General features: G+C 45.1%; 3 protein-coding genes across 3 annotated transcripts; 2 read left to right on the plus strand and 1 right to left on the minus strand.

Moving 5' to 3' along the window:
• Window positions 1-1,020: 1,020 nt before the first annotated feature.
• Window positions 1,021-130,498, plus strand: PEPD (peptidase D). The gene is made up of 15 exons (XM_028739347.2): window positions 1,021-1,100; window positions 10,383-10,566; window positions 13,253-13,380; window positions 31,722-31,785; window positions 34,302-34,349; window positions 35,464-35,525; window positions 40,099-40,143; window positions 47,758-47,833; window positions 49,277-49,323; window positions 88,232-88,300; window positions 103,093-103,170; window positions 114,813-114,961; window positions 123,937-124,121; window positions 125,879-126,070; window positions 129,725-130,498. The coding sequence occupies exons 1-15, from the start codon at window positions 1,057-1,059 to the stop codon at window positions 129,863-129,865; spliced, it is 1,512 nt and encodes a 503-aa protein (XP_028595180.1). The 5' UTR covers window positions 1,021-1,056; the 3' UTR covers window positions 129,866-130,498.
• Window positions 130,499-132,051: 1,553 nt separating this feature from the next.
• Window positions 132,052-143,204, minus strand: CEBPG (CCAAT enhancer binding protein gamma). Its single transcript, XM_028739345.2, has 2 exons — window positions 143,068-143,204; window positions 132,052-135,022 (listed from the first exon to the last, which is right to left on the minus strand). Exon 2 carries the CDS (start codon window positions 134,910-134,912, stop codon window positions 134,460-134,462), a length of 453 nt encoding a protein of 150 aa, XP_028595178.1. The 5' UTR covers window positions 134,913-135,022; window positions 143,068-143,204; the 3' UTR covers window positions 132,052-134,459.
• Window positions 143,205-157,985: 14,781 nt separating this feature from the next.
• CEBPA (CCAAT enhancer binding protein alpha) lies at window positions 157,986-160,781 on the plus strand. The gene has a single exon (XM_028739344.2). The coding sequence runs from the start codon at window positions 158,001-158,003 to the stop codon at window positions 159,147-159,149; it is 1,149 nt and encodes a 382-aa protein (XP_028595177.2). The 5' UTR covers window positions 157,986-158,000; the 3' UTR covers window positions 159,150-160,781.
• Window positions 160,782-288,358: the final 127,577 nt, after the last annotated feature.

Genomic DNA, 288,358 nt, shown 5'->3' on the forward strand with positions numbered 1-288,358 from the left:
ACAACAACATATATTTATTTATTTTTTAAGAATACAGCTGTAAAAAGTCAATAGGATGTACAGTGGTACCTCGGGTTAAATATGCTTCAGGTTACATACGCTTCAGGTTACAGACTCCGCTAACCCAGAAATAGTGCTTCAGGTTAAGAACTTTGCTTCAGGATGAGAACAGAAATCGTACTCCAGCGGCGCAGCAGCAGCAGCAGGAGGCCCAATTGGCTAAAGTGGTGCTTCAGGTTAAGAACAGTTTCAGGTTAAGAACGAATTAAGTACTTAACCTGAGGAACCACTGTACAGATAAACAAAAGAAAACTGAGAAAACTGTAACCATGACTGTGACTGAGTGAAGTGCATACGTTGTTTACATTATCTTCTTCATCTTCAGTATTAAGAAATAATTATGGTGCAATGGCAGGTGACAATTTATATCAGAAAGAAATCTGCTGTGGGGTTACCTCACTCATTCTCAAAGCGGCTGACAACCCAGAAAGCAGGGATGCATCTCAAAATCAACCATCACAAGAACAATTTTTTTAAATAACATAACGAAACAGCAACATAATAGCAAATGTAACAACATTTAAAAACCACAAAAATTTCAGCACTATAAATATAACATCACACCTCCTGGCCATTGCAAAAATGACAAGGAAGCGTGAACGTTCCCCCTTGGCTGAGCAGGAAATTCTTAATCTCAGGGTCGTGCGTTTGATTCCTGCATTGCAGGGGGCTGGACTAGATGACCCTCGTGGTCCCTTTCAGCTCTACAGTTCTATGAGCTAGAAACACCCCACCCATCATCGTATTTGGTACTGAGAACAGGTTGTGGGCAGGCTAAAAGCCGTGTCAAGCAGTGGCACCTTGGCCGTTTCTCTCCTCCCCAGAGAAGAGCCAGCCAATTTGCTCCAGAGGGGCTAGAAACATAAAGAGGACGCAGCGCCCCCTCCCCGTTGGCCAAAGAGTTCCCCGTCGCCAGGAGCAACCAAACCCCACCCTTTGCCCCGCCCCTTCCTGGTTTCCCTTTTTTTAGTGGCTGACAAGGGCAGCGGCGGTCACATGACAGACCGAGTCCGACGAAGCAACATGGCTGCGTCCGAGGGGTAAGAAAGAGGCGCTGCTCCGGCTGCTGTTGCTTGGCAGGCTGCGGAGCAAAGCAGGCAGGCAGCACCGACGGCTGGCCGGAGGCAGAGGGTGGCTGGCTGGCTTGCAAGATTCCTTGCAGGAGCTGGAGGGAGGAATAAGCAGCACTCTTTTTGCCTCTTGCGGGAGATTCCGTCTTTGAAATGCTGCTGCGAAGCATTCACACGTGTTCCAGATTCCCTCCGGTTTACGCCCCCTCTGCGGCCTCTCTCCTACGAGTTAGTGGGAATTGGGTGTCTCCTGACGTGCACGTCGCCCGTGGCTGCGGGTTGCACGGGCAGCCGATGCCACGGCTCCCCCGGGCTTTCTCTATTCTCCTCGCCCTATCTCTCTATCCTTATAGGCAGCAAGCGTGGCTAAGTGAGCTTTAGGCTGTGTATATGCCGTACGTTTAAAGCACACAGACCCAGAACCGTGGGAAATGTAGTTTGACCCTTGGAGAGTTGCAGTTTCTGCCACCCTTAACTACAGTTCCCGGGAATCCTAGGTTGTGATAGTATGCGCTTTAAATGTGTGCTCGCAGCTGTAGGCTCTTCTGTGAAAACCCTTGTGAAGTTTATAGTATTCTATGAAATGCTCTTGTTCTAGTCCCTTTTCCATCTGTTTATAACCTTACTATGGGCAGCTTTGTACTGACCTTTCATTGCTTTCACTTCAGAAGTTAGTATGGATAATGCACAGGAATGTCAAAAGGGGTGGAGGGGAGCCAAAGGTCAGTGCTGCTTTGTGTGCAAAAGGTCCTAGGTTCAATGCCTAGCATCTCCAGGTGTGGTTGGGAAAGATCCCTGCCTGAAGTCTTGGAGAGCTGTTGCTAGTTCCTTATGAGGATATGTGGGTGTCCTTATTTTGATGTTAACCATTTGAACTAGACTTTAGTACAGTACTTCTTTTCAGATTCAATATTTGTATCAATGGGCATAATCTGCAGTTGTTTTTATTTCTTGGGGAGACGTTGGGTGTGGCTTTTCCAAGTATTTGTGTGTGAGAGAGAGTTATTTTTTGTTTTAACCACCACTCCCAGGCCTAACAATACGATGTGTGGCTGTCCCAAACAGTAAATGTTGCTAAATGTGTTTGCGTTCCAGCTATTCTGTAACAGCAACAAGATCTCTAGGTTAAATTCAGTGGTAGAAATTTGCCTGCAGAAAATACCATGTTCAATCCCTAGCATCTCCAGGTAGGGCTGAGAGAGATATTGTCTGAAATCCTGGAGCTCCATAACTGGCCAGTGTAGATAGTACAGAGCTAAATGGACTAATGGTCTGACTCTGAATAAAGGATCTTCCTATGTTCTTGTTCTAGGGCAGTTTTTTTTAAGGGACTCTCAGCCGGAATTGATTTGGGTGATTAAGCAAGTCCAATGAACAGTAGGGAGATAAGATTGTAACAAAGAGAAGCTCACATAGTGATCCATGGGATGAAAACTGGTCTCCACATGTGAGGTGCAGTGTATTCCATATAGCTGTGGAATAGGGATGCATTTTAAAATTAAGGGATCTGCCCGGCCATGGTTTCTGCCAGGCTTGTCTTTGGCCAAGTTTGGCACACCCATTGCCCTTTCTGCTGTACTTTCCCTGAATCCTGCTGACCTGGTGCACACCTGCAAGATTCCTCCTGACCCATCGACTAAAGCAGGGGTGGACTCACAACTCCAGTCAGCCCCAGAGTCCAAGAACATCTGTAGGGCCACAGGTTATCCATCCCTGCCTTGAAGGAAGATATTGGTGACCCAATGCAGCACCTCTTGATTCTAGGATTGGCTCTCTTGTGTACATCCCAGTGTATCAGCACAACTAACAATGTCCTTCTAGGCTCAGGTGGAACAGCTTTCCCCAATGTGGTGCCCTCCATGTTTCAGATTGCAACTCCCATCAGCAGTCAGCATGTCTGTGCTAGTTGGGCCTGATAGGAATTAAAGTCCAAAATATCTGGAGGGCATCAGGTTGGGGAAGGCTGAGGGAGAGTAAGGCATATGCAGGCATATCTCTTGGGCTGTGAGTGATTTTTGAATTGCAGCAACACAGTGTTTCTGTGTAAACAATTGCTTTCTGCTTCCATTTCATTTCCCCCATTTAATAAAAAAATTGGTTGCTTTCCTACCCCAAACATTTTTTCAAAGCAACCGTTGGACGCTCAAAATCCTATTAAGAATCAGTCGTGCTTTCTTTGTGCTTCATCGCGGGTGCCACAGATCTATTCATTACTGCTGTAATGTTAAACCTCATACTGTAAAAAATGACCTCGTCAGTCTTAAGGCTTTTGATTAAGGGAATCTAAGTTTTGTCCATACAAAACTTGGATTCTTGATAAAGACGATCAAAGTCCTGACCTTGTTATTTTTCAGTAGGTTTGCAAAGTATGTCACTAGAGGAGCACATTAAGTTCACATTGTGGGATTTGCGAAGTGTTTTGCAAAGAGACTTGAGAGAGCTGAATATATCTCTGGCAGAAGAGCTTGCTGCCTCCTTCTGTGCCCCACAGATCTTGGGGAAGCTTGGAGGAAACTGTAACTGTGTTTAATATGCTCATCCATTCATTGTATAGTATGAATGAGTGTATTAAACATTTCCTTTTCTCCATTGCAATTGCAGTGGCATGAAAAGAGGGACTTGCTTTGGTGTGATCAGGACTTTGTTAAAGTTTAAGCATTCCTCTTGGCATTAATATAGCGCCTCCTGAATTGACAAAGTACTGCACATAATGATCTTAACCCATAAGAGAGGTCAGAATCTTCCTGTTGAGGATGTGGGTGGGAAAAAGGTCAAGGAGTGAGATTGCACACAGCTTTGTGTGTGTTTATTTCATAAAATTTATGCACTGCTTGATTGTAAAAAAACAACCGCAAAGTGGAACTACCTAGTTCCCGTTTCCCATGTACCATGAAATCTGTGTTTTTTACCCAAGGATGAAGCACCCCTCCCCCCCCCCCCAAAAAAAAAAGAGGAAAGGGGATTTTTCTCTAGGTGTTAGAAACATAGTTTATTGAAGGCCCAACATATTTCAGAAAATTCGCAATTCAGTGATACATTTTAAGGAATCCCAGTCCCAAAACAAATGAAAGTAACCATGTAGGTGGTCAATGCCAAGCAAATAGAGCTAGCAACATAGGGTTTGGGCACCAGTGACTCTCCCTCCAAGTCCACTGCTGCTCAAATGGGAGTGAGAAGTGAGAGATCACTATTAATCTTACCCTGGTTTTCTTTCTGGAAGTTTGTATCAGAAGGTTTGCTTTTCCATAAGGCACACTGTGCCCCAGGACACTCCTCCCCTTATACCTTGAAGGGAGTAGAGATCAAAGAACAGAATTATATGCTGGTTGTGTTCACATGTAACACTAACTCATGGTTTTTCAACCATGGTTTATTCAACAAACAATGTTACAGAGGAGCAAATAATTTATGACTTGTTTCTCAAAAACTTGTTCTATTTCCCACTTTCTCTTACCTGGTGTCTCTGTAGCATTATTATTATTATTATTTATTTATTTATACCCCGCTCATCTGGCTGGGTTTCCCCAGCCACTCTGGGTGGCTTCCAACCAAATATTAAAAACAATACTGCATCAAACATTAAAAAGTTCCCTAAACAGGGCTGCCTTCAGTTGTCTTTTAAAAGTAAAATAGTTGCTTATTGCCTTGACATCTGCTGGGGTAGCTCAACAAGGCTGTTGAGTTCAGACATAAGGCAAAACCTTAGTTAAATCAAGCCATGCCATGGTTTTGTAAGCCAACAAGAAACCATGGTTGCACATAATGGTTACTCTGCTGGGCTGGGATTGGACATTCAGACTAACCACAGTTTAGTGTCATGTGCAAATCCAGGCTGCTGTAAGAATATAGTTGGGGTGTGAGGTTTCAGGAGCTGCATTGCACAAGCTGCATGTCTTTCTGGCTTACTTCTTGTGCTTTTCCTGTTCTCCTGGCTTACAGTCATAACTGTGACGTAATTTCCAGACAAAGAGAGATCCCCCCTCCACTGTTTAGATCTACTTGGCAGACCAATGAGGCACTTCCAGCCCAATTTTTCACTTCCCACCCTTAGAAATACACTTGCCAATTTTTCCTAATGCCCTTGTTCCTGTGACTTTCTCAGTGGACCAACACAGAGAAAATAAGGAGAGGAATATTTTCTTGCCTCCCTGTTTTTCATAGGCTTAACCTACACAAAGCTTAAGATCATGCTGGTCTTAAAGGCGAAAGGTCAGGGCTAGGGTTTTTTGTGTCTGAAGTTGCTTATTTGCTTCAGGCAGTTGCTGTATCTTTCCGCTGCTGTTTGTTCCCAAGGAGGATCAGCTGAAATCCTCTTCAAAGCAGAGCCCTCTTCTTCTATCCCTTTACATTTTTATCTTGCCTTTCCTCTTAAATATTCACGGCTGCAGTTGTAACTGGGGTGAGGGTAGGGGGACGTGAGCCCCTTTTGATGTTGCTGGACTCCTGCTCCCAGCACACCTGGCAGCCAGCATGCCCAGTGGTCCAGGGGGCTGATGGGAGCTGTAGTTCATCATTGCTCTCTGTCTCCAACTTGCGCCGCCTTTGGTGGATAACAGAGTTCGCTTTCCAAGGACTAGGTCAGGTGTTGTTGTTTCTCTTGCATTGCTAATGCAAATCTCCCTTCTTTTTATAAGCCGGTTTACCCATTTGGGGATGAGGGAGAATGGCACATTCAGACTCTTAAATTCAACACAAGATTTGAGAGAGATGATGTGAGAGGCCAGCCCCAATGGATTTTCTTGGTCGTCTTTCTGCTGTTGTGTAGCGAAGCCTTGTTCATGGGGAAGGTTGAATAAAATTGGCCTTCTCTTTTGGTGATTTAAAATCTGTTACTTCTGTGAACTTTCCCATGTTGCAGTTCATGTATTTCCTGAACAAGAATGCATGCTAACCGGTTGCTCTAAACATAACAAAATGTAATTATGCTGAATCTCTAAACAAGTTAGGAACACCATCTGAAGCCTGTGGTCATGCAGCCTGCTCCAGAATTATATCTGCTTGGAGACCAGAGGCAGATATATTTATGGTCCTTTCTAGACACTGGCCAAGGTACTAAATAGAATTACTTCCTTGGAGAGTCACTGATGGAAGAGCTGCCACTTCCAAAACCCTTCTGGGCTCACACTGGCCAGGGCAGATGGTGGGGAGGTGGCTTTTTACATTCTCTGTCAACCCCTTTTCTTCTCTGGTTCGACTACCTTATCATTGGGAGGGAGGCATATCCAACTCCATGGCTGGCATAACCCACCTCTCCAGTAAGGATTGCTTGCTTAAAGGCAAGCCCTGTGTACGCTTCTTTCTGCATTGCAGGGGGTTGGATTAGATGACCCTTTGAGTCCCTTCCAAGTCTACAATTCTCTGATATGAAAGTAATCTCCAGCAAAGGTACTGGAGGACTTCAGTGTAAAACATGCGCAGAGGGCCGAGCCCTTTCTAGGAGCAAGGTGCTCATGATTACATGGCAATTTATTTAAAAGGCAACAGTGTTTACCTTGGGGGGGCAAGCACCCGAGAGGTAAAAAGTCTATGCCTTTTTAGATAGCAGTGAGAGCTATTTTTTGCTTTCAAACTGAACACGCTGCAGAGTTCTGGGAGTGGGGAGGGTGTGAGAAAAGAAAAGATTCCTCAGCTGGGCTCAGTGGGTTTCTGTGGTGAACCACAGGGTGGCAATTCCTAGGCAGACTTGCTAAACCTTGAACATATATAAGTTGATTCCATTTGATAAGTTCCTGGGCTTCTTAGGGCAACAAAACTCTGGTATCTTTGCTGCAGTGGGTGGACAGGCTCAACCATGATCCTTGGTCTAGTAGCAAGCAACAATAAGCATATATATGACTTACCATATTTTTCCATGTATAACACGCCCCCATGTATAACACAACCCCTATTTTGGGGGACACAAAACTGAGGAAATGGGGGGAAATTGCCACGTGTTGTTCAGCTTTTTGGGGGGGATTGCCCAGACTTGTTCAGGTTTTTTTGGGGGGGGGGGCTGTATTCACAAAGCCACCAATCGTCAGCCCACTTGCCACCAGCAGCCAACAATCACACGCCCTATTGTCGCAGCAGCCAATCGCCAGGAGACATTGTTGCAGCCACCAATCACCCGCCCAAACGCCGATGACAATCTCCTGCTCGCGGCAGCCACCAATCCCCCGTCCCATCTCAGCACTATCTGTGTATAAGACGACACCAAATTTTTAGCACTTTCTTTTAATTAAGAAACCTAGTCGTACACACAAAAATATGGTAACTGTGGCATTTATCAAGTTTTATCATGATTAACTTCAAAAGTCAGAGATTTTCCCCATTTCTGCTCCCGTAAATAGAAATGTATCCTTTAACTCAGGGGTCAGCAACCTTTTTCAGCTGTGGGCTGGTCCACCATCCCTCAGAGTATGTGGTGGGCCAGACTATATTTTGAAGGAAAAAATGAACAAATTCCTATGCCCCATAAATAACCCAGAGATGCATTTTACATAAAAGCACACATTCTACTCATGTAAAAACACTGATTCCCAGACCATCCAGATTGAGAAGGCAGTTGGGCCAGATCCGGCCCACGGACCTTAGGTTGCCTACCCCTGCTTTAACTCCATTGCCGAGATCAGAGGGAACACTCTGTCTCTAAAACCCCATGTATTCCCTACTCCAACAAGCCACAGTTTATTGGAGCAGCAGCAGTGTTATGTCTGAATTGGGTCAAATGTGTGTGTTATGGCCTTGTAACTTCTTAAAAATTCTGTAAGACATAAGTGGTTCTCCGCCTCTCAACATGCTTGAACTCTGACTAGGTTGACTTTTATTATAAAGAGAAATGATAGAATTGTAGAGTTCTTATGGAATCCCTCAAGGGTCATTAGTCCAACCCCTCTTCAATGCAGAAATCACAGCTAAAGAATTCCCAACAGATTCTGAAACTGCTACGCCTGCATTATAGGGGTTGGACCAGATGATCCTCAGTGTCCTTCCCAACTCTACAGATGTACTATATAGAAATAGTAGAGTTTGTCTACCCTGCTACTTAGTGGTTTATATGCAACCAGTCCTGGCAAGACGGTCACTGTCTGGCTCTCCCAGGGATTCTACAGGGGCGACTCTTGACAGATGACATTTCATTGCTCAACCATGCTTGCCTTAACAAGTCATAAATAGATGTGGTTGCCACCTAATCATGGGAAGGGCAGGAAGGTGATAGAACAGGATCTTTGCTTTCTTAGATGAATTCTTGAGAATTTGCCTTAGGTTTGGGATGGGCAGCTGGAACAGAATCTGTCTACCCCTCCTCTCCCTCCACGGCCCCTTGATCTTGAGAACCTCCTCTGCAACCACAGTCCCTTCTATGTTCACGTGAGCAAAAACCCTTCCCAGTGTGGATGGCGAGAGGTGTTGGCGGTGCACTACCCTGGTTATGTAATACAGCCATTCACTCCGCAGAAGCTGAGGCAGGGTGGGAAGGTGGCAATGTGTGGCCCTTGCTTGCTTGGAGGATAGGCTTTGCAAGGGCTTTTCTTGCTGTCCACACCAGGGAGGAAAGAGATGCCACAGAGTCCTTTGGCTTGAATCCCGGGACAAGTAAGAACCAGCGTTGCTGGCCTTTTAGCAAAAATAAGCTGCCAACCAGGGCTTTAGAACAGGGCAGGGGCTAACCTTCTTACAGTCTGAGGGCCAAATTAGGAGTCAGCCACCCTTCCGAGGGCCACACACTAACAGTGGGTGTGGTGAACACATGTGCATGTGTGTATACAGGTGTTTACATTCACCACAGTCACTCAACACACATGCAGACACAGCACGCTCTGTCTGTGTCTCACTCACACAAACGCAGTCGCACACAGAGCTCTCCCTCATGCGCACACCATTTTTGCGCACTGAAGAAGTTTGACCTTTGGCTTTCGTGAATTGTCTCCAGGTGTTACAGATTAAAAGTTCCTTTATGCTGCGTTGGCTGCAGGAATTGTGCATTTTGGACTTTTGATGCTGAAACCGCGCTGAAGTTTGCTCTTTGCCGGCTACGAAGCAAAGGTTACCTTCTTTTGCACGGTTTCTGTTTTCTGAGAAAGCCATATAATAATTAATACATGAGGGAACATTTCACTGAGCACGCTCAGGTTAATGCAGGTTGATAGAAAATATATATCTACATCTTAGCAACAGCTGAGCATAGTAACAGCTTGTGGCTGAAGGCATAACCACTATGTTTGTTCCTTATTTTCTACTCTTGAGTTGCTGGAGGGGCCCATTCCATGTAGCTCGGCTGAAATAAGTTGAACCTGAGAATGTGAGATGTTTGTTGGCTGGTGCTAAAGTTGATCATTACTGATCTGTCGGTGGGAGTAGGACCGTGTGGACAATTGGGAGTTTGCTTTCATGGATCCATCCTTTACTCCTCCACCAAGTGGGCGTAATGCTTATTCTCCAGGCGTGCACACAGCCAACAGCTAGCAAAAGCAGAATACATTATGCAGAAATGAATGTGCAAACTTGATTTTTGCCTCTGGGAAGACAATGGAACAAAAGCACAGAAATAAGGTTCCAGATGTCGAGGGCCGCATCTGTGTAGCACAATCCTCCCGTCAATAAGTGAAGAGGCGATGAGATGGAATGGAATTGGAAGTGCAGCTCAAGTCAGATGTAGTATTGGTACGTAGAATCATCGAGTTGTAGAGTTGAAAGAGACCCAAGGAGTCCTCTAGTCCAGCTCCCTGCCATGCAGGAATGTGTGTGTCACCTTCTGGTGTGAGTCCCTTTGAGATGCTTACAGGCCACTTAGTTAATCTAACGTATTGATTTAAATAGAGCCACTGGTGGCAATTCAAGCTCAGGATGAGATTTTGCCATCTGGGTATAAGGCTAACTTGGGAATTGAAATGACTGTGGTGGGAACTGGGCAGGGCACATGCATTCCTGTTGACTTTCTTGGTGGCTTCCAGTGCCATGGTATCTTTCAGGAGTGACTGGCCAGTGTGGGGCTTGGACACCCTGTTTTGCCATGGATTGTTCTATCTGGTTGGTCGATCGCTGACGGTGGTGCAAGATGGGTGGAGAGCCTACCGGGTCCTGCTAAGGTTTCATCTCCTTCGCTGTGCTGCTTGACATCTGCTGGGGGAGGTCATCAAGGGTTTTGGGATTGGGTGCCATCAGAGTGCTGATGACTCCCGACTGGAATTGTAGTCCAAAACACCTGGAAGGCCCCAGCTTAGGGGAGGGCTGCTCTTGTTGCAGAAGCTAATGTTTCCTTCCTCTTTCCAGGCCGTCTTTTTGGCTGGGGAACGAAACCTTGAAGGTTCCAGCAGCGCTCTTTGCCCTGAACAGAACTCGCTTGTGCGAGCGGCTGAGATCAAACAAGGATGTGCCAAAGAAATCCATTGTCCTCCTGCAAGGCGGGGAGCAGACCAACAGATACTGCACTGACACAGGGGTTCTGTTTCGCCAGGTAAGATTTAGCATGAACAAACAACAGACTTATCTCTTTTAGCTCAGATCCCAGCCCCTTTTATTAGTTGCTGGCTACTGTCCACCAGTGGAAAAACACACACATTGCATACCTATAAGTTGTTGTTGTTGCTGCTGTTGATTTATTTATTTATTTATATCTCACCTTTTCCCCAGTCTGGGACTCAAGCTGGCTTACCCAAATAAAATAGAAAAAGCTAAAAACCTAGGAAGGGCAATCATAGACTTGAATAGAATTAAAATTTAAAAGATCAAGTAAAAACACAGCAATAATAAAAACATCATAGCAGCAGGCCTTTCTTCAAAAACAGTCAGTTCCCAAAGGCTCTGCCTCAGGTCCTGCTTAGGGGTTCCCCATAGGGGCATCTGGGTGGCCACCTTAAGTGAGAACAGGATGCTGAACTAGATGGGCCATTGGCCTGATCCAGCAAGCTCTCCTTATGTCCTTACATTCTTGATAGTTATCTTTCCTGAAACACTGGTGTGCTTGGAGTCAGCTAGTGGGCTTCTGATTTCCTTTCTCCCTCCACCCTTTTGAACTGTGCATTGGTTAATACAGCAAATGCTTGATCGGTCCAGGCCTCCTTCTGCAGTGTTTACCAAGAATTATTTCACATAGCTCTTACTGTCCTGCATCAGTTAATTCAATGCATAATTCAATGCTGCAGAATCACTGTCCCTTGTGGGCTGGCTCATGGTGGGCTCTTTCCCCTCTGCCTCCACCGATTCCCTTTCCAGGAGCTGTTGACCACCCAGCTTGGATATATCCATGTCTCTGAGAGTCCTTGAGATATCACCACCCTCCCCCTAGGGACTTGCTCTATAGCTGCTTCCTGTCTTTGTCTTAACCCACAAGAAAAGACCAGAGAGCTTACAGAATCTCTTGCCCCAGCATGCTTGTTCTTGTTAACCTATTTCCCCTGGTCTCTTCTAACACAGTGCAAGTGAGATTTCTCAGCCTCTTAGAGGTGGGGATGAGGTTGTAGTTCAGTTTTGCTCTCAGTTTAATCTCTGCTGATGTGTTCCAGGATGGTTATCTGTTTTACAGTCATGTAGGCAGGGTTGATTGAGGCACAAAATGGGCAAAGGTTGTGCCTCTTACGGACCGTTGTTAAACTTAAGTAATTTGTGCAGTTCATGTTTCCTTCTCAGTGGGGTGCAGTTAGGCACGTATTCAAGGTAGCTGACGGAAAGCCAGATATTATCAACTTGCTCAGAGGTTTAGTGTGGGCATTTGGTCAGGCAGGATGCCCTGTTTCAACTTCTCATTGGTCTTGGGGCTTGATTCAGTATGAGACTGTAATCCTCTTATCCAATCATCAGCCACTGTCAATAGGTGTTGCCTGAGGAGTCAGGATTTAGGATTTAGCAGCAATGCCCTTAAAGATCCACAATTTAAAACTTGCCCCTTAAGCTGCCAGTCAGCTCCCACTGCGATCAGTAGAAAGGGGACTCCTGCTTTATGTAGTCCTGAAGACCCTCTTCAGTTGATGGGAGTCTTATGGTGGGGCAAGAAAGAGAATGGAGAGTTTGCCCTGCCCATAGAAATAGGTAGTGAAATTTAATCCTTCAAAAACAATTCTGTTAGTGTAGTTGGTGCTGGTAGAGTGCAGCGCTCACAGTTAGAAGGAAGGAAGATGTATAATCCTCAGACTGTCAGTGTACAGCCAAAGGGTTCCTATCATGGAAGGACAAATGAGCAGGGCAGCCTTCCCCTAATGTGGTACCCTCCAGGCTGCTTGGGCTCCACCTCCTGTCATACCCACCTAGCAGAGCCAGTCAATCTCTGGGCTGATAGGAGTTGTGGTACATCTGGAGGGCATCCATCCTGATGTGCAATTAAATGTGTGGGCATGTTTAAGTGGGCTTGCTCCATTTTGGAGAGGCCAAGCTAGTGCAGACAGGAACTGAGCAAAATCACAGAAGTTTCTCCCTTATTTTGTGGCTAAGAAAATCTGTGTATTATGAATACCTGTATATTACCCGGCTTTGGCTGGGGAGGGCGGGATATAAATAAATAAAATATTATTATTATTATTATTATTATTATTATTATTATTATTATTATTATTATGTATTTCTTATTATAATTGTATTTATACAACTGTTTTGATCTTTATATTGTCTAGATATTCTATTACGTGCTGGCATTTGCGTGTGATGTTGTAAACCTCCCTGTGGTTTTCTGACAAAGGGCGCTATATAAATAATCATCACAGGGTTGATTTTGGGACGGGGATTTACTGAGACCTTCTGTGGACATCAAAGGACGTACTCACGGGCACTTGTTCCTGGGAGCGTCACATTAGTGAACCCTTGCTCTTGTTACTTCTCTGTCCTCTCCAATGGGATCAGAGTTCCATTGAGACACTGCACTTCTGAATAAATGTCTTGAAGTTCAGGGTGCTCAGCATTTTAATTTTTGTTAGTTCCTCCCACTTTTTTTTGGCAAGTATATCCATGTAATCAGATTGCCTTTTTAGAAGTGATGATAGAGGTGATTTGGAGGGTGTTTTGCGTTATGTTTGAAACCTTTCAACCCGGTGGGTCCCTTTGCCACAGGTAGTGCTAATCTGTATTGACCTTGACATCTTTCTAGATACCCTTAAAAAAAATATTAGTGGAGAACTGGCATAATGGAATGCTTTTAAATTCCTTGGTTCTAGGAATCCTACTTCCACTGGACTTTTGGAGTGACTGAGGCAGACTGCTACGGAGCAGTTGAGGTTGACAGTGGAAACTCCATCCTCTTCATCCCGAGACTCCCCGACAGCTACGCAGTTTGGATGGGAAAGTAAGATCTCTTCCTTCTTCCTTCCTTCCTTCATTTGGGGAGAGACCAAAGGAAGATTTGAACATAAGATTCATTTCCGTCTGCCAATAAAAGCCATTGTCTACTGCACACATGTCAGATCATGTTGTTGTCCGGTGGATCCCACCAAGGCCAGTGGGCAAGGCCTCCAAGCAGGGGCAGACCTTGCTTGCCTCGTCACTTTATTCCAAATTTTAAAAGGCGCATAAAGCTTCTTTAGAAATGAGTGGCAGAAGCAACCTTTTCCAGAAGGGTCTGTGGTTGTTTGCTGCATTATTATTTCTATGCAGGCAGCAACGGGTAGAATAAGTTTTTTTTGATGAAACATTAAACTGTGAGATGAACGCTAATGGTTTTTATTAACTGTATTTATTATTATTATTGTTAGTTTGCAAAAATGTCTACACGCCCAACATTAAATATATATATAATTGTGGTGGAGCAACATTAAAATCAGCAGTAAAATTACATACCATCAACATCATCGTCAATCATTAGTCTGCCAGTTTGAAAGGTATACTCTTTTTTATTTTCAAACACACACCAGGATTTTTCTATTATGTATCTGTTAGTGTCAACTTTGGAGTTTCATTTTATTTATATTTATTAAATTGGTATTCCGACCTTCATCCAAAGATCACAGGGCGATTCACATTTCCCCTCCTCTACTGCCAGCTTTGGCTGCCTTTCTAAGGCATGAGAGGGTAGGGCAAACGGTGATCCTAAATCACTGAGTGGTGAAGGTTGGTGGTTTCTGTTAATTATCTAGGATTGTTAAAACCTGTGCAGAATAAATGGGGTATTTATTAATTCAGTAGTTCTGGGGTGTATGGGGTGCTAGGGGAGGGGTAAAACCTCTGGTGGGGGACATGTCATGTTCCTCCTGGGGCAGTTTGTCCACTTTTGTTCCCCACCCCGCACTCCGCTCTCACCTGTGGCTCCTAGAAATTGTCAGCATGCAACAGTGGCCACACCCCAGCTTCTACAGGCTAGCTAAACCAGGTGAGGATAGCCGATGGGTCTTAATCCTTCAGTGAGTTGAGGACTTCCTCTTCGTGCAAAGACACAGACTCTGGCAGATTGAGCGGACAAGACCAATAGTGACTCCAGTGGTCCAGAAGGCAGTTCTTGCATGTGCTGTAGAAGGAAGTGAGGGGCAGGCAGGGCTTGTCAACCTGGGAAGGTAGCCCACCTAGGAGCAGGGAAACTGATCCTAAACCTCCACTGCCTTGTGGCTATCCTCATTCATGAGAAAGGCTTGAGCAAACCCAGAGGAACAATCTGTTTGTGGGACATCTTAGGGAGAAGAAAAGGCTAAGGAATAAACCCAGCACAAATCCGGTCCCTAAGACGGTTGGATGGCTCATTTTACTCCTCCTTCCAGCAACTTCTGCAGCCAAGCTGGAGCCAAATGTATTGCTCTGCTTTCCTTTGGACCACATCAGCATGGCTGAGAGGGGGTCTTGTCATCTGGGCAGCCCAGGACCTCCATACACATTGTCTAGGCTTGCACCCCAGGGAGGTCACTTCATTGCTGCTTACCTGGTGAATAGACTTCACCCCTGAAGACACACTCCTTTGCCTCTCCAGACAGATAGTTGCCCGCAAGGGCTAGCTGCAGAGAGACCCTGAGTTGTCTTTTCTTTCCTAAGTGTGGTCTGCAAGCTAGCCTCTATTTCTCCTCTCCGTCACCTACGCTTGTCAGCCTCCTTGTTCATGTCCACCCCCAAATTCTTGTCTTTCTCTTTGCTTCCTTAGTGAAAATATCAATAGCTCTTTGGGAGCTTGGACTCACATCAGTAGTAATGCATTCTCTCTGCATCATAATTATATGTACACTGTGTCTAACAAGTCACAATTTTTTGGCCTTTGCGCTGTTTTTGGAATCTGGGATTGTTTCTAATTTAATACTTTCTCTACCTCTCTTGGCTTGGATAGCTTCTAATTGGAGCAATTACTCTTCTTTAAACACTAATTCCAGCCCAAAGATACGTCTGCAGCCGTTCCTGCATGGCAAAGTGTTTCGGAGCGACCATATGGCCAGGGAGGGTTTCTGTCTCTGCATGGAGAGCGTGATTGTCTTGGCACTATCTTGGCTCCAAGATTGCTTTGTGGTTGCTTTTGTTGTAAGAAGGCCCGCCTATGTTAGCAGAGAACCTACCTCTCCTCTAACTCCCACTTCTGCCTTTTGTCTTCTCCAAGCTTGAGTGTTGAAGAAATTTCTGGCACGAAAGATTTTGAATAGGAATCTAAGCTGTACTTCTCCAGATGGTGCTTCATGCTAGGGGCGGATTGACTGGCCTTGGTCTGTTTTGGACTGGCACTCAGTCGCAGCATTTTGTTTTGCTACTTATTTAGTTTGTTTGATGTGGAATACCAGCCTGTCTCTAGGTGCCTTACAACAAATTTGAAAGCAAAACCTTAAAAGTGCAGGCAAAAAGCAATTAACAATTGTAATAAAACAAAAATCAGCACCATCTACAAATTGGACAACTTCAGAGGCTAGCCTCATCTGCCCCCCTTCTTACTTACAACCAGTTCAGGGACTGATCCTGCCTGTCTGCCTCCTCCTTAGTCTCAATGTTGCTCTTGTAGAGCTTACCAGGGAAGAGGATGAGCACTAAACTTGAATGAGATGGCTCTGGCGCCACCTACTGTTCGTCTCCCTGACTTCTGCCCTACCAGTTTCAATGGGCACTAGCCACCACAGGAAAATAATTTTTATATTAGCAGCAACTTGGGGGGGAAAGAGAGATCCCCAACATGCAGACAATAGCACCCAGCTCATTGTCTTTCATCAACTGCCTGAGATAACAGGATGGTTTTAACCTGATGCCAAAAAGAGTTCTCTTCCATTCAATTCACAAAATGCAATTGTGTGCCACTTTAAGGATATGGCATGTAGAGAACCACAATTACATTCACTGTCAAGATGCTTCTGGGCTCAATTTATGCTTAGAAATTGGAGGCCTTCCCCCTAGGGCCAGTCCCAGACACAAGGCTACAAGATGAACCCCTGGAAGCAGTACTCCTCCAGCCTGAGGGTGTCACATTGCCAACCCGTGACTTGGAGAACTCCATAGAAGCTCTAATACTCCTGAATCTTTACATTGATTGCCTTGGTTGTTGAATGAAGTTCCCCCTGAGATCATGAAGGTTGGAAGAGCACGGTAGCTGGATCAGGTCAAAGGCCCAACTAGTCCAGCATCCTGTTGTCTCACTGGCTGTGTAGATCCTTTGTGAGAACCACAAGCAAGACCTCATTGCAATAGCAGTCTCCTACTCCTGTTTCCCAGCAGCTGATGTTTAGAGGCATTGTGCCCCTGATCCTGGAGGTAATATGTAGCCATCATGGCTAGGTTGTTTGGTTGGTAACTGTCCTCCCCTATTGTCCTTTTGGAGAGGATGAAATATACGCGCGCGTGCGCGCACACACACACACACACACACATACACATATATATACCACTATGTGAAAAGGCCAGCTAACAAGTAATTTTAATAAATAGTTGTGGGCAAGGGAAGGTCCCTCTTGGGGAAGCTTTTTTGCCGTAATTGACCATCTCATTGAATGGCTGATGGTGACAAACTTCTGTGGAACCCTCCAGGGCACAGTGTGAAAAAACCACTGGTGTAGTGGATGCATTCCAGAGCACTAGATCTCATCAATCTTCCACCCACACTTTAAATATTTCTTTCCCTCCCTCCCCCCACCCCCCGTCTCTCACACACACTGCTCTGAAGAAGCACACAACAGTAAAAACCCAATAGGCATAATATTTGAAGAAAGCCATAATAGAACTTTATGCAAGACCGAAATGATAGCCTACAGTTAAAAATCTGCAATAGAAAGGAAACATCACCCTTGCAGATGCCTTCATAAAGATGATGGCTTTCTGTTGGTTAAATAAAACATATGGAGTAATAATGATACTATAACACTTAGAAATCTTCACAGCAACACCTTAAAATGTATTTATTCCCACCTTGTATTGAAGAGACAGCAGTAGACACAGGAAGTGGACACCTCCTCTTGACTGTGCACTTGGCGTCATGTGTCTAGGGATCACGGCAACATTTCTCGGGTCTTCATTGCAATGAAACCTTAGAAATTTGTGCTTCAAATTTTGCAGTGCTACTCTTCAATCAAAAAATATGAGTATTAGGGGGGGGGAAATGTATACAAAAATAAAAATGTGTGCACATTTTTGTGGGGGCTGTAAAAAAAAAAAAATCCAAACTGGGGTGAACTTTAGATGGAAAAAATTAGAAACTGAAATGGACATTCTCTGAACAAATCTGTATCAGACTGTAGGCGTCTACATGGGAGTCACATCACTGGTTCCATGTTTCGCCCAGGCTTGCCCCTTGTATGGAAGACCCCTGGGTGTATACATTTGTCTACATGTAAAGCCCTTTCACACCGACAGTGATGTGACCCCCCCCCCCAGGCAATGTTTGCATCAACAAATCATGGTTTGCGTCTAGCCACTGAAACCAAGTTTAGAAACCCTCCTGAACTGACAGGCCAAAGTTATGGCTCTTTCTCCACCTCCAGAGTCTGCTATGCTGCGGAGGTGGGAGCATGTGAAGGCGGTGAAAGCGGAGAGGATGAAAAATGAAAAGCAGCCCCAACCCAAACAGGGTTTGCCTGTTGTACTCTGGGAAGTTCAAACCAGGATTTGGATTCTAAACTGCAGCCTGGTTCGCACAGCATGGCAAGCCCAACTAGGACTTAGCAAGACCACCTTTAGAACTTGTGGTCATCTGGTGAAGCTGATTGTTGGCAGATTCAGGGCAGATAAAATAAAGGACGTCTTCATGCAGCACATAGTGAAAGTATGGAACGTGCTCCTGCAGGAAGCATTGATGGCCACCAACTTGGATGGCTTTAAGAGAGGATTGGACAAATTCATGGAAGAGAGGGTTATTGGTGGCTATGCTGTACCCCCACCAATGCAGGCATCAATACTGTAGAATACTGCTTGCTGGAAACAACAGGAGGGGATTGTGCTCTTGTGCTCGGGTCCTGCTTGCAGGTTTCCCACAGGCATCTGGTTGGTCACTGCAAGAACATACTGCTGGATTAAGTGGGCTCCCTTTGGCAGGCTCTTCTTGTTGACATGAACATGTGGCCTCCCAGATAGGAGCCCAAGGCTTCATTGATCCTTCTTGGTCCTTTTTGCTCCCACACAGTGCCAAGCTAAGATTTGGCTTAGTGTTCTGTCCCAACCTGGGCTTGTGATTAAACTCGCTCCTCAAACATGCCTACATTTGGACGATATGCTAAGACAAACCTTGGCTTAGCTTAGCGTGGCACAGGAGCAAAGAGGTCTGTGGTGGCTCTCAGTTTCTTTCCAGGAGTCAGGATGTCTGTTCAGTTCAGGTAAGCCATGGTTTGGCTTACTGTGTAGTACGAACCAGGCCAGTGGCTAGCATAAGCCATGGTTTGTGACCTAATACCTGAGTTGAGCCATGGCCACTGTACCCTGCCACAGGAAGTCTTGTCTCAGTGAAAGAGCTCCATAACAAGAATTCCTCATGAATTTTGACTCCTTGTTTATTTTGATACAGTGTGTTTTTAAGATTTTAAAGCCTTCCTTCAAGTTGTTTTAACACCCACTTAACGGATGCCTTTATGTACAATTCCTTAACAAATCAGACACCATAAAAACTCCCATCTTGCTGTAGACTTTTATGCAGATCGGTCTGGCTGTTCAAATGTTGCTTCACGGACAGCAGGGGTGTTAATCTTCTCTTTCTGTTGCTGCACTCAGTTGCTCTCAAAAAGCAGTGATCTGTATTAAAATAGAACTTGCTTACAGATGGACACAGTGTTAGATTACAAATTTGATTATGAATATTGTAATTATCTTCTCCTCGCCAGCTGCAATACATTTCCCCCATGAAGATAATTTTGTCTCTGTGCCAGTGGGCTTCTGGGAGGCTAATGCAATATAAAATAATTATTGAAATAATAATACCTGGGAAAGGGGCATATAATGTGAGTTGTGCTGAGCGAGGAAAGTGCAGTGTAGAAATTGAAGTGAAACACAAACCTCACTCTGTTAAGGCGTGTGTGTTTCAGTTAATGCATCCTGCCACCTTGATTCAGAAATTGGTGCTGATACTGAAATATGTAGCAAGCTTTCCCAGTAAATTCTGTGGGGTGACCTGGCCTATGTACGCATATGGGTACCTCCTCCGCATGGTGATTTCTTTGGGGACTTAACATCAGAATAATAGAATGATAGAATTGTAGAGTTGGAAGGGACCTCATGGGTCATCTAGTCCAACCTCCTGCAATGCAGGAATCACAGCTAAAGCATCTCTGACAGATGGCCACCCAACCTCTGCTTAAAAGTCTCCCAGGAAGGGGAGTCCACAACCTCCCGAGGGACACCATTCCACTGTCAAATGGCTCTTACTGTCAGAAAGTCCTTCTTAATGTTAAGTTGGAATCACCTTTCTTGACTTTTGAATCCACTGATTTGGGTCCACCCCTCTGGAGCAGCTGGAAACAAATTTGATAGCCCATCATACGTTTGAAGATGTATTCATTCATTTCAGTCTTCTCTTCTCCAGGCTGAACATACTCAACTCCATTCTTAAGGCTTGGTTTCTAGACCATTGATCATCTTGATGGCCCTCCTCTGCACACCTTCCAGCTTATCAATAGCCTTATGCTGTGGTGCCCAGAACACCAGTGTTTTGTGCATGAGTTTAAAACTTGGGTGCTCCACCTCCCTTTTCTCCTTTGATTCAGCTACAAGGAAAGCTCAACAACTTTGGTCAATACAATGGGTAGACCACTGCCAGTTTGTTGGTTTTTTTTAATAGTGGGAGTAGATCGCAGTCTCTTGGAAGTTGGACATGCCTGAAATATAGGAAGAAAAACTTTCAAGCTCCTTTTGCAGCTGTGTTGGAGGGAGGAAGCATGAGTTCAAGCCTGTTGACATAATGGTAAACCATAGTTTACTGTTGCTTCTGGACAATAGTGTGTCACTAGTGGAAATGAATAAGGCAACTGGAATGGGTTGCTGGATTGGAGCACTTGTCTTCTGTTACTTGAGTTTGCTGTCACTAACACCAATCTCTTGGAAATTAGGTGGATTATAAATGTGAATCCCTGATGTTAAGGTTTAAGCCAGATCCCTACATCTGGTGCTTGTAGGCTTCCGTTTTGTTGATTAATGTTGCACCTGCCATTTACCTTGCCTTAATTATAACTGACAGAATGAGTTGGTGTATTGATTAAAGTGATTTTCTGAAGCAAAACGTACTGTAAAGCAGCTGGTCTGTGTGCCACATATGGCAAAACAATGTAATTGCTTTACAGGGGATATCATTGGCCTGGAATGTCCTGGTGTGAATGAATATTGGCATCCAACCTTACACCTGTCATGAAAGGGAAGGAAAAGAGAATAGAGAGGGAGGCCTCCCAGGCCAGCTCTCGGCAGTCTCCCCCTCCCCCCCCCCAAGAAAAAAATGTGCTTCTGAAATACTGTAAATTTTTGGCTCACATTTACTCTTGGGTCAAGCATTGAACAAGTGAACAGGAGATGTGGCAACAGCTCAGCACCAATCTCACTCTTGATGATGATATTATTACATCCATTTGTAGCCCACTTAATATCTGAAAGGCCTTGAAACAGTTTGCAATACAATAAATGTTATGAGACTATGTCAAATGAGTCACATAGCAAAATACACAGGTGATACCCATGTTCATAAACATAATATCGAAATAAATAAAATCGGAGAGCCCTGCAAGGCAGTTTCGTGGAACCTTGGTTCTCGAACGGCTTAGTTGACAAACAAATCGGCTCCCGAATGCTGAAAACCTGGAATTAAGCCTTCCGGTTTTTGAATGTTTTTTTGGAAGCCGAACGTCCAATGCGGTTGTCGGCTATTGTTTCCGGTGCCTGTGCCAATAGGAAGCCAAGCCTTGGTTTTCAAACATTTGGGGAGTCAAATGGACTTGTGGAACGGATTACGTTCGAGAACCAAGGTTCCACTGTACAGTGTAAAATTTCAGTCACCACACATGCATGCTATCACTCTCTCAATCTCACACACCACTCCTTTCATGCAACCAACTGCAACCATTCAGTGTACCACAGACATTACTGTCAACCACTCATAACGTAAAGCATTCATGCTGTTACAACTTGCATACCAAGGGCCACTGCCAAGCATACCCATGTCAGGTGCACTCCTAATCTTTGAAGCACTGATGAGTTCACCCCCCACCCACCCACCCTGAACAATGTGATACTTCTTTCTCATCAGTCAACTGAGAGGGGCCCAGAACCAGAACAAGCTCTCATCCTGGTTGTTGGAACTCAGTATTGAGTTTGGACTGCCCAAGAGAATAATTCTCTCTTTTACCAAAGCATATCTGTTCTTGCTCCTTAGCTTCCAGGGGGTCATACTAGTTGGCCCTTGGGGAGGGGGGTGTTCCTTCCAGTTCTATGTTTCTGTGGAAAAGATACTGAGAATAACGGTGAGGAAACAAGAAAAACGAAGGTGCCTCAGTAAGAATGGCAGAATGAGGAACCATGCTCTCTGTCTCTCCACCCCCCCCTCCTTCCCACAATGACTTTTAAATATGTTTAGTTGTTTGAAGCGCCACCGTTGGAGAGGAGAGACGCTGGCTGAAGGATATTTGGTTGGGATGGCAGGGGAGAACAGTCGGCTGCCAGGACTCCCTCCTTTCGCTGTTCTTGGCTCCTGCTTTCGTGACATTCTGCGACGCAGCACATTATACTCGTAATCAGGTTTCGGCTGTGCCACTAAGCCTTGCATTCCTTTTTTAGAGAACTGTGTGGGGCACAGGTGTGCCATCCGCACTCAAATATAAAGGCACTAAGCTCTCTGTCTATGAAGCAACACATTTCATTCTGGTGGAACCCCAGCAGCCTCCCATCTTTGTGCAGCAGCCTAAGCGATCCATTTTTGACTGTGACTAGATGGGGCGACCCAAATAAGCTTTTTATTGGGCTGTTGGAGCCAACAGGCACCGCTTAGAGCTTTTCACTGAAGAGCCGTTGGCTGCCTATTTCTGCAAATGGAGGTGCATCTTCAACGTGAGAAATGACTCGTGGAACAACACAATTTAGTGGGGGTGTCATTCTTCTGCAGATCTTTTCTCTCCCCCCCTCTCTCCCCTCCCACTCTGGGAATTTTTTTTATAAAAGTTGCATTGCTCTACATGACAGAGGTTGTTTTTAAATATTTGGCACTGTCAGAAACATCTGTTAGTGCCTCCTAAAGTCTCCCGCGTTGCGCGTGCTGGATGGGTTTGACACCCTCTTGTTTAGTTAACACTTTGCCATCTGTGCATCTGATGTTAGTGTAACGAGGAGCGAGTGTGTTGGCGAGCATCTTGACAGCTTTTAAACGTCCCTTTCGTCTTGCTCCAATTTTTCATGCCTCGTTGATGGCTTCCAGCTTGGCGCGGCGAATTACCATAACCTTCCCTTACCTTCGCGTTCAAGCTTCTTCCTTGTACATTTTCACTCATGAAAAATTAAGATGTTGATGAGCTGTTCCTAGTGTCTGTGGATTGCTCCCCACCCCATGTGTGTGTGTGTGTTGTGTGTCTGCGAAAGATGCTCGCTGTGTGAGAAAATATATCTAAAGAAAATTAGATGAGAGCTATGAGGCTGTGGTGCATAGTTGTTCACTCGCATCAATCAAAATGTTGACTGGAAAGAGGCCTCCAAATTTTTTAATGGGGTGGCAGATTTTTTTTCATGTTTTAAAAATTATTTTTAATACACTTAATAGGGTTTTGTTTTTTTTAAAAAAAGAGAGGCTACTTTTTAAATTTTTCGGCATCAATATTCCACCTTTCTTCTAAGGAGTTCAAGGGAGTACTTCACCTTCTCCTCCCAAAAGGCCTGTCAGTTCCAGTAGGCTGAGACACAGTGACTAGGGACTCTGGTGGCCGAGGGGAATTGCACTCTGATCTCCCAGGACATCATCCAAAACTTGAGCCACCACTCAAGGAAGCACCAAGATACATTCTTTCCTGTATAAGAGAGGAAGATGCCACTCAGATGATCCCTCCTGTGGCCCATGCCCACGCAGGCTTAAACAGGTTGCCTCCCCCCCCCCCCCTATAAAGAACTATTTTTCTCATACACAGATCCAATCCATTTTGCCTTGAGATTTTGAAAATCAGATCCCCGTGCTAGGTGTTATTATTTTTAACAATGATGGGCTTAGGGCAACATCTGGAGGGCCACCAGTGGCCCAGCCTTGTTGCAAAACATGTACCTTGTAGCCCAGAATACAATGTAAGCAAATTCCCACCATAATCAAGATCCATAGCTCTTTCCGGACATAGATGGACATCCGGGTTTCCAATGCCTTGCATTTACAAAGCTTCCAAAGCAGCCTCTGTGAGAGGTGGGGGAGCAGCGGGCTGGACTTGCTCTGTCATGTAGCATTTTCCAAACGAGCCTGCAAAAGTTCTACACCCACCTCCCATATGTACCCATGCTTAATAATTCGTGTCCAAGGAACCAACGCTTGTCAGATGCTTCTGCCAGTTTCCTTTGGTGCAAACAAATGACTTCCTAGAGTTGTTTCTGGATTGTTGTAATGTGGATGTTAAACACTGATATCATCTAGGTTTCGCCTCGAATAACATGCTAATCGACAGAGCGCCTCAACCCTGTAAACCAGCAAGCTATCTTTACATGCTCTCTGTTCAAAGACATCACAGAGCCTTTCCTTTGGGGTGCTCAAATGTTCTCTAATCAGCAGTTCTGGAGATCCACTATGGTCAACTTAGATAGTGGTACCTTGGGTTAAGAACTTAATTCGTTCTGGAGGTCCGTTCTTAACCTGAAACTGTTCTTAACCTGAGGTGCCTCCCGCTGCTGCCACGCCGCCACCGCACGATTTCTGTTCTCTTTCTGAAGCAAAGTTCTTAACCCGAGGTACCATTTCTGGGTTAGCGGAGTCTGTAACCTGAAGCGTCGGTAACCTGAAGCGTATGTAACCCGAGGTACCACTGTATATCGCTGTGAATCTGGAGAAGTAGAATCAATAACTCACCTCCTTATGTATTGTTCTTTTTTATTATATTATTGTATTATACCTCAGATTTTTATTGAACCAGTTCTACAGAAAGCCTCAGGATGATCAGATGCATTTTATTCTTTCCTACTCTTTTCAGATCAGAATGCACAAAACATTGTGTCGCCGCCTGTAAAACTCTCCAGGGACTAATTTTAGCAAACTTGGAGTTTTGTTTTCTGTGTATGTTGTTTTGTGCAGTAAGATGTAGTTATTAGTACTGTATAATGTTGTTGTTATGGTTCTCTGTTTTGTTTTGTCAAGTGTTTTATATAGTTATACAAAGTTATGCAAAGTTTCTTTTTGAATATTGGTCATTGGCAATAATAGATTGTTGTACCATTGGCCAAATGCCTAGAAATAGATGCTAGTGCGGGAGTGGAGAACTGCCAAGGGGTCCATTTTTGCCTGCAAGGCCATTTCCCCAAAACATCACCCACCTTGTCAATCAGCCAATGCTGCTGAGTGAGGTCAACTGATGAGTGATCCATTTTTCTTTGGCCGCATTCCACTGGCATACAGCCAGAGTGGCACAATTTAACCCTTGCTCATCAGCTGATGAGTAGGCGTTAAATCCTGCTCACATCCCTGAAGTCTCAAGAGTTCAGTCCTCCTGGGCCCTGGTTTGCCAGCACATTTCCTGTGGGGAATGTGCTGGAGAAGCAGGTTGCTCCCCACACCCCTGTGGGGTCAGCTTTGACAGCTTATCAATCACCTGATGCCAAACGATTGGCAGGTGGTTTTCCCCTGATCACCTGTAACAGTTGGCCCATGCAGTGAGGTGGGATATAAAGATCTGGGCTTCCAGACCAGAAAAGTTCCTCACCCCTGCTCCAGTGTGCACCCCTAAACAACATAATCTTGCCCTTTTTATTAAAAACTGACAACCTCCGCGGAACTTGGTCTGTTCAGCAACAACAATTCTGAACAGGAATCTTTATACTTTGGGGGGGGGGGGCGGGTTATTGCAAAAACTTTCTCTTGCACATCCCACCAATTCTTTTCCATCAGCATTAATTGTGTTTTAACAAATGCTATGGTTGCCCGGCCGCCCCCGCCCACCAGTTCTTGAAACACTTGTATTGCGGGGCTTTTGCATAGTAAGTAAATGGGACAAAGGATGCATCACCAGTTTTAATTGTCTGTAGCCGCTGAATGTCTTTAGTCCCACTCTATGACATTTTAATGCTACTTTTAGGACGGTTGCTAACTTCAAAAGCTATCTCTGCTCATTGCATTTAAGATGTGCTAGGTGTATGACAACGTATATTTTTCTCCAGCCAAAGGGATTCAAGATTATAAGTGACGGCTGTAATTTGGCCTTATTACATATTCATTAAAAACATGCAGGTGGTCAGACTGCTTGAAAGGCTTCTGTTTTCAGCCTGCGTGACGGGGCGTTAATTTTGTCTCTCTCTTTTCTGAGCAGTGCATTAGTGCAGTGTTTCCCAACCGGTGTTCCGCGGCACACTAGTGTTCCGCGAGATGTTGCCTTGTGTGCCGCGGCGGCGGCGGCTGCTACTGCAAAGCAGGGAGAGAAGGAGGCGGCGGCGGCGGCGGGGAGCCGGGCAGGGAAGTTGCTGCTGGGGATGAAGAGGCGGCGGCAGCGGGAGGCGGAGTTCTCTCCCTCTCTGGTGCTGCTGCTGTGAGGCACTTGCCAGCCCACCGGCCCCTCCTGAGCGGGATATGGGTGGGCGGACGGGGTGGGTGGGGGAGAGGCGCCGGGCCCGCCTCGTGCCCTGACAGGAGCTGCTGCTGCGCCCGCCGGCGCCCTTGACGCGGCGCCCCTCATGCCGCCTCGAGAGGCGTTGGGGGGCAGCGAGACTCTGCCGGGCCCCGCCCCTCACTCTGCGCTCGGCTTCAGGGCTGTCTTGCGAGGGGGCGGCGGGAAAAGACTCTGAGGAGCAGTGGCGTAGCGTGGGGGGTGCAGGGGGGGCCGGCAGCACCGGGAGCAACTTCTGGGGGGGGGGCGCGCTCGCTGCCTCCGGAGTCGCCGAAGAGCCGCCGCCGCCTGCCATGCCGCCCTGGCTGCTTCAGCCGCGTCCGACAGCCGGCTCGAGGCTCCTTCCGGCCGGGTCTCCCGACGGGGCGCTGCGGGCGGAGGCTCCGGCACCAAGCGCCATGCCGCCCAGGCTCGGGTCGCTGTGTGGACGCGCGCAGCCCGCCAAACGTGCCACCGGCGGCGAATGAAGCGCCCAGCCGGAGCCACCTGCGCTCTAGTGCCTGCGCGCCAAGACCGCCCACCCGCCCCGACAGGGCCCGCCCACCCGCGCCGGAGGCCGGCCAACGCACTGGCCCCAGCGCCAGAAAGAAGCCCCCTCCCCGTACCAGAAAGAAGCCGCGTCGGGGCTAGCCGGGCCGGGGAGGGAGACCGAGAAGGCTGCGCCGCGACGCCCAAAGACGCGCGTCTTGGCGCAAAGGGGCCCGCGGCACCCAGGCGCGGAAGGGACCCTCTCCCCCTGACCCGCCACTGAACTGCAATTCCCAGCTCCCTTGGCAAATCCCAGTCCCCAATCCCCAAGATGCTTTATTTGAGGCAGGGGTCCTTTAATTGCAAAAACAACACCACGGAGGGCAGTAGTCACCACGAAGTTTGCCCCAGAGTAGAGCCGTCAGTATTAATGACCATGGTAAGGGGTTAGGGGGCGCAAATTACTTGCCTTGCCCCGGGTGCTGACAACCCACGCTACGCCACTGGTCATCGGCTCCGGTTGTTGCCTTTCTCCGCCGAGGTCGGTGGACCTTGCGCCCGGTGGACATGAGCCAACAGTGTGACGCGGCAGCTAAAAAAGCCAATGCAATTCTGGGCTGCATCAATAGGAGTATAGCATCTAGATCAAGGGAAGTAATAGTGCCACTGTATTCTGCTCTGGTCAGACCTCACCTGGAGTACTGTGTCCAGTTCTGGGCACCATAGTTCAAGAAGGACACTGACAAACTGGAACGTGTCCAGAGGAGGGCAACCAAAATGATCAAAGGCCTGGAAACGATGCCTTATGAGGAACGGCTAAGGGAGCTGGGCATGTTTAGCCTGGAGAAGAGGAGGTTAAGGGGTGATATGATAGCCATGTTCAAATATATAAAAGGATGTCACATAGAGGAGGGAGAAAGGTTGTTTTCTGCTGCTCCAGAGAAGCGGACACGGAGCAATGGATCCAAACTACAAGAAAGAAGATTCCACCTAAACATTAGGAAGAACTTCCTGACAGTAAGAGCTGTTCGACAGTGGAATTTGCTGCCAAGGAGTGTGGTGGAGTCTCCTTCTTTGGAGGTCTTTAAGCAGAGGCTTGACAACCATATGTCAGGAGTGCTCTGATGGTGTTTCCTGCTTGGCAGGGGGTTGGACTCGATGGCCCTTGTGGTCTCTTCCAACTCTATGATTCTATGACCCCGAGCCTAGGCTTCCTTCCCGCACCCCGCTTTCCGAAGACCGCACACCAGTTGGGCCAGTACATATTCCCCTCCCGTGACTGGAGCGGAATAGCCCTTTCTCTTCTTCCCCAACCCTTGTCGTTGGAGGAGTCCCTCAGTCCCTCGCTTTGCTGCCTCCTCCCCCCCCCACCCCCAAAGCTTGGAGGTTCCCCGGCAAGGGGGAGGGAAAAAAATTGAAAGTTACACTTTCGTGCGTCCCTCCCGGCGTGACGCTGCGCGCTGACGTCACGGGGCTGTAATGGTGGTGTGCCTCGAGATTTTTTTCATCAAACAAGTGTGCCTTTGCCCAAAAAAGGTTGGGAAACACTGCATTAGTGGACTCTTTGGTTTGCTGTAATGAAAATCTTATCTTTGCTACACTCCTATATTCAGTTCAGTTTTTACATGGAGGGCCTTCATTGGGCTGTTGGTCACTCTTGCAAAACAGGGCTTCTCTAAAATGTTCTGTGTTCTAAGCAAAATGGCGGCAACCCTCCTTTTTCCTGTGCTGCTGTACAACACTTGTTGCATTTAAATTTACTTATTGATTTTTTTTGGGGGGGGGGAAACAGCAGTAGTCAGCAACTAGATATAAATATGCGACAACTGCACAGGATTGCAGATTGTGAAAGTGGGTTAAAATCAGTTTCCTTGAGAACTTGACTTCCCTTTTTTAAAAAAAGCAAGTTTCTGGCCCTCTGCCTCTGGAGATGCACTTGAAAAATATACATGGAAATGCACGCTGGAATTTCAGGAGCCAGAGGCAAGAATGCTCTGTCCTTCATGGCTTCTTGCCCAGCTGCAAGGCTAGCAAAACTAGAATAAATTATGCAAAACCCCTAAAAACCCTGCAGGATAAATTGTACAAAAATCGCGCGTGTGCAAACTGTCCTGTTTGCATAATGTGTCTGTGTAGACTTCACTTGTTGCAGGATCTGGATTTCCTGGATGCTGAGCCTTAAACACAGAGATGTGCTTAGTCCCGCTTGTATTGTTCGGCTGCCTTTTCTCCTTTCCTTTTAGAATCATGAAGCTGGAAGGAGCTATGGTAAGGTCACCAGATGTCCCCGTTTCCCGGGGACAGTCCCCAGATTTACAAATCAGTCCCCTGACAAAATCCATCTGTTTAGTAGCAAGTTGAAAAGTGTCCCTGGATTCATTGGAAAAAATCTGGTTACTTTAGATTATGGAGGTCATCTATGCCAATACCCTGTGCCCTGTGCAGACTCTGCAATGCAGGGTATAACTGTAGCATCACCATCCCACCTCTGCTTAAATGCCACCAGTAAAGGAGAGCCCACCACCTCCCAGTGCAATCTACCTGCTCCACTGTCAAAACTGCTGTTATCCTTAGGAGGTTTCTACTGCTGTTTACACTGCTACCCTCAATTTCCACCCATTAGTTCTTTCATCACCATAATGACTGCCGCCACCCAGCAGACTCCAGGGCTGGTGACAACCATTTAAATTTCAGATTTAAAAACAGTTAAAACAAATTGCAGTCACCGGAAGAAGGTGGGTCCTGAAAAACACACAACGCTGGTCTAAGGCGAGAGTAAAGAGGTGTGTCTCCAGCACTCAGCGCTGCACATTGAAGGTGCAAAACACACCCCTGTAGGGAGCTCCACAACTCAGGGGCTGCCACAGAGAATGCCCTGAGGGCAGTGGAGCAACCAACAAGGCCCCCTCTGCCCATCTTAGCACACAAGAGGGTCTGTCGGGAAGTGGGCAGCCTCTTGGATCTTCTCAGTCTCCCATATGGAGTAACAGGGAACCTCTTTGGCATATTTGGAGTCAGCGATCATTTCTCCCATGAATTTAACCAGCTGGCCTTCTCAGTGATTCCCTGTTGCCCAAGTGAAGTGGCTAATCTCCTGTCTGATCTGCTCTGTGCATCCCAAAGAGCAAGTGTCTGTGCAATGCTGAAGGGTGTATTTGATTAAAGGCTATTGGTGCCATAAAGGAAACAAGTGTGGATAATGACCTGCTTTCTCTTTTAATGTTTCTTGTAACGGTGCTTATGTTAAGCAGCTTTTATAGCTGCCTTTTTAAAACAGGTTGCTCCCCTATCATATTTGGTTGACAAGATGACATTTAAATGACTTTTAAAAAATAATAATTGGCATTTGAAAGAACCCATTTGCTCTTCAACTTTTTACGCTCGCCCTTTTAAAAAAAGAAAACAACATAGCTCATAATGCCGGGATGGGGGTAGTGAGTTGGGTGTATTATTACAATTAGGTTGTGTGTGTCAGAATGAAGACACCTGGATGCAATTTTCCTCACTTTCTCAGTTTTGGGTAGCTATTCCTCTTCAGATGTCTTTCCAGTCTGCAATGCTCGCCCTTCTGCCACACGGCATGAGGCAGAAGCTGACCTGGAGGGCTTTGGCAAAGGCATTTGTGTATGTTTGAAATTCAGGAATATGTCAGACCTTTGGCCTGTCTACTGCATTACTGTCAACACTGACTGGCAGTAGCTCTCCCTGAGTCTCCCACCTTTCTTAATGTCTGTATACTGTGTGCTCTACAACTACAACAACTCTGTCCTGTGACTAAAATGAGACTTGGTGGCTTCAATACCAAGCCAGACTTTTTCTTCTTCCTTCACCTGTCTTTTGAAACTAAAAAGTTTGCTCAGAACAAGCTTTTACTATGTTGGCGTTGGACCCTTGCTATGTTGTCACGTATTCTGAAACATGCCTTGCCACTATGCTGGACACCCTGGGGTGGCAAGGGCACCTTTCTTCATATGTGATGAGGATGCAAAAAACTTGCACTTTGTTGGCAGTTTATATTCATGGACCTGTCTCCAATAGCCAGCCAGTTGCTGATCTTGGACCCAGTATTAGCTTTCCCTGCCACTGTAAGTGACTCACGTCCCTTAAATCCCACCCTTGTTCACAAAGAGTTGCTTGCTCTACTGCTGGTTGCAGCCAGACTCGAAATTGTCAGACATTGGAAGGCTGCATGGGGTCTCTCTAGGGGTGAATGGGAGGGCATGGGGCATTGCCTTATCTGAGCATCTAACCCGTCACTGGAGGGTTCCAAAATGAGAGCGTTTTGATGTTGTGTGGCTTCTGTTAATATGCTTTATCAAGAACAATAGAATTCTGCATCAACCCCCAATGACGCATACCTCTATGCGCCAAGGTTTGCTTTCTTCCAAATTGTAACTCCTGCTTCCAAAACTTTGTTTTGCAGAATCTTATTATATGTCTGCAAGTCTACTGAACCTTCTGTTTATTTTACCCCAACTGTAATAATGTACTCCACACAGTTGTTCTTTGTTTCCTTACTATTTATTTTGTTTATATAGTGTTATTTCTGAAAACTCAATACACTTCTTTTTTTTTTAAGTTAGCTCTGCATTTTGGGACATTTTGGTTGGTCCTAATAAATACCATGCCTAACGATGGAATTTAGAAAAATGTGGTAACTTAAGACTTTGTTCAAATGTGGATGCCTAGTGTTAACGATCACTTTAAAAGTGTCCTGTGCGTCTTACCCCTATTTAGATACTGTTTCTTAAAAATGGGGTTTAGGATCCTAGGAACGCCTGTACCATATGATAATATACCAAATTGCTGTTGTTGACTAGGCGAAAAAAATTGTATATATTGTAACCCCAAACTGGTGGTGATGTGTGATTGCTCTTTGGGTTTTCATATCTGTAGCATTCATTGTCCTTCATTTTCTTCCTTTGTGCATTGAATCTGTCTTGTAAAAAGAAAAGGGGGTATAGTAACATAAAGCTGATAATAATATATCAAGCTGTTCTCTTACTTGCAAAATAACCAGTTGTCTCTTTGCATTCTGAAGGATCCAGCCTCCTGAATTCTTCAGGCAGAAGTATGCTGTCAATGAAGTTCGGTATACAGATGAGGTGAGTGTTTTGCCTTTGCCAAGATCTTGTGAAGCTTTTTTGAGAGGCAAAAATATTGGGTAGATAAGTACTGTATTAGCCTTTCCAGTTTGAAGAGAAGCAGTTGGAAAGTGGTCTTTGTTGCAGTCACTGTCTGGGATCCCACTAGCTACTTGAGGCAAGTGTGTTAGAATATATATTTTTTTAATCTCTCCCCCTTTCACCCACAAACCCGCCTTGCTATTTCCCTACTTACTTTTGAAGGATTTCTCTTTTATGGAAATGGTTTGCTTTGCTGCATGAGAGGTTTGCAGTTTGTGCAAAGAGATACCCAAAACTCTCTTGGTGCACAGGACTGGTTGGGAAGGGCCAGTGTACCTCTGTGGCAGAGCATCTGTTTTTTATATACAGAGTGTCCCCAAGTTCAATCCTAAATGGCATCTCCAGGTCGGGCTGGAAGAGACTCTGCCTGAAACCCTGGAGAGTTGCTGCCGGTCAGTGTAGACAATACTGAGATAGATGGACCAGTGGTCAGTATTAGGCAGCTTCCTATGTGTTCCTATGAAGCTGCTTTTGATGGCAATAGTGCAAGCTTGTTGTGGCAGAGTCTGTGAACCAGTAAGCCTCAATTCAATTGTTGCGTCTTGATGTGAACTTGCCTTGGGCAACCTCTTTGGCCTGAAAAAGGAAGATGGTAAAAAACCTGCGTGCACGTGACATGCTTTGAGCACTTTCCTAAAGCCCTGTAAAGATGCTTATTAATATCATATACTGTATCTGCCCTTTTCTATCTAGCCAGGCAATTGCTGTGTTCTCCTTATGCCCCCTTCATGTGTTCTGGGTTCTTCCTACCTACGTTTTGTCTGTGATCGTTGTGGGGCACAGAATGAGATTTCAAAACAAACAATTTCTCTCGCTCTTCAGGGCCCTAACCCTGGTGTGTACCATTCTATTAAAAAAACCATATTTGGGGGGCTGGCATTTGAAACGCAGTTTGATTCTTGAGATGAGTATCCCTCTGAAATAGCATTGCGCTAATCTATTCATTCCCTCTGCTGCAGCTACTGAGGAGGTTTGCTGCTTGACATATCTGGATTGGAATCGTGGTTTCTTGTTATCAGGCTTCATGTGTCGAATACAGAAGTGCTAGTTAAGGGCTTCTTATCTGCAAGAGTGGATGACAAGTGATTCCCGGCCAGAAATTTGTGCCTTGTTGCTTAGTATCAGCTATATTGACAATTTGTCAGAGTGTCATCAGCAAACGCTGTGCTTACCCTGATTCCGTACTTAAACTGTTGTGTGGGACCAGGCTGGGGGCGGGTGGAATTAAAGAGATGCGGCTTTCCTTTATGCTTTGGAAATCCAGTGGCTGTTGCCAGAGCTGCAGAAATACTTTCTAGGAGATCTGCTGCCGTGAAGTCCTTTAAACATGTTTCCATTCCACAGATACTGGAATAGCTTTCCACCTCTGATACAGCCTCTACATAGGAATCTAGGAAGCTGCTTTACAGTGAGTCTGACCATTAGTCAATCTAGCTCAGAATTGTCTACACTGACTGGCAGTGGCTCTCCAAGATTTCAGGCAGGGAGTCTGTCCCAACACTACCTGGAGATGCTGCCGGAATTTGAACCCGGGGCCTTCTGCTAGCAAGGCAGACACTCTTCTGCAGAGCTATGGCCCTGCCTCTAGTCTTCAGGCTTGCCTTGCTGAGATCCTCCAGATTTATTGACTTTTAAAAATGGGCTCTGAAGACCTGCCAGTCTAGTTAGAAAGGCTTTTGATGCTTAATGTGCATAATGGATTCCCCAGCCCCCTTTTTGTTGAATTAGGAGTTTGTGTTACACTGCGTTAATGGTTAGTGAACGTTGAATGGTTTGTGTTTGCTTTGCTGAGACGCTGCTGCGTCTTGTGTACGTATAATTATGTGGAGGGAAATGTCATTTGTCTTTTTTAATAACAACTTTGCTGTGAGTGGCTTTGAGCTCAGCTTTGTTGGGAAAGTAGCACACAAATAATTTCATTGGGCCTTTTCTTAACTGCAGCCGTTGGTTGGACATGTGTATGTGTATATATCTGCTGTTCCTGGTGTGCTGTTTCTTTTGCTGACTGTTTGTTTTTAGAATTGTATATAAGTGTGTTTTTTTTCTTTTTATCCTATACACCACCTTGCGTATGCCTGTGGTATAAAAAAGGGCAGGATATAAACCACAAAATAAATATGCAGTGCCTTCCTATCCATTGACCTATCTGTTGAGATGCTAAGAAATGTTTATGAACATTCCATCTTCTTAGAAAGTTAAAATGGTCGTCCCAGGGATTTGATGGGATCGGTTGCTAAAAGAGTATAATCATGACAGCAGGCGACTAGATAGAATGTGGGAATGGTCTGCAGAAGTAGTGTGAGTGTGAATAGGGCACAGTAGGTGGTTGGGCATGGATAGTAGAGCTCTTGCAAGTTGGCACCATTGTGAAGCTTCCTTAGTGGCCAATGCTGGTGAGCGATCAACTGACCACGATGATTCTTCTTACTTTGCAGATTTCCAGTGTTCTGGCTTCAAAGAACCCTTCAGTTCTTCTTACTCTGGTAAGTGACATCTTGTGCTCTTAGAAAGTATTGACTTTGGAGAAACTTACTTGCAGACTAGAGCAGCCTTTCTCAACTTGGGGTCCTCACCTACTGTTGGGCTCCCAAACTCCCATCAGACTCTGCAAGAATTGTTGTCCACTAACATCTGGGGATCTTACTAAATGCGATAATCTAGTCTTCTGTAATAGAAGGAGGGTTGTTGCTGTTTTCAAATAAAAGTGTGTTAATTTTATTATTATTGAGGCACTCTTAAGAGACACAATCCATAAAGAAAATGGGGGAGAGAAGAGGACAACAGCCATGGCTGGGTACCAGCCAACCTCACAAGTAGCCAGATGGAAATGGCTCCTAATGGCCATTTCTGGCCTGTGTGTTAACAGGTTTGGGAACATTCTTCAGTGGTAGTTATTGCTCACTGTCAGGCTTGATTTTAGGAGAAGCTCAGGCTGTTGGGTAAGTCTGGAGGAAGGGGAGTTTCCCAAGTTAACCTGCTTCGACTGGGAGCCAGGTTCAAATTCCATGGAACTTAATGAGGGCAGTCTCACAACCTTCAAAGGGTGGTGATGATGGCTGAGAATTGTATGCAATCCAGGAATGGAAAGCCCTTTGTACACTGTGCTTTTTGAACATATGAAAACCACTGTCTCCTGGGTGTTCTGGAAGAGTGACCAAGATATAAGGTTGCTTAATTTACATGGCCTCTTCCCACATCTTTGGTTTCCAACCATTCTTACATCTGGGAAATCAATATGGCCTGTACTTGGTTCCTAGTCACTAATCAAGACATAGGCTTAGGTACCCTTCAGCACATGCCCTGTGTGACCAGAATAACTTACCATAGCCTACCTACAACCCTTTGGGTGGTTTGAGCTACAGGCAACTTCCCACTTGCACGTGATCAGCACATGCGCTCACTTTGACATGCATGCCATTTTCGGTGCCAAAAGGGGATGGGCCGGGGGGATGGGAGTTGTAGTCAGAACATCTGAAGGGTCTCTTGTTTGGGAAGGCTGCCTTACAGAGTAGGATGCCTCTTTTGTAATTTTAAGACTGAAGCAACTGTTCTTTTGTTGATAGTCATAGTTCAAATACTTTTGCCTTTCTTCTCCAGAGAGGAGTTAACACTGACAGCGGAAGTGTTACCAGGGAAGCTTCGTTTGAAGGAATCAGCCAGTAAGTTACCTTGTGGGTTTGTGTGTCAAACAAATTGTTAACCAGCTAATGATTTGAACACCGTATAACCAGTGGGGGAAATGATCAGGTGTCCATTAGAAGATGGCCTGGTGTAAGGACTGTAAGCCTGTCATGGCGGCTTGATTATATGAACAATGATGTATTTTATTCTGGCTTTATATACTGCGGGTGGTATTCAACCAACATTTACTCAGAGTAGAGTAGCCCACTGAAATGAACATGTCTAAAGAGTCTACTTTGTGTAAAAGTAGTTGAATATTGTGTTTTATATACATAATATTTTTATTTGTGTTTTAAATACATTGTATTTGCATTTGAAAAGTGATTTGTTGTACATCTTTTAAGTTGTTGCATAGGCACCTGACCACAAGAAATACATGTTTGACCTGACAATATGTCCCAGGATAGTAGTTAGCCAGTTATGTGAAACACTGTAGTAGACTAAATAGGCTTCGGCCTATGGCTGAATCCAGTCCTGGTTTTTTTATGACCCCCACCCAGGCTCCTCCCAGGCAGTAATGTGGACTTTGGCCTCAATAAGTTTAGGCCCCCCCTGCACGGCAACATTATCAAGTATTATGCTCATATCATGCATAAGAACATAAGAAGAGCCTTCTGCATCAGGCCAATAGCCTATCTAGTCCAGCATCCTGTTCTCCTAGTGGCCAACCAGATGCCTGTGGGAAAACCCCCAAACAAGGCCTGAGCATGAGATTGCTCTCCCCTCCTGTGGTTCCCAGCAACTGGTGTTCAGAAGCATTTACAGCCTCGAACTGTGGAGGCAGCACATACAAAACAACACCATCACAGACGGCAGGGCAGAAACTTGTTAATTTTAAAACTGAAGCTGGGATAAACATCTGAACTTTTCGAAAGCTTGTTCTCAAAAAGCTTATAAGTGTGTAACTTTTGCAATTTTGGGCATGAAGTGTGCCTACGGGAGGAACTTCCTGGAGTTTTGGCAGCTTTGATGCACTATTTTGACACACCCAGAATTCCATATTCTGTGGGTCATTCTGGAGATGATGGTGGTAGCTTCCATTTCCATGTGCTACCTGCCATTCTTCCCTCCTGCCCAAGCGCCTCTTGGAAGAGTGTGACTTTGCCCTTTGATCTTTACCTTATTGGAAAGAGACTTCCAGCTGTCCACTGCCTTCCTCTCCATGGGTTTGCAGGGCAAAAAAAACTGATCTTCTCACTGCTGTTTGACAGCTGTAGATCACTTATGTCAGGAGCGGGATACCCACTGGTGTAGTACTGAGCGCCCTGCTGCTTTTTGCATGACAGAATTGATGCCCTTAATCGCTTGTTAGAGTGCTTCTCTCCTCTCCTCTCGCCGCCCCACTTTATCTCCCCCAGTCTTGGCATTGGCCTCTCAACAGACTGTCAGCTTTGTCATTTAAGGCATATAATTCCTTTGACTGCCTTGGAGAGAGTTGACACGGAGTACTTTGCAACTAATGAAGCTACAAGGGAGGAAGCTTAGAATCCGCTCTCAACTTTTGCTGCTGAGAGGAAACTTGTTGCTTTGTCCGCTGTGCAAAAGCGCTATGCTCCTGAACTGTCATTTTTTATGTAAAGAAAGAAAGAAAAGGAAATAGATGCACTGATCTGCATTTTTTTAAAAGAAGCAAAGAGTTTTTTCTATCCCCCTTATTCGTCTTTTATTTAAAGCACTTCCCAAGGCTTTTTGTGAAATGTGAAGGGCAATGAATATTAGAAACATAGAATTGTAGAGTCAGAAGTCACCCAAGGGGGCATCTAGTCTGACCCCCTGCAATGCAGGAATCACAGATAAGGATGCCATCCTTGTTTGCTGAAGGCAGCCAAAATACAAATTGGTGTAACTATTCTCATGTGGTGTTAGGGTGAATAACATCACTTTCCATTCTTCTACTCCCAAATTCATCCTCTTGTTAAAAATACTATTCAGCGTTTTGTTCGGTGGGCTTCAATTCAACCTTCTGCAACCTGTGGAAATTTTGTACCTTAAGACAGCACAGCCCAAGACAGCACAGGCAAGTGAAGCTGGGGCTGATGGGAGTTGTAGTCCAAAGCATCTGGAGGGCACTAAGTTAGCGAAGGCAGCTTTTGTGTTTTTCCTTCTTGGGCTCCCTCTAAGGTGAGGGATTTGTCTTGGATTATTTATTTGACTTTTTGCAAGGAGCCTAGGCTTTGGGCAATTTGGTTCTTGTGGCTGCAGTGCCCAGTCCCACTAAAAAGAACAGGATGTGTTCTTCTCTGTTCCTTGTTCCTTCTTAAGGGGATTGAGGGAAGCGGTAGACAGTGCCCCTTCCTAGTGCTGCAAAAGACCTATTTTGGCTTTTGCAAAAGTTTTATTTCAACATTGGTCTCAGCAGATCCTTTTTGACTACAACTGACATGGCCGTCCCCATTTTATTTTTTATCCTACCCTGCGAAGCCTTGCCCTCTTCCACCCTTGCCATGTCTCAGTACTTCTCTCAAGAGCTGAACTTAATTCTCTGCTTTCCAGGCTCTCACTCTCTGTCTTCTGTCGAAATCTGTCTCTTCTTGTGCTGCTTGCTATCCTGCGGTTCCCTTTTCCAGCCTCTGGTTGAACAGCTTCTGGATCGCTGGTGGTCTTTGACCTTTCATTCTTTTCTGCGTGAGGGTAAGTTGCCGTGTGTGCATGCACACAGCGAGGCTCAGGCCAGGCACACAAAGGCAGAGGGAAGGAAGAGAGACACAGGCATCTGCATGCATGCACATTCTCTCTCTCACTCACATCCACACATGCTTCCTCTCTCGCACGCAAGGCTTCTAAATGCCAGTTCCTGGAAACGGCAGTAGGAGAGAGTGCACATGCAGCTGCTGGGTGACCTTGGCCTAGTCACACTTCTTTGAAGTCTCTCAGTCCCACTCACCTCACAGAGTGTTTGTTGTGGGGGAGGAAGGGAAAGGAGAATGTTAACCACTTTGAGACTCCTTTGGGTAGTGAAAAAGCGGGATATCAAATCCAAACTCTTCTTCTTCTCTTGTGCTTGAATCCTGCTTGCAGATTTCCCACAGTTATCTTGTTGGCTGCTGTGAGAACAGGATTCTGGACTAGGCGGCCCACTGACCTGATCCAGCAGGGTCTTCTTATGGGGGAGAAGGTGGCTATCTGAATCTGGCCAGTGTGTCATAAGTAAGGAGGTTTCTTCTGTCTTGTGGGTTTCGTAAATTCAGAACAGTGATCCCTGGTCACAGGAGAAGAGCCAGAGATAGTAGGTCTTTCCCCCTTTGGTGTACTGTGAGGATTTTTCTCCAACCTGCACTGTCACCTGAACAATGCCAAGCTGTTCCCTTGAACAGGAGAGCCAGATAGCTGTGAGGTCACCACTGTTTTCCCTTTTCCCAGCTTTCAGTTGGGATGCTCTCACAATGATCTCTTAAATGTTCAATTCTCTGGTATTGATCTTGATGCCAGAATTACACCCTGCTATTCTGTGTGCAGCTCACCTGCCTGTATCTCCTGGTTTCCTTCGTCTCTCATTAAGATCATGGTGGGACGCTCCAACTCAAAATGGAAGCCAGGCTTTTGTTCACTGAACTTCATAGACTAAATGTACCGTTTTGTTCATCAATGGGTTTTGTACTAGGTTGCCTTTATGCTTAACTAGCTTTTGCATCCTCTTTCTCCCCCCCCCCTTTTTCTTTTGTGCTGAAGCATGGCAGGAATAATAGTCCCTAAACCTACCTACTGGAAAGGAAAGTGTTTCATTCGTGTTCAAAGCAGGCAAATCTCATTAGCCGAGCTGCTTTTTTCCTCCTGGTGCCTGACTGAGTTCTGTAGAGGGCCTGAATTGTGTGGCTTGCTGGCTTCATTTTCTCATGCGGTGAGGTGTTGAGATGGAACACAGGCTAAAACAGAACACCTTGCAGCAGAGGTGTTGAGCAGCGAGGCTGGAAAAATCCCACTTGCATCCAGAAATTGGATGCTGGCTCCTAAGAATGTGAAATATCTGTTCAGAACTTTGCAGAGCTTGAATTCAAGCATGCAATGGTATCTTAGAAACTGTAATACTGTACATTTCTCCAGTCCATTTTGGTGGAGGGAGGGAAAGCCTTGAATTTTGAATGCCACCACAGAAAGCCCTGGGTTGCTACATCTCCTGGCAAAGTGGCCACTATCTCTCTTGTGGGTGCTTATTCATCACCTTTATTTCTCTTTCTCTCTCCCTCTTGCTTTGCTGTATGAAAATATATGAATACATCTTCATTTCACCTGAAATCACGGCTGCCTGCTTTCGCTCTAACTTCCTTTCCCCCTTTATCTCAGAGGCCGCCAATGGGGTGCCTTGGGTACCAATATGCCATCCAGTAGCTCCTATGGGGCCCATGGAAAGTCTCAGTAAATATTACCTCAGAAATCCACAACGCACTAAAGACTGTTTGCTCCTTCTGCTCTGTTCCTGTTTGCACTGACTTGGGCTCTCCTTCATTTAACAGCCCCCTTTAAGCATGCTCACATTTCATTGGATGCCAGAGTTGGACACCCACCCAGTGTCTAGAGTTTCAAGCTAATTTTTGTTATCTCTCTCGTTTTTAGATTTGTGGTTAACAACGCAGTTCTTCATCCGGAAATTGCTGAATGGTATGTTGTCTTTTCACATTTGTTTTCCAAAGCTTGCGCCAACATTCTGTGTGAGACCATGGCTGCAATCACAGAGCATTTTATCCCATTCCCCTGACATGTCCCTAACTGTTAGTTTTTGCATTACATTTGAGCTTCCACACGACCTAAAAGTCACATCTGGACATCTGGTGGAATGGAGTGGAAGTTCTGCACTCATTTCCAGGTTATTTGATTTCATGAGAAAAATCAGTTTGCAACCACATCAGCCCAGAAAATTGTGGGAGTAAAGTCACAAAAAATGGGGCAGTTATGCTAGCACACACTTCTTCCCTTCTGTTTTCATGGGCGCATTTGTGGAATGGTTGGGGTGGAGGAGCAATGTTGTCTATGTTGGTCATTGTCATGCCACACCACACCCACTGGTGTGAATGAAATTTAGTGTGTCGTGTCAGCATATCAGTGAAAAAGCCACAGTTCCATAACACAACAAGGGCTGTTGTGTGAAAGGGGTGCTAGAAAAAGGAGCAGAAGCACTAGCATGATAACCAGGAAAACTAACGCAGTAAATCCCATGTCTGGGATGTGGCTTAGCGTGTTGTCCAAATCTGGGCTTGGGGTTTGCCTCACTCCAGAGAAGCTTCAGTTACAGATGGGTAGCCGTGTTGGTCTGCCATAGTCAAAACAAAAAAAATTCCTTCCAGTAGCACCTTAAAGACCAACTAAGTTAGTTCTTGGTATGAGCTTTCGTGTGTATCCAGAGAAGCTGTGAGCTGCAAACAAGGTTTGTCCTTCAGTTTACAGCTCGGGGTTTGTCTGGATTAAGACAAACCACAAGCCCGGGTTCAGATGGGACCGAGAACACCCTCTTCCTGGGTTGCTGTGTGCCAAATTTCTGATGCCTGGGCCGCTGTCAAGGCACAGCCTATGGTGAAGGCCCTTCTATAGCCCCCAACTGGACTGCAGCCATGACGTAATACCACAAGGAAGAAAAGGATCTGAATGCCACTGAAATAACTCTTGCAAAATTCTTTAGTGTTAGCGGTTGTGTAGGTTCAAATACAAATACATTAATTATGATACTATTGCAGAGACTACCCAAAGAAGAATTAATTGAATGTCTGGCAGAATGGGTAATGTTATATAAATGTCAGGCGATTATTGCCTCCTTTTGGGATTCATTTTAAAAGCATTAATTCTAATGCATTCCGTTGGCAAATTTATGGATGTTCTCTTTAATTACACTTGAATGTCAATGGTGCCTGACATTAGCAGGAGCGAAACCGAGAAGAACCCAAGTCCTAAAGTGTGTTGCGCCACAGCGATGTTTCTTAATTTTAAAACTCATTTTCAGTAAGGTGGATGTTATGACTCTTCTGCACTGTGGGGGGTTATAAAAGCCCTCTTGTTGGAAATGGAGATGCCACGAGCCAGTTTAGTGAGGCCTGGAGGAGGAATGAGATTGGCCTTTGTCAACCTGGGATCCTCCAGGTGTGTTTGAAAGCAGCTCCCATCATCTCCAGCCAGGACATCCCCTTCTTCTCAGGTGGAACATATATGTCCATAAGCTTAAGAGAATCTGTGAGGGCTTAGATTGAGGGCGGGGAGTGTGTATGTCTATTCCACCCCTCAGCCATCTCATATTGCCCTGGCAGGTCTGAAAGGTGTTTGAATTACTGCAGTGCTGTCTGTGTGGGGCTCTCCTTGCGTTTGGTTCAGAGGCTGCAGCTGGTGGAGAACCTGGCGGCTAAGTTTCTTGTAGGAGAAAACAACCCCCAGCATATAAAACCTTGCTTGTGGGATTTGCACTGCCTGTCAGTTTGCTACTAGCCCAAGGTTCCCAGTGATGAGGAGACTTGAAGCCACATTCAGCTGAACACGCTTACAGGCCTTCCTGCTCAAAATGGGATGGTTGGGAATGGAGCAAGCCGCTTCTGGCAGGTGCAGGGGATGGAGGGAGGGGGTCCTGCAGATGCCTCCTCCCCAGTTATGCATATTCATTTCAACCCACCTGTATGGTGGTATTATACTTTTTTTATATCTTGCCTTTTGCCCTGTCCAGGACTCAAGGCAGCTTGCATAGATAAAACAGAACAAGCTAAAAACATAGAAAAGACAACCATTAAAGTGTACTAAAGCACTAATAGAATTAACATAATCTAAGAAGATCCATTAAAAACACAGACTATAACAATAAAAGCCTCACAGAACCAGCTGTTCCCTCGGAAACAGGAGTAGTAGTATTTATTTCATTAAAAGTGTTTATAATTCTGTCGAAGGTTCCTGGGTGAAACCATGCACATTCCAAACCAAGAATTAAACAATCGTATTGAAACAGCGTAAAGCGAAATGCAACATTCAGTTACAAGTCAAAGCAGTAGCGACAAAGGAAATTCAGGTGTCCAGTGTGCCTTGCTGTTACTTGTAACCCTTCACAATGATTTGTTTTGAGTCAACTGACCAGTAACACAGAGGAGAAAATAACAGCCTTGGTAAAACTGATTATGACTGTTGGCTTGGAAACGGTCTCATGACAGGATTGACTATACTTCCTCTAACCCCCTGGTAATAACTACATTGATGAACGCTTCCACCTCAATATATATGATTGCAGGGGCAACATCTGCCTGCAAAGGAAACTCTAGCAAATCTGCCACCGAAAGCTTTGTAGTTAAAATGTGCCAATAAAATCTCTCTTCTGTCTTTAGGTTTTTATAAAATATTTAAGTGAGGCATGAGATGATTAAAGGCAGGCCAAGCCAGAACCTGTAACCAAGGGATATTCAGTGGCGAACATGATTTATTTATGGCCCACCAGGCACAAATAAAATAATAAACGTTACAGGATATAAAATGTGTAAGATCATAATAGGAAAAAAATAAAAGAAGCAATCAGATTTCTTAAGTGGGATTGCTATATTTAGGAATTTTGTTGCGAGCTTTGCAATTTGAAAAATTGGAGCCCTCTGTTAAAATGACCAATGGAGATTTTGAAGAGTAGCCAGCCAAATAATGTGCAATGGAATGCAGAGAGAGTTTCTTTAGCTCCCCTGGTATAAACCGCACTTAAAAAGAGCGTGTAAAGCTAGCACCTGTTATTTGCAGGGACGTATTATATCTGCTTCCTAAAAGATCTGAGAATAAGGTGTGCCAAGGAGAAAGTTTTTAGAAAGAGGCAGCCAGTTCCAAATAAGGCATCCCATCCTTAAGGTTGGGACATGGGAAACCTGGCAACCAGGGAGACCACAGGACACCTAGCCCAGAAACTGGATCATGTAAGTTCTGCAAGTCTGCATCTCTGCATTCCCCTGCATTCCCTAGAATTGCAAGGGTAGTAAATGGAAATGCATGTAGTTGTTGTGGGCATTTTTGTATCCTTCCATTCCCCCCCCCCCCCCAAAGCAGGGATTGATAAGAAAGAGGGATGGAGAAATGTGCAGTGTTATTTATATATGTATGTCTATATGTATGTGTTAGATTTATATCTTGCCCTTCCTCCCACAGGAGCCCAGGGCAGCAAACACATAAAAGATAAAGCATCTAAAAGCTGTTCTAATACAGATGGAGGCTGGGAAAGATATTTACTTAAAAGGCTTGTTGGAAACCTTTTAACGTTGCATCGAGTGTTTCCATTTTTGCACATTTTAGAGGAGAAGAGGGAGGATGTTATGAGTTCTTGTCTTTGTGTTTTTTGGCCAGCTCTCCCCCATGTATTCTTTGTGCAGGTACCAAGGATCGTTACTTCTTGATTTTGCAGGACAGCTACCCTGGCTCAGGTGGGGTTGAGACTCTACACCTGGCCTGGTCTTTTGCGTGATGCTTTATTTAGACCAGATCAGCTGGCTGCTAAGTCAAGTTTGGGCTGATCTTTTCCTCTCACAGAATGTACTTATGGGCCTGTTTGGTTCTGATTTTCTTGTGGCACTCTCCTGCTGATTTCAACATGGTTGGGGCTTTGTTTGTAGTTCTTGTATTGTCTAAATCAGGGAGTTTTTATGCTAGTTCTTTTGCATTGTTAGTGGATAACCTGTTTCAAAATGGTCTAGTAAACTAAAGCAACCAGAGCTAAGCTGGGATGTAATGGACATCTTTGGATGCATGAATGCTCTGCTAGCACCATGGTCACAGTTTCAAAGTGTGTGTGTAAGAGAGAGAGAGAGAGATGGGGGTGGGGGGGGGGGCAGACAGTGCCAGAAAGTTTGATGCAGTACTGTAATGATAGGTGGTACCCACATTGGCTACCCTGTAGAAGAGCATCCTTTCCTTACAGAAGATTCTCCAGATGTTGTTGGGCTCCACCTCCCAGTCAACATGGCCAATCGTCTGTGCTGATGGGAGTCCAACAGCATGTGGAGGGCACACATTTTGGAAGGCTGCAGTTCAAACTCTGTTAAAACGTTCAACTCAGATTAGGGTACCATAAGAACGCTGGTATGTTCAAAATGGCAGAATCCATTTCCATATGAGGAAAGGTTTGCAGCATTTTGGACTTTATAAAATTATACATGGCACGGAGGAAGTGGATAGAGAAAAGACTTCCCGTCTTTTTCATGATGCTAGAACTCTTCATATATTTCTATTAATATACAGAAGTTTCCTTAAAGAATTTCTGCATTCTATTTTGACTAATATATGCATTTGAAACTGTGGGACTTGCTCCCACAGGAGGCAGTGATGGCCATCAACTTGGGTGGCTTTAATATAGAGCATTGGGCAAATTTCTGGGGGATAAGGCTATTTTCTACCTCCACACTTGGAGGCAGAAATGCTTCTGAATACCAGCTGCAGGAAAACACAGGAAGGGAGAATTGCTGTTGTGCTCAGCTCCTGCTTGCAAGTTTCCCACAGGTCTCTGCTTGGCCACTGTGAGAACAGGATGCTGAACTAGATGGGCCACTGGCCTGATTCCTCAGGCTCTTACGTTCTTGGATGCTATTTAAGGCAAGGTGACTTTAAAAGTAGCTGCTCCAAACTTTGGTGAAAGAACTGCTCGTGCCTTCTAGGGAAGGAATGAAATGTTCTTGTTAGCCCCAAAGCACCTCTCTAGTGTAGAGACGGTCTTTGTGTGTCTGCAGGATTTATGGCTTTGAACTTGCCTCCCTCTGGTCAAGAGACATGCTCCGAACAGTGACCCATATGCCAGCACAGGAAGCACGTCTCTCGGAATCAACTTCTGATGTCCTGGTTACTGAAAATGGGAGATGCAATTTCAAGTCTCATCATGGGAGGTGATCAGATTAAGGCTCTGCTTGCCTGGTCCTTAAAAAAGGAAGGGCAAGTTTTGGTGAGCACAACACTTGTCCTGCATGCAGAATGCCCCAGGTTCAGTCCCAGGTTCATCTCCAATAAGAACTGGGAAAGACTCCAGTCGGAAAAGCTGGGAAATCCTCTGCCAGCCATGGTTTCACTGTGCATGTCAGTTGATACAAACCATGGTTTTGTGATCAAACAGGTTTGCAAACCTGGATCTTGAGCAGCCTTCCCCCACCCTGGCACCCTCCAGATGCTTTGGACTGAAACCCCCATCAGCTCCACTCAGCATTGACTGTTCAGAACAACTGGAGGGCTTCCAGTTCATAAAGGCTGACCTAGCCAAGCACTCCAGAGGCCGCCACTAAACAGCATTTTGGGTGGCCACCAGGAAAGTTCATGGCAGTGGTGTGATCTGTGCTAGGCCTCCTTGATCCCAAGCACCATTTCCTTGGCTTTTATGCTGCACCCCAGCTCCTGCCTGAAGGCGTGCAAGCTTTCGATTTTTGCTAAACTCTTCATCCAGGGGTTCATAAATTTAATACAGCTCTGAGCCAAAACAGTGTGCGGGGATATTTTCTCTCCCCACTCCCCCGCCCGCCTTCTCCGTCTGCTACCTTTGCGAAACAAGCTTCAGCAACCCAAAGGACTTCATAGCTTTAGGCAAGGATTCATTCATATTCTGCTACTGTGCCTCGGACTCCCATTTCTATAACTTGAGAAATGGCAGGAAGCTGCCATGTTGTGAGCCTGTGACTTGTGCTTGGTAAAGAGTGCAGGGTTGGCTCAATAAAACATGCATATCTTCATAGGACTGTCTGACCCCACAATTGTGCATACCCTGTGCAGTAAATGCAGGCAGAGGGATTGCCTAGTCATGGCAGGTCGAGGCAAAGCAAGGTCAATAAAGCATGTCTGGCCTGGGACAATATGTTTTGCTGCTTGTCTGCCCTGAATCTCCAACTTGCAGCTTCAGTGGATGCTCATAAGTTAGGAGAGTGGGGAGGGGAGCTTTTTTCTGTCAACTTTCTCAGGGTGTCTAATGGGGGTGGGCCTGGTAGATGTGAACAGGAAGGTCTAGAATAAACCAACCTGCTTTGCACTTTACAGAGTGAGGGAATTCTGTGCACCGTTAAGTATGCCTTGAAAGCAGCCAGCTGTCTCTGACTTGACATGGGAGACAGTATAGAAGTGTTATTAACAAATAAATAGATAGCATCTTGTGAAAGGTTTTTTACTTCCCAGGACTAAAGTTTTTCAAGCTTGAAATGTGTTTGAGCTCTTCAATACAATTCCGTTAGTTCATTATCCGGCTCCTTCATCCTTAACTTATACTGACACTGTAAGCTGAACTAGACACAGCATGGGGGATCCATGGTCATTTTTGATTTGATTATTTAATTTCTGACCTCTTGATATATTAAAAATATCTCTAAGTGGTGTTCAGAAAACTGAAGCAACAACAGACAACTTAAACAAAATATTACAAAAATTCACAGTTACATATAAAAATGTCACATTAATACAAAATTACTAATATATATAGAACAGTGTTGATTCATTTTCTTTCCTCCCTCCATCTCAGCCCACCCACAAAAGTCTCACAATGAGAAGAGAGTTTCTGGAAACGGTGAACAGCACCCTCGTCTAACTTGTGTCTGACCCTGTCTTGCCTGGCCGGTTTTAAAAACCAGACTGAAGTAGAATTCCCACAGTGTACTGATGTGATAAATTTACAAATCAAGAGTATAAACTCAGGATTTATTCACACTCAGAGCCCAATGATTCTGTTAAATGGTCCTGAGAAAGTGCTTCAGGTTTCTCTGAAATAATTTTAACAATGGCAGGCACTAGCCTGACTGGTCTCCTGCCTTCAGCCATGGCCAAGTCCACTGACCAGCCTTCCTCAGCCTGGGGCCTTCCAGATGTTTTGGGCTGTATCTCCCATCAGTTTAAGCCAGCTGGGCTTTTCTGTCCTGCTGGTTGGCTGATGGGAGTTGTAGTCCAAAACATCTGGAAGGCATCAGGTTGGGGAAGGCTGCCCTAGATCTTCTCCTTCCTGTCCATAGACTCTAGCTGCTTGCACCCCACTTAGTCTAGGGGCTGCAGTTAGGGTGATCGCACTCGATGTCTTATACCAACCTTGCAGGTGCTTTTTCAGCTCATCCTACTTTGAGTAAATTGAATGCCACACATGCCTTTTATTTCCTGATGTCCTTTATTTGCTGCAATCTCATAATAGCCTCTTGCTTTTGAAACGCATCTGGTCGGCGGCAGGTTTGCCAATTAGGTTACCTGGTTATTCTTTGTGCTCTCAACTTAATCACTGCTGAGCTGTAGGGGGAATTACTAACCTGATTCTCCTCTTCTCCTTTCCTTTTGAAGCCGTGTGATTAAGACGGACATGGAGTTGGAAGTCCTGCGCTATACCAATAAAATTTCCAGTGAAGCTCATAAAGAGGTAATGGATCTCTTACAGATAATAATTTTTTCTGCTCTTTGTGTAACGGTGGCTTTTCAGAAAATGTTCCCAGCTACTTGAATTGCTTAGTAATAAACTAATGGAAGAGCTGGGACAGAATTAGGAGGATAATGTTCCTTCTAATAGAATCCTAATAATACACATTGCTTTGCCCTTGAACTTGCTGTTGATGCCCAGGGAACAAAATGTCTTCACTTATCATGCTGGAACACATAGGAACATAAGGGCCCTGCTGGATCAGGCCAGTAGCCTCTCTTGTCCAGCAGCCTGTTCTTACAGTGTGCCGTCAAATGCCTGTAGGGAACCTGCAAGCAAGACATGAGCACAGCGGCAACCTGCCCACCTGCAATTCCCAGCAACTGGTATTCTGAGGTGTATTGCCTCTGACAGTAGAAGGAGAACATAGCCATTATGGTTAGTGGCCATTGGTTGCCTTACTCTCCATAAATTTGTCCAACACTATTTTAAAGCCAGCAGAGTTGGTGGCCATCACTGCCTCCTGTGGGAGTGAGTTCCATAGGCAGCATGAAAAAGTCTTTTATCTGTCCTGAATTTTCCAATATTCAGCTTCATGGGGTGACCACAATTTCTAATGTTATGACAGAAGAATAAATATATATACAGTGGTACCTTGGTTCTCGAACTCAATCCTTTCTGGAAGTCTGTTCGACTTCCAAAACATTCTCAAACCAAGACGTGGCTTCTGTCTGACCCCAGAAAGAATGCCAACAGCCAAAACAGACGTTAGGCTTCCAAAAAATGTTTGCAAACCGGAACACTTACTTCCAAGTTGCGGCGTTCAGGAGCTGATTTGTTCGGGAGCCAAGGTACCACTGTATATACATTGCCACTTTCTCCATGTGATTCATAATTTTATAAACCGTGATACCTCTTTAGTTTAGAGAAAAGGCAAGTAAAAGTCCAAAAATCTGCAGCCTTTCCTCAAAGGAGATTTGCTGCATCCCCTTGATCATTATGGTCCTTTCTTCTCAAGAGAAGACCTTGTAGGCTCAGGCTTACTCAACATGCTGTAAATGTGCTCCTGTGTTCCGCAGAAGCCTTCAGCACATTTCCTAAGGCATCTGGGTGGCTTTCTCACATGGAGAGGTAGGTTCACATATTCAGATCATCACTTGAACCCTCATCAGACATTTATTGCCCTAAGGTTGGGGGGGACATGGGTAGGGAAGCGCTGTGGGGATGTGCATTCAGCTCCACCCTGGGGACAGAATTTTTTTGATCCAGGATGTGATCATCGCACACTTCTAGTACATTCATGTTCTTTGCTATGTCCAGGAGGTGCAATTTAAGTGCATTATACATCAAATCATGGTAGCTCCCAAGATAAACACAAAATTATCAAGTGTTTAAGGTTCTTGTGCTCCAAATTTCTTAGGGTGTGTCCTATGTTTGTGACAACAGGTAATGAAGGCCGTCAAAATAGGGATGAAGGAATATGAGCTGGAGAGGTGAGTACCTTTTCATGTGACAAAACTATGGAAAAGCATCTCTGTTAGCAGGAAATGCCCCCAGATAACTCTGAGCGACACTGATTTAATGGCAATTGCACGTGCTCATTTCGAGGCTGGGGCTAGACATATTTTATTATATAGAAGGCATTTCCCACATTTCCTCTGTGCTATTAGATGGCAATTGCTTTTAGGTATGGTTTTAAAGCAGTATAATTCTCTTTGCAGACTTTTATGTAATTTACAGAAACTATACCTAATAGCCATTATTATTGCTTGATAGCATCCAATAAAGCAGCTTTTATGTGTGTGAATATCACAGCTATGCCTCCTACGTACATGAGTGTTTATGGGGGCCATAAAATGTCCTGGAGTGTTTGGTGAAATGTCTCTGCTACAGCTGGAGCAAATATTGGTGGTTTTGTTTATGCATTTCGATTTCCGTTTGTTTGTGTTGCTTTCCCTAATGAGTCTTTAGATTCCTCCATCCCTTCCTTTGCCCATATGGCTTTGCATCCTGAGAGAAGCATGTGTGCCGTAGTGAATGTCCAGCCAGGCTTCAGGGTGATTGGTGTTTGAACTTCCTCTTTGCTACATGCTCATCATAGAATCATAGACTATTTACTCCTAATGCTCTGTCATTTACACGTGGCTCCAACTGGTAGATCTTGGGACTCTACTATAAAGCAAAGTGGATCTGATTAGCATGAAGTTTGCCCACCTCTGCTGCTCTCTGTGGGATTGGCGCCAACCACTTGGGTCTAACACTATACCTTCCAGATACTGAATTCAGTACTAGTATTTTAGGGTCATTTCGTAATAGATGTCCAGTCATTTCTGAAACAAGATTTCAAATAGTAGTCCAATATATTTGCATTACCAAGCAGCCACAGAACACATTTATCCTGTGTTGTTGAATATATCCTATTAAGTCTACCTGGGGTCAAATACTGTTGATACTGAATCTTATTTTAAAACTCCTTTTATAAACTTGGTGGTGGTAATTTAACCCAAATCCATTTCTGCTCTTCCGTAGTCCACTCCTCTTATAGATCTCTGGCCCATTTCCTCATAAATGTTCCAACTTTATTATCCAATTTTATAATTATGGAATAAATGCTACCAATTAAGCCTCTTTTAGCACACTGGTGTTAATAGGGTTTCATATGCTTGCAGTGTCTTTCCTTAAAACTCCAGGTTTTCTTATTAAGCAAACTAAGGCATCTCCTTTTATTTTACTTTTTATTTAATTCTGCAAGAAGATGTCCTTGTATGAATGGTGTTACGGAACTGCTGGGGGGGGGGTCCCCGTAAGCACAAAAAATAATAAATGCTAGGATTTCGGGTTATGTTTGATATGAAGAAAGAGTATAAGCTGCAAAGGAATTCCGGGGCTGCCTTATGCAAGCCAGTCTGGCTGGCTGAGGGAAGAGCAGAGCTGTTAGCATTACAATAGAGAGCCATTGAGGGTCGTCAACAACTCCTTGCTCCAAGTGTGACCAGAGACTGGAAATTTGGAAGTTTTTCAGGGTAACTGCTCTGGGGGAGGACAAGGGGCTTCAGGGAAGAAGAAGAGGGGAGATCTATCCGGGGCAGAGGAAGGAGGGGTACAGTGGTGGTGGACCGCCCCAGGTGTCTTCGCTGAGGGGGGTGACATTTGGCAGTCGCAGGCGGGCGGCACGCTGAATGTCTACCATCGGCGGCTCGCTCTGCCCCTGTGGACGGCTTGCTCCGCCCCTGCCTGCAGGGCGCGGGCGCTGTTCCATGCACCTGAGCAGCTATCCCGCGCCTGGGAGGGCACCCTCCATGCCCCGCCCCTCTCGGGAGTGTGCCCTGCCCTTCTCGGGAGTGCACCCGCCCTGGGCAGCACGGGCATATGCTCCGCCGCTGGATCCATCTTGGTGAGGGAGAAGGAAGGACTGCCTGCAATGCTTTGGGCCATTATCTTAAGATCTGGACCCCCTCCATGCAGACTGAGGATGTAAATAGGCAAATAGACCCTATTTCTTAAAGCACGACAGCCTCCACTGTGTCTTCTATTCTCCAAACTGACACAGACCCTGTGTGGGTGCCTGAGATCCCATGCACTCTTGCCACGGCTTGGCAGAGAGAGGGACCAGCGCTGGGCTTTTGTAACAATATATTCTCACACTGGGACTTTTCTTAAAGCGGTCTGTGTTAATGGGGGATCTCCACAAGATGTTGCAGGTGTGCAGATCATCAGGGTACCAGCCAGCCAGGTGTCTCGTGCTCCAGGATAGCTGTCCCATTTTTCTTTTCCAAATGACATTCAGCAGTCTGTGTTTACTGAGCATGCTCAGTACACGTGTGGCTGTGGGTTGGATTTTGCCTCCATCCTCCCTTCTTCTACATCTGTGAACCTTGGGGTTCCGCCAGGGATGCTGACTGATACCTCCCCTGTGTTTCTCTGTGGCCCCTACAAAGCCATTGGCTGTCACCACCTGAGTTCACTTTTAGAAGTTTCATCAACATTATTTAAGCATCAGTTTGATCCCTTGCAGCTAAACGTAGCCTCTTTGTTTTGAAGGGAGATTAAATTTGCCTGGCATTCACATTTGTCATTAGGCTCCTTCTATTCTAATCTCACTTTCCCCATCATGCCATAAAATATGTTGCCTTTTTAATGAAGTAATTAACACTTGATTCATAATTTCAATCAAGTGGCATTGGCATAGGAGTCAGTGTCGCATTAAAATGAATTAAAAGGTCCCATTGGGGCATTTTTTAGTATCATCAAGTGTACTTGACATGTGTTTGGCTGTGCAAGGCAAAATGGGTCAGTTCGATGCGCATCCCATGACATATTTGCTTTCGGTGTGTTGGAGAAGAAAGATGGGGAGGATGGTGCAGAACCAACATTTGGTTAATGGGCCTCAGTCGCTTTTTCTTTAAGTAGAAAGAGAAATGCAATATTTAGGGTAGGTGGATTATCATTGCAAAGCCTCTTAGAAGCTATTGTTGCATTCTTTTAAAGCCCCAAATGGCTCTTGCCAACCTTGTAAAGATTAGTACTGAAAACTTTAAAGCAGCATCAACAGAAGCTGAGAATATGACTTCCTTGTAAGTTGCCTGTGACGTTTCCTTCTTTGCCTGTGGGAACATGGAATAGCTTGGGAAATCCATTGGAGATAATAATGGGACAGAAAACCTGCATGATCCTGGATGATACAGATGCTGATCTAGTCCAACCCACTGTAATGCAGGAATCGCTGCTAAAGAATCCCTGACAGGTGGCTATCCAACCTCTGTTGAAAAATATCCAAAGAACGAGTAGCTATCAGACCTTTGGTGTTGTGGTCTCAACCCCTTTGGAATTCCCTCTACTTGGAAATTAGGCAGTCCTCATCTCTATTTTCTTTTGGGTGCCTACTGAAGACTTTCCTCTTTCAATGGGCCTTTTCAGTAGCGACCTTTCCCAGTCTGCTCCTTTCGGAGAAGGGGAGGGATATAAATATAAGAAATAATAACTAATAAAGGAAGGATGCTCTCAACAACTGGCTCACGGGTTCAGGTCATGTGCTCATTTCCTGAGTCCTTCAGATTAGCTCAGGAAATCAAATTTATCTCCAGTTATTTTTGGGAAACAAATTAGTTCATTTCCGGGGTGTTCTGAGAAGACCCAGGAGAATCCAACCATCTCTGCCTGTGACACAGCTGAATCCAGGAAGAGCCTCATCCTCCTTATTGCAGTCTCCGCAAAACTCAATTTGGGAAGAGGCTGACGATATTCTGCCCAGTAAAGTTGCCATAAATAATGTCAGATCAATAGAGTGGAGGAATATCATAAGGCTTAACTGTGCGTGCATCCAGCCTCGTGCCTTTTACAGCTTTTTATTACTACTATTATCCCCCTTTAATAAAAGGTTTGTTTGACTCTTAAGGGACGGCAAATTGTTTTTGTGGAAAAGCGGATGCTGCACAAGGCTGTGGCTCCCACCCAGCGATGCTTGGCTACATATTGGGGTACTTTCACACTAGCCAGGCATCTGAAACTTCAAGATGGTAGTCCAAGTGCTTGGGAGGGACAGGCTGGCTGGAGGAGCCTTGTGTGTGTGGAGCTGGAGGATTTTCTGTGACCACCAAGTGCCCTTTAAGCCTTCTGAGGAACCTGTGAGATCAGTGACCAAGACTGCGTCAATTCCTTCTTGATGGAAGCCAGCACAGAGCTGGCAATGTCCGCTTGTTGAGGCAGAGTATTGGGATGTTGGGAGTTCCCCGGCTCCATTTATTCTGCTGTATTGGAGTAGATTTCCCATGGATGTGGGCATGTGCTAGAGATTATGTTCTCTGGGGTCCAATGCACGAAGTAAGCTCCTCTCTCCTTTTGCATCTTGTTTTGGATCAAGGCCCTCCTTCACTGAGGAACGAGAGCGATGTTCAGTAGCCCCCAACAGATGCAAGCCCCTTTGGAGATACCTTGGGGAATCTCCTCTCTGATTCATAAAACACAACTCTGTCCATTGTACCTGTGGCCTTCCCAAAGTGTCCAGTGTTTATCCTTCTTTGTTGCTGTTTCATTTGCCTGGTCTGACTACCTGTAATGCTCCAGGGTCATGGAAGCACCACCAGCTCCTCGGAAAGGCAGGTGGGAAATCTCCCTTCGTTCCTGAGTGTTACGAAAAAGGAGCAATGCAACAGCGAGCTCCAGATGGCTGGAAAGCCAAACAGGATGTTGATGCTTGTGACTGTACCGTGGGAACAAAGGGACAGTCTATTCACTGTGCTAAGCACCGGATGTTAGCTCAGAGTGTCATCTGACCTGTACTGGAAGTACAGGGGAGGAGTTTTTTTTTCTCTCTGCTGTTGGTGTTAAGAGAGTACAGACACGTTTCTCTGTACTGCTGAAAGACAGAAATAAAAGGCATGTAAATACATTTCTGTCTGTCTCTTTCCCCTCCCTGGGAAATGGCAGGGAGGAGGGGAAGAGTGGTGTGTTCTTCTCACGTTAGAGGAGGATCGCCGATAGAAGATCTCGCCTGGTCTTGCCGGGAGCCGCAGACAGGGAGGTCAACAAGGAATTAAGCCCGGTGCCTGGAGAGTGGCCAATTCCTCTGATATGGCTTAATTCTGACACTGAGTGTATTATTCATATCCCAATCTGTGTCTGGAAAGTCCTCTCTCTTCCACTTTCTTTCTCTCTCTCTTTAATCTTCCAATAGTTTCCCCTCTCTACCCTCCCTTCCCAGAATTTAATTCCTTTGGGTCTATCCGTCCCCCCTTTTCTCACCTTAATCTGATTCCAGGGCAGCCATCTATCCCAGCCTTTTGAAAATCAATAGTGTAAGTGGGATAAAAGAATTCCGAAGCCAGAAGGACTTAGCTGTGACTTACTTAGAGTGGCAGTGATGTTAATGCATAGCCCCACTAACACTGCCGCCCTTCTTTAGCTTTTGATATTTGTTGCATGGCTCAGTCCCCCGCCCCACTGGCTGCATCTTCACCGCTGGAGAGGTCAGATTTGGCTCTTTATTCGGTATTCAGTTCATTGTCCTCTCCCTGATTTCTGAAGCAGGGCTTAGGCTATCAGATGAGTCTCTGTCATATCTGTCAGTGTTAAATTTCCGTATCTGTGGAGCTCTCACGGATTACGGCTCACACCTTTTCATTTATCCCTTTTTTCAAGGGCACAAAAATAAAATGAAGATTGTGCACATCCAAGAGTGAATAGCTGAAGCCAATCTCTTTCCCCCCACCTTCCTGATTATGTTCTGGATTTATGACTTCCTATCTCATAGCAGATATTGCTATTTAAGTTATTCAAATATTTATTTCCATGTTTTAAGCTAGAGGGCAAAAAAATCCATCTTCGGGATAGTCTTCTGATTTTCAAATGCTATGAATCCCAGTCAAAATCAGAAATAACCTTTTCATATTCAGAAGTGAATGGGAGGGGGCAGAAATAGACTCTTTGTTTTTTGCTATAGTGAGTAGCAAGGGACATTCTTTTTATAATAGTTCCTGATGTGGCCAAAGATGTCCCATTGTACCTTTGCAGGGACGATGTGTGTTGAGTTGGGATTTAATTTGTAATCACCATTCTGGGGGAAATTAGAGATTTAAATATGGCTGTGGTCTTAAATGGCTAGTCCTTCTATTTTCCCCACTTCCATTTTGAAATGGGTTCCATGCATGATTTCCATCTAGGAGACTGAAAGTGGCTTATAGATAAGTTCAAAGTGGCTGACAGCAATGATAGGCAAAAATGATCAACACGCCATCAAAACAATGTAAGAACTAATGTGGTGGGAGGTCCAGTCTTCTGAAAAGGCTGGATCTGGTCCTTTATCTTCCTCCTTTTTTTGCCTTCTGTGTTTCTTCATGCTGACAATGCCAGCTTGGATATTTGACTATGCTACTACTCAGTGCTACCACTCAGTGGATTTGTAACTGGCTGACTGACCGAACCCAAAGGGTGCTCATCAATGGTTCCTCTTCATCCTGGAGAAGAGTGACTAGTGGGGTGCCACAGGGTTCTGTCTTGGGCCCGGTCTTATTCAACATCTTTATCAATGACTTGGATGATGGACTCAAGGGCATCCTGATCAAATTTGCAGATGACACCAAACTGGAAGGAGTGGCTAACACCCCAGAGGACAGGATCACACTTCAAAACGACCTTGACAGATTAGAGAACTGGGCCAAAACAAACAAGATGAACTTTAACAGGGAGAAATGTAAAGTGTTGCACTTGGGCAAAAAAAATGAGAGGCACAAATACAAGATGGGTGACACCTGGCTTGAGAGCAGTACATGTGAAAAGGATCTAGGAGTCTTGGTTCACCACAAACTTGACATGAGCCAACAGTGTGACGTGACAGCTAAAAAAGCCAATGCAATTCTGGGCTGCATCTGGGTATAGCATCTAGATCAAGGGAAGTAATAGTGCCACTGTATTCTGCTCTGGTCAGACCTCACCTGGAGTACTGTGTCCAGTTCTGGGCACCACAGTTCAAGAAGGACACTGACAAACTGGAACGTGTCCAGAGGAGGGCAACCAAAATGGTCAAAGGCCTGGAAACGGTGCCTTATGAGGAACGGCTAAGGGAGCTGGGCATGTTTAGCCTGGAGAAGAGGTTAAGGGGTGATATGATAGCCATGTTCAAATATATAAAAGGATGTCATATAGAGGAGGGAGAAAGGTTGTTTTCTGCTGCTCCAGAGAAGCGGACACGGAGCAATGGATCCAAACTACAAGAAAGAAGATTCCACCTAAACATTAGGAAGAACTTCCTGACAGTAAGAGCTGTTTGACAGTGGAATTTGCTGCCAAGGAGTGTGGTGGAGTCTCCTTCTTTGGAGGTCTTTAAGCAGAGGCTTGACAACCATATGTCAGGAGTGCTCTGATGGTGTTTCCTGCTTGGCAGGGGGTTGGACTCGATGGCCCTTGTGGTCTATTCCAACTCTATGATTCTATTCTATTATTTCCTGATTGCCCCAAGTTTTAGTTTTGATAACATGTAGCTTAGCTGATCGATGACTCTGGGAATCCATGCTACTAAACGGTAGATTCTTTATGCTCAAGAAGGATATGCTTATTTCCTGCCACTCTGTGCCCTTAATCTGTTGATGAGAGAAAGTTTCAGATGCACTTTTCACAACCCCTCCACTTTCTAAGTGCCTTTCCCCTTCTTCTGGGGCTGCTGAAACCTCCCTCACCCTCCAGTTCTCGGCATTCTCCTCTGAGGCAGAGAAGTGAAAATTTATTTTCAAGGGCGTCACTGGTGGGAGCCTTCTGATATCCCCTTTTGCCTCAAAGATTTCAGGAAAGGTGCAAGTTGACTTTGTGTCCCCTGCCATTTGTGCAAGAAAGCGAACTTCACAAAACTGGTGGGGGGCAGAAGCAGGATATAGACAATAAGCGTCTGGCTTCCCATTCCTCCACCTGAACTCTGACATTCCGACTGTCCAAGAAAGAGAGAGCTAAGCCTTCCATATAAACCGGGTTGAAGAAGAGGCCTTTATACAGAATGTGAATATTCTATGTTACTGCTTATTGGGAAAACAAAATCCCTTTGAAAAGCAAGAACAACAATGGAGGAAATGAAAAAGAAAACGTTTTATTTATTTACATCTTTCCTCCATGGAGCGCAAGGCAGTGTAAGTGGCTTCTGCTCCCCCCATCTCCCAATTTTATCCATGCAAACAACCCTGTGAGTTTGGTTAGGTCACCCAGTGAGCTTTGTGGCTGTTTTCATAGGCCTTTTGAGTATCATTGTCTCAGGAATGCTGGAAGTGGGTGGACTTATCTTTTGTAATCTTCAGTTACTTTGTGAAACACCTTAGATTCCCCCCCCCCCCATTTTTGGGTTGTAAGAACAACAACAACAACTTACCGTATTTATGCAAATCTAATGCACCATCAAATCTAATGCACACCCTAATTTTTGCGACATAATTTGGCCAAAAAAGGTGTGTATTACAATTGAGTAAATATGGTTTACCCCACACATCTGACTGGGTTGCTCCATGTTCTCAGGTTACTTATAAGCTGCTGGGATCCTACAATGGACCTGCTGCCGCTGGAGCCGCCTTCACCGCCACCTCCATTGCCCTGTTTTGTGTGTGTGTTAGCGTACAGAGTTTTTAAAGAGGGAAGCATCTTTGATATTCCATGCTGGAACTATTCTCTCTGTGCTTGCTTAGGATGTTCCAGAGGTTGCCAGCAGCACAAGGCTCTCTGAACTTCAGCCGAGAACATATTGATTTTAGTTTGAAATGGCTGCCTTGCCTCTTAGCCCACCTGGGGGGTGTCGTGGTGGCTTACAAGCCCAACGAACAGATAAAACGCCATGCCCAAATGGTTAAAGCCAATCTTAAAAATAAACAAGTGCAGCCAGCAGAACCTAAAGGAATTCCCGCTGCCTTTTTATATCCTCCAATATTGCCTTTTCTTCACCTCGGGGAAATTGGGCTCAGCTAATGCATTAATTGGAAATGGTAAACTTGAACTTGGAGTGCATTGCAATACTAATGATATAATAATAATTTTCTATTGCATACCCCACCGACTCTGCGCATCCCACAGAATCTGCATCAAAGCCCTCTAGTAGCCCTTGGGGCTGTATTTGTGTCCTGCCCTCCAGGCATTGAGCTGCAGCTAGTCCAGGTTTTCCCATTCACTTTTTCCTCCACTTTTCCTTGGTCAATACATGAAATTGCAACATACAGTAAACATTAGGATGAACCTTCTGACGGTAAAAATTGTGAGTCAGTTGGAACAACCTACCTCAGAAGGTGATGGACTCTCCTTCCTTGTTACAGATAGGTAGCTGTGTTGGTCTGCCATAGTCAAAACAAAAAAAATTCCTTCCAGTAGCACCTTAAAGACCAACTAAGTTAGTTCTTGGTATGAGCTTTCGTGTGCATGCACACGAAAGCTCATACATGAAGAAGTGTGCATGCACACGAAAGCTCATACCAAGAACTAACTTAGTTGGTCTTTAAGGTGCTACTGGAAGGAATTTTTTTGTTTCTCCTTCCTTGGAAGGTTTTAGACAGAGGTTGGATGGCCATCTGGTGGTGAGTCTTTAGTTGGAGTTCCTGCACCGTATGAGCTTGGACTAGATGACCCTTGGGGTCCCTTCCAACTCCACAGTTCTATATTTATAGAACTGATTTTGTTTTACTAACAAAAATGAATTTTGCAGCTCAGTGGCTCTTCTGTTTCTTGGGAAAGACAGCCAGCTGTGTAGCCTCCTCGCTGGCGGTGTGTTCTTTTCCACCTCCTGTCCCTTCAGACAGGTGAAAGCCAAGATGTGCCCCGGATGAGCCTTCGTTGACATTGCGCTCTACCTGCTCAGCAGCTGGGGAATTCAACAGTTTCCACACGTCGACCTCCTTCTTCCCGCGACCACAGATGCTGCATAATTGAGCTCTGTGGGCACGAATGTCGACAGCTCCCGAGTGGGATGTCTAGAATATTAATTTTGTCCATTAATAACAAGCTGTCAGATGTTGCAACCTTAACTTCAAATCTTTCCTGGAAAGTGATAAAAGAAACCGAAGCAAGGTTCCTTTTCTCACTCACTGACCCTTTCCCTTCTTCCTAAAAAACTTGTGGTCTGTACGGTTTACTTTATCTGGTAACCCCATCAACATTTTCCTACCACACTTTGACTCTTTTAACTGTAGCTTTGAATTATCCATATAAGTCATTCTAGCCTTTCCATTCACCAAGTATAGTGATGTGAACACATTTGTTCCATGGCAAGGCAATGGCTTCATAAGCCACAAGTCAATGCCACAGCAAAATATTGCAAGCTGGAATGTCCTCCTTCAGGGTGCCAGCCAGTCAGAAATGACCACCTCCAAAATTCTCCATACTGTGATGACAAGAACCTGCTGGCTCCCAGAGAGGAATTGCTTTCAGCTGCTTTGCTTCTCCCTGGTCCTATTTTGTCCAGGGAACATGCTAAGTTACCTCCTCACTAACCATGAGTTAACAACTGTAGTATGGCTTACCATGCTGTGCAAACCAGGTCCATCTATATGACAGTTGCCTAAAAGGAGTTACAGTATAATAATTATAATATAATATAATATAATATAATATAATATAATATAATATAATATAATATAATATAATATAATATAATATAATATAATATAATTTATTTGTACCTCACCCATCTGACTGGGTTTCCCCAACCACTCTGGGCAGCTTCCAGCAGAATATTAAAATACAATGATTCATCAAATATTAAAAGTTTCCCTAAACAGGGCTGCCTTCAGATGTCTTTTCAACATCAGATAGTTGTTTATTTCTTTGACATCTGGTGGGAGGGCGTTCCACAGGGTGGGTGCCACTACCGAGAAGGCCCTCTGCCTGGTTCCCTGTAACTTCACTTCTTACAGTGAGGGAACCGCCAGAAGGCCCTCGGAGCTGGACCTCAGTGTCCAGGCAGAACCGTGGGGGTGAAGACGCTCCTTCAGGTATTTAGGGGAGTAGGGTGTGACATGCTGTGGGGAATTCAAATGCCCCCCTCCTTCATGTATGTGTCTTATCCTCTTTCAAAGCTATCCAGGCTGTTGGCCATGACTGACTCCTGTGGGAGCGAGTCCCATAGTTCAACTCTGCACTGCTTTTATGTGTCCTGAATCTTCCACCAAAGCTGGGGGCAGAAGATTAAATATTCAGTCTGGAGTAGAGACTTAGAATGTGACCCTTCAACCACTACCCACCCCCCCACTAATTTTGGTAGGATATGGTTTATAGAAGAGCTCCAGTGGGGTGGAGGGAATGGCAGTTGGCAGAGCCGAGCTTGGAGGGCCTGTGCCTGGCAACTGCAGTTTCGTCGTCTTTGTCTTCTGCGTGGCATAAGTCTCTGTGTTAAACTTCTGAGTTTACTAATAAGCGTGACTAATGAAATTTCAGGTAATTAATTATTTCTCGGGGCAAAGCCCTCCCCTTTTGTGCCTCCAAGCTCTGCATGACAAGAATGAAAATTAGTTCCACTTTATTCTTTTTTAAAAATAGTTGAATTAAAAATCCATTTATTTTCATTCTGTTCTCCCTTCCCTGGAATAGACAGACTTCCCTCTCGCTTGTGGGGACAGCTGTTCCAAGCTACTGAAGTAGCACTTTTTCCTTCAGCTGTGCACACGAGGGCAAACCTTAATTATGCTGCAAGCTGAAGTTCAGGTTTTACTGAAAATCTCCGTCAAGACTCTGTTGCAGTCAAGTGCAAAAAAGCCCCCCTTTGACCTGTGGATTGGTCCCTGTGGGAGCAATTATTCTTTTCGGTGAGGTTCTTATTTTTTCCTTCATTCTTTCTTCCCCTTTTTTTTAAACACTGAATATTATAAATGTCAGGAACAAATTTTAACCCAGTATCTCTAACAGTCTGTTTCCATACCTGCTGGCACGAATACCAATTTTAATCCTTGCATGTACAAGTGCTTTGTGATTAAGCTGGTTCTATTTTTTATTTTTATTCCTTATATCTGTCTATATTTCCATATCTCTCTCTCTCTATCTACCTTCACTAGTGGGGAGAGCCCAGCACTATCCAGCAATTTCTAGAAACCAAAAAGATGTCATGATTTTTAAATGGATAGTGTAATATTTGTGTCTAGACCCATCACAGCAAAAATCAGGTGAAGTCATTCCAAAGTCACATTTTGTTCTGCCATCTTGATTCAAGATGGCGCCTAGCATCCAAACGTCAATGAAGACCGCTGCCTCCATCTCAGGAACCCTTGTGCCGAATGTAGTGAGATCTCAAGAAGTGGCTGAACCTATGCTGAGAAATAGTCAAAGTCATGCCAAAATCACATTTCAGTACGCCAGTTTGAATAAAAATGGCACCCAGCTTGCAAACAGAAGCACAGTCTGCCACCCCACATTGGGATCCCTCATGCCAAGTTCAGCAAAGATACCTCAAGAGGCAGATGAACCTAGGTAAAAAAAAAGATGAAGTCACTCCGAAGTCACATTCTGGTCTGCCCTCTTGATTCAAAATGGTTCCCGGCATATAAACGTCAATGAAGACTGCCACCTCACCTCAGGAATCCTTGTGCCAATTTTTGGCAGTGATATCTCAGGAGGTATCTGAATACACGAACAACCAATTGAAAACAATTTTCCAAAATATATGATGTACACACACACACCCTCTGCCTTGTCCCATTCTCTGCTGAAGAACATGTGAGCAGCCAAAGGGTTCTGCCTCGTCCACTTAGGCAGTCTTGGTTTGAAGAGCTTTGCTGGAACACCTGGTCCTAGAAGGCATTTAAAGGTTGATTGGGTCACCAGCAGTGAGTTGACTTCAAAGGAGGAAACACCAAAGAGGGTAAACTCCTTGGAATTAATGCTATGGCATTGCATCTTTCATCCCCCATGCTTTTTAACACCTGTAGTTAACATCTGTTTGAAACCACTAAGTAAGCTCATTTGGAAATTTGGGACTAGGCGCCATCAATATGCAGAGGAGGCCCAGTTCTTTCTCCTTTTCATTAAACTGAAGTTGAAATGGTGGATGTGCTAAATTGGTGACCAGACGAGGGCCGACATTTAAAGCTCAAACCAGAGAAGAGCCAGTGGTTCATCTGCCTGAGGAAGCACTGCTCATCCTGTGCTTGACAGGGTTGCTCTCCCAATAAAGGAACAGGTTTGCGGGTGCTCCTTGATTTATATTGGTATTGTGAGTGCCTTTTACCAGCTTGGGCAGATATGCCAGGTGCAAACCTACCTGGACAGAGGCATCCTGGTCTTGGTTATCCATGCTCTGCTAACCTCCAGGGTAGGCTACTGTAATTCACACTATATGGGGCTGACCTTGTAGACTGTTCAGAAACTGCAGTTCATGCAGAATGTGGATACCCAACTGGGCATTAAGGTGTTATGTCTTTTCTAAGAGATTCCCAGTCTGAGCTGGTGTTGACATATAAAGCCCTCCACACCTTAGGACCAGGGTACTTGAAGGCCTTCTTGTCTATGTACACCCCTACATGTACCCTGAAATCTTTCTTTGTGTGGTGAGGCAAGGGACAGGGCCTTCTCACTGGGATGCCCCAGTTCTGGAAAGCTCTTCCTAGAACAGTGAGGCTGGGCCTGGCTACTGTTATTGTCCCAGCCAGATACCATTTTATTTTCCCCAAGCTTGTTAGATATATCTCTAATCCTGCTGACTGTTTTATGTTGCTTTTATATTTTTTGTGGCTTTTATCTTACTAAATATTTTCTGTATGTGCATTTAAATTGGTCGATTTATTTGCTTTATGAAGCACTCTGGGAATATATTTGAAGGGCAGTATAAAAACGCTTGTAAATGAATTGGTCTTTAACGCATGCCAGTGGGGTTCTGCAGCCTCTGGGCTGCCCCTGAGCAAGCATAGTTGTGCGCTCTGCTGTGTAGGGCAAAGATTTGCACGCATGACATGTGGGCAGGGAGGTCGGAGTAGCAATGTGGGCTGATATCCTAGCCACAGTGCCAGGAAAACAATTTAAGAACATAAGAATAGCCTGCTGGATCAGGAAAACAGCCCATCTAGTCCAGCATCTTGTTCTCACAGTGGCCAACTAGATGCCTGTAGGAAGACCGAAGGCAAGACCCAAGCCTTCTCCCCTCTCGTGGTTTCCAGCCACTGCTGTTCAGAAGCATTGCTGGCTCCAACTGTGGAGGTAGAGCATAGCCATCATGGCTAGTAGTCATCAATAGCACCCCCACTCCATGAATTTGTCTAAGTCGTCTTTTAAGGCCGTCCAAGTTGGTGGCCATCCCTGCCTCCTGGGGGAGAAAGATCTGTAGTTTGACTATGCGCTGTGTGAAGTCCTTTCTTTTATCTGCCCTGAATCTTCCAATATTTAGCTTCATTAGTGAGTTGTGTTGTTTATGATTGAGGGAGTAAAACACTTCTCGGTCCACTTTCTCCATGCCATGCATAATTTTATAAGCTTCTATCATGTCATCTCTTGCTCGCCGCTTTCAAACTATAAAGTCCCAAACTCTGCAACATTTCCTCATAGGGCAGTTGCTCCATCCTCCTGATCGCTTCGGTTGCTCTTTTCTGACCCTTTTCCAACTCTACCATATTCTTTTGGAGGGAAGGTGACCAGAACTGTACTCGGTACTCCACATGTGGTACTTCCAGATTTAATGCTGAATACATTACTTCTGGTAAATTAGTCACCATAGCCGCTAGAGGGTTGTGAAAATTTGTGCCTTGGGCTTTTCAGACTCTTCTACCCATGTACTGAAGGGACGCGGGTGGCGCTGTGGGTTAAACCACAGAGCCTAGGACTTGCCGATCAAAAGTTCGGCGATTCGAATCCCCGCGACGGGGTGAGCTCCCGTTGCTCGGTCCCTGCTCCTGTCAACCTAGCAGTTCGAAAGCACGTCAAAGTGCAAGTAGATAAATAGGTACCGCTCCGGCGGGAAGGTAAACGGCGTTTCTGTGCGCTGCTCTGGTTCGCCAGAAGCGGCTTAGTCATGCTGGCCACATGACCCGGAAGCTGTACGTCGGCTCCCTCGGCCAGTAAAGCGAGATGAGCGCCACAACCCCAGAGTCGGCCACGACTGGACCTAATGGTCAGGGGTCCCTTTACCTTTACCCATGAATTATCTGAAACCCAATGGATGTATTGGTTGTCAAATGTGAGATATATTGCCATTCTTTTCCACTCTCCAGCCCCACTTTTACATGCAGTATTAGACCTTCATGGGACGTGCCAGCATGCACAGACCAATGACCTCCAACTCAGGTGACTCTATGTCGACCTTTACCTTCTTTTTCTCTCCCGGTGGATTTCTCTTCCATTTGTGTGTCTTCGTGTTGTTCCTTGAGATGATCGTACGTTTCCTACATTTTAACAAAACTCAATAAAGGTCATTACGATCCCTTGAGGGGGCTCTGGGTGTGTGTGGGGTGTGTGTGTGATGCTGTTGTGGCAGAGCTTCAAATAACTCCCTCTGTTTCTCTTCATTGTGGCACTGTCACGTTGACCTACATCTCTCTGTCTCTCTGTCCTCTTAGCTTGTAGCAGGGAATAGAAAGCCACCTGTTTGCATTAGCGGACCGATGACAATGCCGGCTGTGGTAGTAAAGAAATCTCTTCTGAATCTGACAGGTTCTTGAGAGAAAAGCTCCTTTTGTAGAGGTTGGGTTTGATCCAATTCAGTTGCGCTGCCGAGTGAACTTCCTTGCTTGGTTCACGATCAACGTCTTAATTTTCTCTCGCGCACGCTTCATCTTACAGCTTTTCTCAAACAAAAGATAAGCTGTTTCAGATGGAACTGAGCCTGTTGGCCTTGTAAAAAAAAATTTTTTTTAAAGAAATGTGTGGAAGATTAAAGGGGGGAGGGCTACTCTTTGCTTTCATTCTCGGTAGCAGCAGACAAAGCACTTTGTCTTCTACAAGAGATAGGTGGAGTAAAACACTTAGGGCAAGTCATGGAGTATTCACTCTCCAGGGCAACCTTGAAAGCCTTCCCTGAATTTGGAGGTCAGTGCTATCTCTAGCATTTATTACTATTTTGTATTATTTTATTGTCAAACCAAGTTTCTTTCGTATGGCTTTGGAAATGGAACTGGGGGAGGGGGGGATCACCCAGCTTTCTCTGTCACCATTATAACAATTTGCCAGTGATGACTATGTACTACCGCCACTGTCAGTGGAAGTATATTTCTGAATACCAGTTGCTGGGAAACAGAGGGAGATGCTGTTATGCTCCGGTCCTGCTTGCGGGCTTCTCTTCCTGGCTTCTAGTTGGCCACTGTGAGGACAGGATGCTGGACTCGGTGAGTCCATCCATCTGCAGGGCTCTTTTTATGTTGTCAATTGGCATTTTAAATCTCATTTTGCAAAAGAGCCTGCGCTGTTACCTAAATCACATTCTCCATTCCCAAATTGTGCCATTCATTGATAGCTCAGTTGGTTAGAGCGTGGTGCTGATGACACCAAGGTTGCAGGTTCGATCCCCATATGGAACAGTTGCATATTCCTGCATTTCAGGGGGTTGGACTAGTTGATCCTCAGGGTCCCTTCCAACTCTACAGTTCTATGATTCTATCCCTTGCCCTCCCTTCTCCAAAATATCAAAACCTTTTGCCTCCTGACATTGTTGGGCTCCTTTCATTACCATATTGCAATTAGAGGTTGCTTGAGGATCTTAGTCTTTGCAAAGTGCCGTACAAATTGACCTGATCTCTAGATCCTAACCTAGTGATCTATCGGATTTCGTACTTCTTGAATTTTACATAGTGGTTAAACAAAAACTGTATCAGAATACCTTTAAAGCTTGCGCATTATCAAAGAAAATGTAATGAGCCCTGTAGCTTTGTTGGAGTTGGGATCAGTTTGGCAGGCCCCAACACAGGAGGAGGAGGAGGAGGAAGAAGAAGAAGAAGAAATGGGGTAAGTGGGAAATTGGGTTTTGGGGGGCTGGGGCTTTCCCTCGTGTGCCTCAACTTCAGCAACTTTGGGAGCAGGGAAACCAGCTTTTCCTCTCTACCTCCCAGCAGAGCAGAGTCTCACTGGATGCTGAGGAGGCTGAGGGCAGGGGGGAAGAGGAGGCTGAATGGAAGGGGGCAGAACTAATCGTCACCTCACAGATGGGAGCAGAGCCGCCCACCCCAGAGGAATGTGTGTTTGGAATCCCAACATGTGCACCATGCCTTGTCTTTTTAAAAGCTTGGTGGGCGGGGTGTGGAAGCTGTTGGGACATCTTAGTTGCTTCCACCCAGTCCCAAACATCTTTCCTGATTCCTGAACTTCCGAATCATATCTCCTGAATTCCATGTATTTTGCCAAACCTGCACCGTTACTTGTCCGAATTGGGATCCCTTTCCTACGTACCCGTAAGAGCCTCTGTCTACATGTTGTTGGGGTGTGAGGCAGGGCAGGGAAGAAGTATTTAAATAGGTGCTACAAACACCCTTTTTCTCGGAACTTATTTAAATGCAAATCTCATGCAGATGTATTAGCAAAACTGACACGGAACAGAAACTGATTGATTGGCTTTTGCACATCTCTTGTTGAAATGTTGGGATATATACATGCTTTTGTGTGAGGAATTGGTTTAATGGGTGCTGGTGTGACAGGAGCCCTGTAGGCATATATGACAAGGCATGTGAGGGAGCTTGCGGGGCTGGCTCTGCTCCCTGAATAACATGTGCTGACAGTTCCATCCCAGATTTGTGATTAGCAGAGTCTGAAGGGGGCGGGTTCATCGTGTGAAACGCTCCAGCCCAGGGATGGAAATCCTGATTGGTGATGGTTCCCATCCCTTTCTACAGTGAAGTGACTGCCTTCAGGTTCTGCCAATTGGGCATTGCCTCAGGAGTTTTCACTGCACAACCAGGTTGACAGGGGGAGTTAGAGAACAAGATGCTGGACTAGGAGGGTCATTGGCCTGATCCAGCAGGCTGCTCTTATGTTCCTAGCTCACCCCCCCCCCCAAAAAAAATAATATTCCTATGGGCATCTTTGTGTGTTCTGCGCTGGATACTTGAAAAGCACTACCTGCATCATTCTTCAACTCTCTTCTTTCTTAATTAGCAGTATGGAAGACTGATGATGCTGCATTGTCCCTGTTTTCTCCCTATGATTTTTAGCTTTTATGAGATGATTTGAGCTCAAAATGTGACACTGTGAAGTTGCTTGTGAGTTTTTTTTGTTGGGCGGAGGGAGGTTGTGCTGTTTCGGATTTTATTGGAGTATTATTTGTATTTTTCTCCTTCCTATAATTATAATTTTCTCCTTATTGTGAATGGCACTGGGAATCATGTCGTTAAAAACTTTAATTAATTGAAGACACGGATGACTCCCTAAAATAAGGGTACACCTGATTCTCCTATGCCTTCATTTGCCATCCTAGTGCCCTCTATGTATCGGGTATAAGAGTCAGTGTAGGAGCAGGGCCATTTCTCTTCATACAGACATCTCATTTCTCTTTTTCTTTTTTGAAAGAACCATATTGTGCTACTGGTTCCGATTTCCTTCCATTGATAAATCCAGGCTGACGCATCACAATAACTCCCTATTGCTCTCCAAAAATCACACACACAAACACACACATATTATTACCCTGCATGTCATGCTGGGATCAAGTAGCAGCTTCCCCCACCTTGTTGTTGTTGTTGTTTTTAACTCTGGGGTTGTGTCAAGCTGGTTTTACATATTTTTTCTCTCATTTGAACCTGGGACAGTTCCCAGGTTGATTAATTGTCTTTTTTGGCAGTGCCCACTCCCCACCCCCCAGTTGTTATTACTATTTGAAATGGGCTGAAGATGTAAATTCATCTGGGTTTAGGAGCTAGAAAGAAAATGAGCCTTAGCTGTTGTGCTACGTCGCGTGTGCCTGAAGACATTGCTGGTGGCTTTTGAGATCAAGCGGCAGTGAAATAGCTTCTCTGCAGAGAACCGGAGAAATTCTTAAGCCGATAATGAGGAGTGACTTCCTTTTGATTTTCAGCGCTGGCTTTACAATCTGTCTGTCTGCTTTTGAAGAGAACGGATTCCTCCCAGGGGAACAGGGATGGCTCCCAATTAGCTGTTGCGCTCTGCTGAGGTGGTGTCTTGGATTTAAGGGCTGGGTTTTGAAAGTGAGCAATAGGTCCTGCTGATGTAGAGCTTGAGAGCCTTGGTGCCCCAGATGCAAGTTCAGCTAGAGACGATTGAAATGCTTGTATCATACATGCTAGTGTTTGCTGGATGGAGGACGTCCATAAAGACTGCATATTTGCTCCACATGGTGGGGAGAGAGCACGCAAGCAAATAGAGGGAACGGGATTTTGCCTTTTGCTCAGTCAGAATACGGAGTCTCCAACTGGACACTCTGAGCATATCCTCCCAATTTGCCTAGCACATTATTTATATTGACCAGACAATCCAACATGATGCACACATGCTTTGGCTTTCTGGTGTGTGGCCCTGTGGCTGAGTAGTTATCTGCTTTTCCCATTCTATTCAGATTAACACCAATGCTCACAGAGCATTCAGGAATTTCCCCCAATAATCTCACGGTTGCAGAAGGACAGGTGTTCAGTGTTCTTTCAGTGACTTGAGAACATCCGCGTATGTATAATTATTGAAGAACATCTTTCTTGCTGTTATAGTCTGAAAGTGTGTGGATGGTGAAATCTCCAAAGCCAGACAGCTAACAAGTAAGACTTCTGGAGCTTCAGCTCTGTGTTGTAGCACTTTGGCCCAAACGATGATTGGCAGAAGAAGCAAACTAAATGTGCAAAATGATTGCATTGTGGAAATGTGCTTTAATGTGGTTGCAGAATTCCAGAGGTTGCAGAACTCAGCATTTCTACATGCAGAAAGTTTTCAGCACAGAGCATGCCAAACCCTCCTTCTTTGCTCAGGCTGCTTTGAATTGTTGTCTGCTTATCTCAAGGCGTTCGTATTCTAGTTTGGACCACTTTCTTCTTGGAACAGAGGAAGATGCTACAACAACCCCTAGTTAAAGTCCTGCTGGTAGGAAGAGCCTGATCTCCAAGCCTCCCTTCTGACAATCGTTGACTCTCTCTGGATATAATACAGTCATACCTTGCGTTAGATATTCTTCAGGTTGAGCGTTTTCAAGTTACGCTCCACGACGACCCGGAAGTAATGGAACACGTTACTTCCGGGTTTCGCCGCTCGTGTATGTGCAGGCGCTCAAAATGATGTCATGTGTGGAAGCGACAAAACGCGACCCGTGCACGCGGAGACACACAGTCATGTGTTACGTTCTACTCAGGTTGCGAACGGGGCTCCGGAACAGATCCCATTCACATCTGGAGGTACCACTATATAAGCCCTGATTATCAATTTATATTAGAGATTGCCCAGCAACATGCTGGGTGGCCAATGAATGAACCATGGGATGGGCTGAAGCTACCTTGAGATATTACACCACCGTGTCAAATGCAGCCACCACTCCATGCCCCTCCATGCAGCCACCACTCTCTTTTTGCCCAGCATCTTGTCAATATGGTTCTAAGGGAAATCCCTAAAGCAGGGTTTCCCAAACTTGGGTCTCCAGCTGTTTTTGGACTATGACTCCCATCATCCCTAGCTTAGAGACCCAAGTTTGGGAAACCCTGCCCTGAAGCGTCACAGATTCACCAGAAAGCACAGTCCTGGATGCTGGGAAAGGTAAAACTATGGCTGCAAAGGGATTGAACATGTGCACTCCAATTGTTCCTTTGCAGCTGAGGCTTAACCTTTTCAATGTGGTTTTGATGTGGTACCTTTCCCTGTGGAGTTGCTTTCATCAGGGATCAGGAGCTCCCCAGCATATCCTCTCCCTGATGAAAGCAGCTTGTCAGGTTAGGTTGCTAAATTTGAATAGCCTCAAAGGTAAAGCTGCAGCTGCCGCAAGGGAGCGTTGGCAGCTCAAATAGGATACTATTTGCAGCTGCGGCTTTCCCTGTCCCACACCTGACTTCATAGGGCAGGCATAGGCAAACTTGGCCCTCCAGATGTTTTGGGACTACAACTCTCATCATCCCTAGCTAACAGGACCAGTGGTCAGGGATGATGGGAATTGTAGTCCCAAAACATCTGGAGGGCCGAGTTTGCCTATGCCTATCATAGGGCACCAGACGATGGGCAGATGGGTGTGGCTTTGGGCCACTGGTCCTCCACTGCTGTTTTCATGTGTTGTGTAAACGAGTTTGCCCTGCCTTGCCTCAGCTGCTCAGTGATCTTCACGGCTGAGTGGGGGTTTGAACCCTGGTCTCACTATCCGCTGCACAACACTGGCACTCTGGTCAGCATCCGTAAAAGATGACCCCCAAATCACAATACAGCGGGTCAGAGGAATAGGCAACCGTCTCGCTTTGTGGCGTATAGAGCTGTTCTACAGCTGAAAGCTACTTCATGTTCCATATAAGAGGGCTGGATGGTGCAATCTGTTCCTTTAGTTGTCGTCATCCATGGGAAATGATTGCCAGTTTTTGTCTAAAGAGCACTTGTTCAGGAGTAAGCATCCACAGAGTAAGTGGGCCATTTTTGTCAAGCATTGTTCTTAAGCGATTGGTTTTTCAGTAACGTGTACATGATATCTTCAGTTTTCCCGTCCAAAGAAATAGGTTTTTCAGTAAATAGCTGAAGAGGTGTTTAACAGACTCACACACACACACACACACACACACACACACAAACACGCACTCACTCTAGCCTGTCCTTGCTTTTCATGTGAGTCATTGGCCCTCTCAAATCCTTTGCAATGCCTCAAACATTATTTTTCCTTGCATTTTTATTTTTTATATTTTTTATTTTGCATTCATGCGCTGCAATAATTAATTATGCTTGAGGTAGAACTGATTTTGTTGTGGGCAACAAAGGGGTTCTGTATGTACTGAGTGAATTCGTGTGAATATCATGAATGCTGAAGAGGTGGCATTTGCATAATGCATCTTTATTCTCGCAAGCAGACTTTTGTGAGAGGAGAGCCTTTGACTGTGTTTCTGTGGCTTCTTCTGTCCTTCCCTCTCTGATTTTCTATCCAAGGAAAATGCTGGGGTTTTGTTAGTTTCCAGGATCCCCGTCATTATTTTGCAATTTGGAATATTTCATTCATGGGCTATAAAGCCTTGAAATGCTGGGTGTTCTGGTGTTTACTCTGTTAATAGCCAATTCAGATCCCTAAAGTGAAAATAATGTTCAGAATATTAGAGTGTTTACGTGGAGAAAGCAATGATGGAACATCTTTGTTACCAGGAAAAATGCACAAGATTCAACCTATTTCTTTTCCCCTCCCTGGGCGATAGTGCCTTTATAGAGAGAGAGGGGGGGAATGTTAGATGATTTAGAAATAGCTAGATGGTGGCAAGGCACAAACTTTGGCAGGGGTAATATATAAACCTTATGTGTTCAGGGGGGAACAGCTTTGCAAATAAGTCAGCAACTTACTAGTCTGCAGACATTTTTACTAAACTTCCCTGCCCCACCCTTGCCTGTGTTTTAAAGAAAGCTCCCTCTTTTCTTTTCAAGCCTGGAATGGCAAATGTAATAAGGACCATCCGCCTAGAAAAAGGCCTGTGAATTTTCTGCATGCGTTTGGAAGAGGCTCCTTGGAAGAGCCAAGAAACGTGTAATGACATCAGGATGTGGGGCACGTTTTAACATGCCAAGGGGGAGAGGGCAGCTTGCCATGGGTGCCTTGGAGGGCATACCCCATTTTCGTAACACCTATTGCCGTTGGATATTCCTCCGATTTGCCCGAGCAAATGCCACAAGTGACTAGGGCTGAGATGATCTTCTCATCTTGGAGTCTCTGAATGTCAAATAAGTGCAGAGACAGAATGAACACTAAGCCGGGGAGTTCGCAATGCAGGTGAGCTTGGATCATGGATTTGTAAAATTAAGGTTGCAGTCTTAACCCAGATGATGTGGGATTCGCTTCCTACTTCTTTTTTAATCAAGGAAGCATTTAAAGATTATCTGTGAGTCCTATGGAGGTCAGGCAATATCTTGCAACTTCACATAATAAAAAGGGCAGTCATCGCTTTATTACATTTTATTAAACTTTATATCCTGCCAGTCAGACCAAACAAGACTCTCAATACAGTTTATCCAAAGTTCTACCTGGGGTTCGGGGCTCTTTAGATAGTAATGTGTGTTGTTTCGAAACATAGCAAGCCAGTCCTGTTGCACATTTTGGGCACCTCCTGCTCATCTGTCTAAGTGAGGCTCTAGATTTCTGCCCCAGTGTCCTGCTCTGATGGTGCCATGGGTGTTTGCAGCTTTCAGCTGTTTGAATAGAAAGGATAGTTATCCCTTTTGTGTGCACATCTGAATCCTTCATGAAGGGAATTCAGCTACCGTATTCAACTGAAAGTTTGTGAATTTATGCAATTTTGCAGAAATTCGCTTGATTGGTACATCTTCGACTCAAACCCAACCTCTTCTGACTTAACCCCTTGGAGTCCTCACCCCTAAGCTTCTGTGGGCAATCTTGTTTGTAATCATCCATGCCAATTCCTCTCTCCAAGCCTGCTCTACTTTCATGCGATGCATCATGACTTGCTATTTATTACTTTCCCTCTGGCAGGCTTTATCTGTTCTTTGGGTTCTCTAATGTGAGAGGGGATACCTCAGGCCTAGGGGCCAACCAAATGCAGCTGCCCTTGGGACTCCTTCCAGGCCACCTCCCCACCACCACCAGCCCTGCTTTGCACCTGCCTTGAGTGCTTTTGACTGGCTGGGATGTGTCCTTGAACCCTGATAATGCCTCTTGCTTGCTTGCTTGCCTGGATGGGTGGTATGTTTAGGAACTAGCTTACTGTACAAAGGTTAAAAAAAACAACCCCAAACCCTCTGGCTTCACCCATCACTGGCATGTGCCCCTTGCCAGGTTGGCCAGAAGGGAATGTGTCCCGCAGGTTGAAAAAGATTCCCCCATCCTTCTATAATGTGCATTGATATGACAGGTATTAAATTCTTCAAAGCTTGTTCCTAGTATAAATGCTATTTTGTAGTCAGTTATAGCAAAGTGAGAAAGTTGGTAAGGGAGAAAGAGACTACAGGATGTTGCACATTAATATACATTGTGGATTTTAGCATTTTGTTTGTTTGTGACCTCTTATGGTTGTTGTTTTTTTAATCCATTGCAGTCTCTAATCACTCCTTTTCAGAGTGTCTTGCTAGTGATTATATTGCGAATAGCAAAATTGACCTATTTCTCCCTGTGCACAGCTATATGTCTGTGTTACATATGTATTTAGCAAAATATGTCATTTTGCAGCGAACAGTCTTGTGATTGTGCCTAACCAGTTGTGACAGCAAAAGAAGCTCGCCTTCAGAATTGAATTTTTAAAAGTTATTGGAAGGTCTCTCTGCTAGTTTTCACGTAATCTAGTCTAAATCAAGGACGACGACGCCACCCCCACCCCCCGGTTGCTGCCGTGGTACTGTAGCAGCTATTAATAATGGCCATTCTATACAGTTGCTGACTGAAAATCCATTTGCACTCTTTGCATCTAATCAGGGAGATCAAAGCTAGGACTGAGCCAAAGAGCCAGAGGGTAGGGGGAGATTTTTATGGATGCATTTGTGGCAGTAGCAACAATCCCTTTTGCCCCTTTTGAGAATTGCATTGAAAAATGGTGTCTGCCAATACAGAGTGAGGGCAGCAGTGGATCAATCTGGCTATGATCATCCCACATAACCAGTCCAGGAAGCATTGTCTTCACTCTGCACTGACTTTCTTCAGTGGCATTGGCATATTGTGGTGTCGCTGGTTAAGGCGCATAATCCCTGAATGTCTGGAATTGGCATAGAAAGGGTGATCATCCCAAGTAGGAAAAGGAAAATGGGAATCAGCAGAAGGAACACCATGGCACCCCTCTTCCTATCCACCACCAAAACTGTTGCATGCCACATTAAGGAAAATATTTCAAAAACCCCTTGGGGAGGATTTTTCCTCTGCATTATCCCAGCATGGAGGATTCCCATCTATTGCTATCCTACCAATTGTGCAGTTGTTTTGCTTTGTTTTAAAAAAAACCTCTACTGTTATTTACTTATTTATTGCCCAACCCTTTCCACCATCTATTTATATTACCAGTCGGTCATAAAGCTCAGTCCCCCCACCAGAAGCCTGTAATTTCAGCATGCAGGAAATGCTTTTCAAAGTGAACAAAGCAAAGCAAAAGGTATGTTATTTTGAAATATCAATTTAATAAAACAAGTAGTTGTGCTAGCTTTAAAGGATACTTTAAATTAGGCTGCTATTGATTTAAATCAGGATGTTTACTAGACCAGGCGGCTGGCTTTCAAAAGGGCAGTTTTGAGAGGTTCAGTTCCTCCCTCTATCCAAAACCAATTGCTGATTACTCTGTGACCCTCCATCCTAGTTAATTCTTGCCAAGGCCAAACAAGGAGTCCTATACATGAAGCCATCCAGTTCTCCACTTGCCTCTGGAGGCACTTGGGCCATTCAGGACCCCTGCTGAAGCTCTCCCTCTGGTCCAGCATTTCACAGCTGCTTCAGGAATACAACACAACTATATACAGTATTCAAAACCTATTGCCCAGGTACCTAAACCATTCCGTCAACCCAAAAGCTGAGGACTCTACGTGAAATCTTTGAGCTGTCTGCTTGCCATTAGAGACACTCAGGCTTCTATTCAGGACCCTTGCCAAAGCTTTCTCTCTGGTCCAGCAGTTCCATCGCTCCCTCAGGAACTCCCCACTGAGTTTTGGCTTGCAAGGTCTCACCAAGGCTATCTCCTGGCAGTTCTTCTCTTCACCACAGTTGCTCTTCTCTAGCCAGGGATTTCAGTTCTTTGGCTTTTTTTTTACTTCACAATCCCCAAAGCCTCTTAAAGTCACATTGTCCCACCCCTAGCCGAACGACAATTCACCAAAGCTGTCACCTACGCATTACGGCTATCCAAACTGTACACGCTGTGTACTTCCGTGTGGTTGACCGCGGCTTCGGTTTTCAAATTAGATGGAAGCTGGTTTGAAGGAAAATGCATCAAACAGAAGCTGCAGGATAAAGATGGAATATGGCTAATAGATTCATTGTTCTCTGTTTCAAACACCAGCAGTGGGAGCACACTGGAGCCAAAGTATATGGTGGTGTGTGCATAATCTGGTCTGGGCTAGTTTCCCCCTTCTCTCCCTTCCCTGGAAAGCTATAGGTCAGCCTTCCCCACAGGTGGTGCCCTCCAGATGATTGGGGCTCCAACTCCCATCATTCCCCTGAGTGTTGGCTGTGCTGGCTTCAACTGATAGAATGAGCCCATCAACATTTGGAGGAAGGCTGGCTGGGTTAGCAGAATGTGCAAACTAATCATTGTTGCTTTTTCCCCCACCCCGAAATTCTGTTTTCCTAATTTTGTTTCCGTAACTTCTCAGGGACAAATTGCCACTTGAGCTATTGCACAGGAAACTCGATTAGCAAACATTATAATTACTGTTTACTTAAAATAGACAGTGTGATGTTAAGCTCATTTTAAAATATTAATTATAATATTTTTCTCTGAACACGAAGATATGCAATTCTGATCAGATCATAAGATCTAGTGAGGGTAAGTGGATTTTCCTAGCTGGTGTGACAGGCATTTATAAATATGTATATTCACATCTCCTGGCAGTCTTTGTGTAACTCTTTGGCTTGATGAAAGAACATATTTATTTTTAATTATTCAGAATCCAAACAAACTTAATGCATGTAAAGAATGCTTAAAACTACATCCATTGGGTTGAGTGGGGAAGTAGAGAAGTTATATGCAAACCCACCCCCCACCCTCAACTGTTGGAAACTCTGTGGGACAGTTTCTGAGAAGAATATATAGGGCCCTGAACAAAAATCCTACTGTTTTTCAACTGTCTTTTCTGCTTTCTATTCTTGGCTAAACTCTCTCAGCATTCTGAGAACAAACATTCTTATTACATAGAATTCAGGCCTGTAGTACTATTTTACTTTCCATATCAGCAAGTAAAACTTTTGAAATTTATTTTAAGTATTAGGAACTACAGCAAATAACCTTTAAGTAGCTTGAAAGTCATGCCTTCTGATTTGCAAGTCTGAGGTGGCTCTGTGCATATCTAGATCTAGTTAGCTGTTGTTGACTGAATATATTATCCCAGCGACTAAGAAATTTGTTAGAAATCTAAGAATCCCAACAGTAACACCCAAGTTTGTAGCATGTTTAGACACTAGCAGTGAGGCTTACCTCTGAATAGGCAACCTGCATAAGATTTCATGGGCAATTATGTTGGGATAGTCAAAGAAAATTGAGAGATTGCGTTTTTCATTTGGACCTGTTGCATTGTAAGGTTCATAGGTGTACTTGAAAAATACGTTGGAAATCATCACTCATATGTCTCTCCCCCCCGCAAATGATCTGAGTAGTTAGCTAGGTATCCATGTGGGTTCCAGTCAAAACTGCTATAGAAGAAAGTGCTAAAATCAGAAAGCGAATAGGTCTAACTCCCATAATGATGTACTTGTTTGCTTCTGTTGTACATTCATTGGCTTTGAGTTTGGGCTAAGTGTTCAAAGATGAATTGCATATTCAGGCCGTCCAGATGTCATTCTGAGCTGCCTGGTGTTAATGACTGATTGCATCTTTTCCATCGCCAAACTTTTTCCCTATGATGCATGAGCTCTCCGTAGGTGATGGTCTTAATGGCTGACAGCTCCCTCGGCCTGTCTGTGAGCTCTCCAGAGTCATCCGTCTTGGGTCTGGCTTTCCAAAGAGTAATTCCATTGTATTGAAGCACCAAGTGTTTGAGATTCAGAAGACTATAAAATTGATTCTTCCATAAAGAGGTAATTTGTGGCAAATGGTGTAATCCTCTGGGCAGCCTTTCACTCATTCTGTATGTCCAGGGCTCCTAAGATGTAGGCAGAGAGAGATTGGAGGACCTCGCAGGCCAGTTGTGTTCTTGAAGTGCTTTCTTTTCTCCCACTCCTGGAACAGTAATTTATTATTTACCCAAAAGTGCACAACTCCTTTCTCTTACCTAAAGGTAGCAATGAAATAGATCCTCACAACACCCAATGCCTATTGGCCACATTGCTCTGCCTTCCCAAACTCCCCATGCATTGGCAGAAGGGAGACCCTTTTTCCATTTTATCCATTTAACGAAATTTGTATACTTCTTAATCATAAAAAACCTCTAACATTTTGACGTGAAATATACATTATAGCTGCTGCATTTGAAGGTTGGACTTCTGGGGAAAGGGAAGGAGGATAGATAAAAGAAAGTACTTCTTCATGCAGTGCATAGTTGAACATGCTCCCATAGGAGGCAGCCACCAGTCATGATGGCTGTGTTCTGCCACCATAGTTGGTGGCAGTGATGCTTCTGAGTATCTGCTGCTGGAGGCCACGGGAGACTGGTCTTGTGCTTGCTTCCTGCTTGAGGGTTTCCCACAGGCATCTGGTTGGCCACGGTGAGAACAGGATGCTGGACTAGATGGGCCCCTAGCCCGATTCAACAGACTGTTCTTATGTTTTTAAGGACAAGGTGGCAAGTTCTTCCTGGGAGAGACAAAAGCAGAGTGAGGGAGAAAAGGGAGATGAGGTGTGGGTGGACGGACATGTGTTTGTGTAAGATGGAAACAGAGAGTAGTTTGGCTCCATCCTCTTCCATTCCTAGCCTCATCCACTCATAGCCCTCCAAGGGAATCCATCCCTCAATGGGGAAAAGGTTACCCACTGCTAAACACCACAGTTGAAGTATATCCTTAAGTGAGTTGAAGGATATCTGCTTTTCTTCATGACCGGAGAGAACTGGGAGGTGACATTCTTAGTGACATCAGAGCTAGCTGGACCCTGCAATGGTCTTGTTGGTGTTATGTCCCTTCTAGATTGGTCCTCTTCTCCCATGATACACTAAACCTTGACAGGATGTGGATGGTTGTCTCCTTTTCAAATGATGGAAACATCTCTCCATTAGAATTTGCTACTTTCTTTTTTGGAAACGTTGACACCCAAATGATCAAACTGCAGATAAGGGGACACCCTTTTCAGGCTGAACATGAAGACACTGTCCTGAAAACATACTCGTTGGAGCTGCTCAATGGATGCTTTTCGGTACTTTAGAACGATACTGAAGGACAAAATAGGTCTCGTTTGAACACTGTATGTGTCTATTTTTAGGTATTTGTTTAAAATACATGTCAGCACAGAGAAGCCCCCACTGTTTCCAGAACATCTCCTATGGTCTTGTTGGGGATGAAGGCCTGATTAGGATATGTGGCAGATACCTTAATATAGAGACTTCTTGGGTCTGGTGGTGCAACATCAACTTTGAGAACTGGAAGAGTCCAGAATGGTTTAAACAGCCATAGTTAGCCAACTCTTCTGTACTGTAGCTTTCTTCTTTCTTTTTCCCCAAATGCATTGAAACAACTGAAGGATAGTAAGGCAACCTACGAAAATCTCTTCTGACACTTTATCAAGTACAGTGCAAGGGATGACTCGTACAGTTTTATGCTATAGGCATACAAGTTCCACTTTCATCCTGTCAAGTCTCAAATCACTGATTGCAGTAAAATCTTGACACTGGAACGGCAGTGTAATATAAGTAACCATGCTGGTGCTGGCAGCATTTGGAAATACATTTAATAACTATAATTTATCAAGTGTGTTGGGCTGTCCCAGGAAACCAAAAATACCCATAGTAGTAATGTATAATATTTAAAGGGTGGATTATACATGAGCAGAACTGTGCGGGCCCTTGTGTTCATGCATTTGGAAATGTGCATTATGGTGAGAAAATAAAACAAAAACAAAAACATAAAGTGAGTCTTTAAAGAGGGCCTTTTGTCCAGATTCTTAAAAAAAAAAAATACAGATCCCTTATGTTTAGTACCAGCTCTCTTGGAAATTCTGGCTGTCTCTGGTATTTGTGGGTTTTTTTTAGTATTCAACTGTTTTGTTCTATTGATTTTATCTGTGCTACTTTAATGAATAGTGGTCTATGAATGTTTTAATAAACAAATGAGGTTGAGCCACAAGTTCGAACTGGGGAGAAAATAAAAATTTGACATGCTTAAATTGTATACTTTACTTGCAAATTCACCATCAACCTTGATATAGGCTTAGATGATTGCTTAAGGGTGTCATTTGCAAAAACTGTGCAATTAGTGCAATTAATCACTGGAAATTAGAGTAGTTTCACATTTGAAATTTTCACTCAGAAATACCAACCTTTTATTACACCTAACCAAATATGTATATAAAAATCCTACTTACAGTTCGGTGTTTTGAACTGATGGCTGAAGGCAGACCTCGCCTGTCTCCCAAAAATTCCTTGATTGCATCCCACCCTTCTTTCAAGGCACTATGTGGGGGATAATTTTCTCTTTTCCTCCATGCATAACAACCCTACAAAGTAGGTCGTTCAGTGAACTCCATTCCTGAACAAAGATATGCAAGCCCTTTCCCTCTCATCCACACTGTATATCTTAAGCTCTGTAGCACTTGCTTCTTAACTGTTCCTCTCACCTCAGAAGGCCCATTTCTGTCCCCACTTCACTATGCAACTTTTTCTGCCCTCATAATCTGAGAATCCCATATCTCCACTCTTGTCGAGAATGACATTATAAAATTATTATTAGGACTGTGCTCATGAAATGCTGATTTTTGATTGTGACCCAGAGGTTGCAGAGGGACCATGTTGGCCTGGGATTTATAGTGAGAATGTGAAATTAAACCAGTATAATTTCCTGCAGGAAAAATACCATCTATATAGTCTATTAATGCTGACTTCTGAATCTGAATATATTAGAAGCAATTACACAGTGGATAGCTCTGCGCATTATTAATTTGATTGAAAGGTTTTAAACACAGTGCATTACTCACTTGAAATCCCTAGCAGCCTATTGTCTGTCTTTACATAATTCCTAGTGGCCCAAACCTATCCAAACAGGAGAAAAGGAGATGTAAAATTAATGTATGGTTATTACTGAAATTACCTCATAAATTAGTTAAGTCCCCCATCAAGGTTAAAATGAACATTATTACTCTGGGAAGAAGGAAAAAAGAAGTCTCAGAGGCTTCCATTCTGGGCATTACTTTTATTGGGAAAGAGTTCTGTTTTGGAAACTGAATGGATAAGTTAAATATTCCATCAATAATTCTGATAGCGGCAGAGATGACAGAATGGGGGGAGAAGCAGAGAAGGGTTTTGTTCCATCGGACAGATGGTGCAGCGCCAGATTATTCTTTTGTTTCTCCACATTGTATTGCCATCTCATTGATGCCTCTCATAGCTCCTTCGTTCATCTTGTTTTATTTAGAGCATTTTCGCCCCGCTCTTTAGCCGAAAAGATTCCCAGAGCAGCTGTAAGTCAGTGCCTGCCCACAGGCTTGCAGTCTAAAAGACACAACACAAAAGTAAAAGAGGAGTTAGAGGGGAAAGCAAAGTTGAGGGCGGGGTGGGGGGGGACGTTTGATAATGGGCAGCTGGGATGGAGGCAGCCCAGGTAGCCTGGTGCAACAGCTGCCTCCAGGTGACAGGTGAGGGATGTGCAAAGGCCGTCAATGGAACAGCCCTGCTCACCTTTTCTCTCTCTCTTGCACTCCATCTTCTTCCACTTTCCATTTCTCTCTCTTTCCCAATGTTGAAGGAGTCCAGGGATCACCAGTGTTTTGAGGACTAGCGGGTACATTCGGAGTTTTGAGAAAGTCCTGCGAGCACCATCAGTCACTAAATGTCAGCTCTGGGGTGTGTGACATAAATGCCTGCTGTGGGGTGGATATAACACAAAATGGCGGTGCATCTGAAAAAGCAGAAAAGGTGACAGGAGCCCCAAATGGGTGGGCATGCTTCCTCCAGTCTTGTTTATTTTTGAAGGGGTTATTTACTGAGACTTTTTTGCAGGCACTATAGGAGATACTGCTGGGCTCCAAGTTAGCAATCCTTGAAACAGTCTTTAAGGTGGTGGTGGTGCAAGGATTTATGTGAGTGGTGGTGGGAAGTTGGTTCCTGCACTCTTAATGTTCTTGGTACATTTTGTAAAAATACAGTACAACCAGAAGCCACAAATCATACACAGCCTTTAAGGAAACAAGGGCAAAAGCCTGCAAGAATAATTCAGTTTTATTGTGTGTACGCTGCCTACAGGCCAATTACCCAAAGTCTATAGAGTTAACCAGAGTAACATGCATGCATCAGATAACTTGCCATTGACACAGACTGATGTGAAATATATGCAGTATAAATCTTAGGCTGTCAGTTTGCTATGCATTTTAATATGTGCATCCAGAAGTTTTAGCTCTCCCCCCTGCCCTGTGCCAGAATAAAAATGTCTTCACTAGTCAGCGAAAGATAGCCAGAGGAAGGAGGGAGGGAGGGGAACCTGACTTCATGGGGTACATGACTTTCTTGGGGCAGCCAGTGAAAAAACCCTGGGTAGTATCCAACTAAGACAGTACTAAGAACAGGCCTATTGAAATGGGCATGGCTAACTTGGGCCTCTTCATTTCAATGGGTGTGCTCCAACATAGCTGGATATGCCACTCTGTCACCGTGGGACATGCCTCCACCCTGGGCGGGACATCCCACTGATCTTAACAAATGGGCAAGTTGGTACATATACATGCAACCTCGAAACATTCTGGGGATGCCCATTTCCTAGGTGCTGTTAGAAACTGGGTGCTGGACTCGATGAAGCCCTGGTCTGATCTGGCATATTTCCCTGCCCCACAGTGCAATGTCAGTGAATAGAAAAAGGTTGTACCCATTCCTGTTTGGCATTTTACTCAAGACAGGTGCCCAGACAGGCTCAGTCCTTAAGCAGCGGACTTCTGGGGTCCCCTGATTTTGGGATAACCCTAACCGTAAGGACAGTGGTGATGTGGCACTTCCGCACAGTGTTCACCTCAGCGTGGGACTGTCACATGGCATGAAAATGCATCATATTATGTGCAGGAGGTTAAAAGAGAGAGAGATTTAAGTCTGGGGAATTCTGCTTGGCAAACTAAACTGCCCCCTCCAAGTGCTGTTTTGAACTGTGGCTGCACCTTGCAAAAAAAAGGTTTGCACTTTCTGCCCTTTTCCCCTAGCCTAATGCAGACATCAATATTTCCCAGTCTCCCGGGTGTGGTTTAGAAAGTGGGCATACCACATGGCTCATGCAAGGCTACATGCTCTTTCATGCTCCCCTGTCCCCTGTGTGTGTGCGTGCACACACTCCCAAATCTGCTCCTTTTGCAGCATTCGTGTTGCATTAGAGATGGACCTGTAGCTAGAGGCACCTCCTTTGCATGCATCTCCATGCAGGGCTGGGAAAGATCGCTGTCTGAAACCATGGAGCGCTGCTTCCGGACTGCATAACAGGGGTAGCCAATGTGGTGCCATCCATATGGTGTTGGACTACAACTCCCATCAGCCCCAGAAGCGTGGCCAGTGGTCAAATATGATGGGAGTTGTAGTCCAACAGTGGCTACCTATGGAATAGATGGTACTGAGATAGATAGGCCAGGCGTCTTTGAGGTTGTTGTTTTTTCTACAATCAAGTGGCATATGAATCTTTATGAAATAAATACATAAATGTCTGACTTGGAATAAGGCAGCTTCCTATCTGCACTGAACCTAGCCATGGTTAATTTTAAACCAGGGCTTAAAATCAGGATTTTAAGCAGGTTTGCAAACTGTTCCTCCACGTGGATCTCATAGTTTAACTATGTGCTACATGAAGAAAAGTTATTTTGTCTTTCCTGCATTTTCCAACATTCAGCTCCAATGAATGGCTCTGGGTTCTAGTGCTGTAAGAGAATGGCTTGCTTTGAGAAGCAGCTTGGTTTGAGGATTAAGTATCTTTTATCCATTGCAGCGGGCAAAGCTGACAAGATTCACTGCATTCATCTGTATCAGTGCATATGGGTATTAAAATGCCTTTATTTGGATCACACCCCAAAAGGAATGACTAGTGATTCATAAAGAGAGAGTATGTATTATGCTACAACTATTAAGGCATGTTTTATGTGTAACAGTAATTAAAATATAATTGAAATCACTATTTCTTCTAATTATTGGCTTAACATACTGCTTATTTAAAGAATGGGTGCCTATAAATGTCTCCTTTTTATATATATCCACGAATGGGTTCCTGGCAGCATCATAATTAAAAGAGGGATTAGTTAACATACAACTTAATCATTCTGTCATCAAAGGATTTAGACCTCATTAATTACACGTTAATAAATAGTTATGAATAAACAAAAAAATCAGTATAAAATATGCCAATTGAGATCCAAAATTACAGTATTTAAAAACTAATACAGTGGTGCCTCGCAAGACGAAATTAATTCGTTCCGCGAGTTTTTTCGTCTTGCGATTTTTTCGTCTTGCGAAGCACGGTTTCGGAAAAGTTTTGGAAAAGCTTCAAAAATCACCAAAGTCTTCAAAAACCTCAAAAAAGGCTACCACACCGCGTGCTATGAGTTGCTCCTCGAAGTCAAGTCGCAACTGTATTAACGATTTTAAGAAAAAGGAAACAAACTTGCAAGGCGTTTCCGTCTTGCGAAGCAAGCCCATAGGGAAATTCGTTTTGCGAAGCAACTCAAAAAACCAAAAACCCTTTCGTCTTGCGAGTTTTCCGTCTTGCGAGGCATTCGTCTTGCGAGGTACCACTGTAATGAAGCAGAGCTGTGGGTCTTAAGACCTTTTGGTGTGGTCTCACTCTTATTTCATATTATTTCATATTATTTCAATTGCGTGTGAAATTGTGGCATTGTGCTAGTATTTGTGGTTCTGTGTCATTGCTATATAACAAGCAGAAACCTATGGAAAAAATGTCTTGCAGGGGTAGGGGAAGGGACTCAGATGAATCACGTCCTCAGAGAGCCGATTCTGCCTCGCAACTTAAAGGATCATAGGTCTTCTTCCTCCAAAGTAGATTTCTGACTCTCCCGGTGATCGTTTAAGCCACAGTTAGCCAACATGGTTCTCCTCCTCATTTAATCCTCACAACAACCCTGTGAGGTAGGTTAGGCCAAGAGACAGTGACTGGCCCAAAGTCACCCAGAGAGCAGCTACATGGCTAAATAGAGATTCGAACCCTCATCTCCCAGGTCTTAGTCTGACACACTCACCATTATGAAACCTGTAAGCAACCCCTGCTTAAACCAAGACAGGGAATTCTTCCTTGCAGTTTATTATTAGCTGTGCATTTGGAGGGTACGTCCAAGACCAATTTCCACCCACAGTTTCCTTTTGGTACCCGGATAAATGACGTCAAGTAGCAAGGATGCCAGCTTACCTTCTGCTTAAATGCCAACCTGTTTTCTACTGTCTTCTACTCATATTCCGTGCCAGTATGTGGACAATGCACTTGTTTACTCACCTATATGTGATTTTTTTGCGGGGAAGCGATGCCCCCTAAACCTACCTTTTCATGCAAGCCAACAAGGTGACCATTATATTTGGAGACACACTCCTGCTGTGGCTCATTTTAGCACCCCACACATTGGCAGACAGTACACCCACTTTACTAAACACTCTAGTTTGGAATATACCCACCTGGATGGATGGGAGAATGTCACTGCAGCCTTTGGCAACTTAAGTGACTTCCAGCTGTTTTGGACTACAGCCCCCATCAGCCAAAACATATGGAGGGAACCAAGTTGGCAAGGGCTGAACTGATGGAAGGATCCATCAAATGATGCTATCTGTGGTATTGGGGGATCTTGCTGTTTGACTAGGGAAGATGATTTACAATCTTCTTAAACAATTAAAATGCCAATTATGCCTCACCCACCTCTCCCCTCTCTTAAGCTTAAACGATCTGTTGGTTTTGTTGTCCGTAAATCACTCTTGATAGATGTCCCTGGGATGTGTTTTGTTTTCCTTTTAATTTATTAACTCCGAGCTGCCATTCTTCCCCCACCCCCCTGTGGCACCTGTCCGTTTTCCAATTAAGCTTTGTCTCTCAGAGAACGTCTCTCCAGTTTCTGTGTGTTTTGTAGAAAAGAAGGGGAAATTGCATTGGTTTCTACTGCTTGGGTTTGAAGGTTTATGTACCATCCCTGCTTTAACTACAGTTTCCCTATAATTACTGACCATCTTTCATGTAGGCCAGTCCAGACATAAAATTGTGGATGGGACATTGGCCAAGCTGTGGTTTGTAGTTTGTGGTTTGTCTCCCAGCCACTCAGGCCTCCTTGGCTTGGGGATTGCTTGGGCTGGTCAAACAAACCATGGTTAAGCAAGGCTGTTGGGTTTGGACATAATGCCAAACCATAGTTAAAGCAAGCCACGGTTTACAAGCTAACAAGAAACCATGGTTAGTCTGCTTGGCTGGGTCCAAAAGTTAAGAGAAACCACATAGGCAAAACCAACTATGGCTTAGTGTGACTCATGAATTGGGCCATGCAGAACATGTGGCTGAGTCCTGCATTTCTCCCCCTCATATTTTTTTTGTCTTATGTGTAAATCCCCCCTCTTCCTCTTTTAGAGCTGCCTTAAATCTGCATCCAGCTTATTCTAGCCATGGTGGAATTCATGCTCAAGCTTATAGTTGAGGTTGGGCTCTGTCATGTAAGCCCTGGGTATATCAGAACAGTGGCTGCTGTGCAGGACCAAATGCTGTAATGTGAGCCCTACTGAGATGTGGAAATTGCATGTCTGAGGGGTGCTTACTGGGATGAGAGTGCTGGCTTCATGCTCTGCAAATTGGAGAGTAACTGTGTGACATGAGGAGCCAACCTCTGCTCTTGCGAGCTCCCTCACGGCTCCCCAGTTTTCCATGGTTTGACAACTCAGGAGTACAAGAGATTTCTCTGCTCAAGGCAGTTGCATTTCGACTCCCAGAGGGTGGTGGTGATGGAGGTGAACAGCCAGCAGGCTCATGTGCACACCCCACTCCTCATAACTGGAACCCCTATGCTTCTATAACACCCAAATAAAGGCCATGGTGACCTCCGAGGGTGTAAGAGGGACAGGATTTTCACATGACGTGGGAGAACGACCATCAAACAAATATTCAGACCATCCAAGGACATTAGATTTCCACTGGGCCACAAAGGAGGCTGCTTGTAAGTGTGCTGTTCAGAAGCAAATACATTAAGTCTCCCCATCATACTATGGCTATCATAGCTCGTGTCTTCAGAGCTGGTTCACCATGAGAATACCAGGAAAAATCATTCAGATTTTAATATTTTTAAGTTCAAGGTTGCCAAATGTTCCTTGTGCTGTAAGATGCCCTTAATTTTAACATGCTTCTAAAATACATCAGAACATCCTTTGTGGCGCCTCGCACTTTTGAAGCATTGCACTGTCGACCCAAATGCTTGTTAAGAGCTTAACTTGTTGACACGCTTGCTCCAAATTGATCTCTAGAGTTTTCTTAAGATCTGGGCTCTAAATTTAGCTAGCTGTTTCCATTTGTAGCGCATTATCCGAGCCAGGCTACTCACCATGATAACTTCCTTTGATTTATTATTATTATTACTGTTATTTTTGGAATCCATGTCTCCGGTAGACTTATGAAATGCTTTCATTTTCCTAATTCCTGCCTCTTCCAAGGAAATGATTAGGAATCATAGGCAGAGCCTGTATAAAATCGGACCCTCCTTTTAAGTTAATCAGTATAACCTTCCCGTACTAAGGGATGTCACCCTCAGCACACATTGGCTATTGATCAGATATAGCCAGGGTGAACTTTTCTTCCTTTGTGTTGCTAAGGAGACATGTCGGAAGCACTACTGCTTTTTAATTATGGATGTTATTAATATTAATAAGGTATCTAGTAGCTTCCGGTTCCTGTTTTCATGCTGGTGGCATTTCCATTTTCTTTTCATTCCTATTGCAGAGTTTTGTTGATTAATGATATCTTAGCAGTGCTCCTTTTGGACCCGGCTGTTCATGGCTGTGATCCCGTAACAGAAAGTTCATCTAGAAGCACAGCATTCTTTGCCTATAACATCCTGGGCGGATGCCTGTCAGGTTTCCCCAAAAAACGTTTGTGAGGTTCAGCAACCTGTGAAATGTGGCACATTCATCTCCTTGATATGTGCATAATAGTGTTGGGACTGTCCATCCTAATGTCTCATTAAGCGGTTAGATATATCTAACCGGGTGTGTAGCTAAAGCAATATCTTAAATGTCCGTCTAATAGCTTGCATTTGTCGCAGCATCTGCCAAAGGCTTGCGAACATCTCTGAAATCTGAATGGGTTCCATTATCACTCCTTGTTAATGAAATGATTTTAATATTACAACAAATGAGGTCTTTCCCCCCCTCCCCCCAATCCTTTCAGTATTAAAAGGGAATTGGATTGTAATTAGAGTATATTTCACCAAGACTGAAAGGGGCTCTAATATGTGCTTGACTCTTAAAGCAGTTAATCCTATATTAATTGTACTTTGGGTGCATCTGTCCTTGCCTGATGGCAGAGCATCCATCATGTCCTAGGGGATGCTGGAGCTCTTGGGAAGGCGGAAGAGCTCCTCCTGCAGGATGCCTTTATCGTCACGTGAAGAGACGGGCAGTTCTTTGCTTCAGGAAGTCTTTTGAGAGAGAGATTGCTTCCTGCAATGGACTCCTGCAACTTCCCCTTTCCTCCCACTCTCACCTGTGGTCAAAGAAACTTCCAGGGTTTGGGAACAAAAAGAGGGAGAAGGAGGGAGCTTCTTACTTTACAAAGCAAAGCAACAACCTGGGGGTGGGGGGTGGAATGGTCGGCTTTTGGTCATCTCTTGAATTGTTAATTGTTTAGCTCCAGTGACAGGTAAACTTTGAAGGTTAGGGGGTGGATTTGCTCCCGCTGGAGCTTAAATAGACTTTCTTTGCAATTCCTCTTCTAGTTGTTTCTCTACCATTTTCTTCAGGCACCTAGCAAGCTCAAAATAGAGATGGGAAGATGGGTTGATGTCTGAGCCAAGAACAAATAAGTCCTGCTTCTTTAAATGTTGCATTGTTCATTGGTTTTTTTGTTTGGTCCTCAACAATTGATTAACTTCTGTCTCCTTTGTTTTGCAGCCTGTTTCAGCACTACTGCTACAAACGCGGCGGCATGCGACACACTTCCTATACCTGCATCTGTGGCAGGTAAGCCGCCCCAGTCTTCATTTTCCATTTCCCATTGAGTTGTATCAGTATCACTATCAAGCTCAAGCCACTTCAAAAAGACATTGAGAAGCATTCAATAAACTCCGCTTTATTTAACCACAGATATTTTAGGAAGAAAGCCCCATGGCTAAACTGGCATGCATCTTGAGGGTGAAGTAAGGCCCATAGCATTGAATGTGGGTCTTCTTGGTGGATGCATTTGATTTGGCTTCGACTATGCACACACATAACCTTAACCATGGTTTAGTTCAACAAGCAACATGTCATCTCACAGGCAAGCAAACAAGCCATGGCTTTTTATTTTTATTTTTGCCTATGGTTTCCAGTGGCATAATGCCTCTGACAGTGGAGTCAGCGTAGCCATTGTGGCTATGAATTTGCCTAATCCTCTTTTAAGGCCATCTAAGTTGGTGGCCATCGCTGCCTCCTGTGGAGATGAGTTCCATAGATTGACCATGTATATTGCATAGAGAACTCTCTTTTATCAGTCTTGAATCTTCCAATGTTCATCTTCATTGGATGTCCCCAAGTTATAGCATTATGAGACAGGGAGAAAAACATTTCTCTATTCACGGATAATTTCATAAACTTCTTTCATGTTGGCTCTTATTCACCTTTTCTCTAAACTAAAAAGCCCCAAATGCTGCAATCTTTCCTCATGGGGGAGGTGATTCATCCCCTTGGCCATTTTGGTTGCCGTTTGCCTGCAGACCATCCTTACTCTAATTTAACAAAGTTCACTTCACTGAAAGGGGTCAGGTGCTAACAGGACACACAAAATGATACTTCCCCACAACCTCATTTTCCTCATTTTGACTGCTCACCCTCTCTCTTGCATGCAAAGGTGTGGGAGAGGCCCCTTTTGGACAAAGCCTATTCTCTCTCCGAGTCACACTTGAAATGGTTTGTTCTGCTTCATGGTGCCTTAATGTTCACTGTAGGATTTTCCTCCTGCAGTAAGCCTATTTGTTACAGCTTCATCTTGCCCATTAATGTCGCGTTTTTCACTCTTTCTCTCAGAGTTCACAGCTCTGCTGATGTTGCTTCTTCCTTGCTAATATTTAATCAGAAGCATGAACCTGACCTTTTGAAAAAGAGACTGTGGGGTGGCAAGGGGGGGGGGGGAGAGAGAGAGAACACTTCAGGTTAGAAGCCATGTTCAGATAAGAGATGCCTCTGGATAAGTGAAATTTGCTCTGCATGGCTTTCGCCCTTTTACTCTAAAACTTCTGGCTGTGTTCCCATGTTGTTGTTATTTTCTGCTTGTGGAATGCTCTCCCCAGGGAGGTTCATTTGGCGCCTTCGTTACATATCTTTAGGCGCCAGGCAAAAAATTCCTCTTCTCCCAGGCTTATTAAACAATCTGTGGCCTTTTAATCTGTGAGGATATCATGGGTGGGGGTTGCTTCCACATTGCTAACTGGCTATACCTGGTGGATGTGGAAGGCCATATCAGTTGGAGGGCACCAGGTTGGGGTTGGCTGACTGTGTATCTTGGCTCTTGACAGGCCACCTTTTTCATAGTTTTCCTTTTTTTAAAAAAATAAATTTTTATTAAAGTTTTAACAAACTAACAAAACACAATAACAAACAAAGACAAAGAAAAAAGACATAATAAAAAATACAAGCATAAAACACGTATAAATTCAGTTTTTACTTCCTTATAACTTACTTTCCCGACTTCCTCATACCTTCCCTTTCTGTATTCTAATTTCTAATTAAATTATCAACAAATCCTTCCCTTACTTTTGACTTAATTTTAATATTATTTAATTTCTTTACATTATCCCTTACTGCTATTAACCCCTTATTTTATAATCCAGCGTCTTTTTCATAGTTTTCCAACTTCCTGGCAAAAAGCTCAGCGGAACTCCGCAGTGTCATCATTAAACCGCCAAGTTGGTTCAATAAAAATAACGTCTTGCTGATCAATAGTTCTGGAAAGAAGGAAATGGAAGTTCGATATGATTTTCAGAAGACTCTCTTAACAGCCCAGCAGAATAAAGAGACATGCATGGATGGTTGAATGGTGCCATCAGCACTTAAGTTCCTTCATACATATTTAATCTGGGATTAATTGATTAACTTATTATATATATAAAAAGCATCCTCTTAGTGTAGATAAGTGACGGGCAGGTTCTCCCCACTCCACCCAGCTCACATTGGATTTGCTGGTGCTAAAATAAGCCAAGTTATTACATTTGAGGAATATATCAGGGAGTCAAGTGGGCTCCACAAAGGGGGAGTGGGCACTCTAGGGTGATCGTATCAATGACCCGAGCCATTCAAATGTTCCAGAGGTCAGCCAGGCTTTGACAGGAGCACTGGTAATATCAGCCAGAGAATCTCCCAGAGTCTCCTGGAAACTCATTGAAGCCATCAGCCTTTCAGGGGAGACCATGCTAATAGGTCCTCCACCTCTGCCGAGGAGGAAAGGTGCTGAAAGCCTAAATCTCAACAGGAAGCAATCTGACCACGACAATATCCCCCTCGTCCAGAGCACCCTCTTCCTGCCCAGTTGAGAAAACAAGGTCCAGTGATGACCTATTGGGACAGCCCCATGGTTGTCATGGCAGCCAAGAAGTCCTGAGCCAACCCAGAACCAGTCACCTAGGTAGGGATGTTGAATTCCCCATAACCAGCAACCTGGGAGTCCTCAACACCACCTCACAAGACCAGCTCAGGCAGGGAGACTGTGAGGCAGGCAGTAAACCAGCAGAATCCCTAATCTGTCCTGTTTGCCCGAGTGCCAGAAACACACACTCCAGGTCTCCCCGCTACCAAATGGACGGAGAGCTGATAGAGAGAGCATTTCTATAGACCACAAGCCAATAATCATCACTTTGTAGTAAGACAATCTGGGTTTCATTTGTTGGTCTTAATCCCAGGCAGTGGAGGGAAAGTCAGGCTTTCATGTCATTGGTCCAGAGTTCTTTTAGGTCTTTAGTCCAACAATTGTAGTTTAACATTCACTTGGAGGACTACAGGTAACACAGGTAACACCACCACCACCTGGCTGTCCATCTTTGGAGTGCAGGCCTTATCCTCAGGCTCTCTGTTTGCGATACTGTGCATCTCTAGCTATAGATCTTTACAAAATTGCCCTTTTGCATCTGAGGTTTTTGCAATTGCCTTTAGAATTCCATACCTTTTTAACCGTCAAGAAAATCGTGCATGGGGGGGAGAGAGCACAGAGTGCCCAAAGGACAGTTGAGTAAAAACAAAGATAATTTATTTTTTCTTTTCGCGTTGATGTAATCAGTTCGAAAATATTTGATATTGTGATAATTGTGCAATTAAAATTCTCGCTGAACTGCATTACAGCCCTGCTTTGTATGCAGCCAGGCGGGATCGCCAGCCGTCCATTCCATTTACACCACTCTCCCCCTGGAAATCTGCTTGTAATGCAAACTGACATTTTTAATTTTCTCTTCATTTCCTAATCCTTGATTAGTAATTGTCTAAGTGATGTTCACACCAGGGCAAAAAGCATGAGCATTAGTGCAGCAAGCAGCACATCAGTATTATAACCCAGAGGTCATTAGAAAACTAGTGTGGGGTAGTGGTTAGAGTGTTGGACTATGACTCGGGAGACCAGGGTTCAAATCCCCACACAGCCATGAAGCTCACCTTCAGCCAGTCACTCCTTCTTAGCCTAAGATCCCTCAAAGGGTGATGGTGAGGATAAAAACAGAGAGGGAGACAATAATGTCCAGCACCGTGAGTTTCTTGGAGAAAAAGTGGGATGTAAACGCAATAATAAATAGAATTAGTTTGATCCTCACATGGGGCAATAAAATTAATTTGCTCATATATACCATGATCATGAAATGGGTTTGCCAGGGTGAGGCTGATCCACTGCTGACTCCTGCAATCGAGACAGAGAGAGAGACAGACAGTGCTTTTTTTCTGGGGGGATGCAGGGGTAGGCATACCCCTAAACATTTTGTGAATCTTTATATTTTGGTCCATTTACTATATTTATTTTTCCTGATTTGAACTATGAAATGGTGATTTTCTGGGGTCAGAATGAGAGTACCCATAAACATTTTTTTAGAAAAAAGCACTGTATATAGATATACATAGATATAGATGTATATGAAAGAAAGATTGATCTTCACACAAGATGAAGATCAGCATTTTGTCTGAATTATTATTATTATTTTATTATTTGTACCCCACCCATCTAACTGGGTTGCTCCAGGCACTCTGGGCGGGTTACAACATATATAAAAACACAATAAAGCACTACACAGCCAGGGTTTGTCAAACAAGCTGCACATCATCTCGCATACAAGCAAAACAAACCATGGTGCTTGTTCCTCCTGAGCTTGGTTTGTTTCCCAGCTGTTCTTGTGTTGTCCCTGTAGCCTGATAAGTGTCTGGGGATGCACAGACCGTGGTTAAGCAAGCAATAGCACCAAAGCATCTTCAATCCATAGTTTGTAAGTCAAGAACAGGCATAGGCAAACTCGGCCCTCCAGATGTTTGGGACTACAACTCCCATCATCCCTAGCTAACAGGACCAGTGGTCAGGGATAGTGGGAGTTGTAGTCCTAAAACATCTGGAGGGCCAAGTTTGCCTATGCCTGGACAAGTACTTCACACCAGTTTTTGTTTCCAGAAAAGAAACACTGGTTAGTCTCCTGGATTGGCTTTGGACAGTCAAACAAACCACACTTCTACCAAACAAACCATGGCTTGGCCTGTGTTATGTTTGAACCAAACCAGTGTGCCACAGTTGGATTCAGAGAGATGGCCTGGCCAAGCATTAGGGTCTTAACCAGCAATGCAATTATTATGCCCTTAAGGTTTACTCTTGCTCATGATTTAATTGCTAACATACTTAATTTATTTTGCTACTTAGATGTTTCTCCCTCCCTGTAACAAGAACACAGGGTGGGCTACAATTATTTCTTACCTTAGTCTTGCTTCTACCTTGCTTTCTTCTGCAAAACTGAGGTTTCTTTCACGAGCAAGGCATTCTTTCTGAATTCCATGCATCTCCAAGGTAACATCACCGGCCCCTGCTTTGTGATCTTTCACCAAAGAATATTTTTCACTCTCCTCATCCCCCCCTCCCATCTCACTTTAATTTGTGAGAGGTCTCTCCGGCAAGAGGAGAGCCCTGAACTTTCATACTAAGTAATAACTCATACCAGCTCAGGAACGTGAGTGTGTCGGCTCATTTCAAATTATAAATCCAGATAGGTAGAGATGTGATTTGCATTAATTATTTTTGGGTTTTTTTGTTTGTTTTTGCATTAGACCCATCACAACAAAATTATTCAAAAGATCAAATCAGGCATATTAGCGAGAGAATTACATTCGCTGTGTTGATTGCAAAAACTCCCTAAGAGAGAGTGATGCGTCCAGGATCTCCAGACGAGCTTCCTGGTTCTCCTGCAGCCAAGTCCTGTATCACTCACCTGCTTGGCATGCAAAAGGTCCAATCCCCGGCTTCTTCAGGAGAGACCCCCCAGCCTTAAACTGTGGGAAATTCCTTCTGATCAGGGTAGACAGTACTGAGCTTGATGCTGACTCAATATAAGGCAGTTTCCTGTGTTTCCTGTGACTCTCAAGCTTTGTTTTGTGTACTTTCTAAATTATTTAAGGTAAAGGTAAAGGGGTCCCTGACCATTAGGTCCAGTCTTGGCCGACTCTGGGGTTGCGGCGCTCATCTCGCTTTATTGGCCAAGGGTGCCAGCGTACAGCTTCCAGGTCATGTGGCCAGCATGACTAAGCCGCTTCTGGTGAACCAGAGCAGCACACGGAAACGCCGTTTACCTTCCCACCATAGCGGTACCTATTTATCCACTTGCACTTTGATGTGCTTACGAACTGCTAGGTTGGCAGGAGCTGGGACCGAACAACGGGAGCTCACCCCATCGTGGGGATTCGAACCGCCGACCTTCTGATCGGCAAGTCCTAGGCTCTGTGGTTTAACCCACAGCGCCACCAGCGTCCCTTCTAAATGATTTAATTATTTGTAAATTTGCCATATCGGTACACTATCCTAAGCCTAGGGAAAGTCCTGATCATATCGTATTCAGTAAGAAGTAATTATTATCCTTTTTAATAAATAAGATGTATTTTAAAACTCAATAAGTAGATGCTAAAGGTCAGTTGCAGTACTTTAAATGAGTTCTAAAAGAGATGAGCAGGACTCTCTCACACACAAAAAGAAAATAATTCAGTCTATGCCTCTAGTTCAGACTGTTGTTTCTGTTCGGCCTTACTAGTGTATATTTGTTAGCATGCTTTATTTAAAATACATTTCTACCTCTCTCCATCAAGAAGATGTCAAGGTGACACACAACGTACATGTATGAGCATAAAACAGCGAATTGAACCAAATGCCATTTCATATATTTTCTTTCTCTGATTTATATCCTGCCCCTCCTCACCAGTGGTCTCAAGGCAGGTCACAACTGCTGGGTTCACAAAGCTGAGCCCACCCCATTCATTTATGTAGGATTACAAGGGGTGTGTCAGTGTTGGGTCAGTTGTCCAAGCTTTGAGTAATTGGATCACCTGCCTCTGTGTATCCTTGGATTAACTGTGTGCATTGCCTGCTGTTCTTCGGGCCAGCTATTTGCATACATATCGCACCAATCTGAACATTAAAGCCGTTGGAAAGAATCCTACTTTCTCTGGTTCTTCCACAAATGGAAGCCGAGAGAGTAGGCGCAGGGGACAATTGATTCCAAAGGCCTGGTGGAAGAGGAAAGACAGACAAAGTAGACTCCAGCCAGATCTCAGAAAGGGAGAATGTTTGCAACCAGGCTGCCATTCCTTAAAAGGGCAAGTGTGTGTGTGTGTGTGTGTGTGTGTGTGTGTGTAAAAAACAAATTAAGCAAACAGCAAATTTTAAAATACTTTTTAAAAACTCCAGCCTGTACAACAAAGCTTTCAATTAAAAGCCCATGCATGGGGGTGTTGGGGTGGGTGCACAGTTTGAGCCCACAAATTCTTTTGACTGACTGAAGAGGACTCATCTCCTACCCCTCCAAATTGCAACTTCTCTTTTTTCAGCATATGCAAACTAAGTATTGTTTCTGGCTGTTTTAGTCTGTGATAAGTACCCAGAGCTAACATCTTCATATAAATCTATGCCTGAAAGTTGGAAGGGGGGTGATGCAATGTTTTCTCAATCCCACATCTTTCGTGGCTCATTCTCTCATTTTGCACACAATCTAATCACTTTGAAGTAGCAGACACTTTTTGTCGTGAGCTTTCAAGAGCCAGCGCCCACTCCTTCAAATCAGCTGGTGAAGTTGAATCTGGCCCACAAAACCTTCATGCCGCACAGTCTGCCGGAATAGAGCCACCCCTCTGGGTTTTGTCCAAATTGCTGAAGTTTTCTTCTTGAACCGAGTAGCAAATTGGATTCTAGGTTCAAAAGGTTTGATGTGACCTAACGGCTGAGGTTGAGAGGCCAGATGGGCACTGTGAGAGATCTTGAGGTGTGACGTTTGGGGCTTTGAATGAGCCTTTTTTCATTATCTGAGCATTTCTTTAAAAGGACAGAGAGCTTATAGCTGAGAATAGCAACAAGGAAATCTGCAGAGCCGAGTGAGTTATGTTCCTTCCTTTTAACTTAACGTTTGGACCTCAAGGAATATCAATAGACGGAGTAAAAAGAGCCGGAACCAAAACTAGGTCACTGAGTGGATCACAGGAACCTTCAGAAGTGAGGGGCAAACACCCATGTCCCTCTTCCTGCCTTCCGTCTGATTCAGCACTTTTGCACGGGTTGTAAGAACAAAAGTACTTTTCTGACTCCTTTGGTCAAAGCTAGCCTTTTTGTGTGCTCCACAAAAAAGGTAAAGAGACCAAATATGACAATGTATTTGACTTGTACTACTGCTGTGGTGACACTTTGTGCTGCAAAGAGAATTCCCAACACAGCAGGAAACACACACTCTCTCTCTCATTTCTTAGGCGGTTCTGTTTTTCATTTCCCCTCCCCCTTCACCTCAAATTTAACCCCATTTTCAAAGCAAGAAAAGAGCACCCAGGGAGCAGGCCTATGCATAAGAAACTGGTGTAAGGCAGTCAGTGCCGGATTTACGTATAAGCTAAACAAGCTATAGCTTAGGGCCCCACTCTCTTGGGAGGAAAACTGAATGCACAGACTTCCGGTCGGTGCCAGCGCTTAATGGCGGTCCTACCTCCGAGCTCCGGAGAAGGACTGCTCCGCAAGTTCGGGTCTTACCCGCTACGGCGAGTGGGGGACCCCTAAAATCTCAGGCGCGGAAGCCTGAGAGCAAGGAGACTCGGTGGGCACCTTTGCGCCCCCCGGTACTGTGAAAGAGCCTTTTTAAAGGCTCCGGAGCGGCATCGGGAGTGAGCGCGGTGCTGAGAGTCGCTACCCAGCCTGCGGAGTGAAGCCGCGTCGCCATTAGCGGAGAGCGCCGATTCCTTCCTGAAAAGAAAATCTGGACTGGATTCCCGTGAGTAAGAAGGGAAAAAAATTAGGAACCTTTAAAAATTGAAAATTTGGCTGAAAACGGGAGGGCAAAAAATAAGGAAGTCTGCCCCCCCCGGACTGCAGGAATTTAAAGCAACGAAAGACCTCGCTGCAGTTATTAGAAACTTAGTTGCGAACTGTCAAACCTGAGCTGTCAAAAGTATCTCTCCCCTCCAGATTGGCAGGAGAAGGGGGAAAAAAGACAGTCTTGTGAAGATACTTTTAATTTAAAGGGAAACAAAGTTTTTCACTGCTCTGATCCCCGGGACGACCTGCCAGGACTTAACACCGGGAAAACTGCTCTTTAAAACAACTTTGAAGTGGATATAGACTATACCTTAAATGGTGGAAAAATTTTAAGACATTTAAGATTTAAATGGGACTTTGTTACTGATATTGGACTAACCAAATTTAAATTGGAGAAAAAGTTTTACAACTTTAATGGCGGACTTGAGATTTTCTACATCCGGCTTTCTGTCTCTTTGTTGCTTCTAACTTGGAAACTTTTAACTGCTCCCTCTTGAGGGCTAAGAGGGAAAAATTGTAAAGTAACTGACTAATACTGGGATTTTCCATTGCAAGTTTTTCCTGTGAGAACGGCCTTGGGATATGAGTGGCACGGCAGAGGAGATAAGAACCAGATCTAAAGCTAAACTAACACAAAAGAAAAGAGGCTCAATCTCTGGCAACACAGTGCCTGCACCAGACAGTGTGACAGCAGCATCAATGGAACCTATGACACAGGCACTGCTTAAAATAAATCAATCCCTTGAGGCCTTAACAAAGCAATCAGCAGAAAATTCAAAGAAATTGACAGAACTTACAGCAAGATTGGATTTGAATACTACATCAGTGGCAACAAATACAGAATCTATAAATAGACTGATTCAGGAATCTTCAGAAACAAGGAAAATTGCAGAGAGTGCAAAATCTGTCGCAGGGGAGACACAGGAAAGACTTGTGCCGATTGAGAAAAAGGTGAATGAGCATGAAGCGGCCCTCTCCTTACTGGAATTACAACGGAAAGAACGAAATCTGAAATTTAGACAGGTTCCAGAGAAAGAAGAGGACAATCTGGCGGAATTTCTCACAGAGGCAATTCTGGAAAATTGGCAAGGAGATCTGGAGGAAGATGAAGTGGGGATAACAACTGCTTTCAGACTTGGTAGAAAGCAAAGCAAGAAGTCAAGGGATTGTCTGATCACCTTTAGAACCAAAGAGGAAAGAGACAAGATACTGAACCTTCATTATCAAAAAGCTTTGGTGATTGGAAACATTCAAGTCCAAATCTTTAAGGACATCCCTAAATACATCTTGGAAGTGAGGACTTTTTATAGAGATCTTGCCAATTTGCTGAGGAAGAACTTCATACCCTTCAGGTGGGAATTCCCACAGGGGTTGTCCTTTAACTACAAAGGGAAGAAAGTAAGAATAAGAACAGTACAGGAGAAAGAGTACTTTTTGGAGAGAAACCTAGAGGACCTACAGAAAGGTACGGTGGATCCGGCAAGAGAAGGACAAGGATTAACACCAGAAGGAGGAGGGCTAACGGACATTGCAAATCTATCATTTGGACTACCACAACTGCCAACTGAAGAGGAAGAAAAACTTGGAGCAGTCGGAGGATCAAACATCTAACAAACAAAATGTCTCTGCAACTTCTAAGCTGGAATTGCAACGGTTTGAACCATCCCAGAAAAAAACGACAGGTTTTCCACATTTTGAAAAGGGAACAACTGGATCTGATATGTCTACAGGAAACTCACATAACTAGAGCACACAGGAAATTGTTGGTGAACAAAAGACTGGGACAAGAATTTATATCTTCCGATAAAGTAAAAAAGAGAGGAGTAGTGATTTATGCAAAGGAAAAATTGGACCCAAAGCTAAAATTTAAGGATGAAGAAGGAAGATACCTGGCAATTGAAGTACAGATCCAGGGGGAAAAATATTTGATAATTGGAGTATATGCACCAAATGATGGGAAGGCAGAATTTTTTAAGAAGTTGCATGAGACCTTACTAGATTATCTCGACTGCAAAATAATAATGATGGGGGACATGAATGGAGTGGTTTCTACAAATATGGACAAGGCACAAAGACAGACAATATCTAAAGAAGGAAGATTACCAAAGACTTTCTTCGAGATGACGGAAAATATGGACTTGATTGATATCTGGAGAACAAAGAATCCTCTCGAGAGAGAGGGAACTTTTTTCTCGGAATCTAAAATGACATGGACGAGAATCGACCAAATCTGGGTATCTAGTGTGATGGCTACAAAGATTAAAAAAGTAGAAATCTGCCCAAAAACCTGCTCCGACCATAATGCCGTAAAGATGGAAATGAAAATGACAACAACTGGATCCTTTAGATGGAGAATGAATGACTCCCTATTTAGAGATGAACAATTCTGTATAAAGGCCCTAAAGACATTGAAAGATTACTTCGAGATAAATTTGAGAACAGATGTGGAAAAAAGAACAATTTGGGACGCAAGTAAAGCCGTGATGAGAGGCTTCCTGATACAACAGAATTCAATCAAGAGGAAAAAGCAAAATGAAAGGAAAGAAAGAATTTTAGAAAAAATGAAGGAAGGAGAAAAGAAACTGAGGTCAAAACCAAAGTCTCAAGAAATTTTGAGAGAAATAAAATATTATCAGACGCAATATATGGAACTGACAAATCAAGAGATAGAATGGAAAATTAAACAAATGAGACAAAGGACTTTTGAGTCTGCAGATAAGTGTGGGAAGCTCCTTGCATGGCAATTGAAAAAGAGACAAAAATTGAACACAGTTACTTGTTTGGAGATAGAGGGAAAGAATGTTCATAAGCCAAATGAGATAAGTAACTGTTTCCAAAGTTTTTTTAGGAAATTATACACACAAGGGCCAGTAAATGAACAAGAAATAGAAGAATTTCTTAAAAATTATGGACTACCGAAAATTCCAGAACAGGGCAAGTTGATTTTGAATGAGAAAATAACAGAACAGGAAATAGAGGAGGCCATTCAAAAGGCACAACTGGGAAAGTCTCCAGGACCAGACGGACTGACGGCTAGATATTATAAAGCTTTGAGAGAAGGTTTAGTGCAACCACTAAAAGAAGTTTGCAATGAAATATTGGAGGGGAAAAAGGCACCTGAAACGTGGAAAGAGGCTTTTATCTCACTTATACCAAAGACCGAGACTGAAAAGAACCAGGTTAAGAACTACCGCCCGATATCATTATTAAATGTGGATTACAAAATTTTTGCAGACATTTTAGCAAAAAGACTGAAGAAAGTATTGACAGGTGAGATTCATAAGGATCAATCTGGCTTTCTCCCGGGTAGACACATGTCTGACAATGTGAGGAACATAATAGACATTGTGGAACTGTTGGAAATGAACATTAACAGAAAAGCGGCTTTGATTTTTGTGGACGCGGAGAAAGCCTTTGACAATATTTGTTGGAGTTTTATGAAAAAGAATCTCCAAGGGATGGGGGTAGGCCAAGGTTTTGAAAATGGTATAGGTGCAATTTATTCTGAGCAGAAGGCAAAGCTAATTGTGAACAATGTGGTAACGGAAGAGATAGCCATAGAGAAAGGAACACGACAGGGATGTCCTATTTCCCCCCTACTTTTTATACTGGTTCTGGAGGTTTTGTTAAACATGATTAGAAAGGACCAGTTGGTTAAAGGAATTCAGGTCGGAGTGAAAGAGTATAAATTAAGGGCATTTGCAGATGACCTAGTTTTGACTTTGCAACAGCCAATCACTAGTACAAAAAGAGTTTTAGAACTGATCGAGATATTTGGTCAAGTTGCAGGATTTAAGCTGAACAAACAAAAAACTAAAGTTTTGGAAAAAAACCTAACAAATGAAGAAAAAGAGACATTCCAGAATGAAACAGGTTTGGAGATAGCAAAAAAAGTGAAGTACCTGGGGGTGAATTTGACATCGAAAAATGTGAATCTTTTTAAAGACAATTATGATAAATGCTGGACAGAAGTTAAGAAAGATTTAGACATATGGTCAAGGCTGAAACTTTCCTTGTTAGGCAGAATTGCTGTTATCAAAATGAATGTATTGCCTAGAATGTTATTTCTGTTTCAGACATTACAAATAATAGACAAGATGGACTGTTTCAAGAGGTGGCAGAAAGACATATCGAAATTTGTTTGGCAGGGCAAAAAGCCAAGAATAAAATTTAAGACATTAACAGATGCGAAAGATAGAGGGGGTTTTGCCCTGCCGGACTTAAGACTCTACTATGAATCAGCAGCGTTTTGCTGGTTGAAAGATTGGCTGCTCCTCGAGAATACAGACATTTTGGACCTTGAAGGATTTGACAACAGATTTGGTTGGCATGCATATATATGGTATGACAAGGTAAAATTGCATAAAGGTTTTAAGAACCATATGGTGAGGAAAGCTCTGTATAATGTTTGGATTAAGTATAAAGACCTGTTTGAAAGTAAAACCCCCAGGTGGTTGTCACCAATGGAAGCAAAAGAGGTGAAAAAATTGAATATGGGTTCTAATTGGCCTAAATATTGTGAAATTATAGAACAAGATGGTGAAAATCTAAAATTGCAGAGTTTTGAGAAACTGAAATTTAAGGTGAGAGATTGGTTACATTATCGACAGATAAATGAAGTATTTAAACAGGACAGAAAGAAAGGCTTCCAGGTGGAGAAGTCAAAATTAGAAACAGAACTGTTAGAACCCAATACTAAAAATTTGTCAAGAATGTACAACTTGCTGTTGAAATGGAATACTCAAGATGAAATGGTGAAATCTAATATGATTAAATGGGCACAGGACATTGGGCATGACATTGAATTTGCAGACTGGGAGCAGTTATGGACCACTGGTGTTAAATTTACGGCATGCAATGCCTTAAAAGAAAACATTATGAAAATGATCTACAGGTGGTACATGACTCCTGCTAAGTTAGCAAAGATCTATCATTTGCCCAATAACAAGTGTTGGAAGTGCAGTGAAACGGAGGGAACCTTCTATCACCTTTGGTGGACCTGCCCGAAGATTAAGGCTTTCTGGGAAATGATCTATAATGAAATAAAAAAAGTTCTGAAGAGAACGTTTGTTAAAAAACCAGAGGCCTTTCTCTTGGGTATGGTGGGCCAAATGGTGCCAAAGAAGGATAGGACATTTTTTATGTACGCCACCACAGCAGCAAGAATTCTTCTAGCAAAGTATTGGAAGACGCAAGATTTACCCACGTTGGAAGAATGGCAGACGAAGGTGATCGACTATATGGGACTGGCAGAGATGACTGGCAGAATTCGAGACCGGGGGAAAGAGGCGGTGGATGAAGACTGGAACAAATTCAAAGTTTATCTTAAAAACTGTTGTAATTTGGAAAATTAGGGGCTCAGAGTTATAAGAGATAAAGAACTACAGTTGTATTAATAATTAACTGAAGTTAAATACATGAAATATATTTAAGTTATGATCAGAGGGTTGCTAAAAAATCTTGAAACAAGAATGCAGGAAAGGGGTGGTATGGGGAAGTCATGTTTTTGTTTGTTTATGTCTATGTTTTTGTTTTGTTTATTCTTTATTTATGGAAAACTAATAAAAATTTATTATAAAAAAAAAAAAAAGGAAAACTGAATGCACATTTCCAAAATATAAGATAAAACCAATAAAATGGCTTTAGATACCTATTAGGTCCATAAATTACCATATAGCATGGGTAGGCAAATTAAGGCCCAGGGACCGGATGCGGCCCAATTGACTTCCAAATCCGGCCCGAGGACAGTCCCGGAATCAGCGTGTTTTTACATGAGTAGAATGTGTGCTTTTATTTAAAATGCATCTCTGGGTTATTTGTGGGGCATAGGAGTTTGTTCATTTCCCCCCCCCCCCCTCCAAAATATAGTCTGGCCCCCCACATGGTCTGAGGGACAGTGGACTGGCCCCCTGCTGAAAAAGTTTGCTGACCCCTGCCATATAGCATATATTCAACACAAAAAACAGCTGCAATTTGTTGATGACAAAGGACAGCTGGACATATAAAGGGCCCCATTAGTAGCTTAGGGCCCCATCAAACCTAAATCCGGCCCTGAAGGCATGGCAGTGTAAGTTGAGCCAGCATCAAACCAAACGTCTCCCTTCTGCCCCAGCCAGAACAGGATGGGGAAGACTGAGCTACTCTATGTGCAGAAATGCTTGCCTGCTTGTTAACATGTGCAGATTTTCTCCCCCATACACTGGATTGTTTCCTTTCTCTGTGTTTAAGACTACTGATTCATATATATATGTCATTATTTTTGCTGTTTCAGTGGGCATAATAGCTCAGTTCTGCACTACGGACATGCTGGCGCTCCAAATGAGAAAACCATTGAAGATGGAGACTTGTGGTGAGTAAAAGATTCCTCTGTGATAGAACTTTGTCTACCATGCTTAATAATAAGAATAATAATGATGATGATGATGATGATGATGCCTGTCCTGGCACCAAAGAGTCCAGGTACCTAATTCTTTTTCCTTCTACTTCTTTTTTATTTTTTATTTAATAAAGGACATACACTTCAATAACATACAAGAACAAAGAAAGAAATTGGGGTGGTGAGGTCATCTTAATTATTTCTTAAGCCAAATTGGTAAAGAACCTGGATCCTCAGCAATCTACAAGCTTAGGGGTGGGGCAGAGACTCTCTTAGTATTCAACCTCCTTTGTATTCGTTTTACTTTCTTCTGTCTGCCCCCACCCTCACCTGTAGCCAGGTAGTTATTTTTTATTATTCATGCCACTGTGTATTTTCAAAAAAAATAATAATCTCAAAGCGGTTTGCCGTCTACGTTAGAACATCAAATAAAATAATTCAGAATAAAACATCACTGAAGAAAGTCAGGTATAAAGTATACATTCAAAGCAACATAATTAACAGGAGACTAAAATATTATCTTAAAGGTTTCAAAATAAAACTTTTTGAGAGATGTCAACTACAGAGTGCACATTTGACGCAGCAAAGTTAACAAACATTAAACATTTTGAAAGAAGACATTACTAAAGGAAGACAAATGTAAAATGCACATTTAACGCAGCATAATTAAGAAGAAAGTAAGATATTATCCTAATAATAGAACGTATCTGCTGCTGTTGCTGCCAGTCCTGCCAATGGTGGTTCATGACGGGCAGTGGCTATGGAAGCTCAGGCTTGGTGACCCGGGTCTACGATAGGAGACAGCCAGGAGGGTCTCTGGCTTCTTCTGCAGCCTCAGTTTTTGTAGCTGGAGTCAGGGCTCTGTCCTCCCAGACCAGGTGGGTAAAAGCCTGCAAGGCAGGGAGCAGGTCTTCCAGGACTCACAGCTAAGATGGCTTACACAACAAAAACACAATAAACCCCCAGTTTTGGAACTGTTTAGTATTTAAACCCAAAGCCAATATTTTAAAATAAAGTAGCAGCGTAATTGTTAGTTATTGGACCATTTTCTTTGGGCAGAAGGCTGGGCAGAAGATGGATTTTGTTCATATGTGGATTTGCAGTGGATGCTTGGAAATTTCTAGCTAGAGGATTGATTAATTTTTGGTCCAGATCTCAGTAGTGATTGGAGGATGTGCTTGCCACATTTTCTTAAATCAAATGAGCATGAGTCCAGGTTTGGATTCTGATCTCTAGTCTGTTTGGGGTTGAATTGCATGTTGACTTCCATCACTGTTGGCCCAAGACGATTTGCTGACTGAAGCAGAGCATCAAATGCCCTCGCACATGCACACACACGGGCCAACACTTCAAAAAAAACACCTAACTGCACCATTCAGACATTAGTTGCTGGTTTCATCTACCCTTCCTCCCCACCCCACCCCACCAGCCAGATGTTTTCACCTGGCTGCAGAGCCAGCCCTCACTTCTATGAAGTCTCCTTTCTCTACTGATGCAGCTTCGAAGTCTAACTCAGCTGCATGCAAAATATTTCCAGTTCTCCTTCCAAGTTGCTTCTCAGAATACTAACTTCTATGTTTGTGTGTTAAGACTCTCATTTAATAGTTGCTTTGCTTGTAAGGCTAGTTTGTTAGTCCAGATAGCTGTATCTCCCAGCAGTAATCATGTCATTTGCACATCTGCACCCGTAAAGCTGTAACAAAGTTAGTGTCAGCTGAATATACCTTGTTTGGAATTTTGCTCAGCCTTTTCGTTGTACAGCTCAGGGGAGCCCTCTGTCGGAAAACCCCAAGAAGTGCTGGCTTGCCACACAGTCTCTGCGTAATGTAAAGCCACGCTTCCCCGGTAAAGTCCAAGGGGAAAGAATTGTGTGCTGGCTGCCCAAATGAACGTTCCCCAGTTGTCATCAAGATCACCCACTGCATATTTCTGTGATGTATTACTCGGGTCTCTGCTTTTCCGCCCTCCCCAGAAATCATTTCTCTCTTTTGCACTGTCATAAGTGGGACATAGGGACGCGGGTGGCACTGTGGGTAAAAGCCTCAGCGCCTAGGGCTTGCCGATTGAAAGGTCGGTGGTTCGAATCCCCGCGGCAGGGTACGCTCCCATTGCTCGGTCCCAGCGCCTGCCAACCTAGCAGTTCGAAAGCACCCCCGGGTGCAAGTAGATAAATAGGTACCGCTTACTGGTGGGAAGGTAAACGGCGTTTCCGTGTGCTGCGCTGGCTCGCTAGATGCAGCTTGTCACGCTGGCCACGTGACCCAGAAGTGTCTCCGGACAGCGCTGGCCCTCGTCCTCTTGAGTGAGATGGGCGCACAACCCCAGAGTCTGTCAAGACTGGCCCATATGGGCAGGGGTACCTTTAAGTGGGACATGCTGTACCCGTTGCAAAATTTTTGTCCCTGTGGTTTTTCAGTTTCCATGCACAGATCTTCTAAGAGCCTAGCAAAAAAAAAAAAAAAAAAAGGCAATGGGTGGGAGAACTACTGCAATACAAAAGGAGTCACGTAGGAGCCTTGTACTCTTTCTGATCCTCTTTGAACATCGCGTTCCTCAGGCATGCTATATAGATGTACCTGGCGCCCTTGTAAGAACCCCCGAAGCAAAATCTTGTTGCTTTTTGAAATATGAGTTGCAGAGCAACTTGTTTGCGTGGGGGGGGGGGTTTGGTCTTCCTTTCTAAAAGAGACTGCCCCCATATACCTCGGGTTGCAGTATGCCAGAGGAATCTGTGAGGTTGAGTTTGATCCTTCTGTTCCCTCTCACCAGTGCGCAGGCTGTATTTCTGAACAGAGTCACAAGATAGATCTCTTTCCTCCAGCACAAATGCCACCCACCTGCTCTGTTCTATAAGGCTCCCCAGCACCATATATTCCTCCAAAACGAACTCTCCGCAACACTGAGAGAAGAGGGTGTGGCAGCTCTCTCTGCCTGATTCCACCAAAGAAGATCAGTGGCCAGGGAAGGTGGGGATGCAGCCGTAGGCCAGGTAATTTAAGGGACCAGCCAGTTTCACTGAGTCCTAGGAAGCACTAGCGGGAGGAGAGAGAGGGAGTAAACGATTTCACTAACCGCAGATGAAATAAGGGCTTCTTTCTCTCCCTCCCCCCATCCCACCCTTTTTTTTTTTTGCACAGTGCAAAATGCAGAATGAGATGAAAGGCTGGATTGCCCAAAGGGAAGGAGAGCAGCTCCTTTTTTCAGATGTTGCTTCTTTGCCTTTTTTTTATCAGATGTTGTTCATTCTTTTGATAAATACCTTGTAGATAAAATCCAACATTGTGTTAGCTAAACTTGGCAGGTTTTCTAGCCCCAAGCAGATAATCTTGAAATAATAATAACTGTATATACAGGCATACCTTAGAGATATAACAGGTTCGGTTCCAGGCCCCTGCAAGAAAGCTAATACACCAATAAAGCGAGTTGCACATTTTATCTTTATTTTGCTTTCCTAGTATGTATAAAAGTATAAAAGTTAGGTCTACACTATACAGGGGCAGGAGGGGGAAATCCCAGCTCCAGCCCATGCCAGCTCCACTCCTGTGGTCAGAAAGGGGGGGTGAGTGGCAGCAGGGGGCTTCCTTTCTCTGGAAGTGGCTGGGCTGCCCGTAGCTGCACTCAGGTCCTCATAAAGAGCAGTACACCACATTTTCCCACTTAAGTGGGGTGTCTTTTAATGGACATGAGTGTTTCCCCAGGCATAGTTACTCCACCATAGATCATCAGTGGTCATGTGTATGCTGGTGATTCAAAGGGCTTTACAGGTGATCATATCCTGGCCAGTGGGTATCACTTGTGAATAGGATCCCTCTGCACTCAGATTCATTTGCCACTTGCTAAACTCCAGAAGGTTTTTTAATAACTATAGAACCTTTCCCTTTTCAAAAGTGGTTGCTTCTGCTGCGAAGGAAATGTCCTTTTGGTCCATTGTTTCGGGCATGGTCACACATGGTTCCTATGCACATTGAGGAGCAGAAAAGACATATTACTGGCAGATCTTGAGACATGCATACGTTCAGGGGAACGGTTTGAAAATATTTGGTACTAGGATCTGTTTGTCCAGATGGTGGCGACGTTGCATTAAAAAGTGAGAATGTCATTTTCGTCATTTACCGTAATAGGATTTAGGTGTTCTCTCCTGCCTTCCGCAAAACTGCCTCAGATGATGTTCAGACATTGTATATGAAGCATCAGTTAGGTATATTTGCTCACGTTAAAAGCCTTTTTTAAAAAGGCGTAGTTCTGGTTTATATCATTGTACTCACTGCTTGTTTTTGCATTTTCCTGGGAGATTTTGAAGGTTCTTCTTGCTTACTGCCAAGAAGCCTTGCAAAATAATAAAATAATAGGAATAGGAATAATACTAGAAAGATCACCTCACCCCTTATAGACCCAGTTGATCACAGCACTCTGCAGGCACCATCTTATTGGGAGGTCCATTCTGCGCAATGTAGGAATCAAGCCTTTGCTGTAGTGGCCCAACTCTCTTCAATTCCTTCCCCATGAATAGTAGACAGGCACCCTCTCTGTTGCCTTCCCAGCTTCCTCTTTCAACAATCCTTTTAAGTTGAGATCTTTATCCCATTTTGCATCTGTATTGCAACTCTTTGCAATAAGTTTTTATTGTTTTATCGCTTATTGTTTGCCACCCTGGGCTCTTTTGAAGGGAAGAGCAGGATATAAGCATAATTAATTAATTAATTAATTAATTAATTAATTACATATTTTTTTACTCCCACCTTTCTGTTGCAAAAGACATCAGAGGCAGCTAATAGTAACCGTAGTTGTGATACAAAGCAGTTAGCTTTCAATTACATAAAAAGATACCTGTAGATTCTGGTTGTATTGATTAAAATTTCTCTGCCTGTGGATTTTTCATGCCTGCGAAATTTCAAATTGATAAGGAAAAACATTAAAATGTCCTCAATAAACTGGATAAAAATCCGATTTTCTGCTTGTACCAGATTAGCCTCATTCCATTAGGAATTTAAGCTCTTCTTACCTCAAGCAAAGGTTACACATTTAAAGTGCAAAGGTTTCCATTTTAATATCTCGTACTCCCATTTCTAAAATATCCTTTCAGTCTTTATTTTCCTGTTTCTCTCAAGCCGTTTTTGTTATGAGGCTCAGAGGATCTTGCAAACTGATTGTGCAGAACACCTTAAAATTAATAAAATGGTTCATTAAATGGTTTGCTGAAACTGAAAAATTATATGTATATTCCTGGCTTTTTAAAGGGGGGGGGCTTCTCTTCTTCACCTGCTCACCCTCCGCTGCCACCCAGCCGCACCAATCGCCTCTGGAGCACACCCTCGGGCGACGTGCCACCATGCCATGACTATGGGGTGCCAGAACTCACCAAAGAGGTGGCGAAACTCAATTCCAGTGAGTTCCAGCCGGGGGGGGGGGGAGCCCTGAGTAAAACCCTGAGTCCATGCAGTCTGTTAGATTGTCGCCAAAAAGAGAGGAAACTTTTAAATCATGGGTAGGCAAACTAAGGCCCGGGGGCCAGATCTGGCCCAATCGTCTTCTAAATCTGGCCTGTGGACGGTCCAGGAATCAGCGTGTTTTTACATGAGTGGAATGTGCCCTTTTATTTAAAATGCATCTCTGGGTTATTTGTGGGGCACAGGAAATCGTTCATTATTATTTTTTTCCAAATATAGTCCGCCGCGCCCCCCCCCCCCCCAGGTCTGAGGGACAGTGGACCGGCCCCCTGCTGAAAAAGTTTGCTGACCCCTGTTTTAAATTCTTGGGTTGGTTGGTTTGCAAAGACGAAAGCTAGATAAGCCTTCTGCAGCCTGCAGTTGCAGGTGTTGGACAACTTATCTGTCGCAGCCAGCACGGTCCATGGTCAGGAATGATGGGAGCTGTAGTCCGTCAAGATCTGGAGGGTACCAGATTTGAGACAGGACAAAGAAAGAATGTTCCTCCCGTGAGTCTTTGGTTGTCTTCCTTTTGAATACAAATGGTAGTGTGCTGTTGTTACACAGACACCCTATCTTTTTCTCCAAGGGGCTCAAGAGGGTGTACATTGTTCCTCCCCACAGCTTATTTAACTCCTCCTCCCCCCCCCAACAACCCTGTGATGTAGGTTAGGCTTAGAGGCAGTCACTTGCCCAAGGCCACTCAGTGAGCTTCATGGCTGAGTGGGGGATTTGAACCCTAGTCTCTCCCAGGTCCTAGTCTGGTACTTTAATCGCTACACCGTGCTGGTGGCTCTCTTGGAAAAGGGCTGGGATAGTTCCATTCAGGTGCACAGAATACATGAACTGGCACACTATAGAGAATGAGATAGAATTTAAGCCCCCACATCTTCACTCAAATGCCTGAAGAGGTGTAGGCAGACACTTATTTGCATTGGCCGCTTGCCATTGCAATTTCAGTTTCAGCACAAACTACAAATATGTATAAACACAACAAAGCAAGAAGAAACTGCCAAACTACATTAAAACACCTACTATTGTAATTTGTGCGCTATCCAGTTAAAATTGCCACACTCAATTAAAATTCATTACAATTTAACATCCAGAGCGTCACTTCGATCCTTATTTTAATGGCAGCTGCTTATAAAAGTTGCGGTCTTTTACTGTCACTGACGTGTCTTGATCTGCAAAGAGAAAAGGGCATCTGAGTTCTCTGTATCCATATATGAAAATTCAGTCACTCACAAGAAATTTGCCGAGTCTTTTTAGTTAATAGTGCCATCTTGTGATGAAAGATGCAGAGACACCTTCCATTAAAAACACACAATTTGTTTCTAAAGTGAATTTCTATCACAGTTTCTTTGCTAGCAAAAATAAAATCAACTTATCTCCTTTTCCTCCACCTTTTGAATTTCCATCTGTTTAAAATAGCAAATGCTTCAGCAAATTCCTCTCTTCTGTTATCTGTTAATTAGAGGGCCATTTAAAAAACCCTTGTAGAATGATATTTGTCTGTTCCCTGAATTGGAAAAAAGCTAATTATTTCATACTCGTAAGATACTATTTAAAGCACCCTTTGCCAAGCTGGTGCCCTCCAGATGTTTTGTGTGACACTTCCCAATAACCCTCTGCAGCCCGATGTAGTCCAAAACATCTGGAGGGCACCAGCCTGGCAAAGGGCTGATCTAAAGGCATTTAAATCAAAACAGCCATTGACTTAGGTCGCTTGAGTACATAGCAGTGAGATACTGTCTGTTGTACAGCTGCCAGCTGGAAGAAAAACCCTAGACATGCCCCTGGGTTGCAGAGAGAGGGTGCTCCTGGCTGATGTGTGGGTTGCCAGGAAAGTTTTAAGTAGTGCTGCACATGCCCTGCAACTGGAAGAGTGCTTCATTCAGAACATAAAAAGGGCCTGCAGGATCAGGCCCATGGCCCATCTAGTCCAGCATCCTGTTCTCACAGTGGCCAACCAGATGCCTCAAGGGGAGACCTGATCAGAAAGCACGCTCCCCTCCTGCGGCTTTCAGCAACTGGCCTTCAAAAGCATGGCTACCTCCAACTGTGGAGCCACCATGGCTATTAGCCATCTAGTAGCCTTTTCCTCCAGGAATTTATCCAATCCTCTTTTAAGGCCATCCAAGTTGGTGGCCCTCACGCCCTCCTGTGGAAGTGAGTTCCATAGTTTAGCAATGCACTGCAGGAAGGAAGTATGGTACTTTCTTTTATCTTTCCTGAATTTCCCCACATCTCAGCTTTGTTGGATGCCCGCCAGTTCTAGTATTAGGAGAGAGGGAGAAAAACTAAACCTCTGTCCTGTTGCTTCTTACTGTCCTTACTACAGTGGTACCTCGGGTTACAGATGCTTCAGGTTACAGATGCTTCAGGTTACAGACTCCACTAATCCAGAAATAGTACCTCGGGTTAAGAACTTTGCTTCAGGATGAGAACAGAAATTGCTCAGCTGCGGTGCAGCGTCAGCAGTGGGAGGCCCCATTAGCTAAAGTGGTGCTTCAGGTTAAGAACAGTTTCAGGTTAAGAACGGACCTCCAGTACTAATTAAGTTCTTAACCCGAGGTACCACTGCACTAAAATGTTCTCTACCTGCTTTGTCCATGCCAGGCATAATTTTATAAACTTCTAACGCAGTTCCCTGGGATGGCTCTCATGTGGATGAAAGGGAAAAAGTAGATTGCCGAGCAAAGATCATGGCTGTCTCCCGAGACCTTGGAGAGGGGCTGTGAGTCAGAGGCGGCCGTACAGCACAGGGTGCTCTGATGGCCTGACTCAGACTTCAGCATTGCATGTCTCCCTGGGCCAGTAAAACGGCTTCCCAGAGCTTTGCCTACTTCCCCGGTATTAAAAATTAACTACCAGTGGCCTTGGAGCAGCAAAAGAATGCAGACAGGGAACAGAATTTTGACTGTGCCTGCAGGGCCTGATTCTGTAAACTGAGCAGAGGACAGTCAAAGAGCCCCCAGCCCTAGCCCCCCCTCTCTCTCTCTCTCTCTCACACACACACACACACACAGAGTCTGTGCTATTTCCATTCCAGTGGTCATTGTAAGAACTACTGCTTAACTTTAGGAACTTTAGGTGCCAGAGTTAGCTTATTTTTTTTCTCCCTACCCATCTATTTTTCCTTTTGTGTCATGACTTTTCCCCTCTGGGAACCATTTCTGCTGATTAGTAGGGTAAAAGAATACTGCAGCTGTGTGAGTCAGTACATTTATTTGCTTGACATTGGTGACTTAAATGTATGAAATCCAGACAAAAATGTGATATTGTCTCACCTTTCCCCTGGATCTAGTTTTTGGAGTCATAAGAACTAGAAGGTCGTGTAATTCAACCCACTCACAGCCCACTGTTACGGCATCGCCGATAAGTGATCATCCACCCTCTGTTCAAAAACCAAGGAGAGTCTATCAGTTTGCAAGTGAGGGCAGCTCTTGGAAGTCCTTCCTAATTTCAGTACTTGTGGTTTAAAAATACTGGTTCTGGCCCTACATCTTGGAGAAGCAGATACAGTGGTACCTCAGGTTAAGTACTTAATTCGTTCCGGAGGTCCGTACTTAACCTGAAACTGTTCTTAACCTGAAGCACCACTTTAGCTAATGGGGCCTCCTGCTGCTGCCGCGCCGCCGGAGCACGATTTCTGTTCTCATCCTGAAGCAAAGTTCTTAACCTGAAGCACTATTTCTGGGTTAGCGGAGTCTGTAACCTGAAGCGTATGTAACCCGAGGTACCACTGTAATAAATTTGTTCCATCAGGGAACATGAGGAAAGGTTGCAAAGTGGCTGGGGAAAAGTTTTCCTCCCTCTTTCATAACATGGGAACTCAGGGAACATGAAAGCTGAATGCTAGAAGATTCAGTACAAATAAAGGAAAGCCCTTCTTCATGAAGCGCATAGGTAACCTGCGGAACTCCCTTCCACAGGAGGCTGTGTTGGCTACCAGCCTGGATGGCTTTAAAAGAGATTCCTAGAGGAGGAGGTTTTCAATGGCTGCTAGTCATAATGGCTAAGCTCTGCTTATCAGTGGGAGGCAGCAATGCTTCTGAGTACCAGCTGCTGCAAACCACAGGTGGGGAGAGCGCCCTTGTGCTCAGGTCCTGCTTGCCAGTTTCCCAGAGGGATCTGGTTGGCCACTATAAGAACAGGATGCTGGACCAGATGGGCCACTGGCCTGATCCAGCAGGCTCTTCTTATGTCCTTATGTTCCTTCGTGTTCTGGCACTCTCTCAGGCTTCCAAGGCTCTGAGCCTGGGCTCTCTGTCAGAGATGGTGGCAGCTGGAATGCTGTAGGGCCTGACAGTCCAGGCTCGGCCTTGCCTGACCCCAGCTGTTCCTCCACATGCTTCCCTTGAGGGAGATCCAGATCCTGCTCCGATCAGGACTCTTGCAGCAGAGGCTTGGCATCACCAGCTGTGTCTTCAGTAACGTGGGTGCGTCTTCTCACTGGAAGGAGCAGGCAGCGAGACAGCCACCTCTGAGAGCAGGAAACCTCTCTGTGCCTCTGCGCTGGGAGCAGCTGCAGAGGCCGTGCCCAGAGTGATCTACCCCCAGCAGAGTCTGACTGAACTGAAGCCGGTTCAGAACTGTCTCGTGCAGAGATGCAGCAGTCAGACTCCTCCCATCGCGCGTCCTTTGGCTTTGCAGGCACTTGTAATTACAGTGGTACCTCGGGTTAAGAGTTTACTTCATTCTGGAGGTCCGTTCTTAACCTGAAACTGTTCTTAACCTGAGGTACCACTTTAGCTAATGGGGCCTCCTGCTGCCACCGCACTGCTGCTGCGCAATTTCTGTTCTCATCCTGAAGCAAAGTTCTTAACCTGAGGTAATATTTCTGGGTTAGCGGAGTCTGTAACCTGAAGCGCTGTAACCCGAGGTACCACTGTACTTCCCAGTTCAGGAGTGGCTGATTCTGGGGGGCTGGCTGACAGTCAGCACCCAAGGAGCTAGAACCATAGAAGCACTGAAATGTAATTGGAAGGGACTAAAAGGGACAAGTAGTCCAATCCACTCCAGTGCAGGAAACACAGCTGCCTCTGCACATCAGCCAGGCCTCTCAGGGGTTGACTGTAAGCTGTTGGAAAGCTGGCTCATACTAAGGTGCTTGTGTTAAAAAGCCAGTATAACTTCCCCAACTGGCAGGAAGTATCCTTGGCTTGTGAGAGCTGCATCCCCCAGCACCTGGGTCACACTTTGGACCCTCTGTGGGAAAGGTGGGCCATTGCAAGTCCAGTCTTGACATTGCTCCCCAGGGCCTGGGCCATGTGGATCCTTCCTTAGCTGGCAAAGTTAAGCAACAGCATTGAAGTCGTCCTCTGCGGACAAGGAGAGCTTGTGCACTGTTTTAAGAAAATGCAATCAGCTGCTCCATGTGCTGTCCGATGCCGGCTGCCTTACTCACTGAGACAAAACAGGAGGCACACTGACCTTTCCTGTACATGTGGTGGGTGTGACGCTATTTACAGTAAAAGTCCATACTCCAAAGGCTGGCTTTTGCCCTGCTTCTTTTAATCGCCGCTTGTTTGATCAGCACACTGGGAACGACGTGTCCCCACCTGGTGCTGGGAGTCAGGCACGAGAGACCCAGGGAGGAAGGAGGATGGGCCTGGCCGGGCCTGGGAGTCTTAAGAAATATGTTTGATACAAGATCACCAGCTGGCCTCATAGAATCATAGAGTCGTAGAGTTGGATGGGATCCCCAAGGGTCATCTATCCCAACCCCCTGCAATCCAGGAATCACAGCTCAAGGTTCCCTGGCAGATGGCCATCCAGCCTCTGCTTGGATATAGGTAGTTCACCACCTTCTCAGGGAGTCCATTCCACTGTTGGAACAGCTCTCTTCCTATGAGAGGAGAAGAGAATAAGTCACTGTTCTCATCAGAATCACTGGTAGCCCTACCTGCTCAAAACATTCTTGCGTAGCCAAGCCTTTCTTATTGATAATTTTATAATTTTATCTTTGAGAAGTTGAGAAGGTTTTTTTAACAATCAAGCGATGTAGAAATCTTATTTAAAAAATAAATAATTTTGATGATGGGGCAGATCGCCTAGTACCCGGAGATTAACTTTCAGGTGCTGCTGAACCTTGAATCCAGGTCCAAGTTGAGCTTAGAGGGGAGGGAGTCTTCCTGTCCTGAATCCCCTTTTCTCCCAGGTGCTCAACTTCTCTCTTCTCTACAGCCTCTTTGACATGGGAGGCGAGTACTATTGCTACGGCTCAGACATCACCTGCACGTTTCCAGCTAATGGGAAGTTCACCCCTGACCAGCGGGCGATCTACGAAGCTGTGCTGAAGTCAAACCGGGCTGTGCTAAGCGCCGTCAAGCCAGGTAAGAACAAGGGGGGTGGGGAATACATCAACAGAACAGAAGGAGCCTCTGTGGAGGTCGCCCTGCCAGAGGCTGCTGTGCGTATACCCTAGACTCACTGGGGGTGATGCTTAGCCCTCGTGGTTTGGAATGGGCTGGCCATGCTTCACACTGTGGCCCCAGATTGAGGAGATGGGCTGCCCCCTTTGTGCCACTGCTAGCAGACAGACAAGCCCCTCTGCATATCCCCTGCCTTCCATTAATCAGGAATCTTTTCACCTCTTCACTGTTTAAAATCTGCAGCAGATTTGCTTAGCTCTGCTGGGACTGAGTGATACACGAAGTCACACCTTCCCCCAAAGAATTATGGGAGCTGTAGTTCATCCCGTAGGGACGCAGGTGGCGCTGTGGGTAAAAGCCTCAGCGCCTAGGGCGTGCCGAACGAAAGGTCGGCGGTTCGAATCCCTGCGGCGGGGTGCGCTCCCGTCGTTCGGTCCCAGCGCCTGCCAACCTAGCAGTTCGAAAGCACCCCCGGGTGCAAGTAGATAAATAGGGACCGCTTACAAGCGGGAAGGTAAACGGCGTTTCCGTGTGCGGCTCTGGCTTGCCAGAGCAGCGATGTCACGCTGGCCACGTGACCCGGAAGTGTCTGCGGACAGCACTGGCCCCCGGCCTCTTGAGTGAGATGGGCGCACAACCCTAGAGTCTGTCAAGACTGGCCCGTACGGGCAGGGGTACCTTTACCTTTACCTTTTACTGGCAGGAAGGTAAACGGCGTTCCGTGTGCTGCGCTGGCTCGCCAGATGCAGCTTTGTCACGCTGGCCACGTGACCCAGAAGTGTCTGCGGACAGCGCTGGCCCCCGGCCTCTTAAGTGAGATGGGCGCACAACCCTAGAGTCTGGCAAGACTGGCCCGTACGGGCAGGGGTACCTTTACCTTTACCTTTATGTTTGTTAAGGGTGCTGAGAATTGTTAGGAGACCCTTATTCCCCTCCCCAGATCTACATTCCCAGAATGGTTTAACAGTACTGTAATAGAATTGGAGAATTGGAGAGTTGGAAGGGACCCAAGAGTCCACCACAGGCTTTCTCAAACTCAGCCCTCCAGATGTTTTTTGGCCTACAACTCCTATGATCCCTAACTAGCGGGACCAGTGATCAGGGATGATGGGAACTGTAGTTTCAAAATAGCTGGAGGGCCGAGGTTGAGGAAGCCTGGTCCACCGCCTTCCAAGGCAGTCGGTTCCACTGTCGAACAGCTCTTGCTTCCAGAAAGTTCTTTCTGATGTCTAGTGTGAAACTCCTTTCCTTTAACTTGAATCCATTGATTTGGATCCTGCCCTCTGGAGCAGCAGAGAACAAGCTTGCTCCATCTTCCAGGTGAGAACCCCTTAGATATTTTAAGATGGCTCTCATGTCTCCTTTCAGTCTCCTCTTTTCCAGGCTAAACATACCCAGCTCCCTCCCTAGCATCAATTGCTCTTGCTAGGGAACTCTGGGGAATAGTAGCTCTGGGGAGCGGAATAACAACTCTTAACAACTCTCAGCACCTTTTACAAACTACAGCTCCCAGGATTCTTTGGGAGACGCCCTGACTGTTTAAAGTATTGTAGCACTTTAAATGTCTGGTGTGGATGTGGCATGGAATGGCACCAATAATGACTGTTATTTAATTTTAATTATTTTTTTAAAAAATTAAAAGAGGGCCTTTTTGACATTCCGCCTAGAGGTCAGGCTGAGGAACCCTGGCCTGTGGTAAAGGATTCTGAGGCATATTTTTACCTCTGCTATTGGAGGCAATATGCCTCTTAATGCCGGTTGGCGGGAATGGCAAGTTGGGAAGGATCCTTGCAGTTGGATCCTGCTTGCAGGCTTCCTATAGGGGGCATCTGGTCTGCTGCTATCAGAACAGGATGCTGGACTAGATGGGCCATTGGACTGATCTTATTCTAGATTCCAGGTTACAGGCCAGGCCTGCTGGGGCCTCCTTGTGGCTCTTCAACAAACAGCCTTTCCCCCACCTGGTTCCCTCCAGATGTCTTGGATTACAACTGCCATCAGCTAAGCCAACCACATGGGAGTTGTAGTGATCTTCCAGCTACTCTGCTAGCCTTATTTAATTTTTTTTTTTTAAATCTGACGAGCAGGATAAAAACGTGTTAAATAACTTAGGAATGAAGTACTTGACAGAAGGTGGGTTTGTATCTCGTCCTTGCTTTCCCCACCCATATATACCATTTTTAAATGAACATTATAATCCCATTCTTCTTGCTTTGCGGTTTCCTATTGTATCAAACCAGATCTCCCGGTAAGAAAGCATTGACACCCCCCCTCCCACACACACACACTCCGCCCACGTTCCAATTAAAAGCTATTTTGTCTCTCAAACGCCTCCTGAGGAAAGGAGCGAGCAGAGCCAACTTGGCAACAGGTCGCCTCTCCCTATCTCTCCTCCATTTATTTATAGCCTCGTGTGCCCCAAAGTCCCAGCTGAACTGACATGGCACTTGGACACTCGCTGGGCAAAAGGCGGCTGTTGCGCTGATGGATGCTGTTGGCTTCCACAAAGTATGAAAAAATGTGAAAGGGCTTCCAAATATGCTCAGATGTCGTTGCTGTTTTTCCACCCAGCCAGCATTTTATTTATTTTTTAATTTTTAAATTATGTTACTGTGCATCTAGAGAAACAGATTGTCAAAAAGAGTTTCATGGCCAGGTTTGGGCATGATGCTCAGTGCATCGCCTGGAAGCAGTACACTGGATTGGGGGGGGGGTGGCAGGGAATTCCCACCTTTCCCTCTCCAGCCCCAGTTCCAATTAGAATTGCGATTCCTCCTTCCATGTGCTGATAATAGGACCGGACAAATGTGCTTCTGAATGCTTTTATGCTTGATTACTGCTTGCTAGTTTCCCATTGAGGCATCCAGTTGGCTGCTGTGAGAACAGGATGCTGGACTAGATGGGCCATTGGCGTGGGGATACTGAGAGGCCTGGAAGGCCTGGGGTTCCTTATCCCTATCCTGGTGGTTTGTGCTGCATGAATCAGGTCTGTTAGTCTCCTCAATGCTGCTGTTAAGTGGGGTGAGGGGTCTCCAAGTCTTTGGGATGAGACAGCCTCCTCTGTTTGCTTGCCTTCAGAACCCTTTAGGTGTTTCTTTGTTTATAGCATTTTTTATCTCCCTCTTTAGCAGGAAAAGGGACGCGGGTGGCGCTGTGGGTAAAACCTGAGTGCCTAGGACTTGCCGATCGCATGGTCGGCGGTTCGAATCCCTGTGGCGGGGTGCGCTCCCCTTGCTCGGTCCCAGCTCCTGCCCACCTAGCAGTTCGAAAGCACCCCTAAGTGCAAGTAGATAAATAGGTACCGCTTTATAGTGGGAAGGTAAACGACGTTCCGTGTGCTGCGCTGTCTCGCCAGATGCAGCTTGTCACGCTGGCCACGTGACCCGGAAGTGTCTGCGGACAGCGCTGGCTCCCGGCCTATAGAGTGAGGTGAGCACACAACCCTAGAGTCTGGCAAGACTGGCCCGTACGGGCAGGGGTACCTTTACCTTTACCTTTACTTAGCAGAAAAAGAACATTTACAAATTGTTTGTGAGAAGGCAGTCCCTGCTCTTGGGCTTACAATATGAAAGACACAGCACAAAAGGGGACAAGAAGGTTTAGGAGGGAGGAGGAAAGCAAGTAAACTCTGCACTATTTCGTAGCGTAGAGTTGCTGGCCAGCTGGATTGGACGGATTCCAAGGAGACGAGGAGTCAGACGTTGCAGAGTTGATGGAGAGGCTCTGCTGGCCTTTCTCTCTCTTCCTGTACTCCACGGGTGTCAAACACAAGGCCCGCGGGCCGAATCTGGCCCGCCAGGCCTTGTCATGTGGCCCGTGTAGCTGCCGCCGGCCGCCAGTCTTCACCTTTTATTCTCGCTTCTTTTTTTTTTTGACACAAGAAAGCCGCCTCTTCAGCGCATGCGCGGCAGCTTATAAGCCAGAGAACGTCTGCCCTCTAGCGGCGCCGGCCGTTCTACACAGGAAACCTCCACTTTACACATATTCCTACAGATACAACCGGCCCTTTGAGGGTGACCAAACTGCTGATGCGGCCCCCGATGAATTTGAGTTTGACACCCCTGCTGTACTCTGACAGAAAGGATGACAGCTGAGGGAGGAGCCTTCTGGAGTTGGTATTTTAGCAGAGTCAGCGGCAGGGCCCCTGCAGTACCACCTCGCTCCTTCTCCTGCAGCCTGAAAGTCATGTTGAAATCTGCCTTCACTGTGCTAGCCCTCTGTAATGCTGAATGGCTTCTGATGCCGTAATCTCTTTGCTAACTAATCCATATTCCTGTGTCAAGCGCAGTTACCTTGTTTGCCCAAGGCTACGGTCAACGTTGTGGCAGTCAAGCAGTCCTTGTTATAGCCGCAGAGAGAGAGAGGGAGAGCTGAGTGAGGAGACCCTAGAAGGTGTGTTATGTCCAGGCCCATCACGCTTCCATCGATGCTCAGGAAGAAGCAGAGGAACCATAGTGAGCCATGCTCATTGGGTGAGAAGGTCATCTATTGGTTCACTGACCTACATCGCACCGTATCTCATTTGGCAGTGAATTAAGAATGAAGCAGACGCCTCATCAGCAGATTTCCCCTTTGGACAGACGTCTCATGCGACAGCGGTCCAAAGTCCAAGGGTTCTCCAATCAGACTATGTAAACCTGGCCCTCGAATGGCTGACAGCTGGCTGGCTGGCTGATGAACCTCCCAGTATTGGGGAGCAGGTTGCATTTTCCAAGGTTCCAGGTGGGTCGGGGGGTGGGTGGATCTATTAGCAGCCCAGTGGAGAGCAGTTCACTCAAACCTGGGGAGCATTTCACCAATGTTAGACAGTGTGGTGTAGTGGTTAGAGCAGCCTTTGCCAGCACACCTTAACCTGAAAGAAGTGTGTAGTATGGAGACTAAGGATTTGCCTCTGCTGCCTCTGACCATCTCAGGTGCCCTATGCAAAGTGGGGAATTGGGGGGGGGCAGCAAACGCCTGACCACACCACCCTCTGGAGCCTGCTCTTTTTCAAAGGAGTATCTGCGGATGATTCCTTTAGTCACCGGGAACGCAGGCAGTTAAGAAGATTTTTCCTTGTGAGAGTATCCTGTGCCTTGGGAGAGGGGGATTAGTCTTATAAGGGGCCTAAAATTGCTTCTCTGATTAAAGCTGAATATTCCTGAGTTGCATGCAAAAATAATGAAGAGTTTTCTCTGACTTTAGGACCCTGAACCTTTTAATTTAGAGGGGTGGATGGGTTTGGTGGGAAGGATGAAAAATCTGACATCTCTCAGAGCATAATATATTAATGCGTCTCTGAGCACCTCCTTAATGAAAATGGGTAGCCAGTAAAAGGAAAGGAGATGTGCAACTTCTGCAAAGTCTTTTTGGCCTCAGCCTAACTTTTAATATGCCATCAGGGCCTCTCATGTAAAAAGCTGATGTTAATTAGACCCTCTTCTGAATTCTTCTCAAGTTCTGGTCTGCAAAGTTTTTTATTTTTTTCGGGGGTGGGGGGAGGCTCTCAAGGAACTCTTCTTTTCCAGGGTGATGCCAGCTCCAGTCACTGGGATTCTTTGATCATACGTTCAATTTCAGCACCAAAGTGCAACTTCATTTTGTCAAGATCAAAGCAAACTGAGCCAGACTTGGGCCAGCTTCCTCATTTCTTAGCATTGTGTGATATATGGGAGCTTAATGAGATCCCCCAAAAAACCTTCCTCTGATTTCCACACTTTTAGCCAAATTATTAGTACATGTGAAAAGGATCAAGGGGTGTTAGTAGACCACAGCCTTAGCATGAGTCAACAGTGTGATGCAGCAGCAAAAAAAAGTTATTGCAGTTCTAGGCTGCATCAACGGAACTCTAGTGTCTAGTTCAAGGGAAATGATAGTGCCACTCTATTCTGCCTTGGTCAGGCCAGACCTGGAATCCATTTCTGGGCACTAAATTTCTGGGCACTAAATGTGTCCATTTCTGGGCACTACAGTTTAAGAAGGATATTGACAAGCTGGAACATGTGCAAAGGAGGGTGACCAAGATGATAAAGGGCCTGGAAACCAAGCCTTATGAGGAACAGTCGGGGGAATTTGGGTATGTTTAGCCTGGTAAATAGGAGACCGGAGGTTTTTAAACAGAGGTTGGGCTGTCAAATTTTATTTAGCTATGATTCCTGCATTGCCCGGGGTTGAACTAGATGACCCTTAGGTGCATCCCAACTCTACAAGTCTATGATTCTGCAATTTCCAAAGGTATGTGGGTGAGGGGCCTCTGCCTCTCTGCATAATAGGAGTAGACAGAGCCTCCCCTCTCAGATGAAGTCATTGCCCCACAGTCTTCATTCTCAGGTGCTCCCTTTATATATGTAAAAAAAGTATTGATTCCAAAATAGCTAACATCCTAGAAACCTTCCATACGGACACCTACATACTGTTTTCAGTAAGTTTTATTGTGTCTATGTAATGGGTTTTTTGTTGCATTTATTTATTCATTTGATAAAACTATTTATATATTGCTATTCTTAAAAAAAATCAGAGCAGTTTACAACAGCTGTACATTAAACTAAACAACAAAACAAATATGAAAATGTGAAAATCAGAAACCAGCTAACTTTAAACAGTTTAAAGGACTACCTTGGAAGATGCTGAACTCTCCTTCCTTTGAGGTTTTAAAACAGAGGTTGGGTGGCCGTCTGTCAAGGATTCTTTAGCTGCTATTCCTGCCATTGCTGGGGGATGGACTACATGACCCTTGGTGGTCCCTTCCAGCTCTGTGATTCTTTGGGTGTTGAACTGCTGTGTTGCCCACACCACACACCGAAAAAAAAGGATAATCTGTTAACTGGCCTTTATTCCAGAGAGGTAGGACAAGGGTAATTTTTATTGGTGCTGAGCTAGGGGAGTGTTCCTCCCTTCTGATTATTTTCAGCACATTGTGTGTGTGTTTCCTTTTTTAAAAAAGTTAACATAATTCAGACAAGATATACCCCCATCCCCCAAGGCTTTCTCCCCCACTGAAGGGGGTAAAGCAAATGTAAACTGGGAGGGCCTCTTGGATGCAAAAACTGCTGACTCGTACACGAGTGTGCCAAATCCGAACAAGGAAAGCGTTAGCTGCTAAACCTTCACCCCAGTTACCTTAGTTTGGCAAACGGTCCTGTTGGGAGTGACTCAACGCCCCATAGTGGGGGGCGGGGGCGGGGAAGGGAGCAGCATGACGGCAGCCAGTGCGAAAGATGCACTGCAAAACTGTGCAGTGCCTGCCACCAAGGGAGCAATGTGCTATGTGTCACTGCAGCTCATTTCAAAGTAGTCAACCAGCAGATTTCAGAGTGCCTTTGTCGGATAAGTATCACGGTTCTTGAGGTTTTGGTTAAATGGTCAGTTGGCCAAATGAAGTTTGCTCTGGGTAGGGAGAAGGGTGTCGGCTGCTGAGACGGGCATCAGTCAGAGGGAAAGTGATGGGCAGCCAGCCAGAACTGCAGATATTCCAAGCTGCTCACTGCAGAGAAAGGAAGCTTACAGGTGTGGACATTTTGTTACACATCTGTACTGCAGGCCAGTCAAAAGTCTTCCTGCCACTTGGCAGGATGATGCTCTGGGGTGAAAGACCTCAACCCAGGGGCATTTGGGGGAATCTGAATAGCCTCAGGGAGATGGAGAGCAAACAGGGAGGGATGGAAGGTGGACCCATTAGTGTTGATAGCCTTTGCCAACCCGGTAGACTCCAGATATTCTGGACTAACTATAGCTCCCATCAGCCTCAGCTGGCATTGCTGTGCTCCCATCAGCCCCAGCATCATGCATAGAGCTCTGCTGGCTGGGGCTGAAGGGAGTTGCAATCCAAAACATTTGAAGGGCTCCACATTGGGAATAGCTGGCCTGGACATTCACAAAACGGGCTGTGTTCGTTCAAATGACTTGAGAGGAAAGAAGTGAGTGAGTGGGTGATCTATTTGAATCTTAAATAAGAAGATCAGTCTTCCAAATACAATATAAAACACATAACAAAAGTGATGATAGCTTTGCGGATTTGCTAGTGTTTATGGATCGGGGTTGGGTAGGGAGATGTCTCCTGCTGGGCAGTGAGAATTCAGGTGGAGGGGAAAAATTGTTCTCCACAAGGTTGGGCTGGGCTGGGCAAGCAGATAGGCCTGTTGGCTTGAGAGAGGATGTGAGATTTCTGTGCTCCCTCAAACGAGGGGTTGGCTGAGTTGTGGAGGTGAGAGTGGGTGAGGGAAAGACTTCATTAAATTGTGAACCCTCTGGGGAAATTAGCAGGAAGATGGACACACAGAAAAACTCAAACAATTATTCTTTCTTAGGATGAGGAATAAGTCATGTGCCGGTGGCATTAATTCGCTTAGTCATCTGATTTATTGCTTTGGTATCCTTGCATCCTTTCTTGGAGGCAGTATTTGTGATGTGTCCCTTATGTTGCCCTTCCTGGAACCCTGTGGGTCACGTTTGATTGAAAGGATCGTCTCTGGCCCAAGTGCTCCTAGTGAGCTTTATGCCCTGGTCTCCCAAGTCCAATGTAGAATTGGATCCATCATTCCCAAGTCATGTGTGGGGCACATTAACACCCCACAAAGACTGTGAAGGTGCTGTTGCATTAATTAGTTGTTCGTGTGGGACATCTTAAAGCATTAGTGAGGGACCCTTGGCCCTCTTGGGACCCCAATTCCCATCAGCCCCAGCCAGCAGGAATGATAGGAGTTGTAGTTCAGCAACATCTGGAGGGCCAAAGATCCTTTTACTTTAAAGGGAAAAATGCTATATGTCTTTTTCCCCCGTTTTTCTTTTGTTTGTTTGCTGAGTAACATTTGTAGTAAAATGTATTAAAATGAAAACTCTGGCATTGGGTGGGTGCACCTCTGCTGCTATGTCCCCCCACCCTGGTTTTCTATTTAAAAGAGGGGGATGAGCATCTAAATAATAGTTAATGGCAGCCATTTTTCTCTGCTCCCCTCAAGGAGTCTCCTGGCCTGACATGCACCGTCTGGCCGACCGAATCCATCTGGAAGAGCTCACAAAAATTGGCATCCTCCGAGGCAACGTTGATGACATGGTGAAGGTTCATCTGGGCGCGTTATTTATGCCCCACGGGCTTGGACACCTCCTTGGGATCGACGTGCATGATGTGGGAGGCTACCCAGAGGTCAGTATCGGAGCGTCTCCAAGGGTGCCAGTTAAATCACCAGGATTGCAAAAGGGAGTCAAAAGATCTGGAAACAATCAAGTCGGCATGCCTCTGTCCCCCTTCTTCCACGTGTCCCACCACCTCCAAACAGCTGTCTGTGTTTACTTGTTTATGCAAACATGCATAGTGCTTTGCCAGCCCATTATCGGGCTTTAAAATCCTATCGTTGAATCCACAAACTAAAAAAAACGTAAGCAACAGCCACAAATTAATTGCAGAACCTGCCAGAAGGCAACCCCCAAGCAAGGCAGGAAAGTCAGATCACTGTTTCTCCAGGGATGGAGAATAGTCTTTCAGCTCAAGAGCCACATACCACCTTCTGGGAAGCCTCCCCAGAGCCAGAGGCAGAAATGGACAGAGCAACGAATGTCAATTCTGCCTTTGTACAGTAAGCTAGTTTCTACACAATGTATACCCTGCTCTGTCCTCCACCCAGGCAAGCAAAAGCAAGGGCTCAAGGACACAACCAAGCAAAAAAGCACACAGGGAGGGTGCAAATGGGTGCAGGAGATGCTCCAAAGATCCAGTGGAGAGGCCTGGAGGGCCACACTTATCCCTCAAGGGCCTGTGGTTTTTACAACCCCTGTTCTGAAGCCTTGCTGGGAAAGGTCATATCCTTGCAAGTGTTTTGAAGAGGGAGAGTCAGCCAGATGGGCTTCCCAGAGGAGGAATTCCCAAAGACGTAACTACCTGCTTCCATGTACCAAGGCGTATGTGAGATTGCAGACTTAGAGCTGGAGAAGCAGCCTTTTCCATGCCCCTTCCTAGGTCCTCTCTTCAAGGGCTTTGCCAGTTGCCACCCTTCGTTTTACACACACACACACACACACACACACACACCCCAATTCTGCCCTGCTTTCTTTAGAGAATGAAGTCAGTGGAACGCAGGCCAACTGATTCTGGGGCAGGGGGAGCAGTAATTGCATTCCCTCCTTCTGCACTCTTCTGGGGATCCTGCCTTTGCATTGGCCCGGCCCCGCCTTCATATCCAGTTAGTAGAAATTGATCATTCATCACTGGGAAACGCTTATGAGCGATGGACCCAAGAGAACCTGGTTGTGTTTGGTTTTGTGTTCCAAGCATCTTCAAGTTTATTTTTCAGATTAAAAAAGGCTGGTGGCCCAGGGGTCCAGCCGCTAATTTAATCCTTTCCGGATCATGGACTTCATTAATCCACGAGATTAGGCACTCTTAGCTCTTCAATGTATTCCTGGGTGGGATGCGGCTGGGAGCCCAAGGGGCAGCGAGGAAATTAGACATGCTCCTTCTCATCCTCGCTGGGCATTTCCCACCACCTCTGTTCATCCGAACAGTTCAGGCCTTGGATGTGTGGGTGTCAAACAGCCGCAGCTAGTTTTTCTTCCTGTTAAATGTTAGGAACGTTTTAAGTGGGAAAAGAAATGCTATTCTGCCGGTAAAGAAATGAGAGAAGCACGACAGACTGTGTCTGAACACAATGGTCCAATTTAACCATATCAGGGTGAATGTGTATTTATTTCATTTATATCCCACCTTTTCCTCCCAAGTTGCTCAAGGTGGAGTAAATAGTTCTCCGTTTCCTGTTTCATCGTCACAACAACCTGTGAGGGAGGTTAGGCTAAGAGACAGCGACTGGCCCAAGGTCACCCAATGAGCTTCATGGCTGAGTTGGGATTCGAACCCTGCTCTCCCAGGTTCTGGTTGAACACTCTAACCATTATGCCGCACTTTTCCAGGGTGTGGAACGCATTGACCTTCCGGGGCTGCGGAGCCTGCGAACTGCCCGCCTCCTTGTCCAAGGCATGGTGCTGACGGTGGAGCCTGGCATCTACTTCATCGACCACCTCTTGGACCAGGCCCTGGCTGACCCTGCCCAGGCTTGCTTCATCAATAACGAAGTCCTGTCACGCTTTCGGGGTTTTGGAGGGGTGAGTTACTTGCTTTTAGCGCCTCTTAGGGCAGAGATCTCTGCCACTGGATGTCTTGCCTCGCGTGGAGAGGGAACTTGCAGCCTTAGGTACTGTGCAAAGCTTACAGCAGTCCTTCAGGCTAATCCTTCGGCTGCCATTGCACCCACATCACAGACAGGGATCCTGAGACAGAAAGTGTGTTTTCAAAAACGTATGTCTGAGGTGTGATTTGAACCAGGGGTGTCTGGATTCATAGCTCAGCTTCTTAGCCACTGGGCTTTGCTGGGTATCTGAATGGATCAGTTACTCAGTATGTTTTCCTCCTGACACAAGCAACTGTTGTAGCAGAATCTCTCATTCCTAGGCCTCCCATAGCAGGAGATTTCAACATCACGGGCACCAGTTTCATGGATAAAGTGCCTTTGGCCCATTGTGTCCCAAATAGCAGAGTTTCTTCTGCAATTAAGGTTCAAAGTAAATTTTACTTTAATTGCATGGTTAGCAACCATGGAAGGGGAGTGAAAAAAGAAAACACATCAGTATGAGGGGGGAGTCATCCAGACCACAGCCCATCCCCCCTCAGTGGCAGTCCTGGGGAGGGGGAATGTGGGAGCCTCCCCCACAAACCAGTTAGCCACCCCTTCCTTCACCTTAGGTTACAGGGTCAGCCAAAGGAGACCCTCCATTGTGAAAATACACGTACAGGGAGGCCCATGTGGAGACGGATGAATCTTCAAGTTGCCCATGATCCTAAGCATTGAAGGACTTTAAAGGGTACTATGACTGGTACTTGGAACTGGACCCATTTTCTGAAGGAATTCAACAATTTCTGCCAAACTGTGGGAAACATCCAAGAGTTGGTACTCAATTATATTCAGAATGGAATATTTCCTCATTTTGTGCAGCCTTGATACTACCTGGGAGCAGAATGTAGCATTGCAGGAATGGGGTGGACCTGCAATAAATGAGCCCACAGAGAAGGAAAGTGTTCCCCCTGCCTGAATTCCCCCCCCCCAATGATTTCACCCCGTCAAAGGAAATGGAGAATTCAGGCCCCTTTGCTGAAGCTGAGTTCCTCTCGCTACCTTTATACACCGAAGCTCCCTTGTTCCCTTAACAGCCAGCTCTCTGAGTCACTCGGTCCTGGCTTTGGCCTCAGCGCTTTGTAAGCCCTGTGTGCAGAGCATACAATCTTATCAAGCCGTGTGGGACTTTACCTTCTGCTGCTGGATTCTCTCCCCCCGCTGGGTTGGAGAGGTCATCTTTGCTTTGCACTGTTCTTTCTTTATCAGCGCATGCAGGCCAGCCAGGATCCGAGGGCCTGACACCCTCCTCTCTTTTTTAAATGCAACTTTTGACGTACCAGCTAATTCTGCAGCGTCAGCCTGAAGGGTGAGAGGCCTGGTGTGAAGGCATGGAGGAAGAGGTGGGGGCTTGCTATGGGGCATGGGAGGCTGGGAGGAGGGCTGGCCCAAGGATATTGGTGCTCCAAGAAGCCGTGTTGCAGCAGGAGAGGTCAGGGAGCCCCCAGCAGGCTGTGCGGCTGGAACAACTGAGGTGCACCTCGTGGGCTGCGCATAGCTGCATCACTGTGGTTGATAGGAGCGAGTGTGGCTTGATTGCATCTTCCACAGCTTTAACTTGAGCTGCTGGTTGAAATTGCACGCAGGGTTTCCCCAGCACGAAACCTCTCTTACTTGCTTACCAGGCAAGGTCCTCTTGGCACACTAGCTCTGGAAGAGTAAGGATGCTCACACAGGGACAGTTCCAAGGGTTTGAGCATGCACATTTTTGTGTGCATGCATAACCCTTGGAACCGAGGGCCTATGTAAGATGTGATTGTACTGTAATCTCTGGCTTCTCCCTGAGGCTGCTTAGGTCATTGGGCTCGTGAGCAGAGGCAGCCAGGAATTGTTTGAGGGATGTGCTTTAAAAATAAGAGGCAAGATACCTAACAGAACTATATAACCCATGACAGGGCCTGTAACCTGTGCCTTTATAGTTTTCTTGGGGATTCACTTGTGTTAAAATGCTTGCAATAAATTGCAGTTAAGAGTTTAATTTTTAAAAAAGTCAGCCCCGCCAACTCTTGCTTCTACGTAAATTTCTACAATTTTGAAACTGCATTTGTGCAATTTTGCAGGGGTAAGACATTTTTCACAGGTGCAAATCTGTCCACAGTGCATGTTGTCTAAGAGGATTGCAGTCAACCCCAAGTTTTGTGTCTGCTGGCCGTCATTTCTTCCATGGGACCTAGCAGTTTACATCAGCCGAAAAAGCCCTATTAAATATGGCTACTTTTGTGGCTTGCCTGTTGCCATTGTGCTATCAGAAGAAGCAGGCCTTGAGAAATTGCCTTCTCTTTGGGGCAATGAATATGTCTCTTTCAGGAAGGTTTTGAGCAGGAAACGTAGAGGAAACCAGACAGCTGTCACCCTCCTGGGTGTGAATTCTGGAAAGTTTATTTAATTCAGTTCTGTAATACACTTAAATTAATGTCAAATAAAGAAGATAATCTGGCAAATACCTCTTTGAACGCTTTAATAGGGCTCGATGACTCACTCTGTTTGAACAAATGGATTATTTTGCAAGCAGGAGGACAAATGTTAAACTAGCATTATTTTTAGATTAAAATGCCCAGAGGTCAGAAACAATTAAAGCGCTTGTATGGTGGGAGTCACTGGGTTTTGTGTTCCTTTGGATTTGACACCTTGCTAAAATTGCTTTTATTGCAGCTTGGAGACTTACCTTTCTTTCTGATAAGATAAGGGATAATGACTTGAGTCTGCATATTTAACTGGCAGAGAAGGTTAGAACAGAACAGAAAATGGTCCGGCCTTTTCATGCGCACCCAGTGAAAATGGGAAAGGTTTCAAAGTTCTTGGTAACACTATCAGCTGTAAGACATCCGCTGTCATGGTTCATTTTTTTAAAGAGAGAGAGACAGTCAGAGAGCATTAAATTGGTGAACAGAGCTTCACAAATCTGCAGTGAAGCAGAGCAAGATGAAGATCTGGATTCTTGAGTAATGGTCTGCAAAGAGGGAGTGTGCTGGATCTGGCTGAGGGGTGGGAGATGGTGTGAGGAGGATGTGCCCATGTTGAGCAGTTTATGGAGGCGAAGTGGGAGGGGTCCTCTGTCCTACGTAGGTTTTGCCAGAGCCGCAGCAAGTCTTCCCACATTCGGCTCTCAGGGGTTTTGTTCAGCGTTGCACCTCCATGCCAGCACATTAGATAAGCCATGCTGCCACATACCCCTTTCCTCCCTGGCTGATGTGAGAGGCACAAAATGCTTGTGCCATGACCCGTTTGGAAGAAACAGGTGCACAAGTGAGAGGGAGCAAAGGACTGTGAGCTGACATATCCAATTGATTTCATTGTGACAGCTGGAGGGACTGAATACGGCTCTCCCTCCCCAGATGATCAACAGTATTGAACTACCTGAGAAGGGGCATAGGCTCCAGTTCCTCAATGTGGGCTCTTACCTTGGAAAGAAAAGCATATCCAGAATGTTACATGCATTTTATGGTGGCATAGAAAGGGAAGGGGAATCTATAGCTCTGTAGTTGTTTTGAGCTCCCAAAGTCATCCTCTCCAACTGGGTGGGCCTCGTGCAAGCCAGGCCATTGCTCCCTTCTTCCTGAGTGCTCAACCAGATGCTTGTTTTTCCCAGGTACGAATTGAGGACGACATTGCTGTGACAGCTAATGGGATGGAGCTGCTGACCTGCGTCCCCCGGACTGTGGAGGAGATTGAATCATTTATGGCTGAAGCTCATGGGGTCACCAAATCCTTTGCTTCCGCCTCTGTGTAACCGCTAGGATATTGGTTCCCCTCTTGCTGGCACTGCAGCATCTAAGGAAATGTGTCCAGTTTTGCAGGTGCTACAGTGGGGTAAAGCAGCTACTTTATGGCAAAGGGAAAAGCCCTTCATCACGTGCCAAATGAAAAAATATTGTAAGCGACAATGCCTTAAGCTGATCATAGCCTTAGCCTAACCGTTTCTTGCTTCTCTGCAAGCAGTCCAACCCTACTGATTCAAAGGATCTTTTTGAATGATGGACATAGCCCCTGCTTGGAAGACTTTGTAATCTTAAACCTAATTTTTAAACAGATGACAAATTTCTCTTCTGATTTAAGGCAGATCATTATACAGTGGTATCTCTGGATGCGAACGGGATCCGTCCTGGAGCCCCGTTCGCATCCTGAAATGAACACAACCCGCATCTGCGCATTCGCAAGTCGCAGCTTCCGCACATGTGTGACATCATTTTGAGCGTCTGCGCATGCGCGAGCAGCAAAACCCGGAAGTAACGCGCTCTGTTACTTCTGGGTCGCCGCGGAGCACAACCCGAAGCTACTTCAACCCAAGATATGACTGTATTGGCCTAATATAATGTACTATTGGCCTAATAAATGCAGAAATAAAAACTTTGCCTTAAAACCACTACTTCCATTTCTTTCTCTGGAATTCTCTTTCCAGTACTGCGGAAGGCTGGGCTGCCAACTATTTTTTTCCAGTTATTCCTCTTAAGATCAATATTTGCTGTTCTGGGGCAAGTTAATTACACCATCTGTGGTCCCCTAACACTGAACACATTGGAGCTAATATAGACCTATCGACAGCAACCTTTGTAGGCCTCTTCTTTGGAGGGTCCAAGGTGGGGCCTTTAAATTTTGAAATTTTTGAGTCTTTAAATTTTGGGGAACACTTCCTCTGGTAACTCAGGAAATTATGCCAATGGGGAAAGGACTTTCTCTCACACACTCACCATGTGTACTGTACTCAGAAGTTGTCCCGCTGAATTTAATGAGGTTTACTCCCAGGTACATGAAGTCATGAGTGCAGCCTCTAGCTAGCCTGATTTCACAGTTCAGCATGAACTTACGTCATTCTGTTCCATCAGCCCAAGCATCAGCGAGGGAGTGTTTAGCACCCTGTCAACACTTTGGTTTATAGGAATTACTCCTTCACTCAGTTGTAATGTTATTTAATCACACAGGTGTCCTTTTTATTGCAGCATTTTATTTCATAAACAGGTATTTGATTCAGAATATGGTTATATGTATATGTCTCCTGAAACATAATGCTTAAGATAATTTATCTTCCCATATACATAAAAATGTAAAGGCGTCAATACGCATCCCCTATTGGAGGATATGTAGTGCCCCATTACAATCCTGGATTTGCATGAAGGGAGGAGAGGAAAGAGAAGGCAGGTTGCAAGACCTCAAAGGAAAATTGTAGTTTTAAACTACAATTTTTAAGCAGAAATTTGAATAAAGCAGGGATGGGGTAAAAACAGGGAGAAAGTGGTGATTTTTTTTTAATGGCAGAGGAGTGGGTAGGGAGAGTGGCAGATTAAAGCAAGGTTAGAGTACAGCTAGAGGGGTGTTAGGAAAGGCTTTTTGGTGTTAACTTCTGTACATGGGGAAGTTGACAAAAGGAGAGGAAGGAAACTTGGAATCAAGGTGAAAACGGTACAAAGCAAGGCTACAGAAGACAAGGGGCATCTGAAAATTTGGTGCAAGGTGAAAAGCATGTTTAGTAGTTGTATGGGCTGGGAAGGGGAAGCTCTGGGGTGGGGTTAGTGTGGAGTGTGGCACAACCCTTAGTAATAAGTAAGCAACAACTTGCTTGCAGCCACCCAATCAGCTTCCTAGCCAAACAGGACTCCAAAATGCAGCATTCTGTCCATTTTACACTACACTGGCTTCCAAAGTGAGAGCTCCTTTCTATGTCATGTATATGTGAAGAAAAAGATGAGGCATGGACCTGCTCTGTTTGCTTCTAGACAGATATTGTGTTCTCCTAGCTTTTGATCTTGTAAGTAGCGGCTCATGCATACTGAACAAGATTTCTAGTAAGACCAAGAAAGTAATCTGCTAACCTGCTCCCCTCCCTGCTCCATCAAGCACTGAATCTTCCCCACCAGCTACTTTACTTGGCCTTCTGTGACTAGCCCTTTCAAGAGAAATTTCCACAAGTACACACGAGCATGATTTTGTAAAGTTTTTTTTTAATTATTCTTGTCTATCATCACTGAGTTCTTGACTCAGTCTTTCTAAATACATGTACAACACAATGACTGCAAAGGAAGGGGAGGTATAAAAGTATTTTTTGCTAATCCAATATGCAAACATACTATGAATGAAAATAGTTGAGGGAAAATAAATTAAAGGTTATATCAACTTCCCTGCTCTTTTTAATGTGTTAAGTTTCCTATACACCACAAAGATAAAATAAGGGGGCTTATCACCAGCACTGGAAAAGTATATATAAAAAACTAAGGTTCTCCACCCACCCACCCACCCTCAAAGGAATGCCAATAAGCAAGGAATTAATTTTGTGGACCCTGTTACAAGGCTTGTTTTTTGAAAAAGTCCTGGCTGCAGAATCACCAACTAATTTGGGTCACGGGGCAGTGAACAGCCAGGTCAACTAACCTTGTATCAAAGGCCAGTGCTTCATGTTTCTTTCAGCCCCAGTTAATTAGTATGAAGCTCCCTTGCATCTTGACAGCAGTGCAGTTCGAGTACAGTGGTACCTCGCAAGACGAATGCCTCGCAAGACAAAAAACTTGCTAGACGAAAGGGTTTTTTGTTTTTTGAGCTGCTTCGCAAGACGATTTTCCCTATGGGCTTGCTTCGCAAGACGGAAACGTCTTGCAAGTTTGTTTCCTTTTTCTTAACACCGTTAATACAGTTGCGACTTGACTTCGAGGAGCAACTCATAGAACGCGGTGTGGTAGCCTTTTTTTGAGGTTTTTAAAGACTTTGGTGATTTTTGAAGCTTTTCCAAAACTTTCCCGACACCGTGCTTCGCAAGACGAAAAAAATCACAAGACAACAAAACTCGCGGAACGAATTAATTTCGTCTTGCGAGGCACCACTGTATTAGGATGTAGAAGTCCCTGGATAAAGGAGGTCAGGGGGTTTGAAATGCCCATCTCATTTAGTTTTTGAATGGCCCTCCTTCTGCACAACCCTTTATCACAAACCAGTCTCCTGCACTTACCATTCATTGCCATTTGTCACAAAAGGGGCAGCGAGGCACAATACTTGTCAGGCCCCAAGCTCCTACATTGTCATCAGCTGCAAACCTCAGACAGGGCAATCCATATTTAAATATACACCATTTCCCTGTGAAGTCATTCCCTTCTACACACAGTGATGGGAACTGAAGAGAGTGATCTTGAAATCCACTCCTAAGGCTGACAGAACTCTTCAAGCCCACTGGCACTACCAGCTACCTTGGCCTCGTCAATGCTGACAACTGCTCTGGTCCTCTCAGCCAAAGACTTATATGGAGGGACAAGATTTCTCACAATGCCAGAAAGGCTGACACTGTCAGGGCGTTGTAGGTGATTAAAATGGTGATCAGCTTGCAGCTAGGCAATGCTACTTCACTCCCACTGTTGGTGGCAATGTTAGGGAGAGGCTTGGACCTGCATTCAGACCACAGACTAATAATGCCTGACAAGCCTACAAAATGTGGTCATCACCTGAGCCTTAGCAAGCCTTACTGTTTCTGAGGCACTGTTACTGAACATAACCCATAAGACTATGGGAGCTGTATCCAGCAAGGCTTTATGCTACATGTTTGAAACATCCCACCCTGACAATCAAAAACAGGTTGCTTCAGTGAACCTCACGCCACAAAAAATAAGCAATGAAGAAATAAATATGCTTTAAACCAGCTTTTGCACCAATCATTTTAAAATAAGTCAATTTCTACACTTGGTATTTGATTGTTTCAGTGACCCTGCTGAAAAAAACCTGTGTTGATTTAATCACAAATCACAACTTAATAGCAGTTGTAAATCTCTATGATTCTGCATATCAACACACTTTAGATTGTCCATACTTCAGATTATGACTGTTAAGGGTCGTAGCAGGCACCACCTCAGAAAGAGGCTTCCTTCCTGCAAAAGTGGAGTGCAGGAGAGGGGATGACCCTTATGTGTCACCTGCCATTTCAAACAAGATTTCTGAAAGTTGTTATACTAAAAACATTTAAGAACTGCAGCCCAATTAATCAGCACAATTTAAACCACTCAGAATACATTAAACAACTAATCATTTAATTATAGTTGCCCAAGTACTGCGGGCCAATGTTTACTGATGTAAATTTTGGGGGTGTTTGTTCATTTTTATCATTTCATTTAGTCAAAAATGCCAGAGCAGAAAATACATTAACACTTAATGAAAAACAAATACTTAGTAATAAACAGTTTGCAGTTTACTTGAAACAACCTTTCAGTGTTAAGCCTACTATTTAGAAAAACAGAACAAGCCACAAAATGACAGATGTTACAAAGTTTAGAGAAGTTTCTCTGCTGCTGCACCTGGCTTGTGTAAGGAGGGCTGTGTCCATACTGTTCTGCCCATGAGCTGAGAAAGGGCACCTATTGTCCAGAGCCATCTGAATTTGTGGCAGTGCTTTCTGTGCCAAGAGGTTGCACACTGTCTGTGAAGTTGTGAGCGTGTTCAAGAAACAAGTCTTTGAGTACACTCAGTTCCTTTGTCAGGAGCTTGATTTTAGCCTCCAAGCGTTCATTCTCCTCTTTGAGCTGGTTGACCCTCTGCAGAGTATCCTGGGCCTTCTGCTTGCTTTTCAAACGACTCTTTTTCACCGCCATGTTGTTGCGCTCCCTGCGCTGGCGGTACTCATCACTGTTTCTATCAATTGTGGAATTCTTCTTGCCCTGCTTACTGGGAGGCGTAGCTTTGCCTCCACCTCCAGGACTAATAGGCACCAACTGAGGAACCTGCTGCAACCCACTCGCTTGTGCTTGGGTGTAGATGACACTTACTCCGTTGCTTTCTGCAGTTGTGTTCTGCTGTGATGTCTTGCTCATTTGGACAGGCTCTTCTTTAAACCCACAGTATGATTTATTAGAGAAAGTAAGGTGTTCTAGATTGCCAGGATGTTTCTTAAATCTTCACGTGGATCAATCACAAGTTAAACCTAGAATGAAAAAGAAAGTGTTGGGAAATTTCCAATGGCACACCCATAGAATTGTCTTTGTCATCTGCATTAGAAGACTGCATAGAAAAAACACATAGGGGATTCTTCATGCAAATAAGTTGCATCCTTTCCCAACTCCAGTATGCCAATCACCAACCATGAGCCAACCTCAATGCCTTAATCTTGATTTTTATTTTTTTTACAAAAATCAACTTAGGGATATGTGATGTCCCCTGGAACCCTTTATCATCAAATTTCACCTTAAATGAAGCAAATTGGGGGGGGGGGGTTATTCCTCATTCAAAAAAACCCCAAACCAGTTCAAATGGAAACAAAAACAGATCTGATAAAAAATAAATAATGAGTTTTCCGAAGTGGGTCCTGAACAGCCCCGTTTCTTGTGTAGGAAAGTTGCACAGACTACACCCTCTACCAAAAATCTTCAGCTTTGTTAGACTTGTGACCCAAGTTCAACATGCAGTAGCTCAAGAACTTTAATGTTTCTCAAATACATGCCACTGTTTGAACTGTAACCCAGTTGTGAATTCCAATGCACATCCTGTAGACCAGTGTTATAAGAAAAATTCTGGCATTACAGGCAAAACTGCCAGCCACGCTACTTTGGCGACTAGCTTAGATGGCTTTAAAAGGAGATCTGACAGAGGCCAAGCCTATCAATGGCTACTAGACCAGGTGCTTCAAAGGCACTGTGTTTTTGAATACTAATTGTTAGGGGTTAAGAATGCAGAAGGGCTACTGTCCTGCTTCCCAGAACCAAGATGCTGAACTAGATGGACTTGTAGCCTGATCCAGCCAGACAACTCTTCTAGGGAATGTGGTTGTGCAAGTGTGACAGACAATGATGGTGTGTTGTATTTTTAAAATTCTTCAGTCTGAGCACTCCTGCACTATGCCACACAAAGGTGTCAAATAGTCGTGGAGCCTTTTAAAAACAGAACACAGTCCAGGATGATAACAACCTTCCAGCACAGCAAGTGTTCTACTATTTTAAGTTATTTAAATTATTTGAAAACCTAAGTCTCCCTGATTTATTTAAAACAACAACAGGGAATCAAATAGTAAAAAAAGTCCCCATCTTCTGTACCTTGTACAGGAATATTGTACATGCACGTCCTGCTATCTGAATGCTCGCTATCTGAAAATTCACTTATCCACACATAAAGAATTACACCCAAACTTTGCTATACATTTTGCAGATTCACATATCCAAACAGCCAACTTTCTTGTTTATTTGTGCTTTGCTGGTCAGCAGCAGTCATGGAAAGAGGGAGTGAAAAGATAACGGACCTATCCCACATTAGAAATATTTCCATAACAAATAATGGAAATTGTGGACTTCTTAATGCAAACATTCGCCTAACTAATGATTCCCAGGGAATGCATTGTGTTCGGTAAGCCAGATCTGCTTGTACTTGGTGTGCTGTGTACTCAGCAGCAGAAGTTGCATTACAGAGGGAAGGAGTGTCCAATACTACAGCTTACAAAAGATCACAGCAGTACAGGGATACTATAGTCTTTACTCCAAATGTATTTCGAGACTAGGGTTCTGTACTCACTTTTCAGATATTGCAACAAATATTGTTTTGCACAGCCCTATTGGACATCTCTCTCCTTTTCCAATACTTTAGAATTCTTAATTTAACAGATCACTGTTACTATTCATATTCATCTATGTATGTATGTGTCGGCACACATACACAAACAATTAGATGTCCATCAAGTAACTAATTTAGCAGAAAAAGCAAAAAATGCTGTGCAATCCATCAAACACTTGGATGAGAGTACTATTTTGCTCAATGAACCTTACTTCTGAATAGATATACAGAAGATTATGTTGCAAGACAGTCTTGAAGTCTTTGGATATTAGCAAATTTGCATTTGAATTATTCTGCTTTAAGGGCATAGGTTGATGTTCTTGACAGGCATGCAGATGTATGTATATGTACACAATGAAGAATATGGTGTTACTATAGACTGGTAGTTTCAGAATTACAGTTGCCAAAACATGTCTGGACTCTGGAATAAATGCAGTTTTTATTTCTATGCCTTTTGCTGAGAGCCTTTACAGCTATTTGACTTGCCTTATTGCCTCACCCTTAGGCAACCTCCCGGCAACATGCCTGGATGTATTGAGCTATCATAAAGACATCCCTAGTGGACAAATGTCTAGCCAGGTCTTAAAAGCTTCCAATTTCACAACCCTGTCTTGGCAACTGGTCTTACTGTCTAACATTTGCTCTACATTTGCTGTACTTTTAGACACACTTTGCTCAAATCTTTCCAGGTTGAAATGAATACAGGAGTCATGCAAACAAGTATATTTACTCACTTGTAAGTGAGTACAGAGGCTTTTCTTTTCTATCTCCATAATGTCTCCATATATACCTAGTGCAGCTCCTGTACCACCACTTCCCAGGGGCTATTATGAAAAGGATAGCAGGGGCTCGTCTGTTCAGCGCTATGCTGCTAAGGGATTCATAATGCTTTGGCAATGTAATAGCCAAGAAGGCCCCCATCCTCCTCCCAACCATGGACTATTCTCACACTAATGTGTGGATTCTCACAGCCATTCTGCTAGTCCAGGTTTGGGCAAAAGTCCAGGGCTCATGACACTCACCAGAGGGCAAGAACATGCCCTCAGTGGCAAGTGAAAGTCACAAAGCCTGTGCATCATGAAAGCTTAAAGTACACAAATTTATATTCCAAGCAATGTAGGGGCAGCTGCATATGTGATTCACAAGTGCAGATAAGCCAACAATGAACTTTTTATTTTCAAAATTCTGCCTAATGTTTGGATTTTACGTATGTTTAATGCTTGAACCTTTAATTATTATGAACTACCATACTGAAATGTGCACTTTCATAACAGGAGGTAAGCAAGGAATTACATCCCTAAATATATAGATTCATGGAATTGTAGAATTGCAAGGGACTCCAAGAATCATCTAGTCCAACCCCCCTGCAATGCAAGAATCACAACTTAACATGACATATGGCCATCCAACAATGCTTAAAAACCTCCAAGGAAAGAGAGTCCACTACCATCCAAGGGAATCTTTTCCACTGTCAAGCAGCTCTTACTGTCAGAAAATCCTTCCTAATATTTAGTCGGAAATTCAGTATCTCATCCAAATATTGCAATTTCTAATTATTTCTCTCTAATACATAGAATGAATTACCGTATTTTTTGCTCTATTAGACTCACTTTTTCCCTCCTAAAAAGTAAGGGGAAATGTGTGTGCGTCTTATGGAACGAATGCAGGCTGCGCAGCTATCACAGAAGCCAGAACAGCAAGAGGAATTGCTGTTTTCACTGCGCAGCGATCCCTCTTGCTGTTCTGGCTTCTGAGATTCAGAATATTTTTTTTCTTGTTTTCCTCCTCCAAAAACTAGGCGCGTCTTGTGGTCTGGTGCATCTTATAGAGCAAAATATACGGTATTTGCATCCTGGGCTGCCAAATGCCCTTATTACATTCACTCTTTGCCTCTTAGACAAACATGGCTCTATAAAACACATAGTAAATACAACAATCAGCTTCAATAACACACTTAAATCATAAAAGCTGTCCTTAAAAAAGGAAATAAAAAGAAAGGACCTGACCCGCCTTCTAAATGCAATGAGTAAGGTAGCCGGCCAAATCTTTTTTTGGGAAGGTGTCACACAGAGAGGTTGCCATTGCAAAAGGCCCACAACTTCCACTGGCTCCAGTCTAGTTTTCTTCTTTTCAGATACACTGCTTTGAGCAGGGGCCCTAGACCTTGGGAAATAAAATTAACCTCCTTTTTTTGTATTAAAAAAAAACCACCCATGTGATGCCAGAGCAGGATACATTCATAAAATGTAAAAGCAAAATCTACAACAAGTCAAAAGAGATAAAAACAGCCAGTCAGCTTACAGCACAAATATCCAAAACTTGTCCAGGTAATTAAATCTCAAAAAGGCCTGCAGGAAATTGTAAGTTTTCAACTGGCATGCAAACATTTTCCCATTATTCTGTTATACATTTGATATTTTTATTCAGTATACAGGGATGCTATAATCTGTAATATAGGGATAAAATATTGGAAACCTAGAGAAATTTGGCTACAGAGGAATCTAGCCAAAGCAAATTAAACATAGGAATGTCAATGCCAAAAGCATATAACCCTTTGAAGGTTTAACAGACCAACACCGAGGCTGAAATCCTATGCACACCTACCTAGGAGTTGAGTAGACATGCATAGAACTGCACTGTAAGGCAACAACTTAAAAAACACAAGCAAGGAGTGACCAACTCCCAAAATAATTTGTCAGGATGGACAAACAGCAGAGCCTCTTTCCTTCAGTTTAAGTGAAGAAACCTCTTGGGTATAAAGTTTAATGACAGAGCCAAGATGTTTAAGTACATCAGCAAGAGGGCAATACTGCCATCACCCGATACCCAAAGCCAGATAAGGTATTTTCAGAATAGAACACTGAGCCGCATTTGCCTTGCTGCAATTGTAAAGAAAAGAGTAGGATGCACCCAAAAGGTGTGGTCGTATTATGTTGGAAGTTTTCCCCACAGCACTGTCCCCATGGAAACTGAAGGCTGAACAGAGTAATGAGGAAGACACATAAAAAGAGATGCCCTTTCTTTCTTGTAAAATGAATGCTGCTGTGAGGAGTTCTGGACCTTACACTCTGGAAAAAGCTCTTCAAGAGCATAATCCAAATACACAGAGGCAGATTTCCAGCTACCTTGTTAACTCATAATTGCAACACTTGCTTCCTCTTGCTCAAATTAGCCTCTTAGAAAGGTATAAGCAGGCACAACCATTTGTTACAAGGAAGTAGCCAAGGCAGATTTCAAGTTCATTTCCTTATTACAGCAACATTATTTTTAAAAATCCAACTTATACTTCAATGGTGTGTCGTTTACAGTTTATTTTAGCATAATTTTCAGACCAAGCTGCTAAAGTTTTTTGTTTGAAAAATTAAAGAAAATACTGAAGTTAAAGATGGGAATAAGGGAGGCGGGGAGAGACAGAATCCGAAAAACTGAATAAAGCAGAAATGCTGAGTGTCTTAAACCAGCTTCTAATGAGAAAACCCCCTGGGATGGCCACACAAGAGGATAAAGCAATTTTCTGATATTGTCTGCAAGAAAAACATACTAGCATAACTGGTCCTACATCAGTATCATAAGAACAGATTTAAGATAAACATTTACACCAATTTAAAAGAAAAGGTATGCAAGCAGTTATAGTAAGCCTGCTTTTGCCACTCAGCACAGTAGTCTTAATGGTGTACTGAAGCATCAGATAATGCAGACGTATCTATTTCTTTTACCAAGTCTGTAGAGTGTAGGCTATGAACTGGACGTAAGGTTTGCAAGTGATCCAGGTAGTTTTCACGGAGGGGAATATGCTCTGGATACTAGTTTGATGGGCACCTTTCAAATGACTGTGGCCCAAGAAGTCCACCAATAACACAACAAATGTTACAGAAATACACAATAAAACCATCAATACAAATAAATATATATATACAGAAAGCCATTCCTTTTCCTTCTTGCACATCTCTCCACTCAACACCTCTCAGTCTCCTGGCTCTTAATCAGGACTCCAGCCATCCACCCTATCTCTCAATAGCTATGGTTGCCGCAGTTATCTACAGTGATGATGTTGTGAGGGTGATGAAGAACAGCATATGGCACTTGAGATAAACTGTGCATGCTGAAGATAGGAAGTGAGCTAATTCCCAGCAAATGACACAAGTGCAGTAGAAGTCCTGAGCCTCAGGTTTGCCACAGAGCATCCCATGCCTACTGCCACCTTTTGTTTTATTCTTATTGAAGTCTAGTAACAGAAAAGAGGGGTATACATTTTTAAAAACAATCAAAACATAATAAAATGCAAGAAAGAGAAATATCCACAGCAGCAGATGATCTCAAGTCAGCCTCCCCACAAAAAACATGTTTTCCCCAAGATAGCAGGACATATATAATGGGGCCAGCCAGACCTGTTTCCCTGGGGTATCACACCCTGTCATACTCAGCTACTTCACTCTAGTTGGCAGGAGAATATTGAGAAATAATAATATTGATTAGGATACATGGCAGAAAGGATATGGGAGTCAGGTAAAGGTGCTCTCTTGCTCCTTTAGCATCTATACCTGTTGCTAAAAGCTCCATCCCACCAACCCTAGCTGGCTAATACCATGGCTGCCTCACTGGAACAGGGCTCTCCATTTTTTTGTGAGAACTGAATATTGCTCTCTAAGCCTTTAAACAGCACCAATACTAATGAAAGAGGGAAGCCATACCATGTATCCTGAGTGGCAGATCTTAATACATTTAAAAGATACATACATCTTAATACATTTGGAAACACAGAGGTTTCCAAAAGTGTAAGACCTGAGACACATACAGGGAAAAGTCACAACTTCCCTCAGAATCTATAGGACTTGTATGCACAACATGGATTTTATTTTATAGAGCAGACTTCCCCAGGCTGGTGCTCTCCAGATGTCCTGGATTACAACTTCCATCATCCCCAGCTAGCACTGCCATGCTGGCTGGAGCTAATGAAATCGTAATCCAAAATGTCTGGAGGATATCAGGTTGGGGACAGTATTTTAGCAATGCATTAGTTGGGCATAGGATTTTAGCAATGCAAGTTATTTCAAAGATCACTGGCTGCAGACTCCCTGGCAGAAAAAGCAGCTAGTTTTGAAACCAATAATGTTATAATAATCCTAGAATACATGCCAAAAAAATTTTAATTACTTTTTTTACGTTTCCCCTAACTTGGGCAACAGTTTTCACTTTTGCCTTCATCTAACCACAGATAGGAGCCCTAGCCTCAATGCTCAGTGTCCTTACATGTTGAACAACTCTTTATCAACATGACAATTATCATTTCCTGAAAGTCCTGAGAGCACAGAGGAGGTGCATAGGCTGACCTACGAACAGCAAAGCCCAGACTTGTGCCGATGTGTACGGAAACTGAAACGTGGAGAAGAGAGAATTGTGGGAAACACTTGTGATCGCTCTTCTGTTAAGTTCGCCCTGAGCTGGATTTGTTTCTTGTGGGTTTAAAAAAAAAAGAGAAGGCTCGCCTCAACACAAGTAGGGGCAAGGAACGAGCGGCCCAAACCAGCTGCATTCGGAATCAAATGTCCTGGGAGCTTCTCTAAAAAAACAGAACAGGTTATTAAGGGAAGCCTGCAGCCTTGCAGCTCAGAGCCTGGAAAGAAGGTGCAGCCTAAGAAAGACCCTTCAGGCAGGCTAAGAAGGGTGGACTCAGGCACTCTCTCGCTCTCTCTCCCGCTCCCTCCCTCCCCTGGGGGATTTCCCATGTGCCAAGACATGACCTCATCTCAGCAGGGACGAAGGCAGAGTTGCTCGAAGGTTGCATCATACTTCGGAGAGAGAGAGAGACGCGCTCCAGACACGCGCTCCTCGGCACGGCCGGCGGGTCCCCCTCCGTGGGGAAGCCACGCGCCTCTCGCCCCGGCTATGGGGCACAGATGCTCCTACCTTAGAGTCCCCCCTAACCTTCCAGCCCCCGCTCCCCACTCCCTCCTGCCCCATACAGAAAAACATGGGAAACTCTCCCCCCTCCACACCACGAACCCCCCTCCTCTTTACCCCACATCACTATTACCACCACCACCACCCCACACACACCACCTCACACGTTTCTGGGCCTTCGCGAGCCACTGTGACAACTCCCTGCTCTGCGGTCGGCCCTATATTGGTGAAGTAAATATACACATATAAACAAACAAACACATTCCTTGGGAGGGGGAGCTCTCACCCCTCTAGCCGCGTTTGGCACCGCCCCCAATCTGCCCCATAGGCGCCTCCCCAACCCCTTTTCCGTCCCGTTTATAAATCCCCACAACAAGTGGGGGGAGGGTGATAGAAGCCTTCCTGAGGGGAGGGGGGACCTCTCGCGTCTCCTTCTTCCCGCCATGCCTGCCCCCCATGCCCCCTTTTCCTCCTGCCCCATAGGGAAGGAAGACGTTGTCCCCGGCCCCGCCCAGTCTCGTGCCGTACCTGGCCCAGGTATCGATCCGGGGGGCTGCGCGGGGAGGGGGGGAGGCGCGAGCCCGGCCAGGCCCGACTCGCTTTTTCTCTTTCTCTCTCTCGATTCTTTCCAAACGCGGGGAGGGGGGGGCAAGAGAGGGAGAGAGGCGATTGCGAAACCCGACCCAACCAATCAGGCTTCGGGCTACCTCAGAGTTGAAGCGGCCCCTTTAATCGGATTGGCAGCTACCCTGACCAATAGGAGATCGCGTTCCCAGGGACTGCCATCCCCAGGCTTCAATCCGAGACCTTAGTGCTTGGAGTGGCAGGTTCTGAAGCCAATCATATACATTGCCTCGTGTTTTTTTTCTTGTGTAAAAGAAGTAGGCGGGATGGTTGAAGGTGTTCGGAATTCTTTTACGTTTTTTTTTATCCTTTCCTGTACCCAACACCCCTTCAAAGGCAACTTTTGAAGTAACTTTCAATCTAAAAGTGTTCCTGGATGTATCCTATAGGCCCTCAGTCGTACTTCCTAATGGGGCCTAACTATTGGCGTTAGAAGGTCTAGATTCAGGTAGAACAATCTAGAGTTCGCGGTGGACTGACGAGATGGGCAAGTTTGCTGATGGTGGTTAAACCAGGATGGTTAAGACAAAAAGGGGTTGCGAAGAGCTCCAAAAGCACCTCTCCAAGCTGGCTGAACGGACAGAAAAATAGCAAATGCAATTCAATGTAAAAAAATAAATAAATTGCATAAACTGATGCACATTTGGGGCAAAAAAAAATCATAATAATCTCAATTTCACATATACTGAAAAAACAAAAAAAAATCCTTCCAGTAGCACCTTAAAGACCAACTAAGTTAGTTCTTGGTATGAGCTTTCGTGTGCATGCACACTTCTTCTTTGTTTTGACTATGGCAGACCAACACGGCTACCCATCTGCAACTCACATATACTGTTCGCTCATGGGCCTGACCAGGAATGATACCTTGGGGTTGTAATGTGTAGCAGGAACCCCCCCACCCCAATCATTCTGCTTGTACAAACTTCACACACACACACACTCACACACTACATACGCCACATTTCTGTTATAAATTCATAGAAAATCAACCATACATCGGATTTGCCCTGTTCCATTTTTATTTTACTCCATATGACAAGAACTAACAAAGGGGGGTGACTTATTCCTGGTCAGCCATAATCCCTCCACCATCTCAGCACATCTGCAGGAGCCCTGCCCAGATGATCCCAGACAGAAGACAATCAAAATCACAAAGAACTTGCATATGGGAGTGGATTCAGCATGGACTGAAACAAAGGACAATGATCAGATCTTCCCTCAGGGGGCAGGAAACTGCCAACTCCCCTTTGTCTCCTGGAAGTGACTCATGGGGAGGGGGGAAAGGAGGAACCAGCCAGGTGACAAGACACTCAGGTTACCACCAACTCCTCCCTCAACCCCTCCTTTCTGTAATGTATGCATGATGTTTCTGGGGGTGGGCTTGACCTAGAGGAGGGGAATTTCAAAAGTTTTTATAAGACCTGGCACACTATTTTTCTGGGTCTTTCCTCTCACCTGCGAGTGAGGGGAGCACCCTGTCGCGACAGTCTTTCTTCAATAAAGACCAGGCCTACAGGCTGCTGATTTGCTTCAATTTGCTCTGGTTGGTGTTTTTATTTTTGTCCAAGGGAGCCCTCAGATTTTCCTGCAACAAATGGATACATTGATTAAGATGGTGATCCAGCATGTGGCAGCACTGCCTTAGTACTGGACTATGTACTGGACTAAGACCTGGGAAACCAGGGTTCAAATTCCCACTCAGACATGAAGCTCGGAGGATGTCCTTCTGCCAGTTACTCCCTCTCAATCTAATGTATCACATTGGGATGCTATGGAGATTCTTGAGCTCCTTGGGGGGGGGGGGGGAAGGTGAGCTTACATGTCAATGCAATAAATCCATTAAATAAAAAAGGCAAGTTCTATGCTAGGGATGCGGGTGGTGCTGTGGTCTAAACCACTGAGCCTAGGGCTTGCCGATCAGAAGGTCGGCGGTTTGAATCCCCGCCACGGGGTGAGCTCCTGTTGCTCGGTCCCTGCTCCTGCCCACCTAGCAGTTCAAAAGCACATCAAAGTGCAAGTAGATAAATGGATACCACTCCGACAGGAAGGTAAACGGTGTTTCCGTGCGCTGCTCTGGTTCGCCAGAAGCGGCTTAGTCATGCTGGCCACATGACCCGGAAGCTGTCTGCAGACAGACGCCAGCTCCCTCAGCCTATAGAGCAAGATGAGCGCCACAACCCCAGAGTCATCCACGACCAGACCTAACGGTCATAATAATAGTAATAATTTATTATTTATACCCTGCCCATCTGGCTGGGTTTCCCCAGCCACTCTGGGCGGCTTCCAACAATGCACTAAAATACAATAACAGTCAGGGGTACCTTTACCTTTATGCTAGGGAACAATAGGAAAGGAATTGGGGGGGAGGGCAGGAACTATTGATATCATGCTTCTATAGAAATCTATGGTGCAACCACATTTGGAATGCATTGTACCATTCTGGTCACCTCACTTAAAAAAAGCATATTGCAGAGTTGTTGCAGCGTTTAGGACTTTTTCACTTAGGGAGAAAAGGCCAGTAAGAGGCAGCATGACAAAAGTTTATAAAATTATGCAGGGTGTGGAAAAAGTGGATAGTGAACAGTTTTTTCTCTTTCATAAATTAAGAATTTGTCAACATCTAATGAAGCTGGACCAGGGGTGCCAACTTAAATGAAATAATCACAAGATGCAGCGCACACACCCCATTTGAATAGCAATGCCCATCAACTGGGGGGGGGGGAGACCCTTCAAATATTTTATGGGGGGGAGGGATCTTGGCCCTTAGGACTTGGCTCCTGTGAGCTGGACTGTGAAGGATTCTAGACAGATAAAAGAAATGACTTTTTAATGCAGCACATAGTTAAGCTATGGAACTCTCTCCCACAAGAGGCTTAGATGGCTTTAAAAGAGGATTAGACAAATTCATGACAAAAAGGCTATCATGGAGGAAAGGGCTATCAATGGCAGTTTAGCACACAAGGTGGAGAAATTTTCCAGACCATCCAGAGGAAGACATTTTGCAGCTTTCATATATCTTAAATCTGCATTTGACTATCTGTAAGGGAAGACTTTGGCATAAAGTTTTCATTTCTTATCAGTGTGCTTCAAAAATTACACCTTGAATACAGTGGCGGAACTTCAAGCTCTGGCGGGAGGGGGGAGCGGAGAGCAGGCAGGGGCGCGGCGGGCGCGCATCCCGGGGGTGTGACGTGCTTCCAGCAGGGGCGCAACGCATGGTGCGCGTCCTAGGGGCATGGCACCCAGCGCGGGGGGCGGGGGGGGGGTAGCCACGATGGCACCCCACTGGGATCGTGCCGCCAGAAGCGGTGCGCTCCCCCCGCACCCCTGTTCCTCCGCCAGTGCTTGAATATCTCGGGGCATGTCATCTAATCCTGTATCAATTACAGAAGGGGTTCAAAAAGGGTGTATTTGTGATTAATTGTATTTAAATAATTTAGCCCCTGTTGCATAATTTATGAACTGCATCCACCTATATTGGCACGTGTTAGATAGTAAATTCTCCTGGCATCAGGACACTTCGCAGGGAGGATATTTCTTTTAATTTAAAATCTGCTATTCTTCTGCATACCTAGGAGATTCCCCAAGTATGTAAGACCCACGCCCTTATTTTGGGGAAAGGTGGAAGACTGTTGCACTTCCAGACTAATTGGCACTCAACCCAGTTCCTCTAGGAAGGAATGATGGATGCCGTCCTTAAGATTGCTACAGGATTTTCAAAGCCTCCAAGCAAGTCTGAATTAGAAAAAGTAGCATCCATTTGAAAATGAGTGATGCTTTTTTCTCATGCCTGGGCTTTACTGAGTGCCACGCCTGTTCTTTACTCCAAAAGCTGTGAGGGTTTTTGACAGCTTGGTGGAGGCTGGAGCACATTTCCAAGGAGTTCATTAACCGCAGGACAAAAACCGACACCCATAATTATTAGGGCATTTATAAAACAGTCTCCATAATACACAGAATAGTAAGGAAAGGTACCCTGTGATTCATAGTAAACAAATCTAGCTATTAAGCAAGATTCTTAGACTGAGGCAGGGCTGGAGGGTTGGGGGAGAGAAAGCTTCAACTGTTTCCAGAAGGCTGCTTGATAGATCAGAACTTGCCAGCAGGGAAACCAAGCCAAGCACATGGAATAATAGAGAGCATATTGTTTTTTGCAAGTTCAGTTTTGCAGTCAGAATGGGGTGAAACATGTGACCATATATAGCCTGTAAGTTTTTGATTACACTTCATGCATCTGATAAATGTTGGGCTTGTAGGACTTTGTCATCTGCACTGTAGCAAGCCACTTTGGTGACTGATGCCCACTGGAGCGGGGAGTTCAACAGAGGAGGAGGCTGATTGGTAGTGCCATCCCTTGGATTTGTTTGTAAGTAAGAAGACAGGCAGGTGGAGGCTGCATGAGGTGAGGCAGTTACTGGGACAGTGCCCCATTTGCCCCAATAGACCAGCTTCCACTGATAAACAATATCCCCAAATTCCAGTCCTCCAAACTTTTTTTCTTTCTGGGGAAAAATCCCACCCAGAAAGATCTCAATAAATGAGTTGAATTGTGCCACAGAGATGCCTCTTCATTGGTCTAAATGGAGGGCACATTTTTAGCCTAGGGGACACATTGCCTTCTAGGCAACATGCCTGTGGGGGGTGGGTTCAGAGGCAAAGGGGGGTAGAGCAACATATTTAAATTGTACCTTTGTACAGTGGGCTAGTTTCTATGCACCATCTGCCTCTATTCTCCATCCAGACAAGCAAGGGGCAACAGCAGAGCTCAAGGGCACAGTCCAACCAGGGTGCAAAGAAGGGTGAGCATAGCTTAAGAGAGTTTCAAGGACCAGATACAGAGGACTGGAGGGCCACATTTGGAACCTGGACCTGAGGTTCTCCACCTTTGGTCTGGGACCCCTTCAGGTTATTTGATCAAGTTACAGAACCGTTCTCTCCTTCCTACCTTCCTGTAGAATGGATGGGGACTGTGCAACTCAGTTCACGAAACAGACCCCTGATGAGCTGCAGGGAGGCTGCTGTTCTGTCTCCTCTGGTTGGTTTACTGGGTGCTGCCAATTTTGCTCATCATCTTGAGCTGCATCTCATGGGGTCTCTTTGGTGGTCCTCTATGAGGTCTCTTTTGTATTTTTTAATCACAATGACAGTAACACCAGCATTAGCATAGAATCATAGAATCATAGAATCATAGAATCATAGAGTTGGAAGAGACCACAAGGGCCATCGAGTCCAACCCCCTGCCAAGCAGGAAACACCATCAGAGCACTCCTGACATATGGTTGTCAAGCCTCTGCTTAAAGACCTCCAAAGAAGGAGACTCCACCACACTCCTTGGCAGCAAATTCCACTGTCGAACAGCTCTTACTGTCAGGAAGTTCTTCCTAATGTTTAGGTGGAATCTTCTTTCTTGTAGTTTGGATCCATTGCTCCGTGTCCGCTTCTCTGGAGCAGCAGAAAACAACCTTTCTCCCTCCTCTATGTGACATCCTTTTATATATTTGAACATGGCTATCATATCACCCCTTAACCTGGATGGAACGTCTGGGAGGGTGGCGAGGAAGGATCACCATCATGGCACTTCCAGTAATTCCCTCTTTTTGCCACCAGGCTCCTATGGTTGAGTGATGAGGGAGCCAGCTGTGAAATATCTGTCCTGGTGAGAAGACTTCGCACCCTCTGAACTGCACTTAAGCTTACTTGGAGAACAGTACATAATAACATAAGAAAATAACATAAGAAGAGCCTGCTGGATCAGGCCAATAGCTCATCTAGTTGAACATCCTGTTCTTACAGTGGCCACCCAGATGCCTATGGAAATCCAAGTGCACTCTCCCCTCCTGCAGTTTCCAGCGACTGATATTCAGAAGCATTACTTCTTCTGACAGTGGAGGCAGAGAATAGCCACTGTGGCTAGTAGCCACTGATAGCCTCATCCTCCATGAATTTGTCCAATCCGCCTTTAAAGCCATCCAAGTCTGTGGCCATCACTGCCTCCTGAGGGAGCAAGTTCCATAGTTTACCCATGTGCTGCATGAAGCATTACAGTTTTGTCCACATTTTCCAACATTCAGCTTTGCTGGTTGTCTCTAGTGTCATGAAAGAGGGAAAGAGATGTTTTCTCTATCCACTTTCTCCAAGCCATGGTTACACTAGCAACTGCTGTGGCTGCATAGTGTGGGACTAGACCTGGGAGATCAGGGTTCAAATACCCACTCAGCCATGAAGCTCATTGGATGATCTTGAGCCAGTCTCAGTCTCTCAGCCTAACCTACCTCACAGGATTGTTGTGAGGATTAAATGGGAGGAGAACTATGTATGCCACCTTGAGCTCCTTGAAGGAAAGGTGAGATATAAATATATTAAATAATATGTTGGAGGCAGAAGAGCTGAAATACAAGCAAAGGGTGGTCTCCCAAGCACCTGGGTGAAGAATTAAGTTCAGGGGCACTTATAATGCCCACAAAACCTTCCTTAAGAGGCAGCCACTTTATTAATGCATTCCACGACTCCTTTCTAGACTATTGTGCTGGTCCTGAGCATCAACCGTGTGGCGAGGTCCGAGTCCAGTCCGAGGGTACAGTATAGAGGCTGTCCATCAAAGCTGAAGTGGGGTCCAAGGCAGGGAGTCGGGTGAGATCAGGAACTCTGGCAGAAGAGCAGGACAGGGTGCAGGCAGGAACAGGCTACCAACAATGTTGCTCCCCCAACCTGGGACTGTGGCTGGCTGGCTTTTATCTGTCCCGAGGCATAGGGCGGCTCCTGCCCACAGGTGACTCGCCTCGCCTGGCCTGGAGGCGAGCACTCCTCCTGCGGGAACTTAGTTTCCTCCGACTTTCTGCCCTGAGCCTCTGCAGCTCAGGAGAGGCTGGAGGGTGACCGGAGCCAGAGGCAACCTCAGCTTACCCTGACTGGGCTAAGAGTGGAGCACCTGCAGGCAATGGGTCCTCCATCACCTCAAGAGCCAGAGCAGACTCAGCTGGTGCCTGCACCTGAGGATCCAGCACAGGTGAGGACCCTTCAGGCTCAAGCCCCAGCCCCGGCTCAGCTGGTTCTGGAGGCGGGGACTCCTGTGCAGGCTGGGATTCCTCAGGTTCAGCCTCCGAGTCCAAATCCCAGGCCATCACAACTATAGACCAGGGTGGCTCACCTGGGGTCTGGGGCCTGATCCAGGGCACCAAGCACATTTTCCTGGACCAGTAGTGGTGGTGGCTACAAAAAGAAAAGCATGTTAAAGCAAACACTGTGCAGGGGTCGATTGAGAGGTTTAAAACTGTCTGCTGAACCCAGCACCCTGAACGGGTTGTCCTGGATGTGCATGTAACAGTGCAGGGGGGTTGCACCCACTGCTGGCATACTGTTCCCAGAGGGTTGGCCAAGAGTGGTTGTGACTCCTTTGGCTGAAAACGGCTAGCCACCCCCATTTCAGATGCTCTCAGGTACCCCATCACCCAAAGCTCTGCAGGAGCATGTACATCTTAAATGTAACTTCTGTATGGGATAATGGATTAACCTGAGGTAGTATAACCTCTCAGCTGTCATTCCAGTGACCTCTTTAAAAAAAACAAAAAACTCTCCCCATCCATGCAAGTGGCAGTTTGGGAAGAGAAGTTTATTTTGCAGAGAATAGCATTATGCAGAGTTTCCTTTTGCACATTTTCCAGTTGGAATCGGAAAAATGTGTAGAGAATTTTGTTTCTCCTTCCTTATTAAACCTAGAGTTCCAACTTGTATATAACTGTCTTGGGAGCACTGGGGTTTGGTTTTTTGTTTGTTCATGGGGGAGTGGGGTGGGGGGTAAAAAACCAAACACATTTCCATGCTGACACTTACCTTGTGGAATGATTTTCCCATGGAGATCAGGTGAGCTCCAATGATAATCATTCCTGCCAATAACTGAAAATGTACCTGTTTACCAGAGCATTTTCCTGTGCATTAACACCAGTTCTCGCTATTCCTGATAGTTTGATGTTGTTTTATTGTGATGGTTTTATTGAATTAGTTTTATTGTGGTGTTTCGTTTAGTATTTCTTCTCAAAATGAAAGATGGTGTAAATAACAACAACAACAACAATAATAATAATAATAATTTATACCCCACCCATCTGGCTGGGTTTCCCCAACAGCTTCCAACAAAAGATTAAAAATACATTCTTATAAGAACCGCCACCATTGATTTCTAAACCCAACCACTTTCCTGCTCTGTTTTGCATCTGACCTGTGACAGACCATTTTGTTCCTTTAAGGGTGATGGGCCTGATGGTGGAGTGAGGTTGCTGATACCTTGCAAATTACCGTATTTTTCCATGTATGAGACTAGGTTCCCCCCCCCCTTAGAAATAATGTCAAAAATTAGGGGGCGTCTTATACACGGTTACATCTTCCCCCATTTGCTTAAATCTGAGTTCCCAAAAATAGGGGGCGTCTTATACATGGGGGCATCTTATAGACGAAAAAATACGATATGTTTTTTAGGTAAAATATTCTGGGCAGTTGCATCTCTGGGGATAGAAGAATGGCATGTTTCAAGTTCACTTTGAGGCTCTCAATCTCTGATGCTGCACCAGAATGCCAATGTGTACTTTTGACAGTGAAGCCAGATGCCTTTGTGAAAGCTAAACATGGTGTTATATTGGCTGTCGTTTGATGTTTGTAACCAGACCAGAAATTGGCATGAACAGCAGCAGACTCTGGTAATTGCACCCCACCACTCCTACTTCTTTTCTGACCCTCTCTAGCAAGTTATTGTATGACAGGAACCTTGATGGTTCAATCGCTGAAATGATGATAATGGCAACAAAAAGGTCCCTGGATGCAGAGTTCCCAACATAAGACCCTTATCTTAACTTCCCAAGACAGGCTTCCTGGGTCAAATATAGATATGTAAATTTGGGATGAGTAGAACAATAGCATCTCATTCCGGGTGTCCTGGCAGGCCAGGAACTCCCATGCATAATATTTGCTGCCTAGTAGGAAATCTGTTCAAGAGGTTATCTTGAAGAGATACTCACACACCCTGCCTTGTGCACACCCAGAGCAGTCCCAAGACTTTTTGGCACCTGAGCTGTCCCCCCCTAATGGCACCCCCTCTCCCTGCCAGGGAAGAAGGTGCCAGGGAAGATCTACACCAGGAACAAGGGGGTATCAGGTGTGCGTGCAGGAGCCAGGCCCTGTGACCAATAGGACTTTGCAGGACTGGGGCCTTCCTAAGTTTGTCCTGAAGAGGCAAGGCGTGGCCTCACAGGTGAGGCTGATTGGTAACTCACAGCACCTGGTGGCAAGAGCTGGGAAGGAATATAAGGTCAGCATTTTCCTTTGGCTCTTTGCCACAGCAACACACTTCCTGCCTTGCTGAGTTTGGTTTCTTGCTTCCTGATCCTTGAACCTTGGCTTCTTTACTCCCAGCTTCTTGATCCTTGGACCCTTGACTTCATGACTCCCTGATTCCTGACCCTCGGGCTCTTGGCTTCCTGACTCCTGGCTTCTGGACCCCCGTTCTTGCTCCCACCCTGCCACCTTGCCCCCAGTCCTGACGTCCCCTGCCGGGACTTCAATCGCCCGTGAACCAGACCATGACAGGGGGAGGGCGAGAAAGATCAAAATCAGGATCTGCTGCTTCTCTGGAACCTGCCACCTGGCGTCGTCATTTCACCTTGCCTCATAGGTGGGCTGGCCCTGTGCACACCCACGTACATATCAGCAAACCCCTCATTGTCCCTCACTTGTGCATGCCCAACTAGAGATTCCCAGACCCCTTCAACTTTCCATGCAACACCACACTGATGTCAGTGCTGGATCAAGAAGCCTGGTTAGGATTCCATTGGCTGGCAGCATGAGAGTTCAGAGAGATTTCCCAAAGAACTGAAATCACAAAGGCACCAAATTCCTGATCCTGCTTCTAGTCTTGGTCTCTCACATCCTCACACCCAGATAGCTGCAGGAATAGTTCATCTTAGCCTGGATAGGTAACGTTTTGCAAACTATGGAATCCTGTAAGCCCTCCACTTTATTTTCCTCTAAAAGTGTAGTAACTCTTTTTTCCTTTAGACTAGGAGTTTAAATGAGTTGCAATATTACTTAAATGCTTCTGTGCTTTTCAATATAAATGCCGCACCACACTATTTTCTTATCAATTCCTTTGTTATTTCTTTAAAATAACGACTCCTCCATGGAATAGTTCTGGGAAAGAGTACATTTCTGGGTACAGGATACTTCAGCTATGTTCTTAAAGCAATAAGGTAAAGGTACCCCTGCCCGTACGGGCCAGTCTTGACAGACTCTAGGGTTGTGCGCTCATCTCACTCTAGAGGCCGGGAGCCAGCGCTGTCCGCAGACACTTCCGGGTCACGTGGCCAGCGTGACAAGCTGCATCTGGCGAGCCAGCGCAGCACACGGAATGCCATTTACCTTCCCGCTAGTAAGTGGTCCCTATTTATCTACTTGCACCCGGGGGTGCTTTCGAACTGCTAGGTTGGCAGGCACTGGGACCGAGCGACGGGAGCGCACCCCGCCGCGGGGATTCGAACCGCCAACCTTTCGATCGGCAAGTCCTAGGCGCTGAGGCTTTTACCCACAGCGCCACCCGCATCCCTTCTTAAAGCAATAGACTCCAGCAATGATCTGACCTTTCATGCAAGGTGCTGTGTGTAAATGCATTCAGACATGGGTTCTTAGACACACATGTAGCAAATGGTTGTAAAGATACTTGTGGTGGCAGCAAAGCAAATCAGAGTGTCATGTGTTCTCCTTACAAATTAAGGATGTCTATTTAAAACCATGGCCACACAGTTTTCTCATGCACACTAGTTGTATGGGATGGAAATCTGACAACATCATGGCAGATGGTGTTCATCTTCTTGCCTTGGGTGGAAAAAGCCACAGAGAAAATAAATGTACACAGCTCTTCAGACAGACTTTGGAGCAAATGGAGCAACAAACCCAAACTCAGGGCTTGTATGTGCCTCTTCAGGGAAAGAGGCATAACTTACTCAATGGTGTCAGCCACATATCTGTTGCTTGCCAATTTTTTAAAACTGCCAAGTTTAAATAGATGGAGCATTTAGTTAACACACTTCCAAATAGTAAAGGTAAAGGTCCCCCTGCCCGTATGGGCCAGTCGTGTCCGACTCTAGGGTTGTGCGCTCATCTCACTTAAGAGGCCGGGAGCCAGCGCTGTCCGGAGACACTTCCAGGTCACGTGGCCAGCGTGACGAAACTGCTCTGGCGAGCCAGCACCAGCGCAGCACACGGAAACACCACACTTCCAAATAAAGCCTGTTAAATTCATTTGATCCTCTCCTAGCCTAATGAGTAATAATATTTATATTTATTATATACCTCATAATATAGATTTTCTAAGTGATGTACAATTAAAGTTAAGTAAAAAACAACTTTTAAATAGGCAAATAACCTTTTACCTTGTCATCTATTCTTGACTAGCACAGAAACCCATGGATCTACCTTTCTGAAATTTTGTAGGGTTAATCCCCTCTTGGCTGGCTATGATATCAGTCAGTTCCATGCACCTGTGTGGGGAAGGGGAAAAAAGGTGTTGCTATTTTACTTTCCCAAGCTTAGGTCAGTGGGAGGACTTAAACTTCAGTTTTACAAATATTGCTTCTGATTCAGGGTCTGAGGTGAGGTGAGACCTGGGAGACCAGAGTTCAAATCCCTACTTGGCCATGAAGCTCACTGGGCCAATCACAGTCTCTGAGCCTAACCTACCTCAAAGGGTTGTTGTGAGGATAAAATGAAAAGGAAGAGAACCATGTATGCCACCTTGAGCTCCTTGGAGAAAAGGTGGGATATAAATGCAATAAATGAATAAAAATTAATAGACACTGGGGGGGGGGGACACCCAGCAGCACAGGGACACAAACAGCTGCAAATTCACATCAAACTCCAGGCCTTCATCACATTTGACGGATGAGTCTGATCATGTTTGGAGCCTTTTAGATAGGTGCAGCAGCTAAAACATACACCCATTCCATTCTGGCAGAATCATTTGCTCTAACTAGCAGTAACCCTCCAGGATCTTGGGTAGAGGTCTTTTACACATTGCCTGCTACCTGGTTATTTTAACAGGAGATTGAAACCAAGACTATGTCTGGTGAAAGCATGTATTCTGTTACCCTATTTGTTGTTGCTGGACTGAGCATCAGGCACCTGTACGTGTCCAGAAAGTATTGCATTGGGTACCAAAATCTGACAAGTGCGCTTTCTCAGGAACTGCTGACTGCTGCCCCAGGTGGTGAGCCAAGTCACTGCAACTCCTCAGCTAAGAACCTTCAGAACTGAATCCATCCAACTCTCCCCTCCTCCTTTGGCTTATGAATGATCATGAAAGGGTTTCTAGCCAAATTCTGCTTGAGCCACAAGGTCTACATGTGTTATTCCTCTCTTCTGATCCTCATGAGAATGTAAGACAAGCTGCTGGATCTGGCCAGTGGCCCATCTAGTTCCGCATCCTTTACTCACAGTGGCCCACCAGGTGCCTGTGGGAAGCGCACAAGCAGGAAATGAGCACAAGAACACTCTTCCCACCTGTGGTTTCCAGCAACTGGTATTCAGAAGCATTATTGCCTGCAACCATGGAGGTAGAGCATATCCACCATTGCTGATGGATAGACCTCACCTCCATGACTTTAGCCTTTTAAAGTTGGAGCCCATCACTGCCTCCTGTGGGACTGAGTTCCTCATTGCTCTTTGATCTGGACCTGCTTCAGGCTGCCTTCTACAGCTCAGCCCTGACATCAGCATGAAGAAAAGAATAGAGGGAAGTCTTGAAGTTGTCTGGAAGTACAATCTGAGGGAGGAAAGGCTTTGAGGGTTAGGTGGGTCTGTCTATCCCAGTTGCTAATTTGCAATTCCACAAGGGAGGCATTCCGTTTAGGAACGTACATCTCACAAATAGTCTGCTGGACTAGGCATGAGATTACAGAATGCTTTGGTTTTCTTGATTAGAGGTAGCCAACATGGTGCCCCCTCCCCATTTCCATTAGCCCTAATCGATGGCTGTGGATGATGTGGGTTGGAATCCAACAAACCTGGAGGGTACCATGTTGGTTCCCCCTGCTCTGGATAGGTCAAGCGAGGTCCAAAACGCTCTCATTGTGCTGTTGCAAAAAGACTCAAAGTGTGGTGCAGTTTATTAGCATGTTGGACTAGTACCTGGGAGACCAGGGTTTATGTCCCCACTCGGCTGTGAAGTTCCCGGGGTGAACCTGGACCAGTCACTGTCTCTCAGCCTAAGCTACAGGGTTGTTGTGATGATAAAATGAGGAAGAACTACATATGCCACCTTGAGCTGTCTGGATGTAAACGTAAATGCAACAAACTAACAAATAATAAACTCCATAGGACTTATTTCAAAGTAAACAAGCAAAATTAAGTTGCAAAATGACTGCAATTCTAAGCATGCTTCTTTGGGAGTAACAGTGCAACCCTAGCCATGCCTACTCAGAAGTAAGGCCGACTGAATTCCATTGGGCTTATCCCTGGTGTGGGGGGTTAAGGCTGCAGTCTCAGTACATGCATTTAGGTTCAGGCTGCAACTGATTCAAAGGTAGAAAGGGTGAACCAAAGTGATAAATTTTGTATTTTATATCTATCATATTTCTACTTGTTCTTTCCTCCTAGGAGCTCATGAAAGTGAATATGGTCCTTCCAACGACCCTGTAAGGTAGGCTAGGCAAGCTTCATCCCTAAGTGTATGATGGGGAATTGAAGCCCCATCTCTTCAATCCTTGTCTTGAGTCTTCCCTAACCTAATCCAAATCCAAAGCCCCTGGACAGCACCAGGTTGGGGGATGTTCCTCTACTACACCTCATTTATTATTTGTTGTTGATGGTGATGTTTGCAACTGCAAAGGCTCTAACTACAAGGAAAGCGTTTCTGAAAAGGGCAAAAGGTATTTCTCTCTCTCTCTCTCTCCAGGCAGGTGTGCACAGGCACACACACATAGCCACACACACACACACACACCTCTCTTGGAATGCACACTGAAAGTACCTTGGACTTCCCTGGGCACTTCAGAAAGCTCCTTATCTGAGTTTCCAGGTTGTTAAAGCCTTTGGACAGTATTAATCTGCCTGGCAATTTAGAAAATAAAAAGGCATTTTGGCCGAGATCCAAGCTGCATGGTTATACTTGCACTGTGGAATGGATTCGGTGCCTGGGTTGCCTTTCCCCCGCTTTTCAAATCAGAACAGAAGCAAATGCGTGTCTGTATAAAGTGGGGCAAGGTGGGGTGGGGGTGGGGACATTTCAGTGATGCCCGAAGAATCGTGACAACAGGAGCCCATTTTTGGGGAAAGTTGGAGCCAGCAGAAAGTTAATCGCGCCCGCGGTCTCCCAACACACGCGCACTACTTCTCTTATTTAAATTCCTTCTCCTCAAAGGTGCTTCTCAGAATGAACTGATATACAGAGAAGTGCTGGGGGCGGCGCTAAGTTAACACGCGTTTAGTGTAGTAGTTAGATTCCAAAAATCCATTTCCCGCAGTGAGTGTGCTGCATCGTACAACTGACACGAAAGGGACAGGAACCGTGTTGCGATTAACGTGTGTATGTGTGTTAAGCGGGGTGGGAGGAAGCAAACGATCCGGCTCCGATGTGCATTACGAAGCCGCTCCTGGGTCCTCAGAGGCAGGCAGGCAGGTGCGCGTCCCTCTGCAGGGCGCTGGCGTCCGTCCCGTCCAGGCAGGCAGCCCGGAGGAGGAGGCGGTGGGCGGGCAAGCAGGCAGGCAGGGCAGCCGGGGAGGCCCCGTCGGGGCTCCGAGCTCCGCCGAAAGGAGGCGAGGCCGGTCAAAGTTCCCAGGAGGTTGGACACTAGAGGGCGATGCCCGGCTCTGCCTGCGAAGCAGGGGGTATAAATAGGAGGCCGAGGGCTGGAGGAGGCAGCCCGGGAGCAAGCCGAGAGCCGAAGGGAGTAGGAAAGACTCATCCGTGCAAGCGGCAGAGCCTGTGCAGCCTCAGCCTGGAGCCAGCGGGTCCCCCACCATGCGCCGCGGCGGCCCGCTTTAGCTACTCCATGGAGTCGGGCAACTTCTACGAGGCGGACTCGCGGCCCCCCCAGAGCAGCGCCCTCCAGCCGCACGCCCTGCAGCCCGCGCAGCAGCAGCAGCAGCGCCACCAGCCCGCTTCGCCCGCCGGGGCGCACCCGCACCTGCCCGCCGCCGGCGCCTACGGCTACCCGGCCTCGGAGCTGCCCGACATCTGCGAGCACGAGAACTCCATCGACCTGAGCGCCTACATCGACCCGGGCGCCTTCAACGACGAGTTCCTGGCCGACCTCTTCCAGCACAACAAGCAGGAGCGCGCCGCCAAGGCCGGCCTGGAGTACGGCGTCGGAGCCGGGATGCCGGGCGTCGGCTTCCCGCAAGGCGGCCCGCTCTACGGCTACGCGGACAAGCTGGAGGCCGGCGCGGCCTACGAGCGCCTGGCCGGGGGACCGGCGCTGCCCGGCCTGCGCCCGCTGCTCATCAAGCAGGAGCCCCACGAGGACGACGAGGCGGCGGCGCTGGCCGCCCTCTACCCGCCGCCGGCCGGGCCCAACTGCAGCCACCTCCAGTACCAGGTAGCGCACTGCGCCCAGACCACGGTGCATCTGCAGCCCGGCGGGCAGCCCACGCCGCCCCCCACGCCGGCGCCCAGTCCCCACGGCGGAGCCCACCACCCGCACCACCGGCTCCACGCGGCGGGCGGCGGGTCCGCGTCGTCGTCGGGCAAGTCCAAGAAGCTGCTGGACAAGAGCAGCAGCGAGTACCGCGTGCGCCGCGAGCGCAACAACATCGCCGTGCGCAAGAGCCGCGACAAAGCCAAGCAGCGCAACGCCGAGACGCAGCAGAAGGTGCTGGAGCTGAGCAACGACAACGAGCGGCTCCGCAAGCGCGTCGAGCAGCTCAGCCGAGAGCTGGAGACCCTGCGCGGCATCTTCCGACAGCTGCCCGAGAGCTCGCTCGTCAAGGCCATGGGCAGCTGCGCCTGAGCGCGCGCCCCGACGGAGCCGGACTCCGACCCGCGCCGCCGCCGAGAAGGGCTGCTCGCTAGTGCTCTCTCCAAGCTTCTCTCTCTCTCTGTTTCTTGCCAGCAGCGAGGGCTCTGAAGCGCTCGCCCGGGGAAGCTGCGGCGCGCAGACTATGGTGGGAGCCCTTCTTGCCCGCAAGTAGGTGCCGGGGCGCACACCGGGGGCTCGTGAGAAAATCAACCCCTTTACCTACGTTGGGACTAAAATAAAAAATAAATCCCTCAGTCTGGCCCCATTTGCAGGGTGCAGAGCCAAATGCGCAGGGACTTTTGTGCCTTAGACGGGGAGGCGGCCCCCGACAACAGCCTGGTAGGGTCTTTCTCCTGAAATCTGAACTCTTCCCAGGACTTGCCAAGTGGTGTTTTGAAATCGGGTGCGCCCCCGCCGCCCCGGAATGTCAGTGCCTGGCAGATCCTGGGCTGCAAACTCGGCGGTCTCTCAAGCTTCCAGAAATCGGACTGGAGCGAGTTTGTGGCGGAATGGAAGGAGCAGAGACGTTTTACTGACGCGCCTGTTGATGCTTCGGGGTTGGGGAGTCTCTCGGGGTGAGGAGGGAAGCAGTGTGCAATGGGGGATTCTGCTGCTGCTACTTTTCAAAAAGAATTCCCCCTCCACCTCCACCTTAACAAGGCTGAGAGGCAGGTTGGGGAAAGGATAGGGGGGGGCATGATTTCTCTCCATTACCACGTTGTTCAACCCCACCCTGGACTGAAATTCTGGACTCAAAGGGAAACGGTCACCCCAGAAGGCAGCTTTGGGATGGGAGGGGTCTTTCCTACCCAAGCGAAGAGCAGCATTTTTGGCCTGCACTGTATGCTAATGGTGGCAAACCCCCAAACTGAAGGACCTCTGGATGCGGGTATTGACTGATCTAACCCTCCCAAGTTCTCTCCCTCCTTTCCTTCATCCCACCTGTGCCTTCTGTACTGTGAAAGCCAAGAAGGGGTCCCCTCGGTGTCTGCTGACCCTTCTTTTTATTAATGTTATTATTATTAATATTTTGTATTTTATTGCTTCGATCCTTGCCATCTCACCAGCTGGAACTAGTGGTGTCCTGTCTCTTAGAAAAGAAAAAGTAATAATCCCGCTGGCTTCCTTGACAGTGAAAGCCAACTTTGGAGTTGCTTCTGTAATTCCAGCAAGTATGACCTGCCTGGGATTCCCACCTGAAGGCAGGTAGAGAGAGAGTCTCGCACGCTTGTTGTTGACTTGGAGGTGCAGAGGTGGGGCTCTGGGGTCCCAGCTGCACCGAGTTCTGTCTGTGCGGAGTTTCCGTTCTTTGGAGAGTGAAGGGGAGGCGGTTCTGTTTTGTCTGTGCCCCCCACTTAGGGTCCCAAGTCCCAGTAAGCACTTTTAGCCAGCTGGTGCTTCTTCTCCAAAGAAACAGCACTGAATTTTTACCTAAGTGCCAATTCTGAATCCTCTTAGTATCAGGTAGTAAAAATGTTTAAGAGTTTGTCTTCTTTTAAGTGTGATACCTGGAAATCAATGTGTTTTTATATATGGTGTATTTTTGGAGCTAAACAAAGATCCAGGACTTTAAATATCCTGGTTTTAAAAGTCATAAATAAAATGTAAAATATTCTGCCATAACCCTTTTTGTCTGCGTGGCTTCTATTATTTTGGGACTGCATGTGAGCAAAGGGGTTTCACATGACTGTTTCTTAACTGACTGTCAAAAGCATGTAATACCAGGTTATTTTATCTGTATGCTATCGTGGGCAGGGGATGGGATTGGACAGGAAAATGCTCTTGGACAAAATCTTGTGTATTCTTACTTCAGAATAAATCCCATGGCACTCAGTGTAGCTTACTCCTAAGTAGGCATGCCTAGGGTTGTACTGTTAAGGATCCATGCCCCTGCATGCTTGCATGGGAGTAAGGTTTACTGAACATGGTTGGACTTGCTGAATGCGCTTTGGTTTTGGGCTGCAGATGTGCTGGTAGAAGAGGCTTGCACCTGTTCAACAGGATCCAGCTTTGATTAGAAGGTGCCTTTTAAAATGAGATTTTAAGTTGCATCTAATGAATTGAGCCAAATACTCAGTGTTTCAGGCCGCAGAGGCAGGGATGCAGGTAATCCAGTGATAATGCTTTGTAGAAGGTAACACAGACATGGTAAACTTTCTCTTTAACAATTCACCATACATTTTGAACACACTTTAAATGAAAAATATTAAATTATATTTTACAGAATTATTTTGCCCCAACACCACCTCTGTTTTGGCTGTGACCCTTATGGGAAATGTTACTTTAACTTTAGTCGTGTAAATGAAGTTGAGGGTGGGTGCTCTCCCCCCACCCACTTCTTACTGCATTTGGCAGTATGGTAAGGGCAGTCTATTTATTTTAAAAATAATATTTTGAGGGAGGGGAGGAGGATGGTTTAGAACCAGATTTCTTTTGCTCAGTTGTGTAGCCTGACACCCATTTCTTCTGAGTAAGCATGTGCTAGTATTGCAACTTTAACCTGGGCTGTTGGTGTTTGTCAAAATGTTTTTTATCAAAAGGGGTAGGGGAGAGACTGCACAGGTACACCATCATCATAGTGATGATGAAGTTGGGAATCAGAGCACACTTGCAAACAGCCACTTGGCTGTGGTGGGAATTCCCTCCAGGAGACCAAGAAAGGATCCACAGCAAGAGTCATTTCTCTGAGGCTACGCAGAGTTGTGTGGGCAGGGCTCCCTCAGCAAAAATAATTTGTGCACTCATAACTTTCTATGATAGAGACTGGGGGCACAGCAGCCAAGATCTGTGGCCAGGTTATTATGTGGGAGGCTTTGAGTTTGCTTGGAGGAGTGGCACTGGGGAGGCAGTGCTGGATTTAGGGCTGTGCGGATGGGTCCCTTACACAGGGCGCAGAGCCGAGGGGGCACAAAATTTATAAAGCAACTTATACCAAAAGGAATTATTGTGAAAATAAGAAATATTTGGGGTGTGTGCGCCAATTTTTGACCTTGCTCAGGGCGCCATATTGCCAAAGTCCATCCTGGTGGAGGGGAGGGAAAGTCCTTTTGCCTTGTGTCCTTTCCCTGTTCTGATGCCCCCTCCCTGGTGCCCAAAGCTTTGGACAGAACAGTGACAGTCATCTCCCTGCTCTAAATCACCCCCCCACCCCGCTGATGCCTAAAGCTGCTATTAGCACCGCAACAGAAGCTTACTTGGGCCTTTGGGGCAGGGTGTGTTTGCTGAGTGCTACAAGCTCTTTCTCAGTGCTGCTTATCCAATTGTGCTCTGAACCCACTGCAGCTTTTAGGTAAAAATGAAAAATGTCATGAGACCTGAATACACTGTATTTCTTTTTCTAGTCTCTTTTGCAAGGTGGGAGTTAAATGCAGAGAAGCGAGTCTAGCTACCTTTACTGGGATCAGCACCCAAAAACGCTCAGATCACCCGTCACTGTTCCTTCCTGGTTTAGTGGCTTATTTGAGCAACTCTGTCCATTTCCTGCATCATAAGGCTGCATTCTCCTAACCACTGGCTCCTCAGCAAAAAGAGAGAGCAAAAAGTGCCACTTGCAGAGAGACAGAGATAAGCCTCTGTTCCTAAAGTGTTTTTCTCCTTATATTCCTGAATCTCTCTGCCGTTCTCCCCAACGTAAGGCAGCACTATGAAGCTGATCACATTTCGCTGCCTTTTGGTGGCTCAGATCTCTGTGCTTCAATTGCCCACTGCAAAGAGAGAGCTGGGCATGCGAACGATCTGCAAATAAATTCATTTGTGAAGCTCTGTGAAACTTCTAGATTGCCAGACGGCAAGGGAAGGTTGTGCAGGTTCCAAGCAGTGTATTTTGGGGCGGGGGGGGAGGGGCAGGATCAAAGGCACCATCACCACCATCATATTGAGAAGGTCATCATTCTGCACTGACCCCTCCCTTTTTACCAGTATAGGGGGAGCAGCTACAAGGGAAGGGGTAGCAAATGGCACTGGAACTCGCTCATACTGCACATGATATAGTCCCATCCCTGACTGACTTGCCTATCCTACAACTGATGGGAGGTGGGGTGGCTGATGGCCCAGCGTCCTGGAAGCTGCTTGAGAAGATCTGGTATAAACTACCGGTAATTGCAAATCCAATCTCTGGGTGCTGGTCCTTATGAAGCTGGAATAGCACCACCCAGGCACTTGAGGGGAGGTCTCAGTAGGTTCCCAAGGTTTGAAAAAGTACCAAAAAAATAGAAGGAGAAAAAAAACTACAGGGGTTGAGACTCTCCAAAATAGGAGTGGGTGTACACAATAGCCACAAAATGCTCAGTGTTTATTGTGAGCAAAAACTGAGTGGGTGGTGGAGGGAATGGAATGGAGTCCTCTCAGGAAGGGCCTGGTGGCTGGCTGGTAAGCAAGCTGCACATGAGCACTCCACCCTGCAAGTGTATTGTTGTGGGTCCCATCTGTACACATCTTATTGAGTACAGAGTGCAATGTACCTTGAGGTTTAAATTAGGAACAAGGGTTGCTCCTGGGCAATCAAAAGTTTGGGAAACGTTCCTTGAGATGTTTGTGGCTGCTGTAATGGTTTGAGTTCCTTGGCTGCTTTGGAATGGCCAGAGAGGAGAGAGTGAAATGAATCGTGTGAAGAGTTTTGCTATCTACCTTGAAGGAAGGAGAAGTGTGCTCCCCCCCATCTTCATCTGGGCTGATGGGAGTTTAAGTGCATAACATCAGGAGGCACCAGTCTAAAGAAGACTGAATTTGAATTTAGCACTAATATATATATATACATTTTAAAACTATGTACATAATCAAAGAACATAAACTCAAGTAGTACAAGTGTACATGATTTTTACATAAGAGGGAATAATGTACTGTATAATGCTGACCACTGTTCTGCCAGTCTAGTATTTTAAAGCACTATAAATGAAATACATATTTCAGTTAATCTGTTTGAGTATGAATTCTCTCTCCTTGATGCCTTATGAATATGCCGCTTTGGTTTACAAGGGCACTTTCTAAATACTTTCATACAATCATCTACTGGCAGAGTAAATGGAGATTCCCAGTACAAAGCAATTCATTATTTTGTAGCTAACACAGTAAATCTAAGCACCTATGGATCATCACATGCAGTAGTCAATAAATCTTTCCCAAAATATTTTTGGATTGAGTGGGATTATGTAGTCTGTAGTTTCCTCTAGTATTCCTACATTTTGGTTCTAATAAAGACAAGGACACAGGTAAAAACCTTAGTCAGACCAATTACTTCACGTGCCTCAGTATTGTCTATATCAGTCTTCCCAACCGTGTGCTTTCCAGATATTTGGGGCTACATTGTAGTGCAGAAATCTTAAAAGGCACCAGGCTAAGGAAAGCTAGTCTATGCTTGTAGGCAGAACCTTCTCCAGACTTTCAGACTGGGGACTTTAAAAGTGCTTGATTTTTGCTAGATTATGAGCTGGATTTTCTAGTTGATTTCTGTACACACACACACACACACACACACACACACACACTTCATCCCCCCCCCCCTCAGCATTCAGTTTGTTAAATACAAGTGGGTTTATCTGAGCCAGGAGTTAAGAATATGTTTTGGATGTATATGTTCCTTTTCTGCAACATGTGAAATAGAGGGGAACGTGCCTCATCTCACACAGAGAAGTATTTGCCTGTGATGCTAAGTGACCACATGCAACCCACGGGGACATCCGGGACTAGTGCAAAGGGATCAGAGGGCCCCACTGCATGACTTCCAGGCAGAAGTTCCATTATTTCACATTTCCAGAAAACCGAGAGCTGGCTGCGAGAGCAGGCTCCCTTTGCAACTCCCATTCGCAGTGAACTGGCCATAGAAAGCACCTTGCTGGATCAGGCCGCCATACAGCTGATCCATCCAGCTCAGTACTGCCTACACTGAGTGGCAGTGGTTCGCCAAGATATCAGAACTGGGGCCTTTCCTAGCTCTGGCTAAATAACGAAACATATAGATCTGGTGCCAGCTGGTATCTTTCACCTGCAACTGAAATGCTCTATTTCTCTTGCTCCCTTCACCTCTCCATTAAGTCATGGTATTGCTGCCACAATCAAGTTCAAAGTGAGCCCCCAGTTTCTCTTTAAAAAGCACACACTGTGGGACTGAATGACAACACTGAACTACACTGCAGGGTTGCTGTACACTGCTCTAAGTCCCTCTCCTAGCAAAATCAGTATAACATTAGGGCACTTTGCAGGACTGGTGTAATGCAGGCTTTCTCAGCCACAATCTCATCTCTAGTGGTATGGAGTATGAATTGTGGTGGACTTTATCTGCACTGGAATTGGCAGGATAAAAAAAAAAAGTTTTCAAACTCATAGAGGGGGCTGTTTTTGTTGTTCTTGCATGAAACATGACCCAAGTTGGAAAGATCATGAATTACATCCATATACAATTTTGTCTTAAGTATACAGATGGATACATTTGCACTAGTTTATTTTTGTTCTCTTTCTATTTATAGTAAAACATGCACAATGTATTTTTTGCTGTTATGTAACATTGTAAATTAAATTTAAGAATGCTGGTATCACTCCTCTGGTGCATAATTCTCCATTTGACCTGCTGAACATCAGAAAGCATCCAGGGAGAACAGAGGGGCTTGTGCCAACCTGGAATCCACTGGATCCAACCGTGGCTTCACTACCATTGCTTGATGGCATTGGGCACAATCTGTGCCAACTCCAGGGTGGCACAGCAGTCAGACCCTGCTGCGGCTTGTCTAGGGCTAGGGTTTCTCTGTGTGACTCTGTTTTCAAAAATGCTATATAAAACAGAGGGAAGATAGTGGTTTGATTTCTATATGAGTAAAGGTAAAGGTAAAGGTACCCCTGTCCGTACAGGCCAGTCTTGACAGACTCTAGGGTTGTGCGCTCATCTCACTCTAGAGGCCGGGAGCCAATGCTGTCCGCAGACACTTCCGGGTCACGTGGCCAGCATGACGAAGCTACTCTGGTGAGCCAGAGCCACACACAGAAACGCCGTTTACCTTCCCGCTAGTAAGCAGTCCCTATTTATCTACTTGCACCCGAGGGTGCTTTCGAACTGCTAGGTTGGCAGGCGCTGGGACCGAGCAACGGGAGCGCACCCTGCCGCGGGGATTCGAACCGCCGACCATACAATCGGCAAGTCCTAGGCGCTGAGGTTTTACCCACAGCGCCACCCGCATCCCTTCTATATGAGTAGATGCTTGCAAATCAGATGTGTTTTTTGTTACAAAATTTGTTGAAATCAAACTGAAAATTGAAAAAAGAAACACCACAATCAGAATCAGCTTCTATCTTTGTTGCTACATTTTGCTTTATGGTGAGAAACAGTACTAAAGAAGCACAGCTGCACTAAAGTTGTGGCTTAATTTCTGAATTACGTAGGTTCTTTTGGAAACAGCAGTCACTTCTCCAGCAGGAATGTCCTCCTCCTGAAGTTGGGTGCAGAGGACTAAGGAAGGACAGAGCTGCCCAAGCCAAATCCCCACCTGTTGTTGGGAGTGGAGTCCTCTGCCTTTAAGACTGCCTTTGCTAACCTGTGCCCCCTGGTGTCATTGGCCTTACAATGGCATTGTTAGTCCAAGGGTTCTGGAGGGCATCAGGTTAGGGAAGGTGGCATTAAGAGTCGCTTAAAAGGGAGAGACCCTCACCTGTAGCTTCCCCTCTTAGTGGTAGAACATCTGCCTAGCATAATGAAGGTCCCAGGTCCCCACTGACATCTCCAAGCAGGGCTGGGAGAGACTCTCTGCCTGTAACCTTGGAGGGCACCAGGTCGGGGAGGTCTGCATTAAGAGTTACTTAAAGGGGAGAAACCCTCCCCCCAATTCCGGTAGCTTCAACCACTAGGGTCAGCTATCCAGTGAGGCAGGGTGGCAGGGAAAATCTCACAAAGATGCAGATGCCAAGGGCTTCCTAGGAGAAGTGGGTTTTGCAGAAGGAGTAGCAAGTGATGTCAAAGAGTCTGTGGAGGGAGTTGGTCGGGGCACACTGAAGGCTAGGGCCGAGGCAGGCTCTGGTGGCAGCCGACAGTTGCCTGATCATCTTTGCTCACTGCTGTTTCTAGGGGGTGTGCAACACAACTTCCGCCATTGCATCAAACAGCCAAGAGAGGGGAGGGGAGAGAGAGAGAGAGAAGGAAGCTGCCCAGACAAAAACCCAGTTCCTGAAGCCCTGTGTGGGGTTGCCAAGGAACAAAACTGCCCAGGAAGTTCTGCAAAAAACAAAATAAACCCTCAAACAGCTCCAGGAGAAGTTCCAGCCCAACCCATATATGGGCAACTTCAGCTGCTACCCCTGCTGCCCCTTTTACACAGCAGCACTCTGTGGCCTAAGGCCTAGGCTGATTTAATCTGGCCAATAGTGTTGCAGGGCCTTCAATTCAATTCAATTCTTTCTTTCTTTTTGAATGAAGAGTTGCTGAGTTGCCAGCTGTCTTGGTGGCAGTTTTTGGTCTTCTTTCCCTTGGAGGATTATTGGCAGGTCCATGCACATGACTGCCAGGGTGACCACAAGAGGCACATAAATGCTGCACATGCTAATTTACATGCATAGGTGCAAATTTGGAAAGAACTACTGTAAGTTCCTCAGAAACATAATTCATCTCACCCTGGTGGGGAAGATTGTTCTCAGGTGACCTGTTCAGTCTGCTGTCCAGGTGTATGGGCAAAATTTAAGGTCCCCACTAGGGATGAGAAAGAAATTGCACTGGTATTAATTTTTGGTATATGTGCTGCCAAAGCGAGCACTATTTAAAGGTTAACTGACCTACTCCACACTTTCTGAAACACTATGCCTGCTGAAACATAGCCATCCTTTCCTTTTAAATTTGCACTTCTCTGAATTTTGCAATGCAGTTCTCCAGCCAAGGAATGTGTGAAAAAAATGCATACACAAGAATGCATATATTAGTAAAAATAACAGACCAACGTTCATTATATTGATGGGGAAATATCAATATTTAGGAGAAATGTGCTGTGCAAAAATGTGTACACTAGGGTAAAAGCTGCATACAAAAATGTGTGCATTAAGAGAGATTTGCACTAAAATGCTGATGAATTTTCATTATGGCATAAAAAACAACAACGCAACCCTAAATTTTAAACTGGTGTGGATATGTGGGTGACTGAACTTAACATGAGAAAAACAAGAATGTGAGAGAAACCGGAACTGACTGATTGGCTCCTCCTTAGGTGGCCTAGCACTTTTCAACCACTTTGGAAGCCTGTTGGAATCACAATGCAGATGGATCTGAGCAGGGAGACTTCAAAGCTCCTGCAAGGGTATCCTTTCTGATTTCAGAACATCTTGGGAGAGTTGAATGAGAACATGTCTCCTAAACCAGCAGCCCATGGCTTTTGGATTTACAACAGGCCTGTAAACATTCACTTGCCTGGTTGCTGGAGCCAAGTGAGAATCAATCCTCCAGGGTTGCTGTTTGCTTTCCTTCTTTGGCCCCTAAATGACTCCCACAGGCAAGTAAGGATTCTTGTGGGCTGATGAAGTGGGTGTAAAGGCCCTGACACATAGTCACAGCCAGAAAGTTGCATCACTTGCATCTTCCGCTGTGGGTTTTTTTCACTGGGGGCGGGAACGACTCACTTTATCCAGTATGAGCGGAAAGCAGCATTTCATGAACCATCACATGCTTTCTCAATGGTCCCCAGCATTCTGCTCATGGCAGAGAAAGTGGTCAAGGACAACCCATTCTTAGGGGAGGAGGAAAACCAAAGCAAGACCCTCTTGGTAAATGCATGGCTAGGGTGGCCATTTGCCCTGATTTATAGAGGACACTCCTCTTTCTGAAGGGCTGAATGGTCTAAGTCCAGTGCAAATATAAAAGAGGGAGAGCTATAGGGACCAGGGATGAAGGAGAAATCTAACAGTTCACCTTTTGATACAAACCTACATAATTAGCATTTCCCAAAACAACCCATGAACTGAAACCCAGCAATTGTTGTAAGTCTGCCCTTCTCTTGTGATGCAGTTCTACCACTAAAAAAATAGGGGTACACATTAGGGTGCATTAAAGCATTTGTGACAATGTCATACAAAAATACATTATAACAGGGGAAGTTGCTTGCAAAAATGTGTATATCAGACGAAACAACATACAAAAATGTGTATATTGGCAGCTATCCTTTGTTACTGAAAACAATCTATCCTTGGATATTTTATATATTTTTGTAAACCACTTTGAGGTTTTAGTTGCAATTTGGTGTGGCACACACCCTGTTGTTTTTATTATAATTTTTATATAATTTTTATTAAAGCTTTTCTTAGCTTACAAAAGTATGTGCATTGTTTCTTTTTCGGGTTGTGTTTTCTACAGATCTATTACGTTTGTTGTGAGACATTAGTGTTATATGCAATAGAATAAAAGAGGGGGGAGAGGGGGTGGTGTGGTAAAGCTTATCTTCTTTTACTGAGTGTATGTGTGGGGTTTAGTGTCAGCGTCACTTGGGTAGGTTCTCTTTCTATTCACTTGTTATATTTCCTTGGTAGTGAGAGAGGTTAGAGTGGCCTAGAGCATGGTTGGTTGTCTTTGGTTGGCTGCAGTGAGATTTTTTTCATGTTGGGGGGGGGGTCAAGTTAGCCATATTGATTCTTTTAATATTTTTAATTTTATTGGAATTTTATTTACAACATAACACAAACCCCTCACTCCCCAATACACAAATCTACCCTTATTAAACGTGAACATAACATACAGTGAGCATAACATACAACAATACAAACAACGAAATAAAAGACTTCCTTTATCCTGTATCTGGCCTCCTTATTTACTTCTTACAAACTGTTTCCTTTATGAATAATTATTAAGATTTTTCTAATTATAACTTACATATCCATAAAGTCTCCTGCAGACATTAATCAAAACAAATCCAGATATGTATTTTAGGGCACTGTTTTGTGACGTATTCTCTGCATTTCCCCCATGCTTTTTGAAACTCTTGTCTAGTGTGATCTCTAATTGCCTCTGTTAATCTAGTCAGTTCAATATATTCGTAACAGTTTATCCTGCCATTCCTTTTTTTGTTGGCACAGTTTCTTTTTTCCAGTTTTTAGCAATTAGGATCCTTGTTTATACATGTTTGCTGGACCTGTGAAAAAATCAAAAGCTTCTGGAACACAGTGTATGACGAGCTTAAAAAAATGGTTAAGTATAACTTTATGAAAAATACAGAAGCTTTTCTGCTAGGGATAACGGACACAGGTATAGCAAGAGAAGATCAGAAAACATTCCTCTATGCCACAAGAACCATACTGATTCTTATGCTGTCGGTGGATTCTTGTTGTTGTCTTTTTGGGCTGTGGATGTGATAAAGGGGAGCCATACTAAAGTGAAGGTGTCCACTTCTATTTGTCCCTGTGTCAGTTTCAGTCTATTGGTTAGCTTTTCTAGTAAGATGTTTCCCAAACAATTTGATACCAGTGGTCTATGTTTACTCCTGTCAGGTTTCACCCTGTTAAATGAATGTTAGCAGAAATGTGCACTAACATGCTGGCAAATCGTGGTGAGGACCTTTTTTTCATGGCAAATTGTTGTGGAACTGAAAAATAAGAAACTGACAGGTTTGCTCATCTCTGGTCACCTGTCAGAGTTAGTGGGGAAATGAAGCCAGGTCCCAGGCTCCTGAGGCTTATAGAAACATAGAATGATAGAGTTGGAAGGGACCCCAAGGGTCATCTAGTCCAACCCCCTACAATGCAGAAATCACAACTAATTATTCATTGCTAGGCTGTCATTTGTTGCTGAACCAGGAGCCTGGCTGAGAACAGCCTTGGAGAGTCAACTTGCCCCCTCCCAGGAAGTAGGAGAAGTCTTGTCACCCCTCCCCCCAGACCTGGCATTATCAGGGAAGGGAGGGGAAAGCGACCCAGGGCTGCTGCTTGCAAACCCCCTTTCCGAAGCGCCCAGGGCTCCTGCTTCCTGATCTGACCTGGGTCCTCCCTCCCAGCCCTCTCTCCCTTTTGGGTGATGCTCACTGCTTGCCACGGCTTGCCTGCCTCTTCCTACTCGCACCCCCACCTCCACTGTGCAGCCCGGATTCCAGTTTTTCTCGTTTTTCATATTTATGACTAAAGATACTGGTCTTTCTCAGCTTCCCTCCATGGCTGGGTGATGCCACCTTCCCAGACGGGGCCTATGCCCAGGTGCAAGGCTGAGCCCAGTGATTAGCACAGAGCTGGAAAAGCAGGAGTGATGGTGGCGGGGGGGGGGGGGGGAGTCCAAGCATGGATGTCTCCTGTTTGCAGCAAAAAAACCCAACCACCCCAAATCAAGCCCTTTGCCTCACAAGGGGTGGATGCTGGGGGAGTAGCTGGTGCTTGATTTGCGTTTTCAGCCAGCGTCATCCCTATCTTATTTGGCTTGCATGGCAGCCAGCTGGGCTCCCCGAGGATCCAGGCTGCCAACTTAAAAATTAAAAAAATAAAAATCCAAGGCAAAAGGATTGGAGGGAGACTGGCTGGTTCAGGCTCCTCCCCACTAACCTTGACACTCCCTCTGCACTCTTCGGCCCAGAGTAAAAGTCTTGCCAATAAAACGAGAGGTCACCAGAGAATCACCCCCTTGCCAGCTTGACTTGTTCAAGTGGAGGAGGGTGAGGGGAGGAGGGGTCTAAACCAGTGAATATCTGAAGGGCTGCCCCATGGAAGATGGAACAAGCATGTTTTCTGCTGCTCCAGAGCGGAGGACCCAAACCAGGGGATTCAAATGACCAGAAAGGAGATTCTGATGAAACCTCAAGAACAGGAAACCTGTTCAGCAGTGGAACAGACTACCTTGGGACTCCTCTTTGTTGGAGGTTTTTAAGCAGAGGTTAGAGGGCCATCTGTCGAGGATTCTTTTGTTTCTCACCCTGGTCCGTTTCAGGCATTTGTCTGAGTGCATAATTTTTTTAAAAAAGAGGGGCAGGCCCCCATATCCAACATTCCCCTACACACCCATCTTTCTGTGCATCTGACCGACTGTCCTTTGCTGAGTAGGAAGACCTGCAGACGTTGGGGTTTTTTTTCTTTCACATGCTTTTGAACATGGATAGAAACCCCTACTTGGGACCCTGTTTTATCAATATGGGAAGGTTGGGGACTGAACCAGCAGGGCTAAGTATTATGTGAATGCCGCTGCCCCACCCCAGCTCTAAAACATTACTTGTTTAGGCGAACCCCCAAACATATGACCTTTTAATGCCAGCCAGCAATCATTGTTGGAGGGGGGATGTCCTCAGAGAAGTGAGAGCCAGGGGAGTATTTAACCTGTGGCCCTCCAGCCAGTTAGGGATGATGGGAGCTAGACTGTTTCCCCACCCTCACATTTAATCCAGATCTTATGTTTCCACACATTTTTTAATTTGCTGGATTCTCTGCAGAAATGGTAAATCAGGATTAAATAGGGAAATCAAAAGGGATGGTGCTGCACAAAAATTGCCTGCCTGAGCTGTGCCGAGTCTGCTGTCTGGAAGCACCCTCAGTTATACATAGAATCACAGAATCACAGAATTTTAGAGCTGGAAGGGACCTAGGGGTCATCTAATCCAACCCCCACAGTGCAGGAATCACAGCTCAATAATCCCTGGCAGCTGACCATCCAACCTCTGCTTAAAAGCCTTCAATGAAGGAGACGCCACCACCTTCTGAGGTTGTCTTTTCCGCTGTCAAATAGCTCTTGCCATCCGAATGTTTATATTTATTCTGTGCATTTTTGCTAACCTTGCTGTCTTTTGAGGAAAGAGTTCTGGTGGATGCCCCCCACATTGCCAGCTTGTAGCTTTGCAAATATCTGAGCAGGGTGAGTCAGAGGGTGAAGCCAGAGAGCTTTTGCCAGGTCAGGGGAAGAAGGAGCTGATTCCAGACTTGAGGCAAAAACAGATATCAAATGGACTACCTCATGGCTAGTAGCCAGCCTTCATCAACCTGGTGCTCTCCAGAAGTTTTGGACTGCTGCTCCCGTTGGCCCTTCCTAGCAAATAAACACACAAGTACATACCATGTATATCTTCTGTACCTCCAGGAGAGGGAATATATCTGCCTTCCTCACCTCCTCGAGTTTGATAAGAGCATGAAATTGTTTCTTTGACATATGTTAAACCAGATAGAATTTCATTAATGAAAGCTTGAAAATAAACAGAACTCTCCTTTTTTCTGTTTTCTGATGCTCTGGAGGGCAGGACCAAACCAACAAATTCAAATAACAAAAAATTATGGCAACAGCAGTCACGAAATTAAAAGACGCCTGCTTCTTGGGAGAAAAGCAATGACAAACCTAGACAGCATCTTAAAAAGCAGAGACATCACCTTGCCAACAAAGGTCCATATAGTTAAAGCTATGGTTTTCCCAGTAGTGATGTATGGAAGTGAGAGCTGGACCGTAAAGAAGGCTGATCGCCGAAGAATGGATGCTTTTGAATTATGGTGCTGCAGGAGACTCTTGAGAGTCCCATGGACTGAAAGAAGTTGAAACCTATCCATTCTTAAGGAAATCAGCCCTGAGTGCTCACTGGAAGGACAGATCGTAAAGCTGAGGGTCCAATACTTTGGCCACCGCATGAGAAGAGAAGACTCCCTGGAAAAGAGCCTGATGTTGGGAAAGATGGAGGGCACAAGGAGAAGGGGACGACAGAGGATGAGATGGTTGGACGGTGTTCTTGAAGCTACAAACATGAGTCTGACCAAACTGCGGGAGGCAGTGGAAGACAGGAGGGCCTGGCGTGCTCTGGTCCATGGGGTCACGAAGAGTCGGACATAACTAAACGACTAAACAACAACAAATATATGCCCTCTCAACTGGTTCAATCTGTGGGATTGTCACTGTTACAGGTAGCACATAATATCCACACTGCATTTGTAAGAAATCATCTGTTAGTGTGGCAGCACCTACACTCTGAAACTCCCTGCCAATTGACATCAGGCAGGCGTCTTCACGGTACTCTTTTCAGAGCCTGCTAGAATAAATTTTTTTTGACAAGCCTACCCAGATGTGTAGAATGCTGATGAGTTTTAGTTTATTGCTGGTTTTTAATATCTTTGAATGTTAACTTTGCTCTTTTGTTCTTTTTGTAAACTGCTCTGAGGTTTTCTGCAATCAAGCGGTATATACATTTTTACAACATAAATAAAATATGTGTCTATCTTTCCACCTACCAATCTATATTATGAGGAGGGGGTGGGCACAAACAAAGAGTGGGGAAAGGGTGGTGTCAACAAGTTCAGCACACAGAGTCAGAGTGACTCCACTCTGCTGCTCTTGCTCTGCAGCCAGCGGTTTCACTGTGCTCCAGTTCCTCCTCGCTTCTTCCTTTCTCATTGGGCACCAAAAATTGCGTTTGCATGCATTTTGCAAACCATCCATGCAAGCAGCTGCTGCTGCGCTTGCTGCCCTTTCCTGTTTTATGCACATGTGCATGGCAAAGAGGCTGGGGAAAAACAAAGCAAGGCCAACGGATGCAGCCTTTGCCAAGCTTAGTTTAGAGAAAAGCCATGTGAGAAGTGACATAACAGAAGCTGATAAAACAAGAATGCATTAGAGAAAGGTTTCCATCCTTCTCTTAGCACTAGAACTCACAGACAACCAATAAAGCTGAATGTTGGAAGATTCAGGACAGATTTTTAAAAAGCCCTTCTTCCCTCCACTTATAGCTAAACTGTGGAACTTATTCCCACAGGAGCAGGGATGGCTATCAACTTGAGTGGCTTTAAAAGAGGACTGGACAAATTCATGGAGGAAAAGGCTATCCATGGGTACAAGCCATGATGGCTATGCTCTGGCTCCATGGTCAGAGGCAGCAATGCTTCTGAATACCAGTTGCTGGAAGGCACAGGAGGAGAGAGGGCTCTTGCGCTTGGGTCCTGCTTTTGGGATTCCCATTCAGGCATCTTTGTGAGACTAGGATAGGGGACTGGATGGGCCACTGGTCTGGTCCAGCATGCTCATTTAGCACCCTCCAATTGTTTTGCACTATAACTATCAGCTCCAGCCAACAGCCATTGCTGGCAGGGGATCAAGGGAGTTATTGTCTACATAATATTGATGATACCGACACCCTCTACAATAGTGTTCACAAGTGGAGAACATTGCTTGTCTCCAAAGGAACAAGCGGCAGTAGGCCAGACTCTGCCTCTCAGCCTACTGCACTGGTTTGTTGTTGGAGTATGCCATATTGAGCTCGTTGGAGAATAAATATATAAATGCACTAACTAACTAACTAACTAACTAACTAACTAACTAACTAACTAACCAAGTTAGCAAGCAAGCAAGCAAACAAACAAACAAACAAACAAAACTTTAGCGTGCCAGGCCAGGCTCTCTCACCACAGCTTGGTCTTAGCTACGGGGCCCACTGCTTACTTCTGATTCCTGTCCAAGAGTGTAGCAGAAGATTTAGATTGTTGCTAAACATGCAGATGTCCTGGTTGCGACAAACAGTGGAAGGGGTGTGGGCTTGGAAGAAGTCACTGCAGATGGGTGGAATAGAGTGCAACTCTGCTCAGAGGAGGCACTGGATTTAGACATGCCATTCTAGATTCTGGCAAGGGCCAGAATCTTCTCCTTCTTCATTGGTTCTGGGCAAGAAGCAGGAATTAGGGACAGGAAAGGGAAGGGAAGACAAAAGGAAGACCAATTTCCTCCTCTTTCCCTGCCATATAGAATGCAACAACAAAAAGTAGCAAAATACACAAACCGCAAGCACATCTTTTGCAGCTCTACATGTGTTATTTTAATGCTTTATACCTAATATGCATTGCCATTATGGGTTTTATTGCTGTTATGGTAGGTTTTATGGTAATACTATATTGTTTACTGTTAGCTGCCAAGAGAATGTGTGCTTAGGGTGATTTGGTGGGTTATAAACTGCAACCTAAGTACGTGTAAGCAAACAAGGCAGCTGACTCCACTTCGCCCAGGTGAGACGTCATTTGCAACACTTCATCCAGGATTGTGCATCAATTCACATGACTTCTGCCCACTGTGGATGCTGCTGCAGGTTTAAAGCAGCACTTTCTGCACCAAAATGCCTAGAAAGGTGCTTCTATGGTCTCTGCAGGGGAAACCTGGTAGTTTAAATGGCTGTACACCCTGCTTAATTTCTGAGACACAAGGGGTTTGGGATTAGGGAGTAGTCAAACCTCCTCGAGCTGACTAAATCTAGATATGGGTGAATAGCCTGAGGATCAGCCTTCACCAACCTGGTGCCCTCCAGATATTTTCAGCTACAACTCCCAAAGATTGTGCTGGCTATGGGGCTGGTGAGATCTGGAGGCCACCAGATTGGCGAAGGCTGACTGAGGTTTTTTTGGGATTAGGGAGCAGCCATCAGGCTAATATTAGGCAGCTCCCGATTTGTGTACTGCTGAAGTACAGAGTTCAGCTATGGAACTCGCTCCCACAAGAGGATTAGAAAAATTCATCTAGAAGAGGGCTATTGCTGGCTAGTAAGTCATGACGGCTAAGCTGTGCTGCCACTAGTTGGAAGTAGCAATGCTTCTGAATACTAGTTGTTGGTATTGCTCGAGTCTTGCTTGCTGATCTCCCATTGAGGCATCTGGTTGACCACAGTGAGAACAGGATGGTGGAATAGATGGGCCATTGGCTTGATCCAGCAGGCTTTCTTAGGCCCTTTGCATCCAGTCACTCTGAACTGGGAGCACAGGAAGTGGACTCATACTGATTCAGAACACCAGTTCATTGAGCACAGTTCATTGAGCTCCAGGCTCCAAATGGCAGCAGTCTCCAGGGGTTCCTGCACTTATCATGGGCTTTGTTTCCTTGGAATGAAGATCAGCGTGTAGGGTCTTTTGGATAGATGGGTTTTATTTACACACACACAAATATAGCCTGAGCAGAAGATGGAGGGGCTCACAGCATTAGCACTTCACAGATCTTGCCTCCCCATTAGGTTCCAGAGAAGTCCCCAAGCCCCTGATTTGGGTCCAGCACAGAGCAAAAGAAGCCTCTGTGCCTCCCGCTCCCAGCAGCAGCTGAAACTCTATCATGCACCCCCCCCAAGCCTATTGTTCTTTATCCTAGGATGTTGTGGCATCCAGCTAGGTGAGGTGAGAAAAGGCCCACCTGTTTGTCTCTATGGCAACAGGGCAACCTCTTTGGACATGTAAATGTCAATTCTTAACTGGCCAGCTAAGGCTGCTGTCTTAACAAAGGTACTGGTCTGGCTGGTTTTATTTATTTATTTCATAAAATTGATATACTGCTTGATTGTAAGCAATTTTTTTTAAAGGACGTTCAAAGTGGTTTACAAAAACATAAAGCAAGAAAAAATTACAGCCATGCTTTAAAACCTCAACTTTCATCAGGTTTCCTCTTAAAGATTCTAACCACACAGATACAGGATCACAGGGTTGGAAGGGAACCACAGGTATCATCCAGACCGACCCATATGGACTACTACTACTACTACTAATAATAATTTTATTATTTATACCCTACCCGTGATCCTTGTGGTCCCTTCCAACCCTACAATTCTATGATTCTATAAGAAAGTGACAAACATCTGGCTGGGTTTCCCCAGCCACTCTGGGTGGCTTCCAGTGTATATAAAAACATAATGAAACATCAAACATTGAAAATTTCCCAATACAGGGCTGCCTTCAGATGTCTTCTAAAAGTTGTGAGTTCTTTATCTCCTTGACATCTGATGGGAGGGTGTTCCACAGGGAAGGTGCCACTGCCAAGAAGGCCCTCTGCCTGGTTTCCTGTAACTTCACTTCTTGCAGTGAGGGATCCACCAGAAGACCCTCAGAGGAGAACCTCCGTGTCCAGGCTGAATGATAGGGGTGGAGACACTTCTTCAGATATTCTAGGCCAAGGACATTTAGGGCTTTAAAAGTCAGCACCAACACTTTGAATTGTGCTCAGAAATGTACTGGGAGCCAGTGAATATCCTTTAGTCTGGTCAGTATTATATGGTCCTGGCGGTCACTCCCAGTCACCAGTCTAGCTGCCGCATTCTGGATTAGTTGTAGTTTATGAGCCACCTTCAAAGGTAGCCCCATGTAGAACGCATTGCAATAGTCCAAGTGGGAGATAACCAGAGCATGTACCACTCTGGTGAAACAGTCTGCGGGCAAGTAGGGTGTCAGCTGGCATACCAGATGGAGCTAGTAGACATCTGCCCTGGACACAGAATTGATCTGTGCCTCCATGAACAGCTGTGAATCCAAAATGACTCTGAGGCTGTGTACCTGGTCCTTCAAAGGCACAGTTACCCCATTCAGGACCAGGAAGTCCCCCACACCCACCCACACCCTGTCCCCCCCAAAGCAGCACTTCTGTCTTGTCAGGATTCAACCTCAGTCTGTTTGTCACCATCCATCCTGTGCTCTGACTGGTACTAGCTCTCCAGAATTTCAACCAGGGTAAGTGTGGGTGGCAATATAGGATGGGAGAAAAGGGTTAAAGTCCCTTAGGGTAGTGCCACGAACCAAAATCTCTCTCACACACCACCACCCCCAGCTGCTGTGGGTGCTTTAGCTACTCACATTAAAAAAATAAATATCAAAATCAAATGAGACACCGTATTCACAGATCTCTCATCGAGTTTGACCTTCAGTGGAGAGAGGAAGACCCTCTGCACATAGTCAGAGGTATTGCTGTCTTGTTTAGTGCATTGTTTCAGGATCCCTGGCCTCCAGTGAATCCTGAGTGAAAGCAAGCCCTGGAGTGGAGGATTTGAGCTAGGCTCTGGGGTTACTGGAGAGAGTTTCCTTTCCCTTTGGTTATGTGTGTGCAGTTTCCCTGTGATTAACATCTGAGCCAGTTCCTTTAATTTGCCTTGATCTTCATAACTAGTTAGCAGAGGCGCTTCCATGGCCCCAGACAGTCTGCAAGAAAGAGCTCCCCAGAAACTGCACTGCTGGCCTGCAGAGTGAAAGCTGGATCTTGACAAGCATCTATTTATAAGGCAAACTGGAGATGTCTGCAGGCAAACGTCGATGGTGGCAATCTGAAGAGCAGAGGGCTTCTCTCTACCAAGAGACACCCCCCCCCCCCGTGCAGAATTATTAAGGGAACCACTTATGCATCATCTAAAAAAAGAGGGCAAAAGGTGATCCAGGTCTGCATGACATTTGCACATGCTAATTTACATTTACAACTACAAAGTTAGAAATAATGACTTGGATCTCAGTAGAAATACATCTCACTATAGAAAGGAAGAAACACCTGCTCCATCTGCTGTCTAGTCATAGGCGCTGGAACCCCCTAAAGTGCTTCAAGGCTGCACCTACCCTCCCAGCTAGAATCCTAGAATTGTAGACTTGGAAGGGACCCTAAGGATCATCCGGTCCAACCCCCTGCAATGCAGGAATAGGCAGCTGTCCCGTACAGAGATCAAACATGCAACCTTGGCATTATCAGCACCATGCTCTAACCAACTGAGCTGTCCAGCTTAATTAATTAATTAATTAATTAATTAATATTCTCCACGGAGTTCAAGGTGGCAATCATAGTTCTCCCTCTCCTCACTTAATCTCCACAACAACCCTGTGAGGTACGTTAAGCTTAGAGGCAGCAACCCAGTGAGCTTCATGGCCAAGTGGGATTGGAACCCAGGTTTCTCAGGTCCTAGTTTAACACTTGAACCACACTGGGTTTTATGGTTCTTTATATTTAGATCAGACTTGGACTGGATAGCCCCTCAAATAAGAGAGGATACCCCCCAGAAAGAGGGACGCGGGTGGCACTGTGGTCTAAACCACTGAGCCTCTTGGGCTTGCTGATCAGAAGGTCGGTGGTTCAAATCCGCGTGATGGGGTGAGCTCCCGTTGCTTGGTCCCAGCTTCCTGCTAACCTAGCGGTTCAAAAGCAAGCAAAAAAGTGCAAGTAGATAAATAGGTACTGCTCTGGCGGGAAGGTAAATGGCGTTTCCATGCGCTGCTCTGGTTTCGGTGTTCCGTTGCACCAAAAGCGGCTTAGTCATGCTGGCCACATGACTCAGAAAACTGTCTGCAGACAAATGTCGGCTCCCTTGGCTTGTAAAGCAAGATGAGCGCCGCAACCCCAGAGTCGTTCACAATTGGACTTAACTGTTAGGGGTCCTTTACCTTTACCTTTTTACCCTCAAAAAGAGAACTGTCCTCTACCTATAAAGAGAGGATCATTCTACAGTAGTTAAACTGTGGAACTCATTCCCACAGGAGGCAATGATGGCCACCAACCTGGATGGCTTTAAAGGAGGATTGGACAAATTCATGGAGGAGAAGGCTATGGACAGCTACTAGCCATGATGGCTATGCTTTGCCTGCACAGCCAGAGGCAGCAATGCTTCTGAATACCAGTTGCTGGGAACCACAGGAGGGGAGTGTGGTCTGGTGCTCTGGTTTCCTACAGGCATCTGGTTGGCCATTGTGAGAACAGGGTGCCAGACTAAATGGGCCATTGGCTTGATCCAGCAGGCTCTTCATATGTTCTTAAGAGGTAGCCATGGGCCTGCTAGTGTTAGCTCAGAAAGCTGCACTTAATCTTTGCACCCATTACTCCACACCACCAAGGCACTTGTAGAAACCATGATCTCATCCTCTATAGTTCTTGTACTTCCTTTCACGTTTGTGCCACCAGCAGACTTGAAGAGCTTTCGTTCTCTTGCAGCCAGCTAACCTTTGCCTTGGGGAAGGGGATAGACTTTAGCATTCAGGTACTCTGGGAACTGCAACCCATCTGGGGAAGATCTTGCCCAACATCTACTGATACTGTTGGTTTCCAAACTATGGTGTGCGAGAAGAAGTGTCCAGAACAAAGAGGAGTAAGTTGGTAGAATGGGCAGCGGAGGAGGAGGCTACTCTTGCTATTTTCCATAGGTAAAGGGACCCCTGACCATTAGCTCCAGTCATGGCCGACTCTGGGGTTGTGGCGCTCATCTCGCTTTATTGGCCGAGGGAGCCGGCGTACAGCTTCCGGGTCATGTGGCCAGCATGACTAAGCCGCTTCTGGCGAACCAGAGCAGCGCACGGAAACGCCGTTTACTTTCCCACCAGAGTGGTACCTATTTATCTACTTGCACTTTGACGTGCTTTCAAACTGCTAGGTTGGCAGGAGGCTATTTTCCATACTGTGTAATAATAGCAAAATGAGTTCATTATATTCAATCTGGCACTTTCAGTTAAAGTCATACATGTGCAAAACGAGGTCAACCCTCAAGAGAAAAAGATGCCATTGTGAGCTTAATTTCTACTCACAATTTTTAATATGACCTGGTGGCAGCAGAAATAGTGGGACTGAAGCCAGACATGACCCAATGGCCTCTTAGCCATCATGGAGCTGAATCTATCTTAACTGCTAAGGAATGACTCAGCTGTTTCTGCAAAGTTTTTTTTCTTTTCTTTTCTGTTGAATATTCCCCCCCTTACGTGACAGCTTTCCCACCCACATGTTGCAAATGTGGCCAGAAGCCACGAAGAGATAATTTGAGCAATTTGGTTTAGAAAAGGGCTGCTCGCAAAGGGGTGTATTTGGGCCCCTGGAAAATGGATTCTCTGATTGGTAGGCTAGGTGGGAACACCCTGATGTTTTAAAGGGGAAGATTTATTCCACTTTCCACTGCATCTTGTTTAATTTCCCTAGAGCCCAGTTCATAACGTATCTTGGCTACATGTCAGCCATGGAGATATAGCTGTGCTGCAGGCACGTTCCCTGAAATGTTTCAACATTCATTTTATTTATTGAAAACTGTAGGATGCTGTTGTTTTTAAAAATCATTTACCTAGATAACAACCACTATGTCATGATCATTATTATACTTGTTGTACAGTATGTCAACTCATGTCCACAAGAGAGTCAAGAGTAGGGAGGTGGTGCAAATGGAGGAATCAGCACAGCTGCTCTGGGAACGTTGATGAAGGGTGGGATGCAGGTTTGAGAAGGAATAAGATAAAAGTAATAACTTTTTTATAGCTGATTCTGGGAACAGGGAACAGACAACCACTGAGGCGAACAGCAGTGGCCAGCCAGTTTGGATCAGATCCTAACAAATGCAAGACTTTCTCGAGAGGCTACCCACAATGCAATGCAGAAAACTTCTGACACCCTGTCCAGTGCAAATGGGACAAGAACTGAGGGTTGAGCAGAGCTTAATTTGTGGAACCCCTGAAGTCAGAAAAGATTAATGCATCTCCAAGCAGGTGCAAAGTGCATTCCTTCACACCACAAGGTTGCGAGCTTCCAGCTCCTGAGTGTTAACCTGTGGAGGCCTAGCTTCAAATTCCCCTCATAGCCATGAAGCTCAACCTTGCACCAACCACTATCTCTCAATCTACGGTAACCTACCTGAAAGGGTTGTTGTGAAGATAAGTTGGTGTGTGTGTGTGAAAAAAATCAACTATGTTGCCTCAAGCTGGTTGGAGGAAAGGCCGGATATAAGTGTAGTAATAAATAAACAAAGGAATGTAATGTGCTTTTTCTTATGTTTTATGTCTCACCTCTCTTCCATTAAGGCAACTTACAGGTGATTTATTGGTAGTCCCCCATTTACCCACGCTTAGTTTTGACAAGGTGGGGGCCCACTGTACCTTGAGGCCACACCTTGGCCATGTTTCCAAATAGATCGGAGCCTTGTTACCTCTTGCTTCTACAAATTAGGGGGCCTCCAGGCCAGAACTCTTCTCCCCTTCTAGTGAGGCCCTTGGAGTGGAGGAAGAGGCTGAAACAAGGTGCGATCCTCCCAGTTCCCAGCATTTGCACCCACAGAAGTAGTGTGCCCAAAGAGTGTGGGGTCACAGAGTGCCACTGTGTGGACAAGGCCACCTGCTCTGTGCCTGCCTTCCTGTTGCTGGTCACATGGAGAAGTGCCGGTCTGTGTGCATTCCTGAGTCACCAGTAAAGAGGTCTGAGTCATTGTGCACAAATAGGGAACAGAGGCAAGGAGAAATAGTGTGTGTGAGAGAGATCTGAATCTATCTGTCTTTCTATCTTTTCGTCTGTCTATCTACATCCTCTTAAGGCCATCCAGTTCATGGCTCAGATGACAGAGAACACAAACTCAACACTCCTTTCTCTGCTAGGACCATATTTTGCAGGTATACCTACCTCCAGTGAACCCTTTCAAGGATCACATTCACACCTTATGCTTAAAGCGCTGTTTCACCACTTTTAACTGGATTGTGGAACCTATAGTTTGTTAAGGGTGCTGAGAGTTGTTCAGAGACCCCTATTCAACCCACAGAGCAACAATTTTCAGATTTTCCTGGGAAGTGAGTTTTATTCTTAAACCGCGTGGAGGGGAACGGGGGTCTCCTGACTATTCCCAGCACCTTTAGCAAATTATATCTCCCAGAATTCTCATGGTGCTTTAAATGTATGGAGTACACGTGGCCACAGTCGACTCATTTGCCAAGGATGAGTGGGTTTTCTAGTGCAGGGATGGGCAAAAGTAGATTAATATCTCTTGGTGGATCCCTGGCTGATTTGCAGAAGACTGACAAGGATTTTAGACTCCCAGTTGCTGTTTAACAACGGCCACAAGAAAATGACTATCTCCACCTCAATCAGGTGGCTGAAATGAAGAAAGCTATCCAGAAGGAGTGGGCTGTTGTGCAAAAGGACCGTGTGAATTCAGTTCCAGTCTACAAAAGAAATTCCTCTGCTTAGTATATGCTCAGAGGCACTCTGCTCTTTAAATCTAAGTATATGTCTTTTGCCCTGCCTCTGGTTAGTGGATCTTGGAATCAGGGGTGCCATCTCTCATGGATTGTGGGTGCCTGTCACATGCATGATGTGCAGGCATGCGCTTGTGACATCTCACGTCTGTGTTGACGTGGTGGCAGCTCCTCTTCCTCCTCCTCTCTGCAGCCAGCGAGGCACCCTTTTCCATGGGGAGGGTGCCTCGCTGGCTGGCTGCAGAGGGTGGAGCTGAACTTGGAGGCAGTGCCACTGCCACCTGCTGGCTTTTCCCATTGACTTTGTGGGTGCCTAGCCCCCCAAGCACCCACAGCCCCAAGGAGTTGGCTCTTATGCTTGGAATTCTGGTACAAAAAGCAAATTCTTCCAAGAAGCAGTGTCTGCCCACTAATATTCTAGCACACTCTCTGTCCATAAAGGATGCTGTGCACAGCCAGCACTTTTAGGCTTCTTCATTGTTCTGCGTAAACTGCCAGTGAACCCTAGAATGCAGCCAATGCTCTCCTGTGGCTGGGCTGTGCAGTCTAACTCTCACTTCCTCCTTATGCTAGTTCCTCATAGCCTGGAAAGCACAGACCAGTCTTCTTCAACCTGCTGCCTTTCAGATGTTTTGGACTACAATTCCCATCAGCCCTCACCAGCACTGCTGATCATTCAGGGCACCTCCAGGCATCCATGTGCATTTGTGATGACTGGAGCTCATGATGGTATTGGAACCAGGAGACATAATCACAGTTTCAATACAGTTTGTGTTTGCAAAGGTCTCAGGGCAGACATACTGCTTCATGTCCAGTTGGTGTACACTCCGTAACTCTCTGTGGAAATCCTGTAACTTGTTAATAGCACAAATCTTCTAGTTCATTTATTTTATTATTTTATCCCACTTTAATTGTGCTATAATGCAAGAGTGCCTATACAGATGGCAATAGTGAGACAACAAGGGGGAAGCATTGCAGAAGAACTAATAAAGTGAAATGAGGTGTGGGTGGTTTAGTATAAATCTACCACAATGTACTATTATTGCAGCAATGTTGTGTTGCAGAATGCAGCACCTACAAACCCGCCCTCCAGGTACCAGTCTGGAATAGGGAGGGTGGATAAATTTGATTTGGTCTGCATTTAAAGCCCAGTCTATCAAAGTTGCACCTTCCTAAGTAGCCATCCTTAGTAGCCATCTGGATAGGCTTGTCTAAACAAAAAAGCTTTTAGCAGGCACTGAAAAGAGTACAGTGAAGGCACCTGCCTGATATCAACAGGCAGGGAGTTCCAAAGTGTAGGTGCTGTCACACTAAGAGATTGAGTTCTTAACAAATGTGGAACGGGTATTGTGCGACACCTGTAACAATGCTAATAAAATAAATCGTGAAACAAATTTCTCCCCCGTTGCTCTTCCAGGACTCTAGACACAGGTATACCTGCTCATCTTCTGTCTGTGAAAATGAGGCATGAATTTACCAGGGTTTCTTTGCTGTCCAGCTTGATATCAAAGCTTTGAGCTTGTGTGACACCAGTGCACCAGTACCTGTTGGGCAAACCTTATCGACAAGTTTTGTCCCTGATCTACTCATAGAATAACATAATTGCAGAGCTGGAAGGGGCCAAATGGTCAACTAGCCAACCTCCTACAACGCAGCCTGGCTGTCCCTGTCCTGCCCTCTCAGGGCAGCAAACCTCAGCATGTAGGCCAGAGCTTTGGGATGCAGTTAAGGTGAAACTCAGATGGGTGTGAAACTCAGGGAAGGAAAACATGTAGGAGGTTTCACATGATTCCCCTCTGAGCTGGAGCTGGTAGTGTCAGAGCAAAAAGACAGTGCGTCTCCAGGAAAGGAGAAGATCCTCCTCTGTCTGAGTGTTTGCTGGGTATTTCCATATCCCTCCTCCTGATTCACTTGTATGCAATTCCCTGCCAGGCATCCCAGCCGGCAGACACTTCTTGTGGTTGCTCCAGGGCAAGGGAGAGAGAGATTTCATGCTTAAGCCACCCTCCCAATGACGCCTGCCTTCATCCTGGTGAGGCGTTCAGGTTCCCTCAGTTTTGCCTCAGCAACAGAAATTGCTGGGTCTTGTTGGGCAACAGTTTCCAATCCTGGTGCCAAAGAGGGGGGAAGAAGAAGAAGAAGAAGAAGAAGAAGAAGAAGAAGAAGAAGAAGAAGAGGAGGAGGAGGAGGAGGAGGAGGAGGAAGAAGAAGAAGAAATACATCAGTCTTTTGCTGATATCCCAAGCAGAAGTGGCTCAAGGGGATATATATAAATGAATCAGAGGGTGGACTTGGTTGCATGGGGCCAGCTGTCAGGAAATAACTATGGTCCATCTCAATCCCACCACCAAAGAGCTTCTGAAGTTCGTTGGAGGCCTAGCATAGAGACACATCAGTTGCACTGCCCTCGTCAAGGTCCTTGTATTCATTTACAAAGCTCTGAAGAACTTAGTTCCAGGGTACCTGAACCCTTCAATATAAGCAATAAAACCCAGGTATTAAAATCAAACCAAAATAGAAGAAGGGGGGAACCAACACCAGAAGAGCAAAAAAGGGGTCAGGGCAGATTCATCACAGAAGTAGGTTCATTGCAGAATTTGAGGCAGGCTCATCGCTGAGGTTTTGCCTCACTGAACTGTTGTTTCCAAGAGCAGCACTCCACACAAACATCCATAGATGTAACAGGGAGGCATTCTCTAATGTGCTGGAAGACACCACACAGGTAAAAGATAAAGGTAAAGGTACCCCTGCCCGTACGGGCCAGTCTTGACAGACTCTAGGGTTGTGCGCCCATCTCACTCAAGAGGCCGGGGGCCAGCGCTGTCCGGAGACACTTCCGGGTCACGTGGCCAGCGTGACGAAGCTGCTCTGGAAACGCTGTTTACCTTCCCGCTAGTAAGCGGTCCCTATTTATCTACTTGCACCCAGGAGTGCTTTCGAACTGCTAGGTTGGCAGGCGCTGGGACTAACAACGGGAGCGCACCCCGCCGCGGGGATTCGAACCGCCGACCTTTCGATCGGCAAGCCCTAGGCACTGAGGCTTTTACCCACAGCGCCACCCGCGTCCTGATACACCACACAGGAGTAAGGACCAAATCTGCCTGATGGCCCTGGTGGTCTAGAACAGCCCAGGAGCCCTCCTTATACTTGCTATTTCCATTTGGGCAGTGTTGATGCGTCTTGCTCCCCTGGATGGAGATATGGATGTGTTGGTTTGCGAAATATGACTTTTGCTTGACTGGACTCACATGGCCTCCTGCACAAAGGAGGTTTTGCTTGTTCTTGCCTCTGGCCCCACCTCCCATGTGGCTCCCATGCAGCCCTCTAGCTGAGAAAGGCTCCTTAACCCTTGCATGAGGGGCTACTTAGCAGACAAGGTGATGGAGGGCGTGGGTTCCCTAAAAGTCTGAAAGCCACCACTCTGGCATTGTAAAAGGTTTCATTTTGGGGAAGATTTCATGCCTCACTCCTTCTGCTTTCCTCTTTGTGGCTTGTTGCTTGACTTGTGTCTACCCTGACAAACCCACAATTCTTCTGCGCAATCCAGACTTGGCCCAAGTGGGAAAACAGAAACTTTGCTGTTGGCAGCAAAGCCATTTCTTGCCTCGTTTCTTCATCGACCAGCCTGAGTTTGTTGTCAGCTACCTTAGCTGGTTGATATACACAAAAAAATGGGAAGGAAAGGATCAGAAGGTATATCTCTACTGCAGACTAAAAAACAGGTTTAACGGTAATTCCTTCTTCACAGGGAAAGCAAACAGAACATTCTCACCCAACTACTACTCCAAGATTCGTGGCACTAAAAATGGTATAAATTGATTATAGTTTTGTAGCATCGATAGGCTGTTGCGGTAATGGAGGGGTGCAATGTGATGTCAGCAGTGTCACAAGATGCATAAAAACTCACCTGGATGCAATGAGAGCAAAGAAGGGCCAGGAGGGGGTGCAAAGCTCACTGTGCAGCAATCAAGGCTGATTTGAAACTCAAATAGCACAAGTCAGCCTTTGCAAGACTGGTGCCCTATGGACCCCTTTGGACTGCAACTCCCATCTTTCTCAGCCAGCGCTATCCACACACATTTCTATTAATATGTCTGCAGCCTGAACCTATGGATGGTCACTCAAACATTTAAGTGAAACTAGGTGAAGGACAGTGCAACAGAACTAGTGAACAATAGATTGGAGAAGGCTGCTCTCAACAGACATAGTGTAAAACTTTGGAACTCCCAGCTTATCGATATCACACAGGAGCCTTCACAGTACTGCACTCTTTTTGGTACCTACTTAAAATATTTTTGCTTAGGCAAGCCTGTCCAACTCATGTAGAAGTTACATGTTACATGCAGGCTTATTAGCTATTGCTAATTTTAACCATCTTTGAATATTTTAAAATATGTGTCTTTAGTGATAAATGTAATGTCTTATTTCATGTTTTTGAAACCCCTTTGAGCTTTGCTTGCAATCAAGTGGTGTGTAAACTTGGTTAAAGAAAATAAATTTAAAATAAATGAATTTGTTTATGCCTTCAGTGGTTTTGCCTCACAACCCATCATCCAAGGCCAGTACCAACAAACTGTGCCTCTTGGAATAGCTGGGAGAGTTTTCCTTTTTCCTCTTAAATGTATTTTACAGCTTTGTAACAGCAATTGAAATATTTTGCCTTGCAAGTAAGAAAAGGTTCTGGCAAATAGTTATCCCACATTACACCATTATATACAAATATACCATATACGAAAACATACAGATTTTGGTATGAAGACAGTAAAGTATTTAAAGATATAGCAATGTTTGCCTGGGCCAAATGTTAGAGGAATAACAACCAGAAGTGTGTGTTGGGGGGACTTCTTGCAGGTGATTCCCAGGAAGTGGCTTTCAGAGGCATATATGGCCTCCGATGCTAGAGACAGATCATAGCCATCATGGCTAGTAGCCATCAACAGCCTTCTCCTCCATGAATTTATCTAATCCTCTTTTAAAACCATCCATATTGGTTGCTGTCAGTACCTCTTGTGCTGGTATAGTATAAGACTTTGACCGTGCCATGTGAGGGCATTTTGTGTGTACAGATATTTTGTGTGCCCAGACAAATTTCAAGAAAGGAGATCAAATAAGGAGATTCTGGCTGAACCTTAGGAAAAACTTTCTGAAGGTAACAGCAGTTAGCCACTGGAATGGACTGCCTCAGAAGGTGGTGGAGTCTCCTTCATTGGAGGCTTCCAAACAGAGGTTTGATGGCCAAGGGGGGTTGGACTAGTTGACCTTTGGGGTCCTTTCCAACTCTGCAATTCTATGATTCTATGACATAATCCCATGGGCACTTCTACAGAATAACCATAACTCAGAAGAAATGGAATCATGCATGGGACATTCCCGCTGGGTGTATTACTAGGGGTTGGGTTCCTGCCACCCACTTGGGCTGTGTTTTTCATATCAGCCCACCCACCTGATCATGCTAAGTCAGTGCATTTGTTGTGTGTCAGGATTTACTTCCTTACAGGGCAGATCAACGCCCAAGTGACTAGTGGGGGATCAGCCTGCAAAGTGAGTGAGATTTGGCAATCTGCCCCATGAGTTATGCTCAGAAACTATTGAGAAATGAAGTCAAGCAGAATATCTTCTATGGAGTCAGGAGTATGGATGAATCATGGAGAGGGGAGACAGTAATTTCACTAAAGCACCTTTGCCATGAGAACTGTCATCAAAGCTGGCAGGCTCCTTTTCCTATTAATTAGTGCAAAGTGATTGAAAGTGATTGCAAAACATTCTCATTATGCCTGTGGCAGCATCGGGCTTGATATCAGAAGGTGCCAAGGCAATGGTCCCTGGATCATCGGTGGCAATTGAAGAAGCTCAGTTCCTCTGAAGTATGATCATTAATCTCCAAAGGGAGATTAAGCTGGTTAAGAGGCTTTGCAGTGATGTGTAAATCAAGCCTTGGTGTCATGAGAGTGGAGAGCTGACCACCTCCACCCTCAATGATTTACTGCTGGTTCACACATCATCTGTAATAAACAGTGAATGATGGCTGCAAATTCAGTTGATGATACACCCATCCAAATGCACAAAAAAAGGCCACATTACTCAGTTCCACTAATAATTTCGAAATTGAGAGTCGGTTCACACATTCAGCCTTCCAGGCACTGACAGATGAGATACAAACATGCATGAGGACCAGGCCAATAAGAGGTGTCCCCTGATGCAGTTTCCCAAAATGTGGTCTGTGGAGCACCAGTGGTTTGTGGCCATTCCGTTCAAGTGGTCCATAGTGTGTCTGTCAAGAAGGGCATGTGGTCATTCTTTAGAACCCAGCAGTCCATGCAGAAGGTGAGCAGGATGGACACCACAGGTGCATCAATTACATAAAATAGTTTTTCAATTGTAATTTTATTGCTTCTTTTGTTTCTTATTAGTCAGGAGTGCCTGGGACTTTTTAGAAACCAAAAAATGCTGTGTTATTGAAATCATAGAAGTTGGGAGGGACCTCAAGCAGCATCTAGCCCAACTCCCTACAATGCAGAAATCTTATAGAGTGGTACCTCGGGTTATGAACAGCCTAGTTAACAAACATTTTGGATTACGACCACTTCAAACCTGGAAATGAGTGTTCTGGGTTGCGGGTTTTTTGTTTTGTATACGAATGGACGTTCGGGGGTACCACCTCGTTTCTCTGTCCTCCGGGGCTTCTCTCTCCTTTCTCCATGGGCCTGGGCAGCCCCGTGAGTTACTGGTTCTTCGGCGGTGGTGGTGGGAAAGCAGTGCACGGTGGGTCAGGCATGGAAGGCAGAGAAGGAGGGATCCCTGCCCCCTCCTGCTTGTATGCAAGTAGGAGTTGGGTTCAGGGCTGCTCTGATAGGCAGTGTGAAGCCTCCCTTCACAGCTGAGAGATCCCCGCCCCGCTCTTGCTTGCACGCAGTCAGGCTGAATACTTGCTGGGGTCGGGGAAGATGGAGGCAGCCCGGAAACTGCAACTTAGAGCCCCTGCACCACCAAGTGCAGCCAGGTGCTCCCCAGCAAACCAACTGGAAATGAATCAAAATCACTAGTAAACATAAAACAACACTGATCCTAACCTTGACCCTAATTCTAATCCTGACCCTAACCCAGTTCTAAAATTAACCCTAACTCTAATCCAGAAATGGTCTTGTTAGATAGTAAAACTCATGTGAAATTGTTGTTTTAGGGGTTGCTTTTCATCATCTAGAACAGATTAATCCATTTTCCATTACTTTCTATGGGAAAGCACGCCTTGGTTTAAGACCGCTTTGGTTTAAGACCGGATTTCTGGAATGGATTAAGTTCATTAACCAAGGTACCACTGTATAGATATCTCTAATAGATAGTGTAATTTGTGAGCTTTGGACCGACCATGCTAAATATCAGGTGAAGTTGTGCAAAAGTCATGTATTAGCCTGCCATCTTGATTCAGAATGGGGCTTGGTACCAAAACATTGACACAGACCCTCATCCCCACCCCAGGAACCCTCATTTTGAGTTTGGTGAAGATATCTAGAGAGGTGGCTGAATCCATACCCCTCAACTGCCCTGATTAAATTGGGATGTCCTGTTTTGGGGTGCCATGCTGTCAGTACAGCTAACAAAAATATGCAAGACTGTGACCTCATAAGAGAGCATGGAGCCCGAAAACACACAATATTGGGCTCCTTGTTCTTATGCTGGTAATGTGACTTGCACAGGAGTGCAGCTGGGAAGATGCGCATCCCAGTTTTGGGGCTCAGCATGTTGGAGGATATGCTGAATATATGTAAAAAACCCCAACATGTGACATCATACCAAAGTGATGTTTGGGTCCACTGTCTTGGTTCAAAATGGTGCCCAGCATCCAAATAGTGATGAAATCACCACCACCACGACACATACATCTCAGGAACTCTCATGTGAAGCTTGGTGATAAAATCTTGAGAGGAAGCCAAGCTTATGTCAAAAATTTGTGCCAAAGTGATGCTTTGGTCCACCATCATCTTGATTAAAAAATGGCATCTGTCATCTTAAAGTTGACACAGTGCACCTCCCTCACCTCAGGAACTGTTGTGCCAGGTTTGGTGATGATATTGCAAGAGGCAGCCAAACCTACAGAGAAAAAGGGACAGACAAACCGCTTTCCAAAATGTATAGGAGATAGAACTTACTGCATTACATCTTGAATTCTATGGCATTCAAATTGCAATACAATAAAATGAAATGAAACATAAAGGAAATAAAAGAGGCAATAAAAATATAATTTAAAATCATACAGCATCTAGCACAGTGCATTGCAATTGCTACAACAGGCACAAAAACCCTTAAATGGTCCGCCAAGGCCCTCAGCAGTTTTCAGGTGGTCTGGGGTGGAGGAGATTTGGAAACACTCTGCACTTTTTCCTCTTCCTTGATGACAAAGGAACCCTGCAAATGAGAGGGCAACTTCTATAGTCTAGCCTTGGCTGACACACCAGTGGAAACATTTGCCATAATAATTAGTTGATCTCTGATTTTATATGGTTTTAATTGTATGGTTTTATGTATAACTGTTGTAATCTGCTCGGATTTTTTTAAAATGAAAAGCAGAATATAAGTAAACACAACCTTGGAGCTCTATAGATATTTTGTCTGGTGATGATGCTGAGTTCAAAATCCACTGAATCCCAAAATTTGCTTACATGCACACAATCCCACTACATATGGAAGTAAGAACCTTTCATATTGCAAACCCGGCCAACAAAAGGAGCATGCATAAAGCATGTGATTTAGATTTACTGGGGTTAAAAACCATTTAGGTATTATTTTTAATGAATTTTCCCTAACCAGGGCTGAAATAAAGGATTTAGATGGTTTGTTGTTGTTTAGTCGTTTAGTCGTGTCCGACTCTTCGTGACCCCATGGACCAGAGCACGCCAGGCACTCCTGTCTTCCACCGCCTCCCGCAGTTTGGTCAGGCTCATGTTTGTAGCTTCGAGAACACTATCCAGCCATCTCATCCTCTGTCGTCCCCTTCTCCTTGTGCCCTCCATCTTTCCCAACATCAGGGTCTTTTCCAGGGAGTCTTCTCTTCTCATGAGGTGGCCAAAGTATTGGAGCCTCAACTTCACGATCTGTCTTTCCAGTGAGCACTCAGGTCTGATTTCCTTAAGAATGGATGCGTTTGATCTTCTTGCAGTCCATGGGACTCTCAAGAGTCTCCTCCAGCACCATAATTCAAAAGCATCAATTCTTCGGCGATCAGCCTTCTTTATGGTCCAGCTCTCACTTCCATACATCACTACTGGGAAAACCATGGCTTTAACTATACGGACCTTTGTTGGTAAGGTGATGTCTCTACTTTTTAAGATGTTGTCTAGATTTGCCATCGCCTTTCTCCCAAGGAGCAGGCGTCTTTTAATTTCGTGACTGCTGTCACCATCTGCAGTGATCATGGAGCCCAAGAAAATAAAATCTCTCACTGCCTCCATTTCTTCCCCTTCTATTTGCCAGGAGGTGATGGGACCAGTGGCCATGATCTTCGTTTTTTTGATGTTGAGCTTCAGACCATATTTTGCGCTCTCCTCTTTCACCCTCATTAAAAGGTTCTTTAATTCCTCCTCACTTTCTGCCATCAAGGTTGTGTCATCTGCATATCTGAGGTTGTTGATATTTCTTCCGGCGATCTTAATTCCGGCTTGGGATTCATCCAGCCCAGCCTTTCGCATGATGAATTCTGCATATAAGTTAAATAAGCAGGGGGACAATATACAGCCTTGTCGTACTCCTTTCCCAATTTTGAACCAATCAGTTGTTCCATATCCAGTTCTAACTGTAGCTTCTTGTCCCACATAGAGATTTCTCAGGAGACAGATGAGGTGATCAGGCACTCCCATTTCTTTAAGAACTTGCCATAGTTTGCTGTGGTCAACACAGTCAAAGGCTTTTGCATAGTCAATGAAGCAGAAGTAGATGTCTTTCTGGAACTCTCTAGCTTTCTCCATAATCCAGTGCATGTTTGCAATTTGGTCTCTGGTTCCTCTGCCTCTTCTAAATCCAGCTTGCACTTCTGGGAGTTCTCGGTCCACATACTGCTTAAGCCTGCCTTGTAGAATTTTAAGCATAACCTGCGTGTGAAATAAGTGCAATTGTGCGGTAGTTGGAGCATTCTTTGGCACTGCCCTTCTTTGGGATTGGGATGTAGACTGATCTTCTCCAATCTTCTGGCCACTGCTGAGTTTTCCAAATTTGCTGGCATATTGAGTGTAGCACCTTAACAGCATCATCTTTTAAAATTTTAAATAATTCAGCTGGAATATCATCACTTCCACTGGCCTTGTTATTAGCGATGCTTTCTAAGGCCCATTTGACTTCACTTTCCAGGATGTCTGGCTCAAGGTCAGCAACCACACTACCTGGGGTATACGAGACATCAATTTCTTTCTGGTACAGTTCCTCTGTGTATTCTTGCCACCTCTTCTTGATGTCTTCTGCTTCTGTTAGGTCCTTTCCACTTTTGTCTTTTATTATGGAAATCTTTGTACAAAATGTTCCTTTCATATCTCCAATTTTCTTGAACAGATCTCTGGTTCTTCCCATTCTATTGTTTTCCTCTATTTCTTTGCATTGCTCGTTTAAGAAGGCCTTCTTGTCTCTCCTTGCTATTTTTTGGAAATCTGCATTCAATTTCCTGTATCTTTCACTATCTCCCTCGCATTTTGCTTGCCTTCTCTCCCCCGCTATTTGTAAGGCCTCATTGGACAGCCACTTTGCTTTCTTGCATTTCCTTTTCATTGGGATGGTTTTAGTTGCTGCCTCTTGTATAATGTTACGAGCCTCCATCCATAGTTCTTCAGGCACTCTGTCCACCAAATCTAAATCCTTAAACCTGTTCCTCACTTCCACTGTGTATTCATAAGGGATTTGACTTAGATTGTATCTTACCGGCCCAGTGGTTTTTCCTACTTTCTTCAGTTTAAGCTTGAATTTTGCTATAAGAAGCTGATGATCTGAGCCACAGTCAGCTCCAGGTCTTGTTTTTGCTGACTGTATAGAGCTTCTCCATCTTTGGCTGCAGAGAATATAATCAATCTGATTTCGATGCTGCCCATCTGGGGATGTCCATGTGTAGAGTCGTCTCTTGTGTTGTTGGAAAAGCGTGTTTGTGATGACCAGCTTGTTCTCTTGACAGAACTCTATTAGCCTTTGCCCTGCTTCGTTTTGAACTCCAAGTCCAAACTTGCCAGTTGTTCCTTTTATCTCTTGATTCCCTACTTTAGCATTCCAATCCCCTATTATGAGCAGAACATCCTTCTTTGGTGTCATTTCTATAAGGTCTTGTAAGTCTTCATAGAATTGGCCAATTTCAGTTTCTTCAGCACCAGTAGTTGGTGCATAAACTTGGATTACTGTGATGTTAAAAGGTCTGCCTTGGATTCGTATCGAGATCATTCTATCATTTTTGAGATTGCATCCCAGTACAGCTTTCACCACTCTTTTGTTGACTATGAGGGCCACTCCATTTCTTTTACGGGTTTCTTGTCCACAGTAGTAGATATGATAGTCATCCGAACTGAATTCGCCCATTCCCGTCCATTTTAGTTCACTGATGCCCAAGATGTCACTATTTATTCTTGCCATCTCATTTTTGACCACATCCAACTTACCCAGGTTCATGGTTCTTACATTCCAGGTTCCTATGCAATATTTTTCTTTACAGCATTGGACTTTCCTTTCGCTTCCATGCATATCCGCAACTGAGCGTCCTTTCGGCTTTGGCCCAGCCGCTTCATCAGCTCTGGATCTACTTGTACTTGTCCTCCGCTCTTCCCCAGTAGCATGTTGGACGCCTTCCGACCTGAGGGGCTCATCTTCCAGCGTCATAACTTTTATATGCCTGTTGTCTTTGTCCATGGAGTTTTCTTGGCAGGGATACTGGAGTGGCTTGCCAGTTCCTGCTCCAGGTGGATCACGTTTGGTCAAAACTCTCCACTATGACCTGTCCATCTTGGGTGGCCCTGCACGGCATAGCTCATAGCTTCTCTGAGTTATTCAAGCCCCTTCGCCACGGCAAGGCAGTGATCCATCAACCAGGGCTGAAATAAAGGATTTAGATGGTTTAGTAGCCATTAATAGCCTTGTCCTCCATGAATTTGTCTAGTTCATCCAAGTTGGTGAGGGGTATTTCATCAAATATTCTCCAGTAGGAAGCTGATGTTCCCCAGCAGTTTTGAGGACAGATGGAGGGGCATATCTTAGAAAAATCACCAGAAAATTATTCTCATGAGACAATTTGGCCCAAGCATAATGTAACATGTGAATCTGCCTTTGCAGTGTCTAGAAGCCACTGCAAACACATCTTCTCGTGTCCTCATGGTGCCTCTTTTATCATTCGCACGTATGGCTCACTCTGTCTGTGTCTCAATAGCACCCAGAGCACTGTCTGCCCTGTTTAATGGCCCTGTGGGTGGGACTGGTTCATTCAGTTGTGACATCCTGGGGTGACTGTGGCCCTCCAGGGTGCTTACAATAGGGTCATGAACCTATAGGTTCATGGACTCTCCAGAAGCAAGTGTTGTGTCATTTGTCTTGCTAGCTTTGCTGACTTTGGGCTCGGCAGGTTTGGCTTTGTTAATATCAGTGATGGTAAATGATTATAGGTGTACCAGGCTAAGCCCCAAGTTTTTCATAAATGCAGGAAGACTTTTGCAGAACCTTTGTGTTTATGTTTTTAATTGAAACACACCACGTACAGGTCCAAAAGAGGCAAATCAGGCAAGTAAAGACAGGACATCTCAAACACATCTCTTCTTCAATCATATCAGCTAGTTTAATCAATATGACATACCCACCCACATTCTGCATGAATAGAATGTCCCTGTTTTCATGAAGAATGTTGGAGGGCATGATGTTATTAATTATCATCAGCACTGCTACTACTGACAACTAGACTTCATCAGAAAAGCTCCTAGCTTGAATGTTACTGCTCAGCACCACCACTCAGATAATGGTCAAGGAGGGTATTGTGGCTCATCTACCCAGCAGTGCTAGGTGATCTGGAGAGCCAATAGGGGGTTAGGCAACCCTTTATAAAACTGCTGCTTCAAGGTTGCCTTTGCAGTTTTGTGCAACTTGTCAAAGAGTCCTACACCTCACCTCTTTGGGGATCTAGGCATTTGCCTGACACAACGGTGTGCAGCTCTCTGACCCCTTTCATCTTTGTTCTCTGCTTTGGGCCCTGACGTCAGCCTGACCTGGACTACAACGTGCCATTGGCTCTTCCAGATGGCTGCTGGCAGCCTCAGGATTCTACTGAGATTATAGACACCAGCTTGGCAAAGGCTGGCATATACTGACCAGAAGGCTCTTAGGCAGGATTTCAGGCAGGGATCTCTCCCAGCCCTACCTAGAGATACTAGGGATTGAAACTCAGTGGTTCAGTAGTCCAGGGTCATGGGGAATCAAAGCCTTATTACTATTTCTGAGGCAGGGTCCCTGTACTTGTCCCCAGGGTCCTACAACCTCCCAATCAGCATGAAATGAGCTTTTTAGCCACTGTATGCTCGAAAGCAAAGCATATAGGTAACATTGAAGATGCAAGGGGCGTCAGTTTCAACAGAATGGTGTGCAAAGTCTGTTACGTGCAATGGAATTTCAGGGAAACACAACTTAAGTCACTCTAAAAGAAGATATTGGAGCAATCCAAATCACTTGCCCATATTCATGCACAGAAAATAGTAGATCTAGTTGAAACGCAACACATGGAGAGCTACACTGATTACACACACACACACACACACACACACACACTGCCCTTCATCTGAGGATCAAATGGCAGTTTACAGTATAAAAACACAAAAATACATAACATGATAACAAACAAAGCAATTCCTCACATTCCAATTTAAAAGGCCATAGATGGTTTAATTAGCCAAAGCCAAAGTCCTGGGAGAGGATAAATGTTTTCCCCTAGTGCCTAAAGAGATGCAACGAAGACACCAGGTGAACCTCCTTGGGGAGACCATCCCACAAACAATGCATTGCATCTAATCATAGAAGGGGTGTGGCTGTGGACTGTTGAACCTAGGGACGCGGGTGGTGTTGTGGTCTAAACCACTGAGCCTCTTGGGCTTGCCGATCAGAAGGTTGACGGTTCGAATCCCCGCGATGGGGTGAGCTCCTGTTGCTTGGTCCCTGCTCCTGCCAACCCAGCAGTTCGAAAGCACGTCAAGTGCAAGTAGATAAATAGGTACCACTCTGGCGGGAAGGTAAATGGCGTTTCCATGCACTGCTCTGGTTTTGGAGTTCCGTTGCACCAGAAGCAGCACATGACCCGGAAAAACTGTCTGCGGACAAACGCTGGCTCCTTTGGCCTGTAAAGCGAGATGAGCGCCGCAACCCCAGAGTCGTCTGCGACTGGACTTAACTGTCAGGGGTCCTTTACCTTTTTACTGTTGAGCCTGGGATGCAAAGAATATGCTCTGCCATTGAGTTACATCACCTCTTCAGAGGTTCTTTCCATCTTGATGTGCCAACAAATCAATACCTTTGTGTATGTCATGGTTCTGATGCCCATCACTGCAACACCCTGCAAAAAGACAGCCTTAGATACCATAACAACATTTGTTTTCTTTCTTTCAATGCACACAAGCACACATAGGCATTAGCAAAACACTGTAAAAATAATATAAATCATATGTATGATCACACCATTACCGCTTCTTCTTCTTTTTGCATTGTTTAAATGATGCACACCAGCATCATTTAATGGGTAATGGAAAAACACACACATTGGCTGAAGAAAACGAAAGCGGCAACAAATTGTGCAGACAGAACAACACCTAGAAATAAAAAAGGAACAGTGCATCACTTCCTTTTAGGATCACTGAGTTAGTTGGCAACTCAGAGGTCATCAAGTGCAATGCTTGTGTTATTGATGCAGGAAATCCACCTACAAAATCCCTGTTATGTAAGCATTCAGTCCATGCTTAGTCAGTAAGGGGACTATCCACATAAATGAACATCAGCTGCTGACCCATAAACACAAAGACACTGGGTGGAATAGCAGCTGTCCATCTTCATTTGAGTGACCTGGATCCATTTGAAATATGTTTTCTCCAGCTGCTGAAAAGACCAGGAGTGGGTGAACACGAGGCTGTGCATGGAGCTCAGTTCAGTGCATCCCTAATCCAACCCCTGATGATGAAGGTCTGACATGGATGCAGGTCCCAGATTGATTCAGGGCTTTAAAACCAAATTAAAGATGTGGTTGGGCACAGAGGGAGGCTACCTGTGTGTCTCCTTCTATCCCCCCCCCAATAGACCACCTTCCTTCTGACAGCTCTGGTGGATCTGATCTGACCTGCAGTAATCTAGGGGCCCACTCTGGCTGAATCCTGGGGTGGTGGGCTGGATTAACCTTTTGCTTGATTCACAGGGCATAACATTACATCCTAATGTGGTTTGTGATCTACTAAACTGTAGATCCTTTTCACATGTCTTGTTGTCAAAGCAGGGGTAACCCATCCTACATTCTTCAGAAAAGACCATCTGATTCAAAACTTCAAGATAAGTGGAGAAGTTCAAACGTGTCTTTTAAAAGGATCTGCAGCCTTTGCCTAGGCCATATTTCCAGTGGGACTATATCTTAATGTAGCCCCATGTGCGTATAAATGTGCCTGCCGGACCCTGAAAATAAACAAGACTTGAGTTGGACTGGAGGGAACAATGAAGTCATTTAGATTCTAACCTGTCAATTTGAGCAGATTTTCACTGGAGCAAAAAGTAAGCAAATCTTCATAGTAAATTAGATGCAAAGCGCTATATTCAAGTTCAGTGTATTCAAGAGAATTGTGTGGAAGGATTGCTGGCTAAATGAGATGCAGGTTTGGTTAGGCTCAGTTTGTGTCGGCAAATGCTAAGACTTTTTTAACAAGCCAGGAAACAAGAAAAGCCAGAGTCTCTCCCCCCTTCCTCTGTATTCCAAATGCTTCCATGTATGCAGAGACATAATGCACCCTAAAGGAGTCTGTAATTAATCCAAATAATTACCACGCACAATAAAGGATCATTGGCAAAGGCACTAGCTATATTTTCACCTTGTTTACGCAGCACCTGACATTTTCATGATTCAGAGTGATAACTGGATTCATCTGACAGTTCATCTGCAAGAAAATAATAAACCTTTAGCCCAGATTAGCAGTATAACCCCATTGACACCAATAGTGCCCTGCCTGCCAGGTTGAAAAGTTTTAAAGATTTTTTCCCTGGGATCTACACCTGTATAAGAACGACACATTTCACTTAAGGTGCATCTATAGACACACCTACCCAGAGACAAATCCCATTGAACTCAATAGTGTTTACTTCTGAGTACTGCTTTGTGAAGCACCACCACCTTCCTTTAAAATGGTGGGAGGATGGTGAGCTGTGAGGGGAGAGGCTTGGGGTGAGCAGGTGGGAATAGGTGAGGTGTGACTGGTGAAATGAAGGGATTTGTTTAGGTATGTGGGGAGAGGGCTGTTGGCAACGGGGTAGGTGTGCTCAGCGAGCAGAGTGGGCAGGGGTAGCAGCCTCTAGTTTATGGTTGTTTTTTTAAAGTACAGAAACTTGCCTCAAAGCACAGTTTACAGTCACAGTAAAATAAAATATTAATTTTAAAGAAGGTACTGCTGGGGCAGACATGAAACAAGAGGTCCTGGGGGTATAAGCCTATCTGCCTGACTCTCAGGAGCCCCTCCCCCCAGGACAATCCCCCTCTCCTGTTGCACCCACCACAAATGTTTTTGCCTGCCTGGAATGTGTCCTTGAACTCTGATCATGCCTTTCAGTTGCCTGGATGGAAGATATAGGGGTGGGTGGGTGGGTGTAGAACTTCTTATCAGATTCCCTGTGACTGCCAAAAGCAGTCAGCCTCCTGATCTCTACATTCAAATTCCCCCCACAAAGCACTCACTTCCGCAAATGCTCTCGCATCTGTGCATCACGAGCATTTTGGACTCTCCCTTCAGATGACCATTCCCTGCATTCCTAGACATCACAGAGAAGTTGCACTGTTTTGTTTTGCTTTTGCAATGTGGCATTATTTACATCTCAAGTATGAATTATGAACGGGGTTTGTGCAAGAGAATGTCTGGAGAGAGAATGATCTATAGTGGGTGAAGAGGAACTGTGAGGCGTGGGTTGGATCCTTGCTTCTAACGAATGTTTAAAATGCGTTCCAAATATATTTGATCAGAGCGAGAGGGAAAGCTTCACCTCTGCAGTCAGTGCCGGATTTATGTATAAGCTAAACAAGCTATAGCTTAGGGCTCCACTCTCTTGGGCCCCCCAAAAAAGTTAAAGAAAAAACTGGGTGCACATTTCCAAAATATAAGATAAAAAACAAATAAAATAAAACCCACATACAACAATAGTGTTTTGTTCTATGATGTAAGTAATGGGCCCCGCTTGCTAGCCTGCTCCCTAAAATATTCAACACAAAAAACAGCGACAATTTGTTGTTGACAAAGGACAGTTGGATATATAAAGGGCCCCATTACCTTCAGTAGTTTAGGGCCTCATCAAACCTAAATCTGGCCCTGTCTGCAGTGCAAAGAATATGTAACTTGGGCAGTTTACAAATGTCCGGAAAAGTCTTGTTTGCTCAAATGAAAATAAAAAGGTCAAGGTAGAAGCCCAGTTGCTCTTTGTTAATCAGTAACTAGAACGTCACTCTAGTGCTTTTTTATAGGCTCTGTCCTGCCCATCACCATCATCCCTAGACGAAAGTGCCTGGCTCATCTCCCCTCAGTGGATGATGCAACTGAAGTGCTCAGAGGGAGAGCAAAGTGAAAAACTGAGGACAGAGATATGCTGACAGGTTTATTTGTGAACCCAGCAGGTAGTACTGCAGCAAAAATGTACAGAACAAGACATTGGTGGTCTCCTCTCTAGAATGTTTGTGTTGCAGGAAATAGTTGTCAGTTTTACCATCCTTGGCCCATGAATAGTTCTCTCTTTCTTTCTCACGGTCTCTTCTCATCAAAAGTATTTGGATTAGACAGTGTGATCTTTAGCCATGCCTGCTCAGAAGTAAGTTCCATTGAATTCAGTGCTGATTACTCCCAGGTAAGCATGGTTAGGACTGTCAAAACCAGGCGCCTACTGAACATAAAGAACATAAGAGCCCGCTGGATCAGGCCAATGGCCCATGTAGCCTAGCATCCTGTTCTCTCAGTGGTCAACCAGATACCTGTGGGAAACCAGCAAGTAGGATTCACGCGCAAGAGCCCTCTCCCCTCCTGTAGGGTTTCCAGCAACTGGTATTCAGAGGCATTGCTGCCTCCAGCCATGGAGGCAGAGCATAGCTGTCCTGGTTAGTAGCCTTATCCTCCTCCATGAATTTGTCTAATCCTCTTCTAAAGCCATCCAAATTGATGACTATCACTGCTTCCTGAGTTCTATATCTTATCTCTGTGCTGTGTGAAGAAGTCCTTTTTTTTAATCTATCCCGATTTTTCCAACATTCAGGCTACGCCCCTGCGGGACTTGACATCTTTCTGCAGGGCCTACAAGACAGAGCTGTTCGACCAGGCCTTTGGCCAAGGCACAGTCTGACCCCCTCCTTTGGTAATCCTCATAGAACTCTAGCTCAATGGTTGCCATTAATTTGATTCTGAATTGATTTTAGAATGAATTGATTTTAGCATGTATTTCAATTAATTGATTGTGATTTTATGTAAACTGTGTTACTTTTACTGTTGTTAGCCACTCTGAGCCCGGCTGCAGCTGGGGAGGGTGGGATATAAATAAAATCATCATCATCATCATCATCATTAGATGCCCATGAGTTTAGTGTTAAGAGAGAGGGACAAAAACTTTTCTCTAGCCACTTTCTTCAAGCCATACATAATTTTATAAATATCTGTCATGTTACCTTTTACTCGCCTTTTCTCTAAACTAAAATCTCCCGAATGCTGCAACCTTTCCTCGTAGGGGGAAGGCCAAACAGGATGTGATGGAGTTAGCCATGATAGTTTAGTCATATAACTGTAGCTCAGTAGCAGAGCACCGTTTGCACCCAGATATTCCCAGCATCTCCAAGCTGGGGAGGGGGGGGGAATCTCTCTGAATCGCTGGTTCCTATAGGCCAGACTTCACCAGCTTAGTGCTTTCCAGATGTTTTGAATTACAACTCTAACCATCACCAGCCATTATTGCTACGCTGGATGAGGCTTCTGGGAGGGTACCATCTTGGGGTGGTCTGCTATAGGCAGTTCTGAGCTAAATGCAGCGATAGTCTCTAAGGCTGCATTCACATGTAAGTTTATTCTAGTTTCATGTCGTTTCCCTACCTGTTAATTCCAGCATTATATTTGAGCTTTCACTCAACGTAAAAGCCATTTCCAGGAATGTTGCAGAATCTACAGTATTGGAAGTATGGTGCTCGTTTCTGTGTTATTTGCAGGTGGATTTTTCCTGAAGGCAAATAACATAGGAAACAAAAAACTAAAACTTGCATTATATTCCACTATATATTGTGTGGAATCTCACATATAATGTGGAAATTAACAGTTAGGGGAAAACCCCAAAAAGTGAATAATGTGCCGAGTGCATGCAGCCCTAGAATTAGATAGGTCCCAATGCTCTTATGTGTTTGCCCTGTTCACATGTAAAGTGGGGGGTGGGTCTGATTTTAACACTGAAATGGGTGTTGGGGTGTGGGGAGCTGAACTCTCCCCTGCAGGGCCGGCCCAGGACATGTTGGTGCCTGAGGCAAAGAACAAGATGGTGGCTCTCCCGTCACTGGCAGAGGAAGAGGAGTGCGGGGGGAGCGCACCGCTCCCGGCAGCGTGATCCCCAGGGTACCATCGCAGCTGCCCCCCCCCGAAATGCTGGGTGCCCCGCTCCCACAGGTGGCGCGCCATGCCCCCAGGACATGTGCCACCCCCACCCCCGCCTGCTCTCTGCCCCCCGGTGCCGAAGCATGAAGCTCCGCTACTGCCTCCCGTTCCTAACATAGGATCCAATGGGACTGGCATTGTGATTTCAACGCTAGTGATGGGATAGCATCCTCCATCACCCCTGGGGGCAGCAGGCTATCTTAGGACAGAGGTTCCCAAAGTGTGATCTGCAGGTCACCAGTGGCCCATGAGCTTCATTCGGGTGGTCCACAGTGTGTCTGTGGATTTGTGGTTGAAGACAGGAGATGGCCGATCAAATATTCATGTTGATTTTTAATTGTAGTTGGATTACTTCTTGTGTTTCTTATGATGCATTTTATTGCATTGCAATTTGAATTATGTGGAATGCAAATTGTAATACAATAAAATGCAATGTAAAAGGAATAGAAGAAGCAATAAAAACACAATTTTAAAAACAGCGCGGAGCAATACAATTACAGCAGAAAAATAGTCAAGTGGTCAGACAAGACCTTCAGCAATCTGGTCAAGGGGGGAGTTAGAGAACCACTGTTTTAGGAGACTCAGGGACAGAGGTGGGGAATGCTGCCCGGCCCACCAGAACCTGCCTCATTCTGCCTAACAGTAGGACTGGGCCTGCTCCCCTGCCTTCACTGCCTCCCCATTTCACAACTTTCTCCCACTTGGCTCCCACTGGAAATGAATCAGGCTAGGATAAAAGTATTTTAGTTAATGGGGCATGAGGAGTTCATACAGGGAAAGGCTAGATTCCTCTCAATCACACTCCCCTTCTGTTGTAAAACTTATGATTGGAGAGGGAGAGGGAGAGGTTTTAACTATGAAGAGAGGCAATTAAACAAACATGGCCACCACCGTCACAGCTGCTTTGACCCTGAGCTGGGCTGACTGGCAGCCAAGTTCACTGACGTCGTGGCCAACAGTTGACCCAGGCGCCTGTGTATCTGACCCCGCCACTTCTTGTAGTTAACGTTCAAACTGCTTCTCCCTCTCTTTTTATATGTACTTGTAGAGATGGAGGAGAAATCCAGATTGGTTCATTGTAACATGACTTGACCCAATGCACACTTCCTGAAAAAGAACATCCTTCAAAATTCACACTTCTCCAAATTTTGCAAAGCAGCTCTCCAGCCAAATAATGAGTATAAGCCAAATGCTGGTGCAGAATTCAGAGGGAAGGTTGCTCATTGGGGGCAAGATGCTTTGGGTATAGAATGCTAATCCTGGCCTGAATACCCAGGCTGACAATCAATTTCAGGGCCCAATTCAAAGTGCTGGTTTTGACCTATTAAGCCTTAAATGGCTCAGGACTGCAATACCTCAAGGACTGGTTCTCCCCATATGAACCAACCTGGACCCTGCCATCATCATATGGGGAGCCTCTTTGTGTGTCTCCTCCACAAGAGGTCCAGAGGGCAACAATATAGTAGTCAAATGAACATGACTTTTCTAGGAAAGACCGCAAGCGGCACACTAGCTGAATCTTATGAGAGGGGTCACTAGTCCTCATCATTTACATGTAGCCCTCCCATCTTCAAACCTGATTTTTTAAAAAAATAGTACAGCTACTCCCAGATCAAATTGTCCACTGACTAACAGTAGCTTGTCTTGTGGGATAGTCTCAAATACCCAACATACTTAACTCTAATTAATGCATGAAGGGGTTGAGACCACAGAGTAATCTGTTCTTCCCGGCTTTGTTAGGTCACTCCCTCTCACATTGGGAGGAAAGGTTATCAAGCCTCTGTTCTTCCCATTTCCACCAACTAAGGATATATAATCTGGATGCTCCAGACTTAGACTGTGCGGCTTAAGCAAGACATCTTTGTGTTTCTATACAAATTTACAAACTCTAAACATTTTGGAACCTAAGTTATACTACTTGTTTTCTTGCTGTCGTATGTAAAAGCACATGAATCTGACCTTTGAAGAGTTTGTAAGTAAATCATTTTAAACATGTGCTAAGGGAAGTGGGGTAGTCTGGAAGCAATTTAGAAGGGGATATTTTAAAGGTCTAACAGCCTTTATTTCCATGCTTTACTTTGTTTTGTGATTTTAAATTTCTGTGGGGGCTGTCTTACCAAAGAGTACTTGCCTAAAACCTGGATCTAGGCATCCAAGGAATTATCCTTTTATTTTACCATATCTAGTATTTATTATTTTAACCAAACCCAAAAACCAACATGTATTACCTGGGTTATGCTTCTATTCTTCTGCATTCCTCACAACCAAACCTTTGTCTCGCACCAAAGTGTTCCATCTCCACCCTTTATTGTTTTGTGAATTGCACATGTATCATGCCACATTATGTATCTGCTTGCACAAAATGGCACCTACTTGGCATGATGATAGAATTGGGAGTCTTCCTTGTGAGGCTGCTTCAAAGGCACCATTTATGGAGAACAAGTGAAGGAGCTACACTGCCACACTCACCATATTTCAGACCCCATGTTGATTGTTCCTCAGGCAGTGGCGTAGCGTGGGGGATGCAGGGGGGGCCGGCCGCACCGGGCGCAACATCTGGGGTTAGGGCAAATCCACAGGTTAGGGGGCGCAAATCCACGGGTTAGGGGGCGCAAATTACTTGCCTTGCCCCGGGTGCTGACAACCCACGCTACGCCACTGTCCTCAGGGAATCTCCTACATCACTAGGCAACTTACTGGATCTGCACTTTGAGTATTGTTATTGGGTTGTATCCAATTCACTTTTACTTAAAGTGGACCCACTAAAATGTGTGAACCTGCGTGAGTCTTGCCCATTACTTTCAGTGGGCCTCCTCTTCTTGAGTATGGCCAACAATGGGCACAATCCGCTGAAATCAAAGGATGCAAATCCCTTTTTAAAGAAAGAGGGGTGACTTTCTGATCCATGTTATAACAACATTATTGTATTTTTAAAAGGTTAAGCAGTCACAACTAATATTCAAAGCTGCACCTTTGTACCACTTAATATTCAATATATGGAACATCAGGCTGCTGTATTGTGAGTGCTTACTAAAGCAACTCCACTTTGTCAATAGCATTGTCTACTGCTACAGATAGGTAGCCGTGTTGGTCTGCCATAGTCAAAACAAAAAAAATTCCTTCCAGTAGCACCTTAAAGACCAACTAAGTTAATTCTTGGTATGAGCTTTCGTGTGCATGCACACTTCTTCAGATACACTTCTTCTGCTCTTGGCTTCTAAGTGTGTATCTGAAGAAGTGTGCATGCACACGAAAGCTCATACCAAGAACTAACTTAGTTGGTCTTTAAGGTGCTACTGGAAGGAATTTTTTTTTGTATTGTTTACTGCTGTAATCATGGTCCTTAACTGTGAAAAAAATCTCTTGTGAGCTTATTCTGCTATTCTGTATTTTATTTTATTATCTTCAGGACCAGGGGGGTGATAAATCAAGTTTAAAAAGACTTAATGAAGACAGAGGTCCTTTGGCTGGGACGGAGCGATATGGGATTGAGGGGGCAACTCCCATCTCTTGCGGGGGTGCAATTAGTGCCAACATCATCCGTTAAGAGTTTGGGTGTAATCTTCGATACCTCCCTCTCTATGGAGGCGCAGATTACAGCTATAACAAAGGCGGCATTTTTTCATCTCCGCCAAGCTAAGCAGTTGGCTCCTTATCTCTCTTGCCCTGACCTAGCCACTGTGATCCACGCGACGGTCACCTCCAGACTGGATTATTGTAACTCGCTCTACGTGGGGCTGCCCTTGAGACTGACCCAGAAACTCCAGCGGGTGCAGAATGCCGCGGCGAGACTCATTATGGGGTCTTCGCTGCGAGATCATATCCATCCGGTATTATACCAGCTGCACTGGCTCCCGGTGGAGTACAGGATCAGGTTTAAGGTGCTGGTTTTAACCTTTAAAGCCCTATACGGCCTAGGACCCTCGTACCTACGGGACCGCCTCTCCTGGTATGTCCCACAGAGAAATCTACGGTCTGCAAATAAAAACATCCTAAAGATCCCAGGCCACAAAGAGGTTAGGCTGGCCTCAACTAGAGCCAGGGCCTTCTCGGTCGCGGCTCCAATCTGGTGGAACACTCTGTCACAAGAGACTAGGGCCCCGCAGGACCTGACATCCTTCCGCAGGGCCTGCAAGACAGAGCTGTTCCACCAGGCCTTTGGTCAGGGCGCAGCCTGACCCCCTCCTCTGGCAATCGGCAATATGCACAGAATTTGGCTTGATGGTTGCCATTAATTTGATTTTAATTTAATTTGATTTAATTAATTTTATAATGAATGTTTTAGAATGTTGGATTATTTTGATTGTTGTTAGCCGCCCTGAGCCCAGCTTCGGCTGGGGAGGGCGGGATATAAATAAAATTTATTATTATTATTATTATTAATGGCCACAGTTCAGACTCTTCCTTACTTCAAGGGGTCCAGAGATGCATACATTTGCAGCGGGAGGGGGGCTTGACTTTTGTGGACAAATAGCAGGCAAGGAAAGGGTTAAGGAGGAAAGGGTATTCCACTTAGTAAGGTTTTTTTAATTAGAAAGAAAGAAAGGGAAAGGGAAAGGAGTCAGGGGATCCCATGTCACATCCTGTTTGTTCCTGAGACCTACAAGAGAAGGTGACGTTTGCAAGATCGCTTTAAGAACTATGCAAACAACAGACCGCCATGCCTGCTCAACTCAATTGCTGAGGATTATCCTGTCTTTGTGCTAATCTGTTGTGTCGTGTTGATTGTGCTGGACTGTTGTGCGAAGGACGGCTCAGCCTGGCTCCCTGCCAATTGCGGCAGCAGCAGAATCAAGAGCAACCTGCTTTTCCAAAGTGCCTCTGGCAATCTCCGCTACCTCACCTAACCTCTTTCCTTGCCAGCTTTTCCATAGTTTGTTTTCCCTATGAGATGTGTCCTGTTTCAAACCAGGGCGTTGCTTCGCCTGGACCTGACAGCACCACCTATTCCTGGGATGTTCAACCTTCCCCCTGCCTCATGTTACACTTCTGCGTCAGTAGGGTTTGCTGGGTTTATTCTTATACATTACATGCCCCCTTAATATAGTTTTATGGGAAAGTGTGGATTAGAAATATTGTTACAAGTTTGAGTGGGGTCAGTCTGGATGATGCCCTGAGGCCCTTCCAGCTCTTGGAATCCTGTACTTCTGGGGGTAGAATGTATAAGTGGAAGCTTGCCAAAGCAGTCCCTAATGGTTTCGGCTGACGATTTAAGCACCATGATTAGCATAACCCAAGAAGTTGCTCTGTGCCATAGGGCAAATTGGTAGAAGAACAATAGCCAGAGTAGTGTTTGAGGAAGCCAAGAGCAGACTGGAAGTTAGAGACATAGTGACATGCTTGCTCTGTGCTGGATCCAAAGCTGTGACTAATGGAGAAGCAAGAACTCTTTGGGAGTTAATGCTGCAAGCCTCTCCACCCAAAGCTCAAGTTGTATATATGTGTAAATAAAACCATGCATCCTAAAAACACAGTCTCCACTGACCTTCATTCCAAGGAAACCAAACTCTGAAAAGGTGCTGAAACCCCTGGATTACATGGTTGAAGAATCCTCCAGTTGCAGAAGGTTTGATAACTGCAAGTCCAGAGCCTTTTTGGGTGACCAGTTTAATAATAATAGTTATGGAACTGATAATTGCTGCACACTTCTTGCAGTGAACTTGGAGCAGAGATTTGCCCTACCCTCAAGAAAACACTTGTGCAATGCCACGGGGTTCTGTCTTGAGCCCAGTGTTTTTCAACTCTTTATAAATGACTTGGATGAAGGAATTGAGGGGATGCTTACCAAATTGACAGATGACTCCAAACTAGGAGGCATAGTTCGTACTGCAGAAGATAGAATCACGATTCAAGATTACCTTAACAGGTTGGAGAAATGGGCCCACATGAACAAAATGGATTTCAGTGAGTTTCTACACTTAGGCAGGAATAATCAGATGCACAAATATAGGATGGGGAACTCCTGGCTTGTACATGTACAAAGAATACGGGGTCTCAGTAGACCACAAGCTTAATATGAGTCAACAGTGTGATGCAGCAGTAAAGAAAGCTAATGCAATTCTACATCAACAGAAGTATAGTGTCCAGATCAAAGGAAGCCATAGTACCACTCTCTTCTGCCCTGCTCAGACCCCACCTGGAGTACTGTGTCCAGTTCTGGGTGCTACAACAGCATCTCACCTCTTTTTGACCTCCTGCAGTGCTCCGTAAGCATTTCTTTCATAGTTGGATGAGCAGCTGGAGCTAGGAAGGGGCAAGAGAGGGCTGTGTTTATCTTTTTTATATAGCAAATGTATGGGTAATAGTTCTAAAATGCACCCAGGGTAATTTACGGCATCAGAACAACAATGGTAGCAAACCAAGATGAACAGTGTAGTAAACAACCAGCAACTAACATTTCTAAATTAAAAAACCACAGTTATGGAAACAATCACAGTAAATGTGCAATCAGCACATAAAACAGCAGGGGATTCATCTTCTCCAAAAGCCTTTTAAGATATAGAACCCTAGTCTGCATTTGACACCCAAAAGAATGAAGGTTGTGTAGCTTGTGAGGCATCTGCTCACTGTGGTAGTATTGGTACTATTGACCACCTCTTTGAAAGAAGGTGGGGCAGCAGATAAAAAGAAAGGACAGAAAAAAGAAAGTACCAGTACTTCTTCCTGCAGGGCAGAATTAAACGATGGAGGTTGCTCCCACAGGAGGCAGTGATGACCATTAACCTGGATAGCTTCAAAAGAGGATTAGACAAATTCATGGAGGAGAAGACTATCAATAGCTTCTAGCCATGGTGGCAATGCTCTGTCTCTGCAGTTGGAGGGCAACATCTGTCTCCCACCGGTGAACAACTGGTATTCAGAGGCAAGCTGCCTTGGATCCTGGAGATCCTATTGTCATAATATCCAGGAACCTCTTGCCCTCCACCAACTCCTCTAATCCTCTTTTATAGTCACCGAAAGCTTGTGATCGTTACCATGTCTTGTGACAGTGAGTGCCATAGTTTTAATTACGCATTGTGCTAATAAAGGTAAAGAGTCCCTGACCATTAGGTCCAGTCATGACCGACTCTGGGGTTGTGGCGCTCATCTCGCTTTATTGGCCGAGGGAGCCGGTGTACAGCTTCCGGGTCATGTGGCCAGCATGACTAAGCCGCTTCTGGAGAACCAGAGCAGCTCACGGAAATGCCGTTTACCTTCCCGCCGGAGCAGTACCTATTTATCTACTTGCACTTTGATGTGCTTTCGAACTGCTAGGTTGGCAGGAGCATGGAACAAGCAACAGGAGCTCACCCCATTGCGGGGATTCAAACTGCCGACCTTCTGATCGGCAAGTCCTAGGCTCTGTGGTTTAACCCACAGCACCACCTGCGTCCCTAATTGTGCTAATACGTAGTTGTTTATGACCGGAATCTTTTAACATTCCTGTCAATCAGCCTCATTGAATGATCCTAGGTTCTGCATTGTAAGAGTGGGATAGAAACGTCTCTCTCCTGGATGCTGTTCCATTAGGGTAAATAGGGCACTTCTCCAAGCTCAGTCAGCCCCCACCTGCCTGCTTTCTTACTTAGAACCAGTCCAGGGGGTGGTCTTGACTGTCTGCTTCCTCCTCCTGTCTCCTTGGTCTGGTTGTCCCCCTATCATCCTTCGCCCCCTGCTGAATTCTACAAAGGCAAGAGAGGTCTCTCTGCCCAACTCCTAAGACTAACCCATGGCAAAACCCCTTGGCCCAGGCCACACCGCCTCTGACTTTTCTTCTTTCTACATCCACTTTTGCCTCTGGCTCTGCTCATCACTGTCATGTGGTCCCTGGAAGATTGCCAACAGAGGAATATAGTCTTCAGGCTCAACCTGGTTCCCCGTGCCTGTTCTAAATGCATATCAAGAAAGCTGATCAGTATTGATCCAATCGCTCTGAACTGATCTGCAGGGAGTGGCTCCCATCACTATTTTTTAAGATCGTGAATGGCATGTAAACCAACACCTACCCATCCCCATGTTACACAACCTGGTATTTATGCTTGTAACCATTAAATACTGAATGGCTATTGTCAGTGCTCTTTTTTTTAATAAAAAAAAGTCCAGTTTCTCGCCCTGAAGTTGTTACAGTACGTGCCACACTTTTGTGTGTTTAGCCCTTTAAACCTCCCCCTTAAATAAATTCAGACAAGACTCAAATTTTGGTTTGGCTTTTGGCAGAATTTAGGCCACAACTTTACTGATTACAGCAAGTGAATGGTTGCATAGGCTCTGGTTTGACTAGCTCCCTGCACTGTTGCAGGTAGCGCTGACCCAGGGCACCAGCATAGGTCAGCCTATTGTGAACACCTGGATAAGTGGAAAGCCAGGAACAGGCTATCTCCACCACCAAAATGCCTCCCTGGACTCATGCACGGGCACAACCCCCTCACAGGGGTTGACCAAACCATCGAATCCCTGGATTCCTTTAACAGAATACTCTTCAGATAGGGATGGTGAGAGCATTCTCCCATCCCTATCACCTGAACCAGAGCCTATCCGCAACCTTACAAGTTGTGATGATTTGCTATGGGGCAGGCGAAACACAAATGGCAACAGCCAATCAGCCAAGTGGGGGAAATTCCTGCCGTGCCCCTGTCCCAATGACAGACGACACACGACGGCATAGCAAGGTCAAGCGCACAGCCCTAAATATAGGGAGAGGTGGGTGGGTGTTCCGAATGCAGGCGCCAAAAAAGGAAGCTCTGGGTCACGTGCATAGGTATATATAGGTCCCTTGATCCATTTAGCTTGCGTCCCATTGGCCTGATTAAACTCAGCATCAAGGGACCTACCAATTGGGTGTTGTGACTAATCAATCAAACCCACCCACAACACAGGGTTTGGTTGCCAGGTCTCACTGCAACACGTGCCCTCTTTAAGGGAGGACCCGATTTAACATTTGGGCAAAAAAGATGCCTGTACTGCGTACCCTTAAGTACCACCACAAAAAAACAACTGGCTATTGTGCTCACTTAGCCATACTATTTTATCATGGACAAAATGTGGTAGTGCTGTGCTCTGATTGATCATGCAGAAAAACTCAATGCACATAGTTCCCGTTTTTAAAGGGGGACTGAAAGAACAGGGGACTGTTATTCTTGGGAGGGGGGCTGCGTTGTAAGGAAGCCAGAACTCCTGAACACAGCACTCAAAGATGTGTAAACCCCATGGAATAAGTTTATGGGATTTGCAGGGGCTTTCTAAGCAGGGACATAGCTTGGCAGAAAGGCACATCCCCTATAACTCCAGCTGAAGCTTGTAACGATGTTTGAGGAAGCGGGGGAAGTCAGGATGCTTGCACCGACCAAGTTAACAATGCATCTGGACACTCAAACAGACTTTGGCAAAACTGCTGAGAGAGAGAGAGAGAGAGAGAGAGAGAGAGAGAGAGAGAGTATGTCAGTTTCTTCATCGCCTTTCATAGCAACTCCTTTCTGACTTGACTCTACAGCTGTCTTTCCCAAGCTGGTGCCCTCCAGATGCTTTGGACTACAACTCCCAGCCCCAGACAGCTGCAGAGCCAGGCTTTGCTTTTAAATATTTAGCATTTCTGTCCTCCCTCATTGCATGCTTTACAGCTGCTTTTATAGGCTATATTAGAATGACAGTCAAATAAGAACAGTCTGCCCAGACACCTTTTTTTTTTTTAAAAAAAAGGCACCCTCTGAGAATGTGCCGTTTTGCATTTTAAAATCATATCACCATCACGAGTATAGGTGTAAAATGGAATTTGCTTCTGCTGCTCTGCAGCAAAACACATACGTTTTGGAACAAGCACCAGTTTGTCTTGGAAAATGATAATATATGTTTGGGGGAGGGGGAGAGGTAACCATGCATATGCTTGACTGGCTGCCCCCAACTATAAAATATTTTTAAATAAGAAAAAAGTATTCTGTGGCAACCAGCATCAGCCTTGGTGGACCTCATCATGTCCCCACTTTTCTTTACTTTTTAAATAGTAAAGAATAAATAAATAAAGGGATTCTATAGCTGTGAATTCTGCATTGCAGGGGGTTGGACTAGATGGCCCTTGGTGGCCCCTTCCAGCTCTACAATTCTATGATTCCCTGTCAGCCCAGGTGCTGATACTGGGCCTATTTGTCTCTTCCCCCATCAACTGCTGCACTCTAGATAGTTATTTTGGGGCTCTCTTGCCTGGAGGGGGCTTCAAAATTCAGTCCTGAGATCCAGCCCTAACTGCACCACTGCTTGGGCATCCTCTTGTTGTAAAGGGTTGAATGTGATTGCTTTTGATTCCTTTCCAGCTCTCTGTGAGATGTGATCTCCTGGTTACCCTGCACGTATGCTTTGGAATTAGTTAATTGCATGTATTGTTTTAACCATTGTTTTTTATGGGCTGGTTTAGAGATAAGCAGGTGCTGACTTAGATCCTTGTTAAACTTGTTCTGAAGCAGCAAGGAGGTGCTGGAAGTGTGAAGGGCTGAACTTGTCATGTTTACCAACGCCGCCTGTCCCCTGGGCACCTCTGGGGGACCCTCACCACCACCATTGCCACTTTGGGGTTTTGCAAGTGGTTTTGGGTATTGGTTTTAATGGAAATATTTCAGTGTGCACAGCGGGCCACAGATGTTCCACAGCAATATGGCATGTTTGTTCAGTGCTCCTTTGGCTTGGTGGCATTATGATGTATCTTTTTCTCACAACAATGCAGATGCAATCGCTAGGCATGGCAGCCCCTCCGGAATCCATCAGGAAATTAAAACACTCATCCCTCCAGTGGGTGCTGAAAAGATCTCTTTTTAGTCTCTTTTGCTCAAAAAGCATCTGACTCACATACTGCTGCAGGCAACGGAGTGGTTATTATGGGCTGCGGATTCCCATGATGGAGGCTGGTCTGGAATGAATCGTTGCAGTGATTAATGGCAGGGTAAATGAATCATTTTCTCAGGATCTTCCTGGCTCAAGCTCATTGTGTTGGTGTTTACTCTGCCCCATTGCAGGTTTAAAGCGTTGATTCTTTTTGTGGCAATTAAGCTTTCAACCTCGACTGCTTTGACTGCCTTGATCCTATCCACTTCGAACTCTCAACTGTAATATATTTATTTGCTACTTTCATGGCTGCAGGCTGGAAAGTAACCTCTGGCATAACAACAAACATTGTGCAAATGGGGTTTGCATCCTACGCTTTGTCCAGGTTTTCACTGGCAGATGCAGTATGTGGACTCGCGACTCTGTTTTTGCCAAAGGCTGTAATGCACAGGCCAGTACAATGCATAAGTCAGGCTGCAAGACATTCACGTCGCAGGAGTAGTAGTGGTCTAAGTGCATGGCTAGGCATAAGCTCTGTTGTCCCAGCACTTGACATGTCTGCAAAGCTCTGATTTGGAAAAGCAGGATGGGCACATTCATTCATATGGTTGGTGTGGACAAGCACTCCTTGGTTGGGTTTGCTGGGTCTCTTCACACCACTGTAGTCATCTCCACATCCTTGGTGTTGAAAGCAGAGCCAACTGGCCAGCTCACTGTCTGATCTAGTCCCAGGTCCCTCCTCAGGGAGGAAAGACTTTGCTGGCAGGAGGCAGTGCTGAGGTGATACCAGTCTTTTGTGACATGGTGCTTGGGGTGTCTGGTGACACTGTGGTGGGCTGTTCCATGGAAAGTCCACCCAGTCCTTTCTCAGGATATGAACCAGGGGCCCCCAGCCTGGACCCTGCAATCATCATCTGAGGCCCCTGCTTTGTGTGCCCTCTCCATGGGAGGTCTGGACAGTGGCATCATGAGAACAGGCCTTTTCAGTGGTGGCTCCCTGTTTGCGGAATGCTCTCCCTGGGGAGGTTCAACTGGCACCATTGTTACATATCTTCAGGTGCCAGGCAAAATCATCCTTTTTAACCAGGCCTTTGGCTTTTAACTATCTATGGCCTTTCAGACTGGGTGGGATGCTTTCATGTAACACACACACACACACACACACACACACACACACACACACACACTGGTTTTAATGTAGGTATGTGTTTTTGTAAGTTGTTGTGAGTTGCCTTAGCAAAAAACCCCCCAAAAACCTAGATAACTAATAATTTTAAACAAATAAACAAAATTTTGTGCAAGGTCTAATTCTTGCAAAATTCCAGAAATCAGGGTTGTTGAGTTTTCAGCATTTGTGTTAAATGAATATATCCACGCATTTGGAATATGATGGATAAACATTAATTTCAGTGGGGCTTATTCGTGCTTTATTTTTGTTCATTTGAAGCCTGGTTTTGCAAGTTTCTTTAGCCCTTTTTACCTGTACCTGTGAAAAGCCAAACTTAGTTCTTAGCAGGACAATCAGAACTGTTACAATAGCCACATAAAGGTGTTGCTGGCATGTCTTGGCTAGGATGCTTTTTCTTAACTTCATTTGTAGTGCAGTAAAGGACATGCTAGCCAAAGAAGTGTCTTTGGCAACAGTGGTGTCTGCCCATGCTCCCTTGCATGTGTGCAGCTCCCAGGCTGGATCAGGCTGGATCAGGGCTAGAGCCACAGCAGTGCTAAGGGCAGGGCTGCAAGTCACGTGACCCACCAGGCAGGGCCAGCCCAGCTCAACAAAAATGTTGCTGAAGTTCATAAGTTCATAAATACTTGGCTCACATTATGCATGTATACAGCTTGTTATGCTCTGCTGTATTATTGTTCTGTTCTGGACTCATGGAGATGTCCATGGGATAAGGCAACACCATGGAGAGCTCCAGATGAGCAGCTTGCTTGAACAAAGGTTGGAGGGGAACTGAGGCCTTTGGAGTCTCTGCCTCCAGTCCACATCTCCTAGGCTCTGCCCCTCTTGGAGATTTAAAGAGCCAATGCTCTGGCCTGAAGACAGACGCTCCTGCCTGGAAGGCACTTGGTTCCCCAAATTCAGTGGAAGGCACCCTGGCTCCAGTTTCACAGGCCCTTGTGTTATGGCATCAGGTTCAATGGGCTCCTGCCTGCCAATACCCAGGTCAGTGGTCCCCTGACTGCCATCATAAGGCTAAGAGTGGCTCCTTTAACTTGTGACACTGCAGCCTCTGACTCAGTGTCCTGGTCACTTCTGGACTCTAGGGCTCCCTAAGACATTGCCCTGTGGCTTGGAATGTAAACAGAGATTAATATTCTGCACATGCATTGCCAGTGTGCAGTAGATCAGGCACCCCAAACCAGCTGTCTTGTAAGCACATGCCCAAAAGCCATTCCATGCCTTACTCTCACTGAAATGTTCCTGGACTTCTGAGAGATGTGACCAGAAGACCACACACCCAAGCAGACTTTTGATTTGTTTGCTCTTGTTTCTTGTGAATAGTTTATGTGGTCCCCCCCCCTTCATTCAGATCAAAAGCCCTCATTTGTCCTCTGGTGTTTTTGTAGAAGATGGTACTTGAATTTGCAGGCAGTGCTCTGCGGTGTCTTGTGCTTGGAATAAAGGTTGCCTCTATCTTAGATGGCAATTCCCAGCCAGCACTTTGAAAGGGTTGTAGCTCAGTGCATGCAAAACGTCCCAGGTTCAATCCCCAGCATCTCCAAGTAGGACTGGGAAAGGTTCCTTGTCTAAAACCCTAGAGAGTTGTTGCTAGCTGGTGTAGACATTATTGAGCTAGGTTGACAGGTAGTCTGTCTTAGAATAGGACAGCTTCCTAAGTGCCCATATTCACTGCAAAAATGCCCACGAAACACAATGTTGTGTATTATGAGCCATTTTAGAACTTCAGGGGGTAGGGGAACCACAAGCTAAGCTTTTGGGTTGTTGTTTTTTTTAACATCCTTCAATTACGCTCAAAATTTGCCAACCCAATTCCCAGTTGATCTGAGCACAATTCAAAAATCACCCATTTGCCTAGAACAGCGAAGGATGAGGGTGCTCTGGTCTAACTGGGAAATCCGAGCCCAATTTTACACCCCAGATCTTTAGAAAACATGGTCCATGGTATGGCAGCAATTGCCTCATTGTTTATTTGAGCCCCTTTCTCCCCTGTCCATACAAGTGGATGAAACAACAGTAAGACAATATGAACAGGGGAACCCTTTCCATTCATTGCCTCTTTGCCAAGTGACAGAAGTGGGCTGCTGTTAATTCCAGCAGGGTTTTCTGAGACCAGAGACACGATCAGCTGAGTGTGCTGAAAATGCTTCATTTATTGATCAAACATCTGCCACAGATTTGGTGTGTTGCAAATTGCAAGCTTGAAATTGATTTTACATTAGAATTAGGATGTTGGAGCAGTACAGTGGCACCTCGGGTTACACACGCTTCAGGTTATAGAGTCCACTAATCCAGAAATATTACCTCGGGTTAAGAACTTTGCTTCAGGATGAGAACAGAAATCGTGCAGCAGTGGCACGGCAGCAGCAGGAGGCCCCATTAGCTAAAGTGGTGCTTCAGGTTAAGAACAGACCTCCAGAACAAATTAAGTTCTTAACCCGAGGTACCACTGTACCAGAAATCTTAAATCACAATTCTGGTAAGATGGTCTTTGGGGTCTCTCCTGCTCCTAAGAAAGGATACAGCTGTTTTGCACTGCCCACCTGTGTCACACACACACACACACACACACACACACACACACACACCTATGAGGTGAAAGAGGTTGAGTATATGCATCCAGGCTTGCAATTATTATGCAGGAATTGTTCAGGCAAAGCACCTGCTGTTGCAATACCACCAAGCGATATGAGGGCAACCCTTCTTTCACAATAGAGTAATAAAGATGAAAGAGATTCTGCTGAAAATCAGTGATAAACCATGCAGCAATATGACTTCTACATGGGTGCTTAGCTATAGAGATTTGTGTATATGCCTTTATGTAATGACAACATGGAAACTTACGTAACACCTATCTTATTTGTCCGTCCATTCAGAGGTGCTGAATAAGGTCACTGCAGAGCCCTTGGACAAGACACCCACCAGGGTGCTCTCTCCTTCTCTCAGTGTGTCTACCTACTTGCTGCAGCCAGACCAGGGGTCTCTTGTCAGTGAGCCCCCTGTGGGCCCTGGGCAGATGCCAAGCCTTGATGCCACCTCTGAGTCCAATGCTGCCCACTTTGACTGGGAGCAGGATTTCAGGCAGAGAAAAGTCTTTCCTGAATGTAGCACCTTCTGACTACGAAGTACATTGACTAGTCAGTTCCCAGGAGTGATTAATGCTTAATTGGGCAGTGGGAAGGTACCTTCTGCTTTGAAGGAGGGGGTGGTGCACCCCCCTCCTTAAGAATACCACCCTGGACACCCAGAAGTGTCAAACAACTGTTATCCAGTGGCAAATATCCCCTTTCTGAACAAGGTGCTTTAGAAGGTGGTGGCAGTTCAGCTTCAGACATGCTTGGATTACTTGGATCGCTTTGAGTTGCCATGGCAAAAAGGAAGGTGGCTAATAAATTTAATAAATGAAACAAATAAATAAAAAGTGAAACCATTTTTGGTTGACTACTTGGATCCATTCAGTCTGGCTTCAGGCCTGGTCATGGCACTGAAAGTGCCTTGGTCGCCCTTGTTTATGACATTTCTCAGGAGAGATGGAGTGTGACCCCGCTCATGCTCCTTGATCTCTTGGTGGCTTTTGATACTTTTTACCACAGTATCCTTCCAGGGCAACTCAGGGAGGTGGGGGTTGGAGGCACTGTACTTCATGTCTCCAGGGCCATTTCCAGAATGCAGTCATGGAAGGCTACTCCGCCAATCTAAGCAGTTGGTCCCTTACCTCTCTCACCTTGACCTCGCCACTGTGATCCGTGCGACAGTCACCTCCAGGCTTGATTATTGTGACTCACTCTGCATGGGGCTGCCCCCTGAAACTGACCCAGAAACTCCAGCAGCTGCAGAATGCCGCGGTGAGACTCCTTACGGGGTTCTTGCCATGGGATCATATTCATCCAGTGTTTTACCAGCTGCACTGGCTCCCGGTGGAGTACAGGATCAGGTTTAAGGTGCTGGTTTTAACCTTTAAAGCCCTATATGGCCTAGGACCCTCATACCTACGGGACCACCTCTCCTGGTATGTCCCATGGAGGGTGTTGTTACTTGCATATAGATGAAGTGTCATTGATATGGGGAGAGGTAGTTGAGGTGTTAGATTAGTGCCTGGTGGGTCAGTAAACTGAATTTGAATTCTGAAAGGAAGAGGTGTGATGTGTTCCAGGTTCTCGTATGCAGGAGGTAGAGAGGTGGCCTGCCCTGGACCGGATTGCACTCCCCTGGAAGGAGCAGGTTTGCAATTTGGGGGATGCTCCCGGGTTTAGCACTATCACTGGAGGCTCAGGTGGCCTGAGTGGCTAGGAATGCCCTTTCCCAGCTCTGGGAAGTTCACCAGCTATGACCCCTTTTGGACAGAGATGACTTGGCCATTGTACTCCATGCTCTGCTAACTATTTTGGATTTCTTTAATAACCACATGATTGTGATATTTGAGTCAGCTTTATTTTGGCAAATGCATCAGCTGCTGGGGAACCCACAGAAGAGGACTCCACAGGTCTATAAATTACACTGGCTTATACAGAATCATTCCATCACCTTAGCTTTATGCATGCATAGATATTAAGTCACATTTTCAGGGGAAATGTATGCCTGCATTATTAGAGCTGGATGCTTGGTTTAGTGAGAAGACTGTGATGCCTACTCTCTATTTCTTGCTTTTATTATGTATTTTGTGTTAGTTATCTTGTATTTTTATGTTGTGAACCACCCTGAGACCTGATGATGAAGGGCAGTATACAGAAATAATAATAATAATAATAATAATAATAATAATAATAATAATAATAATAATAATAATAATAATAATAGGCTAGCTCAAGGCTAATTTTTTCCTACACAGACATTATTGACATAATCTTAATAGAGTTTGAGTAAGAAGACTATCCTAACAATATCCTTTCATGCTCTCTTTTGCTGTGAAATGTGAAGGACTGAACTTAAGATTGGAGAAATGAGAAACTTAGGGAACTAAAATTGGCAAGTCCTTTGATCCCATGAGAAGTATTGCATTTCTATTTAAATTATAGCAATTATTTATAAATTTGCATACATATAAATTAGTGTATGGAAATCTGCATGCAACATATTTGTCCTCTTTTTGGGTGATGCACAGGGAGGTACCTTGGCACAAATGGACTAGGATGTTATCAGAACTAAGATTACCATCAATTAGAAATCTATGCCAAAAAACGACTTACTCAAAGAGATTCCATGTCATATTAGAAGGAACCTGGTGAGCATTCATGACCAATTCACATAACCACACTGGCATGCCTGGAAGGCAGCTTGATACATTCATCATCTGGCACAATTTTACGCATGCAAGTCAACCAAGATTCATTTAGTATTATTTAGCACCACATAATATGCTTATAAAATGATTTTCACAAAAGTGAAAATGACTAACAAAACAGAAATTTTATTAAAGCAAAACATTTCAGCTTCTGCCTTCAGCAGTTCCTCGGGGGGGGGGGGGGAGTGATGCTGTTTCCAAGGTGGCGGTTATAGAACTTTGAGGATGAAGCTCAAAAAAGAGCTTCATTCACTGGAACTGAAAGATACTGGGACTGTCCTTCCAATTGAGGCCACGTGACACTAATGTGCTCAGTGTACATACCCAGAAGTTCATCCTTTTTGGTAGCATTGTTGGATCATTTGGCATCTCAACAGCAATTATTGGCAGGTCCAATAGGCTGTGGTACTCAGAAGTGTTCATTAACAGGTTGCTCCACTTTCTTTTGTCAAAATCACCCATTTGTGGTTTCTAAAAACGTGTACATAGGTCGGTTGTAGTTTTACCTATATATGACAATGATGTCCACTTAATGAGAATTAGGTAGGTTCTCATTAAATTTCTTCCCCATCCCTCCTTCTCACCATAGTGAGCAGATGGTGGAGCAGATGGTGAGCCAGTGACCTACCTGTCTGCTCCATCTGCTGTCCCGGTTGATGGGCAGCTTCAAGGCCTCTTCTGCTCTCCCTACTCAGAGTTCTTTTTACCTTTAAACTGGACTTGGACCAAACATTTCTTTAAATAGACGGCTGTCCTGTGTAAAGGAGGGCTACAACTGCTGCCTTTTTATATATATTTCAAGGCTTTTATATGTTACTTTCTCTTTTATGGTTTTATTTGTATAATGCCTAATAAAGGTTTGATAAGTAAGTAAGTAAAGGAGGGCATGTGGCCACTCTGGACTGATAGCATGGCTAATTAGTGTGGATAAAAAGGAGGGGGATTCTCGCAAGCAGGCAGTAGACTATTTTAACCAATAACCAAGGGTTGAGAATTGTGTGCATTATGACTAAGTTTTTTGGAGATATTCAATGGACAGCAGAGCACTATTCAGACAGACGTGATTTTTGCAGAACACTGCATTTTTTCCACCTCATTCCTAGCAGTCACCAAAAACCAAAACCGAAGTCCCATAGGGATATAAAAAAAATTAAGGACACACAATCCAGCCAAAGATAATCACTTTATTTCAATAGGAAAGTTAAATGTGCTTCGCTATAGCGGAGTCATGCATTTCAAAAATGTAAATGCTATGCCCAGGAAATCCAAATTATGTGCCAAGAAGAGTGAATTCTGTAGCCTGTACATATGGCGTGAATTTCTTTAATTTCTCTGATTTTACATAGTTTATTCTGGTTTTGCTATCTGTGGTGTGTAGTGAGGAGTTTTTCAGAGCACTGCTGGAAACTGATTTACTCCACTCTCTGATGTGCAAGGTGTTGGCAGGCATTGCCCACCAATTCTCAAAAGCACCTTCACTGTTGTGGTGAATGGAGGCCAGAAAGAAACTGGGATTCATCTGAACTTTGCAACACCTATGTATGCCAGTCATTCTTGCAGAAATGCTGCATGTACACAACCCTGACTCTGTGTCTGCATTCCCCACCATTAGGAGTTCAGTAAATGGTGGGTAGAAAGCTAGAATGTCATGGTGATGAGCTTATAGGGGGAGCACATGCCTCACTTTGTGACTGGGACTCCAAAGTAAACAACAGCCTGTGAAGAAACACTGACCCGATTTGTTGCTAATCACATGCTGTGGCATGAAAGTTCATAAAGCCTCTGTACCAGGTGCAATCATTACTCAGTAAATTAATCATACATAATTACCTACTTTGAATCTAATTCACTTGGCTTCCAATTTCCCACCAGTAGTAGCTCAGTGAAACTCGCTGCTGCTTCTCTGACGCTCTCTCCCCTCCCCCTCCTTCTCTCTCAGATACACAAACGCACACATGGATTTGCACCCTTTAGAGAGGAGCAATGACGTTTGACTCATGGCTCAAACTCCTTGAGTGCAATGATGCTGCTCTTTGCCAGCCAGGAAGCAAAGAGGACAACTTCGCTGCCAAGAATGGGAGTCTGTTCATAACAGTGTTAAGAGCATAGCCAGCCAGGGAGGGAGGCAGGATCCTGGGAAGGACAGGAGCAGAAAATGAGGACGAACAAGAAGGGAACTTCTAGGAGACACATATCAGGGGATCAGTGGCCTCTCCTGCTATCACAGCTCAAGCATGGTGTGGGTGTCAAAAACTGGGGACCTGAACCTTGCTAGACAATGGCCTATCACAGCCCTACAATGGCTAAAGGAGAGAGCCGCCACACCAGCTGTGGGGCCTTCCTTCCACCAATAGGCCAGGGGATGCTTCCAACCTGACCCATAATAAAAACTCTGAGCAGCTGGGATATTGGTGGCCACAGGCCCCCTTTGCCCCATTTGGCTTACTATTAAGCAGGGAGGCAACATTCTGTACAATGCGCCTGCTGCTTATGTGAAGGTTCTGTTCCAGGGATCTACATACAAAATCACTAAAAGTCAAGAAACCCCAGAACTCCTGTGTGGTGGAGGGCTACTTACTGGGCTCTGGGAAGGTCACGGGATACCTTATACTTCCTTCCCAAAGCCCAGTAAGCAAGATGGTTGGCTTGCTGTTGAGAATTAGGGCTTTGAAATAAAGTATATTGTGATACCACCTGACTGACAACAGTCACCTTTGGAGCATCAGGGTGGGGAGAGAGAGCATTCTGGCAACTTTGGCCAGAAAAGGTTCCCCACTCCTGAACTAAACCAACCCTAGTCACCAGTGCCTGGCCCCTCAAAGTGAAACAAACCTGAGAAACCCGCAATTCAATATTGTGCTAAGACTTCTCCGATTTCGAATTTGTCCTGCTTCCCCTGCACCACACACACTCACTCCAATTATCCCTCTGTGTCCATGCTGTGATTTGCTCTCCTCCAGCTCCTTCTTGTCTATCTCAGGAGCTTATGCACTTCACTTAAGACTTTGTCCAGCAGGGCACGTGGCCACCTGGGTAAGAGATGCCCCAAAGAAGATGCCCAAATTGCTCCCACTTCTTTTTTCCCAGTGCTCTCACATAACCAGAAGCTATATACTGTTAGAAGGTGTTGAGGAACTTCAACGTCTTCTTGGTGAAGGCCCCATTTGCCCTTGCCTAGCAATGGCAGAGGGGTTGCTTCCCATGACGACTTCCAGCACTGCCCAGGGACTATCATGGCACAGCAGGTCTCCATAAATCAAAGGCAGCCCACCAGCAGGGACTCAATAACCCTTCTTGTTTTCTGCTAGCTCTCTGGACCTGCAAAATTAGGAAAGACTGTGAAGTACCTATAAACCACATGCATTTGGTTGGCCCCTATGAGGACAGGATGCTGGACTATTGGGCCATTGGCCTGATCTAGCAAGGCTCCTTTTAAGTACCTTGCAGACCCCATACTTGGCCTGCAGGCTGCCATCAGCTTGCTGTGGAGTTTGGCCTGGGGTCTGTAACTCTTTCACCACTGCACAGTAACTCTGGTCCATTGAGCAGCCTTTGCCAACCTGGCACCCTCCAGATGTTTTGGACTACAACTCAGCCATGCTGGCTGGGACTGATGAGAGTTTTAATTAAAAACATCTGGAGAGTGCCAAGCTGGTGAAGGCTTGCGCAGAGTGCTGGAACAGGACTGGGAAGACTTGGGTTCAAATGGATGTTTAGTCATGAAACTCACTCGGTGACCCATTCACATGGGGATGGGGACCCATGTACACTGGCCTGATGTCTTTGGAAGGAGATTGGGATAAAAACAAAGATAAGTAAGTGCAACAGAAATTTGCTATCAAACTCAGTCATCTCTCATTCTGACGCTTCTCTGCAGCCAAACTTCACAGCCAACCTGTGCACTATCTTGCATTCCTGGATCTTCAGGTATGAGCCACATAGTAAAACAAAGATACTATAGTCTACCCTTCCTATGAGTCACAAATGTCTGTAATCCTAAAATTGAAGATAATTGCAAGAAATTACTGTGTGTTTTTCACCCTCCAACATCCATCAACAGGGATGGCATTCAGAGCTTGCCATAGGTTATTGCTTGTCGGGGATTGTAAACCGCAGCCCAAAACAAACAATTGAGTTTTAGAGACTTGGCTTGATGCTCAGATTTCAACTACAAGGTTAAGTTGTGCTTCCTGCAGGACTGACAGCAGCACATTATCAGGACTTCAGGGTTTATATCCTGGGGCCTTTCCAGCCAGTGGCCAGGTGAGCAACCTGGCAATGGTGCAGCTGCACAGGAGGAGCTAGACAGGTGTCACAGCAGCCAATGCAGTGGGCCAGCAGTTGTATGAAGCCTCTGGATTGGCTGGGACAGCTATAAGTAGCTGGAGCCTAACTGCTTGTCTTTTTCTTATCAATAGAGTCAGGATGCAGTGTAGTGGTTGGAATAGGTCAATAGGTGGGTCTATGCCAGGTCAGATGAGGACACCTCTAGATAGATCTTACTCAGGTCAGGCCTCCTGGAATGATCTGGGGCAGTCAGAGGGACCAGTATCATATGAGAAGAAGGAGCTTTGATTGTACCTGCCTACTCCCAGCAGGAGAACACACAGGTGCAGCCAAACAGAGCAGGATGACCTCCTCTGCTTACCATCTGAACCCTTTAAAAGAAACACCACCTCTAAACATTAGCTTCACCACACAAATTGATTTGGGGCTGGTTCTGAGTCGAGCCAAATGTTCTCTGGTTCTTAGCACAGACAAATCTTATGCAAATCTGCCTCCTGTTGTATCAATACGTAAGTGGTCAACCTAGTGAATCCCAGAGACCAAGCAAAATACCTCCTACCCCTTGATTCTGACCAACTCATCCCCAGAGGATCTTCTGTGCATCCTCTGCCTCCAAAAGTCAGGCACATTGGGACATGGTATAGGGTATTTTCAGCTGTGACCCCCTCCCCTATATTAATAGGGAATATTCACCCCAAGCAGATCCATGTGGAGCCAAGACTGATGCTTGTTTGATGGCATCCTAAAATTTTCAGAATAAAAAAAAAGCTTAGAGCCTGTCAGATCTCACCCTATTAATGCTGACACTTTTTAACTGTTCTGCTGTTTTGTTTTATTACTATGCTGATGTTTTTATAAACACGTTTTAATCTACTCTGGCAGCCTTTAAATACCATATCAAAAAGCAAGGGTTAGCCAACTTGGAAAAGAAACTGATGGATCAGAGGGTAGATAACTGGGGTTGGGGGGGGGAGTAATGGGGATGCTTCACATATTATTAGATTCCAAGAAGACCCCATTGAAGCAAACTCAGAGCAGTTTCAAAAAGAGAGAGGAGCATTTTGAGATATCTGTAAACACATATTCTGATCCCTCAGCCTGTGCCCTCTATGTGTTTTGGATTACAGCCCCCATGCAGAACGGCTGCATGATACTGGGATTTTTTTTCTTATCCCCAGAATTCATGGACATTCAATGAAATGAAAAGTTGGAAGATTCAGGGCTGATAAAACAAATGACTTATTTGGGCTGTGCAGAGTTAAACTATGGCACTCACTCCCACAGAAGGCAATGATGACCACCAGCTTCGATGGATTTAACAGAGGATTGGACTAATTTATGGAGGAGGGTAAGGCTATCACTGTCCACTATCCACAATGGCTGTGCTTTGCCTCCACTGACAGAGGCAGTAATGCTCCTGAATATCAGTAGCTGGAACATAGCTGTCAACAGTTTCCTTTTTTTAAGGGAAATTCCCTTATTCCAAATAGGATTCCTCTCAAGAAAAGGGAAAAGTTGACAGCTATGAGCTGGAAGCCACAGGAGGGGAGAGTGATCTTATGCTCAGGTTCTGGTTTCCCACAGGCATGTGGTTGTCCACTGTGGAAACAGGGCACTGGGCTAGGTGAGCCATTGACCTGATCCAGCAGGCTATCTTATGTTCTTATGACTGAAGAAGCGAGCATGGGTGTGCTGGCTGGGGTTGATGGGAGCTGTGCAGTACAACTCCCCCCCCCCCGGGGCAGTCCTAGCCAGCGTGGGGCACCGTTGTTGCCCCAAACATCTGGAGGGCACCAGAAGACTGGAGGCTATTAGGTTGGGCTGTCCTTGTACTGCTTTGCATTTTGCTCCAAGGTAGAAAGGGTGTTCTTTTGGCATGTGTGGGTTGATGGTATCTCCAGAGCTATATTAAAAGTCCAGACCTTCAAAACAATTCACTCTTGTTTGTACCTGAAAGCTCGTAAATTTGTCAGTTTGCAAAGCACTGGCATCCTGCCTAGATCTCCCCTTCATGGGCTGGGCGCTGCCTTCAGCTGTGCAATGCATCTCTCTATGTAAAAAATGAGCATCTTTTCCGAGAAAATAATATTTGTCTAGTGCTGTGTCAGTGTCAAGAGACGGGGGGGATGCAAAATTCAGTTGACCACATAGAATTCCAAGTCGATGCCTCCCTGCCCTAGTTGGTTTGTCCTCACATTCCATCTCTGACATTTGCCAGGGCTGAGTTCAAAAGGTGAGCACAAATAGTTTGGAGGCCATCCAGTAAGAATGAGGAGCCACCACATAGGGCCAGAGGTCCAAAGCCACCTCTGCCACTGTTGTGGCTCTTTCTGGGGCTAAAACATTGACCCATTCCATGAGAACATTTAAAATCCCCGTTGTTGTGACATTTTGAACAATCTGTTTGAAAGTAGGGCATGTCAGGCAGCAACTCAGCTCCAATTCCAGCCCAGAGAGTGAGGAGGAACTTTGCAGAGGAACTGACAAAAAAGGACCCCCAAAGAAATTCATGGGTGTGAGATTTATTTCTGTGTCAATCTTCGGCTGCTCTGCCACACATCCTCTTATTCCTGCTGCTCTCACAAAGTACCCACAGAGGCCATTCACATACCACACTCTTTCACACATGCAACATTTCATACCTGCAGTTTAATGCTTGCCCCAAACTGCAACAAGGCAGGCTGCTTGTTCCTCCAGCACACTCCTGCCCACCAGCAGCACAAGGCACCATTTGCACCTAACCTCGTGGCACCTTAAAGGCCAATGCATTTATTTTATGTATCATTTCTTATCAAATTTCCATCCTGCTCCTCCTCCCAAAGGAACTCTGGGTGGCAAACACATCTGTAATAAAAAAAACAACAACACCCACAACTAAATATAAAATAAAAACACATTTAAAAACTGGTTAAAAACATCTAAAACAACGAAACACAACAAAACGTATAACCAATTATATACCTGAATAGGTCCACCAAAACAAGACCACTTTCAGCAGGTATCTGAAAGAATGCAATAATGATGCCTGCCTAATGTCAAGAGTCAGGGAGTTCCAAAGTACAGGTGCTGCCACACTAAAGGCATGACTTGTGACGGAGATTACATAACACTTGTAGGCGTGAAAGTTCTGCAGATTGAATCCGTACATGTGGGGCAAGGCGAACCCTTAAGTAAACTAGCCACAAGCCATTAAAGGCTTTATCAGTAGTAACATCTTGAATTCAGCCTGGTGGCAAACTGGCAGCCAGAGCAGATTTTTGAGCACAAGTTTAATATGCTGAGAGACATACACTCCTGTAAGCAAGTGTGCAGCAGCATTTTGTATTAACTGCTGTTTCTGGACCAAGTGTAAAATAAGTTCCATCATAGAGTACATTGCACTAGGCTAGTCTTGAAGTTTCCAGTGCCAGAATTAGTCATAGCCTGTGAAAGCAGGATCCAGGAGCACATCAAAGCTATGGACCTGCTCCTTCAGTGAGAGTGCAACCCTATCCAGAACAGGAGATGGATGAATTTCTCAAGCATAAGACCACTCATCCTAAGAGCCTCTGTCTTGCCAGAATTCAGGCTCAGCTTATTTCCCCTCAACAATCCCAACACTGCATCCAGACACCAATCCAGGGCCTGCGCAGCCGCTCCTGATTCAGATGTTATGGAGAAACAGAGTTGGGTATCATCAGCATAATGATGGCTACTTGCCCCCGATCCCTCAGTGACTGCTTCCAACTGTTTCATGTAGGTGTTAAATAACACTGGGGGGGAAATGGTGCCCAGCGGCACCCCATAGCACGTCTTCCAGAGGTCTGAAAAGCACCATGCTCTAAACTCTGCTCCGTAGGTAGAATCAGAATCACTGTAAAATTGGGGGGGGGGGCATTCCCATCCCAAGGAGCCAATCCAAAAGGATACAATGATCAATGGTATTGAAAGCCACAGAAAGATCAGAAAGAAGGGGGAAAGTTGTGCTTGTCCCATTCTAGATCAAGGTCACGTATCAGGGCATAAAATTCTGTGGACTAATGAAAGTTGACTCTGGTCCATGAAATTTTGTGTCATAATAATTGTGTTCATCTTCCTAGTGCCACAAGACTCTTTTTTTCTTTTTTGCAGTAGACTAGCATAGTTTAGCGGGTGGCGCTGTGGGTTAAATCACAAGCCTAGGGCTTGCCGATCAGAAGGTCGGTGGTTCGAATTCCTGCGACAGGGTGAGCTGTGACAGGAGTTCCTGCTCCTGCCAACCTAGCAGTTCGAAAGCACGTCAAAGTGCAAGTAGCTAAATAGTTACCGTTCCAGTGGGAAGGTAAACGACATTACCATGCGCTGCTCTGGTTCGCCAGAAGCGGCTTAGTCATGCTGGCCACATGACCCGGAAGCTGTACGCAGGCTCACTCGGCCAGTAAAGCGAGATGAGCGCCGCAACCCCAGAGTCGTCCGCAACTGGACCTAATGGTCAGTGGTCCCTTTACCTTAGCATAGTTTAAAGGGCAGCAGATTCTCTTTTCTTTTTAAAAAACAAACAGGAAGCAAAAAAAGAAAGAAAAGTAACCTGGTCAGGTATGATGCTAGTTGTAGGCCACAACATGTGGAGGGCAACATGTTGACTACTCCTGCTATAAAGTTTCACATAGGCCTTACAGTCTTGATGCAGACAAGATCAAGGAACAGCGAGCTGCCACCTGCAACCTGCCGTTCCTCTCCCTCCTGATACCATCTGCTGAATTTGAAGTATGTGCATTCATGAAACTTGCTCATGCCATTAATGAAGATATATAGACCAGTGGTTTTCAGCCAGTGTGTCGTAGCACCCTGGGGTGCCTTGAATGGTGGTCAGGGATGCCGCAGGCAATACAGGCCTCTGTCCCTCTTTCCTTCCCTCTCTCCTCTGATGACCTCTCGTTTCTCTGCCTCCCAAAGGCTTGCACAGCTGTTTGTTGCAGCAGCCCTGGCTACAAGCTCCGCAGGCAAATGGTACCTTTGTGGCTGGCCAGGGGGTGCTGGTTGCCAGGAGCTGAGGCAGCCTTGGAGTAAGCAAGCAAGTGGGTGAGGGAGCCCAGCCAGTCAGTTTGCCAGCCCTTGCTGCTGGGAATGGACTGACAAGTGGGTGCTGCCCTGGCCTTTCTTGTGCTTGCTGTGTGCCATGCCTGCCTGGGAGCTGAGTGCCCAGTGCTGAAGGGGAGCCTTTCTGCCATGCAAGCCTGGCAGTGCCTGCTGCTGCCACTGCTGCCTCCTAAGGTAAGGTGCTGACCTCACATTCAACTTTGGCCAGTCTCCTTTGGGTCACTAAGGCTGGGGGCATCCTCTTCCCTGGCCCCTGTAGGGCAGTGTGAGGAAGCACCTCTCTTTGGGGTGGGGGGGGACACAGCTCAGAGACCAACGGCTGCCCAGAGGACTCCCAAGGAGAGGAGAGGAGAGGAGGCTGAGGGAACACTCCACAAGGGGGAATGTTTGGTAAAGGATGAGAGGCTGCCAGGCAAGGGGCGACATAACTGGGCTCCTGAGCCCCACAGGGGTGCTACAGAAAGAATGTAGTTGGTCAAGGAGCCATAGATTCAAAAAGGTTGAAAACCACTGATATAGACCAATATTTGAGTAGAACAGGGAATCTCTTAATGAGTATATATACTTGAAAAAAGAGAAAGGGGTGAATGCGTATCCACCTACAAAACAGAAAACTCTTGCCAACAATGTTCTAGCTATAGTCCTTTGGAAATACTTTTTCTGCAATGTGGCATTCTGCATTCCATTCAGTTGCTCCTCCCTGTTTTCCATGTTTTCTCTCAATAGCCAAACAGCATTCTGTAACTACTGAGCATGCTCATTCCTGTTTGGCTTGTTTCTGGCATTTTTTTTCTGGTCTCAAATCACCTATCTGTCAGGCTCGTGCAGTGGTTAGAGTGTTGGACCAGGACCTGGGAGACCAGTGTTGAAATCCCCACTCAGCTATGAAGCTCACTGGGCCAGTTACCATCTCGCAGCCTAACCTACCTCACAGGGTTGCTGTGGGGATTAAATGAGGAGGGGAAGTATTGTGTATACCACCTTGAGCTCCCTGGACAAAAGGTGGGCTATACGTGCAATAAATAAATATTAACCAGAAGTAGAAATGATAGAAGTTAAATTTGCAGCAAAGTAGGTGGGTGGGTGGTTAGTGTGCATTCACACTAACAAATACTGTATGCATTTTCAACATTTCATCAAAATTATAAGGAAAGTTCATAGATTGCTCTCTCTCCAGGGAGGTACAGTATGCCTAGCACCGTCTGTTTCTATTTTAAAATGCCAGGTAAATACTTTTCTCTTTACTCAGGCTTTTGGCCCTTAATTTGAAGGGTAGCACTCCTTTAGTAGAGTATAATCTGCCTTTTATCTGTATAGCTGTGTTTTTAGATATTTATTGGGTGTTCTTAATTGGTTATAATGTATGTTGCTTTGGGTCCCTCTGTGAGTAAAGTGGCTAACAAATATCAGCCTCAGCATCATCAGCATCATCTAAAGCTGCAGTACTATACACTTTTACTTGGGAGTAAGCCCCATTGAACTCAGTGGAACCTACTTCTCACTAAGCACACCAGACTCCTGCTTCAGTGCCAATTATTTTTATTGATTTTCCAATATAAACCCAATTACACAGATTAGTTCCAAATTAATACAATTTTGTTAAGAGACTTCCCGCGTACCATTCCTGATGAATCTTTATGATCTAATAATACTGTGTTTCATATTCTTATTTATTTCTATTATTCAATTTTCCAAAAATTATTACATAATTAACAGCTGCACTCTTAATGATTTCTATTCATGTTATTATATTATTTAACTTCCAAAAAAAGGCTTCAAGTGAGGAACCATAGCTCTTTCCATTTCACCCTACGTGTGCTACATCCAAAAGTCAACTGTTAGTCTCTTGGCCTTACAAGTCTCTCTGATGTTTTCCTTTTTCCTGTGGCCTTTGGGGCTATCTCCTTACTCCCACTGTTGTATTCCAGCCTGGTTGGGGCAGAGCTGCAACTTCAAGGTTAAACCCTCTTCTTTCTCCAGCTCACCTCCTTCCCATAATACTCAAGCAGTTCCAAATCAACAACAGACGATCCCTCCCTTCTACTGACACTGAGAACCTACAAGTTCCAGAGATTCGCCATGTCTGCCTCTGGCTCAGAAGGGAGGGGAAAGACAGCACTATTCTTCTTCCAACATCCAAAAAGCCCTCACACCACTTTCCTTTCGCTGCTACCATAGCATTTTGCTTTAAAAGCAACAACAACCCAGGTTATATCTCAACATCTCCATGATCTCTTTCAGTCTTTTTTGGGGGGTGGTGGGGTAGGCTCTAACTCCCCGCAACTTCCTTCCAAACAAAACAACCAGGTTCTCCCCCCCTTTACTCCTTTCAAACTGCACACAGCTTTACATATTCTTTTCATTCTCAATGTTACATTGTACATCAAAACATCCTCACTTGTATATCTTAAAATTCAATATTAGGAGAGGGTAGCCAAATCATAAATGTAAAAACTTCCATAAAATATAGCAGAGAGGGCCCCCCCTCCTCCATCCACCTCCAGTACAGGATAAAATCTTCTCCCAATTTCAAATCTCAGTTCCATGCAGCTGATTGATTGCAGTTACAACGCCCATCTCCTCCGGTGCGCACCTATTCCTAATGCCAATTAAAACCCAACTATAAGGAGAACCTCTGCATCCAATGGCAATTTGGGGGGGATTCGCATCAGGGAAAGTGTGTAGCACCCAGTGCCTCCACCTGTCCCCATGCTGATCCGTGTGCCCATTTTAAGGGATAGTTTAACCCCTTCCACCCCCTTTTTCAGCCTCCAATGTTGAGAGAGCCATCCCCGTGGCATGGGACAGGAACTGGAAGCCTGCTTCAAATTGTTTTTCACAGTTTTCAATAAAAGCATTCCGATTTATAATGAAGTTGCCACATCTTTGTCTCATTTATTTTGTTGTAATGTGATGTATTAGTTGGACCATAAGGGTTCAAAACTTGTTTGGTGTGTGGGTGTGAAGAGTAGTTGGGCCCTAATGAAAGCCACTAGCCCTGTCCCTGACTCTCCACCTACAACCTTCTGAAAAAGGATGTAAAAAGAAAAAAAAAGTAGGAGAATTAGGCTCCTCTACTCCACTCCCCACAAATGATAATTCTAGCACTGAATCATACATAGCTTGGAGCTCAGCTTGTTGAATACAAGAGGCATGAAGAATTGGACTGAAATTCATTGAAATATTTCAGAGCAGAGGTTTCCAGACGGTGGTCTGTGAACTTCATTCAGATAGTCTGTTGCATGTCCATGGATTTGTGGTTAACAATGGAAGACAGCACATCCATCAAATTGAATACTGGTATTGATTATTCAGTGTACTTTTATTGCTTCTTTTATTTCTTACATTGTATTTCATTGAATTACAAATTGAATTCTATGCTTATTACAGGCAGAAAAATCAAGTGGTTCACTTGGAGTCTTAGACCCTCAGCAATTTTCAAGTGGTCCATGGGCAAAAATATTTGGGAGCCACTGCCCCAGAGCCAAAAGCACCTTAGCTGTGAACCATGAAGCCCCTGACTCAGATCTGACCTGTGACATACAGTAGGAAGATTACAATTTATCAGCCTCAAGACCCCACCCTTATCTGCAACATGTCATATAAAAATGATAGCCCACCTTTCAAGGTTGTTGTCATCAAGATAAGTGTCGCAGAAGTGCTTTGGACATGCAAAAGCATGGTACAAATGCTGACCATTATCCGACTTTTGCCACTCTCACGGTTTCCATGTTTTCACATTATGATGTGATGCTTATCATTCCTTTCACCATGGCACAGACTCCTTTCATCTCAAGGACTCTGTCCTATGTTTGGGAACCTGAGAAGTTCCTCAGGTTTTTTTTTTAAAAAAATCTCTCCCTACTTCAAGATAAAGTGACTCATAAGAATAATTGAGGTGGAGTCCTTGAAACAAGGAGTGTAAACGATTATGAAGGGAAGGTCAGTGTACTTGTCTTTCAAGCCTGAGCATGCCCCACTGCTGATGGCACATAAACAATACTCATTAGATGCCTGTGGTTGTGGATGAATGGCTAATGCACTCCAAATCTTCGTCACACTTTGCTGACTGGCAACATTTGGCCTCAATGCAGAGTTGCCATCACAGACTGTTTAGTTGGCTGAGTGGGGCTTAGGCCAGTGGCCCATCTAGTCCAGCATCCTGTTCTCACAGTGGCCAACCAGATGGATTATGGGAAACCTACAATCGGGACCTGAGCAAAAGAGCACTCTGCCCACCTGCACTTTCCTGAAACTGGGTTTCAGAAGCATTGCTGCCTCTGACCAGAGGATAGCCAGCATGCCTAGTAGCCGCTGATAGCCTTATCGTTCATAAATTGGTCTAATCCTCTTTTAAAGCCATCCAAGTTGCCTCCTGTGGGAGAGAGTTCCATCGTTTAACTATGCACTGTGTGTCCTTTGGTGGTTCTGCTCCAGAGCCATTTCTAGAAGGTGTTTATGGCAAGAGTATTCTCCAGTGCCATGGAAATTGTCCTGTAGTGTCCTGCAGGGTTCCATCTTGCCTCCCCATGTGAAGCCACTGTGAGCTGCAATTGGGAGATATGGAGTGAAGCGTCACCAATACGCAGATGGCACCAAACTCTATCTCTCTGTTCCATCTGAACTGAGAGAGGTGCTTGATGTGCCATGGAGGCAGAGCACAGCTGCCATGCAAATATCCAGGGGGCAATTAGAATGGGAAAGAAGTATCTGTTGTCTTCAGCGTATGTATCTTTGGAATATATTTTAGGGCATTTGGTTAAAGAAAAACAAACAAGGTATTAGGTGAAAGTATAACAACATGCAGTTTGCAGGGGGAATTGCGCTTTTGCCAATTTGCCTCAATTTGCCTCAGTTTTGTGATATAGTTCATAATCTGACATTCAAACACCAGCTTGACCTCTGTGCTCATTATTTTTCAAGGGAGGAAAGAGGCAAGGCATGTTGCAATGCAATATCTAGGCCTCCCAACTGTTGGGCTTTATTAATATGAACTTTGTAAGAATACTTCAGTGAGACTGTTTGGAGTCAAATCCAGTTGATTAGAAAGGGCTCCTTGTTTAGTCATAATCTGAAGCTAGCTTGCTTACATAAGCATTAATTAAAAATATATCTGCCTTTGTGTGTCATCGGATGATGACGAGTTCCTCACCAGACTTTGATCTGACAAAGATCAATATTGGATGGCTTTGAAGAATTAAAGCTAGATCAGGTTGACTCTCCGTTCTGTCTACTTTATGGAATATTCCAATGGATTAACTCTCTGTTTTGTAACGAAGGACTATGGGTGGGGAGCCAGTGTGGTGCAGTGGTCAGAGTGCTGGATTAGGACCTGGGCGAGACCAAATCTTCACTCAGCCATGAAAGTCCCTGGGTGACCCTAGGACAGTCACTCACTCTCAGCCTAACAGTCGCAGGACTGTTGTGAGGATAAAATGGGGAAGAGAACTACATAGGCCACCTTTGCAACTACAGTTCTGAGTCACATCTCAAGTGGCTCTCTGACCTATGAAGACAAAGTGAGCATCTTTAAGGTACTACAAGATTATTGTCTGTGTGTGTAAGAAGAAAGACAAGTTTCCTTGGCTACACATCACTCCTCGGCATGGATTGTTAGCACTTTTAATCTGATTCCAGTGACGCCTGTTCCAGAGTCACCTCCCACAAATTAAAAACGTAATCCATCCAGCACAGACGTCACCAATAGCCCCTGCACCTCCCTACTGCATGATATATAACCAACAGTCTGGATGAGTAGAATAAATTTTACATAGCTTTCCAAACTCTGGCATAACTTGTAACTTTTCCCCTGAGTTCCAGAGCACTGCACTGGAGCTAAAACTGAGTCCTAGTCTCCTAATGCAGTAGAACGAAGTGGAAGAGTCCTTTGTGGTAGAACGTGCAGCTTCAGACCGCAGTTGAGAGGAACCTTACATTTTAGTGCAAAAACAAAACACAAACAAAAAAGAACCTCTAAGTGAAAAATCACTTAGGTATGGTCCAGAACCTCCTTGCTCTACATTAATACTTAGTTTTCCAACTAGCTTTCTGCTTACAAGATTTTTCTGGTGGGGAGGATTCAAAATAACACCCCCTCTATAGACATGCAGTCTCACGTTGAAGAAGCCCCCTGGTATCTCCCACATTGCATTTGCCCCCCCCCAAAGGAAGCAAATATAGGAGCAAGAGAGAGGGCAGAATAAGGGTGCAGATGTGCATGACATTAGCATATGCTCAGACATACATAGAGATGCAAATTTAGAAATAAGTACTACAGTTTGAATAAAAGCACAATACCATCTCACTGTGACCTGTCTGCCTGCTTGGTCCGCTGTTCAGGTGCTGCTCTTGGGCAACTTCAAGCCCCTGCACCCCACCTGCTCTTCTTTTGGGGGCTTTTATCTTTGAACTGGACTTGGACCCAACAGCCCTTCAGAGAACTGCTTCACAGGACTGTCCTCTGTAAAATAGCTAAGTGACTGAGCTAAAAGTAGGGCTGTGTGCAGTCCTCCTGAACTGGGGCCACCCAGGGGCCACTGGCCTCACATCTGGTCGTAAATCCATTTTGGGGCAGAACTGTTTAAGTAGAGTTTTATGTATGAAGGCTGCGCAGGAAAAATTCTGGTGTTTGTGGCCCTTGACCTGGTGGGTACGCCAGAGCTATGCATGGAGTAGGAGCTGAGCCAGGAAGAAATGGAGCAAAATAACTGCTGGTTACTGAGCTCCAGTTAACTCAGGAAAGGTCCAGAGGTGTCTGGGAGACTTAGGCAACAACAGCCAGTTCTTGCCCTGCCTTCTCTCTTCTGTATAACTACGTGCAGCTTGGTCTTCTCCATCCTGGAGAGAGTTACTTGGCAGCCACATGGGTGCTCCAGGTTTCCTGCCAGGTTCATGGCTGCTGCCACTCTTGAGACTTACATGGACAAGGGGGAAGACTAAGGCATCAAGGGAAGGATCAAGATGGAGTCAAAGAGGTTCTTGTGGGGACTAGGCAAAGACCCCCCCCAGTGGGCTCTTGTTCCAGCTGCCTTTGGCCTCCTGTAAGTCCCCCTGGACTGGACTTCTCTGCAGGGACCAAAGCCCTTTCCTCCAAGGAGGTCTCCCTAGTGATTTGGGCCAGATGACTTGGGAGCTCATGTCATCTCCAAGGCACTTCTGTGGCATTTGTAGTGAGAAATAGTGGTCTCATTGTTTTAGGCCACACCTCAGCTCTGAACTTTATTTTTAAAACTTTATTGAAATGTTATTTTTATTTTTCAATCGGGGTAACACAACATGGCTCCCTCTTTCCTGCTGCTGGGTATTATTAGCCACAACAATTAATCTCCATTCAGAGGATGTTGATGTAATATCATAAATACCAATCTCTTGTGTTTATGTAGTGTTGTGTTTACTTGGGCAATCTGCCACCCACACTAAAGAAATAAACAAAGAGTCAGTCTTTGTGGAGAAGGAAAGCTTTGTGGGGGTTTTTCACAGTCCTCTTTCCCTTCATAAGGCACTCCTTGTTATATTGCTGAAAGTGGCTCTTTAAGATATCCAGTTTTGATAAACCATGCAATTTCTGGGAGAGTTAATTGGCGCACCTACGAAACAGGATTCCCGCCCCCCTCCAGGTTGCTTTAAAAAATAAAGGCCTAACTTGGCAAAACTTTGCTGAAGGAAAATGTTGGGCTCATAAAGGGTAAGGAATGTGGAGTGTCTCCTCTGACTACTGCAACCCAATCCAAATCTACTTTACCTGTGTGGTTGGTGGAATTACAAAGAAGGCTGGAAGTTGGACAGGGCTTCACATTCCACTGGAGCCACATGGAAAGCCTCAGTTAGCTTCAGTTGCCCAGCTTCGCAGAGTGGCCTTCCAGTTAAAGTACTTGCTGGCCAGGGGAGTAAAATATGCATTTGTTAGAAAGCACATAGTTAAGCTGTGGAACTCACTCCCACAGGAGGCAGTGATGGCCACCACTTGGATGGCTTTAAAAGAGGATTAGACAGATTCATGGAGGACAAGTCTATCAACGGCTCCTAGCCACGATGGCTATGCTCTGCCTCTGCATTTGCTATCACGTGACCCCATAACCCAATTTGCAAAGGCTGCCTCTTGTACAAGTGCAGTCTTGGCTATATGGAATAACTGGTGGTATTTGACAACCTACTTTTTGTACAAAATTGCAGTATAATCAACAAAACATAAATGGAAACAATAATAGATGGTCATTTACAATATTTCATTCCAACTGCTAATTGGGACAAGTTGTCAGATGTTGTGTTCTCTCTACCCAAAACACTTCCATCTGCCCAATTTATTATTACAGGCAATTTAAACCCCACTGTCTGTTCCCCACTCCTCTAAGGACAGATTAACTAACAGAGTGGGGTTAAAACTTATGGAATTTTGTATTGTCCATAATGTAGCTATTTTAAATGGACTGGGGTCAAACCATCGCTAGAGGTGTTGAAATTTTGGGAGGTTGGATAGTTAAAATGGAATGGTCTCGATGGTGGGGTGCACATTTTTATTCTTATTTATTTATGATTATAACTTTGTCAAAATAAAATAAAAGCTAGCTCTAAAATTGCCTGATTTATTCAGTGGTGGCTATCTAGTCTTTTACATATTTAATGTGTTTGGATTATCAGTGTATTTGGATGACTTTGTATGATTTTATGATTTTATGACTATTTTAACTAATGCCAAAAAGGCTAGTAGTAGTAGTAGTAGTAGTAGTAGTAGTAGTAATATTTCACTAGTCACTGATCTGCATCTTGACCCAACATAAAATAAAGAAAAATAATAATTCAGCTGGTTAACAAGAGGACCATATAATACATTTGAAGGCCCCAGGCTACATCCTTTAAAAAAGAAGGGTCATAGCACATATTTTAAAGGAAGATGCAGAGCACTTGCTTTCTGCTCCCCTTTCCAGCCACTTCCAGGTCGCTGTGATGCGCACATATGCAGTTGTATGTCAATCGGATGTGCATAAATCGGTCACTGCCTGTATCTATCTATAACCCACCCTTCACCCCAGAGAGGATTACAGCATTAAAATGCAACACTAAAAGCAGATTAACTTCATTTGATACATGATAGGCCCTGTCATCTGAAGGCAGCAGTCTTGTGAGTATGTGTCACAAACTGGGATTTTTAGCTGACCCAATGTGGTCACTGATGTTTGCTGGTCCAGCCACAGTTGTCCTGCTCTTAATCTTCTCCAACAGCCAGACAACTCACTTAGCAGGCACATGCTTTGCAACCAATGACAATGACATAGCAAATTCAGGAAACACAGGAGGTCAAGACTGCTGTGGTCAGTACCCAACAGTTGGGAAGATGTTTGTCCCCTTTATTTGTATACTCCACATGCAGGTCTGCAAATAAACTTAAGGTTTGTTTAGCTAGTCAAGCTTGTACTTGCTCCTGTGTTAAGGATTTATTGGGAAAGTGAGTAAATACAATTGTTGTGGTAACAGCCTCGAGGTATATCAGAGATCTTTGCCTTGGACTGGGTTCTGTTTACATTGCTGTTGTTAAGGGGTCATGTCTGCTTCTCAGAGAGAAACTTTGCGTTCAAGGGGCATTGTTCATTTCCCCAAACCTGGTGCAAGTGCTCAGTCAATGAAGGAAAGTAAATGAAGGGAGGGGCCTCAGACAGAGGGAAGCCAGAATGCCACACAAAATACCCTTGGTACCTTTTTTTTAAAAAAAGGATTGGGTCACTTTGGAGTTTGAATCCCTCGGCTTGCTGATGAGCTAGTCTATTCCTCTTGTAAAAAGGTAAAGGGACCCCTGACCATTAGGTCCAGTCATGACCGACTCTGGGGTTGTGGCACTCATCTCTCTTTACTGGCCGAGGGAGCCGTCGTACAGCTTCCGGGTCATGTGGCCAGCATGACTATGCTGCTTCTGGCGAACCAGAGCAGCACACGGAAACACTGTTTACCTTCCTGCCAGAGCGGTACCTATTTACCTACTTGCACTTTGATGTGCTTTTGAACTGCTAGGTTGGCAGAAGCTGGGACCGAGCAACGGGAGCTCACCCCATCGTGGGGATTTGAACTGCCGACCTTCTGATCGGCAAGTCCTAGCTCTGTGGTTTAACCCACAGCGCCCAGCAAATACCACAAAAATGAGGCATTTCGGGGGCAGGGGAGGAGTAGGTTAGGGGCCCCTGGGCCTAAACCTCCCTCAGACTTTGTGCAAACAAAGCAGAATGCATGTTGAATAAACTGATTGTCAGAAAGCAACCGAGAATGGCAAATAAAAGGGTTCTCAGGAACTGCATTTCTGAAGTCACCCACACTATCACCACTATCTGAAAGAAGCTGAAGGCTGGAAGATTCAGAACACAGAAAAGAAATGATTTCTTCATGCAGCACATAGTTAAACTATGGAACTCACTTCCACAGGAGGCACAGATGGCCACCCACCCAGATGGCTTTAAAAGATGCTTAGACAAATTGATGGAGTTGAGGACTATCCATGGTTAGTTGCCATGAAAGCTGTGCTGTGCCGCCACAGTTGGAGGCAGCAATGCTTCGGAATACCACTTTCTAGAAACCATAGCAGGAGAGCATGCTCTTGTGTCTGTGTCCTGCTTGCAGGTCTCCCATAGGCATTTGGTTGGCCGCTGTGAGAAGAGGATGCTGGACTAAGTGGGTTGTTGATCTGACCTAGCAGGCTCGTCTTATGTTACGTAAAGTGTGACTGTCCTGGTAAACAGAAACAGCTCAAATATATGTCATTTGGGATTTGGGATTTGAATGTACATGAGCTCTCAAAACACCACCATCATGTTCCTCCTTAAATCTCATCTTACCCAAAGATCTTCTTTGTGGTGGCTAGAATAAGCATCACTATAGTGGATTACACCCTGGGAGAGGATTGGTGCAGACAAATATGGACAGTGTAGTTGATGGAGAAACTAACAAACCAAATTAAAGCACAAAGACACTTTTCAGGAAGAGAAGGCTTCTTTACTTGCCTGTATTTCACAAAAGGAACAAGGCTGGACGAGCCATGACACTGGACCACAGCCTCTGAAGATATGTTCCAGCTGCACAAAACCATTGCTCAGTTAGCTGTGGTAGGATACACTGGATTAGACTGGACACAACTGACATAAGTTACATATATCACAGTGAAACCTACTGGGATGTCTAAATTGCATTGTAACATAACTGCCCTATTTATTTTTGTTAATGTTACTGTCATTATAAAACTAATAAAATGTTGTTACTGTTGTTTTTAAACTCTTCTTGCAAAGCTTCCCCTTTGTCATTCCTGTGACCGTGACCCATTCCCCTTCTGCCCCCCACATACTATCAGCTACCTTGGCAAACAAATGTTCACCCAGCAGAGACTCAATTACAAAGCCCCGCTTCAAACATGTTGAGCAACTCGCATACCAAGCATACTCTAGAATACCCCCAAATCCTGAGAGGGAGGAGTGTGCAAAATGTCCCAGACTTCTCGAACTCAGGAACTACGCTTCCCATAATCCCTTGAGACCCACATTAGCTGAGTGTGCTCAAACTTTCTCATAAAAGTCCCATTGTTCCTACAGCTCAGCCTTCACCACGAGCCACGACACTGGACCACAGCCTCTGGGGATATGTTCCAGCTGCACAAAACCAGTGTCTCCAAACAATGGAAGAATGTCCTAGCCCAGATGCCGACATTCTGACCTACCATGTCAAGCCGACTCTGTTTTCTCTTAACCTTTGGGGGAACCTTTCTGAAAACACCCAATAATTTCACCTTTTGCCTACTAGCCACTTAAAAGTTTCAGCCCCAGTTCATGTCTGAGTTTGCAATCAGAACCCCTTTGGGCACATAGATGTGACCTGTGCAACAGTGTTTAGCTGTTGTCATTATTTCTGAATGCCAGATCCACAGTAATAATATGAACATGTGGTGACAAAAAACAAAATAATTTAAAATGAAAAAACAAAATCCAAATGGAAGTTCAAATGCAGTAACATTAGTAGCACATGATATTCACATACATTCAATAATAGAACCATAGAACTGCAGAGCTGGAAAGGATCTCAAGGGTCATCTAGTCTAACTTCCTGCAATGCAGTAATATTTTAAAAATGAGATTCTTCTGGCATGACTTATTTTTGAGAAACCCATGCTGGTAATCACAGCATCCTTTTCAAAGTACGCTCAGAATGACTATTTAGTTATGCGTAGTAGGACCTTTTCTATTACTGACGTCAAGTCAGTAGTTACCTGGGTCTTCTCTCCCTCCCCCTTTTGAAGATGGGGACAACATTTGCCCACCTCCAGTCGGCAGGGACCTCACCTGTTCTCTGAGAGTTCTCAAAGATTATAGACAGAGGCTCTGAGATTACATCAGGGGAGGGATATTTTCAGGAAAGTGAGGGGAATTTTGCCTAAGCCTTAAATTATCTGGCAAGCAGAACAAGAACTTGGGTCATAAATTAAGCTCTAAACATTGCCTTTTGGAATACTTAAATGCTCTGTAAACAATACAGTGTGGTTGAAACCTACAATCATTACTGGTACTTCCACAGAACCACCATACCCAAAACACTCTCTCCTTATTTTGAGAAGACAGTAGGTAGAACAGTTGGAATTAGGCTTCCTGTTAAGTCCTGCCTTTCTCCCTACAGCCATTTTTCTTTTTTAATGGTGTCTATGTGAGAATTTTTACGAAGAGTCATATATCATAGAGGTGCTCCTAGGAAAGTAATCAGCAACATTTTAGAGGATGGGGGCAGAGATAAGGGAGTTATGATTTTTAAAAGCTGCCTCAGGCTTGAGCTCTGCTCAGTTGACACAAAATGTCAGAGAAACCAAGTGCATAGTTGATTTGATGGGAGTGGATGTGTGAGCAGGTGGCCCAGAGGCAAAAGGCCTTGAATGTCCAGCATTTCCCAAGCAAGAGCACCATGAGACGATCAAGCAAAGGGCACAAGACAGACAAGAACAAGGCAACATCATTGCTTCAACATCCCTTTTCCAAGGCACTGTGGCTGGGGAGTCCTGCTAAAGCCAACCCCTTTGCTCAGATGATAGACCTGTCAACCACATAAAATCTCCCCGCCTCTCTCCCCACTCTGACATTTTCCAAGCTTGGGAGGTTTTTTTGTTTCCAGGTTTTGAAGATGAACTGTCTGTAGCATTTTCCCAACGCCTCTATTTCTTAAGTGCTCTGAAGCACTTCTGTTTTGGACGAGGGTGCCTTAGGGAGATTCTGCTTTGGCTTGGGCAAGAAACACTTTTGGTGCTTGATCCAGGATTCATTTGAATATTTCACATATTCCTGGTTTATTTGTGTTATACACAAGCAACATCTCCAAGTGGTGAGAGACTCTTGGGTTCCAAGCTCAGTTTCAGTTTCCTTGGAATGAAGGTTAGTGGAGTCTGTGACTAGTGGAGGATATATGATTTTATTTACACATATACACAACCTGAGAATAGGACGGAGGGGCTGACAGCATCCACACCCCCAAAGACCTTGCTTCCCCATTAATAAGATATTTGGATCCTTCACAGAGCAAGCATGTCTCTGTGTCTCCAACTTCCAGCCTATTTCTCACCCTGCTTACACACAACTCTCTGCCTTTTGCTCTCTTAACTAACAGCAACGTGAGGGTGCAGGAAGGACCGCCCATTTGTTCTAGGGCATAGAGCAACTTCTTTGGTTATGCTAATTGTGGTGCTTAGCTAGTCAGTCGAAGCCATTACGTAGACAAGGGACTGGTCTGGCAAGCTTGCTACCATAAATTCTATCCCCACAGATACAGGATCCCAAGAATGAAGACATCATCCAGACTGACCTTGCAAACTCGAAACATTTTGTTCTTATTTTGTGATATTGTATGTGCTGATTAAATTTCCATGTTGTTGTTTTTTTGTTTTTGTTTTGCATTAGTACGACTGAGATGCTTTTGTATTCTGGGGGCTTCATTTTCCATGTAGATAATTTCTTTCTTTCTTTTAAAAAAATTTATACAGAATTACTTTAATTTAATACAGTTTATTAGAATCAGTTTTCCCGCTCCTGTTGCAAATGTATGTCCATCATTTTGCCCCACAGCCGCATCATTTCTTATTTAGTGTCCAGTTGTCATCCATCAACTTGCCTTTAAACCATTCTTCCAGCTGACCACTTTTTCCTCCTTACAAACAGCACCTCTGTTATGTCTTATAAATATAAAATCCAGTTCACGTGTGTAGTCCTTCACATACATTTTGTTCCAGACCTGGTGTGCTGAGAGTTCATTACTATCTTCCATTGTTCAGTTCTTTGCAGTGTTTATCTGGATGGTACAAGGCCACATTCCATCCCTTCCTCTGTTTACAGATTAGCAAAGAGCTGCAGCCATAAATAACTCACTGGGTGCACTTCCAGGTTTCTGCTATTAAATTCCTCTCTGGAGTTCTTTCTCAGCACACAGTTAAGAGCAAGATCTTTTCTCAAATTCAGCCTCTTTTCCACATCTGTTCGGCTGCAGATTATTCTCTCCTGCTGCCCCCCCCCCTGTATTCCTGTGACAAAACACCTGTCCAGAAATGATTGTTGATAAAATCCATTCAGCCTCAATTGAGGGTGTGGGCATAAAGGTAAAGGTACCCCTGCCCGTATGGGCCAGTCGTGTCCGACTCTAGGGTTGTGCGCCCATCTCACATAAGAGGCCGGGGGCCAGCGCTGTCCGGAGACACTTCCGGGTCACGTGGCCAGCGTGATGAAGCTGCTCTGGCGAGCCAGCACCAGCACAGCACACGGAAACACCGTTTACCTTCCCCCTATTTATCTACTTGCACTTAGGGGTGCTTTCGAACTGCTAGGTGGGCAGGAGCTGGGACCGAAAGACGGGAGCTCACCCCGCCACGGGGATTCGAACCGCCGACCATGCGATCGGCAAGTCCTAGGCACTGAGGTTTAACCCACAGCGCCACCCGCGTCCCGGGGGTGGGCATAGCAAAGCCTTATTAAATTCATTCTTGATCATAAATCAAAAGCCTCTCCCCTCTTTTTCAAAGTGGCAGGCAGAGTAACAATGCAACAGCTACATATGTCTCTTTCACTGTGTGCAGGGAAGGACAAGAAAAGGAAAGACCATTTGAAAACCATAAGAAAGCACATTGCACCTTTACCTCCCCCTTCCTTTCTTGACTGTTGTAAAGATTCTCAAGCTTCAGAAAAACATTCAAATACCTTCAGAGAGCCAAGCCCACTCCTTTCAGCAGCTGATTTATTGCAGCCCATTAGCATATGTCAGTCCAGGAGAGCCTCTTGATTAAAGCCAATTGTCCAAATTAAGGAGGAACCATCCACAAATCATGCTGGTAATGGAGGCTCGTCCATGGCAGGGACACACTCCCAAGTTGCTCCCACTCTGCCTTTCAAGTTGGCAGACACAAGATTGCACGGCACTGCAGGATGCAGTGAATTCCCCAGATCCCACTGAGGAGCATTGCAAGGATTTATGCCTCAGAAATCCTCCTTTTCCCCTGCCTGAACTTCCTTGCAACCCGTAGAGGGCTGCGAAGAACAACCGCCATTGACTCGTGACATAGCAGGAAACCCCATGTAGATCATTTCTAGCAACTTCCCCCAAGGCCAAAAACAAACAAATATAAACAGCAGAACTGTTCTTTTCTTTTCATAAGTTAGCAATGCTATTTCAACATCTGTTATCTCTGACAGCCTACAAGTTCTTTCCTATAGAATGCCATCCCAATGGAGTTGTACTTTAAGGCATAATGCACAAAAAAACAACAACATTTTACTCCAGATAATTGAATTCTGAAGATGTCACCCTTTATTCCATACTTTCCAATCACTAAAACATATTAGAATCTGTAGAGTGGGAACCTGGCTCAGTTGGCCTTTTCTTCTGACAAGGCCCTCATGACCCGAACACCTGCATGGCAGGTGGTTGTTCAACAGACGAAGCCTTCCCCATCTCAGTGCCAGGAAAAGGCACAGAAGATTCAAGTCTGCCTGCCCTGCAAAGGTGAAGAAAAGGGCTAACAGAACTTGAATCAAAACTAAAAAAAAAAAAATCTGTTTGGAGATTATATTGTTCCCCCCACCCCTATGAATTTGAACTGAACTTGACATCTGTAAGGGCCATACTTGATGTGACATCAGAGATGCAGGTCAGGAAGGGAGAAGCATCCAGTGCCTGGTATAGCAGCCACAGAGGGACAGTTTGAATCAAGACAGTGGCAGCAAAGGCAGTCCACCAGCCATGCAGGAAACATTATACTTTTGCTACCTTCCTGGGATTGGCAAAACAAAATACACTGCCGGGCGCAGGGTCTGCCTTCAATTTTGGTGGGTCAAAACTTGGAAGTTGCTCAGAGTGCATCAGTCCATGCCAAATGGAACAAGCTTGCTTTTCCTGATCCAAAGGGTAGGACCCGAACCAATGGATTCAAATTACAAGGAAGGAGATTCCAACTAACCATTAGGAATAAGTTTCTGACAGTTAGAGCTGTTAGACAGCGGAACGGTCTCTCTCAGAAGGTGGTGGATTTTCTTTCATTGGAGGTTTTTAAACCACCTGTCAGGGATTCTTTAGCCACAATTCCCGCATAGCAGGGTGTTGAACTAGGTGACTCTTGAGTTTTCTTGCAGCACTACAGTTCTATGATTCTATGAAACAGGTCTCTTGGAAGAAGGGCAATGACAGGCCTAGACAGCATCTTGAGAAGCAGAGACATCACCTTGCCAACAAAGGTCCGTATAGTTAAAGCCATGGTTTTCCCAGTAGTGATGTATGGAAGTGAGAGCTGGACCATAAAGAAGGCTGATCACCGAAGAATTGATGCTTTTGAATTATGGTGCTGGAGGAGACTCTTGAGAGTCTCATGGACTGCAAGAAGATCAAACGCATCCATTCTTAAGGAAATCAGCCCTGAGTGCTCACTGGAAGGACAGATCGTGAAGCTGAGGCTCCAGTACTTTGGCCACCTCATGAGAAGAGAAGACTCCCTGGAGAAGACCCTGATGCTGGGAAAGATGGAGGGCACAAGGAGAAGGGGGCGACAGAGGACGAGATGGTTGGATAGTGTTTTCGAGGTTACCAGCATGAGTTTGACCAAACTGCGGGAGGTAGTGGAGGACAGAGGTGCCTGGCGTGCTCTGGTCCATGGGGTCACGAAGAGTCGGACACGACTAAACGACTAAACAACAACAACAACATGAAACAGGTCAGTGCCAGAACCAGTTACTGAGTCATTTTTCAAAACTAGTCAGTTGTATAAAACCAAGACTTGCTCAGAGTAAGCCCATTTAAACCAATCAAGTATCTGAACCAGAGTCAGTAATACTAATGAACCTGAACCAGAACTGAACCCACATGTTTTGCTCCTTTGCCCCAACATTCCCGCCCCCTTGCTTTTCAGCCACATTGCAACTGTGACATTAAAAGAAAAAAGAAAATTGTGGCTCTGAGTGGGTGTTTTGTGGCTTGTGTCCTTACACTGGTCACGCCCAAAGCCAGCTCCTGCTATGATCTTGGGTGGCCATTTTGAAACCAGATGTTGGAGCCCTAAAGAGGAAGTCCACCAGCTTGAGAGATCTTATCTCAAAGTCACAGATGGCTTTGAAACAGGAAATGAGTGCAAAACGAATGAGCCAGCCATAGTCCCACAGCCTAAAACAAGAGGTTTACAAAATAGATACTGGCAGAGGGCTGCCGCCTCTGTTTTCCTGGCAGGGCTCATGTGCCTTTAAAAAGGGCAAACAACAGGCAGAAATTCAGTGGATGCTAAGATCCCTAACATAGGCAATGGGGTTAGGGTGAACTGCTGGACCTTTGGCATTTATCTTTATCCTGCAGAATGGCCAGTGGTAGCAGAGCCCCGCCTGAGAAGATGGCAACCGTGTGGAGTATAAAAAGTGGATGAACAAGCCACATTGACTCAAAACATCTGCCTGTGTTGCTGGAGAGAATAAGTGAACGTTACACCTTTTATGATGCATGAAGGGTCCTGGCAAAGAAGCAGCAAAATATGACAGCAAGTTCCTGAGTCGGAGGTGTGACTCTGTTTACATTCAGACTTGTTAAACTGGCCTGTGGTGGTTTTGCTGCCATAAGAACATGAGAAATGGCCCATCTAGTCCAGCTTCCTGTTTTCAGAGTGGCCAACCAGATGCCCTCATGGGAAGCCCACAAGCAGGACCTGAGCACAAGAGCATTCTCTACTCTTGCACTTTCGATTAACTGGCTTCCACCCTTGCCCTGCCATATGGGAAGAATTTTCAATTACCTTTTGAAGGCACCCCCCCCCCACACACACACAGCTTGCTTTCCCTGCTCACTAAGGTGGACCCCCCCCCCCCTTATCTTCTGGAATATTACAAATTGCTTCGTTTCATTCTTGTACTTTTACTGCTATGTTAGTAGTTTGTCCTGACAGGCGCTTTTAGTTGTATGATGGATTTATTGATTTCTTGCATTTATATCCCACCATTTTCTCCAAGGCACTCCAGGCAGTCTACCACTGAATGCCTGTTGCTAGAGAATCAAAATCAGGGAAAAGCATTCCCTTCTTGCATTTGGCTCACCAGGGTTGGGAAAAGGCAGTGGCGGAGGAAGCCACTTGGGCGTCTGGGACGGTGTGCCCGGGGGCGGGGCGAGCCGCCCATAGGGGCAGGGTGAGGGCAGGGTGAGCCGCCCATAGGGGTGGGGCGCAGCGCGGGGCCTCCAGAGTCTGCCTACCTCCTCCCACTCAGCTGCCCTACAGCTGGGGGGGGGGCAGCGGGCTGACCACTTGGGCAGTGCAGAGCCTGCGCACACCCAAGCCACCGCGTCTCTCCCAGGAGAGACGCATGGCTCAGGCATGCTGCAGGCCCCGCAGTGAGTGCCACTCGGCATTTTGTCGCCCTCCCCTCAATGGTGACACCCGGGGTGGACCACACCCACTGCACCCCCCCTTCCTCTGCCCCTGGGAAGAGGGTCTTGGGCTAGGGGAGACTTTTCTATAATCCAGCAGGGCTGTTCTTTTATTATTGAAACATATATGGAGCAGCAGTGCGCTCTAACCTGGTTGCTGCTTGATTTGTTCTTTGCCGAGTGACTGCCCCACATGGGTTTCTCAAAAAGGCAATATTTATGCTTGCACTCTTCCCCACTCAGTAGTAGCATTACCTGGGGAGTACAACCTGCATTACTGGAAGCAGTAGGATTAAGGTATCGAGAAGCTTCAGGGAAACAAAAGCCTCCTTTGTGACAGAGAGAGCATGAGTGGAATTGCGCTAATTGAGAGCACAGCTGAAAAGAAATCAGTGGGCTTGGTCTGCTTAAATCCTAAGGCTCAACATCTCCACCAGCGCTGTTATGATGATAATCCCTTAATTACCAGGCACTGAGGAAGGCCTGCCTTGCAAACAAACTGATCACATTAGCTAAAACATTCTTCGCCTGTAAAAGAAACCCAGCTGAGGAGGTGGTTAGAGGAGAGGGCAAGGAGGAAACCAGCTCCTCTGCAAAGACCTATACTTGCAGCTTCTCTGGCACAGCTGCTGGGAACTGCAGTTTGGTGAGGCTGATGAGATCTTTTGGTTGTGCCCAGAGTTACAAATCCCATGTCCCCATCGGAAGATGGGAATAACTAAAATACCACTTTAGGTTGTGCTGTAGAGAAAGAGGAAGAACCCCATTGGGTTTGCAAATTCATATAAAGATTTCTCTACTTGATTTCTAAAAACAAGAGGGACCAGAACTGCTTTTGCCAACCTGCTGGCAGCCACCATATGTTTTGCCCAGCAAGCAGTTCACATGATCTCCAGCCAGAGCAGTGCAGCCAGTGTTAGAAACTCAAGTTATATAAACTAGGTGCCAAATGGCTCCTGAAAATGGAATGCTTAGTTGCCTTTTGGGGGCCAGACGGCTCAAAAGCCATGTTTTTCAATACATATTTTTTTTTTGCTTGCTGAAATTCAGATTGTGCAGATAAAATATAATGGATAGAACTCCATAGGATGTGTTGTTAGTGTGTGAAAACAGGCAAGATCTACAAGGCTCCCCCAAGCCTGGTAAAACCTCCTCTTTCTGCATGGATCAGAGTTCACTATTAGTCTAGAAAGCAACTAGTCTGCAACAAAATATTGCAGTAAAGAGTACAAAGGATCAATGTTCCAGCCAGCCAGCCAGCCACCCACCCACCCACCCAATCAATCAATCAATCAATGAAGCATTCTTTTAGGATACTTTCCCCCTCCTCCCATTCCTCATCCACCCAAACTCAGCATTCTGTGGTCCCTGGGGATGGGAGGATCTGTCAGTTTCACTCCTCCTTCAGTCTCTCATTTTCCCCATATTAAATTCAGTTCCCCACATTTTGCAGAAATTTGCAATTTAAAAAAAAAAATACTCATGAAAATTAATCTGCATTTTAGCACACATTTCTCCTAACAAACACATTTGTATATTCAGTTTTGACTAAAAAACACATATTTTTGCAAGCAATATAATGCATTTTTGTATTCAATTTTTTTATCAGTAGCTTCCTTTTTATGCAAATGTCTCCCTAATATATGCATTTTTGTAAACACTGCTTGGTTGGTAAAGCACATTGCAAATTTCAGATAAGTGCAAATTCTGAAAAATACTGGACTTTGGTTCTCATATTGTTTCAGAAAGTCTGAACGGAAGAGATTCATTTGAAATGCATACTGAACTGACTTTCTTAGCCATCCCAGGTGGGCTCTGAGAATCCTTGGACCTCATCAGACTGGTTCACAGGGGTGAGGGGGAATCATAAAGATTTGTTTGCTTTGCTGCAAACCTTGGCATTCCCTCAAACATGGCAATATCTCCCTTGCCACTCCCTGCCCTGTTTAAGCTGCCTTCTCATTGGCACTCACCAGCTGAGTTTGGTGCTGGTGTACACGGTGATGCCATGGTTCCAGCCACATTCCAGGGCTGAGCCCAGGTGCGTGAGCAATGCAAACCAACCCCTGGGTTTCTCACGCTGCCTTGGCACTTTCAGAAGTGGGTCAGAAAAAAGTTACGGTAACCCCATCAATTAAATTTTTATGAAGCAATTGGCTGGACTTTAAAGCCCTTGCGAGGACCGATTTGGGCACTCTCTGCAAGACAGGTGCCAGGCGTTGGTGCAGGAGGACACCGTGTTCTCCTCCAAAGGGTTCTTCTGCCAGCCGCACTGGAAGCCATGGGCTAAGATCCAAGGGATTTGCTCTTGGAGAACCCAGTCTTTAAAAGCTAAAACCTTGCTCTTTGGTCAGAATGGGGAAGCTGGCCTGCAGGGAGTGGGGGCTTAACTCCAGCAGTCTGCTGCTCCTTCTTAGCTTAATAGCACTAAGTAAAACTCTCCATCGCAAGGGAGCATGTACATAAGCACATAACATAAGGGCATAAGAACATAAGAAGAGTCTGCTGGATCAGACCAGTGGCTCATCTAATCCAGCCTCCTGTTCTCACAGTGGCCAACCAGATGCCTCTTCTAGGAAGCCCACAAGCTGGATCCAAGCACAAGGGCACTCTCCCTCCTGTGGTTTCCAGCAACTGGTGTTCAGAAACATGGCAGCGGCTAGTAACCATGGCTAGCTTTATCCTCCAACAATTTGCCCAATCCCCTTTTAAGGCCATTCAAGTTGGTTATCATTGCCACTTGTGTGCAAAAATTCCATAATTTAACAATACATGTTTATCTAGCTCCTCTCCCCATGTAATCCAGTGGCTGTCAATGTCATGGTCAACATGGCTGTCAGTTTTCATGGTCAACACCTTTTCTTCATAGAAGATTTGCAACCTCAGTTTGGGAAGCACATTGAGCGGCTGCAGGAGTTCAACAAAAGGAGCAGGAGGATCTCAAGCATCCAGATCAAGTTTTGCATCTTAAAACAATCGCATCCACGATCCAAAAGCCATTGCATACATCTTTGTATTTAAACATGTGCTTTAAAAAAAAAAGAGTGCAAATAGAAGCCACTGAGGGAGAGCTTGATACTTCCTGTGACTGCAGCTGGGGGGGGGGGGTGTTTACCCTTTCCTCCCCAGTTGTTGTCCCAAAGCTGCCATTTGTGTTGGGAGAAAATCCTGCTCCTGTCCCCATAATATCTTGCAGCTTGGGCTTCCTTGGGCCTTATGTGATGTGGAGCACTGCCCATGCTCCACAACCTCCACATAAGAACTCAAAGGCCTAGATGGAGCCTGCCTTTATGCAGCTGTGATTCTGCTGCAAGTTTCTCAAGGTCGTGTTGGCTGAGGCTGATGGGACTTATAGTCCAAAATTCCTGGACAGAACCATAGAACTTCAAACAAAGAAAGAAACAAAGTTGGCAAAGGCTGATCCTGGAGAGTTCCTGACAAAGGGAAAGTTGGAGCTGGGGCTACACGGACGTGGTTCATGGTGCCATGACTTTGCCACCAGTGAGTGTAGTATAATTGTGAGAATGGCTCGTTTCTCTAACTGGTATAGATCTGTCTGAAGCAGCCGTCATCCAGGTGTGAGGCAGGCAACAGACTTCCTCTTAAAATCAAAATTGTGTTTATGTTGTCAGTCTCCAGCCCGTCTGTCTTCACCTTCTTAGTGCAACTGGAGACGTAGTGACTTTCCACTGCTGTGCTTTAGACTGTTTTGGGTAGGAACATTTCTGATGAGGTTTGGCAGCAGAGAATTTGCATACAAAGTGGAATCGCTCCTAAGAGGAGCTTAGTTTTGTGCTTGTAATTATGCCGTCAGCCCCACATGCAAGAAGCCACCCCCAATTTTCTGTGGTATTTAATTAAGGTTATCCAGCAGCCTTGATGTGTTTAGAAACAAAACCACTGGCATCCCTAATAAAGATCTTCCCCATTTTGAGCAAAGAGGAACAGATTTCCTTCAGGTGCCCTGTTTTATCAACCCAGGGAGCAGAAGAATTATTTTGTAATTCAGAGTAACAGAGCTATCAAATGAACAGTATACTTGAACTTGGGCAGAGGGAAGGAGCCAATCCTGACATGGTTTGCATGGGTGCAAAGTAAAAAAGGGGGGTTATATCTTCAGTGTTGATCTGAAACATCACAAAGCTGGGGCAGAGGTGTGAAATCTCCTCCCCTCAACACAATGTTAATCCCTTTAAATCACTTCTCTTGCTGCACAAGTACCAAGCTGCAGCACAACACTGGAAGAGGCAAAGGCTGTGTTCACACAGCAGTTTGTTCCATTTCCCCAACATTTCCCTAACTCCAAATGTCTGCATTATATTTGAGCTTTTGCGTATTGTAAAAAACCCTTTTAGAAAATTAATGGAATATAGGGCAAGTTTAGCCTTAATTTCCATGTTATTTGACTGCAAGAGAAAATCCATTGGCACCCTTAACCCAGAAAATTGTGGAAGTGAAGTGATAAAATTTGGGCAGGACAAAGACTTCCGCCCCCATTGCTCCAGCTGCTGTGCCAGAGGAGATAAAGGTCCCAGGAGATCGCTGAAATGGCACTGATGGGGAAGGACGCCGGGAGGGTCCGGCTTGAAAGCCAGCAAGCGGGGTTTGGTGTGCAGAAATTTGGGGTGGTAGAATGGCATACAGTTCTTCTCTGCCATTTTCATGGAGGAATCATGGGGGAACAGAGGCAGGCATGTACAGAAAAAGTCAGGAAGTCGCAATGTTGTCCAATGACGTTCACACCCCCACTGGTGTGAGCGGAATTCAGTGCAACATGCCAGTGTGTTTATCCGAAGGCCACAGCTCCACAATGCAACAGGTGCAGCTGTATGAAAGGAACATAAGAAAACAAGACATTCATATTATTATCAGGAAAACTAACACAATATTTCCCATGTCTGAATGCACCCTAAGTCACTGGGCTATCTCGGGCATCCTTCACTAACCTGGTGCCCTCTAGATGTTCTGGACTTCAACTCTCACCAGTCCCAGACAGCTGGTAGGGAAGGGTCCTTGTAGTTTAGTGGCATAGCCCTTGCTTTGCATGTAGAAGGTTCCTATGTGAAATACTGCCAAGTCAGTGTCAGCAATTGTGAGTTTGAAGGGCCAACGGTCTGATTTGGTATAATGCAGTTTTCTACATCTCTGTCTTCCTATAGATCTGTGAGGGCACCAGACTGCTGAGGGCTGGCCTAGATTTCCTTCTTCCACGCCATGATATAAAATGCAGGCAGAACTCCATGGGAGGAGATGCAAGTATCCTAATGTGGCCCAGGTAACACAGAGTTACACTCCCTTCTCACTGCCAACAGGACAGGGCATCTTCCACTCACCCACCTCAAAGCATAGCCAAAGGGGAGGGCCGTTTCACTTCAGACAAATAGCACTCTTCCTGGGGCTTGCCACTCATCCTGACACTTGCTGGGGGTTTTGAAAACCCACCTGCCATTAAGCTTCTGCTGTGCTTTGTATAATGGCTGGCTCTCTATTTTGTCCCCTGAGCAGGGATGGCGAGTATATGTCAGAGTCTGAGCACAGGCAAGGCCACAAGTTGAAGGGAGTGTGCCAGAGCAGAAAGAGAGGAGCCATCAGTGTCACTTTAGTGTAGCATTACTACCAAGAGCAGGAAGCATGAGTCACCGCCTGGCAAGTGGGGGTGCTTTTTGCACAGTGGCTCCGCGGTTATGTTCTGGAGGGTGGTAGCACCCTGGGTAGTTGCCAGGTTTGTCTCTTTGCTTGCCCAGACCCTGCCAATGGCACCAAAAACCCACTTGATATTGGCATTGTTGAATTCCAGTATCTCTCAAACTGACACCAGGTGGCAGACTTTTCAGAAGATTGTGGCTTCTTTCGGGTTCCTCGGTAATGCCTTTCAGGTCTGGCAAGTCAGCGACAGGTAAACCTTCATTGCCCTTTCTGATCAAGTTGCCGACTGAACCATCCCCACCACAACCTCCTCCGGGCTGTTCCCTCCCACCCTCAGTTCAGAAATCCAAGAGCAGTTGGATCTTCAGAGTGGTTTTGCTGTGAGTTTGTTACCCCACACAACAGAAACAGCAAATCATCAGCAGCACCATCATATCAGTATGCATACAGTGCTTTGCAGCAGGGGTGGCCTAGTGTTTTGGGCCCATAGGCCATATGCAGCATTGGTTAATTATCGGGGGGGGGGGGAGCATACTCCCTTTCACATTCCAGGTAAAACAAAAAAGCCAGTCTCTAAACAAAAGATTAAGCAGACACAAATCAGACATCAAAAAGGGCAGTATTTGGGAGCTGGGCATGTTTAGCCTGGAGAAGAGGAGGTTAAGGGGTGATATGATAGCCATGTTCAAATATATAAAAGGATGTCACATAGAGGAGGGAGAAAGGTTGTTTTCTGCTGCTCCAGAGAAGCGGACACGGAGCAATGGATCCAAACTACAAGAAAGAAGATTCCACCTAAACATTAGGAAGAACTTCCTGACAGTAAGAGCTGTTCGACAGTGGAATTTGCTGCCAAGGAGTGTGGTGGAGTCTCCGTCTTTGGAGGTCTTTAAGCAGAGGCTTGACAACCATATGTCAGGAGTGCTCTGATGGTGTTTCCTGCTTTGCAGGGGGTTGGACTCGATGGCCCTTGTGGTCTCTTCCAACTCTATGATTCTATGATTCTATTTAGAAACTAGGCTTGAATATTTCAACCCCATAGGACACTCTGTCCTTTAAGTAGCCATTTTGAAACAAAGGAATTTCAATGAGAAACTCTGGTGTGATTGGTTTGTCAGGAAATTCAGTTCTTTCCTCTGTGACTTGAATAGAGATTGTGGGTTTTTAATCATCATCATCATCATTAATTGCATCTCTCTCTCTCCCCCCCACTCTCTCTCTGATGTTCTCCTTCCGCTTCCATAATTCCCACTCTCTCCCTGCCCTGCTCAATGGCAAATGCAGAAAGCAAAACCTTTGCAAAGAGGGTTAGGCATATATCCTGCTGTCAGACATGGACCTGGACATCATGGACCAGAGCTTAGAAATGTGGAGCACACATGTAACTGGAGGCTATGCTTGCACAGAAGCTTATTCTCTTCCCGTATCAATCCCCTCTTGGTTCTGGGAGACAGTGATGCAGGAGAGCGTGGGGAAACACCTCGCCCTTCACTTCCCTGGCCTGCCTCTTCCTCCTCTTCCCCCAGTTCTGATGCTTTCCTGGCCTCTGATTCTTGCCTCCTGGCTGATACAGATTCCCACACACCACTCTCCCTCTCTCCCAGCTACCCTTCCCCAGTGCACACTCATCAGCATCTCTGACATTGACTAATGTCATTTTTTTTCATTAAAATCACATTTCTGGCAAATTTAACAGGTTGACATCATTTCCAATTGTTTTCATTTCTGATTAATTTACTGGAATCCCTGACACCCTTCTTCTGCTTGTAACTTTGATGTTTTCCATCCAAAAAATGCTACAAGGGATCACAACTTAGCCAAATTTCAGGGAAAGGAGTACTCTTTATGGACATTTTTTAAAAAGAGAAACACGCACATCTTAGCTGATGTTTATATTCCTGGAAATGAACAGATACTTACAAACAGCAAAGCAAATAACTCAGTTACAAGTTTCTGCATTGAATACCCAAGTCATTGGGGGCCGGGGGGGGGGGGATGTGCTGACCAAAAAAATCTCACTATAATCCTGAGGGAGCAAGAATAAAAAGGAGACCTTAGCTGGCAAGATCTGTAGGCATTTGTATTTTAGGCTGGGTTAAGAAGCTCTGGGAGCTTGGTTAGATTACAGATGTTTGAGGAATTTGATCTTTGGCAGTTTCAGTACAAACCTGACCTGATCTGCACTTCCTAGATTAATGTGTACATCAGGACTTAATTATGCACCAGCTTCCACACTTCCTTTCGCACAGTTCTTGGAATAAGGCAACTTCTTATGTTCCTAAACATGTATTCAAATAGGTACTTAAATCTAAACGTTCATGCAGGCATTTTTTTTTTTTTTAAGATGCAGATTCATGAAGAAATGGGATGCAACAGACATATGGATGAACACATGCAGATGTGAAATGAACAGCTTCAGTTTGGTTTGCATTAAAATGAGAGTCAAATTTGCGCTTACCAAAACGATGCATGAAATGTTCCACAGATATTCTTCCAAATTCACATGTCTTCAAATTTTGTGGAGCAGTTCTCAAATCAAAAGAACTGAATCAGTATGTGTATAAAGATGCATATCTTAGGGAGACCAATTTGCAAAACTGCAGTAGGGAAAAATCTTCTTTATTTCTTTTGGGTCTCTGATATAAAACATAATTAACTTTGTATGACCAAGATGACTACAGAAATGTAACTGCCATGGACTTCCTTGCAAGCACCAGCTAACACCTGGTAAGTTTGAATTTCAGGTATCAGAAGGAGGACTGAAGCACTGATCCTGATCTGTACAATCTGAGTTACTTGAAAACTGGGAAGCAATGTAAGACATTTCAGGGAGTGGGCAGGAGTAGCTGCCTAGGAAGGAGAGGGGAGCAAATCCAGCCAGGGCCACCAGCAGAGAAAGCTACACCCACAGAAACCACTGAGCATAGAGAAAAAGGATGGAATTGATCCTGCAGTGGCTCTTCCTTCTCCACTGTGGAATTCCACAAAAAGCTACTTATGCCAACTGGCTGTGCTACAGTTTCCTCGTTCAGAATTCACATCAGTCTTCCCTAACCTGCTGCCCTCCAGACATTTTGGACTACAACTCCCATCAGCCCCAGCCAGCATGCACTAGCTGGGGCTGATGGGAGTTGTAGTCCAAAACATTTGAAGGGCACCAGGCTGAGGAAGAGAGCCTCAGTGGCTGGCAATACGCCATCTTCACTTGAGTGGATTAGGCTCTATGGCTGAACCACGGAATTTTCACCGACCTCCTGCCCTGTTTTATTTTACCAAAATAAATAAACAAACAGCCCAGCAGCCCGTATCTATTGGACATGATTCTGGCCTGACCAGTTGTGAAACTTTACTCCAACCCCTGAAAACCGCGCACACACAAACATCCTGCCAAGTTATTTAAACCCCTGTTTTCATAGCTTACATGCCATTCAGAATAGTTTGCATTATTTGAGCACAGAATCAACAGACATTTAAAACAACTTGGGTTACTGAAACCCCAGAGGAGGTGCTTGCATTTTAGCTGTTTGCTCTGCCTCCTGGCTCTGCAAGGGAATCAAGTAACCACTTCCTCCTCTCTTCTTCCAGATGCCGGGATGCTGTGGGATTGATGGGTCCAAAGTTTGGTGTGAAGGAAATAGGGTGCAGCCAGGACTGAACCTTTGTGGCTGAAACCCATGAGAACATAAGAAGAGCCTGTTGGATTAGGCCAATGGCATCCTGTTCTCACAGTGGCCAGCCAGTTGCCTGTGCAAGCAGAACCTGAGCAGAGCACAAGAGAACTTGACAATGGAGGTGGAGCAAAGCCACTGTGGCTAGAAGCCATTGATAGCCATATCCTCCATGAATTTGTCCAATCCACCTTTGAAGCCATCCAAGTTGGTGGCCTCCTGAGGGAGCAAGTTCCATAGTTTAGTTATGTGCTGCATGAAGCATTACTGTCTTTTGTCTGCATCTTCCAACATTCAGCTTCACTAGATGTCTCTAGTGTCACAAGAGAAGGAGAGAAGTTTTCCACTATCCACTTTCTCCAAGTTCTCAGTGTGATTTGTGGGTCCTTTCTTATAGGCCCTTTTGCAGTAAGAAGGTCAGCTCTCTGCCTCTTTGTCCCCTCCCAAACACATACATATGTGTGAGTCTTTGTTCCAGTTCAACTTCTATCCATCTTCCATTATAAAGAAATTCTGTCCTTGGTATGCCTTTTTCCCCCCTTCTCAGTTTGATTCCCTGGCACCATATCTGTATAAATTAACTATCCCAAAATACAGACGTGCCTTCACACTGGCCAGATTGGATGTGATGCCCTCTGCCGTACTTGAGGGCAGATACCAAAAGATTCCAACTGAGAAACAACTCTGCCCCTGTGGAGATGGTAACCTGGAAACAGTGGCTCATGTTCTCCTGTCCTGTCCCCTTTATAAAGATCTGAGGAATGAGATCATTACCCCACTCTTACTTACCATCCCAGGCCGCCCATCTGAGGCCACATTGTTCTTACTTTCATCAGATCAAAATGATCAGACAACAGCAAAGATTGCTAGATTTATCGAGGGTGCAATGAAATTAAGGGCCGCTATCTGACTGATAATCTTGGCCATTTGATTGCCCTTTTTACCCATTGCTGTCTTTTTTATTTGTATATATTTTATTTGTATATATGGCTTGTTTTATGTTGCTATGGCCATTGGCTAATGCGAATAAAGTTTATCTAAAGTTTATCTAAAACTCACCCAGGACTGTCTGCCTGCCAGCTCCTGTGCCACTAGAAACCTCTGCTGCTTTGGAGCATTATCCAGATCTGCTCACACGATACTTCCCTGCCTTGCCTAATAGTTTAGATTAAGCAAATTGTGTGTCAAAAAGACACTTGCTTATAATTTAGGTGCCCTTTTCCTTGCCTGTCTGAAATTTTGCAGGTGCTGCCCCTGAGATGATTGTGATAAAATGTCATGCCAATTGGACTGAAAACGTTGGCGATATGGGCAGCAGAAATGGAGCTGGCTCTCCTATTAAAATCAATGGGGATTAAAATGAATTGGAGCGACCAAGAAGGACAAAATCTCATGCCAAAATGAATGCCCTTCTAATGAGTGAAGGTTTCAAAAACGAATTTGAATGAGAAACAAAACAAAGCATTAATTGAGTTTCACACCCCATTAATCTCTGCAAAGAGGGAAGCTGAATTCCATGTGTTCTGCCAAGAGATCCCATTTCTCAAATTCAGGGAAATGTGCATCATTGGGTAGCAGACTCTGTCTTAGCTTGCCATCATGTTTGAAAATATTTGGCAAAAGCTGCTCAAACAAAGCAACACTAGGCTCACTGTATGGGAAACAGTGAGAGCCAAACCTTGAAAGAACCTAGAGTCTCTCCTCAACTGGTGTCTGCTGCTAGATGCCAATCCTTAGCGTACTGTTAATACTCTGCTACAAGAGTTACAACTGAAGCCGGGATTAGCTTTGCTGCATGTGGTCCACAATGATTCTGGGGCAAGTTTTTAGTGGCTTTTCAACACTGGCAATATAATATATTTTAATTTAATATATAGATAGCAATTTTGAACCTGCTTAGTTGTACTGCTTACGTAGGTGCCAACTCCCTGGGGCACTGGGTGCACGAGCACCCACAAAATTCCCCATGAAGGGGCCAGGCACCCACAAATTTTGGTGCCAGGACCATGCACACTGCATGGCACCCACAGCCCCAGGCACCCACAGTCACAGAGCCAAGCTGGCACTCCTGACTGCTTATAATATGCCTTTATTTCTTTAATTAACCCATGAATTTATTTCTTTTGAACCAGCCACAAATGAAGCTTCCTTATTTTGAGAAGACAGTAGGTAGAACAGTTGAATTAGGCTTCCTGTTAAATCCTGCCTTTCTCCCTACAGCCATTTTTCTTTTTCTTTTTTAATGGTGTCTATGTGAGAATTTTTACGAAGTTAAACTAACTCCAGTACTTTCCCTTGAAAATAAAGGACTCTCTCTCTCTCTCTCTCTCTCTCTCTCTCTCTCTCTCTCTCTCTCTCTCTCTCTCTCATTCTTCTTCCAAGAATATGTTCTGTAATTTTCAGATCCTCATTGTTCCACAGAAATATTGCTAATGGCAAAATATGTCTTCCAAGGTCTGGGGGATTTTATAACAATTGGCAGAGTGTCTCGCTCTATAATTGTTTTTGGACCAATTTATGTGTCTCTGAACTGCCAGACTTCACCAAGGAAGTTGAATGTATTCTTTGTGCTGATAATTTTACAATTGTTGGGGCTGATAGAATTTAGATGTCAGGCTTAGGATACAGGGGTGGTGGTGTCCCCCCCCCCCCCCCCGGGGAACTGACTGCTGCAGCTTCCAACGAAAACAAGAGAAGGCTGATTAGAATCCTGCAACAAAGACCATTGAATAGCTCCATTCCAATGAATTTTACACCAGTATCAGCAACAAGTTTTAGCAAAGCAAAGTCGTGGTGCTAGTTGCCAAAATAACAATCACCGAAGTGTCAACAGCAGCAGAGCTTGGATGCTATAGACTCCTTCTGGCTGAAAGGTGACACAGACATATGCCCAGTTTAGGAGAGAAGGTGGTCTGATGCTCTTTAACTGACATGTACTGAGGCTCTGAAATGGCTACAGAGTTCAGGACTGTCTGCCAGCTCCAGTTATGGGAGATGGCAGAATCAAAGGGGTGGGCTATTTGTTCTTTGGCTTGAGAGCATTTGCTATTTGTTCTGCTCCACTCCATCCATCAGGCTCAACCCTGAGCCATCGGGCATTAGCTTCTGCATCCAGGAGGCCCAACTAGGCTGAGAGGGCAGGAACACCTGTAACCTAAGCCCTCAGTGGAGCAGAATTTCTCTACAATGGAAACAGACCAAGACATACCATCAGGCAGGGTGCAGCCACCTCCTCAGGCAACTGATACTGAAGGGTAGGATGTGGCAGAAAGGTGATGGAGGACAGCTCTGCATGTGCCATGCAGCCTGCACTGTATCTTGTAAGCCAGCCGGCCATCCTCAGTGGCTGTGGAGAATGCTGTCCCATCCCCAGTGCTGAAATTATGTTGTTGTTGTTGTTGTTGTTGTTGATGATGATGATATCCCACATTTCCAAGGAGTTCAGGATGGCATACACAGCTCCCCCATGTTATTCTCATAATAACCCTGTGAGGTAGGTTAGGCAAATAATGGTGACTGGCCCAAGGTCACCCAGTGAGCTTCATGGCTGAGTAGGGATTTCTCGTCTCCCACATCCTAATGTATCACTCCAACCACACATGCTTTAGTCTGGTCAGCTCCTGAACATGAGACAGGAGGGACGCCATCTTGCCCCAGCAAGCAAAATGCCTTGAGCCAGCGCTGAAGGAAAAGCCAACCAAACTGTCAGTTTGACAGTCACAAATATTTGTAACTTACCATGACTTCTTGTGACATGTTTGAAATGGTTCAAATAATCTGTGGTTATTTTTTATATGAAAAAATTAGTCTTGAACTCAGTGTGTTTTGATAGAGGCTCAGTTTTGATATTGCTATGTTTAGACTTTGTTTCTATTAGATTCTGATTTCATTTTAAATGAGGTTTTATCAAAAAGCAGGTGTTAAATGTAATTTATTAGCAGCTTCATACTAAGTGCCATTTTGAAATGTCTAGTCCTCCGTCTTCATTTAAAACGGTGTTTGCATGTAGCCAAACATAGATGAATATCTGCTCCTTGGTCTCAGAAATCATCATGTTAGTTATGATAATTTAAGAGGTGTCCAAATGGATAGAAAACAGACAGGTAACTTCTAAAATATGTAGTAGATTTAGTTAGTTAATTTATAATTTATTTGTTTCATTAATTTATATACCACTTCACATTTCAACAAAAATCTCTAAGCAGTTTACAATTTCCAAAAAAAAGGAATCATATAAAAATACAATACCAACTCTACATTCAAACCAAACAGTACTACTACCACCAAAATGTTCCTAATCATAATAATCCTCATCATCTGGGGGTGGGGTGGACTAAATGACCATTGGGGATCCATCCAATTCTACAATTCTATTACTCTATTAAGTAGAATCATAATATGATTCTATCAATCCAATATTTGTTGAGGGGTGATACTCCTGAAACTACCAAGATTGTTTCAGGGTATTTAGCAGAGATCTTTAAAGCTAAAGCTAAAGTTGCCCGATTTATTAAATGGTGGCTATGTGTTTGGATTATCAATGCATTTGGATGACTTTGTATGATTTTATTGTTTAAACATATGCCCATAAAGACCAATAACAATACCAATATTAAGTAATATAACTACCGTATTTTTCCATGTATAAGACTAGGTTTCCCCCCTAAAAAATAATGTCAAAAATTAGGGGGCATCTTATACTCTGGGTCATCTCCTCCCATTTTCTTAAATCTGAGTCCCCAAAAATAGAGAGCATCTTATACATGGGGGCGTCTTATAGACGGAAAAATACGGTATATCTAAAGAATGAACATTATGTAAAAGAGATAAAAGCCATCCAAAAATCATACACAAAATCAAAATTTAAAACACACAAAACATCAAAACACACGCACATAAACCCTGTGGTGTTGTCTGCTTTAAAAAAAATATCCAATTTTGATTTTGAAGGAATAATCTCTCCCCCTGCTCCACTTTATCGCAAACCGTTCTACTTAGGGAGTTGGTAGCGAGAAGAGCAGCGGTGTTTATTCTTCCAGAGAAAGAGGGATTTGATCAGTGTCCAAATTCTTATTATGCCGAGAGAGTGATGACAGGGGCTTAGAAACATAAACAGATGTGTGGAGAAGGTGCAGGTTTTAATTGACACCGGCTGAAAGGATAATTGTACCTTCCACAGCATCCTGCACCCCTGCTCTGCCAGCTCTTCACCACAAGCACTTGGCCGCCGCTGCTGCCAGGATGCAGATCCTTCGTTTGCTCCTGACAATTTTGCTTAATTGACTGCCGAGCAAAAGCAGCTGCCTGAGCCGGGCCGCGAGTGATGCAAGGCCCAGGTGCCGGCATCTCCAGGATACCATAAACTCAGTCTTATCCTTCTCTGCGGAGCTTTGATTTGCTGGACTGCACTTGCTGAGCCTGACGGTTCCCATGTGCAAGGATGAGCACATGCAGAGCACTCCTTTGGTGTTAGATTTTCCTGTCCTGTTGTGCACCCTTTGTTAATTGAAAAGTGATCGGCAGGGGCTGGTTTCCTCCCAATAATGATTATTCCAAAACATAACTCGGTGTTGCAACAGGGCGTCTTCCTCTCTCCATCAAGGAAGGCGATGGTTCCAATCAGGTCACCTACACCTCACATTTTAGTTTATAAAATGGTGCATGGCATGCAGAAAGTTGCTAGGGGAAAGTTTTCCCTCCCTCTCTCATAACACTAGAACTTGTGGACATCCCATGAAGCTGAATGTTGGAAGATTCAGGGCAGATAAAAGGAAGACTTCTGCATGCAGCACAAGGTTAAATTGTGGTTCAAGGACCCAGTCCCCGCTTTGAGGAATAAACAGACACGTGGACATAGTGTATAAGGTTAATGGGCAAGAAAAGGCCACAACTTTATTGATTACAGCAAGTGAGAAGGTATTGGCTTAGGCACTGGACCACGGAAGATTGACTCCACCCACTCGGAGAGGGGTGAGCCTAAAGAGGGGTTAACCACCAGTAGGAGGAGCCTGTTGATGCTAATACTAAGCTCTCCCCTGATGTCACCGAGGGTCGTGCCATGCCCCCCCCCCCCGCCACACATGCACCGGACAGGATCCACGACCGCCGGATTCCTTTAATGGAATACCCAAATTTGAAGGGGTAGGCGATGGCCACACCTTGCCCTTCCACACACCAACAACACATTCCAATGCCTAACCGCCAAATACCAAGAAAGTTGTGATGATTGCTACAAGATAGGCGAAAAAACCAAAAGGCCTAATGCCAGTTGGAAAAATTCCTACCAGGCCCCCTGGGCAACCTAGGCGGCCAACCATAGGTCTATAGCAAGGTCAAGAGAAAAGCTAAGCCCTAATGATGGTTACCAACTTGGATGGCTTTAAGAGAGGATTACACAAATTCATGGAGGAGGAGGAGGAAGAAGAGGAGGATGTTGGATTAGATGGGCCACTGGCCTGATCCAGCAGGGCTCTTCTTATGTTCTTATGTTACTTACAGCCACAGCAGGCACTGCAACCTTCCAACTGCTTGACCATTTCATTCTAGCAAGAAGGGAAAACAGAAAAGAAGCTCTTGTTTCACAATGAAATCTCAGCAGAGTGGAGCATTTTCCACTGGCTCTGACTAAAAGCTGAAGAAGAAGTGGGTGCAGATGGCACTGGAAGACAATTCAGTTGTTCGACAGAATAAGGCTGGGGAAGGCTGGATCTCCAGTCCTGCCACCAGTAGGGTTGCCATATTTCAAAAAGTGAAAATCTGGATGCAAAAGTTGTTGAGCTTTTAATGCCACATACCAATGCAAACATCTATGCCCAAAGAAAACTGTAATCCTAGACACATTTGAGAGTGAATCCTACTGAATATAGAAGGACTTGCTTCTGAGTAATGCATATAATTGCACCATTTTCTTCTAATTAGGATGTGCAGCACTGGATTTTTAGGGAAGAGGCCATTTCTGCATTTCTGTCATGCATTTGATATTTATTGTTGCAAACACAGTACCAAAAGTAGAGTTTGCATGCAATTAACTGCCTTCTCATTTTGAGCAAACAAAGATGGCATCAAGTTAAAGAATGAAGCTCAAGAAAAATGCACAGCTTTGACAGTCCTTCAATGTATTTATGAGTATAATATTTAAGGTATTTACCCCAATTTATGTGTAGTACTTCACATTGTTCTCACTGTATATGTAATAGTTGCAACTGGTGAGAGCTGAAATTCATAAAGCATTATCTGTACTCTTCTATGTTGCAAGGGCCTGTAGTAGGATTAGACATGATTTCAGCTGAACATAAAATTGGGAGAGGTTTGGATTACAGTGATTTGATTGAGAACTTTGTGTCCAAAAAGGCTCAAAAAAGTTTACTGCTTTAAATAGGGCACCAGAGAATTGACTCGTAAATGACTGATTGCTGTACCATTATTTATCAGTGAACTGTCTATCATCAGTCCAACATATATCTCTCCTACCACTATATTCTACAGTGCGCTTTTTAGGGTTTGCTTGTTTTGGCTATTTCTTTTATTTCATTTTTAGAATATATTTTATTGTTTGGGGCTATTTCTATTCACATAAGTGCATCACATATGAAGATAACAGCTTGTTTCTTTTTTGCTTATGACCTGTATTCATGTATTTACAATGTAGTGCTGCTATAATGTATTAAGTAATATTCTTTACTCCAGTTGTATTAAAAGTTGACCATAATGAATGTTCTATGATACCTTTATCTATACTTTGTCTCAAGAGTAATTGGGAGTTTTGTTTTGCTTTTCAAATTTTAAAGCTTTCAGTGATCATTGCCACATTAACATAGGTCTTGTCACAGATAGGTAGCCGTGTTGGTCTGCCATAGTCAAAACAAAAAAATTCTTTCCAGTAGCACCTTAAAGACCAACTAAGTTAGTTCTTGGTATGAGCTTTCGTGTGCATGCACACTTCTTCAGATACGTCTTGTCAGTCATACACACACCCAAAACATACACACCATGTGGTCACTGAACAGGCACTGTCAGATGTGGGACTGCACCTATTTTGTGGCTTGTTTATGTAACAGTCTCTGACTGATATTCCTGTTCCCCTGAATGCTGTTGCTGGCTGGGGTCTAATTTTAGATTGCCCAGCCCTGATCAAGCTGTTTGTCTCAAAGTTGAGACTTCTAGGTTTGCTCGATTTGACCTCCTGCCATGCAGAGTTAAGATTTCCTCTGCTGTCTGCCCCCTCCTTATACAGCCTCCTCTCTCATTCGTTTTTGTCTTGCTAATTATGTTAAAACTGTTTCTGCCGACACTTTTGGCTATGGAACTTTGCAGATGTGGAGGATAGATAACCCCTGGCGGGGGTGGTCTTACTACCCGGGCTTCTTTGTTTTAATTGATGCATCAGATAAGCAGCCTCAGAAGGTGCTGGGTTTATAATAAATGGTCATTGTCTTCCTTTCTCCATAGAATGTGTGATAGGAAGCAATCGACCGCAGAAAAGAGCTGCCCTCCTTTGATTTTGCTGTGGGTCTCTCCACAGGAAGCGTTGCACATTTGGGTCAACCAGGATAAAGAGCGATGGCTTCCTCTTTTCAGAAATCGTCGCAAACCAGAACCCCTCCCCAGGAAAAGAGGTTTGCGATTTTTACATAATGTTGCAGCAGAAGTTGCAAGGGGAAAGTTTGCTCCTTTTGCTCCTTTCTTTCCTTTTTTTACAGAACAGGTTGTGAACTTGAGGGCTCTGACCACAGATCAGTTATGTATCATAACAGGAAAGATGAGAGCCAAGATATTTCCCAACCTTCAGAGAGAGAGAGAGAGAGAGAGAGAGAGAGAGAGAGATGACAAACACCAGGACTGCAAATTCAACCGACAAAAAATATTCAGAAATCTTTCTCTGGATTTCTGGACAAGATCTGCCGTGGTCTCTGTGCCCTCCAGCTATAAATGTGTGGGGCAGGCCTGTGCAATGAAGCTAGAGGAGAGCCATGGGGGTAATGTGGCATTTGGTAAAATATCATTGAAGTGTAGAGTTGTAAGGGACCCTGAGGGTCATCTAGTCCAACCCCCTGCAATGCAGGAATCACAGCTAAAGAATCCCTGAAAGATGACCATCCAACTGCTGCTTAAATACCTCCAATGAAGGAGAGTCCACCACCTTTCAAGGGACTCCATTCCACTGTCGAACAGATCTTATAGTCAGAAAGTTCTTCCTAAGGTTTAGTCAGAATCTCCTTCCATGTTATTTGAATCCACCAGTTTGGATTCCCTCTGGAGCAGCAGAGAGCAAGCTTGCTTTATCATCCACGTGACGGCCCTTCAGATATTTGAAAATGGCTGTCATGTCACCTCTCAGATTTCCCATAAGAAGCCAATGCTTTTTATTCATCCCTTGATCACACCTTCAGGGTGCTTATTTATTTATTGAATACAAATGTCCACAAAGAGGAGCCACAGTTTTGGAGAGCAGAGAACAATTAAGGCCAAACCAGGCGTGTTTTGTTCATGAATTAAATTGCCCCTTAGCAAGGGATGGGGAGGATCTGACCAAAAAGTGTGAGGAATGCTGAACCCTCCCCCCGCATCCTTCAATTTCCCTCCCCTGCAATCTTTCACCTAAACTTCATCCTCCGCATACTCCAATGCCGGAAGAGAGCCAAGCTGAAATGGAAGCACTGGAAGCATTTCTGCTGCATGGAGGGAAAGAAGGGGAAAATCCTGGGCAAAGGCTGGCACACTGGGCTCATGTGTCACTTCTGAGCAGTCCCCAACCAAACGATCTTGGGGGGCAGATTGCTTTTCATCAAGCACATAATTATGGAATTCACTGCCACAGGATAGAACGCTATCCTGTGACAACAAATCAGAGGGTAGATGGCTGCCTATTAACAGCTATTAGCTTTGAAGACTAAATAGAACTGCCATGTTCATTGACAGTATACTTCCAAGTGCCAGGCACCAGAAGCAAACAACAAGAGGGGTGAAGGCCTTCCTGCTCTACTTGGACACATTTTGAGGTATCTGGTTGGCCACTACTGTGGGTAAAGGTGGAATGATCTGTCCATTTTAGTTCTCCCAGTTTCTCATTTTTCAAACCTTAAATTCCAGTTATCTGAAATTTATGGGGGGGGGGGAGGTATTTTAAAACCTCATGAAAATTCACCTGCATTTTAGTGCAAATTTCTCTTAACAAACACATCTTCTATTCAGTTTTAACTAATATGCCCATGCTTGCAAGCAATTTCCCCCAATGTGTTGCATTTCTGCATGTTATTTTTGCTACTACCTTAATTTTAGTGCACATTTCCTCCAATATGTGCATTTTTGTAAACACTGTTCAGTTGGAGAATTGCATCACAAAATTCAGATAAGCGCAAATTTCATAGGAGAGTTGTGTTTTGATTCACAAGTTGTTGCGGAAAGTGTGCATTTGATAAATTGGCTTTTAAATGTGCCCTAAATTGAATGCATTCCCCAGCCATACTGCAGGCAGGATAGTAAACCAGGTGGACCCTTGGTTGAACCAGCAGAGCTCTTCCAGTGTGGTTCTTCAAATCGTCTTGGTCAAGCTGCGTAAATGCAGCCCTCTTCTCGTCTCCAGTTGTGGCATTCTGAGATTCCCTAGAGGAAGGAAGGTAAACATCCCCAAATGGCTGCCTTGCCACCTCTTTCTCACAAGAAAGCCAGAACCATGGGTCCTTTTCCAGTCGCTTAATCCTCTCTCTTTTTTCTTCTTTTCATAACAGCAGTTAAACCATTGTTTTCAGTCTGGTGGAAATAACTTAGTATTTCCCCACTGAGGAGGCCTCCACCTACACACACAAATTCCACGGATCACATCTGGGCAAGGCAAACCACTTCTCTACAGTCAATGAGGGATTTGCACGTGGGAAGTTGCTTGCAAACACTGGCTCTCCTCCAACACAACTTCAAGCACAGTTCAACCCATTGGAATCTGTCTGGTGGAGCACGCTAACTCTGAACTAGATTGTGATCACCAGGAAGTGGAGGGGTGCACATAAAGTTGTGGCATGTCTACTTGGAAGCAACCCCACTGAGCTAAATGGGACTCACTGCCCCCTTACCCAACCTGGTGCCCTCCGGATGTTTTGGACAGCACTCCTGTCACAGAGTTGCCATGACCCCAGAGTCTAGCAGCAACCAAGAGTTCTGGGCTGTGGAATCATTGGCAAAGGAGCCAGAGCAGGCCCTCATTTTGTTCTTATGGCAAGATTCCAGAGCACTGGGAGCCATAGAGCTAGAGTCAGGACTCTGGCAGGCAGCTTCACCTGGGCTCAAGGAACCTAGTGCCAACCTACCTCACCAGGGAGTGCGCCAGGCCAGGGGGCACAGAAGACGTGCTCATCAGCAGTTCAGGGGCTTGGTCCTTTAACGGTGGTAGTTCTCAAAGAGGAGGCTGAGCCTAGGAGTGGTGGACCAGAGGTACAGGCCCCAAAGGCCTCAGTCCAACTCTAGCCTTTGCTGGAACAAGTTGTTCACTCTCCCTGTGAAGGTCCAGAACAGGACACACCACCATGCTGTCTGAAGGGACTGATGGTGTATCATGAGTCTGACGGAGGGCACCATGTCAGGTTATACTGGTCCCTTGGATTGCAGTCTAAGTGATGATCCAAAAGATCCATCTCTTCCCATCAATGAACCCTTTAGGTTGCCTCCCTCATCAGAAGGATTTGGATAATAAGAACCTGTTCAGGTTCTACTGCATCCAGCTGATCTATGTGTGAGCAGTTTGGTGCTAGGGAAAATGAAAGATGGCAGCCACTGCTGCATCCTGTGCTCTTCTGTGAGTCCCCAGATACCACCCATCCCGCTCCTGACACATCTAGACCACTTGCACACTTATCTGAGCAGATGAGCCAGCTGCAGCAATCTAACCTGCTGGGAGTTTGCAAAACACTCTTGTGTGCCAAATGATGCTTTGTATTAGCACTAGTTTTATCTGCTTAGGCTTCCTGGGAGGTGCTTCTCTCGGTTAATGTAAGAAGCATGGCACAGCCTTGCTTCTGTTTTCTGTGATTCACTCTGTGGCCTAACGTTGTAGCTAAGTAACTCTGAGCCTACAGGGCAGAGCCTTTACCAAATCAATCATTTCTACCCTGCCTTTCAACGTACTGATTACATGGGGGACAGACAAGGCAGTTCTTGGGGAAGCCTCAAAGCATCTCCTTGGGTTCCAGTCACCCCACCCCATGTTGTTCTTTCATGGGACCTGCAGGGAATCCAAGAGAAGTACACCATCCCCACATGAGTGTGTTGCTGCCTGGCCCTCAGAAACTCTCCAGGACGGCTTGCGACATACTCTCTGCTCAATGTAAACAGCTGAGTCATCTTCCAAGCTAGGAACCAGACTACCCCTAAGCAGGCTGAGTTGCCCATGTTCACCCCCACTTTTTCCATAGCCCAGATAGTAGAGCATGAAACTCTTAATCTCAGGATTGTGAAACCTGAGTGGTGGTATAGAAATTCAATAAATAGCAGGAGCAGCAGCAGCAGCAGCCGCAGCAGCAGCAGCAACAGCAATAATAATCCCAAAGAAAGGAAATACATAGGAATCTGCATTACACCAAATTAGGCTGATGATCCTTTGCAGCTCCTGGATTGCCTTTGCTCTTCCTGAGAGCCAGTGTGGTGTAGTGGTTAAGAGCAGTAGACTCGTAATCTGGTGAACCAGGTTCGCGTCTCTGCTCCTCCACATGCAGCTGCTGGGTGACCTTGGGCTAGTCACACTTCTCTGAAGTCTCTCAGCCTCACTCACCTCACAGAGTGTTTGTTGTGAGGGAGGAAGGGAAAGGAGAATGTTAGCCGGTTTGAGACTCCTTCGGGTAGTGATAAAGTGGGATATCAAATCCAAACTCTTCTTCTTCTTCTTCCCATGCTGCTGAGTCTGTAACATTTGCCTGCTTTAATAAAGTTATTACTTATTTTATTTATTCTTTCAATTTTTAACCCCACATTTCTTCCAAGGAGCTCAAGGTGGTGTACATGTTTCTTCTCCCCACCCTCCAATTTATCCTCACAATAGCCCTGGGAGACAAGTGAGGCTGAGATACAGTGACTAGCCTAAGGTCACCCAGTATGTTGGCTCTCCAGGGTTGTCATATGTGTGGTTTCTTTTTTGGGGGGGAGAGACAAGACACTTCCTAAACCTAAAATCATTTGGGAGCAGGGCAGGCATGCTCCCATCCCACTCCCCCTTCATGTCTACCAACACCCTGCAAGAACAAGGCTTGGCTTAACACAATGGATATGTTTCTCCGGCTGTCAATTGGGGGAGCGGAGGACAATCTCCATGACGGCCAAACAACTCTTGATGATGCACCAGAATTCACTTGATGATAATAATAAAAGAAATAATGACAATAAATTTAAAAACAAGACCTTGCCTAGAGATTTATTGATTATCTCCCAGGATCCCATTATAGCTGTAGTTACACAGATTAAGCTGGCAGGAACATTATCCCTCTGTTTATGGGGCACAGGAGGATGGTAAAAACAGAGATTGTATGGAAAACTCAGCTGCAGAGGAGCGCGTGCAATGGTCCATATCCACCTTCACTGCAAGTAAGGGCAATAAAACAGTATGTTGTATGGGGAGGAGGAGAGTAAAGCAATGAGGCTAAGCCTGGTGGCCAAAGGAACAGAACAAATGGAGAAATTATTGAAAGGCTCTGCCAGCCACATTCAAGCTCAGCAGCAGCAGAGCAGTTTGTTTGCTTAAGGTACTTCTGTTTTGCAGTGGACCAACCCAATGCAGCGCTCTGCTTTGCATGCAGAAGGCCCCATGTTCAATCCTGGCATCTCTATATAGTGTTGGGAAAGAGACCCCTGGTGGCAGGCAGGCAGGGAAGAACAGGGAGCTGGGGATGGGGCCTACCAGGATGTGCCTGGGCGGGATGTAGATGCCTGCAGAAGCCAACACCTGCGTGAAGGCACCTAGTCCACACCCCCTCAAAACTGGGCACCTGGGATCATGGTACACCCCTGTGACTAACAGCCATTGATAGTCTTCTCCTCCATGAAGATGATGATGATCGTTTTTTTAAGTTGTTAGTCACTTTATCTTGCCCAGGGCAACCCAATGTGACTTAAAGCCAACCAAACAGACAGACCAAAAAACCCCACAGAAAACCATTAATTTAATCAATAATAATAATAACCAAGGGGGGAAAGAAATACATTAAAAACATCTCACTCCCTACTAAAAGGCCATAGATCTTGAAAGGCCAAAGGCCTGGTTATAGTTGAAAGCTTTTGCCTGGCACCTAAATATACATAATGATGGTACCAGGTGAGCTTCCTTGGGGAGAACATTCCACACATGGGGAGCCATCACAGAACAGACCCATTCTTGTGTTGCCACCCTCTGGATCTCTCCAGGAGGGGGCACACAATGGTCAAAGCAATTGAAATAATACTACAGAACCAGGAGTATGGCTGTTTTTCCTATCGAACAGTCTTACCCAAGCTGATTACCATGCTGGTTATCCAAAACATCTGGAGGGCACCAGCTTGAAGAAGCTCAATTAGAGCAAGCTGGCTTGACTCCCCCCCCCCCTGCCTCCTGCAATGAAGTTTCAGTCAAATCTATATTTAGTTCAACTAAAGCAAAGTGCATGTCTATTATTAACAGGGTTGCAGAAAAGTTGTGGTCCAGGGGTGGAGGTGGGCGGGGGGAGCACAGCCAAATGCCCACTTGGAACCCTTCAAGATGACACAGCTCTGACCTTAGTAACCAAATATACACGCAAATAAATGAATGCCTGAGCCAGAGATTCCCCCGGAGGAATGACTGCGATGTGCAAATTTGCTTGGGCTTGTTGCCAGTCAATGGGGATTGTGAAGCTCCTTTTCCATGCCAGCACCCTGTCTTGGAGCCGGGAGACGGTTGACTCCTCTAAGGGGAGAGTTTTGGCTTCTTTTCCCAGCCAATGTTGCTGACTCCAGGGCTCCAGCAGAGGGAAGGAATTTTGCAGAAACATTGGCAGCCTCAAACATCTCAACGCGGTGATTGATAGCCGCCGTAGTTGCCAGAGCTGTTCTCTGTGCCCCACCTCCCCACCGCCCCGTGCCTCTGTCGTCTTTGGCTGGCATTCATCCCCATCTCACCTCTTTTGTTCCATGGTGGCCTTTGTAGATCTTAGCCTAGAAAACTCATGTCGGGCATTTCCACAGAACGAATCCCTCAAGAGGAGAGGTTGCAGCATCTAGGGCTTTTTTGTCTAAAGGAAAGGAAGAAGAGACCCAATAGAACAGGGCTTTCCAAAGTGGTTGGGAGGTGAGGGGATTACCTAGGGAGGCAAGGGGGCAGCAGGGGTTGCTGGAAGTGTAAATAACTATAAGAGCAGGATTTAGAGCTGTGCAAGCAATGGGCACGCATTGGGCGCTGAGCCAATGGGGCACCATTTCAAAGCCTGGTAAGCGAGGCACTGGGTTTGGGGAAGGAGACATGAGGCTCTGACAGGGTCTTCCTCCATCTTCCCCAAGCCTAGTTAGTGCTTTCCCAGCTTTGGGAAGGAGGTTGGAAGGCTCTAGCACCCTGCCAGAGCCCTTGTGCCTACTTCCCAGAGCTGAGTGCCTCCTTACCAACCTTTTACACAGAAGTGAATGCAGCCCTGGAGCTGGAAAAGGGCACAGGGAGTCCTGGGAATCCTGCAATTAGCTGTGATTCCTGCATTGCAGGGGGTTGGACTAGCTGACCCCTTTAGATCCTTTCCAGCACCACAGTTCTAGGATCCTATGATCCTCTGGGTGAAGAAGTCACAAGGATGTCTTGCTGCTACTCGCCGTTCCACTTCCTTGTGCATTTCAGGGTATCGAAAGCCGTGTGCCTCAGCCACACACTTGGCATGAGGGAAGGGAATGCCCCCAGAGCTGTAAGGAAGAGCAGACACAGCAGCAGCAGCAGCAGCAGCCCTCTGCATAACTGGCTCTTGCTATTCCAGGGTCAAAACCTCGTCGTGACCCCTAATAAGCTGAGGGCTTTACAGGAGGTAGTTAAAGGAAGAAGCCAGCATTGTTTTGTGCTCTGAATTGATTGTGGAGTCACTGGCTCATTGAGAAGTTTAAAAGTAACATTATAGAACAATACTTTAATCTGATTGTCCATATCACAACATAAGTGGTCGCAACCTTCAGCTGATACCTACTTTCTGCATTTGCCAAGCTCTGTATTCCTTTTGATGTCTGTTTATTAGTTCATATGTTCAGTATTGTTAATTGATAATCCAAATCCATTTAAAAAATTAAACAACAGCATACATTAGAAGTTTAGAAGTCCATAACCGTCAAGTGAGCAGTGGACTGCCCTAGACTTGAGGGAGCCAACCATTCTATTTATGATTTGAGATGTGCTCCGTGCACATCTAAACTGGATGGAGGGAAGTTCACCTTTTTATGGTAGAGGTCAGTGGAGTGAGTCTGGAGCGTTGCTGCAGCTTCCTGGGATGGAGAAGGGCATGGTAGTGGGGAGGTTGCCGTGGTGCAATCGCACTGACAAATTCCCACAGAGTCACAGAACTATGAGGGTGGAAGAGATCCCAACAGTCATCTAGTCCAACCTGCTGCAATGCAGAAATCACAGTTTAAGAATCCTCACAGAGTTATCTAGCCTCTGTTGTTGTGTTTTTTAAAAAAGAAACCCTCCAGCGAAGGAGAGGCCACGACCCTCTGAGGGAGTCTGTTCCACTGTTGAACAGCTCTTACCATCATAAAGTTCCTCCTAATGTTTATTTGTCATTTGAATTCACTGGTTTGGGTCCTACCCTCTGGAGACAAGCTTGTTCCATCTTCCATGGGACAGCCCTTCAGATATTTGAAGGTGGCTATCCTATCACCCCTCTCAATCTCCTCTTCTCCAGGCTAAACAAACTCAGCTCCCTCAGCCATCCCTCCTAAGTTTTGCTTTGGAGACCATTCCACACCATTTCATCAGATACAGGATCACAGCAGCCGGATACTGATTTGTGCACCTAGTTAGGCAATGCATCTTTAGCTGGAGCCCAATAATGTGAAGTCCATGCAGTTACTAAATTAAGGTACCGTGGTACCTCGTTTTACGAACTTAATCTGTTCCGGAAGTCTGTTCTTAAACCAAAAACGTTCTTAAACCTAAGCATGCTTTCCCTAATGAGGCCTCCTGCAACTAGTGCCCTTCCACCGTTCGGATTCTGTTCTTAGACCGAGGTAAAGTTCGCAACCGGGACACTACTTCTGGTTTTGCATCGTTTGTATACTGAATCATTCATAAACAGGGCTATTTTTAAACCGAGGTACCACTGTAGTTCGAAAGCATGTCAAGTGCAAGTAGATAAATAGGTAAATAGTAGATAAATAAATGAGGTGTACGCCAGGTGTAAATAGTAGATAAATAAATGAGGTGTACACCAGCTCCCTCAGCCAGTAAAGCGAGATGAGCGCCGCAACCCCAGAGTCAGTCATGACTGGACCTAACGGTCAGGGGTCTCTTTACCTTTACCTTTACCACTGTATTATGAAATAAATACATAAATACATAAATGGAATCTTGGTTGTCCTTCTGTGACTGGGCATTGGGGTCACTGTATGATGCATTCTCGTTATACAACCCATTAAGCTGGGTTGGGGCACACTGCTGATTTTGTAGGGTGTTCTAATATTGGGTTTTATGTTGTGGCTTTTTATTGCTTATGATGTCTTTTATTATTGTTTGTACACCATTTTGGGATTTCCTAAAATGTAAAGTGCTTTAAATGAAAATGCTTTAAATAGATAAATATGGCCAGAATGATAAATTATATTTTATTTACCTGCTCTTTGATTATTACTGATTGGTCTTCATTGGCTAATTTAGTTACTATTAACTTAATATTTTTTAAAATGTTGAATGAAGGCACCTGATGATTTATGGACTATAGTAAAGTCATTTCTATAGGGTATCAAGATCAACTGGTTTTTAGTTCAATAGGAGTGGGGAAAAGTTGGGCACTGTGTATTAAACTGTATTAAGATAGTTTGTATTTGTGCTTAGAGTGTCGTGAGATTGTTGTATTTGCAAATTGAATCTGTAATTCTCTTTTCTAACACACACATTAAATTATCTAGATTCGGATAGGTAGCCATGTTAGTCTGACGCAGTCAAAATAAATTTAAAAATTGTCCAGTAGCACCTTAGAGACCAACTTAGTTTGTGTATAAGCTTTCATGTGTATCTGAAGAAGTGTGCATGTACACTAAAGCTTATACCCAGAACAAACTTAGTTTGTCTCTAAGCTGCTACTGGGATGCGGGTGGCACTGTGGGTTAAACCGCAGAGCCTAGGACTTGCCAATCAGAAGGTCGGCAGTTCGAATCCCCCGACGGGGTGAGCTCCCACTGCTCCATCCCTGCTCCTGCCAACCTAGCAGTTCGAAAGCACGTCAAAGTGCAAGTAGATAAATAGGTACCGCTCTGGCGGGAAGGTAAACGGTGTTTCTGTGCGCTGCTCTGGTTCGCCAGAAGCGGCTTAGTCATGCTGGCCACATGGCCCCGAAGCTGTACGCCGGCTCCCTCGGCTAATAAAGCGAGATGAGCGCTGCAACCCCAGAGTCGGTCATGACTGGACCTAATGGTCGGGGTCCCTTTACCTTTAAGCTGCTACTGGACAATTTTTTAATTTATTAAATTATCTGTTTATCCACTTCTCTGACTCTACTCCCTCCCGTTGCCCCTCCCCAGTAACTCAGTTTATTATTACAAAATGAGAAAGTACAGTAGATGCTTCACTCTCAATAGTCTGGAAAGTTCTCTGTGAAAATCATGATGGAAAAGGAGACACATGTGTGTGTGTGTTCTGAAGATAAAGAGGAACACTGGGTGCATGCCCTAGTTACTGAAAATGGACAGAAAGGCATTCCAGTAAAGTTTCCGAGCAGAAGAGTGACTCATCTGATCCCACTGTGGATAAGTTCTGGGTTAGATGTTCTCACTGGATTGCTTTTGTCCAAAGACAGACATTTAGAAAAGGAACTGAAAAAGGCTGACTCTCGAGGGTGGGTGCCGATAGTTCCTTATTTGTGCTTCAATAAAAGAGCTGCAACATTTGAGCTTCTAAATTAGATGTGTTGTTGTGCCTTCTCTTACTTTCTTCCGTTCTCTGGACTTATTGGCTGCAGTTAACCTTGGCTTGTAAGTCACTGTGGTCAGGGGTGAAGATGGAAATTGTGCCATCTGGGAACACAGGAAGCTGCCTTTCCCTACATTAAGAATGAATGAATCTGTCAATTTCAGTTTCTTCTTTTGTTCTTTCCTACACAGAGAAACCTTTGCCTCCCTGGTGCCCTTCAGATGCTCTGGACTACAACTCCCATCACCCCCCCAGCAACACTTATGGGACTTGTGGTCCAACACAACTGGAGGTCAACAGGTTGGGAAAGCCTGCCCCAGAGTTTTAGATGCAGCACCAGAAGCTGCATCTCCCACTAGGCAAATCTAAAGACTTCAGTGAATTCACATGTGCATGCCTGCAGAATGGCAAAGCATAAGGGGATGACTTGCTTGTGTGAAACAGCCTGTCTGCAGCTTGCATATGTCAGATTCAATCCTTTTTCCATTGCAAGCAGTTCTTTCATTCCTCACCCACAAGTCACAGATCAGAAAGATGCCGAGAACTGCTTTGAACATGACACCTAAAACGAAAGTGACTTCACTCTCCTTGACTTGCAGGCTCCTGGATAATGTGACCACCTGGCAGCAAATTCCAGTTTGCCTTTGCAGTTATGTTGGGGAGGGAGGGAGAAAACTGTGCTTCCCCCTGGCTAGAAATGGGGGAGAGATTCATTTGTTTTGCATTTCATTCATCATTCATTTAATGAAATTTAGACCCCACTTGATTGTAATAAAAACAACAACAAAGAACCCTCAAAGCATTTTACAAAAAAAAGATAAAACAATCAAATTATCAATAGATAACAATAATAGATGAGAACCTGCTCCTTGATTTCAGAAACCATCATGCAGAATTTGGTGGTGAACTAGGGACAGGGAGAGCAGGTTTTGAATCCCCACTCAGCCATGAAGCTCACTAGGTGACCTCAGACCAGTCGCCATCTCTTAGCCTAACCCAGGGGTCTGCAACCCACGGCTCCAGCCGCATGTGGCTCTTTTACACCTTTGCCGCGGCTCCGGGACGGATACTAGCGAGGGGAGGAGGCGCATTGTGCGCCCCGACACTCCCCACTGTGGCGGGCGCTGTACTGGCTGTGACGTCGCATGGGGGCGGTGTGTGCGTTAGTCACGCACCGTCCCGATGTCACCTTCCCACCTGCTGTCAGATCGGAGGGCAGCGGCGTGCATGCTTTAAATGTCGCAGTGGTTTTGCGGCTCCCATGGTTTTTTTTCTTCGGAAACGGGTCCAAGTGGCTCTTTTTGTCTTAGAGGTTGCAGACCCCTGGCCTAACCTACCTCAGAGGCTTGTTGTGAGGATGGAATAGGTCAGGGGGAACCATGTATACCAGCTTTAGATCCTTGGAGGATAAAAAGGTGAGATATAAATGTAATAATGAATAAATCTTGATTCAGAATGGTGTCGGATTGCATTAAAACATTGATGAAAGCCTGTTCCTTAATTCCAGGAAACATCATGCAAAATTTGGTTATGATATCTTAAGAGGTGTCCAAACCCACAAACAGACTAACCCATTTCCAAAATATGTAGTGTATCAGACATAACTAGGCATTGTGTTTTCAAGAGACCCCAAAATGTTTTGACTCAAAGCCATGAGTTAATCAGAGTAGATGATTGTGGGTATGCTCACAGCAATACTTATGTAGGAAGGGTCTTTAGATGGGAAAACATTCAGGCAAACACTGAACTAATTGTTGTAATATAGTTGGCATGAACATACTGAAATTTTCTAAGAAAACAGGTGGGCAGAATGTCCTCTAACACACTCCATGTCAATTGTCTTGGAAATAATTTTTGAGATATCAAAATAACCCTTTGACATCTTTTCCCCTATTTTAAAAATGATGTGTGTCCTCTCACCATCACTTCCAATGAACTACTTTTGTACAGTGGTGCCTCGCAAGACGAAATTAATTCGTTCCGCGAGTTTTGTCGTCTTGCGATTTTTTTCGTCTTGCGAAGCATGGTGTTGGAAAAGTTTTGGAAAAGCTTCAAAAATCACCAAAGTCTTCAAAAACCTCAAAAAAGGCTACCACACCGCATGCTATGAGTTGCTCCTCGAAGTCAAGTCGCAACTGTATTAACAGTGTTAAGAAAAAGGAAACAAACTTGCAAGACATTTCCGTCTTGCGAAGCAAGCCCATAGGGAAAATCGTCTTGCGAAGCAGCTCAAAAAACCCTTTCGTCTTGCGAGTTTTCCGTCTTGCGAGGCATTCGTCTTGCGAGGTACCACTGTACATTGCTCTCTTCTTAAGTGCACCCTCTTTCTTTACGTAGCACACTTCCCCCAAAGTCATGTTTGCAACCCATTTCCCTGCAGTACAAATTTCAGTGAGTGAAAATCTCTAAAAAGGAAGATGACTCAGACAAAATCAGCAGCATGCTCACTTTTCACTCCCTTAACTTGGGGGGGGGGCACCCATCCAAGTGTAGAGAGAGATAACGTTAGGCAAGGTGCATCACGCAGAGAAGGAAAATAGGGAAGTCTTCTTTCTATAAATGACAAAAAAAAAAACCTGCTTCCTGTGTCCTGCCCACCCCACACCCACTGAAATGCATGTTGATGTAAGAAGCCAAGAAGGATTTCTTCTTATCAAACTAGATAAGATTTGCATGTTAACAGAAGATCCAATTGGTTATCTTTTCCTGTTGAAATGGTCAGAACTCAGACCATTCTCTCTCCTCCCCAGGGTGACATCACCAGGAGAGATTTATTCTTGTCCTGCTTCTGCTGTGCTACAGCCCCTCCCAACAGGAATAACCTGGTAGCAGTGGGGAAGCACTGCAGGACAACTCAGATAGAGGAATAAATTCACTACTAATGTACTATCAAGAACACACCCACAATAAATTTAAAAAACCACCTGGAGGGGCCCTTTTTGTGACATCCAAATATGGGTCATGCGTAAGGTCTCCAGTTCTGCACCACGACCCATAACAAGAGGACAAACTTGATGGTGAATTGTGGTTAAGGAGGAGAGACCTTAACCATGATCCTGGGTTCAGTGCCATGTGAAGCCAGTGTGGTGTAGTGGTTAGAGTGTCGGACTAGGACCTGGGAGGTAAAGATAAAGGTAAAGGGACCCCTGACAGTTGAGTCCAGTTGCGAACGACTCTGGGGTGGCGGTGCTCATCTCGCTTTACAGGCCGAGGGAGCTGGCGTTTGTCCGCTCCGCAGATAGTTTTTCCAGGTCATGTGGCCAGCATGACTAAGCCGCTTCTGGCGCAACGGAACACTGACACCAGAGCAGCGCACGGAAACGCCATTTATCTTCCCACCAGAGCGGTACCTATTTATCTACTTGCACTGTGTGCTTTTGAACTGCTAGGTTGGCAGGAGCTGGGACTGAGGAACGGGAGCTCACTCCGTTGCGCGGATTCAAACCACCGACCTTCTGATCGGCAAGCCGAAGGCTCAGTGGTCATTCACTCAGTGGTCATTCACTACCTTACAGGGTTGTTTTATAGGCAAAATGGGGGGGGGGTCTATGCATGCCACCTAGAGCTCCTTGAGGTAAAGGTATGATAGAAATTCAAAACACACAAATAAAAAGTCTGTGGAGAAAGCAGTCATGATCTCTTCCTCAGGAGCCAACACTTTTGCATGTGTTGTGGTTTGACTTAGTGTGACATTCAGACATGGCTGTAGTGTTGTAAGAGCTTTCACAGATGGAATCCACTTCATCAGATGCCTGTAGATTACAAAACCTTCTGACCAAACGAATCTGCTAATTCTTAAGGTACTGGTGCTGTTTCTGCTGTAAGCAACAAATATGGACTTGCCCTTCTGGAAGTTGTCTCTAAAAAAAAGTAACTGCTTTGGATCCCTGGCTCTAACTTTAATTCAAGGGGGAAATGTATTCTTTGGCTATCAAAAGCAAATGCCAAACTCCTCCCCCACAGATAGGAGAGCACCGCTGGGGTCGTTCAGCAGCTATCCATCACATGAACGTTTTTCTCCAAATCTCACATAACAGTTGGTCTTTTTCTGTGCCAAAATGATGCATAAATTCAAGTTGGAAAACAAACAAGGGGGCTGTTCAGTGTTTGGAACAAGAAACGCTGAACCATCAATGGAGGCCAAAACCCAGTACCTTTATGACTGAAACCAAGGTCATAGACCAAGACCCAGCTCTGAGTATGGTGTCCCCCTCTCCAAACATTTGAATTAAGAAGGAGCAGGCAATCAACCCTAACTGCGAACACAAATGGTACACAGCATCTTACATAGGAAGCTACCTAATACTGAGTCAGACCATTGGTTCATCTAACTCAGTGTTGTTCACACTAACAGTGGTTCTCTGGGTTTTCAGATGTGAGTCTTTCTCAGTTATACCTGGAGAAGCAAGGGATTGAACCTGGAACCTTCTGCATTCTCTGCATGAACACAGCAAGAGAGCCTCCTTAGATCATGCATCCATCTAGCTCAGGATTGTTTTCACTGAGTAGCAGCAGCACTCCAGGGTTCTGGACAGGAGTTTTTCCCTCAGCTGCCCGGAGACACTAGGGCTTGAACCTGGGGCCTTTTCGGTGCAAAGCACCGAAAGCTCTACCCTTGAGCTACGGCCTTTCTTCTGTTCATCTCATTGTTGAGACAATGCTATCCTCCTTCTCTCTTCCTACCCCTTGTCAAATTTTGACAGCAGAGTTTTTTCCCTAAAAACCATGTGACACAAGGATTTTAATGAAAATGGTGGCTGCCGAGATTAAACTTTCTTCCCCTACACAAACCAAAACTGCACCCCATGTATGATATTTTAAAAAAAGAAAAGAAACCCAAAGCAGTAATTATGTAACATGCAGTTCGGCCCTAACTGGTTATGCTCTTACTCTATTCAGGTGTCATTCCTGGTCAGTCTTTTTCACTATGGCAGGATATATTGCATTTCTAGTTAAATAGTAGTAATTATTTCTATATTTGCTCCTATACCTATAGATTAACACAGGCAACTTGTATGCAAAGTGTTTTCCTTTTTTGTCCTCTTGTTGGGTGATGCGTTTCCTCATTTGGGGGGGGGGTGTTTAAGTGGCCACCCCAGCCAAGGTCTGCCTTGTGAGTGGGCGTTTTCTCCATCGAAGTGGAAACATCAGCAGATCTGCACAGACCCCCGACTCCTGCTCGCCTTTGCAGAAGATGGGTGCAAATCAGCTGCAACCTGACAAAATTATGTGTGGGTTTAAGCCAAAGATCATGATCATGAATTCTCCAAATGGACTGTGAGTCATGTTCATACAGTTTGTTCCCCCCAGGCACATGTACACCACAATGCAAACCACAATGATAAAGAGGTATTTTCTTTTCTTTTCTTTTTCCTCTTTGCTCAGTGGTTGACTTTTGTAAACACTGCAGCGATGAAAGCCCCACTCATTGTTTCATTTACTACAAGGGGTGGAAGGGAGAAAGTACTGGGGCTGCAATCCTGTGTATACCTAACAGGAAGGAATTCCACTGAAACAATCAATCTCCCTTTCTTGTTCACAGAATCACGAAATTGTAGAGCTGGAAGAGATCCAAGCGGCTCATCTAGTCCAAACCGTGCAATGCAGGAATCACAGATTTCTTGTTGTTGTTGTTTTTTTAAAAAATATTTTTTATTACATTTTCAAATACACAAACAGAGATATAAAAGCCATAGAAAAGAAATAAAAGAAACAAAGAAAGAAAAAAGAAAAAATCCAATTTTCAAAAACATTTTTACATAACCAACCGGACTTCCTCACATCTCCCCTACCATGCATTCTTTACAATAAAAATGTCAGCAGATTATTACCTTTTTTCACATCTTATTTTGTACCTTTCAAATATTATATTTTTAAATTTAAAATACTTTTTGTCAATTACTTGTACCTTAAATCGACCATAGTAATACTTTAAATTTCAACCTTTTCTTACTTGTAACTTAATTTCCTGTTTCAGAAATCTAATTGCTGAAGCTAAAACTTCCAAATCGTGCAGTTTTTAACATTCATACAACTTGTAATATTTTTGTAAATAGTCCTTAAATTTTTTCCAGTCCTCTTCCACTGTTTCTTCTCCCAAATCTCGGATTCTGCCAGTCATTTCAGCCAATTCCATATAGTCCATCAATTGCATCTGCCACTCTTCCAGCGTGGGTAGATCTTGTGTCTTCCAATGTTTTGTGATAAGAATTCTTGCTGCTGTAGTTGCATACATAAAAAAAATTCTATCCTTCTTTAACACCTTCTGGCCGACAATGCCCAGGAGGAAGGCCTCTGGTTTCTTGGGAAAGGTATACCTAAATACCTTTTTTAGCTCATTATAAATCATTTCCCAGAAGGCCTTCACTTTTGGACAAGTCCACCAGAGGTGAAAGAATGTCTCTTCAGCCTCCTTACATTTCCAACATTTATTATCAGACAGATGATATATCTTAGCAAGTTTGACTGGCACAGATTTCTTGTTGTTGAACAACAGGCCATCACAACCTAATTGCAAACAATTCCCACATATGTGTTGAACGCCAGTAGGCTAATATGCTTAGGTGAGGTTCCTCCATAAAATGCAAGAAGAAAATAATAAATACAGTTTAAGTGACATACTTCTAAGTTTCATCCATTTCAATGGAAGAGTTAAGCACATTCTTAGTTTTATCCCGGCCTGTTTCCTGGCGCAATTTGAAGTGCCGTTTATGACCTATAAAGCCCTAAACAGCTCAGGTCCAGGCTATCTGAAGGACCATATTCTCCCATATGAACCTTGAACCCCAGTTCTGGGGGAAAGGCAGGATATAAATAAATATAAATATAATCCCACTGAAAATCAATGGAGACCAATCGTGTCATTATAAAATTGGACAGGTTTTGCAAAATGCAACTACGCAGACTCAGGCAGGTAATTTGTGAAATGCCAGGGACCAATATATTAAATTGGTCCTTAGTGTTGAAAGGAAGTCGATTTAAGCCCTCACTTACAGTAATAGTGATAACACTTCCCACCCATCGCAACTGTAGACATTGCCAAACTAGCTTCCACACTACCTGGGACAAATTTTGTCCCGATTTTATCTGCTCTGCTTGATGCAACTATTGCCCTAATTCTGCCTGCCTTGCCTTCCAGAAAACACTTTGTTCTCTCAATCATCAGGCATTTCCCAAGTTGTCAATATTTCCTCATGTGGGGAACATGACAGCATGTAATGATGAACAAACCCAGTGACAGAACACAGAGTATTAACATAAGAACATCAGAAGGACCTGCTGGATCAAGCCCATCTAGTGTAGCATTCTGTCCTCACAGTGGCCAATCAGATACCTGTAGGAAGCCTGTAAGCAGCAATTGAGCACAAGACTGGGCAACTGCAAGGTTCGGCTTGCCCTGGGACACCCTCCTCTCACCACTTAAAAAAACCACCCCAATCTTCCAACCCCCTCCCTAGGCATAAGCACAAGTCTCTCTTTTGTCCCTTGTGAAGAGGGTGGTAATGTCTTTAAAAGAAGGTGGCATTGGCTGGCTTTAAAAGAGGATTGGGCAAATTCATGGAGGAGAAGGCTATCAGTCGCTACTAGCCATGGTGGCTATGCTATATCTCCATGGTTGGAGGCAGCAATGCTCTTGAGTTCCAGTTGCTGGAACCACAGGAGGGGATTGCGCTGTTGTGCTTGGATGCTGGGCTAGATGGGCCAATTGGCCTGATCCAGTAGAGAACTCTCCTCTTGTTCTTAATATTTACTTTTGAGCTTTTGTGTACTTTCTTGGGTTTTGCTTTTTAAACAAAAAAAGGTATTTATGCATAGATACAGAGATAACTGCACACATGTCCAGAATGGGGAAAGGAAGCTGAGCCTGAGGATGGGGAGTGATTGAGGGAGACCCTCCATCAGTCCGCTGATGAAAATAAGGATGTGCGTCTTCCGGTGCCGCAGTCTCGGGGGAGTCAGCTGACTCGCACTGAAGTGCAGCGCAACTGCAAGCACCCATGCTTGCTCACACCCTCCTTCCCGAGCTCAGTGGTGGCATTGGAGGGGGGGGGGACAGGACATTCCGGGATCCAATTAAAAGCCAGAGTGGCTTCTATAATTCCAGGATGTCCCTGGAAAATCGGGACAGTTGACAGGTATGGATTGAGGGAAGGGGCAGAAAAGACAGCCCAAATACATTCCCATCAGGTTCCACCCACCAGTTTGGATGGCAAGCAGCAGGATAGCAATGGAAGTCCATGGCTGCAAAAAATGGACTGTTTGAAAGCTAATGGGCTAATGCAGACAAATAAAATCAGATCTGAATGATGCATTTGTGATATGAGGCCCGCTTCTGAAAGCACCTACCGGTAATTCAGCATAATTACTTCAGCAACTGTTCCTCTTTCAGCTCCTTGGAAGAAAAATGGGATACAAATATCAATAATAATAATAATAATAATAATAATAATAATAATAATAATAATAATAATACAGTGGTACCAATTTCTGTTCTCATCATGAGGTAAAGTTCTTAACCTAAGGTACTACTTCAGGGTTAGCAGAGTTTGTAACCCGAAGTGTTTGTAACCCAAGGTACCACTGGAAGAAGGAGGAGGAGGAGGAGGAGGAGGAGAAGTCATGTTTCCACTATTTTTAACTTCCTTGCCATGCATGTCCCGCTCCCCCAGGAAAGTTGTTGTTGGGTGTGTGTGTTGCAATCCCCAAGAGAGGATTCTCTTTGCTCCTTTTCACTAAGAGTTGTAGAGTTGTTTAACTTAAATTTTCTCCACCGCAACAAAGGGTTAAGAAGAAATCCAAAATTCCCAGTGCCAAGGACACTATCAATCCTGTGCTTCTTCCAGCATTTTCACGCCTGTTTCCACCAGTTTAGAATGACAGCACCCCATTCTTCAGCGGCATTTCCCTAAAGTGTGGCAGATGCCTTGCACTCTTCCCAGCCTGAGGCACCCACACAGCGGTTGTAAATATTGTCTGTGCAGGTGGGGTGTGTGTGTGTGTGTGTGTGTGTGTGTGTGTGTGTGATGGGTTCCTGAGATTTCCACGCCCAAATGAAAAGGTGTATCTAATGTGAGGATTTTTCCGAAGAGAAATTCATGACCACAAAATGACGGCATGTTTCTGGCTGTCGTCTTTCAACAAGTTCTAATATCTCCTCTCCTCATTTTGAGGTTCTTCCGAGAAATCAACCATTTGTCTGGGAAAGAAAAGAAAAGGCGGGCAATGTATTCAAAGGCATCCTTTTAAGTCGAGAAATGTAGGCTGGTAAAAGACGATCGCTCAGTACTTTTCTTCTGCTTTGCCTGCAGAAGATCTCAGGGTCAATCTGGGCAATCTTGTCTTCTGACAGATATATATCCTGTCTTTTTCCCCATCATGGAACTCAAGGCAGTGTGCAAGTGGTCCCAGACAGTTGCCCATCCAGCCACTGACCAGGGTCGGTGCCCCTTAAGCTTCAGCAACATGGCTGCTTCATGTGCCTCTATGGAGAGCTGTTTCCAGTCAGAATAGACAATACAGTGCTGTGGTGACCAACAGTGTGAATCTAAACAAGGCAGGTTCCTCTGTTGATACAAGTGATATGCAGGATTTGGAGACATCAACAGAATTCATTGTTTGTTGTTTAAGAGTGTTGAATATCTTCTGGAAAAGTGTTGAATATGGTCTGAAAATGCTTGTAGGGTGCATTCAGACATGGAGAATATTGTTTTAGTTTTCCAGGTTACGTTGCCAGCACTTCTATCCCAGTTGCTAAGATTCCTTTCACACTGCAGTACCTGTTGCATTATGGAAATGTGGCTCTTCAACCGATATACCTGCACATTGTGCTAAATTTTATGCACACCAGTGTGGCAGAACCATGAATGTCACTGGGCAGTGTTGCTACTCATCCACCCTTCCTGCACATGCCTGCTTCTGTTCCCCTATGAAAACAGCAGGAAAGAACCAAATGCTGCTATATCACCCCAAACTATGCCTGGGGGCATGCAAACAGTTTTTTTCTGGACTCAGATAACATGGAAATGAGTGCTAAACATGCAATTTATGCCATTAGCTTTCTGAAGTTGAGAGAAAGCTCAGATATAATGCATAAATTAACAGTTTGAGAAACAGCAGAGAAATGGCATGAATTGTTGTGCACACTTTTGGCTACAGATGAACTTTTGGTGGGGGGGTGTGTATTGCTTTCTAGCTTGTAAAAGAGGAAGGCATGCAATGTGTGCATACCTGCTCTATGGGAAGAAATGCATCTCTTAAACCACATGCATACATGCATGCAGCTTTTATCTTACCTCCAGCCTCACAAGCAGGGCTGTCTTACCCATAGGTGCTAGGGGTGCAGGGCACCCTGTTGCCAGGCTCTCAGGGGTGCTAGGCCAAGAGTCAGGGGCCCAAGAGTTCAGTTTGGGGAAGAGTCCGCCCATCGGTCAGAGTGCCGCAGTGGGCTCTTCTGCTGCTGGTGGCTCTGTGCCACAAGTTTGGGGGTGACTGAGCCAGTGAGATGCTGAGGCTGGCTCTGCCCTCCTGCATGCCTGGAACTAGGCAATCGGGGGGGGGGCAGGCAGATCTTACAGCCCTGCTCACAATTGGGGGAGGGGGCGCCAGGCTTAAGGCAGCCCTGCTCATAAGTCTGCAGCTAGGTTTGGCTTCACTGTGATCCTGCATGAGGGAAGCATTGACATGCCTTAACTCCGACACTAAAGTACTTCCTTCAAATATCAAAGAAGGGCCATAGCTCTGTGGCAGAGTTGTTGCTTTGTATGTCCCGGGTCCCAGGTTCAATCCCTGACAGCATCTCCAGGGAATATCCCCAGCCTGAAATCGGGGAAAGTCACTACCAGTAGACAATACTAAACTAGATGGGCCAGTAGCCTGGCTCAGTTTAAGGCAGCTT

This window comes from Podarcis muralis, chromosome 7, assembly GCF_964188315.1.
Source record: "Podarcis muralis chromosome 7, rPodMur119.hap1.1, whole genome shotgun sequence".
In the NCBI taxonomy this organism is placed as follows: domain Eukaryota; kingdom Metazoa; phylum Chordata; class Lepidosauria; order Squamata; family Lacertidae; genus Podarcis; species Podarcis muralis.

Coding starts and splice junctions, on each gene's coding strand:
- PEPD (XM_028739347.2), top strand. CDS start 1,057: ATGACAGACCGAGTCCGACGAAGCAACATGGCTGCGTCCGAGGG. Junction 31,786..34,301: donor AAGTTCGGTATACAGATGAG/GTGAGTGTTTTG, acceptor CTTACTTTGCAG/ATTTCCAGTGTTCTGGCTTC. Junction 49,324..88,231: donor AAGGAATATGAGCTGGAGAG/GTGAGTACCTTT, acceptor TTTGTTTTGCAG/CCTGTTTCAGCACTACTGCT.
- CEBPG (XM_028739345.2), bottom strand. CDS start 134,912: ATGAGCAAGACATCACAGCAGAACACAACTGCAGAAAGCAACGGAGTA.
- CEBPA (XM_028739344.2), top strand. CDS start 158,001: ATGCCCGGCTCTGCCTGCGAAGCAGGGGGTATAAATAGGAGGCCGAGG.